General features: G+C 38.3%; 2 protein-coding genes, 1 non-coding gene and 1 pseudogene across 7 annotated transcripts; 3 read left to right on the forward strand and 1 right to left on the reverse strand.

The window, feature by feature from the left end:
- Nucleotides 1–10,039: 10,039 nt before the first annotated feature.
- Nucleotides 10,040–170,012, reverse strand: Kcnk2 (potassium two pore domain channel subfamily K member 2). 5 transcript variants are annotated; one of them, XM_048357687.1, is made up of 8 exons: nucleotides 169,893–170,012; nucleotides 169,540–169,644; nucleotides 106,501–106,811; nucleotides 79,363–79,480; nucleotides 45,065–45,225; nucleotides 42,858–43,044; nucleotides 33,055–33,194; nucleotides 10,040–11,842 (listed from the first exon to the last, which is right to left on the reverse strand). In XM_048357687.1, the coding sequence occupies exons 2-8, from the start codon at nucleotides 169,571–169,573 to the stop codon at nucleotides 11,525–11,527; spliced, it is 1,269 nt and encodes a 422-aa protein (XP_048213644.1). In that variant the 5' UTR covers nucleotides 169,574–169,644; nucleotides 169,893–170,012; the 3' UTR covers nucleotides 10,040–11,524. The 5 variants fall into 5 exon arrangements, with proteins under 5 accessions (XP_048213644.1, XP_048213646.1, XP_048213647.1 ...); XM_048357689.1 differs by having other exon boundaries at nucleotides 169,540–170,012; XM_048357690.1 differs by lacking the exons at nucleotides 169,540–169,644; nucleotides 169,893–170,012 and adding an exon at nucleotides 109,795–109,866.
- On the forward strand, nucleotides 100,552–100,651 carry LOC125360341 (annotated as a pseudogene).
- LOC125360335 lies at nucleotides 150,400–150,507 on the forward strand. The gene has a single exon (XR_007212723.1). It is a non-coding gene; the product is annotated as a U6 spliceosomal RNA (small nuclear RNA).
- Nucleotides 170,013–211,332: 41,320 nt separating the features above from the next.
- LOC125359546 (dynein light chain Tctex-type 1-like) lies at nucleotides 211,333–211,782 on the forward strand. The gene has a single exon (XM_048357331.1). It carries the CDS (start codon nucleotides 211,351–211,353, stop codon nucleotides 211,696–211,698), a length of 348 nt encoding a protein of 115 aa, XP_048213288.1. The 5' UTR covers nucleotides 211,333–211,350; the 3' UTR covers nucleotides 211,699–211,782.
- Nucleotides 211,783–288,358: the final 76,576 nt, after the last annotated feature.

Below are 288,358 nucleotides of genomic sequence, written 5' to 3' on the forward strand. Positions count from 1 at the left end.
TTTATATTTCATGTCTTTTTTAAGAGAATGGAACTTATTTTCTTCCTATTATTTCTATACCCAGCTTCAATTCAGTGATGATTTCTTGCTTGTGGGATAATAATTCTTTTTTCACTGAAACTATAATTAATATTCCATGACAACTTGTAAATAGGATGAAAATAAGAGAACCTTAGCCTCAGGGCATCCAAGAGCTAACTGCAACATTGGCTTTAAATTTTTATCACTTACTATTTATCTTAAGGCATAACAAAATACTCTTTTTGTCTCAAATTTAGTCACAGATGGTAAGGAGATCAGAGGTATGTAAGGTCAGAATGAGAGTGAGAGTGGGTGAATTTTGAATTTATCTAAGAAATAGGGTACAAATTGCCACCTTAATTACACCCAGTGCAATCAGCCAGTAAGTTTCTGTGCAAAGAAAATGATTTTGAATTCTCAAAAATGTTTCAGGAGGCTGGGAATATGGCCTAGTGGCAAGAGTGCTTGCCTTGTATACATGAAGCCCAGGATTTGATTTCCCAGCACCACATATATAGAAAATGGACAGAAGTGGTGCTGTGGCTCAAGTGGCAGAGTGCTAGCCTTGAGCAAAAAGAAGCCAGGGACAGTGCTCAGGCCCTGAGTCCAAGGCCCAGGACTGGCAAAAAAAAAAAAAAAAGTTTCAGGCCACTAGAAGCCGTTGATATTGGTATCCTGCTCTTCCTCTTCGTCCTTGTTGTAAGTTCAGTTGTGTGTCCCCAAACCTATGACGTTGTTTGGAAACCGAGTCTCTGTAGCAGTAATCACGTTAAGATGCCATCATTTTGGTTGGCCTTGGTCCCTTATGACTACTTTCCTTATAAGAGGGAAAGCCCAGAGAGAAGAAGGCCTTGTGAAGACAGAGAGGCTGGCTGACCTCTTAGTTTTGATGCCACAAGTCAAGGAATGCTTGGGACTTTCCTTCAAGACACCTTGGAGAAAGCATGACCCTGTCGGCATCTGGATTTCACACATCTCAATTCCAGAATTGTGAGAGATACATGTGTTGTTTTAAGCCACTCATTTCATGGTGCTTTATTATGGGAAGCTCGGGAATTAAGTCAAATACTTTCCCCAAACAAATATCTAACCCAATTTTTGTAACCAAGACATGACAAACTCAAACAGTGGTATGTATTCCATAGTTAGTCTGGCATGACCCAAGGATGGGGTGGGTGGGGGGTAAGTAAAAGGGCTTTGGAAATAGTCACCTTCTCCTTTATGTCAAAAATCTCATCACGGGGGCTGGGGATATGGCCTAGTGGCAAGAGTGCTTGCCTCGTATACATGAGGCCCTGGGTTCGATTCCCCAGCACCACATATACAGAAAATGGCCAGAAGTGGCGCTGTGGCTCAAGTGGCAGAGCACTAGCCTTGAGCAAGAAGAAGCCAGGGACAGTGCTTGGGCCCTGAGTCCAAGCCCCAGGACTGGCCAAAAAAAAAAAAAAAAATACAAAAAAAAAAATCTCATCACGATTGCTAATCACATCTCACACATTAGCAATTCCATGAAATTTTCTATGAACTTTGAGATGAAGGGGACCTCCCTCCTGCAAATCCAATATCTCTGAAATCTGTTGACATACACTATTTATAGATTGCATTCTTCTTGCATCTATCTGAATGAAATTTTACATAAAATCTAGCAAATGGATTTCAAAACTGGTTATTAGAGTATTTCTGATCCTTTAACATTATTCATCTCAGAGTTTAATGCATCATTCTTCCAGCAAAAAACAAGTTTAATTGTGTTTTCAAATAAATTACTAAGTCAAACTTTGGTGTGATAAGTTATGAGAGTTTGGCACAATCACCCGTTTATATCCCTGATGTGATTTGCATACATTACTATGAGATGAGGAATTTATAGACTCTTTAAAATAATATAGAGAGCTTAGGGAAATAACTCCAAGGTAGAAAACATAATTATCATGAAAGTATGAGGCCCTGGGTTTAATCCCTACACTGAAAAGGAAAAAAGAAAAACACCAACGAAGATATAAGCACTATGTAAACGTAATGGTTTTTTATCTTGTGCAATCAAGTTATAGCTTTGACCTGTGATTTTCTTGTCCATCATCTCTTATTTATTTCAAGCACTCATTTGTGAAACAAATTGCCAGGAATTATAATGAAATAGAGGACACTCTTATACTTAAGGCACATAGCAATCTCTATCAGCTCTCAGAGGGCTGTCAACACACCACTTATTTTTTCATATTAGGCAGACAGTAATTATAGATCTTGTTAAAAGTATTATTCATATGTAAATCTTTTTCAGATGGCAAAGTATACATGGTATGTGTTAATCAAGTTGTGCATATTCAGCAAGGTGGAATGCATTTCATTAATGAAGAACTACTATATTCTTTACCGCAACATCCAGTTTTCTTTTTTTCTTGCATAATTTTATTTTTGATGTATGCAAGCTGGTTCATGAATTATCTGAGAAGTAATGATCTACCCCAAGCTAATGTGGTCAGTTCACATTATAACACAGCTTGACCTTCCATCTGACTTCCTTTAATGTGGAATATGGTTCATTGTTTTCATGGAGAATATCAGTATCTAATGTACTTGTGAATAGCTGGGCTTTCTACTTTTCCTCTTTTTGAGTATTAAGCTTGGGATCACTTTTAACTAGTACAGTTTAAGAAGAAGTGACTACTAAGACTAGATCATAAAGAGTACTATGCCATCCCCTTTGCCCTGTCTACCTCAACTCACTCATTCAGTGGGAAGCCCACCGTCATGTTGTGAGAACACTCAGGCAGTGTGAAGAGGTATGCATGGTGAATCATTAGGGCTTCCTGCCCACAGCCACATGGAAGAACACCTTTGAAGCACAGTCTTACTTCCAAGTCAAGCCTTCATATGATGGCAGACTTGACTCAGTGCTTCGCTGTCACCACACAAAGCACCCGCAGCTGGACTGTCTGACTAAGCCATCCTCAGTCCCTGATCCTTAGTATCTTTGTGAGACAACAAGTGTCTATTTTAAGTTGCTTCATTTTATCATGATTTAATTAGCACAGATTCTTACTTGTAGGACCTGCCTAGTGTTAGCTTGTCGAGGTAGTGGTGATTATTTAAAGGCATAAGGCACTCTCTACAGTGTCCTCCAAAATTTCTGACCATAGAACTTTTTTTGTTTTCCCCAAAGAATCTTAAAGGATACAACATAGGCTGACATGGAGCTTTGATAATTTGTGTCATATCAACAAGAAAGCAGGTCTTCCTCGTTAAGTAATAGTATCAAAGCAATCCATGTATAGCCATCTGGAAAATCCCAGATGTCTTTGGCTAAAGTAGGGTGAAAAAGAATAACAATTGCCCCCAAACTGTGTCTTCTGAGCAATTCCTGATATGTGCAGAAACTTATCAGGATAAGACCAAGTAGGTAATTTTCTGTTAAAAGCCATTGCCAAAATAATTGATGATATTAGTCTTCTTTATTGGAATGTTGATCATGTACCTTCACTTCCCTGGATGGAATGAGTGTGCTGCAAATGGGAAGCCTATGTAATCACTTGTCCTGGGGAGAACATCTACAAGTGAATAGCAAATGTATTTTTCCTTCTACTGAATCTCAAAGTGGCTCATTTTTGCTGAAGGAAATTGCTCCTTGAATTCAGATGAGATTAAGACCTTTTCAGGGAGACTCCACTATTGCAGCAGGCATGTTCAGAGTACAGGTGAGAAATGGCTCAAAGAAAATTTGCATGTCTTTCCAGGTACAAGGGTCTTAAGAGAAGTTGACTCCCAGGCTACTCAGCCCAAAGTGGATATCAAAGTTAACACACAACTGTGCATTGTCGTAGAGCGACGCATAATCTGACCACTTTCCTTGTTACAGTCACAGTGGAGGAGGCAATATAGCAACCATAGGGGCTCAAAGGTGGATCAAATTCTACTTCATGTAAACCTTAACAAAGGCGTTTTCTCTTTAGCTTTTGACCTGAGTGAAGTCAACACAGAGAGGATGGCAGGAGTCTTAACTAAGTTTCCTCATCCATCACTTCCATTTCCCCAGTTTGAACAAATTTGGCACCTGAACCAGTTTTCTAATAGTATCCCACAGTGTGTGAGGATCACTTAATGGCTTGTGTTCCCCTTTATTTTGCAGTACTTGGGTTTGAACTTAAGGCCTCACACTTGCTAGGTAGGCACACTAACACTGTACCATTCTTCCAGCCCACCACCCCTTTTGTGTTGATTATTGATGGATTCTTACTTCCAGGCTTGTGCTTGGACTGAAATCTGCCTATTTCTGGCTTCCTATTATAGCAGATTCTTCCATTAAAGAGGAATCTCCTGTATTTTTTTTTAACCTGGGCTGGCCTCAAATGATGCATCCCATTTCTCAGTCTCCCACATTACTGACAGGTACATGTCACTGCCCTCAGCTATGAGTTGAGAAGAGGCATTGTGAATTTTCTGCCCAGGCTGGCCTTGAACGATGATCTACCCAGGCTAGCCTTGAAACATGATCTTGCTGATCTCAGTCTCCCAAGTAGCTAGGATTATAGATGTGAGTCACTTGTGCCTAACTTGTATTTATTTGGTTTTTGAGGCAGGGTCTCACGAATTTTTGTTAGGCTGGCTTTGAGGTACTGATCCTCCTGTTTCCATCTAGGACTATAAGAACGACCCACCATGCCTAGCTTGTCTATTTTTCTTAAATCTCATGATATCCTATCTTCCAAGACACAACTCAAAATATGATTCTTCTATTAAACTCTTTCAGTCGCTGTTGATAGCTTTTCCTTATCAGGATACTTGTAGCATTCCTAGTAAAGTAAATTGCACCTCTCTTTGTAATGTTTATCACCTTGCATTTTAGTTGTTTGTTTTCATTTCTACCTTATCTATGGCTTACTATCCCATAGAGAGTAGATATTGATTCATCTTACTGTTTCTAATGATGGATATATTGAAAGTTCTTGATAAACGTTGACATGCTAAACCACAGGCACTACAATGCAGTCACTGAAGAGACTCATATGTTTGACTGACTCGCTTTTATATAGATATGCCTAGGCAATACAAGTCAGTTTTCTCAATGTCATTGCTATACAAAGCTTAAATTGCTGACCCTGAATAGCAAAAACAATCCTTAGCAGGAAGAACAGTGCTAGAGTGATATTAATACCAAACTTCTAATTCTATTACAAAGCCATGATTATTAAAAAAAAAAAAAACAACATCACCTTGGTACTGGCTCATGAGCAAGTTTGAGGACTAATGGAATAGACTCAAAGACCCAGAGATGAACCAGCAGACCTATAGCTACCTAATCTTTGATAAAGAAGCCAAGAGCACAGGATGGAAGAAAGACAGTCTCTTCAACAAAATAGGCTGACAGAATTGGCTATATATGTATAGAAAACTGAAGTTAAATCCTTACATATCACCCTGCACCAGAATCAATACCAAATGGACCAATGACCTCAATGTAATACCAGATATTCTGATAAAATTACAGGAAGGGATAGGGGGAAATACTAGGGCTACTTGGTATAAGTTGAAACTTCCTAAATAAAGATTGAGCAACATAACAAATCAAAGAAACAGGCTGGATAATTGGGACTGCACCAAATTGAAAAGTTTCTGTATGGCAAAGGTCATCGCTTGCAAGATAAATAGAAAGCCCACTGAATGCGAGAAGACCTTTACTATGCATCAGATCACGGTCTCATATCTAAAATATGCTTAGAGATCAAAAACTTACACTCCACCACACCAAATCCTCAAAGAAATAACAACTCCATTAATAAGCGGGCTACAGACCTAAATAGAGACTTTTCTGAAGAAGAAGAAATAAGAATGGCCAATAGACACATGAAGAAATGTTCAACATCTCTGGCCACAAAAGAAATGCAAATCAAAACAACAATGAGATTCCTCCTCACTCCAGTTAGAATAGCCATTAAAAAATAACTAATAAAACATGCTGGCGAGGATGTGGCCAAAAGTAAACATTACTATTATACTTACTACTATAATGTAAACTAGTTCAACCTCTCTGGAAAGCAGTATGGAGATGCCTCAAAAGACTAAACACAGACCTTCCCTGTGACCAAGCAGTCCCACTCTTGGGCATTTACCCAAAATGACCACAAACCAGCCCAGCTAATGTCACCAGCACAACCATGTTCATTGCAACGTTATTTACCATAGCTAAGATATGGAATCCACCCAGATGCCCCTTGGTGGATGAATAGATCAAGAAAATGTGGTGTAAATACACATGGAATTCTATGCTTCCATCAGAAAGTGTCATTGCTGCATTTGTTAGGAAATGTAAAGACTTAGAAAAAATTATATTGAGAAAAATAAGCCAGACCCAAAGAAATATAGGATGCATGTTTCTCCTCATTTGTAATAACTAAAACATATTTATAACCTACAAGCTAATCCAATGATTAGTAAAATACAAATAATTACACTTGGACATGATTAAACAGCCCTGTAAGCATTAGCACACCAAGAACCAAGAAGGATATTCTTTCAAGAGGATCATAATGACTCAATAGCTATGTGCATGACCATATAAAATGATGCTTATCAAAATGAACTCCAAGAAATAGAAACAAGAGAGTTTTTAAAATTGTACTGTTTGTTTCTGTTGAATCACAGAAACAGTGGGATAAAGGGTGAACCAATTCAACAGTGATACTCACTAGACACTATGTTGGAAATGAACTTTACAACTTGGGGGGTAGGGGGTCAGTAGAAAAATAAGTGGGAGAAAATGAGGGCTGGGATAACACCATTCAAAAAGAAATGTACCCATTACCTTACTTAGATAATGGTAACCCTTCTGTACATCACTTTTACAATAAAACTTAAATTAAAAATATAAAGAAATGACTTCAAGTGGAAAATAATCAGTCAGGAGAATAGGAAAGATGGTGTTACTTTATATTAAAGTAATCTAATGTGTGCAATTCAAGATGTATTTACTGTGCAGGTCCATAGGAATTAGTGATAGATGGACACAGAGTTAAAGAAGAGAGGAAAAAAACACCAAGGAAGTTTTCCCAATGAGATTGAGGACTGTATCATTCTCTGAAATTGATTACCTCAGAAGAAGGTATCTAGAGAGAGACAGTGGGGAAAGGAGATGCTAAATGAATGTGGATGCCAAAGAGAAATTCAAGTCCAACGTGAAATAAGCAGAAGCAAAATTACACAGTGAGTTTGGGATGAACATAGAGAAATATTTTGGAAAATAGCCCAAATCAAAAGAAACCCATTAGTTGTAAATTGGGACATGCCTGACAAAGTAAAAATTTGGTAGGGCTAGTATAGGGATATAGGAAATAGTTTTATGAATATCAGAAATGGTAACAGATTTAGTGAACAAAATATTAGAGTAAAAACTGGTAGATAGTAATACCAACCCTCATCTTTCAAGAAGGACTAGTTGAGGGGCAGGTGAGTGAGTATTATGAAATACAAGTAATTTATTTAACTTTTGAGGTTTGGGGCAGGTAAGGCTTAGTTGCCTTCCCTTATTAAGAGATTTTTTTTTAATTATACTTTTTGTAGTCTTGTTTTGGTTTTTCTACTTTTGTCCCTATTTTTGATTTTTGTGCTTTTTGTCTAGTATGTAAGATTATCTGATTTGGAGAGGGTAAGGAGTAGCTCAGGTATGGTGGAACAAAGAGTAAACTAATTCCACAGTGATATTCACTAGACACTGTTAAAAATGAACTATACAACTTGTGGGGGAGGGGGATTGGAAGGGAAAAACTGGGAGAAAATGAGGGAAGAGGGGACACTGTTCAAAATGAAATGTACTCATTACCTGAATTGTAACCGTGATCCCTCTGTACATCCTCTTTACAGTAACAATAAATATAAAATAACAAGATAACAAGAATTTATCCTCAAAAGTTCCCATTAAGAATAACTAGGTTATGCCATATCAACCTGGAACCAACTCATGAGCATGTTCAAAGCAAGCTGAGTTTAAGTTTTAAAAGAAAATTTCAGTAATCTCATTCTAAAGCAAAAAATCATATATTAACTTTAATAGTTATAAGATTCAAACAGACATCTTTATAGAAAAATGAACTTATACTAACACTTTAATAAGAAATGCAAATGACAAGTTATGATTTTATGAAATAGCATAATTCAAGAAAAAAAGAAAGAAAATGAAAAGTTGAGGCTATTGGGAGTCTTCAAATTATGTAAATTGGTTTTTTGAATTTCATCTGAAATTTCCCTTAGTTTTTTTTTTAACATGTAATCTCAAGGTCCAGAGAACACTATTGATACTTGAAGCAAAGTTCAGCGGGATTTGATCTCTCTTACATAACATGTATTTCTTAGAATTTGAGAAAGAAACAAAATTTTACACAATGCTTTCTTGGTACTTTTTATTTCTGGGTTGTTGTTTTTTAAGGCCAAGATTCAATTTCCGCCAGCTTCAGAAATTTCACATTTTCTGCATTGAAAGACTATAATATTCTCAGAGAAAAAAAGTGCATGACATTAACTAAAGAGTAAAGCATTTAGATTTCTACAAATAATGGAAAGAAATCAACCTTTAGTCATTGAAGGGTAGTAAAGGAACATTATCTGTGCTCCATGTCTAAGAATACAGGTCAAGAAACTTCTGATCCTTTCTGGTTCTAGTACTTAATCTTTTTCCAAATACGCTTCAAAGCAAAAGTACTTACAGTAATACTGGTCCAAAAGAAGTCCATACTCTTTACTAAATGCAAGGCAACATCAAATCTTTGTCAATGTTCTCTCCCTTATGCGTAAGCAAAATAAAGCTTGAAAAATAAATAAATAAAAGTAGTATCAAGTGGTATAAGACAAAGGCTTTATAAAAAATTTTCCTAATTCTAAGAACAATGTTAGGAACACTTTTCAAATATTTACTGCACATGTAATTAGGAATGAATGAATATATTTAGGTAGGATTCTGACACATCACCCAAATATTTGAAGTATAAGGTCTAGAAGACTGGTTAGCAACTTTTCTTTGACCAGTAGAAATAAACTATTTTTTAAAAGTATTATCTTTAAGTAGTAACTGCCTATTTTAAGCTTCATCAGTGCCAGGGTACTTGGCTAACTTTTTCTCACACAAAAAGTCATCAGTTGTTTGTGCTCAGTATTCAGACTACTGTGATTCCAAGGCAAGTTCAAACAATGATAGAATGACATAAATATACCATCGTGTAACAGAAGTTACCTGGATTTACATATTCCATTCTTAAATATTAACTTAAAATGAATTCCATTAGGTCTACTTGTAAGACCTTCCAAAGAAGAATCTTTTGCATATACTTAACAAAGATGGTTTCTGTATCAAAAACACTTCTTGATGCTAGACATGATATACAGTCTTCAGTCAACACTAGGGAGGCTGAGACAGGAGGACATAGACTTTGAGACCTGCGTGTGCTATATAATGAGACTCTGTCTTGAAAAACAAAGAATCATAAAATCTCTTGAAATTTATAAATGCAAAATCCACCAGAAAAAAGCAATGAATGCAACACTTTTTAGTTCAGTGCTTCTGTGGTAGACTCAGAGTTACATTCTCATCAGCAAACAGGACACTCAGAAAATTCTGTCTTTAATTACAAACTTTATTTGTCAATACAATTCACAGTTTATACATGGTGCATCTCACCATATGAACTTCTGGAACAGTTATTGAGGAAAATGGGTGTAGGTTTTTCTCTAAAAGAGCCTGATTTTCTATAATTTTGGTTAGAATTTATGTTTACAAAAGTACCTTCAGCAAGTTAAATGAATATTTACATTTCTAGCTTAAATTTAAATTTTGGAAAATAAGCATCTATGATAATTCTTTTTTTCATTTTTAAGATCCTGGGTTTATTTTGTTAAGACCTTAATATGAATTCCATTCATTTAGGTATGCATCTCCCAGCCCTGAAAAAAGTAAAAGAAATCAGTTTTTCAATTATATTTAGGGAAATCATTTTCCTTCTGTGTTTAAAATTATATATATATATATTATATACACAATGTACAGCAGATCTACATAGGAAAATAAAAGGAATGGTAGCAATTTGCTTGGTTGCAATTACTGAAAACTTTCTGAATCTTGGAAACACCCAAGGAATCCTAGGATATAAACTGAAAAGGTCTATCAGCCTTCACTACCTCAAAACATAAAAAGAAAGAAAAATGTCCAGATTTAAATTGTGCTATAACCACATCTTCTCTAATGGCAGGTATGAACCATGCCTGCTCTCTGCATTTTTCCATGTGCAAAATCACAGTGACCCCAGTTCCAGCATCTTGACTCACAGACAAACACAACTCCACAGGGACCCAGGGAATTCTGGGTATCTGCCCCTTCTTGCTGAGCATCTTTTCTTCAGGAAAAGAAAACGACAGAAGCCTTTCATACACCAGAAAGCAAATAGAATCTGGCAGTTTAATGTTTATTAGCAAATACTCATCACACATTATTTTGCTATGTTCTTTCCATCAGAATGAATTCACACCAACTGTTCGAAATCACCTGTTGTAGCAGTACTCATTTTCAACAGGTTTCTCCTGTCAGATCATTATATATGAAAATGCTTTTCTTCCTCTTTTAAAAATGTATATTTATTCATAAATATAAATGATAAATTCCAAATACTCCCAAGGGGGAGAAAAAATGGACTGTTTAGCAGCCAATGTTACTGGCCTGGTAATATTTCACTGTATATATGTACCATTGGTACCTGAGTCAAATAAATACTCAAAAGGGCCATCTTTGCACCTCCTTTCTCTGCAGTGCCTATAACACTAGAGTTTCTGAGTGCTGCTTCAGTTTCCCTCTAATTTGGCATCTATTCCTTCTTCAGGCTTCGGAACTTGAGTCATTTTACACACTCTTTTCAGCAAGGTATAGTATTCAAAGGGGAGAGTGGGATAAAAGACTGCAGAAGTGCGCCTAGGGGTGGGGAGTGGGGAGGCGAAACCACAGATTAGCTAGAAAGAGGTTCTGTGTCTTCATAAGATAAGGCACTGACAGAAAATTTCTTAGGTAAAAGGCTGCATAAGAATATCTTGCCATTTACAAAAAGAAACATTGTCACCCATAAATGGTCCGTGTATCTAGGCTCAGTTAGGTAGACCCTGAAAAATTAAGGACTGATCCCTCAAAGCTACATTATTACCATAAACAATAATTCATTCTGAGGCCTTGATGGCACATTGGGGTGAGGAGGAGGGGAGGAGAGGAAAACAGTCTGGGCACAAAAAGGCATCAGATGTGGCTTGTCCGTTTCCACGGGTCACTCGAGTGGAGTGTCTCACAAAGCCTCCTCAGAAAGAGAGCACTGGCTACGAAATCCAACTTCTCTCAGTGACTCGGATGACCAAAATGGGTGTCTCTACTTTGCTTCCCCTTTTTGAGCTCATGCACAATGTTTAGAATGCTACCAGCAACCGTCACAAAGAGCACAGAGAAGTCCTCACCTATGGCTATGCCTACAGCTCTTCCCACAGAGAGCTATTTAATGTTCTCAATCACAGCTATCTCTTCCCCAGGGCAGTGTGGCGTCAAACCATTGAGATAGATGCTCTCCGTCTTGAGTAAGGGAGGCAAGACATCTCGGTCACTGGTCAGGTGGTTCACTGACAGGGTCCTCCGGCATGGAGTCAGCTCCTGATTGTGGTTTCCAGCCAGTTCTGCAGAGAGTTTCCGTTTAATGGAAGTGGCCCGCTGGAACTTGTCATAAATCTCCACACTCAGCCGCCTCCTGGTTTCTTTGAATTCGGCTGTGACGTTGGCCGTCCATTCAGCAGCATGTGCCCTGAATTCTCCCACCTGGAGAATACAAGACAAGAAGAGAGGAGGACAGGTTAGCAGGGAGGGCAACACTGTGGGTGGTTTATCATCTCTTCCTTTCACTGGAGGAATTAGAAAGAAGACAGGAGTAGCTATTTATAAGACTGGGGTTCTGATTGTAATTAGGCAAGTGTGACCTGGCATGATCCTCTTCTACACAGATATGGCTCTACACATTATGAATTTAAACTCTAGAAAGCCAATTACATGTCAGCAGCACTGGTAATTCTGATTGTTTTCACCTATAAATCTCGTCATAGAAACTCCAGGTGCTGTAAAAAGGCAGTCACTAGAATTTTTTTAATTGGAGTATTTGTTCTTATTCCATGTGTGCAACTTCATGAAGAATTGGGGTGGGAAGCAGTGAAACACAGTAGAAGCAGCAAAACGGAGGGAATGAATCCAGGGAGTCAGGTGAATTCCGATAAATGCTGCTATCCAAAATCTACGTTTTGGAGTCTGGAAAGAGTGTCTGCCAGAAATTTGTTTCTAACCTCTTATGGCTGGTTTTGAAATTCATTATTTCTTTTCTTTTCTTTTTGTTATTCTCCTGGGGCTTGAACTCAGGACCTGGGTGCTGTCCCAAAGCCTTTTTACTCAAGGCTAGTGCTCTACCACTTTGAGCCACAGTGCCACTTCCAGTTTTTTGGTGGTCAATTGGAGATAAGGGTCTCACAGACTTTTCTGCTGGTTCTGAGCGGTGAGCCTTAGATGGGGGCATGATTCACAGGTACGAGCCATCATCCCCCAGCTAAGAATTCTCTATTTCTTAAATAAGTTATAAAATATATTGTTTCTGTTTTCAGGGAAGGCAGAGTAATTTGAACTGTCAAGTCTGTTGCATGTGGGGCTCTATAAAATCCAATGTCCAGGGTCAGGGAAGTGGTTCATTGCATCTGATTTGCTCTTTTCTCCACTGTGAAGCAGGCAAGATCTCCAGAGCGCACATCGAACAACAATATCCAGTGAATGAATGTATGTCAAACATTCAATATCCTTTGCAGTCAATGTTATGTAATTCTCTTTGGAAGGTTACAGAACAGAAATTGGTTTCATAATTAATAGTTGTATGCATACAGGTTGCTTTTCTTTTCTGACTTTCTTCCTCTTCCATCTTTGTTATCATTAATATATTTGCAAAAATGGTCATATATTGAGCACATGATTTTGAAATGGAAGCTTTGTCTTTTCTCGTAGTCAGTTTTATTCCTCTTTCCATTTTAGTACTCATTATTCTCTCATAGTTTAAATCAGCTGCCTAGCATCCCCCAGGATGATGGACAGGCATCATTTAAGCATTCCCCTACCGATGAATATTTGGATGGGTCATTCTTTCCTTCCTGTCTTCCTGTCTTCCTTCCTTCCTGTCTTCCTTCCTTCCTTCCTTCCTTCCTTCCTTCCTTCATTCCCTCCTTTTTACTTTCCTTTTATTTCATTATTTCTCTTTCCTTCTTTTTCTTTCTTTTGTCCTTCCTTCCCTTTTGCTCTTCCTTTCTTTCTTTCCTTCTTTCCTTCTTTCTTGCTCATTCTCTCTTGTTTCTTCCTCTCTTCCTTCCTTCCTTCTTTCCTTCCTTCCTTCCTTTCTTTCTTTCCTTCTTTCTTCCTTATGTATGGGTTATTAGAAATAATACTTCAGTAAACATTCCTATACCTATATCTTTGCTAATATATACTAATTATTACTATAGTTGGAAACAATGGATCAAATGATAGGAATGTTTTTATTCTATCTAATTTTATTGGAGAGGCTGAACCAAAGTACCTTATCCCTATGTACCTTCATGCTTTGAGGAAAGTTAAATATTAAAAGAAGCTACCTGACTTGAAAACAACCTTGGTTAAATTTGTAAACATAGTTGGAAAGCTACTTTACACTCCATTTTCAAAAGTTGCTTGGACTATAATTCCTTACAATTAACACATTCATTCACTAAAGAATTGACATTTCATTGCATCTTTGAAATGTATTGTTAAAAGGAACAATTTAAATTGTTCTCCTTTACAATCAGGTTTAAAAAAAATCCTGAGAGGATTTCTTAAGTGTCACATTATCCTGATAAAACTGTATGTGGTTTTCAAGAAAATATATGTAATATTTATAAAGTTTCCTTAACCTAAACTGTTTTAGGTATGAATGCTTGCTTGGGCTTCTTAATGCTACACATGCTAACATAAGTACAATGGCACTAAATCTTTTCTAATAGTGACTGTCCTTGAAATTCTCCCCCTCACTCTGGAATTGGGGTTTCTTTAACGATGATCTGATGTAGCCCACGGCCTTAAAAACATCCCATGGCACTGTAAAGATTGAGATATTAAAATTCATAAAGAAATAAAAAGCAATTTGTGTAATTTTTAAATAAAATTCCACACAGAAACATGATTGACTCATAGTAACTAGTTGTTTAACTGTCAACACACTGCAGAAGCTGCATATTTTAGGTGGGCAGTGTGGCAGATCTGTATGAGTTAAGTGTAGCCTGGCAAAAGTATTTCCAAGATACTATCTCATCCAATAGATTGGCACAGTGGTTCATGCTGATCACCTCAGCTGTGCATATAAAGTCAGCAGGATTGTGGTTCCAGGCAAGCCCAGTCAAAAAGTTCATTAAGTCTCCATGTCAATAACAACAACAACCACAAAATCTGGGCCTGGAGGCATGTGCCAGTCATTCTGGTACAGAGGGCAGCATAACTAGGACATTTTTGGTTCAGGGCAGTCCAGGCCAAAAGTGAGTATGGCTCATGCCTAGCAAGTTCACCACTACTGTGTTTGAGTTCATCTGTGCTTTTCGTCCAATAGTATTTGGTTTAATAAAACTGGGTGGACTGGCATTTGATGTGCATAAGTTACAGCAGTCATATCATTTTAAAGGATTGTTTGCTTTATCAATATGAAGTGACCTTTGTCTCTTCTAATTAATTTTGTTTTGAATTCGGACTTGTCATGTATGTGCATAGCTATTCTTGCTTGCTTTGGGGCTCTGTTGTTTAGAATATCTTTTTCTGTCCTTTTGTTTTAAGCTTCTGGTTAATTTTTGGTAATGAGATGCATTTCTTGTAGGCAACCAATGGCTGGGTCTTGTTTTTAATCCAAACTACCAGTGTCTTGTTTGTTTGTTTGTTTTGGCAGTACTTGGGTTTGAACTTAAGTCTTCACACTGATCTGTTTCCTGAGTAAGTACAATTAAATGTTTAAGCCACTGGTATTTGGCCCAGTCTGTGTCTTTCGATTGGAGATATGGGTCCAATAACACTCAGAGTTATTACTGAAAGATTTGTAGCAAGATTTGTCATTTTGTTGCAGTGTTTGATTCTTTCCTAATCCTCATTTGTTTATTTACTTGTCTATTGAGATTTATTCTTCCCTGTATGTTGACAGCTGAATTTATCTTCCTCTTCTCTGTGTAAAATTTCCTTAAATAACTGATGCAGTGATGTCTTAGTAGTCATGAATTCACTTAGTTTTTATTGTGGAAAATTGTATTTCTCTTTCAATGATGAGGGACAGCTTTGCTAGATATAGTAATCTAGGTTGGCAATTTCAGGGCTTGAAATACATCATTCTATGCCCTTCTATACTTTTAGAGTGTCTCTTAAGAAGAAAGTTCTTATGATAAGGCCACTTTTATACATGACTGGGAACTTCTCTCAGTTTTCAATATGCTTTGCTTGTTCTGTGTATTTCATGTTTTAACTAAAATATATCTTGGAGGGTTTTTCTGGTCTTATCCACTTGGGAGTCCTAAAAGCCTCTTGTACTTGAGTCACCACCTCTGTCTCAAGACTTGAGAATGTTTCGCTGTTATTTTTGTTGAATATGTTTTCTATGTGTTTAGGTTGTACTTCTCATTCTTCTATGCACATGATTCATAGTTTTTGTCTTACATTGGTATCCTGTTGGTATCTTGTATATGCCAATCATATTTTCACATTCTTTTATTCTGTATCTGAATGTTCTAATTCCTCTACTTTGTTCTTAAGCCCTGATATTCTGGATTATTTTTTTTACTTGATTTAGTCTACTGATGAGACTCTCAACTGTGCTTTGTATTTGATTTATTCAGTTTTTTTATTTCTGGAATTTTAATTTTATCTTTCTTATGGGAGCTTCATATCTTTATTAATTTCCTCATGCATATCCTGTTTTGTCTTCCTTATTTTTCTCAGCTGTTATTTGTGTCATTTAGGAATTCATTCAGGTGTTTATTTACAACCTCTCAAATGTTTCTCATTGTCCTTATAATCATTCTTTTGAATATTTTGTCTTGTATTTCATCCACTTCACCATCATTGCTATGTGCTACTATGGAATGGGTGACTTTTCATGGAGTCCTACTGTCTTGATACTTCATTTTTTGTGTTCCTACATTAGGATTTGGGTAACTGATGCCAAGTCATTGGTTGGAAGCTTTAATCACTGGTAGTCTTTCAGCTGAATATTCTCAATGCTCAGGTAGGATTGGGCATTGACAAGGTTGAAGTGAAATTTCTCATCACTGGATTGGAATTACACCTAAGTAACCAAAAGCCATATATATTTTAAGGAAATCAGCCCAAACCTTGGCATCACTCAAAGAAAAATGGCATGAAATCGCTTGCATTCTCTGGTGTATATATTGTTGCTCTATATAGGTCAGGGGGTTGGGGAGCTCTGGTCAAGTGCCAGTTTCCACCTTAAAAATTCTCTTCTTTTTGTACTGGGAGCTGCTACTAGCTCCAAGGAATTTTGATGCCTGTGGACAAGGCAGGTTCCCACACAGGCTTACAGAGTAAGTTTACTCCCATAAGTTCACCAAACACCAAAGCCAGAGTATTCCTTGAATGCATCAGAACATGGTGGGGAGTGAACAGAACATCACATTCTCCATTGGGGGAATGGAACTTAGAGGAACCCAGTTGCAACCATAGTTCTTAACTAATGCTCAAGGTGCATGTGGCTAGATAAACCTTAAGAACTACTGGGCTGGCACATGCATCAAATTTAACATTACTGTTTATAAATAGAGGCTTCAGTTTTAAAAAGAGGAAGAACATTCAAAGAAATTGATTTTTAAATGATCATTTTATATGCCCTTTTGGATCTCCCTCACCAAGCATATTATGGATCTATTGCAAGTGCTTAACAACAATGTCAAATCAATAACCAAGGAGCTAAATGAATTTAGGAATGATGTACATATGATTGATATTAGAGAAGAAGAAAATATAGATCATTGCAAGAATGCCATGACTGTCAAGGAATGTCATGATTCAGAAGCCCACTGGAATGGGTTGTGAGAAATGTTATATCTGAGAATTAGGATTTGCAGTAACAGAATGTTAAATCCACCTATTATGAAAAACAAAACAAAACAAAAAAGCATACAAATCACATTGCTATTGTTATTAATTTTAGTGACAGCTAAGTAAAAAGTTTTGTATTACTGGTAAATATAATTAATGTTAGAAACTGTTGCACCTTTGTTCATCTTTTCAAATTGTTTTTCTCCTTGGGCTCATTTTAAATATACAGTAAACATTTAAGCACAGGAACACAGTAGTACATCACTGTAGTCTGTAATAAATATGTTATGGGGGCCCATGTTCAAAAGCTGTATTTTTAGGAATAACAATTCACAGTAAAAGATCTGTAAACTACTGGAGAAAAGAAATGGATGGATGGAGGATGGATGGATGGGTGGATGGATGGGAAGTATTGAAGCTGTACATGTTGTTAAGATGCTGCAAATGGATTAGGTAGAGCTGATATAGGCACCAAAATGATGATGTGAGGCTACAGTGTAGAAGAAAATGTTGGTACATGGCTTGGTTATGGAATCAGCAGAACCCATGATGTATGAGCCATGCAGGTGAAGACAAAGAAAGTATCAAAGACTAAAAATGGTCTTAGTATGGTCTACATGATGAACTTAGTACTGGAATATCCAAATAGTACACCGTGAGAATGGGGTATCAAGTACCAGGTATGTGGTGCTAAATTTGAGATGATAACTGTTTGATTTATAAAGTGTTCCCTTTCTTAGTCACTCAGCCAGGGTCTCAGAATTCCCATCTCCCTATGAGTGGCTCACTGCTTTCCCAAGCTCTAACCCTCGCCTCCCCCTCTCCACCCTGCATTCTTGGCATAGCACCCTTGCAGTAGGTGAATGCTCATATTCTGGTATCTTGGATGTACTCTGACTACAACACTACTGTTTCTAGCTGTTTTATCTCTATTATCCTCTACTATGACTGCACTGAGGCTTATGGATACTCAATGCATCCGTGAATTAGTAAAGTGGTCCCCTTTTGACTTCTTCATTATTCAAACATTCCCTTGTGCAGCATTGCCTATGTGGTCTCCCAGCACCCTATGAATTTCCTCTTAACTTGGACATCATTGGTATACATACCACTACTAGCGCAATGTATTATGGCTACTGGTTTTTCTCTATCATGTTTCCTGTTAGGTCCTAGTCAGTGCAGGTTACCAACTAGAGCAGTGAAAAATTGAATTCTTCAATGTTTTTCAAATCAACTACTTGAAACAAAATATTTTGTGTTCAAAGTACTTACTCTAAATCCCTTAAGAATATGTAAATCAAACATATCAATGTTCAAAAATATACTTCAAAAGACAAAGAGGATTATTTCAAATTTTAAGGACATGAAGTACATTTTGTAAGCATTAAAAATAAGCAGATTGAAGTTCTATTCCAAGCATTACCCATATATTTTTTTTTCCTCTGAAAGTCATGGAGAAATTATTTCTTCTTTCCTGGCTAAATCAGTCTCTGATCAAGTGTATTACCAGAATAATGTTGGTATAAATTATAGATGAGCAGCTGGAGAATTTAGGAGTGTAAAAAGGAAGACAAGAAATGAATAATAAGTGAGAAAAGAACAAGTCTTCATTTCATGGCTCTTTGTTGTTGTTTTCAGAAGTTAATGCATTTAACTCTGAATATATGCTCTATTGGTTTAAAAATATATTTCTCATGTTTAAATTTTGCACAGTGTAATGCTGAGGAAAATATGCATGTGATCTAAGCAGATGCAAGAAAAAAGTATTCTTCCAACTTCTTTTAAAGGAGAAATTGCTTCCAGGAATTCTTCTTGAAAATAAACTCCCACATATACAACTACAGGGGTATGAGTGGTCAACCGTCACAGAAATTCTCTACAATTCTCGACTACCAGATGCAATAGTTTATTAACACACACTGGACAAATTATAGGATTAGAAATAGGAAGCTCAAAGGTATTATCTAAGTCTTACTTCAGATTGGGGAGAAAGTGAGTGATGTGAATCTATACATTTTTTTTTGACTGTCTTCAGGGTTCGTCTTTCATTTTCTTTCTTACTCCTTAAAATGACGTTGATTAGGGCTGGAAATATGGCCTAGTGGTAAAGTGCTTGCCTCGTATACATGAAGCCCTGGGTTCGATTCCTCAGGACCACATATAAAGAAAAAAGCCAGAAGTGGCGCTGTGGCTCAAGAGGTAGAGTGCTAGCCTTGAGCAAAAAGACGCCAGGGTCAGTGCTCAGGCCCTGAGTTCAAGTGCCAGGACTGGCAACAAAAACAAATAAACGAAAGCATTAAAAAAAATGACATTGATTAAAGACAATAGAATTTCTAGTGGGAAAATGTGATCTATGTCATGTCTTTAGCACAAAAGGAAGAGCACTGTGTAAAACAAATTACTGCCAGAGACTCTAATCTCAGTCTGTGGCAGGGAAGTCCACAGAAGTAGCCACTATGATGGTGGTCTTTCAGATGTGGCCATTCTGCTAGGAGATGCGCTCAAAATGTACAGCGCACCATATTTTTGAAACCATGTAAGATAGAATATCTTACTGATCATTTTTCTAGCACTCAATATTTACACAAGAAGATTATATCACAAAGATGGTAATTTGGATACACTGTATCTAAGACAATGTAAAATTAATTTCATATGGGCCTTTATTTTACTTTTTTATTGAAGCTGTTGGAAAAATCTCATGTGGTTTGTATTTTTGCACCTTGCACTGTATTTTCCACTGGAAACAGACAAGTTATAAAGTCTGTATTTAAATATATGTAGTATATTTTATGCAAATGTTACATGCAGTCACATTTCATATGTGTTAATATTATATACTATGCTCTATATACTACATTATCCTATGTTAATAATCTGCATTGCTGTACATAATTACCATGTAAATAGTGTTGTGTATTTGTGATTACTTTTTAAAGTACTAGGCCATGTCATTTTTAAATGTACTAGGTCATTGTCAATTTTAAATATGCATACCATGAAACATGTTTTTTTTTATAATTGCACCAAAAAAACCCTCCAAGTATAATCAGAAATGTGAATTAAAAATAAAAGTAGTCATGTGTTTTTTGGAAAATAATGCAAAACCAGAAATGCTCTCTTTCCTATTTTGACACAGAAAAGTAGCAGAGAGGGGCTAATAATGTAAAATGTTCAGGCACTTAGAGCAAACACTCACAGCTGCCTTCTCAAACCAAATATAGCACCTCCAAATTAGTTCTACAGAAATGCTGCTCCCTAAGCGGGACATGCTCTGTCTAACAAGCATGTTGCTATATTTTCATTAGCTTGGCTAAACTGTAATGAGGCTGCCTAAGAAACCAAAAGAAAAGACCGGAAATAAAATAGGACGTGATGAAAATACTGTGGATGTGTCAAGAAGGCAGGGCTAACTCCACATCTTGCAAGAAGGAGACTGCATACACTCAGTGGCTGGTATATACAAGTCTATCCAGCTACATCTCCTCTTGGCTTATCATATAGGAAAAAGGAAGACCTCTGAATATAAACATGGGATATGGAAGTTTCCACTGTGAATGGAAAGTCAACACTCTGTATGCTTTCAATTAATGTTGTTCAACAGTGTCTGGGGGCAGCACAATGGATACGTAATGGCTATTCTCTGCCTGTGGCCATAGGAGCTGTCCAAAACATTTACTCTCAAACTACATGAAAAGAAAGGGTTCTTCCAAGACAGACAATGACATGGCGCCCTTCACTACCACTGTCAGTCTCCTTGGGCGGGTTGTCTTTCACATCTTGCACTAAGCCTTATCACTTCAGGCCTTAGAAAACATAATTTGACCTATTTTTGTCTCTACCCATGTAACAGACCACTGATCTGTGGTAGGTTTTTATTATAACTTGCTCTGGTTATTGTATTGACCTTATTCTATATAGTGTAGAAGAAGCAAGGAATATCTGGGAAGGTAAAAGAGGTCAGGGAAAATCAATGAAAAATCCTTGTGTTTCTCTGAGATTTTCTCCGGTATTAGTTTTTGTTATTTATTTTTATATTGATTAATATAAACGCAGCTTCATCATCTCTTCCATTAAACCAGATAAGTAAAATTGGTGAACTCTTTGCCTGTTTTTCATTTTAGTATCTCTGGACATATAATACAACTTTCAACACATTTAACTATTTCATTTAACCATCCACATTTCCTTTTTACTAGCCTCCTTGTCTTCTTTTCCTTTAGATGTACAACTTGGTTGCTTGTGCTATTTGTATAGTATAGGGTACAAACTTCTAGGAAAGAAGAAGTTTTTCCCTAGTCCCCCAAATACTTCAAATTATTGGTATCTCTAATAGTCAGTACATATCTGATTGCTTGGCAAGACAGAATACCTTACAGTTTTAGTAAATGCAAGAATATCATCCAGGCGCTGTTGGCTCACGCCTATAATCCTAGTTACTCAAGAGGTTGAGATCTGAGGAAAGAAGTTTGAATCCTGCCCAGGCAGGAAAGCCCATGAGATTCTTATCTCTAATTAACCACCAGAAAACTAGAAGTGGCACTGTGGTAGAGTGCTGGCCTTGAGCAAAAGGAGCTCAGGGATAGTGCTCTGAGTTCAAGCCCCATGATGAAAAAGTAAATAAAAAAGGATATCAGCCTATTAAAGGGTCAATGAGCCAGGAACTATAGAACTATAAATCTAAATTATTTCTGGCTCCATTGGCAGTTAGGGATAAATGAAAAGACCCATGAATGGACAATGAGAAAAACTGATTTAAGTACTGTATTTATTAATTATAAAATTCTAGTGAGGGGGAGAAAGAGAAGAGTATAAGAAGATTCCAGAATAATGAAGGCTTGGTTGTGAAGAACTTTACATGCTATTTTATAGACATGAATAATACTCTGAGTTCAATGGCGAGTCATCAAAAGAGAAGGAACTAAGTGACACAATAGGACTCAATTTCAAGGGACTATTCAGGCATTTTTGTTGGGAATGGAGTTTCCACCAAAGGTAAAAGCCAGGGACCCACAAAAAAGTTCCTGGAGTAATCCAGTGTGACCTAATGGTACAGGAAAGAATAGGTGAGAAAGGCTTGGATTCTAGATACATCTGCAGACGAGGGCAATAGTTGATAGACTAGTTGATACACTGAGTGTAAAACAGAAAAGAAAGAGCAAAGTCAGGTGTTGCCATCTCTGTGTGATTTCTGTTTCCATTTCACTTTACTGGACTTAGTGTCTATTTCTGTATACTATAAAACACAAAGCACCTTTTTTTAAAATCTCCATTACAGTATCTATGCTATGGTAATTTTTAGTAGATCGCTATATACACCCACTGGCCTATAGGTTTCTTAAGGGCAAATCTAAGGACCTCTCAAACATTTTACACCACCAACTCAACTGACTCATACAGCATAGGCCACCCAAACAATACATTGGGATGAACAAACAAACCCACACATATGCTCTGTACCTCTTCGGATGGCATACTGGAAACACGAGTCAGTGAGATTCTTATTTCTCCTGTACTCAGAGATCTCATCTTTTGAAGAATCCACTAGTAGTTCAAATCTCCCATGTTGTAGAAGCATGTATCACACGCAAAACAGCACTCATGAAACTGAGCCTATAATCAGTCTAATTCTGCCCAAAGTGGTTCTCAAAGTGTGAGAGTAATGACAGAAGTGAAGATCACAAACACGCAATTTGGTGTATCAAAATACTCTCTCTAAAAGAAATGCCTTAGGGCCTCTGACGTATAAGCCTTGGCATTTGTGAGAAGTTCCATGAAAAATATCTTCATATTCAGATCCAGTGTGCCCAATATCGCAAATGGGTTTATTTGTAATGTAAGATTTCACAATGTAATTGCTTTCTGCCTACCTTTGGGGCAACGTTTCATATAATGAAGAATGTTTAGAAAATATTTATTTCCTTGTAGTGGCAGAAGGCCCCAAACTAGCAAACCCAGAATGGTTTGAATAACTAAGTATAACAGATACAAAGCGGCTGTAAGACATGAGAAGCTTTTTCTTTTCAAATTCAAAACAAGAAAAGACACCTTAAAGATCATTAAGCAGCCTGCTGTTCAGGGTGGAAGCTAGAATTTATCCTTCTAAGTAGGACCTCATACTTGATGAGAGTGACTACTGGATTGATCTTTTTGTGTTGTTGTTTGTTTGTTCCTTGATCACTCACGGACATGTAGTCAAGTACCTACCTCCAACTCTTGAAAACAACTTTACCAAAGGAAACAGTGCAGTAAGAAGCTTCTAATCAGTACATGTTCTGCTCTGCTATCCCCTTTCATTATTCAAAGGGTTCTGTGTTGGGGAACAATATACTTATATGCATATTACTCTTGCCTTGCCTGATCATTGGCTGGTTTGACCTCTGCACTCAGGAGAGGAAATAACTAGCTGGTAAGCTTGTCTGGACTGATTACCAGAGCACTGCACTAGCTCAGCAAGCAGAAGGCTGAGGGCAGGGACAGTCAAGAATGGAGCTGCTGAGACGGTTCAGGACCTGCACTGCCTGACTCATCCAGCACAGGGCTTTCTTTTCCTATGCTGTTGTTCTCAACTTACCCACAAGCCCTCTACAAGGTCAGAAGCTGTTTCAGTCTTCTATGAGCTGCAGTCAGCGGGTTAGAGAAGAGTCATATCTATGATGAGTGCAATGGTCCCAAAGAGAGTTTCAGTATAGAAGAAAGAGCTATGAAATAGCCAAGTGGAAGCATAGGGTGACTCTGAAGAAACAGGTGACCAGTCTAATGGGGAGAGAAGTGTGGAGGAGTGAAACAAATTGTTCTGTCTTCAAGTTAGGATAAGATAAATCACTTTATAATGTAATCCCAATAGAATCTTGAACAGTTTCAGTCAAATAGTGAATTAAAAAATAAGCCATACATGATTGACTGAATATGATTTTGTCTAATGTATAACCCGTCATCTAGCTGGTATATTATACTATAAAATGATAACATCTGTAAACATTTCTAAATATACTTCTTAGAAGAGTAGTTATATCACATGAAACTTCATTCTTTTTGTTGTGGTTTGTTTTGTGTGCCAGTGCTGGGGCTTGTACTCAAGGCTTCTGAGTTGTCTCTTGTCTCTGAGCTTTTCTGCTCAAGGCTAGCACTCTACTACCTGAGCCACCGCTCCACTTCCAGAGTTTTGGTTGTTAATCACAGAAAACAGTCTGATGGACTTTCTTTCCCAGTCTAGCTTTGAATCACAATCCAAAAATCTCAGACATCTGAGTAGACAGGATTACAGAGATCAGCCACAAGCATCTGGATTGCAAAGATTGTTCTTAAGGTTAGAGAAGTCCAATGTCAGCAACATGATATAGTTCAACTTAATAAGTGTTACAAGTAATATTGTATAAGGAATATTCTATTCTTTTGTGTATGATTACTTTGGTAATTTTCACTGATGTTATAAAACTGAACTTCAGTTTGAGATTTCTTTTAATTTAAACTTTGCATATAAAACAGATTTAGTATCCCTGGAGCCATACCTGAATGACAGACAGAAATAGACACAGAGGTAGAAAGGCTCGGAGCAGAAGCAGACTTTCACATAAAGAACAGAAATAACTAGTCTCTGTTTAATTTAAGTCTTACTATGTATAGCTTCCTTAAGAAGCTGGCTGCTCTATTTTACCTCAATTCTTATCTTGATGCTTCTATTTTAATAAAGCTACCAGTGAATCTTAAATGAGATAGAGGCAGATGATTTACCTAAGTTCATTAGAGATTTGGAAACTAATTCAAGACTCAAATATAAACATGGCATGTAAATCATTATTCCAACTTATATTATCATTTTAATTCTTCCCTTGAATTGTGATATCCATATGGGGAAAGCACACAAAATTTTTAAATTTCCAAAATGATTATTATAGCCAGTCAATCCATTAACTAGAGACACAATTAAGGTTATAATAAAGAATAAATGGCTTAAGGCAATAAAGGTCAGTTTCTCACTCTTGCTACATGTCCTTAAGTCAGAGCGGATCTCTGCTCATTGTCATTATTCAGAGGCCTAGCATCCACTCTCCCAATGGAGATTGTGCCAAAGGCCAGTAAGCTCTTGAGGGGGTACAGGAGCAGTGAAATCTCCTTCTCTTTTGCTCACTCAATTCCACCCACAAATCAATGGTCAGATCTGCTCGTGTGACTCAAGAGGAAGAAAGATGCAATCCTAGCATGCATTCAGAAGAGGAGAAAACTGAAAATGCTCCATGAATGTTCCTAATAATTAGCACTTTCCAAAAAGAGAAGGTAAGCATTTTCCACATTCTGAATGAGAAGATTCTGTGCACATATGATTCTGCATGTGCAAATATGAGTGGTGTACATGTGTGTATGCATGCATGAGTGCAAATGTGTGGGCACTCAGAGACATGGATGCCACATCCATTGTTCCTTGGAGGCTGTTCTCTTGGTTCAAATCACATTTGAAGCAAGAGCTGCCACCCATGGAACACTGCATCAATCATCAACCTTTGGTGCAGAAGGCAATCAAATAATTGCAATGGCACTGGCACCCGGCCGATCACAAATATTCATTTACAGTCATTTGTGATGAAGAACAAAAATTCAATTCATTTATTGATCTCCCTTTGAAAATAAAATGTGTGTGTGGTTTTAGCAAACATACTTTGATTTTCTTTTTGTTAAATGTGTTTAATTTTAGTTATGAGTCAGGCAAACATAATGTATTGGCCTGATGAAAAAATTCCCAAAACAATTTCCAGTGCAAAGTTTATCACTGTCACTTCTCTTAGAACAGACAATACTTTCAAGACAGTCAAAAGAGACAGTATTTTTTATACCAAATCCATATAACGATTTGCAATTAAAAATAAAACTATTTATAAAGTGCTTTGAGGCAAGAGCTATTAACTTATTTTCCAATTATGTACAAATGAATAGAAAAATTACTCTGCATTTCTGTTACCAAATAACACTGGTAAAATACTTGAAGCATAAAATGGTACAATTTATAAATAGTGAAGGTTCAGCCTGTTAGCTGAAAAAGATCTTCCAGAATGCCTTTTTCTTTTCCTTTTGCCAGTCCTGGGACTTGAACTCTGACCCTGGGCTCTGTCTCTAAGCTCCTTTTGCTCAAGGATAGCACCCTACCACTTGAGCCACAGTACTATTTCTGGCTTTTTCTGTGATTAACTTGAGATAAAAGACGTCTCTGCCTGGGCTGTCTTGGAACTATGATCCCCAGGTCTCACCCTCCTGAGTAGCTAGGATTATAGGTGTAAGCCATTGGCACCCAGCAGAATGCTTTTATTTTTAAGAAAATGATTGCACCACTGCTGTTTTGTTTAGTAACTCCAAATGGATTATCTCTCATTTAGAGAGCAAGGCCCCCCAAAAAGCTATGTATGTAATTCCACAAAAGAACTAAAAAAATAGTATTCTGGGCCTATTTAAGGGGTATTTATTGTAGAAAGTAGTTGTCAGTTCCATAGAATAGCTAACATTTGAAATTTTAACATGCATTTTTCCCCCCCAAAAAATCATGGACTTTGGTTTTGGTATTAAATTCTACCAATATCTATACTCACATTGTTGTTTAGCTCTACTTGCTATTTCAAGTAGGTAAAATGTTGACATATAAGTAATCATAGTACGCTATGCTCTATATAGAACAATTTGTGGATACGCTGATGAACCCATCAGAATTTTACTGCATATTAAAATTTGAGATAGTAGTGCGATATCAGTGTTACCAAAATGAAGATGAAAGTATCTGGGAAGCGTTTAGCTACATCACACATTCTACCAATGGCATATTTACAAATTCATTTCTCCCCTTTTATAAGAAACTAGAAACTCAGATAGATGTGGCATTGTTCTGTGTGCAGAGCTCATAAATGGTTGAGTTAGAATTGAATCTCAGTCCTAGAGGTCCCAAATCCTGTGCACATCTCAGAAACCAATACAAACCATACAGATGTCATAAGCAATCTCAATGAAAGCCATTGATCAATAGGTGAAGGTTAGCAACGAGAAAAAAGAGAAGATTGTGCTGAGCAAAATATAATAAATGCACGTCTTCTATACTGTGGTGAAACAAATTGGTACAATTCATATACACTAAAAAATGACAAGAAAGAAAACCAAGATATGGGGGTATATAGAGGTACCAGTGTGAGAGGAGAGGGCTAACAAGCGGGTAAATAAGGACGCATATGGTTGAACTACTGTACATGTATGACAATGGAATGATATGACCTGTTGACATTGCTTTAAGGAATGGGGAGGAGAATGAGAAGGGGATGAGGTTGATCAGCATATGTACATACTGTACGAATATATGTATCCACATTACACATATATGTAGAAATGCCACAATCAATAATCATCCCTTGTATAAGCAATCTGTGCAATTTTTTAAATCATGCAAATTATTTTCCTTCACTTAAAGGTATGTTAAAATTTTAGGTTTCCAGATGTCATATTAACAACCCAATTAAAGTTGAGCTTTTTTTCCCCTTCTTTATTGTCAAAGTGAAGTACAGAGGGGTTACAGTTTTATACGTAAGACAAGTACATTTCCTATCCAACTTGTTACCTCCTCCCTCATTTTTCCCCCGTCTCCCTCCTCCCCAGTTCTTCCCCCCCCCCCCCCCCATGAGTGGTGCAGCTAGTTTACACCAACTATACAACCAAGCCTGATTAATCGTCTCCTTTTAATTCTGGATAAAACACCATGGGTCTGGATGTGGGTTAGAGTCCCACCATGGGTTAGAGTTCCTCCTTGGTGACCAGGAAACAACACCAACTACTTGGGATGCAGCAGGAGGGTAGTGGTTTGAGTCCAGTCCAAGTTAAAAAAAGACATTGAGATGCTATCACAAACTGGGCATGGTAGCTCACTTACATAAAAGACACAGATAGAAGGATCATGGGTCCAAGGACAGCTTTGGGAAAAGCATGAGACTCCTAATGAAAATAGTCAAAGCAAAAAAAAAATGAGCTGGAGACATGGTTCATGAATTAGAGTGCACCTGCAGCAGGTGAGAAACCTAGCACTACAATAAAATAATAATAATAACAATAACCCTTAAATCTAATATTGCTTCATTTTATTCTCCTTTCCAGTTGCCTATTTGCTGAATAAATCATAACTTTTTAATTAAGGCAATACTCTCTCTCTCTCTCTCTCTCTCTCTCTCTCTGCATTCTATGGTTGCTACATACTATATCTATAGACCAACTTCCAATAGTCATTTCATCTATTTTTTTATCGCATTAAGAATAATATTACAACAAGAAATAACACCAAAAAAGAATTCTTTACTGACCAGTACTTTCCTTCCCCTGGAATACGTTAGAAATCAAAGCAATGTCCACAAAGTCAGATACATAGCATCCATGTACAGGTCTGGCTCAAGCGGAAGCACACCTGCTTAGCAAGTAGAGTCCAGAGTTCAAACCCCAGTGCCACAGGGACACAGGAACCTTCCAGACTCTAGATATGTGCAGTTCCCTGCCTGCCTTCTAAGCAGAAGGCTTTATCTTCTGTTGTGTGTTGTGATTGTGTTCACACTGTACACTTACCTTGGCTATCAGACATACACTGCGAGGATATATACCCAAATATGCTGTATCTGCTAAGGAAAAACACCATTTCCGCAGCAAAAGGTAGAATAGAAATGACAACTGGCTATAACAATTATTGTTTTCAGACATGTACTTTGAGATGTCACAGGTCAACCAACACATTTCAGACATTTCAAACATGGCATGCATCTCCAGGGAAAACTTTTTCAGCTTATTATTGTTTTCCCTGAGAAATGTGGCTTGACTATAATGATCTTTTTTACTTCAGAAACAATCTGGTGTTGTCCCAAGTCATTATTTACTTTCAAAATATTTCAGACGTATTAGCTAGAAAACAATATTGTTCCTTACTTCCAAACATCATAATCTCATTAAAGTGATGCTTCATTTTAAACAGCATATGTTTTTAAAAATAACATAATGCCACACGATAAGCTTTTCATGTTCCTATTTCACTGATATGGTTTAAACTGATTAATTTTTTAATTAAAAAAAATCCTGAGTTGGGTGCCCATGGCTTATGCCTATAATCTTCGCTATTCAGGAGCCTGAGATCTGAGGATCGTGGTTTGAAGCCAGCCCAGGCAAGAAAGTCCATGAGACGCTTCTATCCAATAAACTACTCACAGAAAAATGGAAGTGTTGCCATGGCTCAAGAAGTAGAGTGCTAGCCTTGAGCCAAAGAAGCTTAGGGATAGCACCCAGACCCAGATTTCAAGCCCAGACTGGAAATATATACAGAGGGGGGGAGGGGAGGAGAGCACTGATTTGATATTACCCAATAGCTAGTCTCTCCACTAGTGAATGCATGTATCTTACTATTATTACTCTGAAATCTGTGTCTAAATTTTGTTCTGTATTTTTATACTACTTTAATTATGTTTTTGTGGGGAAAATTCTCAGGTATCACCAAAATTGACAGCTAAGCTGGGAGCCAAGGGCTCACAACTGTAATCCTAGCTACTTAGGTGGCTGTGATCTGAGGATCGTGGTTCGAAGCCAGCCCAGGAAGGAAAAGTCCATGAGACTCTCATCTCTAACCATCAAAAAGCCAGAAGCAGAGCTATGGCCCAAGTGGTATAACACTAGTTTTGAGCAAAAAAGCCTGACTACCCAGGCCTGATTTCAAGCCCCAGGATCAGTATCATAAACAAAACCAAACCAAAGCCCCCTGACAAGTGGAAAGAATCTTTCTGATCTGTTTAGTGTGCAGCTCAGTGGTACACATGTACATTTCACACACACCAGCAACGAAGTCATAACAACCATGATAAGAACTTTGTCACTCCTGAAAATTCTGGAAGCTTTTAAAATTAAAGTATCTAGAATACTTGAATTATAGGAAGCATGAAATACATATCTAAACTTGGCTCATCTACCTAAAGATGACAACTAGAATATATGTCACTGGTTTTAATTATACCTTTCCATGAATTATTTCAGTGAAGTTTGTCTAATAATCTCTCTTCCCACTGCCATAGATACTCAAGTAGTTTTTTTCACTTAGAAAAAAAAAATTTGTTCCTGGGATCTTCAGAGAGCTAATAAATTGTCTTCATTTTCTCTTTTCTCCCTATATTCTCTGTTGAATTTGTAGCCCTATTCTTCATTTCTCTAAATTGCATTATAAGTCACATAACTCACATCTGTTCGAATGAAATATGCTGTTTCAACTGGTTCAGCTCTCCAGAGCAGCTGGAGCTCCAGAGGGTTCCCGTGAAGTCAAGGGCACGGCCTTGGCTCACATGTACTTCCTCCCTACCGAGGCAAAGCTAGAAAGGACACCGTGTTAACAAAATGAAAACGTTCCTTCTTCTTGTGATCCGTGGGCGCGGAATCACACTCATTTTCAGAGTTCAGAGTCATAGAGTTCCCTCAGCATTCCTCACATGACCTTCTTTCCTGTATCGAATGAGCCATTTATGTAGAAAGATACATTCATTTAAAAATATAGTGTCTTGGTTTTTAGTCATATACATTTACTTTAAATAAAAAAGAATAATAGTAATAAACTTTATACAAGAGACTTTATTAAGACAGAAGTACACACATGAGTGGCTTTTAATCCTTAGGACAGTGATCACACTAGTGTATATGGAAGGATGATTACATACGTGTATATAATATGTAGTATGTTTACATTAAACCTGTGTATTATAAGTTGACTTTTTCCCTAGTTATCAAACTGCAGGGGATATGTTTTGTTCAAGTCTACGTTACAAAAAAAAACTAAATGTGTGTGCATATTTAAATCCATTTGTAAACTAACTTATGGCTGGATATTCAAGCAATTGTCTTTCACCTATATTATCCAAAACATTTCTTTGTTACAACTTCATTTTCCCCTTAACATTACAATATTCATAAAAGTACACATGTAGTCAGAATAGCCATATACTCTCTCTCTCCTCTCTCCTTTTTTTCCTCTCTCACTCCCTTTTTCTCTCCTCTCATTCTCATTGTTATGGAAGCATTAAATACATATCCAACATTGGCTCACATGCTTAAAGATGATATCTAGAATATATAAAGCTGGTTTTAATTATATCTTTCACACACACATCCACAAACACATGCTTGTACAGGCATGTACGTGCACACACACACACACACACACACACACACACACACACCACAAAATGAATCTGAGATTGTGGTGAATCTACTCAAATCTTATTCAAAAGAGGAGTTTTCACACAATTTATATTAGCATTTCAGCATTTTGTCATGCTGATTTGTTTGTAATAGAAAGTATTGACTCTATAGTATAATTATATTGCAGATTAATACATGCACACAAAGTGTGTGAATTATTCTTGGTACTCTGAGAGGGAGTGTTAGATAACTTATACTCTTGCTGGTTATAATAAAGAACTTAAATAGTAATTTTTTACGTTTCAAAGAAAGTGAGGGCGATATTTGTAATTTAATTTCATAACTTCTTATCTTATTCTATCTGTTTTGTGTATATCTATGCCAGAGTAATCAAAGATCTAGTACTGGTGTCTTTTGACCTATGCATGGTAGATAGTCAAATTGAGAAGGCAATTAAAAAAATTCAATGAGTACCATAGAGTAGATTTTTACAGGTTCTTTTTGTTCTCTTAAGCAATCAGCAAAGTTAACTAAGACCCAGAAGCAAATATATATGTATGTAGATATGTACATGTATATAAATAAATACATTTAACAATACTACTCCAGCTTAATCAAATAACATGTCTGGGCATGTAAGTGAATCAAAATTTAATTTCCATAGAATAGCATTTTCAAAATCTCATGTGTTAAAATTCTGTAATCCCTTCTACTTAGACAGCTGTAAAATTAAGTAAAAAGGCACCTTTCTGATTAGCTGAAGTATTTGCATAGAGGAAAGTAGCTGTAATGTGTAAGACTTTAGAATATGTGTGTGCAGATACATGTCAACATATACATAGAAGAAAAAGAAACAGGGGCTTGGAATATGGCCTAGTGGTAGAGTGTTTGCCTCATATACATGAAGCTCTGGGTTGGATTCCTCAGTACCACATATATAGAAAAAGCCAGAGTGGCGCTGTGGCTCAAGTGGTAGAGTGCTAGCCTTCAGCGAAATGAAGCCAAGGACAGTGCTCAGGCCCTGAGTTCAAGCCCCAGGAGTGGCCAAAAAAAAAAAAAAAGAGAAGGAGGAGGAGGAAGAAAAAAAAACAAAGAAACAATTAGAGAAAAAGTCAATATTTTTATAAAATCACTACTTAATGCTATGGCACCTTGACACAAATATTTTCTCTTACATTTTCTTTATGGAATAAAATCACTTTGTGTTCCTTAGGTGAATAAAAGAAAAAAAAGGGAAAAGTGAGAAATAGAGAAAATATTTTAAATTCATCTTTTCATTATAAATGACTCTTGGTTTCTAGACACATATAGCACATAATTAATTGAATAAATGACAACTCATTTGATATACTTCTCCACTATCTTAGAGAGTAGAGTCATACCAAATGCAAATATTTAAAATATTTAGGTAATATCCACATATTCTTATTATTTTTTAAACAGTTATTGACCTGGGCACCAGTGGTTCATGGCTGTAATACTAGCTAAAGGCTGGCTGAGATCCAAACATTTATGGTCTCAGACCAACATGGGCAGAAAAGTTTGCTAGATTACATCTCTAAAATAATCACCAAAAAGCTAACCAGGAGGCATGGCTCAAATAGAAGAGCATTACCCAAGCAATGGCAAGCTCCAAGTTCAAGTTCCAATATCACAAACAAACAAAAAAAGCAACAGTTACTGAATGAGCTAAATACAAGTATGCAGGTTTGCACACTTCTAATTCTTACCTCTTCCTTTGTTTTTTTCGATATCACTCGAAGCCAATCTCCAATCATGCTCAGGACAGCAGCAAAGTAAGCAAGCCCAACAAGGATCCAAAACCATACCACAGGCTTATAAAAGTCTAGATATTCAATATCCGACCCACCTGCAAGGAAGAAATAAAGTAGAACAAATTAACTTCATATTCCTTAAAGGAAATACAATAAAATTTTCCATGTTTGCATGAGGTAGAAATCTAATATTCTTAAGCCGTTCACTTGTAATTTTTTTCTCACATTGAATTGCTTGCTTCCACTTATACAATCCTTATCTTACTTCTTCAAGAGCAATTCAAATTAGTACTTCTTAATGTGACCTTTAATTAATTGTCCTGGCCATAATGATTTTCCTTTGCGCCATGGAGATTTTTCTTGTTCCACTTATATAATCTGTCTCAACAGATTTTGTACTAATTCAATATGCACTGAATGTCTCTCTATTTCTTTTATAACAAGGAGAAGGTAGAGATGAGCTATTTTGGCATGCATTTCACATTGTATATTTACTTTGTTTTCAATAAACACATACTAGTCAACTGATCTAAGGCCAAAGAAAGTGGGCAACTGTATTGATAGTTTCTTTGTTTATGTTCAAGTTATCAGTACAATGGGTTGATAACATATGCTAGAGCAATGTCTTGATTGTTGTAATTGGAACACATAATCGCTTGCAGGTAATAATGTCATCACTGTTTGCTGATTTTTCCAGGGGAATTGCCAGGTTTGTCCTAAGTTTAAACTTGAACTCTTAAGAAAAAATTGACAAAGGAGCCATTTTCCTTTACTATCCTTTCCCTTACTCTCCATCAAGCTATTCCTAAAAGAATCTGTCTACTTTTTAACACATCCCTATATACGCTGTGCAAATTTGTGGAGGGATTTATGAAGTTTCAAGCACCAAAACTATTATGCATTTTTACAAATAAGAAATCAAGTCCCAGTCTTAAATTGTTGTGTTTTTTTTTTAATTTAGACTGAGAAACACATGTAGACCATTAACTACAATGGAGCTCATTGAATAAAGGAGAATTAAAATCTGCTGTGAGAAAACCTAGATGAGACAGCTTTTACATTTGCTGGGGGAAGGTGGTAAGTCATATGTAATGAGCATCAAGATATGGAAAAATTCAGTGTGAAAATACACAGAGAGTTGAAAGATTTTCATAGATCAAATTCTGTATGAATGGGGACTAGGAATCAGACAAGTAGGAAGGAGGAATCTAGAAAATAGATTGTGTTCAATGATTTAAAAAGAGAAAAGATCCTAACCAGTGGAGTATAGCTAAACATTTACAGAAAACTAAGTGTCGTATTCATGTTTGGCTCTGTGAGCAGAAAGACCTCAATGGCAGAGAAGGCAGGATTAATAGAGAATTTCAGCAAGGAACTTTGATTTACAAGAAGCTGGCAGGTGACTGCGAGTGACCTAGGGCAGACAGTCACCCATTAGTTAACATGTACTATAACACGTAGAAAGAACTCGCTGGTGGCCACAAGCCTTCATGAGGGAGATGACACAGTCACTAAAGAAGGGATGGGAGAAAAACTAAACGGAAGCAGAAGGATTCAAGGTGGAATTTGATAGGTTTGACATGCGTAATATATAAGCAAGTGAAGATACTCAGGATCCTAGCACGCAGGTCCCACACCTCGGGGCAGAGCAGGAAATTAGCCTTTTAACCTCAGCAACACTGGAGATGCTACACCAGAGGACATGAGATAACCCAGGTCTCACAAATTGACTCCCATGTTCAGAAGAAAACAATTAAAGTATACAATTAAACTCAAATAATAAAACACTGAATGTAACATGACTCTAGATCTAGATTACATTGGGTTGCCTATAATGAGATTTTCAAAAGGACAATATTATTTTTTTTTCAAGGATGGAGGACATGTTTTTCTATTGAGTAAGTAAAAAATATAGAGACTCCACTTTCTTTGGGGATTCTTTAAGAGTATAGTTTACAATGGGAACAATGCTATCTTCAAAGTATTGTTAAAATGTTCACCTCCTAAAGGGCTTTATTTAAAAGTGTATTTCTGGGAAGGGTTGAGGTTGCTGAAAACATCTTATGACAATTAAGATTTGGTCTGTCCTGGCTATAGCTCCACAGATTGGCAGAAATGAGTAAGGAAACTGGTCATTTGATAGGCTCACCAGCAAATTCCATTTTCCAAATGTTTCCATTTCAATGAACCCAATGTGACATTTTTCTCCAAGTACTTTCTCTTTCAAACCCAGAAAAGTCTTCATCCAAATAGTTGTGACTCACTCAACACGAAAATTCACCACAGTGTTGAATGTGGAAAAGAAAGTTTACACGCAAGATGACTTTTCATAAGTCTTTTTTCTTATAAACAGGATGTTACAGTGGGAAAAGGATAAATTAACCTAATTACTAAAAAGCCTATATTTGATACAATATTCAACACACAAGTTTTAGTGGATTTTAGTCTTAGAAAAAAACAACAACATAACCTCCTTAATGGTTACTTTTAAAAATAAAATATCAGCAGTCAGGTGATCTAGGAAAAACTAGTATGTCAGTGGTATTGCGAAGCAATTTATACATCCTATTGACTTTCTGATACCTAAGATTATCAATTAATTTTCACATTGATCAATCTACTTGATTCAAGAACCTTACACAAATTGACCTATCTGTGATGTTAGGGTAACTTGCCAAAAAGAGTTGTTAGTTTTATTTTTAAATTAGGACATTAAAAAAAGATTTGTAACTATCACAAGTATTCATTTCCTAGTTGTGTTCAGGAAACTTATATACATGTCTCTTGCTTAGTAACAGATAGCATAAACCAGAGACAGTGGCACATGCCTATAATTTCAGCACTGGGGAAGAAGAGGCAGGAGAATAGCAAGTTTGAGTCCAGCCTGAGCTACATATCAAGGGTCTGTCTCAAATAAAAACACAAATAATTAATCATATTCTAGAATAATTTCTCTGTCCTGGATTGAATTTTGATACCCTCCCCACCACAATCTCCATGGCTCCATGTTTTGCTCTTCTCTTTTATCTGAAATGCAGATTGTAAATGCTAAGGTTTACTCTCCTCTCCTAGGTTCTCTACCAATCTGGCAGGAATAACCACTTTTTGCTCTTTGTGCCCATTGAAAATAAGCACACAAGCTCTTTCCGTTTTAAGCGTTTTCTGGCTCATACATGGTAATACACATACACCTGGTAATAAAAATAGCAAAGATGGGTGGAGGCTAGAAAGGTTTTGGGAATCTTAAACTTTTTCCAAGTAGTCTGATCTTTAGTGTCTTACATAATATGTGGCAGTGACACCCTCTTTTCAAGGGTGCCATTTCTCTATGGAGCTCAGTCAGAAACTAATCTAATCAAACAGATGAAATCTCAAAACTATAATTCACAAAAGTTCCAACTTTCTTCATAAAGTAGTTTCCACCTCTCTATACTCTATATATACTCTATATTAAGAAAGTTCTTTTCTACCTGTTCCCACAGCCACAGGCTAGGGAAGTAAAAGCAGACCACTCAAGAGGCTAGGGAAGTGAAAGGGAATATCAAAATCGAGAGACAAAGGATAAAAAGACAAACGACTCCAAAAGCAATATTTGCAAAACCATTTAGTGTAAACCAATTGAACAACTCATGGGGGGAGAGGGAAAGGGAGGAGGGAATGGGGGGTTTGAGGGAGGAGGTAACAAACAGTACAAGAAATGTACCCAAGGCCTAACGTATGAAACTGTAACCTCTCTGTACATCAATTTGACAATAAAATTTTTAAAAAGACTTTTAAAAAAAAGAGGCTATGACAGAAACTAGCTGTCAACTTTTTTATTCTGGCCCTGGTAGCCCTCTATAACCCAGTCACCATGCTTATTTCAGATGATTCCCAGACTAGGCAAAATCTGAATGGGAAAGTGACATAAAAAGGAAAGATGGGGTGCACAGAATTAGCATTTACTCTCAGACCTATCAATGTACAAAGCACATTGGCAAGGCCAACAGTGATTTCAGAATGTACCCAATCCACCGTCATGGTCCATTTTTGTTACATTCATGGACTTCTAGAGTAGAAACTTCATCGCCCAGTTCTGCAGGCTGAGAAGTGCCATGACAATGTGCAGGCAATTGGCAAATGTATGATAGAAGAAGGAAAAGGAATGGGAAGAGAAAGGAGAAGCTCTACATGTCCCTTTTATAACAACACTAACCCCACCAAGGAGGGTAGACCACTTGTGACCCCTGTAAGTTCTTAAACATCCCAGCTCTTAATATCAATACAATGACAATGGAATGGCTATATTTCAGAGGAAACAATATTATCCACCAAACTATTTTGCCCATACTGTATGATGACTGGCATTTCTCAACCCTTTCCTCTCGAAGCCATGTGGGTCTAAGGACAAGCTCTGCTTTGCCATATTTAAATCACACTGTCCTAGATTTGAAAGGGAATTTTAAATTGTATTTAAATAGGTAATTAAATGTGACTTTTCTTCCTTTTTCAAAAATAGCGTGTGTGTGTGTGTGTGTGTGTGTGTGTGTGTGTGTGTGTGTGTGATAACAGTCATGGATTGAGAACATAAGATGAATAAATAAGATAATTAGTTTACATTTCCATATGCCCAACACTACTTTTTAGGTGTGTGTGTGTGTGTGTGTGTGTGTGTGTGTGTGTGTGTGGCAGTTCTAGGGCTTGAACTCAAAACCTGGTCACTGTAGATAAGCTTTTTTTGTACAACATTAAATCTCTACCCCTTGAGCCACAGATCCACTTCTACCTTTTGGGTGGATTATTAGAGATAACAATCTTAGACTTTTTTTTTGCCTGGGCTAGCTTCCAATCACAATCCTTGGCTCTCTGCCCACTAAGTAGCTAGAATTTAAACTACTGGCACCCATCTATTTAGATTTTACTTGAGCCAAGTTTAGCCCTGAATTTTATAAGGCAAGCAAAGCACAAGAAGAAATCAACCTCAATTTGTGCTGAAATAAAAATAGACAAAAAAGAAGATGCAGAACAAAGGAAATCAACATTAATTCTTAAACTCGATTTTGGAATTAATGATAACATAGCTGGGTAATTTGACTCTAAATCATAGGCACTTTTAAAACCAAGTAAGTAACACCTTGTTAAATCTCCATTTTCTCTTCACCCTGTCAGAAGGAGCTAGTCTGCACTCTCTTCTCAGTAGCAGCTCAACTTATTCATGTATTACACAACACTGTGGCCTCCCTGTCCTCTTCAGCCCCAGGGCATGGAGCACTAGTGAGAGGACAAAAAGGGCTGGCAAGAAAGATCAGATACGAGTCATCAAGGTAACCAGCTGTTACAAGGAGTCCCCTGCACAAACACAAACAGAAACATAAAACTGCAATTTTCCAGGTGATACCTTCATGCAAGAACAGGACCAGAGGGCTGGGAATGTGGCTTCATGGTAGTGTTTGCCTAGCATGCATGAAGCCCTGGGTTCGATTCCTCAATACCATATAAACAGAAAAAGCTGGAAGTGGTGCTGTGGCTCAAGAGATAGAGTGCTAGCCTTGATCAAAACGAAACCAGGGACAGTGCTCAGGCCCTGAGTTCAAACCCCAGGACTGGCAACAACACAAAGATACCCAAATGATGTCAATCTGTCAGAACTGTGTCTAAATGTTTTTGACTCAACATTATGATTACTTTAAAAATAGTCTAAATACAAACCTAAAGGTACATATATTTGCCACTTATAATTTCATTGGATTTTAACATAGTCTCTTATGAACATGATAACTAGTAATAATTAAAAAGTATGGTCTGAAATTATATGGAAATAGGGTTGTCATATTTTCTTCACAAGTAGACTATTTTCAAAGTCTCCCTGCTTGGACTTTCTTATTTGTTCCTAGGGACAAGCTAGCACTGGAGTAAAATAACATATTATTTCTTGCTGTTCTTGATATAATCTTAGTTATTACACAAACATTTAAGAAATATAGTTACAAAGGGGTGGGTAACATTGCCCCCAAAAATATACCCTTTGCCTAACTTCTGTAACTGTAACCCCTCTATATCACCCTTTATAATAATAAAAAAATGAATAAAAGAAATATAGATACATTACCACCTGCCTCCTTAGTGGTTTTTACTTGCTTTCTAGACTTCTTTCCTTTTAATAACACTAGAGTATGACAAATATATTATTTACACTACCTTCAGAGACAGTGAATATAGCAATCTAACAGATCCTTAATCCTTCATCAGAGCTTGTATTAAAGCATTGAGATGTTTATCAGCAAAGAGGGAGAGTTATATTTTCTTTTGAGATTTTAGCCTAATATAAAGTTGAAAGGATTAAATTAAGAGTAATACCTCTTGCTTTTCCAGGGCAAAAATACCAAAATTAAGTGAAAATAATAAGAGGGAAGGTTCTACTATCTATCTATCTATCTATCTATCTATCTATCTATCTATCTCTATCTACCTACCTATCAGCAGTATTTCCTGGACAGAGAACTTAATTTTAGAGTCATAAGGTACCCAGAAACAAAGGCTAATTTTGCGTACTCTTTTGAAATATATGAGGTAATTCTTTGCCAAGATCATGTCTTAAAAAAAACAAACTCACAATTTCTGTTTTTCCAAAAATTCTTTAAAAAGCTCACATTTCAGGGCTGGGAATGTGGCCTAGTGGTAGAGTACTCGCCTAGCATGCGTGAAGCCCTGGGTTCAATTCCTCAGCACCACATAGAGAGAAAAAGCCAGAAGTGGGCACTGTGGTAGAGTGCTAGCCTTGAGCAAAAAAGAACCCAGGGGCAGTACTCAGGCCCTGAGTGAGTCCCAAGCCCCGGGACTGGCAACCCCGACCCCCACTCCCTACACACAAAAAACCAACTCACATTTCCTACCTAGCCTTCTCCACATTTGCCCATGGCCCACATTCTCATTCCAAAAATCCCTGGGCATAAGGACCTGGCACAGAAAATCTGAAGGACAAGATTCTACAGTCTTGAAAAGACCTTCTTTAGCCACAAATACATAATTTAGAAGATAGAAGTGAGTCAGCAAACAAAGCATGAATCTGCCTCTTCTCTGATTTATGTTACCTAGAACTTGTCATTTTAACCTTATGAAAGTCCTTTCCCCACAATTAGTGAGGTCATTTGCTCTAATTTTTATGATCTCCTCTACAAAATGAAATACCTTTATCTCTTGTAAGATAAAAAAAATGTTTATAAAGATAATGTGGGGCTCACATATTCTACAAGGCTATAATTACATAAAACTCAAAGAACAATACAGTTGTTTATTAGATTATGCCTAATAGCACACAAGTATCATTTTGTCACATTTTCTTTAACAGCACTGTGCCAAGACTTATTGAATTCAAGCTTTCCTGAAACAACACAAGATGTGTCCATTGGACACCTCTTCATGAGCACCTAACAGTGAAGAATGGCCACTAATGAGTGTGTGTGTGTGTGTGTGTGTGTGTGTGTGTGTGTGTGTGTTCTCTATACCCATGAATACAATGGTCACAAATATAATAATAAGATTCCATGGACATTTTTTATCTTGATAATTTTTGTATTTTTAAGACATCATAGATCATAAGAAAGACATACTATATTGACATAGTCAGTCTGTTGATTATTGAAGATAACACACATACTCCAAACTGGGCGCCAGGTGCTCACATCTCTAATTCCAACTAATCAGGCAGCTGAGATTTAGAAGATTTCAGTTCTAGTTCCAGTGCACAGAAAAATCCACTAAACTCCATCTCCAAAATATCCAGCAGAAAGCCAGGCTGAAGGCATGGCTTATGGACTAGAGCCCAGAACAAATGAATATAAGGCACTGAATAAACTTAGGTACCACCATATATATATATATATATATATGCATATATGTACAAACATATTTATATATGTGTGTACACATGTATATGAATATAGATATACATATATATTTATATTCACACTTTATATGAAGCTACTAGCCTGAAAAATCAGACCTGTCACATAATACCTACATACTTAACAATCTCTTGTAAATTTTATTTATCAAATCGTGATACAGCCCGAAATTAGCGAGTCACACTATAGTTTGTTGTCCTCCCTGTATAACTTTTCCTACATCAACACACTTTCTAGTTCTGCTCAAGCCAGTTATGTATTTCTTCAAGGAGAAGTGGGCAGTATGTCTCCTGTCTTCTGTGTGGACTTTCTATATGCTTGTATTCTTACAGGGCGTTTCAAAGGTCTGAAATTCTTCCCTTCCCTTTGTCAATTATCAAACTAAGCCTTTCCCAACAGGAAACTGCACCTCGTTTCCAGTATCTCTGTCCAGTACAGAGATGCACGCATAGCATTTCTTACCAAAAGCAGAGTTCTGCCTATGAGAATGACCCCAGTCTCCAGACATCACACTGTTCCCATCAAGGAAGGATTTGTAGCCTAAGCCCCACTGGACAAGTTAAGGGAAATGGATGAACTACCAGGCTTCTCTGAGCTTTTTGTACAACTGCAGAACAGATTTTCTTTTCTGTAAATATTGAAGATATTTAGGTCAAGGAACAACAGTGGTGAATCAGGAAATATCACTCTTAAAAGCAAATGAGGCCAATGAGATTATTCTGGGATATTCTGTATTCACACTAAATGTTTATCATGATTTTCTAATACTTCAAAATGGGATTAATAAAAAACATTGTTTTTTTTATTTGGGAAACGAATCCAAATGTTCCAAGATAGGCATGTGTGCACTTCATTTACCACCAGTGTTATACTTTATGGCTACAGCTGATTTAGTGCCCTTGAACCGTATAGCTAGGAAAGTGAGAGTTGAACTGATAAAGAAATAAGAGCTAAGCAACACAGTGAGTGGGGGAAACAAACCTACCTGAACAACTGGGAATCAGAAAATGTAGACATTACATAACCTGCCTTCGGCAAAGTCCAAAATACTATACTAAAATTTCAAACTTGAATGAGTATTATAAAGAAAAGGTTTCAAGTGGCTGAGATTATGGTATGAAAATCATTTTTTAAAACTAAAGTCATAAAAGATCTAAGTAGAAAAGGCAAAAGCAAATTGGACTTGAAACTCTTGTACCACTGGAAAAATTTTAAGAGGCAGGTACTTGGTTTATAACATAACAGTAGAAATGGACATATCTGAAACAAGTCATGTGCAGAATAAAGAAACAAATGTTTAACTCCATCCTTTCCATGTGCCTTGAGAATTTCAAGGAAGGAGTACTTATCTCAACCACTGTTGTGGGCTGGATTGTGTCCACCACACAGATATATGGAGCCCAATTACCAATAGTACCATCCTTGAAATAAAGTCCATGCAGGTAAAACGAAGTCTTGCTGGAGTAGGCTAAGGCCTTTACTCAATCTGACCACTGTTCTTCTAAGAAGAGTGTGGTGTGGAGAGGGTGACACAAATACAAGCAGAACATTGTGTGATGGCAAAGCAGAGATGGGACCCATATATTTAAAAGCCCAGGAAGACTGTGGTTTGATGAGCAGCCTCAAACAGGAACTAGGGAGAGACGAAGAGTTCCACCTACAGTAGTGGAAGGCTGATGGACCTCTGATTTCTCATGGTCCAGCTTCTTTTAGAAGGGATTTCCTTTCATTTGAACCATTCATTTTGTCATATTTCACTATTGCAAACCTAACTATCACATACAGCCAGAAGGCTTCCTTATACACGGGGTAAAAGAAAAATCTAACCAAAGAACAAGGTTAGGAGACCAACGGTAGTGCCAGCACAAGCCTTACCTGCTACATAGTCACCAAACCCAATGGTTGTAAGGGTGATAACCACAAAATAAATGGCGTCCAGGGCACTCCATCCTTCTATGTGTTTGAATATGATGGCAGGCAGAGCCACAAAGAGGACACAGCCGAACAGTATAAATATGATGGTGGAGATGATGCGAATCTTGGTCTGACTGACATTCCACTTCTAAAGGAAGAGAGGGCGAGAGAGAGAGAGAGAGAGCTTATGGGCATGCCTGCACATCCAGTCTCTACCCTAGTCATGAGAGTGGCATTCTATTCCTTTCCATACAGGGGTTTCAACTATTTTCACTGACGAAAACTGAGGATAACATAAACAGCCCAGCACAACCAGCGGTAGTCAGAATGCTAGTGTACACTAACAGAGCTCTGCATCAGGCAGAACATTCTTCAAAAACAGACTCCCTTTTGCTCTGAGAACATGATTTCAGATATGCATTATTTATTTATCTCAATACCCCTGAGGTATTACTACTAGGCAAGTGTGCTACTGATGGCGAGACGAACACAACTAGAAATAAGCAGTACATATTCACCATTAGGAACTGGTTAACATTAGCTATGAAAATAATTCACTTGACTAGAGTTGAGTATGAACAAGGCCTAGATTTGATTTTCACATGAGCCAAGGGAATGGCTGTTCTGATCTGTAAGCTCCCCTCAACTGTACAACTCCAACATTGCAGGTCCAGATAGCAGGATACCTTCAGAACCTAAGTCACAGCTGTTCTCAGAGCCAGCACCTGAAATGTTATGCTCCTTTACCAGTAAGAAATCACTGTAATGTCATGTAGTACACTTCATTATACAGTTTCTCATCCACTGTCTGAGGTCTGTCTTGTTTCTTTGTTTTTGTATTTTGCTTTCTTGGAAACAGCTAACAGTAGCTATCCTCCTGACTCAGTCTCCCAAGTGCTGGGATTTACAGGTAATGAATGCCCTGCCATGTTTGGCTTAGTTACTATGTATTTTTAATTTCTAACTTGACCTATGTACTATAAATATTAACGGTCACATCTTGTGCCATTTGGAAAATCACTGAATGATGCAGAGTAGAATTTTTGGATGATAAAGAGCTAAGAAATCATAGAAAAGAAAGATTGTAAGAGTCTCTCAAAGTCTAGTATGCAGAATCAATGTAAGGAAGACAATTCAGCATTCCAAGTTCATGTCACTAACCTACTCTCTTGAATAAAGTGAATACAAACTATATTAACATTTACTTAAAGAAAGTATAATACCAAAGGAAAAGAAAACTCCTGCTTTGGGTAACTATGTCTTTTTCCATTCTAATAGTAGAAATGTTTGAGTGATAATTTGGACCCTAATTATATAAAGTAATGCTAAAATTGGGGCAGCAATCTAAATTAAGAAATTATATTCAGTAGTTTTATTTCATCAGTGCAGTTAAACGTAAATATTTGGTTGCTTATGAGAAAAGATAAAACAGTATTGAATAAATAAAATTCATTTGGAACACTGCCATTAGTAATAAATTATAATCTCTCCCACAAATTCAACCATTCATTTCTTCTATCATTTTTATCAAAAGACAGGCTTAAATCAAGGCATGTATTTATTTTTTTGGAACTCCAAAAACAGTGTGTTATTTATTTATTTGTTCATTGCTTGATTGATTGATGGTACTAAGATTTAAACTTAGGTCTTTTACTGGTTGGGCCAGGTGTTCTACCACTTGACCCATGCCCTTAGCCTTTATTTTTTATGTTTTAGTCAGATTTTTTTTTAAATTAGCAGGTCTCATGTTTTCCCCCGTGGAGCCTGGTCCTCTTATTTGCCTCCTATTTGTCTAGGATTAAAGTTATTCAGTGCCATTCACAATTTATTGGTTGAAACAGGCTCTGTATAACTTTTTTTGCTCAGAACAGCCTTGAACCACAACAACCTTTCTCATATCCATCTCCTCAGTAGCTGGGCCTAAAGGCATGAGCCAACACACCCAACTTGCTTCTTCACATTTTTGTGTGTTTTTCCCATGCAGGGATGTGTTTATTCAGGTAATTAAAACATAATTAAAATAACATGACTTACATGCTAGGAGATATGCATATAAATTGTTATGGGAACCATAATAACTGGGTTTTTAACTCTCCCTGAATGTATTATTTATATTATGGAAAAAATCAAATAATAAATGTATGTATAAAGAAGTCTGGGATACTCACAATAAATGTATCTTCCACTTTGGCAATTCCCTTTCCAAATATGGTTCCAAGTTGATCTCCAACTCCAGCCAAGAGAAAGCCAAAGAGAGGGATTCCCAGTAAGGCATAGATGATACAGAATATTTTCCCACCTTCTGTGCGTGGTGAGATATTTCCAAATCCTAAAACAGGAAGAAAAAAAATCACCTCAGTTGTTTATAAATGAATAATCATTTAAAATGTCTGCCCTAAAATTTTGATTTGGAAATACCCATTTCAATTAGCTAAGAATCCCTTTCTATTACTTAATTTTATATATTCTATTACGTTCTATTATGAAACCTCATAAGAAATATTCCAGTAATTACAACTAATAGCTAAGGTGTCGCTTAAACATTGGCAAGATGGTGAAAAAATGAGGTGTTAATACCTGCAACAGAGCACCATCCAGGCACCAATAGCCCCCACGAACAGAAAGATTCTACTGCCATTCAGACTCCGTGGAAACAAGTATGGGGACTTAATTTATAACTATGCAAATATGTTCAGGTTATTTACTAAAGATGAGCTGCAACTTTTAAATTTCTTTTTATTCAAATACACTCCAGGAAAAAGCTCACTTGCTCAGCTGGCACTCTACCACTTGAACCATATTTCCAACCCAGATTTTTGCTGGTTGGTTTGAGATGGAGTCCTGTGAACTTTTTCTGTGGCTTAAACTGCAATCCTCTGGACCTCAGCTTTCTTTTTTTTTAATATTTATTTATTTATCTATTGTCAGAGTGATGTACAGAAGGGTTACAGTTTCGTTTTTTGTTGGGTTTTTTTTTTGGCTTTTTTATTGCCAGTCCTGGGCCTGGGACTCAGGGCCTGAGCACCGTCCCTGCCTTCTTTTTGCTCAAGGCTAGCACTCTGCCACTTGAGCCACAGCGCCACTTCTGGCCGTTTTCTATATATGTGGTGTTGGAAATTGAACCCAGGGCTTCATGTATATGAGGCAAGCACTCTTGCCACTAGGCCATATTCCAGCCCTACAGTTTCATACATAAAGCAGTATGTACATTTTTTATTTTATTTTACTTTTGACCAGTCCTGGGACTTGGACTCAGGGCCTGAGCACTGTCCCTGGCTTCTTTTTGCTCAAGACTAGCACTCTGCCTCTTGAGCCACAGCGCCACTTCTGGCCGTTTTCTGTATATGTGGTGCTGAGAAATCGAACCCAGGGCTTCATGTATACAAGGCAAGCACTCTTGCCACTAGGCCATATTCCTAGCCTGACCTCAGCTTTCTTGAGTGGCTAGGATTATAGGCATGAGTCACTGGTGCCTGGCAAGAAAACTTTTTTAATGTTCTGAAAATGTGGAAGGTTTCCTAATTTTGTTTCAGGCTGCTTGTCAGAATCATAGCAATTAAACTCCATTTACTTTGTAATCACAAGCACTATCTGAACCCATATTTGAGGTAATGAATTTATGTCTCCTAGAAGTACATAGAGGCTGGGCGCCAGAGACTCACACCTGTAATCCTAGCTACTAAGGAGGCTGAGACCTGAGGATCACAGTTCAAAGCCAGCTCAGGCAGAAAAGTCCCTGACTCTTATATCCAGTTAACCATTTAAAACTCAGAAGTGGTGCTGTGGCTCTCGTGGTAGAGCACTACTTGTGAGCACAAAGAGGCTCAGGGTCAAGGCCCAGGCCCTGAGTTCAAGCCTCACAACGGACAAAAAAAAAAAAAAAAAAAGTAGATAGAGCACCTCTTAAGATGACTCGTACTCAACTCCATATTAAATTTATCTGAAACCCTTTTTAATTTCCTCCTGCCCCCAAAATACGAATTTTGAACTTGGCATTTTGTTTGTTGTTACTTTCCAGGTATCATCATCATCATCATCATCAAATGTTACAGTCTGAGATTTACTTATGACTTAAGAATAGTTTTCAACTTGTTTCCATTATTATTTCAAAAGATATAACTTTTGGATGCACAACAAGCATATAATATGAGAAAGCAGTGGGCTGATTCTTGGATACTTTAATTTAGACATTTTCTCTAACGTTTCCAACCTTCCTTTCCTTCTTCTAGAGTCAATTTAGTATCACCTTACTTATTTACTGAGGGCTTGTTTTCCTTTAAATTCCTAATTTTCAAAAACTTTGATTTCTTATTACTACTTTTCTGTTCATAAGCCATGGAAATAATACACCTACACTTCTTTGTTTTTCAGTGTTTTGTCATGTATTCATTTAATTATTTGAGGGAATTCCTGCATAACATTATTTTCAGGTTCATTTCTTTTTCTTTCCTTTTGTGTTTGAGTGTGTGTGTGTGTGTGTGTGTGTGTGTGTGTGTGTTTGTGTGTGTGTATGCATGTGTGCTGGTTCTAGGGCTTGAAGCCAGGGGTTAGGCACTGTCCCTGAGCTTTTGTGCTCAAAACTAGCACTTGAACCACAACTCCATTCTGGTCTTTTTGGTGGTTAATTGGAGATAAAAGTCTCATGGACTTTCTTGAATTGTGATTCTTAGATCTCAGCCTCTTAGAATTACAGGCATTAGCCATGGTATCCTGGTAATAAATTACTTAAGTGCTTCAGAATCCCTGGTGATATTTTCGTACTTGGAATCATACAGACTACAATGCTAGAATAGTTTGCATTTGCAGCTGAACTCTATTTTCCTTGCTGAGTGATGATCATAGTGGATCTGGCTGGAGGTGGCACATTCTGCTTCAAAGAGCGAAGGCAATGATGTTGGGCCTGGAGAGGAGACTGGAGCTTTCTGCAACCCTCATGCAAGTGTTCACAGCACACCCAAGAACAGAGTCTCCCCATTTTTTGGTGACAGCCACCAGTTCATACATAGCCCCCCTTCCTGCTTCACAGGCCCCAATGCCTGTTCCTGTATATATGATTCTCTTTGAAATGCCTGCATTCATAGCTTTATTCTGAGGCAAAGACTAAAGATGGCTATTACAAAAGTTTCAGTGAGTGATTCCAAACAACTAATTTGCAGGCTGGCTGTCCATTAACCTACTTCTTCTAACTTTGGTGACTTCATGAAATTCCCTTAGAAACATTTTTCTTTCTCTTTTTCTGAATCTTCCATTGTTCGTCCAAGTGAAATGAGGGCTCAAGTCAAAGTTTTCACTCTCACTCTGAATCTGTGTGTGTCACATCATCCCCATATCCTTTCCACTGCAGTTCTTCCCAAATACCTTCCCTGCCTTCAAGCAAGCTAGGCAGTCTTTTTCTTTTTTGTATTTCTCCATGTTCTCTGTCAGCTCAGTACAGCTTGGAGGTGATGTTAGGAATTAAATTTGTGAATTTACTCAAGTCTTAAGACAAAATATTGGGGGAAGAGGCAGATATGTAAGAGGAATAAGGGTGGTGAATCTATCAAAGTACATTAGACACATGTGTGCAAATATCACAACACATCTTTTAAATAAGTAATATGCACTAATTTAAAAAAGAAAGAAAAATCAAGATGTATGGAAAGGCGTATCACCTATGGTTCTTTACAGCTTCAGCTTAACTGACTGAGCGATGTGCCAGTCGGGATAACAGCTTAGTGAGGTTTAGCAACATATTACAGCCATTCCTGGTTCTGACATATTACTTCTTCGTGTGTCAAAAGGCACATGGTATTCTTATTAAGTATTCTTTAAAATTGTAGAAATTAAGTAATATACTATATAAAATTCACTTACAAAAGTCTATTACACCATGTGTTCAATAAATAATAATATTATTAGTATAATACTATTGGCAGCAGTAGAGATTAGAAGATCAAGATAGTTGACCCTGTCAGTATGTCAACCATGTAATAGCCAGCTAAGAGTGATTACACAATGTTTTCTAGAGTGTACTGTTTGGTTATTTTGAGATAGGCCTCAATTTCTGCTCAGGAAGCTAAGCAGAAGCCAGATAAATCTTTGCTGTGGTTTGCCATTTTGGATTTACGGTCTTCTAGGAATTCTGTTACAATAGACAAATTCACAGGTGAGAATGAAGATGGGATTCTCCAGTATCTGATATTGTCACAAGTTATAATGACTCATGCACTCATCAAATGTTTTGAAACTGGACACTGGTGGCTCACATTCGTAATCCTAACTATTTAGAAGGCTGAGATCTGAGGATGACAGTTCCAAGCCAGGTCCAAAGCCTGGGCAGGAAAGGCCATGAGACTCTTGGCTCCAATTAACCACCAGGAAGAATGGAAGTGGCCCTGAGGCTTAATGTGGTAGAGCGCTAGCCTTGAGAATAAGAGCTCAGGGACAGAATTCAGGCCCCAAGTTCAAGCCCCATGAACAACAACAACACAAAAACGTTTTGATTGAGCAATATTAATCTGCCAGGAACTATGCTAGGACTAGAGGTGCAAATGTGAACACATGTGAATTTGATCTCTCATTATTAATAATCCAGTGAGATGCAAACATAAGACACAGATACATATATATACCCATATATGAAGAATGTACACCAGAGAAAGTACAGAAATGCTTTTGGTGTAAATGGATTTGGAAGGAGACAAGCCACACCGAAATAACCCTAAAGCTGTGATCAGAAACTTGAGAAGCTAAACTAGGCAGCAGAAAGAGATGAGGATCATGACGAGGTTGAGGGAGAAAAAAGAGAACTTAGAATCTTGGAGAAACTTTTAAAAAATTCAGTTTGATGGAGAGGAAAGTGTCACCAGACAGAATGAGAAAGGTAAACTGAGGCTGCATTATGGAGAATCATATCCTTGCCAAGAAGTTTGACCTCTCTCATGTGCGCTGAATGACAGGGAGACTTTCAGCTAGGGAGAAGAGGGTACAATCTGACATCGTCAAAGCTTATTTTTGCTTCACAGAGGAGGATGTTAATTGGGAGGCAAGAGGGAAAAAAAATGTCCTGCTTAAATTCTGACATGGATAATGGGTGATCTTGGTGACAATTTTTTGATAGACACACTGAAAAATAACCAGGTTTGTGTAGATCAAAGGTCTGATCTAAGGAGTTAAAAGTTATAGTTCCGATAAAGGTCCCCCAAAGGTAGAGGTTTGGTCCTCAGAATGGTACTATTGGGAGATGGTGGAATCTTCAGGTGAGAGGAGGTCTTCAGACCTTGACCCATTTCTGTCTTTTGTTTCCTGGCTCCTAATAGATCAGTTATTTCTCTATTCCACCCTCCTTATCATTATTAACTAGCCACCAGAGGCCCAGAACAATGGGTCTGCTTGATCTTGGACAGTAACTTCGAAAAGCATAGGGCTGAATAATGTTTTTCTCTTGGTAAGATAATTACCTCAGGTGTTTGGGTACAGCAGCATGAAGATGAAGATATGGAATGGGCTGACTTTGACCTGTCAGTAGAATAACCAATTAGAAACCCATATAAGCATTCAAGAGTCTGAAACCAAGAATGGGAGTTAGAGCAACCTGATCCAGATGCTATGGTCTGTGGTGTAGATGAAATATCAGCAAGAAAGCTGAGGAGAGAGCCTTGAGCAAAGCCCCAAGAACAATGACACTTAAGTTAACATAAATGCAGGGTTCTTCCTTCATTAACAGTCCATATTCAAATTCTTACAACCACCCCAATAATGTCCTCTATAACATTTTTCTATGTCCTAGCCTCCACTTCAAGATCATATACTGCACTTAATTAGAGTAACTCTTTCCTTTAATCTCCTACTTCTTAAACCTTCTTTCATCTTAGGAGACTTTAATCTTTTTTGAGAAAGAGTGCCCAGTTATTTTGTAAAACATTCCTCAGTTTGAATCTGCTCTCACAAGTAAATTCAAGGCATGAATTTTTGGCAGGAATATAATTCTTCTCAGTACAATATGTTTATAGCACATGGTATTGGCTTGCCCTAATAATGGTGGTATTGATTTTAAGTACTTAATGTGGGTCCACTAGATTCTTCCACTGAAAGGTAGCTATTCATTTCCTTCATAATTAAGAAAACATTAATGGGGTAAACACTGGGAGAATATGTAAATATTCTGCTTTTCAAATGTTCAACCACTAGCTGTAGTACTCAAGATAAACAAAAATGCTAGTAATGCTAGGAAAGAAAACATGAATACAGATAAAACAATAGCATAGTAATTCACACAATAATCACTTAAAATACCTCCAAAGTCCATTACATGCAAAACAAGGGCACTGTTTTAAAATATATATATATTAATGTTCTTTTCTAATTTATACCAAAGGAAAAACAAAACAACAAAAAGGCCTCTAAGCCACCCCTACTCTTCGGCCTCCAGTAGATACCATTGTGGGAAATCAGAGAAAGATGCCTAGGTCCACCAAGCTTCTTCTCAATGGGATCAGCTTCAGAAATCTGCCGGAGTTGTAAAGGGATCAAAAGTGGCTGTTGGCTTTGCATATAGGATGAAGAGGGGTTGAGAATCATGGAGTACAGGTAAAAGCATGGAGGCAGGAGGAAAACCCAACCATGCCTGGTACCCCAGCACCTAGGAAAATCTAGCAGGACCATGGGCTCTGATATAATGAATCTCTACATCTCACTCCTTTGTGTCCCATCTGCTCTTCCTTACTGAAGCCATTGGATGCGCTACAGCAGTGTAACATACTCAAAGGATCCATCCAGAGTAAGCATTTTAACCCAAGAACCTTGAATCAAGGTAATTTGAGGAAGAATCAGATCATCCCGAAGACTAAAAAAATCAGGGAATGTTTAAACTGACTTATTTGGGACAGTGTGCTATCCAAGAATAGCACTCAACAATTTCAAGCCCATTCCCCTATGCTTGCATCAATAAGCTGAGTATGCAGAACATGAAAGCATTGTCACATCCACAGGACACTATACATTATTCCAGGGAGAGATGGGAAGACTCAGTACTCCTTTTATTGCTTCCCCAGATAAATAACCATGATCTGGGGTAGACTGAGCATTAGGTGCACTATTTTATCCTATTTATCAAAAGACAACTATCTCTAGATTCATATTATAATATATATGAAAATCGCTTAACCTCCAAGAAAGATTAGAGAAGGAAAAGATACAAATTCTATTTTTGTTAAAAAAAAATTTATTCTGACCAGGGCATCATCATAGACAGGTGTTATTATTAAATCATAAAAAGCCAAATTAGCCAGAGAGTTTGATTTGATCTCCCGCCATACAAGTTTGAAATGCACAAGAAATAGCAGCACCAGGTTGTATCAATCAGCAACTCAGATTTAGCCTAGAAGTGACTAGGGAACAACCTTAGAAGAGGTGACAGAGAATTGACTCAGGAAGTCTGTTTACATCACCCACGGGATGAACCTACACCCAAAGAGAAATCTAGATGTAAGAAAAGCCAATCTGTCTATCTTTCACAGATCACAAAAAAAAATTGGAGCCAAATCTCTTGTGGCATATCTGTATTCCATTTTTATTGTGTCCACGACAAAATGGACAGAAGGCAGACACTCCCCTCACCCCTCCTCCCCAAAATAGGAATGAGGACTCCTGGTATGACCCTCTGAACATGTTCTGTTTCACCATCAAATATTTCTGTAGCTGCCATTTTGCTATGCTGAGTTCAAAGGCTGAATTTGTGCCTTAGGGAAATGTCCTTCACACGATTGCTACTCCCTGTGTACAGCGAAAAGTAAAAACACCTCACAGTTTTCTGACACTAAGAACATGCCTAGAATTCCCCAAACATTTCCCCCACTACATTTCAGAACAAAGTGGCTATTTAGGAGACAGGCTTCCCTGGATCTAAAAATATATTAACGTTCACAGATTTTCCATAAGTTCTAACCAATAAATGTGGATCTCCTTAAGTGATCTAATACTATTATTAGAGTTGTGAGCTTCAGATTATCCATTGACTACAAGCAGAATAGTTCTAAACTTCCTATATTGGTAGCTGCCTGAACTTCTCACTCTTTTTACCTTAGTCAATCAACAGCTTCATGGTGACATAGTACTATTAAAGAAAGGCAAAGAAAAACTAAGAACTATTTAAAAAAACAATATGAAGTTTTGATTCTGTTTTCACTCCTCAAGTAAAGTGTTGATGCTCAAAATGTGCCCCTTGAGGAAAACCACGTTTTCAGTTTACAGTATGACATACAAATAAGAAGAGCCTGAAGGGAATGGTAGTATGCCCAGGTTCCCAAGAACATGAGGGAATGGACAAGATTGTTGTGATCTTGAAGGAAGTAGAGCAGGCTATGGGCCGGAGGATGGACGGGGAGGGGAGGGAAACAGTGAAGAGGGGAAGTTCTGGAGAAAGGGATGCCATGCTAGACTGGAGCTGACATGTCAGACAAATTGTTACATTTTTGAGAATTTTGCAAGTTGGCTGACTGAACATTGGTAGTTTGAACAAGCTACAGTAGGAATAGTTACACCATCAAAGTTGTCAAGCCCTTGGATTGAGGCCATCCCTACCCCCTTCAGCTTGCTAATATTTACCTACACACCACTGAAGAAGACAGATTCAAACTTAAGGGAATGGAGGTAGTCTGAGCCACAGAACTGGATGGAGGCCAACTGAGTAGATGTAGGACACCTGTGACCCCTAAATCAGTGCATTACATGAGACAACTACCATCTCTCCTTCACATTACCATCAGGAAGGATTTTCCCTAAATAGCTATTGTAAATTAACCTGTAAATAGATCATCACCAAGATACCTGTATGGGCCACCTTTATCTCAACAGTTGGCAGGACATTTTTCTGATTAGAATTTATAGGTCCTATGAAGTAAAATCTTTAAACACTGTAAACACTTAGAATTATTTGCAACAATTTATTTTCTGTTTATCTTTCCCACTTTAGTACCAATTTTATCTATAAAATAACAAGTTTAGTACCAAGTTTATCTATATATCTTCTAGATAAATGGTAGGTAAGTAAGTAGGTGGATATAGATAAATGACGATGATGATGATGATAGATAGATAGATATAGATGATAGAATAATTTTAACTTCATAAACTTGAACCATTCTTGCCTTAATTAGTGCATGATTGATAATTAAATAGTGTCTCTTTACTGACTCACTGACATAAATACAAACCCTCAACAAATTTTGGAAAGAAATAAATGAGGAGAAAAACATACAGTGTTTATGTTAATTAATGAATTCACTATTTTTTGAATCTAAATTACATAGCTTTTAAACCTTTTTTAATATAGTAATTGATTCTAAAATTCATTGGATTAAAACAGTAATCATTAATAAACACTTCAAAATAATACTCACAAGAACTAAAGCTTTCTTCTAAATGAAAAAGATGATATAGCTATAGCTTTAAAATTAAAACTACATAGTAAATGCTGAAAATGATACATAGAAAAGGATACTTGCATAGAAATTCATGTAATATTTGATAAATACATCTCAAATAAATTTCAAAGGAGTTTATTAATCACAAAATAGTAGTAGCAACCTACTTAGAAGTATTATATCATGGGGTTGGTAGTAGGGCTCAGGTGATAGAGTAATTTGACTGGCAAGTACAAAGCTCTGAACTCAAAAGTATCAACAGAAAAAGAAAAAGCAGCATTATATTCTTATCTCACAATATATATTAAATATAAGATTGATGAAACCATCATAAGTTAGGACCATAAATCACTAGGAAACATGAGTAGCTGCCACACAGATAAATGCATGGATATTGACTTTACCTTCAACTTTCTGTACTATTTTACTTAACAAAATCAGCAAACGTAATATTAAGATCTGAAAATAACAGATGTGCACCATTGTTTGCTTTAGACACTTCTACATGCTTACAGTGTTTCCACAATAGTAAAAGAAATGGTAGATTAGGAAGACATTGGATAATATTCTGCAACATTCCTTCCTAATCATACTTTAAAAACTGAAACTAGAAAATTATTATTTTATCATGACAAAGAAGAGTTGTCTCGAAACACGGAATATCATACTTAATATTAACGCACACTGAAGGAACTCCCCTAAGGCCTCAAGGGGTAGAGCACTTGTTTGCCAAGCATGAGGCCCAGAATATTTTTTTAAAAATTATATCCATTTTACATTTATTGTTATTCTGAAAATTGTAGCAGGTGTAATGTTGGTAAGAAATAAAAGGAATACTTATTATAAAAAAGACAAATATATCCGTTGTGGGTGGAATTAAGTGAGTTATTAATGTAAAAGAATACAGAGAATTATTGAATTAGAAACATTTGATAAAAGAGCTAAATACATGATAAAGATGCAGAAACCAATAATGTTAGGATAAATATGCAAAAACCAAGAGTGTTATAATATTTTAACATTATCTTAGACATTCTAAGTGAAATGAAAAAATGCTTATTTATAATACTAATGGAAATATCTACAAGAAATGTGATCAATGTATATACCTTCAGAAGACAATTAGGCTAGTGTAGAATAGGATGACACAAACCAGAAGTGATGAAAAGATCAAGAGAAGCACATTCACTTACTTAGCTAGAAGATTTTATTTATTTTTGCAAAAGACTAAAAGTAGATCCTTATCACTAGTCTTAAACTAATACCTATTCTAAGTGGGTTAAGGGTCAACTCTGAGTACTACTATTTTTTTTTTTTTTGCCAGTTCTGGGGCTTGGACTCAGGGCCTGAGCACTGTCCCTGGCTTCTTTTTGCTCAAGGCTAGCACTCTACCACTTGAGCCACAGTGCCACTTCCGGCTTTTTCTGTATATGTGGTGCTGAGGAATTGAACCCAGGGCTTCATGTATACGAAGCGAGCACTTTTACCACTAGGCCATATTCCCAGCCCTCTGAGTACTACTAGATAGTAACTTCATGAACAGAATTCTAATCCACAACTGTGCAAATAAGAGCAAAGACTGACATCAAACTAAGTATTGTAGCAAGCTAAAAAGCTTTTGCACAGCAAAGGAAAATATCACCAAATGGAAGAGAAACTACAAATGAGGGAAATCACCAACCTTTGTTAGCTATATATTTGAGAAAAAATTAATAAGCAGAATACAGAGGGAGTTAAAAAAAAACTCAACTCCCAAAGAATCAACAACCTATTTAATAAATGGCACCAGGCACTAGAGGCTCACGCCTGTAATCCTAGCAACTCAGGGGCTGGGATCTGAGGATAAACAATCTAAATTGTTTCCAGCCCAGCCAGGAAAGTCCATGAGATTCTTATCTCCAGTTACCCACCAGAAAACCAGAAATGGAGCTTTGGCTCAAAGAGAATGCTAAAAGCTCAAACCCCAAGTTCAAGGCCCACAATGATAATGAATGAATGAATGAAAGAATGAGTGGAAAAATAAATTAACTGACAATCTTTTAAAGAAGTACAAATGACCAATGAGTACATGAAGAAATGCTTAACATCTCTGGCCATAAAGGACATGCAAATTTAGATGCTAGCAAGGATGCTGGAAAGAGTAGAACCCTTATATATGTGATTAACACCCTCTCACTCACTATGAAAAGACGGACTCTTCTGATTCCTTGTAGCTTTTATAGTACTTGCTCCTTCTATCTGGCATAGCTCCGCCCTTTGAGAGCCGTGCTATAATCCTGTCCCTTCCGACTGCCTATCTCACACACCATTCCTTCTAACCAACTTTGTAAGAAAGCTAGAGAAACCTTAGTGATGCTGCCTGAGGAAAAGAACCTAGCAAACATTGGAGAACAAACATGGCTCCAGGAAACATGATTCTCATTAAGAAACAAATGGATGGTCAAATAGAAAGAATGCATTTCAGCATTTACACCTGAGCATTGTTCTTCTATCACTGATTTTGAATCAGGGATGCACAGCAGAATCACATATGAAACTTTAAAGTATCCTCTGCACAACAATGAATTGTTTTCTATTGAGAGAAGACTGTGCGTATGCATTTCTAAGTGGTTCTGACTGATAATGGTGTATGGGTCTAAAGCTACAAAAGGTGAAGAAAGAGTCTTCTTGAGAGGAGGTAGACAGGGTAAAAATTAGGAAGCAAACACAAGTTAAAAAGAACTCAAAGCTTAACCTTTAACCCCCAGTACATCTCCCTTTGTCCTTAGAATGACCTTGACTAAACTTCTTTTCTAGACTGACTATAGTATCAATATAGTGATACAGTCCAGGAAAGTGGAGTGGTATTCTATCACTATGCTAACCAATAAAATAGTAATTAAATAATGTTTGTTATCCTGTAAGTAAGGTAATGCTCACTCTCTCAGATATGATGCTAATTCCTTCATCTATACATACAAACATATACATATACACATACATATATTTAGCCTTCAAGACAGTCTTATAAAGTTTAAAGGCAACTAAGCTCTTCTCTCTAATTGTGGAAGCTGAGGTTAACTGAAGTGAAATAATGTGCTGAAGATGATGCAAGTTATTAAATAGTAAGGCAAAGATTTAAACCATTATCTCAAACACTTAAGAGTATGCCTTGGACCAAGGCTAAAAACACTGTTAAAAGTTTTTTTTTTTCTTTATCTAATCATAGCGTATAGATCTACACATAGACATGCCACTCTGCAAACATTTGAGTTTGACATAGTCTTAGTAGGAAGGAAATGTGCAGGTAAGTGAAAAAGTAATGTCTCAAAGTAACTAAGTCAAAGGGGAAGTTTGACATTTTGTGTTAACCCTATTATTGCCAAACTTTTTGGGCCAAAAGCCAGATGCCTGCAATTCAAACTGTATTTCACAAGATGGCTCCCTTGCTATTTGGCCACGCAACCTTACACAATAAAATCTCACATTATACTTGTCAGTTTGCAGATCTATAGGAAGTTGAGTTTTCTTAAGTTGTTTTTTGAATGAACTTCAGCCAAATGCTTTTGTTAACAAAGTGCATTTATATGATCTACAAGACTAGTTCAAACATTGAGAGAGAATTCTCCACTTAAAAAGTCTTTACCAAAGAATAACATTATTATTAATGAATCTGGATATATTATCCCCTAACTTCCCAAGCTGCTTCCTTAATACACTAGAAGTGAATGTGGGTCTTCAAGTCCTTCTCAGTCCCTAGATACCTTTCACGATGCCAGAAATGAACTGTTCTATGCTCAACTCATAAGAGTTTAAAGACAAGCAACTTTAATGAAATATGAGCTCTAAATGTTGCCCGATTATTTCTGAATGTCAAGCCAAGAAATATCTGCTAATTTCATGTGCTATTTCAATGTTTGATCATCCCACTATTAAAAAAAATTGTTGTCAAAGAGATGTACAGAGGGGTTACAGTTTCATATGTAAGGCAGTGAGCACATTTCTTATCAAACATGTTATCTCCTCCCTTATTTTTCTCCCACCTTTCCCCCCTCCCCAACTCCTCTCCCATAAAAGTTGTACAGTTGGTTTACAGCATATTGTCCTGTAAGTATTGCTGTTGCATTGATTCGCCTTTTACCCTTTGTCTCTCCATTTTGATGTTCCTCTTCCCTCCCCTAGTTCTGATAAATGTATATACAATATCCAGGGTAACAAACTCAGTGATATCAGGGGTAAAACTATGAGGAAGAGAAACAAAAGAAAAAGGCATAATTTTACATGGTGTGTTGAAAATAATAATGATAAACCACTGGAGTTCATTTCTCCTAGCATCATCTTATGTGATCATATGTACATAGCTATTGAGCTATTGTGATCTTCTGCTAGGACTATCCTGGAAGTGCACTAATTACTACCAGTGAGGGAAACCATAGAGTCTATGTTTCTTTGGTCAGTTGTAATCATCCCACTTTCATTCCCAGAAGGGAAAGAAAGTGATCCAATACCTTCAAGGAAATGAGAAACTATTTCTAAGCAAAAAAGAAAAAAACTGAATAACAAGTTTTCCCCATGTACTGAGAAAAATTAAACACAAAGAATCTGAATGTTTAGATATTGTATTCCTGAAAATCAAAATGATGAATATACAAAGACTTTTCCTATAGGAACTTTAGAATAATTTGATGTTATATACCTGTCCTTGCTATCAAACAATGAATTATGAAAACGAATAAACAAAGCTATACTATCTATAAATGATAGCAGCTACCCAAGGATGATAAGGAAATACAAAGGTAATTTATAAAATAAAAGATGAGATCATAAGGTCTCTGTGGGAAAAAATATATAAAAGAACTTTCAGGGCAAGATTGGTGTTATATACAATATATCCCTAATATATTTTATATAATATAAATATCTACTATAATATTTATATAGTATTTATACATGTTATAGTATATGTAGTATTTATATGCTATGTATGAATATTACATACAATACATATATAGGTATATGTGTGTATGTGCCTACATACACACACGTATGTGTGTGTATATATATATATATATATATATATATATATAAATAAACTATTAATTTCCCTTGGCCCTGTAGACTAGACCTGGGGACAGAAATTCTGTAAAGCCAATCTCAACAAGAACTCAGATCCCAAGGGCTAATGTTATTCTCAGCCTAGAGACAACCACTTTCAGTGCACTGAAAGTGTATTGAGCTGTTTTGACTTTAACTAGAAGCAGGAAGAATGCAGGTATCTTTGCTCCCATTGTGATGCTCCATAGACACGTCGCGATCACCTTGGTTTCCAAGAAAGGCAGGAATGATTGAAAACATCTCTGTGAGACAGAAATGCTTGGATTATCCCTGAGAAGTAGCAAAGTCTTGTAGCATATAGATTACCCTCCAATAGAGATATTTACTTAAATGGAGGAAACACACAGCTCTCCTTTTTTTTCTTCTTATTTATTGTCAAAGTGATGTACAGAGAGGTTACAGTTTCATATGTTAGGCATTGGACACATTTCTTGTACTGTTTGTTACCTCTTCCCTCATTCCCCCCTCCCCTCTCCCCCTTTCCTCTCCCCCAAAGAGTTGTTCAGTTGGTTTACACCAAACAGTTTTGCAAGTATTGCTTTTGTAGTCATTTGTCTTTTTATCCTTGTCTCTCAATTTTGGTATTCCCTTTCACTTTCCTAGTTCTAATACCAGTATATACAGTATCCAGGGTACTCAGATGAGATACAGTGATAGTGCGGGGACAACCACAGGAAGGGGATACAAGAGGATCATCAACAATAGAAGCTACGGTTTCACATCACATGTTGAAAGTGATTACAACAGTGATATATCACTCGTTTCCATAACATGGAGTTCATTTCACTTAGCATCATCTTATGTGTCATAGGGGCATAGCTGTTAGGCTCTTGTGATCCTCTGCTGTGACTAGCCTAAACCTGTGCTAATTATTCTCTATGAGGGAGACCATAGAGTCCATGTTTCTTTGGGTCTGGCTCACTTCACTTAGTATAATTTTTTTCCAAGTCCTTCCATTTCCTTACGAATGGGGCAATGTCATTATTTCTGATAGAGGCATAAAATTCCATTATGTATATGTACCACATTTTCCTGATCCATTCATCTACTGAGGGGCATCTGGGTTGGTTCCATATTTTAGCTATGAAAAATTGTGCTGTGATGAACCTTGTAGTGCTGGTGGCTTTAGTGTGTTCTTGTTTGTGGTCTTTTGGGTAAATGCCCAAAAGTGGGGCTGCTGGGTTATAGGGGAGCTCTATGTTTAGCCTTCTGAGGAATCTCCATACAGCTTTCCAGAGCGGTTGAACAAGTTTACATTCCTACCAATAATGAAGTAGGGTTCCCTTTTGGCCACATCCCCTCCAGCATTTGTTATTGTTAGTTTTCCTTGCTCTCCTTAAGTGCTGAGAGTGATAGCAACTTCTTTAGACCACTGGCACCCAGGAGAACATGAACTGAAATGTAGATCGGCTAGGCAATACCCAGAACTAGGACTCTTAAACTATGCTTACCTTTGTCCCATGCCCCTAATTCTTCTATATTAAAAACAAACACTGGGGCTGGGGATATAGCCTAGTGGCAAGAATGCCTGCCTCGGATACACGAGGCCCTAGGTTCGATTCCCCAGCACCACATATACAGAAAACGGCCAGAAGCGGCGCTGTGGCTCAAGTGGCAGAGTGCTAGCCTTGAGCGGGAAGAAGCCAGGGACAGTGCTCAGGCCCTGAGTCCAAGGCCCAGGACTGGCCAAAACAAACAAACAAACAAAAAAAAAAACACTAATGTCTGTACCCTGAGATGGCTGAAGATGATCAGAAGAGCCATAATTTCATAGCAACATACCACTTTATAATCTTCTTTACCTCCCATGTTTCTTTCCTAATAAACTTTCCTATTTCTTTCACTACTTTGCCTGAATTCTTCTCTTTCAGGATCAAGGTTGACTAGCTTTGCTAGCCTTCCAATAATGTAAATAGTAAGACCATAGAATTCTGCAACTCCTCTGTCATCAATCTTTTCCTGAAAGTTATTAGATAAAATAAGCACATAATTTTTCATTTTTATCTGGTATGGTACATGGAACTTGGTGGACATAAACGATTGAATTATCAAGAAATCTGTATTATCTTTTTTTTTTTTTTTTTTTTTTTTGCCAGTCCTGGGCCTTGGACTCAGGGCCTGAGCACTGTCCCTGGCTTCTTCCCGCTCAAGGCTAGCACTCTGCCACTTGAGCCACAGCGCCGCTTCTGGCCGTTTTCTGTATATGTGGTGCTGGGGAATCGAACCTAGGGCCTCGTGTATCCGAGGCAGGCACTCTTGCCGCTAGGCTGTATCCCCAGCCCTGTATTATCTTTGATTATTATAATCTTCCTCAATTGCCTACAGCCTCATTCAAATTTATTTCCAAGTATACTGGAAGCAACATAGCAGAGTGGTTAAAACTACAGGTTGCAGAGCCCAAAATTCTCCATTTGAACCAAAGTGCTACCATGCTCAATGCCTGTTTCCCCATTTTTGACACAGTGTTGACATCTACCATCTACATAGCATTCATGAAAGACTTATAGCACCAAGCTTGGTGACTAGGCAGTGAATATAAGCCAGATGAAATCACTTAACTGGACACAAAACTTGACTCAGATACTACTATTAATTCTCAGAGTAAGTGTCCCTTGTTTATAAAAATAGTAGAAATGGTCATGCTACTTTTCTTCCTGAAATATGCTCAAAGAAGGTTGAGGCAACATTCTCTTTTTGTATGCTTTGCAGATCATCTGAAGGTATGAAAACAGCTACTTGATATCCAATCTATGCAGTCAAATTCTGTAAATGATGTCAGTCCACCTTTCACTCTCAGAGGCAAGTAAACATTAGGAGTTAACAGAATATTTCATCATCATTCACCAATGATGAACATTATCTGTTACTTGCCAGTTACTTTGACATTTCTCATAGGATTTCCTGGTAGTTTCTTGTTTGAGATGGTTTATTATAAAAGCTAGAGCCACAGTAATAATATTTAAGAAGGTACCAGGAACAGAGAGGGATGGGAGAAAGAGAATACAGTTGATGTATTTTTTAATCATAAAATGGGGACAGTTGAAATAGCCAATAAAATTCTAATATCATTACTGCACAAATGCAGAGAATCAAGGCCAAGAAAATTGAAGTATCAACAATAATTACACAGCATAGGTTGAAGAGATAAAATGCCAAGTTTTCAAGTACTCACTGATGGTATTTAATATAATTTGACTTGAAATAAGGGTCTAAGAGCCTGTTTTTGCTTTGGCTATTATCTTGGGGCAGCAATTCAAAACTCATCAACTACTGTCTGTCTGAGGCAGGAAAAGAGAGAGAGAAAGAGAGATTAAACTCAGTTTAAATTCAACATCCATTTATAGTATCTTTAAGATCCATCACTGCTATGGGGGTTTAACTATCAATATTCTTTGATTTTAGCAATCCACATCTTTGAATTAGTCAAGATTCACTGTAAAAATCATAGTTGCCACATCTTTGCACTTTTACATATCTCAATATTTCCATATTTTACATATTTCAATACTATTCAGCTATATGTAATAATGCCATTGAGTTTAAATACCACAGTTTCTCACACATAGTGAAGGAAATTATACCTCACACCTCATTAAATATTTACAAGTAAAAAGAGTGCTGGAGGACATTCTTTTTTTCAGTCATGCATGATGTTCATGCAGATTCCTCTGAAAATCACTTGCGAAAAACAAGGCCATCATCCTACTGAGGAAGCTGAGTCTTAAAAGAAAATCTCTAAACCACTCTGAGGAAGAGATCAACAAATATCACTAGCTGTTTCAAAATTTATGCTAAATATAAATCATTTTATTTCTTCAACATATGATGCAAAGTGGTCTATCTCACTGGTCCACCCAAGGCAGAGATAAGAGGTCAGGTTACAAGCATATACTATAGCCACAACATCACATACCCATTGCCTGACTCAGGTGTGTTGTTTAATTTTTCTGTCTCTATTTACATATCCAAAAATTAAAACAATGGCAGCAAGTACCCCATAGAGTCGTCGTAAGGATTCTTGTAAAGAAATATTCCCTCATGGGCTGGGGATATGGCCTACTGGCAAGAGTCCTCGCCTCGCATACAGGAGGTCCTAGGTTCAATTCCCCAGCACCACATATACAGAAAATGGCCAGAAGTGGCGCTGTGGCTCAAGTGGTAGAGTGCTAGCCTTGAGCAAAAAGAAGCCAGGGACAGTGCTCAGGCCCTGAGTCCAAAGCCCAGGACTGGCAAAAAAAAAAAAAAAAAAAAAAAGAAATATTCCCTCTTATCTGAGTGGATAAGTCCCAAGAAGATGGATAACAATGCATTATAATAAAAGTTATATAAAACCTATGAATTGTTCCTTTTAAGAATTTTCCATTTGATATTTTCAAACCATGGTGGACTGCAGGTAATGGATGAGGAAGAAAGCAAAATTAAGACATGGGCCAGGCATGGGTGTCTCACACCTGTAATCCTACTTACTCAGGAGGCTGAGATCTGAGGCTCACAGTTCCAAGCCAGCTGGGGCAGGAAAAGTTGCAATACTCTTAACTCCAATTCACCACCAAAAAACTGAAAGTGGAGCTGTGGCTCAAGTGGCAAAGCACGCTAACTTTGAGCAAAAAAAGGCTCAGGGACAGTGCTCAGACACTGAGTTTAAGCCCTGGGGCTAGGAAAAACAAAACAAACAAATGTAAAACTCCACAGATAAGGAAGACCTGCTGTGTATTAAATACATAAAACAGTATCAGGCCTCTAGTGATGTTATATACACTATTACAACAGAAGAGACCACGAAAAAGACAAACTTGTCACTGTGATGCTATCATTTTCCTGACCTCTCAATGTCTCTGCAATTTTATGTTTTGTTTTTTTTTTTAACACTCTATACAACTTATTGATTTCTGTGCAGGAAAGAATCATCCAGGGCTGGGAAAATGGCCTAGTGGTAGAGTGCCTGCCTCATATATATGAAGCCCTGGGTTCGATTCCGCAGTACCAAATATATAGAAAAAGTCAGAGGTGGCACTGTGGCTAAGTAGTAGAGTACTAGTCTTGAGCAAAAAGAAGCCAGGGACAGTGCTCATACCATGAGTTCAAGCCCCAGGACTGGCAAAAAAAAAAAAAAAATCCTCCAAAAGCACAAATAAATCATCCAATAACTGTCGGTGTCTGTTGATGATCCTATGCTAGTAATCTTTTTATTGGAACTAAACTACATAAGAGAGATCTTTGCTTTTTGTCAGGAATTTCTTGCTGTCTATAGTTCACTTGCCATGATTCTCCACAGAGGGTACAATGTGTGCTATTAGCTTCGTGGGCTGGAGAGAACGGTGGATGATACATCCTCTTTTCTGAGTGGGGACATTTGATTTAGGAAGATGTGCAGAAGGATGGAGAATCTACTATAAGCAAAGCACTGTGAGCTACTTGCATCTAGGGCATATTTTTTCAGTTAATTCTCTAAGTGAACACTCAGGGGAAAAAAATGTATTGAAACATTTTACCAAGGCACAGGATGCTAGGGGCAAACTGAAAGTAGCACAGCCAATGTTTAAAGGGAGCTCAACCCAACCTCCAAGTCCTACAGTCCTTTCTATAGAAACAGGTAGCATGTTTATCTCTCTCTCTCTCTCTCTCTCTCTCACACACACACACACACACACGCATACACATATGCATACGTATCCACATCACTTTGTTATATATTAGAAAATTTTAAGTCCTAATTTAAAGAAAGGATTTTTCAGGAGGTAGGAGGCTGAAAAGAGTGTGGGAAATATATTCAATTTCATGCTACATTCTTATATCATAATTACTTACACTTACTCACTTATACTTACTCACTTAACCTGAAGTATAAAAATATAATTTTGAAAAGGTTTGCCCTTGCTTTAAAAATGGATTCTACATACAACACCCTTACACACACACACACACACACACACACACACACACACACACACACACACACTTTGGATGATCTGTTCAGTGAGGAACACTACTCAGGATTGCATGTTTGACCCCAAATTTATTCTATTCAAAATCATCCTAGAGTTGAGGAGTTTACTAAGAAATCAGTATGACAATTACCAAAGGCAGTCGAGAATAACAGCTAGGAAATGGCTCTTTCCTGTTTCCATAGCCACAGAGTGCATTGAGAAAAATGTACAATTGCTGAGCAGAAGGAAGTGAGCTGAGAATGAAGGGCCCCAGGGAGGCTGCTCCCCCTGAACTGACTGGAAAGGCTTCTCTGGACCCCAGCTCCCCTCACTGTCCACGGGTCAGAAACTCAAATCCAAAGTGAAAATGATGAATGCAGACAACCGAGTAAAGACTCCATTAACATTGTTCCTCTTGTGCCCAGACTAGGTTCTTGGTTTATACTCTCTGGAAAGTCTTTTGTCCAGCCTATGTTCTTGGTTTATACTCTCTTGAAAATTATTTAACTAACATATGACATACTTTATTATTTTATTTCCTTATCTAGATTCTTATTAATTTTTGTCTACTATTTTGATGTACTCTAATCATCTAGAGACTGGTCTGTGAACTCTGGATAAATATCTTTGGAGTGAATGAATAAAAGAATGATTCAGAAAAGCATGCCTCTGAAAAGAGAACACTGCAGAAACCAGAGTATGTCTGGAGTCACAGTGAGGGAGAATGAAATATCATGTCTATAAAGTCGGAGCCCAAATCCAGCAAGAAATGAAGTCACTAGAATATGAAGACAAAATTAAGAGGTCTGGAGGTGCAGTGACAGATAAACAACTTGCCTAGTCTGTGAAACAGCCTGGGTTTGAACACAACAGCCAGAGTTTAAATGACATTTGGGGATACACAACAATTCAGATGACAGATAACTTTGCCTAGACAAAAAGTTAATGAATTGGTCTCCTAGTGGCCCCCTCCTGTAATTCTAGCTGCTCAAGAGGCTGAGATCTGAGGATTGTGGTTTGAAGCCAGCCTGGACAGGAAAGTCCATGAGACTCTTATCTCCAACTAACCACCAGAAAACCAGAAGAGCAGCTGTGCCTCAAGTGCTAAAGTACTAGCCTTGAACAAAAGAGCTCAGGAACAGCACCCAGGCCCTGAGTTCAAAACCCATGAACAACAACAACAAAAAACTTAATACTAAATAAAGCAAAATTTGAGAGTGTGTATATATATGTATATATGCACATATATCCATACATATGTCTATATAGACATAGGTCTATATAGTACCTATATAGTATGTGTGTTCATATAGTATATAGTATATATAGTATGTATGTACATATAATATATATTGTATGTATGTGTGTATGTATGTATGTGTGTGTGTGTGTGTATATATATAGGTCCTGGCCCTTAAACTCAGGGCCTGGACACGGTCGCTGAGCTTCTTTTCTAACTACACCAGAGGCTGACACCTGTATGACTGTGGTTCAAAGCCAGCATAGACATAAAAGTCTTCCAACTCCAATTAACCAGCAAAAATATGGTGGTTAAGACAAAGTTCAACTGGTACATCACCAACTGTGAGGAAGCAAGCCAAGGGGGAGCATAAGGCCAAGAGTTCAAGTTCCACTACATACAAAAGATAATAGTAACAACAATAACAAAGCAGATTTTCAAGAGATGATAAAAAATGTATGACTGTGTGGAGGCAGAAAAATAGGTGCAAATTTCAAATGTATAATAAATGTGTGCACACCCTGGTATGCATGCATATGTGTGTATATAAATTATGTGTAGGATGACAACAAGAAACAAGTGGACAGATGGAGAGGGGCAGATGAGTGAAGAGGAGGGAAGGAGAACACAGCAAGAATTCAATGTATATCCTACAAAATTGAGAAAAGTGAAGGAAGGGGCCAGTTGGGAGGGATAGTGAGAATGTTGAAAGGGGTTTATCAAGATGCATTGTATTCATGAACTACTTTGTTAATATTCCTTTGTATAACTTCTTAGAGATAACAAAATCTTAAGTAGATAGACAGATAGATGATAGGTAGGTAGATAGATAGATGAATATGGAAGTAGGAATTATGGAATCATATTGCTTATTTGACTGACCTTTGTTAACTAGTGTGCATGAACTCCCTACTGAGTCTCCAGATAAAAGCCCATTAGCTTTTCATTTAAAAAGTGAATTCCATTAATTCTTTACTATTTCATTTCTAAATGCTGTCCTGTAAAAAGGAATTTCCTTTATTGACATAAGCAAAATATTTTCCTTGAGGTACTGTGATTTATATATACTTCCTAGAGTTTCTCTGGTGTTCAAAAGGTTATTAGCACTATATACTTTCAGACTTCCAGTGACTATTAAGAAAAGTCAACCAGCAGATACTATAAAAACATGGAGAGTTTATGAAACATGATTCACAATCAAGACTACGATTGATTTATTTTCTCTCCAGTATTAACAATGTCTTTATCTTTTATTTTACTTTTTTCTTCTTTATTGTCAAAGTGAAGTACAGAGGGGTTACTGTTTCATATGTAAGGCAAGTACATTTTTTATCCAACTCCTCCTCCCTCATTTTTCCCCCACCTCCACCCTCCCCCTTTCCCTTTCCTCCCCTTGAGTTGTATAGTTGGTTTACACCAATTGTTTTTGTAAGTATTGCTGTTGCAATGATTTGTCTTTTTATCCTTTGTCTCTCGATTTTGGTATTCCCTTTCCCTTCCATAGTTCCAAGAGACATATATACAGTATCCAGGGTACTTAGATCAGTTACAGTGATAACAGGGATAAAACCACGGGAAGGGAATATGACAGGGAAAAAAAAGGTATGGTTTCACATGGCATGTTGAAAATAACTAAAACAAAGATATACTATTTGTTTCCATAACTTGGAGTTCATTTCACCTAGCATCATCTTATGTGTTCTTTATCATAACAATCTTTTTTAGACTGCCAGAATTCAACAATTTCTACTCCTCAATGGAGCTCCAAAAGAATATACTAACTTCTTTTTTCTGGCACTTAGAATTTATTTTTAATTTTTTTGCCATTTTATTGTTATTGTAAAGTTAATGTACAGAGGGATTGCAGTTACATAAGTCAGATAGTTACATTTTTAACAATGCCACCCCTTCCCTTGTTCTCTCCCAGTTTCTAAAATAAGATTGGTAACACTCCAGTTCTCTTAAATATAATATCTCATCATGTTTATAGAAAACAATTCAGAATCTGAAGGAGTTGGGGATAGCTGAAAATATTTGAGACTATAATACCACTCAGACCTAAGCAGCAGAATAAGACTTCCTTAACTTTGGAAATGATTTCTGGGAGGTTCCCTTCTGGACATAGTCAGCTCTCAGTTATTACATTTTCTACCATCTACTTAGCAAATGATTACTATGTTTCAAATACAAGATTTCTTCTCTCTCCCATTTTGAAGTGGCACAAAATTACATTTTTAATCAGAAAATCAAGATAGAAATTATTCAATCAAATGGTTCTAAACTCTTTTGTAGGTTATGGACCTGTGGCAGTCAGTCTTTATTGGAACAAGGAGTGCTGAGGAGATTACTAAAGCACACTTATGGATGCATTGGTAAGGTTGTTTCTAGGGAAGATAAGGGAGGAGAAACCTGCTCTGAATATAGGTGGTACCACCCCATTGGGTGGAGATGTTAATGGACCAAAAAAGGCAAACGAAGGAACTGAGTATAGGCATTCCCTGTTTCCTGGCTACCATGATGTGAGCTGCTCTTCTCTGCCACACACCCATACCATGACAAACTGAAACCTCTGAAATTGTCAGTTAAAGTGAATTCTTTTTCCCTTAAGTGCTTTGTTAAGTACTTTGTTAAAGAGATGAGGAAAATGATGAATGCAGAACCCTTTTGAGAATCAGGTGTATACGCCTGGGCCCTTCTCTCCCAAAACATGGTTCTAGACCCATGAAGCTTATCTGCATACTTTTCAGAGGTTTACACACACACACAGAAAGTCACAATTCTTAGTTGAATCTTTACTGAACTATAAAGAAAAAGAGAAAAACCAGAGGATATTAATTTAAAAATTATATGCAAATTGCTGGGTACTGATGGCTCATGTCTGTAATCCTAGCTACTCAGGAGGCTGAGGTCTAAGAATCAGGATTCAAAGCCAGCCTGGGCATTAAAGTCTATGAGACTCTTATCTCCAGTTAACTACCAAAAAACAGAAGTTCAAGCAGTATGGCACTAGCTTTGAGGAAAAAGGCTCAGGGGCAGTGCTCAAATCCTGAGTTCAAGCCACAGGACACACACACACACACACACACACACACACACACACATACCATAAAGAAAGAGTGTGTGCTGGTGGCTTACACATGCAATCCTAGCTACACAGGAGGCTGAGATCTGAGGATTGTAGTTTGAAGCCAGCCTGAGCAAGAAAGTCGATGAGATTCTTATCTCTGATTAACCACCAGAAAATCAGAAGCAGTACTGTGGCTTCTAAGTAGTAAAGTGCTAGCCTTGAGTGAAAAAGCTCAGGGACAGCACCCAGACTCTGAGTTCAAGCTCCATGACCAACAAGAATAATAACAAAATTAATATGTACTTTTTTTTAATGAGCCATGACTTTCTATTATTTATGCTGTCACCATTTCTCTCAATAGTTGGGTAGAATTAAGATTTAGCTTCAGGAAATTCCTTTCCACTTAAAATGAGCCATAGCTGCAAAGAACTTTTATGCACATAAACCATAGTACTTAACCATGAATCTTATTTGGCGCAGGCATTTCTTTCATAAACATGATGGTGGCCTTACAACACCACATAAAAATGCCAATTTTCCAAGAGTATGCTTGCACCGGTCCAAAAACTTCAACAACAGCAATCGCAAAAAAGAAATGAAAAGAAAAATAATTGAGAAGAAAGCAAATATGTAGCAGCATTTCCTGGACAAATGTGAGGACATTCCTTCCTTATCAAATGAAACACTTGAGATAATTACAAACAATATTGTTCTCATAATCAGCCCATGATATGTACATATCTGTTGGTCTGTCAGATGCTGTACACAATCTGTAATCTAGGGCAAACAGTATAGTATTTCAGAGGTTAGAAAGGGAAAAAAGCTGGGCACCAGTTGCCTACATCTGTAATCTAGCTACTCAGGAGGCTAAGGTCTGAGGATTGCCAGCCCAGGCAAGAAAGTCCATGAGACTCTTATCTCCAATTAACCACCCACAAGCCAGGAGTGGAGTGGTAGCTCAAGTGGCAAAGTGCTAACCTTGAGCAAAACTGCTCAGGAACAGTGAGTGTCCAGGCCCTAAGTTCAAGACCCAGAACCTGCATAGAAAAAAGGAAGGAGGAAGAGATTCCTTGCTTCAATGTTTGAGGGATAGTTGCAATATAACAAGAATTGGCGGTGATCATTTTCTAGAAGACTAAAAATATGTTACTGAAACCTTCCCCCAATAGGCAGAATTAAAGATAAGTGTGCTTTGTTTGCGAATACAAGCAACTCCTGATTCAAATGGACAAGGGGGACTATTCTGCTAATATCCAATGACCATATCCTCTCAATGAAATTTCTGTGAGAGCAATTATACTAGGCTGTATTATCCTATTAACATTAACTAAACAAAGGGCAAGGAAGTCTACATCCCTAACATTCTCCAAATCCCTTTTCAATCAGCATGGGATTGTGAGTACCAGGAGTACTGGGTGTTCTGATCTGAACCTCTTCTAGTCTGATGTAATGAACATATGCAGACAGACGGTGACTAATCTATTTCATTATTGTCTAGCAGTCTACCCCGCTCTATATATAGTAATTCAGCTTTATTACACATCTGATGTGATTTTTGGACTCTGAAAACTTAACCTCTATTCCTATGCCATTTTTGTGACAAATGCATTTCTGATTAGAAAATAAATAAGCCCATATGCAGAATTTGAATGGCAGAGGCTTATGTTAACATCTTAAGATGAGTTTCATGTGCACTAAATGATCCAGAAGGAACAAAGAAGCAAAGATGCAAAACAACTTATTATTTAACCTACTAACATCTTCCTTTCTTCTCACTTCCCTTGTATTCCTTTTCCCCTTTCCTCTGCTCCCCTTCCATTCCCTTCCCGATATTTCCCAAAATAAGCACCCTCCTTAACAAATTGGTACAAAGGAAAATACAAAGTAATTAGAGCGGAAGTTGAAAGTGATCGTGAAAATCTATTGCTCTTTTTAATTGGTCTGTAAGAACATTAAGTTTGATTTAGAATGTGCTTCCAAAAGCCATCGTTCTCTGAGAGACTGGTGAAATGCCACAGAGTTATGAGTGCACTAAATTTATAAGTTAACACTCAACACCAAAGCTGCAATGACATCATGCCATAGGCCACTGCTGGCTGACAGATTCTACACCACCGCTTCAAGCCCCTTCAATTCCAAGTTCAGATAGTGACTTCTGAGGTCACACAGTTGAACAGCAAACGGTAAGACTTTTTTCCTCCTCACACTTTCAAGTTATAATTTCCCACTACACACAACAGCAAAAGCACTAGACTTCTTGCTGAAAGCGAGCTTGAGCATTTATAGTTTGCAGTGTGACTGGTCTTCTAACATGCATTGGTATAAAAATTGCTTGTTAAAATTGCTCTAAACCTTACTCTTTTTTTCTCCTTTTCTTTCTAATCAATTAAACATTATGTCAAACTGGCAGGATGTAAATTTGCAGTAGCTCTGTGATCAGATCATAATAGCTGTAGCAATTCAATTTAAATAAAAGCAAATTGAAAACTCCAGTGGCCCATTCAATCTCTAAAACAAAACAAAAAAAAACGCAAGGAAACAAAAAGAATCATAGAACCTTCATCTCTGAATTCAGTGTCAACTCTCAGGTGGTAGAAAGTAAGAGTTTTTGGCAATATGAGACATATGTCATTCCAAGGAAACGTTTTTTATTCAGACCTCCAGCAGATGCTTTGGGATCTTAAATTAACTGCAGATCAAAATGGTGACCTTATTATTTACATTCCAACATGCAGAAATCATGACAACTGAGAGATACACTGAAATGAATCCGAACCCTTGTTCCAGTCCAATTTTCACTGTGGAAAAGTTCATTATTTTAATTCTATCCAATTGTATGGATGATGAGTATATATTAATATATAATTATAGTTACATATTAATGTATGAGTTACAGTTTAGTGCCATTGGATAAAAAAATTATCTGAATTTTATTCTAATCTTTAAACTAGTTTCAAAATCATAATTGTCTGTTGCTTTTTTTTTTTTTTTTTGAGACAGAGTCTCAATATGGAATCTTCACACTTTTGGTCCTCCTCAGCCTTCAAGGCTAGGACCACAGGTATCTGTCACCATGTCTGATTCATTATATCATCCTTGTAAACTGCATTTCCAAGACTTTAACTGGCTTCTTATGAGCGTCAAAATATGTTAACTTTAAAATGTTAATTCCAGAAATGGCTTAAAATTTAAATCCTTTCCCAAGCCACATTTCTAAGAGATAAGTATATCTTTGCCATAAACTTTTTAAAATTCATTTATCTGTCCTCAATTTACCTTCCTCACTGCCATCCTCTTAGTTTGAGTCAACATGGTCTCTTATATAGATTAATTCAATTACATCCTTGTCAAGATTTTTCCTATCCAGTTCCCTGACTCTGATACCAATGCTGTTTCCAACAACTCAAATAAATTTTGTAGGGTCCAAACCCACAGGGCAAGGACTCAGTCTCACCCGACTGGCCCCACCCCAGTCACCAGATTGCCTACACTTCTTCTTCAACTACAGATTCACAGGTTCTCAGAATCCCTCTTCAGGCGGGGACATTCCTGAGATGGATTCAAAGACCTCAGGAGATCTCTGTATTTGCTAATGCTAGTTTATTATAAAGAATATATAAGTCAAGACCAGCCACGTCAAAGGAATGCATTAAGCATGCACAGAAGTACAGAACAAGGAATTCCTTTTTTTTTTTTTATAACTTCCTCTGGCATATCACCTTTCTTTCTATGACCTTCATGCATTCACCAACCCGAAGTTCTCTTCACTTTTCTTAAGGTAATTCAAGGAGGATTCATTACATGGACATACTTGATCAAAAACACTGGACTTTGGTGACTGAACTCAACACTCAACTTCAGGCCACTCTTCCTTCCTAGTAGGCCTGAGACAAAGCAGATGGCTCCATTTCTAATCACAATTGGTTTCTGTTATGTTCTGAGTTCACCTCCCAAAATTCTTGTGTTTGTAACTTAATCTCCAACACACCAATGTTTAGAAGTGGACCTTTGAGAGGTGAGTTGGTAGGATGAATGGCTGTATTGTATAAGTGATTCTCAACAAAAGAATAAATTCAGCAACTTCCCTCCACCTCGGTTGTATGTGCTCTTACCCTTCCACCTTCTACCATAGGATGAAGGCTCATGGGCTTCCAACCATAAACTTCCCAACCTTCAGGACTATAAACCAAGCAACATTGTCTATAAATTATCCATTCTACAAGACTCTTTGGAGTAGAAAAAAAAAAAGCAGATGAAGACAGTCCTGGCTATCAACTACATTCTAAAATTATCTAAGGCCAGAGAGGAGTCACTTAATTATCAGAAACATAGGTATGATTGAAACAAACTCATGATGAATACCAAAAGGCATTACCACCCCTCAAGAAATACTAAAGACTGTAAAATTCTGTTCTAGGTAACTGGAATAGGGATCAAATATATATTTTTATTAGATATCTTAGTGCATTTTGTATTGCTACCCCAGAGTTCCTCTAACTGTAATGTAGAAAGTAAGTTTATTTGGTTGACAATTCTGGAGGCTGGAAGTTCAAAACCATAGCACAGACATCATTAAGGATCTCTTTGTCAAATACCCAATGGCAGAAAGACAGAAGGGTAAGAGAACAAACAGAAGGACCAGAATCCTCTTGACTTAGCCATTTCTTCCATGTTCTATCTCTTGATACTGTTGCACTGGGGATGCAAGACAATCACCTCTAGGGGAGCCACCCAAACTTTAGCAATTATACCACACTGCTCGTGGCTCTTCCTGCCTCAGCTTTTGCCCACCAAAGAGCAGCTAGAGGCAGGTCAAACCACATTCTCCTCTGATAAAATCTTACAAAGGTTTCTTCCTAACTTCAGAATGTCACTATAATGTACTGACTGGACATGCTCTAGCTCTTGCTTTATCCCACTACTCTTACTTCTTCCTCCTGCCTCCCTTCCTCCAGATTTCCAGTGTCTGCCATCAGACTGGCATCAGCTACATTCCTCAACTATGCCAAAATCCACCCAACTCCGGATCTCTGCCACTTCTGTGCCCTCTGACTGAACTTGTCTTTCACATCTGCTTCCATAGCTGATGTCTTTGCAACTTTCAGGTTTCAGATTAAATGTCACCTTGTCAGAGCGTTCTTGTGAGCAACACCTCCTTTAGAATACCTCCCACTCCCTGCTCTGACTTCTCTCTATTCTTTCACATGAGTGACTTCTGTAGCTTTCATTGCCATCATTCATGATCTTATTTATTAATCTTCTGATTGGCCAGTGTACCTTTCAACCCCAATGCAAACTCCAAAAGGCTGAGTAACTACCTTGTATTCCTTGCCTGCCTGGATTAAAGAAGAAACAAATAAAAAAGTTGAGGGAGGGAAAAAGTACTAAAATAAAGCTTGCTAAAATAACACAACATATAAAATCTTTAACTCCTTTGTCTTATAATTAACTAATATTGTTCTCTATGAATTATAACTCTGTTGCCTAAATATTAATTTCATTTTCAACATTTTGACTCCTCTTTATTCTCTTAGTCACCAAGATCAGTTGCTTCCTGCATCTAATTCTTTGAACATTCTATTTTCCTCTCTGCCTTCAACCCCAACTCCAAGCATTCTAGGCAATACTCTCATGCTGAGGACCACAGTCAGGGTCGACTAACTGGGCTCTCAGCTGGACCATCAGCTTCCACTTACTTTCTTCCTGACACATCCATCCCCTAATGTCCCTATAACCTTTCACTTCACTTTTTAAAAATATGCCTTATTTCACTCTCATAGGTATGGAATCCTCAAAAATAAAATTACATTCAACTGTGTTTGTCCATCTAAAATAATTAATAATGTCTTCCACTCTCCTTTTATGAATTCCTCTGGTCTACTCAAAAGCTCATCTTTCTATTCCCCAAAGTAAGTCAAAAGCATGACAGCCTTTGGGTTTGGGGTTTTCTCCTTTCTCAGCTTAAACAAAATAGTTTCCTCCAAGCCCAATTAAGATCCAACGCCTCCATTTTCATCTCTCCTCTCAGCTCCAAGTATACCTGCTCTCCTTCTTTTCACTTCGTAGAGCACTTAAGGCATTGTTCCATGGGGTGTTTGATTACACAAGACTTACTATTGTCTTTTATGTATGGAATTTTGACCTCTCGAATGATATTGAAGCAGTGTGTATGTCCTTACTTCCTTATATCCCCAGTGGTGGCCAAAGTAGCACTGATCTAACAGAAGCCACTTATACTGACACTGACTTACAGAACCCTGATGAACCCCTTCAACTACTACCAACCATCCCAGATGACCAGCCATACCTGAACAAACCCTCCTGTCCCTCACCCTTGATCATTCCCACATACGCTCTCCATGCCTGGAATGCTCCTGTTCATGTTTATTTGTCAAATCCCTAATTTTCTTTCTAGTCTCAATTAGGACAACACTAAGGAAAACATCCTTACCCTTTAATCACCCACCAAATCGCCCTCATATCTAAGTACAGTGTTGCCCAACATAGCCTCATGAAGTACTCTAAAATTTTAGCCCCCAAAACACTATACTATCAATTTTTAATTTCCCATTGGCTTCCTTGATTGACCTGTGGACAACTTGAAATCACAAATGTATTCTTTATCTTTGTGACAGCAGAGAACAGTGTTTTGACTTTATGTTGAACAAGTAAATGAAGAAACAAAACAAGCTGGTAGTGAAATCCATTGAAAGAACTAAGAATTTGGTATTACACATAACCAGTTCACATGCAACATTCCATATCTCGTACCACTTAGCATCATAGTTGGATTTTACTCCTTAAAATAATACTTAAGCATCAGATGAATTACACATTAGGAATACAGAGAAGAACCAAACACATACAAATCTATAACCTCCTAGAAATTTTATATTACCATCAGAAAGAATGCTGGTTAATTTGGATAGCAGTAAATAATTCTAGGCTGAAGGTTTATGCAGTAAAGGGGACAGGAAATGCTTCTAGTAAGAACCAAAATGATGGATTTCTGAAAACTAAGCAGGAGTTAAAGTATGAATCTACTTTAAAGGACAGGTCAACAACGTTGGCCAGTATCCTAGAAATGGAGTATGAAAGAAAAGGAAGAGTTGAAGATAGACTTTACTCTCTGCAACTGTGAAATATAGAATTTGAGGATAGTTTAGAGGGGTAATAATGCTAGAAAAAATGTGTGTACATATGAAGTGATTGTTTTAAAATTACACCTTAAATTTCAATGTGTTATTTTGTACAATTACCCTTCCCTTGGGCATATATCCAATGAATAATGCTTATGTCCTCTTCTCTTAAAACATAAAATGACATTTCATAAAATAAAACAGAAGATCCTTGAACAACTGCAATCAGCCTACATTCATGAAGTATTGCCTAACCTAGGCACATGATAAAAGCCACTAAAATTTTATGTTCTAAAACTTTCCCAAGTTCTATTTTTAAAATAATCAGTGTAACATCTCTAAAACTGTAAGTAACAGTTCCTATGACTATCTACAAACAGAGGTCACACAATTGTGATCACTATGCCATTAATTATATCTTGAATTGTAGTGATTCATAATTCAGGTGTCAAATGGACCCTTAGAAAGAGGCTAAACGTTTCTATCTGTTCTGAATTTTAATCTAGCACAAGGTCAGAGCAGGTAGCTTTGACTTAAGAGTAAAAAAGTCCCCATCTAAATGACTCAGAATGACTTAAGCCATCTAAGACTAAATACTTGTGCAGAACAGTATGAGATTTGGGCCTTCAGGCAATACATAAATAAGCTACATAATCAGCTACTGCCTTTAATGGCTATAATTTGGGGTAAGAGTAGCAACAATGGTTTATTTTCTTTTCATGCAATGAAGTATATGTCTGTAAAACGTACTGAATTTGGAGAATCAAAAATTGAGAGTTTATAAACGTATGATGCAACAGTAAGTCTGTGTAATGACTATGTCTCTAGCAAAATTGTTCAGTGGAGATCATGATGAGTTATAACTTGGATCGCTTGCCAGTCAGGAGTTTTCACTGCACAGAAAGGACCATTCTCACTCAGTCTGGGGGATTTTTTTTCCCTTTGCAGTCTCTAAGTAGTTTACACAATAAATGGTATTTCCATGGTAGAACTGGCCAACATGTCTAACCCTCAAACATAACCTATCATTATGGTTAGAAATCAAAGTTGCTATTCTTCCAGATTTTCACAGCCACAGAACTCTTGACCTGGCTGATGGAAATGTAAGCATAAACATTGTTTCTTGACCCCATAACAAAAGCAAACCTCCATATACAGAGGTATTTATTTTGCTGGCAAGTGATCCAACAGGCAGAGGCCACTACAGTGGACTCTGTATAAAGACAGGACACTGAAACATCCTGTCAAAGGAAGGATTTTAAGTGCAAGTTCATCCATAAATTTTCCAAGTTCACTTAGTGAGAACTTTGATATAAAATGGTTAGATGAAAACTTTCTAACCAACTTATTAATGCATGCAATAAATAAGTATAACTTTTAGAAATTTAATTCACATCACAACCAGGGATGAGTCCCATGTGAATCCCAAATCTCATTGTAAGTGGGCATGCCTACAATGAAAAAGACTTCCCTTAGCACATGCGTTTTTTTCCCCACTTCAAATTCATTCAGGACTGTGACAAATGAGTCCATTTCCTGCCTTTTTTAAAATACGATGATTTAAACTCACCACCTTCCATGAGGAGGAAAGATGGAACCCTTTCCAATCCTCATAGAATGGCAAACATGGTTTTGTTATGGGGTGCACTGAAATACTCTATGTAGTTCCTCAGCCTGAATAGCTGATTAAGAGAAGATGTGGGCCTGGGGATATGGCCCTAGTGGCAAGAGTGCTTGCCTCATATACATGAGGCCCTGGGTTCAATTCCCCAGCACCACATATACAGAAAACGGCCAGAAGTGGCGCTGTTGCTCAAGTGGCAGAGTGCTAGCCTTGAGCAAAAAGAAGCCAGGGACAGTGCTCAGGCCCTGAGTCCAAGCCCCAGGACAGGCAAAAAAAAAAAAAAAAAAAAAAAAAAAGAGAGAGAGAGAGAAGATGTCTGTGCACCCTGCCTGCTCCCTTGAAGGCTGGGTGAATGTAGGTAGGATCAATTAAAAATGAGACTCTGCTCCACCACGTGACTCAACATTTCAGCAAACAACAGGACTAGCAAATGCATCAAGGCTCTAAATTGGTTCCTTTTTGTAATCTTCATATTTTAGTGTTAATTTTTAACATATTCATGCTATTATCAAAATATGAGCTATAAAGCCCGAGTTATCATAATACATGAACATATGACCTATATATAAATAGCCTGTGGAAACAAATGGATGAAGGTGATATGCAAAAAGGATATTAGGAAAAAATGTAAAAATTTGTATCCAAGTCCTTCCCTGATATACTAAAGACTCATGAAAATTAAAAATTATTTGCCAAAGATTTGATTGTGTCAAGCCAATCTTGACATTATATCATATATTGTTCAAAGGACTCTACAGGGTTGCTTCAGAGTAGCATACGTAGTTTAAACTTAGGTCAATATTCTGGAATGATAACCTCATTTCTTTATTCCTCCTTTGAAAATCAGCTTAGTACAATTCAGTTTCCTACCATAAGTAGGCCATTTTGACCAACTATACAAAGAAAATTCAAACAAAAGCATTTTAGACCACAAATTACAGCAAAATAAAACAAAAAATAGGTTGTCTCCTACCTATGGTTGTAATAACAGTGCCAGCAAAGAAGAAGGAACTTCCCAAATCCCAGTGACTGATTTGATTGGAGGTGTTTCCTAAGGGAATAATCCCTGCATTTATTGCTGCCACTATTTGCTGCAAGTTTAAAAAGAAATCGATCAGTACACATCAAATCACATGGGTACATCCAGCAGCATAAACCCCACCCCAAAATGACTAAGTAGACAAAGATAAGCCAAACTTTTGCTTTTCTTTTTAAAATACATCAGAGATTAAAACTTATTACCAAAATTTAACAGTAGTTAAATATTAAGTTTACATTAGATATTAATTGAATGGATCTGCATTAAGCTTCTAATAATGTGCCCATTCACAGTCATATTTAGTGACATTTGAATAAAAAAAATCTAGCAATGCACTAATGTAAATACCACAGATTGGCTATACATGCAAGTATTATATTATAAAACCAAGGTTTAAATAAATAGAATATAATGGCTTTATTTTTTAAAGCATTTCCAAAGTGTTAATCATTTTGAAAGTTCAATATATGTATCCATGATTCATTGCTGCATTACTCACAATAGCTAAGTTATAGAAATATACTAGATGAAAAATAAAAAAAAAAGAAATATACTAGATGCTCTATAACAGAGGAGTGGATGAAGAAAATGTGGTACATATACACAAAAGAATTTTGCTTTTCCATTAGAAAGAATAATACTATGTCATTTGAAAGGAAATGGCTGAAACTAGAACAAAACATCCAAAGGAAGGGAAGCCAAGCTTGAAGAGACAAATAGTGCATGTTCTCTTCCATATGTTTTAGCTAGATCTAAAATACAACTGGGTGTGATAACTTACACAAGGCTATATGCATTTACACACAAGCTGACTGAAGGAGAGTATGTGTAGGACAGGAATCCAAAGGCTGAACTCAACATCTAAAGTACTGTTTATCGAAATGAATTTCAAGAAACTGAGACATGCTTTTTGGTGTTTTTTTTTTTCTTCTGGGGGGGTAGGCAAAGGGGAGCACAGAAATGGAGGGAAGAGGGGGTGACACTGTTCAAAAAGAAATATAGTCATTACCTGACTTATGTAACTGTACCCCTCTGTACATCACCTTTACAATAAAAATTTTTTTGAAGACAATTAATTATAACAGTCAAGTTTCCCATCAAGGAATATGTATGATTCCTTTTTCATGGAGTGGACTACAATACATTTAGAATGGCATTACATATTTCATATAGAACTGTGTGTGTCGTTATTCTTATATAATTTTACATTTTTTAAATTGTGACTTTTAATGTGTGGAATACAGAAATATATATTGCTCATGCTTAAGGCCACCAAGCCTGTAATTTTTACAACAAAACAACTTTATATTTTCAAAATTTATTGATCACATCTAGGGGTTTTATTTATTTACAATATGAGTATTAGTACTTACTCTATGCTTAATTTTTAATTTTTCAAGTGTTTTTGCTAATTCATGTAAAAATAACAACAAGCCCATGTATGTTCGTAGAAGCAACCTAATTTTATGAAGTGTGTTCCCACACAATAAAAAAGAATATGTAGCACAGAGAGAGGCAAGTTTTGAAATTTTATAAATATTTTAATGTCTGGATTAAACACTTTAATTTAATATCCCCTTCTGCATTCAATCTATCCTAATAACTCATGATCTCTGGGGAAAACCCACCACTCACTCATTAGACTAGAGTGAATTAAAAACACCTTAGCATTATGGTGAAAATAGCATTACCTTATCAAACTCCTGAGAAGATCTTAGGAAATACAGTGTGAGGATCACTATGCAATACTACTGAACATATTATTTTTTTCTTGTTTTTGCTTAATTTTGTTTGCTACCTGGAAAACCAAAATAAGACACCTTGTCCTTTACACATCATGACATTATATCCTTACATCTTTCTTTTTGTTTTTTGGGTTCTTTTGTTGTTGTTGTTTTGTTTTGTTTTTCTGACAGTGCTGGCGATTGAATTCAGGGTCTCACATTGTTTTGTTTTGTTTTTCCCCTCCAGTCTGTTGCTTTACTAGCTTTACTATTTGAGCCACAGCTCCACTTCTGGCTTTTAAGCAGTTAGTTGAGATAAGTCTCAAGGATTTTTCTGCCAGGACTAGCGTTTAAAGCCAATCCTCAGGTCTCAGTCTGCTAAGAAACTAGGATTACAGTGGGGAGCCGCCAGCATCCAACTCCACATCTTTCAATAGCTACATTTTTCTTTCGTTTCATCTCTTACTACTTTGGCCAGTATTTCCACAGGAGTGTTATTTAAGAACAATGATGGCAGACTCTTTGTTTTAATTATCTAAGATCCTTAATCATTGCAGTCTTTTGTCATAACATATATTGAAGGTTGGCAAGAAAGTGGCATTGAATTAAATACATTATAAGAGTAAGTAAAGAAAAATACAGATAATCTTTTTAAAAACTAAGCACGTCTTTAAGAAATATTTTTAAAAGCAACAAACATATAATGTAGGAAATAATTAGAGAAGTGCAAACAATTCTTATTTTAGTATAAAATAAATACTTATTGGTTCATGTATCCTAACTGTAGTGATAAACAGGCTCTGCAGCTAATAGAAAAAAATCAAAGCATCATAAATCTGAAAGAGCTACACATTCTTACCTTATTAATATCTGGCTGTGCTAGAGTAAATAGTCATACAGTTCAAAAACATGGGTGACATACTGAATCCTGAGCTCACCAACCTCATAACCATAGGCATCAGACCCTCTAGGCTAATAACTCTCAGCAACAACAAAAAAAATCTCCCAATAAAAATCAGGAAAGAGGAAGGCTTGGAAAGACGATAAATTTGCATCCAAAGTATGCTTTCATGTTTTATAAACATTTCCTCAAGATACTCACTTATTCAAAAAATAGTTTTTAGTTATGATCCTAGGCAATGGGAAAGCCACTACAAAGTGAGAATATTAATGGTATATCTAAAACTAGGTAGAGAAAGTCTTTGGACTTGATCCAATAAAGAATTAATCATTTTATTGATCAGAGCAAACTAATCCTTCCAACAACTGACTTAATACCCCCTTTCTGGACAGTTTGGTCATTTATTTTATTCTTTTCCTGGTCAATAACAAGGTGCATTGTCCTTCAGTAGGACACTTGGATAAAGTCCACAAATTCTTTCTGTTCAAAAGAAGCAAATTCAGAACTATAATCAGAGAAAGTAGTGTCTGGAAACTCGTGGATTGTAAATAGCTATCACAGAGCTGTGATTATTGAAACACACTTGAGATCAAACTAAAAATACCTCAAATCACGATGAGAATGAGTCTTCATGAAGTCATTTCTCTAGCAGAAAAACATCCTGGTGAACATGCCCTTTCCTATACACTTATAAAGGCCTAAGATCTTCATCAATTCAGGTCCTCAGGGCATTTAACAAATGATATCCTAAGAATGCTCTCTGGGTGTAACACAGCACATAGCTAAAGTAACATGATCATGTAATGGTCAATAAAAAAATTCACTTTTCTACTTAAAGAAAATTTTTTTGCAGACAATCAAGTCATCTTTGACAACATATGAGTTGGTTGGGTTGTTTAGGTTAACATAAAGTGAACACAGAAATCAGAGCATTTATACCTAGCATACAATTCCTTGGAATGCTAACTTAAGAAAGGGCTTCCAAATCTCATGAATAGTAGAAGATAGTCCTCATTCAACTCATACTTCATTTTGCTCTGCACTTTATAACAAGGTGAACTAAAGAAAAAGATGTAAGATGCTCTGCCAGGCTCACTTGCACCCATCCTAAAGATAATTTCTCACCAAGGTCATAACAGAAAGTTTGGTTTCCATGACACTGTCAGCTTTTAAAATCAAAGTACACAGAGTTCTACTTGAAAGTGTGCCTTTTGGAATTATAGTCCATTTGGTATGTAATGTCACCTGGTATATTGGAGCTACATTGAACTTCAACACCAAACACTAACGAGGTATGCTTCTTTGGAATTAAATGAGACCATCACAGACTTAGAATTGGCTGGAAAAAACAACAACTGACAGCCATGAGACTGTTTGATGAGTCTAATGTCAAGGAACAGTTTCTTGTGTATTATAAAGCACTAGACTATTTCTTTTCAACTACAAGTAAAAATATCAGAAATTGAGCTACTTCCAGAAAGCCTGAAGAATGGGCTGTCTTCAGACAAGTTTCCTATGTATCTAAAAATACAATGGGCACCAGAAATTTCTGATCTCACTATTTCCCCTGTACTCAGATGATGATGTTCTCAAAGCGGTACAAAAGGTTCTGCGTGCTTTCTACAATCCCCTCGTGCTAATATCATAATCAATATTCCATTAAAGGATACTGCAATACCTAAAAACCTGAAAGCAGGTCACATTAATAATCTGAACATTTGTAAATGATTTGAAACTTCTAAGTCTCAAGAATAAAGCACTGACTGATTAGGTGACACAAATGATGTGTCTACCACTGGGGTTATAGTAACTTTATTTAACTGGATATTTTGGAATATTCCTGGATTTTTTTCTTTTATAAAAGGGTATTCTTTTCAAGAAACTGATACAATGGTCAAATCCAGTGATAGTCATCATGACATTTGTATAATTATAAATTTCCTCAAGGAATAATATATTCTCTTTCTTGTCAATTTTCTGTGAGATATAATTCACAAGTATCAGTTTGTCTTCGAATGAAGCTAGTCTTCAGAAAAGGAATCAAATCACACATCTACAACACTGCACCAGAATAATTCAGCCATGTAAGCCTGATATTTCCAAAAGCTAGAAGAATGCATAATGAGGAACGCCTCCTAATGTGGGGTTCTCACTGCCAAGGGATTAAGTGAATAGATAATGGTAAGCATCATTAGGATTCTTGGGTTATAGCACAAAGCTCATCAATATTACACAGTCATATAGCCAGTATTATTGCCAGAGGCTGCAGGAACCTTGTGTATCACAACGTTAACCTGTGGCTGTGTGTCAACACTCTGATTACCTAAATCCAGATGGTGGAAGCTACTTTGAAACGTTTTGCTGATAAAAGCAGAATATCTCAAGGTGGGCCTTACTCTTGCATGCCCAGAACTCACATAGAGCACTTGCGAGGCCTCAGAGCCTCTCACTATATATATGCTTCAGTTACAGGGGAGTCACAATGCATTAGCCACTTCCAAAACATTTTTAAAATTTGGAGGACATCTCTGATTGAAATGTCATTCATGGACATCACTTGTACAAGAGAACCATCTCTGTTCTGTCAGTGCTATGTAATTCTTATTCACAGGGAATATTTTGAAGCTATGATACATAGCACTGTGCCACAGCATGTGGCCTTATTGTGAGCTGAAATACAAACCCATCCATGGACCTTCTTCCTTCCATTAGGAATGAGCCCCAGAAACCAGGCCCATCTTCCCTTTATTCCTCTCATGGTGTTCTGCAAACAGAAGCAATATACTGGGCTCCCAGAGTCAAGAAAGTGATATGTGTTTTTAATATATTATATTATTTATATATAATTAACTATACTAATATTATTAATTAACTATATTAATATTATTGCTGGGTGCCAAAGGCCCACATCTGTAGTCCTAGCTACTCAGGAGTCTGAGGTGGGAGGCTCACAGTTTCAAACCAGTCCAAACAGGAAAGTCTGTGAAACTCTACCTCCGATTAACCACCAAAAAAGCTGGAAGTAGAGTTGTAGCTCTAATGGTAGTGCTAACTCACAGCAAGAAAGATACATATAACCTAAGGGCCAGAGTGCTAAGTGGCACTTTTTTGGTGCTCACCAAATAAGCAAACAAGTTCTTTAAAACCAGATTACATCAACATCACTCTCTTTAAGAGTATTTCAGACGCTGTGCAGCTCTCAGCTAATAGTTATTTTTATATGGATATAAAATTGCTAATATCTGAGGCTTAATTTAATAGCAGCAAGCCAAGGAATGGTACTGTGCTTCAATGAACAGTGGGTCAAAACATTAAATTCCATTTCAGTAAGATATGCATTATTACAGAATTAAGGCTAATTCTCATAAGCAGGAAATGATTATTAACAAAGCAATGTGTTATGATCAGCCATACAATTCTACAATGGAGAACATGTGCTTATTAGTCTAAGTTAAATCTTATAAGATTGCTATTTTCTGAAAACATGGACTGACTATTGAATTCTTATTGGAATAGCAAATTTTGCTCCGTTTCTGCACATATCTGAGAATTCAAATTTATAGGATATTTGCAATGACTACATTTTCTAGACATTAAATTGTATATATTCATGACTTCATATCAAATGTCCATGAGAGGAAAATGGGAGAAAATATGATCAAAATATATTACATATATCAACAAAAATGTCATAGCAAACCCAATTACTCTGTATAATTAATTTGTGCTAATAAAATGTTCTATTCTAATTAGTATACATTCTTGCCTTGAACTGTACAAATGAGCTTAGGACTCATTACATAAAAATTGGGATTTCAGAAGTTCTATAGCCATGTGGACATAATACTTGTTTTTCTCTTTATATGCTTGTTTGTTTGTTTTCGATGCCTAGGAAAAATAGAGACATGTGTATAAATCCAAACAAGAAATGCCAAAACTACATTCTATAAATCTGAGTATTGTCAAATATTATTCTATTAAAATCTAACGTTGATAATATTTTTCTTTTATTAAAAAATATCTTTGACTTATTCCATTCTGATTGATATAGTTTCTCAAAGAGTTCTGATTCCAGGCTGAGAAAATAGATGGAATAGTATTCCTACTTATCTTTTAATACAAGGAGCATAGGTGATTAAATTGTGCCATATCTAAAGGTGGGTAAAGGAGTCCATTTTCAAGGGTTCCCTGAGTACATGTCTTAGGTAGAAAAGGTAATCTGGAATATTTTTTTTTTTTTTTGGCCAGTCCTGGGGCTTGTACTCAGGGCCTGAGCACTGTCCCTGGCTTCTTTTTGCTCAAGGCTAGCACTCTGCCACTTGAGCCACAGCGCCACTTCTGGCCGTTTTTTGTATATGTGGTGCTGGGGAATTGAACCCAGGGCCTCATGTATATGAGGCAAGCACTCTTACCACTAGGCCATATCCCCAGCCTTGAATAATATTTTTAATCTATTGTTTTTGCTGAAAACAACTGGAATCAAAATATATTTTATGTTTTCTTTTTTTATTGTCAAAGTGAAGTACAGAAGGGTTACAGGTTCATTTGTAATATAGTGAGTACATTTCTTATCCAACTTGTTACCTCCTCCCTCATTTTTCCCCCTCCTGCCCCTCCCCACTTCCCTCTCTCTCCATCAATTGCTCAGTTGGATTACACCATATAGTTTTGTAAGTATTGCTGTTGCATTGGTTTGTCATTTTATCTTTTGTCTCTCAATTTTGGTATTCCCTTTCCCTTCCCTAGTTCCCATACAGGTATATACAATATCCAGGGTACTAAAATCAGTTACAGTGATATCAGGGGTAAAACCACAGGAAGGGAATAGGGGGGAAACGAAGGGCACAGTGTCACATGGCATGTTCAAAATAACTACAACAGTGATATACCACTTGTTTCCATAAATTGAAATTCATTTCACTTAGCATCATCTTATGTGTTCATGCGGGCACAGGTCTTGAGCCATTGTGATCTTCTAGGACTATCCTAGACATTTACTAATTATTCCCTATGAGGGAAATAAAGTCCATGTTTCTTTGGGTCTGGCTCATTTTCACTTAGTATAATTTTTTCCAAGTCCTTCCATTTCCTTACGAATGGAGCAATGTCATTCTTTCTGATTGAGGCATGGAATTCCATTGTGTATATGTACCACATTTTCTTGATCACTCATCTACCGAGGGACATCTGGGTTGGTTCCATATTTTAGCAATGACAAATTGTGCTGCAATGAACTAGGTGTGCTGGTGGCTTTAGTATGGCCTTGTTTGTAATCTTTGGGGTAAATGCCCAAAAGTGAGCTACTGGGTGATAGGGGAGCTCTTCAAAGTCATTGAGTGTTTCTACATACAATGTGGCCTAACCACATTAATTATAAACTTTTTATAAAGAAGCATCTTTTTGTACAAATGGAATCTAATTCTTATGACTAGAAAAAAAAAAACAGAAGGAAGTGTGTATACAGCAGTCTTCTGAAGTCTGCCTTACTACCTTCTCACATTTTTCCTTCTATTTAGGAATGAAGCACTTGCATGTCAAAAGCTATTTTCATACAGGCTAATGAAGTGCGTTTTTCTGTACTTGCTCTTTTTAAAGTGTAAATTTATTTCCTATTAGTAGAAACAAAACCTTGAAAACCAAAATAGGGACACACAGAGTTAGGAGTAGATGACACTGAAAGGCCAGAAGTCAAAAGGCACATTGCTGGGTGTTGAGCTGTCTCTCCAGGTTATATATCACTTAGGAAGGTATTAACAATAAAAAAAATAAGTACAAATAAGCCCCTAAAACAAGCTTTGCAATAAGTAGGTCTTTTCTAATAATTGTAATCTGGCTGCAATTATTTTCATATAACATAAGCATGTTCTGAGGGTTTTATGTTTTATTTTTGTGTGTGTTGGTCCTGGGGCTTGAACTCAGGTCATAGGCACTGTCCCTGAGTTTTGTTTTTTTGTTTGGTTGTTTGTTTTGCTCAGATCTAGCATTCTACCACTTCAGACACAGCTCCACTTCCAACTTGTTTTGCTTGTTTATTGGAGATAAATCTCATGGACTTTCTTACCTGGTCTAGCTTTGAATCCAATCCTCAGATCTCAGCCTACTGAAAAGCTAGAGTTACAGGTGTGAGGGGTTTTGAAGTCTTCAGAGCTGTCATTTTTAATCACCATAATACCTCATGGAGTATCTACAAATAATGTCGTATATCTACTATTTATTCTGCCACAGGATAAATTCATCTAATGCTATAGAAAGTGAAAGCAACAATCTGCAGAGGTGTTAGTAGGTAAGATTTTGTGCATCAAACCATGATTGAACTTGAACCACTGGAAGCCTTAAGTGTTGGAGTCTGAAGAAAATGAACACAATATAGATAGATAAATGTCTTCCTTTAAGGCTATCTTGTACCCATTCTTAGTATGAGATGGGGATTAATACAAGGAAAATATGGAGAGAGAAGGAGGTAGAAGAATAGGTCGGGGGAATGTGGGAAAGGTAGATAGAAGGAAATAAAATAAGACAGCACTAAAAGAATAAAACAGAAATAAGCTACAGTCACATGCTTTATCCAGGAATATTCCTTAAAGAATATCTTCAAAATAGGATTTGAGTAAGCATGAAACTGAAATCAGGGAGAGAGTACCTAAGACAATATTTTTATACTATTTAGCTTAATGCATGCTAAAATAACCAAGATGTATTCACACATTCTGTTTTGCAAGCCTAAATATTTAAATTCATAAGAGGAAATAAGCTAAAATGCAACAAAGGGAGTTTTACTCTGCTAAATACCTGCATCCATAGAGCTCACAATTTTGGAAAATTTTGTTGGCTTTTCCAAGAGAAAGTCACTCATCTCCACTTACTTAGTTTCACAATACACATAAGCCTTTATTTCCACAACACATACAAGTTCAAGTGAAAAAATACGCTTTACATCTGTAAGATGGTAATCACAGGTGAAATAATTAAGAAAATTCTTCAATTTTTAAAGAAGAAAATCCTTTCTAAGTATCAGCTTTAAAATAAAAAAAAAACAACCTGAATCCTTTTTGTCCTATCTTTCTTGATCACCTTAACTAAAAAATAAAAAATAAATAAAATCACAGGAAAGGTGAAAATTACCAGGACTCACTTCTATATGTACACATAATAGCACAGTGACAATTAACCAACATCTTATTTGAATAAACAAGCATTCTGTATCCCAAATTAGTCATTAATAAAAGCTAACGTTCATCATCCTAAAACATTTCAATAATACTCTGATAAACTGATTCTGTTTTAGGCCACATAATATTTTTTTTTCACTTTAACTGAGTTGACTCATTGCATTAATAAGCCTACAAGAAATTTCTGAGCTTTAGTAGTCTAGGTAAAAATTTCTTCATTCACTAAGGAGGACGTTTACTAATGACTTACTAATATAATACAGAGAAAAAGGAAGTCTTGCAAGATTCTTTAATATGTTTATATTTCTTGGCTCAGTATCACAAAATCAAAGCAGTAAAAATAATATGAGTAACTTACCCAAACACTGTAATACATATTCATCCTGTCTTAGCTTCTTAGCGTTCCCAGCCCCCTCCCCCCACATACCCCTTCCTATTATCCATCCATAAACTCACTAAAAATAGCAAATACTATATTAGGTGCAATCTATTTTGTCAAGTTAAAGAAAGCTGAATTTCTTGTACTTTTTTAAACCAACTGAACAATAGAATTATGCCCTCCCCCTCCCCCCCGTGACACCTGTCCAGGAGTTATGACCCAAAACTGCAATTAAACCTTTCCCTCAGGCACCTCTCAGACTGACGGGAGAGTGTCACACCTTAGCCATTAGTGCTGCAAGCAAGCCTGGCATCTGATGTATGCAGTACTGTCCATATGCAGTCACACCGACCTCAAGAACACAGCAACCTATGAAGGAGAAGCTGCCCAATTTCTTGTGCAAAGCATGAGGGGATGGGGAGGTGGGGAGGGAAGGAAAAGAAGGAGAGAGAAGGAAAAGGGAGGAGAAGAGGAGAGGAGGGGAGGGTGGGAAGGGGAAGGAGAAGGAGAAAGGGAAGAGGAGAGGAAGGGAGGAGAGGGGAGAGGGAAAGGAGGAAAAGAGGGGAAGAGGAGGAGAAGGGAAAAGGAGGAGAGGGATGGAGAGAAGAGGGAAGGGGAGGAGAGGGGAGGGAAGGAGAGGGGCCAAGGAAGGAGGAATGGAGGAAAGGAGGATGCATAGTCTCCTGAGGAACCAGAAGAGTTGAAAGGGATATCAGCAGAGTAGTATCTGTGGATTACAGGTGTGTGCTTCTGTCTTAGACAGAATTATTTCACTTCCTCTTTTTTTGTTTCTGCCCTATCATAATCTTCTTATAACCTCCCCTTTTCCCCTGCATTCTAAATCAGAATAAGTCCCACATGAGTGGTTAAGGCACTAGTTGCTAAATCTTTCTTTAGATTTATAGAAACTCCTCCTTACCCCACCCCCCAAAAAAATCAATGACCTTAACAATACTCCTCTGTAGTCTTTAATTGTATACATTAACTAGCCAAATGTTTATAACTAACTACAGGAGCTAGCCCAAGAAGTGAGATAGTATGAAAATTGCACATTATAATCACACCATTAAGCACTTGCTTTCTTTTGCTACAGTTTCTCTTTCTCTTATAAAATCACTTTGAGTGTGTGAAGTCCACCAAGGACAGTCAGTTTGTGGTCCAAAGCCCTCACTGTCTTCAAAGCAGGCCCTTGAATAAATGTGATTCTTTCTACCAACTCTCTTCTCTGAAATAGACAGCTTACAATAGCAAGCAGTGTGGAACTGATTCTGGTAACAGGCACTGGAAGGCAAAGAGGACTTCCATTAGCAGAGGATCAGATAAACTTGAGCCTCACTTAGGTTTGTTTGTTTTGTTTTCTTTAATCTTCTGTTGGGCACCTGTTGAGTGTCCGTTAGAAAGCTCCTCTCCTCAGGTTAACTGTTCAAACGGTAGAGCAAGACCTGAGGGGTTTCATCCTATTATCTTTCACAGAAGAGAAGCTAGATTAATCATTAGGCAAAAATAGATAAAAACAATAACCACATAACTTAGCAAACCAAGTCTTGGTGTGGTGATGTGGAAAGAGATACTGTCTCCCACCTCTTCATATAGCTTCCCTCGGCTCACCCAACTTGCCACGTGTCACTCGCCAGCCCTCTTCCTACCTCCCAGACTTCTTGTCTTACATGTGAGCCTGAGTTCAAGCCCCAGGCCAACCAAAAAAAAAAAAGAGCTAAGCATCCACCTTTATCAAAGATTTTCAAATGGACAGCAGGTATATTAAAAGATATTCCATATCATCTAGGCATGACACACACCTGTAATCCACATATACTACTTGATTCCATGTATATGATCTATCTACCAGATACGTCAAATGTAGATTTATCTAGAAGGTAGAATGGTTGCTTCCAAGGGCTGAAGAGAGGGAAAAGGTGGAGAGATTGCTGCTCAGTAGATACCGAGTGTCAGTTACAGAAGATGGAAAATGTCAAGAAGTTGGTTAAACAATGTATATAACCAACAATACCACACCATACGATTAAAAAAGTCATTAACAGCATAGATGGCTTATTATATTTATATGCCCATTCCTAAAAAATGTTAAGAGCCTAAAACATTAAATGAGTTTCCAAAAATTAGAATACCTCCATAAAATGGAATGCCACAAAACCATCCAAACAGATTCTATCTGTAGTTGAAATATATATATACATATATATACATATATATGTATGTATATTGCAAATTGAGTCAACCATGTCAGGAAATAATATGTATAATAAAATGGGGGGTTGGGGAGCTCTCACAGTCCCATATAGTAAAAGGCATAGAGTAGCATTTAATAAATAATTTATATTTCTTGGATTTTTATTCACTTTTAACTAAAAATCCTAAACTGTGTCATTCTCTGAACTGGGACAAGTTGGATTTATCATCCTTTCATTTGTGAAGTCATTTTGTAAATCATCTTTGTAGCTCACTTTAAATCACTGTACAAAAGGGTTTCAATTAAGCATGTCAATTTGTGTGTGTGATGCATCTTGAGCAGAGTCACTCTCCTATCTAGCCAAAGTCCAAGTTTCCCAGGTCCATTTTCGTGTATGTACATGGAGCTATTATGCCCATATGGGCCCACTCTTCCTCTCTTCATTTATCTGATTCCTTCCCCTTCCAAACAAGACATTTTTCTGATTCCTGACATTCATTTTGTTAAACTGTTAACTGTTCAAAGGGTTACACCATGGAAATCCACCCCTGTATATATATATCATACTTCAGTCAATGTGATCATGCATATACAAATATGGCAATGTATGTGTCTTTATATATGTTTATATTTTAGATCTAAAACAATAAAATATCTCCCCTTTATCCAAGGGGATTCAGTCCAATACCTCTCTTAATTCATGAAACATCAAGAAGTACCAAACCCGGCCCTGATGTCTAAATACCTATCAGGTTTAATCTATACAGCAAATATAATAGGCGATTAACAACCATGAAAAATGAAGTCCAAAAAGAATTGTTTTTACATCAGCTTCATTTCATTATGGGGGCAAGGGGTAGTGTGAAATATGTCATCCACTTTTATTTGACTCAGAATTCAGAAGGATTCCCTTAAATATTATGACTCTGAGATTTTTTTTTCCCCACTCACAATACATAGAAGGTAGCAGGCAACCAGGGCAAGGAAACTGAGAATAAATGCACACAATGAGTCAGCAGCATACAGGCTAGAGCAGGGTTCGCCTCGAGAGACCAAAGAATAAATATATGGATGACTCAACTTCAAAGAAACAACAAAAAAAGTGCTAGAACTGCTAGCTCTGATCCTGGAAAGATGATAATATTTGTAAAATAAAGAAGGAAAAAGAAAAAGTGGAAAAAGAAATGGAGGAACTGGGGAAAAGACAGTTGTGAAAGCAAGAAGTCATAGTTTACATCAGGTTTTTGTCCCTAATGAGTAGACTGTTTTTAGAAATAGGGTGCAACTCTTTTGTTTTTTCATTATAAAATGATAGCATTTGACTAAGCAAAATCTACTATAGATACCAAATTCCTAATCCATCCAATCCTAATTCCCAAATTTATTCCTTAGAATATCATATCCAATTAACCCAACATTTATTGCAGTAAAAGTTTCTTTTTTTTTTTTTTTTTTGCGCCAGTCCTGGGCCTTGGACTCAGGGCCTGAGCACTGTCCCTGGCTTCTTCCCGCTCAAGGCTAGCACTCTGCCACTTGAGCCACAGCGCCGCTTCTGACCGTTTTCTGTATATGTGGTGCTGGGGAATCGAACCTAGGGCCTCGTGTATCCGAGGCAGGCACTCTTGCCGCTAGGCTATATCCCCAGCCCCAGTAAAAGTTTCTTAACACCTCTATGTTTAGATATAGTTACTGTTGTTACTTGCTTTTATACTGTTTTCCTAACTCAATAGCACACATTTCAGTTTGACTTATCTATAAGATTAATTTATTTCTTTTTTTCCTTCTTCAAGAGGAAAGGGATTTCACTAGGTCCCTGTCATAAAAGCTTCTCTAAAGCAAATTAATCCTACATCAAGGAAAAACTAAAATGACTAAGACAGCCAGACACCCTCCCCCCACACACACACATACACAAACACACACCAGTTGTGTATGAGTGGATCAGGAACTAACTCTATAGTTGGTCCTGAGTAATGGAGAATAAAGCAGAAGACCTTGTTCAGTCAAAGCTACTGATTTTCATAATAGCACAGTATACTTGCCCAAGAGAAATATACCTTGGGAAGAAAATTATAAAATGTAGTTTGCTATTTTCATTAAACTGAATTTTTTTAATTATCCTCATGAAATAGATTCTTTTTAGGACTGCTCAAATCAAGAGGCAAATGTCATCATCTGATAAAATGAAATTAAAACTGGTGTGAAGCCTTGGAACATGCTAAACAGAAAGAGGAGAAGACACTTGTACCTGTTAGAGCTAAAATAATTATATAGTGTTTTTATTATGACACATAAGCTGAAATATGCCTAGAAGGATCAATCTTGTAGAAGGTTTTAAATGAAAAGTAATTTTTTAAGTGAAGTATTCATCCTTTGCCCTAAAACTCATTAGAATTTATTTTGCAAAAAGAAAAGACTGGGCCATACAGAGAGGTCTCACAAAAGAATTATCTAGTAATTTTCTATGTTTGCTACATATCTTGTTTATGGAGACACTGAATTTAGCACCTACTACTAACTTCAGAATCCTTAGCCAGTCATCACCTCTCTCCTCCATCCTCCCCATAGATACACACATTATCTTGATTTTCTTCTAGAAAGTTCATTTCTCCCCTAGGAACCCAATCTCTGAAAAAAAAACAAACAAAAAAAAAAACCCTCCCAGGATCCTCCTTTAAAACCCTTTTAAAAATCAACTTTCATTAAAACTTCCCCAGCTAATTTTTCTACTTTTATTACATCTGGTCCACTTATAAGCCACCAAGTTATTTGCCTAGGATAATCACATTGTACTTGTTTGTTTGTTTCTGGAAAACTCTATCCATTTACATTCCATTGCACCTAAAACCTAGACTACTTCCCAAGGTCTTCACAGCTGTGGCCTGTCTCCCTTACCTCAACACCCAGGCTGTCCTCTCCACCCGTGGTGGACCAATTACATCATCACACAGAACACAGCCAGAATCTTCTTCCTAACCACCCCACCCCCCCACTCCTCCTCAGCCACATTTCTTAACTGTCACCTCCTCGGGAAACTTTTCAGCCTCAAGACACACACACACACACACACACACACACACACACACACACACGAAAAGCAGGATGAATAAAATGAGTGAATATCAATTTTACTTCTTGCTTTCAATGAGTGGAATATCTTATCTCAACAATAGCCTAGGCTGCTATTGGAACATGATAGATGCATGCATGCAGGTCTCTGCTTCTGTCCCACGTGTGTGGGTGTGGGCCTGGGTGGAGACAAATGGAAAGAGCACCTGCCTCTCTCCCCTTCCGTGATGCCCAGGCAACTTGTGCTCCATAGAACCATCGCCAACCTCCAGGGCCACAGGACACTGGCATCCCATCAATGAGCTTTACAATTCTTTACAAACTCTTAGGGTGAATTAACATTGTAAATGTTCTGCTATCTGAAAGGAGCAAAGTTACCACAATTAGCTTTAAAGTCCAGGCTAACCAGAGTTCTGACAAGTTCCTGGATTTCTTGGACTAAGAAGCATCTATCTCCCAGACATATGAGATGCTACTGTTTTAAAAAATAAAATAAAATAAAATGCTACTCGATAACACACATAAGTTTTTTTTTAGCTTTTTTATGGCCATTTTAAGGAAACTAGACCTTCACTTTATGGCCAATGAAAAATAAAGAACATAAGTTCTAGATGTACCCAATAGCTATAGTTTTCATGTCATGTCTGACAGCAATAGTTCTCATGTCATATCCGTTTGGGTTCCTTGGCCTTGGAACTCTGTTTGGTTATCCTGGCCATCCTGCCATCTTGCAAGGGCATGCACACGGCACCCCAGGCCTCTGGTGTGAGCTTCTTCTGTGAATGAGACAGAACCTCCCTAAGGACTCCTTTCCAAATCTGGAGGAGAAGAAAGACCCCTCTGTAATCTGGAACATCAGTGGAATGTGTGAATGGCACAGAGCCAGTGCCTCTTCCCTTGTAAACCTCAGAATTGACTCCCTGGGTACAACTGGGATCACATGGGTCCAGCAAGCATAGGACATTCAAGGACAGACAAAGTCACTATCCTGTACCTGCCAGTGAACTCAAATGTTCCCATATCACCTTTACTTACAGTGTTCAAACAGGAATTATAGGAAAGAAGAATTTTTCATTTGCTCCAAAGGAAGCTGGGCTGATTTGACCATTAAAAGAGTCCTTGATGAATCCCTTTTCTTCCTCTAATTAGCAAAACCATACCATCAGAGACCAAACTGTAGCACAGAGACTTCACAAATGCCAGGGAATTATGTTGGGACCTTATAAATGGAGAGTTTATAAATTCAACACAATTTCCCCTAACATGTGCTTTCATGTAATTCATCTGGTGATGTTATCTGTGAAGATCTCATTATTCTCCTCCAAACTAACCTTTGTTTCCTCATTTCCTCAAGCTTCCCTTTACTGTGAAGTATAGTCAAGCTCATGTTATACTTTAGGTATATACAAACTTCTCGTACATTCTGGTTCCTTAAGTACCTCTCGAAAAAATAGGCACGTTTTCACATAGTAGTTCATAAATATTGGCATGTTGCCATCCTAGAGCTCTTTTATACACACGGCAATAAATTCTCAAGGAATCTGAGTTTCCTGAGGAAAACTGAAAAGAAAGTGAAGTCATGTCGAGAATAATGTTTTTGAACACATATGCAAGTCCAACTAGTCATAGAGAGAAATAAAACAGTTCTGCACAGAGAAAGCATGCTCCACCAATCATATAGCTATTGTGATAAAGTAGGCAAAAAAATCAATTCTCAAAAAACTTAAGTGGTCATAAAAGGAAAATTACCTGGCAAAGGCTTATAAAATTGATTCCTTATACAAACATTTATGTTGGATCACAAATATTTAATAAAGAGTTGTAATGTTTAAGATGATAAATATAGTAATTATGTATTTGGAGGGATGGGTATCTAGGTATCTAATATGTTTTTCATTGAAAATTTAAAAGGGGAACATCAAAGCCTGGAAATACCAGCTATTGACTGTTTTGTTTTGTTTTTTGTAATGGAGAGAGGGTCTGACTAACTTTGCCCAGGCTGACCTCAACTCATGAGCTTCTTGCCTCTGTCTCCCCAGGAGCTTGGATTACAAGCCTATGTCACCACAGCCAGCTACACTTTAATCCTTAACAGTGTGAAATGTTCAATTCAATTTTAAAGTCCCACAAGACAGAGGAAAGAGACACATATATGAGAGTTGAGGTTTTATTCTGGTCATGAGAAAACTAGTGGCTTTGGAAGAAAATGAGCCAAGCTACCCTTTAAATAATGGTTTCAGTAACCCCAAAGAAGGCTCTAGAGTTAGCATGAGTCTGCTGAATGACACCATTTAACAATGTCAACATATAAAACACTAGGCAACCCTAGAGAGAAAATAAAGGTTATAAGAAACAAAGAAAGAGAGAGAAGGGGGAGGGAGGGAAGGAGGAAGGGAGGAAGGGAGGGGAAAAGAAGAGAGTAGAGGGGAGCAGAGGGAAGATGAAAGGAGGGGAGGAAAAAGGAAGGAAGGGGAGGGGCAGGGAGATAGAGGTAGGGAAGGAAAGAAGAGGAGAAATAGAAGGAAGAAAGGAAGACAGGAGGGAGGGAAGAAAGGAAGGGAGGAGGGAAAAGAAAGGAGGGATAAAGAAATGAGATAAAGAACAAAGGAAGAAAGAAGGGAGGGAAGGGAACAAGGAAGGAAGGGAAAGGAGAAGAGGAGAGAGGAAGGAAAGCAAGCAGGGAGAAATGAAAGAAAAACAGAGGGAAGAACTGAGTAAGAAGGAGGGAAAACTAAAAGCCACTGGTGCTAATTCCTGATTCCCCCTCTTTTGGAATGCTTCCCACAATTCTAATTGGCACTTTCGAATGTTTTAACTGAACAGAATGTAGTTCTAAAAAGACGACTAAAATAACCAAGGGACAGTATAACTGCCAAGGAAGTGATTGAAAAACAAAACTACTAGAAAGGCAAAGACCCAAGGCACACAAAGAGTTGAATGAAAATGAATTCTACATATAGTAGGGGACAAAGACTTAAAATGATACTATTCCTATCTTTAGAAGGGAATTGCATAACTTTATTTCCAAAACTTACTAGACAAACAGCTTAAAACTCACAGGATCTAATTTTATAAGGATCAAGTAAAATTTAAAAAAAAACTTTATTGAGTGGAGTATGAACCATTTATCTCAATAGATAGTATGGGCTAAATTGCACTTAAATTTGAAAGGTTCAGATAAATTGGGCCTATGAACATCAGCCTCATGATAGAGTTTTTATATGATGAAATGTATAATGTACTTCTCGCTTTGATAGTTATGGCACAGTTTGTAAATGTCTCTAGAGTTATTGCAAGGAATAGAGATGCAAAGTCAGATAATCTAGTTCTTGATTCAGCAACGTGTAAAGACTATCATTCAAATGTTCAGCTGGGCACCAGCAGTATCTCAAGCTGATATAGAATATACAACTGTGGAATTTTAGAGTCATTAGTGATAACAGCTCTAAGTAATTAGCAGTTGTGGACCAACCTCATTCTAATATCTCCTGCTTAACGGAGATTTATTTTACATTTAAGTTTTAATTTCAGCTTCAACTTAATAAATAGTCAGCTAGGAAAATATTTCAAAATAGAATGCATTTGAAGAATAATTTCCCTCACTTTCAAATAACTATTGCATCCATCAAACAATTCCTTAGCCATTATTTCAAAATAGTGTTCTTTTCTAATCATATCAGTCTGAGAGATATTGTATTGATACATAATACTCTACAGATATTTTCAAAGAAATTTTAAGCAATGCTATTTAGTTGACTTTCATGTATTTTTCAAAGGCAACATCATTTTCTGACAAATTACTTTTATGGTTGTGTTTGCTTTTTTGGTTTTTTTTTTGCCAGCCCTGACCTTGGACTCAGGGCCTGAGCACTGTCCCTGGTTTCTTTTTGTTCAAGACTAGCACTCTGCCATTTGAGCCACAGCGCCACTTCTGGCCGTTTTCTATATATGTGGTGCTGGTGAATCAAACCGAGAGCTTCATGTACATAAGCCAAGCACTCTTGCCAGTAGGCCATATTCCCAGCCCCACTTTTAAGGTTTATATTAAAAATCTAAAAATTACTAGGAAGTACTATATGAAAGTATACCAATTGTTGATTTGTATACAAGACAAAGTTTTACTCTTATTCCTTTCATTCTGAAAGTCAAGACAACATGAACCTAGCATAAGGAGTGGAAGAAATGATGGGTTGTTCCACTAAGGAAATAACACAGGGGGCATCCAAAACAAATTGAAGTCCAAACGCTTTCCTTTCAGATTCCATGTACCTATTTGGTAGCCCTATTCCCTCCCTTTGAAGCACAGACAGGAAATAACCTACAAACACAAATTATTAGATTAGTATGTACCTAAGAAAGTTATATATGATGATACTTAAGAGTGCTGGTTTTTTTCCCATAAATTAACCCAAAGAACACAAATTATTTTTAGGATGTTTATAGACACTTCGCATGCTGCCCCTAAAATATATACTTTGTTCTAAAGCTAAATAGAAACTAGGCATTGGTGGCTCATGCCTATAATCCTAGCTACTCAGAAGGCTGAGATCTGAGGATCAGGTTCACAGCCAGCCAAGGCAGAAAAATCCTGTGAGACTCTTATCTCCTTTAAATAAACTACTTAGAAAAAGCCAAAGTGGAGCTGTGGCTCAAGTGGTAGAGCACTAGCCTTGAGCAAGAGAGCTTTAGATGCTTTCTAGATACCATGTCCACAGATAAAATGATAAAAGATGATTGTCCTTTCAATGTTTCATATACATGGGTTTCCTTGAAAAGCAAAGGTAAAACAAATTTTCCAAGATCTGGGGACATAAGGCAATGAAATTCCCTAAATAATTTTGTAAAAAATCCTTGACCTCTTAGGGCATAAACCCATCATTCGCTTGAATAGTGGATTGTATTTCTTAGTGACCTGTACATCTTAAAGAACTCTCCACTCATCTCAACCTATACCCATTTTCGAAGAGATTTTTATGTGGCATATAAACTTTGCATCCTCTCCAGGCAACCATACTCCCAAATGTGTACCTTTCGATTGGCCCTTCCTCCCCACTCCAAACACATATGCTCAATACCTTTAGCTGGACACCCTAATAAGTATCTCAAGTTTAAGGCAGATGGCTGCCAGTGCAGGTACCATCACAACACATCCCTGAAGCAAAAGCATAAAGATGGCATTCACTGAGAGTGTTGCTTCACACTTCTGGCTTTATAATCGTGCACCTGGTCTCAGAGAGACTTCAGATTGCTCTGCCATTGAGGCTGGTGATACAAGAGGACAGACCTATGTAAACCACAACACTAAGAATCCTGGCTGACAAAAGTGTTCCTGCACACACTGGTGGCTCTTGGTCCATATCAAGGAGCGTGTCTTGATATGGCCTTGTAGTGAGAAGAAAATTGGACCTGACACCTGCCGCTTTCACATCCGTTGTCGTGGCATTTTTGTCCGGATGCAATGTCTTTATTTGGGTGCATCATTTTGCTGCAACCATCTGTGGCTCTGTATGCAGTTATTTGGTATCCCATAAATCTTCAATCACTGAAACTTCCTAACGCTATCAGTGCAATATGGAAAACTATGCTCCTGACATTATCCCTCAGCCAAGAAATTCCTTCACTCTTCTCCATCTCAGAAGGAGTGGGAGCTCTCAATTTTTTAGTTCCTTAAGACAAAAATTGGAAGATTAGTGCTTGCTTCAGCAGCATACTTACTAAAAATGGGAATGATACAGAGATGAGCATGGACCCTGAACAAGAATGCAAATTTGAGAAGTGTCCTATCTTTTTCTGTAACCAGGTAACTTGAAGGGATGGGTGGGTTGGGAGAGATGAGGGAGAGTAATGGAAGGAGAGATGTTGATAGAGATGCTTTGTACTCATGAACTGACATGTTGAATTAGAATCCCTCTGTACAACTACTTAAAGATAATTCAAGAAAACAGAATTGTAAGTTTTAGGGGGAGAATTAAAAGATATAACATTACCTGAAAAGAAAAAGAATTGCAGAGTTATATTTGACTCTTCTCCCTTGTACTATGCATCTAGTCTGTCAATGAGCTCCATTGGCTCTCATTCCAAAGCACATCCAGAATCTGATTGTATCTCAAACTCCCAATGTACCTTCCCACCTTAGCCCAAGGCCTCATTCTCTCCCTAGAAAAATGACAATAACCTCCTAGCTACTCTCTGTGCATTCAATTCAAAGCCCAGCAAGCAGCTAATCCTGCTGAAACATCAGCCAGATCACAATATTTATCTGCACCCAAAAGCCAAACTCTTAATTTACATGGAGGTGCATGGCATATCCTCATGACCTGCTCAACATCATCTTCTATTACTCCCTTCAGAATCCCCTCAGTTCCTCTACCAGCCTGGAGCCCTCTGCTAGGACAAGGCCTTTGTTTGTGCTCAGCCTCTGCGGAACTGTTATTCCCCAGATGGCCACATGTCTTGTTCCCTAGCTCTCTTTACTCATCCGTGAAGCTTCTCTAGCGACCTGATCTGAAATTAATCCCCATCCAAGATTTCCTATCCCCTGTCACTGCTTTGTTCCCTCTCCTAGATCCTGGCACCATCTAACATGCTAACACTTTTTTTCTAGCAGAATAGCAGCTTTAAAAAGTCTGTGTCACTGGCATCTAGGGTGGCATATGTACATATCATAAAGTGATATCATAAAGTGTCACCAGTGTACATCCACTCCAGGTGGAAAAAAGCAGGTCTAGAGTGCTCGCCCTTTCATCCCTGGTATGGAACAAAAGAGTACAGTCTACTCAGTGAGGGCTGTCCATGACCCTGCCCATCATGCCCACATAATTCAACTACTGGAACACGCCAGGCCTGCTCTGCCTAGAAAATCCCCTGATCTCCTTTCCTTCCCTAACTTCCCTCTCACCTCTTCTTCTTTGTCATCCTAACTGTCCTTCAGCCGCAATCTCCTCCTCAGTATTCCAATCTGTAGCACTCCCACGTATAATCTGAAAGCACACTGTGTGATAGCTACCTACAGTGCTCTTCTCTGCACATGCACGTGTAAGAAGGGCCACCTTGGGAGGAGCTATGCTCTTTTTCTATCATCTTATTTGACTCCATACCCATATATATTGGAGGTCCTCAATAAATGCTACTGAATGGATCCAAATGGGAAGGGATAGAGCAAAGAGAGTATAATCCTCTCCACAGGAAAATACCATAGACCCAAAGCCACCGAGTGGCTCTTGTATAGAAATCACAATTTCTTTACCGCAAAGCAAGTAGAATATTGTCTCTTCTTAGCTCCAAGAGAATGGGGTTCAAATTAGAAATCAAAAGACAAAAATATCACAAAGCAGTTTCATTATAAATGTATATATCATAGAGTTTTAAATCCCAAAATTGATTCAGTAAACAGAATGAATTGGATAAAAAACCAAGTATGTCTAATGTAGCAATATGTCTAGTGATCTACCACATTCTGGCTAATATAAACCTGCTGTCCAAGAACAATTGCAAAACACAGGTTATGTATAATTGTAAAATACAGGTTATATGTTCTCCATCCAGAGATACACAATATAAATCCCTTGGGAAAGAAAACTATAGTTACTATTCATTATATACACTAAGACATGTACTAGAGAACTTTATAAAAGTGTTTATTGTGTGTGTGTGTGTGTGTGTGTGTGTGTTACTAGACCTTCAACTACCTTATGCTGTCACTTGGATTTTTCACCCAAAGCTGTCACTCTACCACTTGAGCCACAGCTTTCCTTCCAGCTTTTGGCTATTTGGAGATAAAGAGTCTCGTGGACTTTTCTGCCCAGGCTACCTTTGAATCATGATCCTGAGATCTCAGCCTCCTAAATGGCTAGGATTACAGGTGTTAGCTCCCAGCAATGTTTATTAACGTTGGTAAAGGCAATAAATGCAGGAGCTAGAGGCGTAAACTCTAGAGTCTGTTAACTAAAATTAAGACTCCTTTGACTCAGTTTCCACCAAAAGTGAATGCAGATAATAAGGCACCTGCCTCATGAAGTTTTTTAAGAGAATTAAATAAGGTAACACACATAGAGGATTAGAACAATGTCCCACATGTACTAAATGCTCATTAAATTTATTTATAACCGTGGTATATATGTATTAGAGTCTTAAAACTTAAAAATGTCTTTCTCTGTGCTGCTGTAGAGACACCACATTAACTTTAATATAATAGAAATTGAAAACCACACTTCTCCAAATACTTAAGCCTAGCAAAGTTACCACCCCCTCCTCAATCTTAATTTGAAGGGCTGAGGTTAAAGACACCACATTGGCTTCTGTCACAGAAACAGCTGTGGCCTTCGTATGCCTTAATCTCCTCCTCTTTCCCAAGCAACCCCACCACAGCATGAAATCGGGTGACTATAATCCACTCAGAGTGGTAATTAATAACCTGGGATCTGAGAACAGATGAGAGTCACTGTACTAGACATTGGCCTGTGATCTTTATAATCACTTCTCCTCTTCCCTACTCTGCACAACAGGAAGCAATGATTCCTGCTCTAACAACACAGGGATCTATCAACTGCTTAACCAATCTTGTTATTTCCCCTCTTAGCACAGAAGGAAGGTAAAGCTCAGGAACAGTGGCCAAACCTATAACTAAAGCCAAACCCAAATTCTGGTAGAGGTGACATAGATCAATTGTACTCAAAAACCCATATGTTACATTGAAATTTTTCCTACAACAACTTAAGAATCATAATTAAACAACAACAATAACAAAAAGAGAAATTCTGGTGACCAGAATTATCATCCTATTAGTGCTTGCTGGGTAAGTCCCCTGGCTTGTCTCTCTTAGCTTCCAGATCTTTTTTGTTTTTTATTTTTGTTGGAGACCAGGACTCGAATTCAGTACCTGAGGCTTTCACTTATTAGATGGCTATCAACTGAGCCACACCTCCAATCTACTTGGAGATGTTTTGGTAGTTAGTTGAAGATCAGCGTACAATGGACTTTCCTGCCTGCGGTGGCTTCGAACCTTGACTTTCAGAATGTGATCCTCAATAGTAATCCACCAATGCCCAGTACAAACCCTGATTTTGTTTTTTGTTTTCTATTTTTTTTGTCAGTTGTGGGGCTTGAACTCGAGGCCTGGGTACTTGTCCTTGAGCTCTTTTGCTCAAGGATAACAATCTACCACTTTGAACCACAGTTCCACTTTTTGTGTGGTTTTGGTGTGGTTAATTGGAGATACAAGTCCCATGGAGATTTTCTGCCCAAGCTGGCTTCAAACCGTGATCCTCAGATCTCAGGCTCTTGAGTAGCTAGGATTATAGGTGTGAGCCACTGGTACCCAGCTGCTTCCTGACCTTTTAATGCTGTGACCTGATATACCTAATAATAAGGTTTACTCAATGATAAAATGGGGAAATAGGTGTGAGGAAAACACTAGAAATGCATGGGAACTATATTAATTAACTTTAAGAAATAATTACTGAAACACATGAGGAAATTTATGAGAGGTATATGAATAACTCTAATAAATAATTATTGTATCATTTGCCTTGCTCCCTATTTATATGGTGCTCTTGATCCATGAAGCTATGTCATTAGTAGCATAAAAATAAAAATAAATGTAAAAGAAGATCAGGAGTCACCAGAAGATGGGTTCTTAACTGTAATGACTTTCAAGTCATTCTTAGAATTTTGAATAAATTTGGGTACAACTGGCAAGTAAAAACTCAGTTTCCTCCAGCATTGTCCTGAAATTCTACATTTTTCCTCCTGTCTAAGACTAATTATTTCACTCCAGGTGCTGGTGATGCAACTACTTGAATCAAATGTCCAATAAAAGGATATGGGTGATGAAAACACACATACCGCGTTTGAACAATTCCTTGCTTTATGTGGATTATCCCTTTATGTTCAACAACACTACTTGATAGGTATTCTTTCCTTGTTTCAGAGAGATCATTTAGGGCTTAACATGACCTGTTCAATACATATATCCTCCAGTATAACCTATCAAATCCTAGGGTTTGGTTTTCACAACTGCTCCCTGCTTCCTCCAGAAAGAAAACCAATAGCTCTTATGCTAAAACTAAAGGCAGCAGGAATTCTGAAAAAAAATTTCTAGTATCATCTCAGAATTATATGGCACAAAGGAAAAGTGAAGTAAAAATGATCATGGAAAGAGTTAGCTGTGATTATATCCATTTCATTGTCAATACTGAGAATGTCACCATTATCTTAAGAATAGTGGAGAATTTAGTATATACACATGTGAACCGCATTTCCCAATGTTTTGTCAATGTATCAGTTAAAAATAAAATAAACATTAGCAAAAGTTTAATAAGTCAAATAGGTGGGGTGCAGAAATGTGGTAGAACGTAAACAAGTCAGACAATGCCAGTTCTGATGGTTTTTAGTAAAGCTTGGAAAGAACTTGCATAAGTATAGTAGATAGTGAGAGGGCTATGAACAGTGGAGATATAAGCATTTCAAGAAGGGGCTGGGCTTTTGCCCTACTCCTATTGGAGTTCCAAGTAGAAGAGGAAAAAACAGTAGAGGAGTCTGCCCAGAAAATTAAAAAGCTAAAAGGAGGCTTGAGGGATTCCTAATGGCAAAATGAAATTAAACTTCCAAGAGCAAAAACTAGGATTAAAGTCCATAAGAATTATTCCCTAAGTCTACTATTTCAATTCATTCAGATGTATAAAACAAACATAAAACAGGAAGAAAGTATAGCTCAGCTGATAGCTTTCATCATAGGTAATGTTCAGTCTAATCTGAATTAAGCTAGGCAAGAAAAGTAGATTGTATAGGAAAATAAATTATTGTCCACTTAAAATGTGTTCAGCAACCAGTCAGGTCCTTCTTTGTGAGAAAAGTGTAAGTCTTTCACCTCAACTTCAATTCTCAGCTGAATCAATTCATTGTTTTATGTAGAGGAACTTTGCCACACAAACACCACTATCTCTCTGAGAAGACAGACATAAATCATTTGGAGCTTACCCTTCAAAGGTAAACATTGTCCCCAAAAGATGTTGTTCAGCTAGTATAAATTAAAACTAAATTCATTTTTATTCAATAAGCCTATTTTTCTGTATAGACATAACCTGCTTTCAGTTGGAGTTTACAAAAATAACGCACACCTCTCCAAAGCACAGTTATACCTTGGCGAGCTTAAATAAGTTAACCACAAGGGGTAACCCATCTCTAGAGGTTCATGCCACAAGTCCATCTTTTCTACATTATGACTGATGGTCACTGCCAAGGTTAAAACTCTTTTGCTGTCCATTGACTTATCGCACAAAACTTCTCAGGGGGCAATGGTCATCCTAACCATTAGAGCACCAGTAGAGCATCCTCCTGTCCACTAGTGTCCAATGGCAGCTCTAACACAGGAAAAAACAGAGGGAAGACAGAAGAGAACAGGAGTAGTGAGACTGAGAAGGAACAAGGGGAGGAGGAGTGAAGAAGGAGGCCATACGATGGTAGAAGAAATTAAAGAGACCACGCAGAAAGGCAACAGAGGTGTGTGTTAAAGAGTGTAAGAAGGCAGCACAGGTCTCCTAGAAGCTATCAGGAATGCACTGCATAGGCACTGCCCTCTTTCCCTTCCCTTTCTTTCCCCATAAGGGGAAAGGGAGTCATCACTCCTCTGGAGCCATTACCTGGATGAGTTCGTCCAGCTCGGTGGAATTGACACAGGAGTGCTGAGATATGAATGTTTGCTTCTGGATCACAATGGTGGTCCTCTGTGAAATCTCCTGAGGCTGCTCCAGTGCTTTGAACACGGTGGCTCCGATGATCAGGTAGAGGACAACCACCAGGAAAATCGTGGAGACCGTCTTCCATTTCATAACATTAATGGCTGTGTCACTCTCCACCCGGGAAGCAAGCACTGTGGGTTTCGTAGAAAATGAGAGCCTCGGTTTGGAGTTCTGAGCGGCAGATTTAGGATCCAGCAAGTCAGGTGCCGCCACTGACAACAACAGAGAATGAGGGTTAGGTTGGAGAAGATGGGGGACAAATGGGTTGGGCTGCTTCTTCAGGAGTGGTGTGTCAGGGATTGGCTGAATACCTTTTGCCTGGTAGGTCTGGAACCTAAACCCAGAGTGCTCTGTCTAAATAACACGCACAGGCCATATATATGGGTTCAAGAGAAAGGGGGCAGAGCCTTGGTTCTCTGCTGCTATTGGAGATCCAGGTAGAAGGGAGGAAAAAGGGAGTCCAATCAAGAATTTCGAGAAACTAAAAATGAAACAGTGGAGGGGGGTGGTCCCTCATGAATTTTTAAAGTTATATTTGTCTACTTATTAAGTCAAGAAAGATGTCCTGAACTCCTAAGACTTGAGGGTATTGAGCAAGATACATGAATGAGCCTGAAGATAGCTCATGGATTTTCCTACCTCTATATCACAAGCATCATACCTGTACATATATGTGTATGTAATTAATTTTAGTATGTACTATAGTAAAGAATTTAGTCTCACTGAACCACAAGAGATTTTGTGATCAAACCAGTACAGCTTGAAAGAAATCATTCATTATTTTCCAAGAAATCATGGTACAAATCAACCCTTGGGTCCAATCATAAAGTTTTTGCTTATCTTTTTTTATTGCCTACCTTCCACAGAGAGCTCACTAAGAAGCATTGTTATTTCATCTTTATCATGTTAAAAAAAAAAAGTAATTGTTAACTCTGATGGTACAACCCTAGCTACAGCTAAGAAAAGGCAAACTTCTTTCATTTCAACAAGAAACCTCAAGAAACATGAAAATTAAAATCTGGGTTCACACCTTAGACCTGTCTTGCTCTGTACAAAGCTAATTGTTCCATTACAGTGTATTTATGTGTTTTCTTACAAATTCCCAGATTCTCTGAGGTGAAACCCATTTATTATTTATCTCGGCTCTTCAAAAATATCTTTAATGGATTTCTTTTTAGAAAATAAAAGTCTACTAGACGTCCACTTGCTAAGGGGAAAATAAGTCATCTACCACAGATCATTTGATTGGAAAGGCAAAACTGAACCAAAAAAAATGAATTCATAGAATGGCTGGAAAAAAAAATAAAAAATAAGACTTCAAAAAGTACTCATTTATGCAGAACCAATCAATTTAAAGTCTCTAATTTTAAGTAAATTTGCTGTCATGTCTATAAATAGGTTTCAGAAAATGGCAACACTTAGGTAGGTAGATGTCTTCATGAAACTGTGTCTAGATACCCTCATTACCTGAGGCTAAGATGCTGATAAAATGTATTGATTTGCCTATGGCTACCCACCCACCCTACCTTCTTGCCTAACACTGAGTTAATCTGCAGGCTACCACCATACTTTGAGTTCATAAAGCACAAATTCCATTGCCTATCAACAAATGCTTTCCAAACAAAGCTATTTGGAGAACTAGACAAAAGTATTGCTGTAATATGATGACAGATGACAGAGGCTCTTCCACCAGCAATCTCAGAATAGCTCTGACTGGGAAGAGATGGAATCAGACAAGGCCAGGAGCTCCCCAGGGGAGACTCCACATACCTGTAGCGCATTGCAGCCATCTCCTAAGTTTCACCCTACCTACAGGTATGTACGTTTCCCTCCTGATGCATACACCTGTTCTCTCTACAAACCCACAAATGAGGAGACACCTTTAAAATATTTTAGGACTGGAACTTCATTCAAAATTAGCACTGAGCATGTGTTTAAAGTCGTAATTTTCTATAAACAACCACTTTCCTAATAGAAGTTCTAGCTGTCCTCTCGCAGGCTTGCCAACAGCCCCTCCTCCACCTGCTTGGTGAAAAAATAAAATTTAGCCATTTTGGAATAGGAGGAAAACACTGAAAAGCTCCACATTGTCTCTGCAAGCTTCTGTCCGTATAGCTGTGCTCTGCTGTTTCTGATTTTTCACATCAGTGGTTTCTAGTCTGCAGAATTGAAAAACACTACGACTGTTTACCTTGAGGCTACCAAACCTTAACCTGAAATCCCATTAAGATATCGTCACTGGATGCTTTGGGGAAAAGAGGACAGATATAATTTTTTTTTCAGATCAAAAGTATGTGTGTATTAAGTGTATATAGATCCTGAAGGAGTTTGATTCTTAAGAGCTGTTGTCTTATTTTTTAATTAGCTGAATTATACAGAATGCAAATTTGGCAGACAGAATAGGCAGAAGCTGTTCACACACACACACACACACACACACACACACACACACACACACACACCACCTCTACCACCACCACCACCACCACAAGACAAATCTTTTCTCTTGATCTAATATGGGAACCTCTATCTTTCCGCGCTCAGAGCTACCGACCTGTGATCCATCATTGACCCCTCCCCTCCTCCACCCACAGCCCTCTCCTCTGAATCCGGGTCTCTGCCCTCACCTGTCTTCAATCTGGCCACACTGACCAGTGAACAGCAACAACACCGAGCTTTCTACAACACCAATGCCACCATGCAATAGGCAACAAGTGTGACCAGGGTCACCGAGCAACCTGCCTGTGGGCTCCTCTCCAAGGATGACCCCCCTCCCCTCCCTGAGGTGTCCCAAACCCAGAACCCAGGCAAAAGAAGAAGAAAAAGGCGCCAGCAGGGTGGGAGGGAGGCGAGCAACCAGGGGAGGACTGGGGATAGATCCATGCTCACATCCAGATTCTGACCCGATGCGTTAGACGGAAGGAAAGGGAAGATTGGGGACGGTCCGCTGGCCCTCCCGAGGCGGCCAGGGGCTGGCGCGCGCGCGGCCGGCGAGAGGGGGACAGGGGTCTCACCTCCTGCTCTATAGCCGGGTCTCTCCTGCGAGGCGCTGGGAAGCATGAGGCATGCAGCATTCACAGTGGGGTTTTTTTGAATAAAGACGGACTTGAATGGTTTTCCTTTTTCCTTTTTTTTTTTTCTTTTTCTTTCTTTTTCTTTCTTTTTTTTTTTCTACAAACACGCCATTGTACTCACTTATTCAGAGACGGGCTGCGCGCTCCCAGCTGCACGGGCAGGCATTTTCCCCGGCTTTGTTTTACAAGGTGGGGAGAGCAGGGCTGGACGCAGGAGGGGGTGGCGGGGGGGGGGGGGAAGCGTGAGAAGAAACGAAATCCCGAGAAGGAGGGGACACCAGCGGGCTGGGCAGAGGGCGAGGCAGAGGCCAAGTTGGGGCTCCTAGCGCCACCGCCCCCCACCCGCGCACCAGAGCGTGCGCCTACAAGCCGGGCCCGGGTCACCCGGAGAGCAGCGCGGGCGACCCGGGTCCCGCACCAGCCGGCAACGGTGGCCGCCGCCGTGCGCTGCGCCCGGGGCTCCGCGCGGGCCGGGCTGCGGTGCCGGGCGGTGTGGGGGTGATCGGTGCAGCCCTGGCGGCTGTGCGCCCCGGCGTCTTTGTGCGCGAGCCTCCGTCGGCCCCTCTTCGCATGTCTTTGTGTTTCTCCCCCAACCCCTGGCCAAAGCCTGGGTGCCCCGCGGCGGGGGTGTGGCACGATGTTGGCGCCCGCAGCTCCAACCGCGTCTGCTGCTTGCCCGGCAGCCTCCCACCGGCGCGGTTCCCTCCTTTCGGAACTCCCTCCCCCTCGCCTCCCTCCGCTCCCCCCCCCCCACGTCTCCCCGCCTGCGCCCGCTCGCCTCCCCGCACCCCCTCCTAGCCCAGCCCTCACCCCGCTGGCATCCCCTGCCAGTCTCTCGGGGTCCCCCTCGCCCGTAGAGGCACAGCTCCTTAGGTCACCTGCTGCTACCTCCTCCTCCCAGAGCACCTCTCACACTTCCCACTCCCTGGACTCCATCCATCGAGCTCACCTCCTTCCAGGTAGGGTTGCGGGATGGGGATGTCTTCCCCAGAGCTGGAGCGGGAATCCCCCCAGAATCCCGCAGGTCCGCATGTGCCCCAGCCCCACACCAAGATGGTAAGGAGCCCCCACTGGCACCGCGACACCCCTGGAAGCGGGGGGGGGGGGTGAGGGGGGGCGGAGGGAACTGTAGCGCAGTCTGCACCTGGGGAAGGGTGAGAGTCCTCAGCCACAGCCCACACCTCACCTTCCAGGGGTGCGTTACTTGGGCCCCGGGACCAGAAAGGATGTGGAAGGCAAAACCGGGGTAAAGACAAATAGAGATGCTGCGGGAATAAAGAAACCGATGGTGTTGTTTTCCAGGCCAGACTGCTTTTGTGGAGACCAAGGTTGTTCAATGCTTGCCTGTGAGCTACACAGGCGAGACTTGGGGTGGGGAGGAGGGGGTGATCTCAACTTAAATTTGTTCCTTCCTGCCCCTTATCACTCAGTTTTCAAGATCCCATTTTGACAGGCTAGAGATATCCGCGCCCCCCACCCCCCGCACGCCCCATTTTAAAGAGGGTAACTCAACTCTTGGCTTAAGGGATGTGGAAAGGAATTCAGGCAGGATGGAAAGAAAGAGACATTTGGGGCTACCCTGGTAACTGGCGAATCCTCTGAATATACATGATGAGACAGAACTTCAGTGGATCCGTAAACTTCCTCTTCCTTTCCACTTTCCCAGCTGCAATCCCCTCCCCTCCCGACCCTCCCGTGTGTGCTTAGGCATTACTGGGGCTTCCTAGGAAAGCTATAGATGAGGCTGTGGAAAGAACCTTGGAAACTTTTGGCAAGACTGTCCCCACCGTCAGTGTTTTTGTTATTTATATTTTATTGCCTTCAGTTGTACAAAAAGATTACCATTCAACAAATCATGTTATAAGTCCAATGCATCATGATTGATTGATCATCCTCGGTCCCTCCCAGCTCAGCCCCTCCTCTCAATTTTCCTAGCTTCATTAATGATTTTTTAAGATTTTTATTTTTTAAGATTCCAGAATAGATTCGGCCCGGATGCATTCTAATATTCATCTTGCTTGCATTTAAAGTTTTCTTTCACTTCTGCTGTCAGTAGTTACCTAAGTCCATTCTAAAATATGACTCTAATCCTTCCGAAATCTCTAGGTCGCATGCAATGTGCTTCACAGTCTAATTTCTCTTTTTCATTCCAGGCCTTCCTGGCCAGTCACCCTGCCTCACAATTTTCCCCAAAACACACACACACACACACACACACACACACACACACTCCTCACACCTTGCATTGCTAAGGCCTTTAGACAAATAGAACACACATGCACATACACACATACCCACAAACATGATAAACTATTTTAAGGAGCTGGGTTTATACAGTTATGAGGACTGGCAGATCTTTCTGAAATTTGGAGAGCAGTTCTGGCAGGCTGGAAACTCCGGCAAGACTGGATGCCTCGTAGTTGAGGCTGATTTCTTTGTTTTCAGAATGTCATGCGTGCGTTTTGCTCAGACATTGAACATACTCTAGGTTACATACTGGCTGTAATCTAGACTCATTTTCCTCCCTTATCATCAATAGGTCATAGATGATAATTGCATCTATAAAACATCTAGATCCATGATGCTTTCAAGACCTGGGAATTAGAACTTAGGGCAGGTGACACAGAAACTTCTACACTAGTGGATATGGCCATGGACTTGGCTTGTCGAGTGTCTTTCCATTTGTTTTCCTGGTCAGCTTGACTTGCCTTTGTGTCTGTCACATCATATTGTGCCTCTTGTAAGCTCCGTGAGCATATAACCACATCTCTCTGTGCACCTTAATAGCCATAGTAATGACCAGTACTAAATAAGTGTGGGGCAAACATCTGAAGGAAAGTATGTTTGCCCACAAATAACTGGCATTATGGTTCACCTGGTATCCTTACAAATATTTGGAAACAGGGCAGCAAAGATATATGGGAAATTACATATGTCTGCCATCTTTAAAAATCATTTTTCTACCCTCCACAGACTTTGAATCCTCTTTTTACTTTTTCCATTTTGTCCAACCACTTGCTGGTATTTTTTCCTCCACCTGGGCTTCCTGTAGCTGCACATTGCCTGGCCTTGCCCTGGATCCCGGTGACATGCTCCTCTGTGTATCTGCATTCACATGTGTGGTACTTTTCTTGCCTGAGACTCATTAGTCGCAAATGTTGAATTGCCTTTTTCCCTATTGCTGCAATGAAGTCATCCTTCCCTAGACGTCTTGTATATGGGGGTAGGGGTGGGGAGTGAATAGAGTTTACAGAGAGTGTAAAATAAGTAAAGAAATTCCAAACTGTAATAGCATGGATCACTCCAATGAGCTACAGGATAACCCTCACAAATATTATGAAAGAACCAAGAAACCAACCCCCATGCTGACTAGAGAGTCCCACTTTCCATGACAGCCACTACAGCCCCTTGCACTGTCCTCCCAAAAGAAAGCCTCATGTAGCCAAATGCATAGTAAGTGTTTGAAATAAGAAGGGAAAAGGAAGTAGCTTCGTTTGTGTATCATTGAAAGTGGAGAAACAAGGAAATGGGATGGTTTATCCTGTTTAATTTATGCCCAAATTACTGGATACACACAAATCTCATCAGTAGTAGAGAGAGAGCTTAGGTGAATTCTTTTTCTCCCATTTTGCAGAACTACTGCAACTACTCAGGTCTCTTAACTTTACATTAATGGGCACAAATGTCTAAAATATATAATAATAATAATTAGCACTCCTAAATCTATACTCATTCTAGTGTTTTTGCATCCATTTCTCTGCTCCACCTCTTCGTATGAACTCAACAGAACTTCACTTTCCTGTTTATTTTGCTTTTTGACCTAGTCAAAATGCCATAGTAAAATACTATCAAACTTTAGAAAAAGATCATATTTAACAGCCCAAACATCCTGAAATAGATGAGTGGATCAAAAATGTGGTACATATACACAATGGAATTTTACTCATCCACTAGAAAGAATAATATTATGTCATTTGCAGGGAAATGATTGGACCTAAAACAAATCCTGTTAAGTGAGGTAAGCCTCAAGCTCAGAGAGACAAATGGTTCATGTTTCCTCTCATATGTGGAAGCTAGATCTAAAATATAACTGGACATGATGACCTATACAGGACTCCAGGCATTCACACACAGTCAGCTAAAGGAGGGCAACCTTAAGGGAGGAACCCAAAAGGGTAACTCTTCTGAACATTTAAAATACCATGAAATGGTAACATTTTTTTGGGGGGGGTGCCAGTCCTGGGGCTTGTACTCAGGGCCTGAACACTGTCCCTGGCTTCTTTATTTGCTCAAGGCTAGCACTCTACCACTTGAGCCACAGAGCCACTTCTGGCTTTTCCTATATATGTGGTGCTGAGGAATCAAACCCAGGGCTTCATGGATACAAGGCAAGCACTCTACCACTAGGCCATACTCCCAGCCCAAAACATGGGTTTTGTGGTTGGTGGTGGTGGTGGTTGTGGGGTGGTGTTTTATTTTTGCATTTGGGGTGTGTGTGTGTGTGTGTGTGTGTGTGTGTGTGTGTGTGTGTGTGTGTGTGTGTGTTGGGGGGGCAGAAAGAATCATGTAGAAAGGGAGGTAGGAAGGTGAGCAAATGTAATCATGATATTCAGTATACACTAGATGGGAAATAACCTAAGTAATCTGTGGGCAGGGATGGAAGGGAAAAACTGGAGGAAAAAGCAAAGGAAGAGGTGGCACTGTCCACCAAAGAAATGTACTCATTGCCTGACTTAATAAATGGTAACCCATCTGCACCTGAATAATAACAATAAAATTATATGTTCTTAAATGAGCATGTTTGTCTTTTTACATTACTCCAATCATGTCTGAAGAGCCCATGGGTCTCCCACAGAGTTTTACCACTTCTGATTTGTGTTAGTTTGAGGGAGTCACATTATCATTCGGCCCATCTGTTTCCTAATCTACAACGCAGGAATAATTCACTGAACTCACAAGAGATTATGGGTAAGAATCAAAGTGAGGCAGCATCTATAATAACAGCCAGCTTTGCATTACTATAATGAAATACTTGGAACAACTAACTTATAAAAAAGGAAAGCTTCACTCTGGTTCACAGTTCTGGAAGTCCCAAGTCCAAACTCATGTGGTCCCATTCTTGGGACTCTGACCAGGACAGCGCATCACAGAGGGAGAATATAGCAAAGCAAAACCATTTCTATCATAAGCAAAGAGGCAAAGAGAACGAGTAGAGGGGCCAAGTTCTCACAACTTGGGGGTGGGGGGTGGGTGGATACCTTCTGCATTCACATTCAAGTCTTCCCACTAAAGCTCCACCTCTTAAAGGTACTCACCACCTCCAAATACAGCCACTCTGGAAGCTGAGCCTTTTATGTACATACCGTGGGGGAACATTCAACATCCAAACAATAGCAGCATATATGTGTTTAATATCACAGATTCCCCAAAGAGTTGTGTTCCCTCTCTGTTTAGCCTAACTCTAAGAACTAGGAAACAGGAGTAAAATTCCAGAAAAATTCCAGCTCATGAAATGTGTCCTTTTTCCCTAATCTTTTAGGTAACATCATCACAGAAGAGGAAGATTGAGAAGAATACGTCACATTCACCCAATATTTATGGAGTGTCTATTACCTGCCAAGCAGGAATTTTGATTTACTGAGTGTCAATTACACACCAAACTGCAGTTCTGTGTGTGTACAAGGCCTTCAGAAGCCTTATGGTCTAGACTCGGCAGGTATTCAATTACAATGCTGGTAAGTGCCATTCAAAATGAGCACCAACAATATTTGGTGTTGGACACTAATAGATGGCTTCCTAAAGAAGGGGTATTAAACCCAGCACAGCACTAAGCACTATGCATTAGGAAGGAGCATGATGTAAGGAAAGAGCCTCTCCAACAGAAGAGCTGGAAGCTCTAGGCGGCTCAGAGTGAAGACTGTTGGAGGTAATTGTGCTGCTCCGTGAAACATAACCAATACAGCATCTAAGCCTCCAACTCCAAGCACAAAAAAATTCACATCCGACCTGAGTTATACCAAGTACTTAAAGAAGGGAATTCCTCCAAGTCCAAATTAAGGCTTTCAGATCTTCAAAACTCGATTCAGCAGGGACATGGGAAATCACTGGGGAAAAAATGGAAAAAGGAACCACAAGGTAGACCAGGACAGACTCAAGCACCACAGCATCGCCCTTACCCTTCCAGAGTCCCTTGGAAGGCTTTCTATACTTCCAACTGCTGAGACCACATTCAGAGCTTTTTTTCTTTTCTTTTTCTGCAGTTTTTTTTTTGCTAGTCCTGGGGCTTGGACTCAGGGCTTGAGCACTATCCCTGGCTTCTTTTCCCTCAAGGCTAGCACTTTGCCACTTGAGCCACAGCGCCACTTCTGGTTTTTTCTATATATGTGGTGCTGAGGAAACGAACCCAGGGCTTCATGCATGCAAGGCAAGGACTCTACCACTAGGCCATATTCCCAGCCCCACATTCAGAGTTTCTGATGCCTTATGTTGTGGGTGGGACCTGCTGGTTGGCATGAGTAACAAGTGCCCAGGTGATGCTACTTCTGGTGGTCCAGGTACTAGTTTTAAGAACTGCTGGACCAAGAGGCAGGATCCAGGCTCAGTCTGCTCTGAAAGCTCACAGCTATAGAGACAGTTTCAGCAGTGGTTAATAATAATAATAATACATTTAAAAAATAAATGCTAGAAGACAGCACATTTGGCAAATCACAGTACACATGGTTATAGGTAAAAGTTGACTCCCAATCTACAATGTATGAAATTCAATTTTTTTCAACTTGCGACACCATCTATGGAGTTTTCTACCATGATGACACAACACATATATTTATCTACTTGATAATAATTAAGTACATAGTAGAAACCAGAAAGACATTTTTTTCCAGAATTTGGGAATATATACTTGGGAAGAAAAATCATCAAATAATGCTTGTCACCATAGAACTAACATACTAAAGAAGCTAATGAAGCTATATCTGTATTTGGTAAAGCATCATCATGGAGTTACTGAGAGCATTTCAAATTCAAGTGTCTCAGTCCCCAAACCAAAAGTGACATTTTTTTCATAGAGCCACAAAATTCATTAAAACTAACCACTATACAATATAGAAATGAACAGTTAGCCTAAAACATGCAACACTGAAATATTTTTTTCAATGGCTTGATATATTTGCCCATTTTAAGACAAACACACAAAAATATGAAGGTAAGTTTTCAATGCAAGTGGGCCTCTTCTTTATAATGGTAGCTCTTAGTTCAGTATGATCTCTTTTTGAGAACTTATGTAAGTGCAAACACCTACTTACTGTACAGAATACAGTGCTTTTAGTTAATGTACATCCAACAAATGTTAATTATTAAATAACCTAGTATCTTTATATATAATTTTCCCCAATAGGGAATAAGATGATCAAAAGGAGTATTGTCAAGGAAAGAAACTCTTATAAAGTGAATTCTGTTCAAATCAGCTTAGAAACCATTAGAATTGGAATGATTTACAGACAGGAAACAGTACTCTGAGATTTCCTTTCTCCTTTCCCGGCTGGGTATCATAATAAACCATTACAAGAAAGGAAATATCTAGAAGAGACATATCTAGACTTCAACATTTTCTATGTCTAGTATTATGGGTCAATCTACCAATGACAGTAAATTTATTAGATAATTGTTTAAGCCTGCCAATATTAAGCAAGCTGGTCATATCAAATGTGATACACTTAAAAAATTAAACATAAATCCAAAGAGAATTAGAGTATTTTCAATGTTTCTTGAAGAATTCATTACCTTCATTACCAAATATCTTTCTGGCATAGCCAGTACTTTATTGAAGACTTTTTGTTGAGAATGTTTGCCAACCCAGCATTTTTCTTTCACCTAAGACTCCAAATCCTCATAGTACTGACCATGGATTTGTACAAGAGTAAATCAATCTAATTTCCCTTCTGAAATGAGATCACTAGGCATAAAAGGCAATAAAAAGCCAATAGAGAATGTAAACATTTGAAATCTTCTAAAATCATTTTTAATGTTTTCAGAAACCATAGATGCTGACTCCACAATAGCTATAAGGTTCAGTGTCTTCTTGGGCCTTTTTGAGTTTCTGATTGAAGAGTACATGCAGGGCTTGCCCAAGGCTACTTGCTAAGTTAAAAAAAAAATCAAGATGAAAAATCCATGTATCACCCCAGGCCATATTTGTTCTAGAAGAAAACTTTAAAATACAGAAAAAAAGGCTTTCCGTTGAATTATAAAATTTGTTAATATGGATGCAGAATTTCCCAGCATCTGCAAGTTGACAAAGGCAGGGGGCCACCATCACCTTGGAGGTCACTACTCCCTAGGGTCTTTCACTACCTATGGCCTCTTCTTCACTGACTGACTGTCCATTTTCCATACAGCAGCCATGTGGATCATGTAAGAATCAAATCCTGTTGTGTAGAGGCCCTAACCAAAACCATGCACTTATTCCCCATTGCCTTGAGGATGCATACCACAATGTCAATGGTATCCCAAGGGCAAGAGTATCCTATTAAGAACAATAAGAAGAGGACCATCTATTAAAGTAACATCTATCTGGTGACATCTATCAAGGACTTACTGCTAGCCAGGTATTCATTTAAACTCCTTTTTCACATACTACACTTTCATTGAATCCTTATAAGAACTATGCGAGGAAAATCCTTCTTTTATGTTCATAGAAGAAGTTAAGTCACTTCCCAAAAGGTAACATAGCAAAGTCAATATGTCCTGCTCTGAAGGGCTCACTTCACAAGGCTCCCTAATTTTCCCTCTGTGGTTTAGCCTCTGGCTGAATTTTGGTGTCTTTAATATGCCCTGACTTCCAAAAGCCTTCACATAAACTATCCTTGACTCTGCCTGCCTTCTTCATAACAAGAATTCAGCATAAGCATCAGATCTCAGCTAAAACACACCTTCTTCAGAAAAGCCCCATGTGACCTTCCAGGGAGGTCAGCCCTGCCAGGCCAGCATCTGCTCACAGGGCACTTCCCACTTTCCCTTCCTTCCCTTCCTTGCTCCACGAATATTAAGTTCTTATGCAAACTGAGTCAACATGCTTCTTGAAAGCATTTATTTCCTATTACTTGAGTGTCTAGAAACAACAGAAATATGTGGTCTCCTTCTGGAAACCAGAGGATAGAAATGAAGGCCTTGGCAGGGCATTCTTTCTCACAGGACTTAGAGGTGAAGTCCCCCTTGCTTCTTCCAGCTTGGGTAGCTGGCTGACAATCAATCCTTGGCATTCCTGAGCTCGGGGGATACATTCACTACTCCAGCACTGTGGCTGCCTTCAGCCTACGTGACTTCACACCACTTTCCCTCTGAATGGTCCACGTCTGTGTTCAAATTCCTCCCTTTTAAAAGGATACTGGATTATGAATCATCTGAACTTAATTACCTCTGCCAAGACAAAGTTTCCCAATAAAGTTACATGTCACATTCTGGGGCACTGGTTTAAGAGTTCAACACACACACACACACACACACACACACACACACACACACACACAGAGAGAAAGAGAATGAGAGGATACAATTCACCCAGCAACATTGCCCATAAGGCCAAAATAATTTCTAAAATAGAAAGGACATTGCCATCTTACCCTTCAGCACAATATCCTACACATAGTAAGTACAAATATCAATACCTATTAAATGAATGAACAGTGTAATGTGATTGAAAGAACCAGTGCTCCAAATCTCAAAGTCTATAGCACCTAGCAGGTAGCATATGAACATTGACTGGGTACAGAGAATTGCAAAAATTATTCCAGTCAGCTCTATTTGTCTATTATCATAATCTGGGATATGAGAACTTTACATTTTTCAAGAGAAGCTATATGTACATATTATTTTAGGGGGGAAATCCAGTTTTTGAATAGGGACAAGTAAATCAATTTATTTTTTTCAGCCAGTCCTGGGGCTTGGACTCAGGGCCTGAGCACTGTCCCTGGCTTCTTTTTGCTCAAGGCTAACACTCTGGCACTTGAGCCACAGCGCCACTTCTAGCCATTTTCTGTATATGTGGTGCTGGGGAATCGAACCCAGGGCCTCATGTGTATGAGGCAGGCACTCTTGCCACTAGGCCATATCCCCAGCCCAAGTAAATCAATTTTTAAAATAAGCATGGTTAATAGCAAAAAAAAGTTTCTGCAGACAGAATCTGATCCTGAAGTCAGTGATAACAGCCTCTCAATTAAGATGCCCCGAGATAGGAAACATCCATGATAAAATGTACGGATTCTGTTCGCTGAGCCATAGTATGCACGGAAACAGCTCATTTCAATTACATGCATGCAAGGTTTATGCTGAGAAGGCTCTTCCCTCTGGCACAAAATTTAGAGTGTCCAAAGAGCAGCAGAACAACCTACAAAGTATTCACTAATAAACAGTATTTTACCATATTACTTTGAAAACTCATTGTTAAGCAAAATTCATGATCAGGACAGGACTTGATCATGCAAGTCCTCTCTCCTTCACATCACTTGAGACTTAACCCTGCCCACCAGTTTCACTAATTCTTTCTCTCCCTGCTAGACCACTGCATTTATGACCTTTCCATTATTGTAGGAAATGCCTGAGATCAATCAATTTATTAGAAACAAGGGTGGAAGGGATCTATTGGCTTACTTTTTGTGGGGTTTCAGTCAATGATTCCTGGAACCTATTTCTTTGGAGAAGCCAAAGTCCATTGGCAAGAGCACATGGCAGATAAAATTTATTCACCTCATGGCCCAGAAGCAAAAGAGAAATAAGAAAGGGGTTAAATACCCCTATCTCCTTGGAGGCTATACCTCTAGTGATCTAATATCTATATCACACAAGTTCTGCCAACTCCCAAATAGCACCAAGGTAGTGACCCTGTTTTTAGTACAAGCATTTCTGGAAGATGTTCAAGATCCAAATGATACCAATCACTGCCTATAGGATCCATCTTACATGACATCAGTTTCCCCTTCCTCCGACATCAGACAGAAACAACCCACCCAAAATTCTGTGCCCAATCATAAACTGAGCTGCCATTTTCAACAAACTTACACTTTCTGCAGATTCTCCTGTTCATCTCCTTTCTCTGAAAGAATGGGGTGGGCTCTTTCTCTCCTATGAGACGTGGCTACTCACTTCTGATGAAATGGCCTTAGTTAAATATTTTCTCCCATATTTCTGCTTAATGTCTGCTCAGCTCTGCCATACTGCTAGAGGCTTCAGAGGGAACGCCATAGCTAGAATGGAAGGAGCCAGTTCCCATACCCATCTGATGAGGGTTAGCATGGAACGCTCTTATGTTGATTCAACAATCAGCTTGGAAATCACGTGTGAAGTGTTTTAAGGCTTGATAATACAGAAGGCACACTGACCTTTCCTAAGCTGCCACTCAAAATATAGACTGTTTCCTCCATCGTTAGCACACCTGCCTCTTTGATAATGGGCATGATGAGGTAATAGCGGAGGGCAAAATGTTGATTTAGAGTTGTCACGAGCTTCTCTCAGACTTCGGGAACCAGGAGACTTGTCAATATTACACTCTAACTATCATGGCTAATTATGTAAATATACTTAAGGAGTGTCAAAATGCCCATCAGGAAAGTGGTTGAAAGCCAGCACAAAAACTCCAATACTACAATCCTGATTAGCTGTGATTGAGATTAGAATAAGACTTGATGAGGAAAGTTTAGCTTGACCCCAAGTTCCTGTGAAATCTCTTTTATACATTAGAGATAAGACATATCATTAAACATTTTTAATTAAATTAAGGTAATTCATATATTCAAAATAACTGATTGGTCACATGTTCTGAGTATAATCCTTATGAAAACATCTCTATTGTTCTGATAAATCCAATCACTATTTATGCTTTGCTGAGATATGCTAATAGTATACTTTATACTTGTAATTATTTCCTCTAATAGACTAAAAGCCCATGGGGTGGGATTATCTCACCTGAACTCCTTGATTTCTAAATATGCCTGGTAAATATTCAAACATGTATTGAATACATGTAAAAAAACACCACCATTACCTCAACACTCACAAAATCAGCTCTCAAAGACCTCTAAAGGTTTCCATGATGTTTATCATTTAAAAAAATTAAGTAAGTTATTTAAGGCAATGACATAGGAGTTGAGGAAGAGAATTAAGGAAACTTGATATCTGAGAATGATGGCTTGGACGCAGAGTTCAAAACAAAGTCACATACAGCAAGGGCTTGCTAACCTGCTCCACCATACATACACCCCTCCACCCCCATAGCCAAAGGAAAACAAAAGTCCTGGCCTAACCATCCAAAGCCAAAATTTTTCCCATTCAACATGCAAGAGGGGTAAATGTAGAAAGCCAGCCTTGGGAGTTCATAACACATCACTGCTTTGCGACAATTGGCCATGGCCTTGTTGACAGACCTCAATAAATGCTTGAGATCGTGGGGCTCTCAGCACAGCTGCTTCTTCTTGAGCCTGCCGATGCTCCCATCTGGAAAGTGTACTTTAACTCAGCTTTGCTTTGTATTAATAAACCTACTCTTGTTCTGTCTCTCCTGTGTCTAACCTTGAATTTAAATTCTTTTTCTGATGAGCCCAAGAACTTCCCTGGGCCCCAGAACTTGTGTCCCAAATCTAGTAATTACTTCTGGTACCTCAAATCTCAAGACATATTTGTTTCCATCCCCTTCATTATCCTAAGCACTTCTAAGAGTTTAGTTTTGCATGAAAGTCAGCACACCCTACTTGTGAATTCTGTACAAAGTCTGGATTTAAATCCAGGACAGCCAATTGCCAGCTGTGCCTTGATTTCCTCATCTCTGAAAGGGGTATGTGTGAAAATCATCTGAACCTTACTTATGATGACGAAAAGAGGTAATACTTGAAAAGGTATCTATAACAGTGCCTGAAATATAGGAAGAACTCAATCTTAGTCATTTCGAACGTTATTGTTAAAACATGTCGGGGGAATGAAGATGGGCCTGAGATAAGAAATGAGAACAAAAAAGACAATGCAAATTGTGTTCAGGAGCTTGCTCCAGCAAGCACCTGAATACTGGGCTGTAGAAACCAAATAAAGAATTATAATTCAGTATAAACTCAGACCATCCAGGTGACAAAAATGGAGCTAAATTCCAGTCCCTCTGTTCTAGAAAACAGAGGAGCTCTAACTTAGGCAGCTCTTTCTAGGACAAGGAGTCTCACCCGTACCTCCTAGTATAGGAGAAGTACTTACCAGAATGCAACCAGCCATGAGTGGATGGGTAAAGCAGCTGGCAATTGTTCATTCACTTGACCCATGTCTGCAGATGGTGAAAGCCAATTTAGTATGCAAAGCTGATGATAGGAGATTCCTGAGACTACACTAGGAACCTAGAAACAGACCTTAATGCTCTCTTTACCCTTGCCCACACAGTGATCCCATGGATCTCTACTGGGCATCTGTTCAGATTTCCCTTTGGCTGTGACCCAAGACTTTGGACTTCTTAGCTTCAAGTGTTCCTTTCAATTGTGTTGACTATCCTTATTGATTATGGTTGTTTTCAGGGTGTCCAGATTTGCTTGATTTTTCGCTTCCTGTCATTGTTGCCAAAATGGTTTTCATGACCAGATTAAACCCTTTATTTTTCTCACATCAGGATTTTTGTAAAACTGTTGCTGGTTACTAAGAGGACCAATGTATGCAAATTACATCTAAACACAATAAGGGCCCCAGAAAGGGTAAGGGCTGCTAAACCAACAGGTGTTATAGGTATTCTGTGACTCATACATTGTACTGGTTTCTGTTTGCAGATTTATCTGGGAGCTCTCTTATGCTTATCACCCTATATCACATTATGCTCATTTTAATTAAAACAGAGATGGCAAATATTTACTGTTCTATTTTCAACAACTGGCAAAAATCTGCTAGCCACCAAAGGTAGCTATTAATAGAATGGATGATCTTTTTGTTCCTTCCTTTTCTGTTGTGCATTCACCCCCAACAGTGGAATACTAAATTTTCTGGAGGTTTTTCTTTGGATGAAAGTTGGATGGAACGATAAAAGCTTGTTTAATGTTTTCCATTAATATTTTTCTCAAGAAGGAACGCCAAGAGTGCATTGTTCGGATTCCAAACTGCTTTGCCAATGTTCTCAGTAATTAACAGTAGTGGTTTATTTATTTGTTTGTTAGTCATCTATTTATTTGACTGCAATGGTGGTTGTCATTAGCACCATTTTCATATGTGGTTTTCAATCCAGTGTGGCTGCGAATGCCTAGTTCTCACAATGTAGTCCTTAAACTGCAGGTTTCTTCTGTGCTGTTCCTGATCACTAGTATTGGATATATGCTATATTCCCTGAACACCTGGTGGCTATTTAATAAAAATAAAACCATTGTTGTTGTTTACCTAGGACTACACTTACATACAACTTCCAGAAAGTGGGTGAAAGATACCTCAGTAGAACTAGTTACCTAGTTGGAAAGACAAACTTTCCATGAAAAAAATTAATGACAGACTTAGAGGGGAGCATTGTTAAAGAGAGAGAGAGAGAGAGAGAGAGAGAGAGAGAGAGAGAGAGAGAGAGAACAGTAAAGATTTGACCACTAGGTTTTAATTAAAGTGAACATAATGTAACATAGGGAACATCCAGTAAGACATACAATAAATATTCATTCAAGCCAATTTTACGAGGGCTGGGGGAGTAGTTAGTAACAGAGTACTTGCCTACTATGTCCAAGGCCTCTGGTTCGGTCCCCAGCACTACATATAAACACTCAAATGAGTTGCGTGGGACAATTACCCAGTTGAAATTTAAGAGCCTTTTGAGGCTCCTTTGTTTACAATTACTTGAAATACTAACAACAAAAGTAATTTTTTAATTCAACAAGTATAACATTTTGTCATTAAATCTGCCCTAGACTTCCCCAAAATTTTCTCAGAATTATCATAGTTGATCATTCTATTATCATAGCTGATCATTCTACTTAGAAACAGGGGTTTGATTACAACTTAGTACTGAAGGCATCTGTTAACCTCCCTCTTTACTTCTTGCCAGTTAAGTTGCTTGGGATAGGGATGCCTGTTACTCTCAAAGTCTAGCTATGGTACATCCTCAGCAAAAGCTTGTTGAAATGAGCTCAGCTATTTCAAGAGACCCAGAGACTGACATGCAAATCAGTGATGCATTAATGAAGAAAACATAGTGTATGGACATAGTAAAGTATTATTCACTCATCAAGGAAAATCATGAAATCCTGTCCTTTGAAGCCCTGTGGATGAAACTGGAAAACATCGGGTTACTTTTTTTTTTTGAGAAGTATAGAAAATAAATGAAAAAAGGTGTAAATCTGGATTAAATCTACTACCTTGTGTGAAATATGTTCCAGTTAGATTTTCTTCTTTCATAAAGAAGGCATATAACCACAGTCCCAATACAGCCCAACCCACCTCTGTTCCTTTTTGTCCCCTCCCTTCAAATAAGCACTTCAAGTTGGTGGTATCTTCCTTGTCAGTATAAATCTGTTTTTCTGACATATGCATATTGTATAAAGTATTTTAAAGTTTATATAAATTGGCCCATAATATATATTTTATGTTATCAAGATTTATCCACATTGAAACATACAGACTGACAGAAGCAAACAGACTGACACATACTCTCTGATCGGATTTGGAGTAAAAAGTTGTATTTTCTTATATCTACTCCTTGGCATGAAATTTGAAAAATAAAAATAGAGTCCACAAATGTGAGGCAAAGAGAAATGGGAAAAAGAATCTCTTCCATATCCTTTGACGCTATCAGACTGCCTACATCATGTCTACCAATCCACCATTGTTATCAAAGGTAACTCCTCCTTGTCTCTGAATTAGGACCTGAGCTCAGAAATGACAGGCAAGACTTGAACTATGTACACTGGCCCGCAGATACTCACCAGAAACAGTCTAGGAGGGTCAGACTCATTGGCTCACATCATTAATCCCAGACACTCAAGAGGTGGAGATAAGAAGATCATGGCTCTAGGCCAGGCTAGGCACCAGCACCAGACTATCTGATAAAACAAAAATGAAATCAAAAGGACTGGGGTTGTGGCTCAAGTGGTAAACGCTTGCCTAGCAAGCAAGCACAAGGCCCTCAGTTCAATCCTTAGTACAACACACACACACACACACACACACACACATACACACACACATATGCACACAGAGAATCCAATAACAACTATCAAAAAATTCACACTTGCTTGGGGACATTGACAAAAAGGAAGTAGGCATTCCTTTTTTTGAATTTCAAAAGAGATACCCTTCCTTTTCTACAAATTTCTTTCAAAGACATTAAACATTCATAGTCAGACAAAATCAGTACACAGACAGTTGAGGCAAGAAGTTCAAATTTTGCCAGCAAATACAGTATTTGTAACAAAGCAGCAAGAACCATTCACTAACTGAATAGCTGAGTAAGTTTCTAAAGTCATCTGCCTACACAATTTCCCTTTAACTGCTTGACTCTTGGGCAATTAACACTCATTAAGTGTGAACATAAAACATTAAGAAGTTGTAATTTACATCTAGTCAGTAATTAGATGGTCACTATTAAGGAATAAGCTTTGGTTCTGAGGCTCTGAATGTTCCAGCAAGATATTTTGTGCTACTCTACTCATGAATTTCTTCTCATCTTCTTTCTCTTCCTTCTCTTGTTCTTTTTCTCCTTCCTCTATCTCCTTACTCCTTCCTACTTCCTTCTTTCTTCTCCTTTATCCTATTTCTCTATCTTTCTTTCAGGAAAAAAAGAGAAAAATATTTTGGGGGGGAAATTTCAGAATAGGAGTTTCTCTTCAACTTCTGGTTTGCAGGTATGAATAATACCTAAAGACATCTTTATGCAAAATCCAAACTTTGGAAACAAATCAAACAGATAGCAACAACTGGCTTTGTAAGAGGATTTATTACATGGCTTCTACAAATTGTGATTGCCCTTAAAAAATCTGATTACATTTTCATAGGATGCTTTACATGGAAGTCTTAAAAATATTTGCTGTGTTTATATAAACCTGCTTGGGTAAGCTTACAACTCTTTGATCATATCATATCTAACTTATTTTAAAACTATGTTAAATCCATGGTATAATGAAATACCTAAACATTTTAAATTTAATATCATCTTTCATTTCCAAAGATGTCTCATGTCAAATAATAATCTCATCTGTTTGACAAAAAAGAGGTAAAACCACCACACTGTAGCATTTCACCCAAAACAGAAATAAGAAGAATGTATGGAGGGCAGGAATTGGCAAGAGTGGGAGGGTAGAATTTAGACTGTTTGAATTTACAAAGGAACTTAAGTGCAAATAATGTAATGACCAGAGATAGACTTTAGCTTAGTATTTGACTATTTGTCATCAATGAAGTATGGTCTGGAGGTTTAAGGAAAACAGAGGCCCTTATGAAAACCCCCTGAAGATTGTATTCTTAAGTAATACTATGCTTTTCTTCCTGGACCCATTCTAGCTGTTGCATATCATCAAGCCGTAATTTCTGTGCTCTCTGCCTCTTTCCTGGAGCTGCTCTGAGCTTGAGTGACCAGCTGCCCAGGAAATCCTGAGCAAGCCCAGGCCTGTAGGAATCACCCAGGGAAGCGAACAGAGCTCTAGACACTGCATTCTACAGGTTCATCACCAAGGCGATGCACAGAATTTCTGTATTTCCTGCACTCTGTGAGACCCAGTTATGCACTTGCTTATTTTCTTTGGTTACATCCATTATTAAATACACATGTGCACGTACACACACTCACATCCACAAAGAACAGGGGCAGTTATCCAAAGCACCACAGTTACCACAATCTCAATCATCAAAATATTTCAGATGTTTCAGGTAACCATGGTATTTGCGCTGAAATGATTCCTTCAGAGTCTCATTTTCTCTATTTCTCTCTGTCACACCAGCCACGTGTGACTCTACAGAGCTGAGGTTGATTACATCTTAAAAATGCAAAATATTTTACCTGAGAGATAACAATGATTTTTTTCCCCATTAGACACACTCTCACACCTCCCCACACATGGTGTTACTTGCTGTACTTTAGAATGCTACCCAGAGAAATTCATCCATCACACTTGACAGAAACACTCCATGCCTCATGTCTCTGGTCGCCTTTCCACTCTGACCTTTGTAGATCTAACCAGCTGTTAACTTTGTTTCCCTTGAAAATGTTCTGAGGGAGAATCTTTTTAACTGGCTCTACTTCTTTGCATTCTCTCTCCATGTCCATTTGGCCTCTAGCTTCCTGGGTTCTAATGTATCCCAGGACCCAAGGTATGGCATTCTATACAGGCAAAGAAGGAGAGTGTGGCATGTATTATCATCAGCCTCCTCTACTCTCCTAATCAAAAGTGTTCTGCTCTGGGGACTGCACCTTCACAAGACCAGCCTACATGACATGGGACTTGTTGGTGGGTGAGTTTCTGATAACACAGGTGTATTTGATGCTGATTTAATGATTTTTTTCCTTGAAGACACAGAAGTATCTCATAGCCAATACACGTTAATGTGGATGGGGACTGATGTAGCAAGATGGCCGATTACATGATCCTATATTCAACTAGATTACTGCAGCTGTGGCTGTTGCTGCCCCCTGCCTCCCTCTGTCAGATCTATCTGTTACCCTGTGGCTTCACTGTGGTTGGACTATGGATGTCGCAAGAGAAACCTCTAAGTTGCTTCCCACAACCTTCAGGATAAAAGGTAAGCCACTAACAGGCAGAAGAAGAGTTTTCCACTGCAAGTTTCCTCAGCTTTGTACTTTACCTTGCTGTACGCAATCTTGTTCTCAACCTTACCATTACAGATTGTCCCCCCAATCAGGATAAACTCCCATGCTTCAATTGCTTTGCACAAGTGCTTCTCTCATAGTGACCCAAACCTAGTTGACATCATCTTCAAAACTTCTTCTAGGATTGAGTATTACCTCCTTTTGACCTCTACATACTAACTTCTTCTTTTTCTCTTTAGTAAGAATTCTTCTAGCCCCAAGTTTGTTGTTCTTTCATTCTTATCCTGTTTATATTGTTTGACTTCAGTGGTTTTTATGATATATCTATGTTTTATTAAAAGCAAGATCTAGCTAGGCACTGGTGGTTCAGGCCTTTAATCATAGTACTCAGGAGGCTAAGATCCTGAGAGTGATGGTTCAAGATTAGACTAGATAGAAACATCCATTACACTTCATTTGGAAAATAATCAGGAAAAACTCAGGACTGGAGGCATGGATCAAGAGACAGAGCACCAGCCATGTGAGCAAACCCAGCAAGCCTAAGACCCACAAAGCAGGGTCTCATCTTTCACTTCTTAGACTAGTACCCAACACATAATTATCGTGGTAAAGATTGTGTCAATAGCCCTACATGTCAGTAGCAGATATAATCTCTGGCTAAGGGATGAGCTGGACATTCATCATGTTTGGTTCGTGAGCTCAATGTATGCCTTCTTCGTATCCCATTGAGCCGAAGTGGTGAACTTAAAAAAAATTTAGAAAAAGCGTTCAAACCAAAGCACATGTCAAGTGCCTTTGTTTGCTACCAGCATTTATCTCTTCTCTTTAAATTAAAGCGCAGGCTCTTATCTGTGTCTGTGGCTTCCAGCATAATGTTTTTATTCCCTGAGAATAATTTCTGACTTTTTGAACAGGCTGAGACAATTAACTCTGTCAGAGACCTGTGTAGTCTTTAATGAAAGCCATGTATTGGCTACAGCAGAAAGGGAGCATGTTACCATTATAATCATAATTATTATGCTGAAGATTGTTAGCAGCTATTACTATATTATAAAATTACTTCAAACTGTGTTATAAGTTATTAATAAATTTTGGAGTTCAAAGTTGCTGTTTTGTTCAGATGTCTATAACTCCAAGATGATTTTCATTTAAAAATAAAACAAACAAAATCAAACATAATTCCTTCTTATCTCACCTATCCCTGGACTATTTCCTAAATAACTTGTTCCCAATGAAACCAGCCTGCACCATGGTATTTCTGGCTTACTCATAGTCATTAAAACTAATTCCAAGGCTAACTTTTTTTTATTAGAGAAAAATAACATCTCTTGAATATTTTTAAAGAAATCCACTCAGTTACAGTAACTCTTAAAATATTTTACATGAAGGCTCCAAGAACTAGCAAGTTGATTTACTTTTAATCCATAAGAATATTTGACTGTGGCTCAAGTGGTAGAATGCTAGCCTTGAGCAAAAAGAAGCCAGGGGCAATGCTCAGACCCAAAGTTCAAGCCCCAGGACTGGGAAAAAACAAAACAAAAAAACCCTGCTACACCAATTAGGCAATTCAAATACTTAGTTTTAATTTGTACCTTCTACAGATATATGATGGGCTTTTTTTTCTTTACTAACAAAACAAAAGGTACAAAACAAAACTTTTTGCACAGGTACATTGAAATTCAATTTGGGGAAAGAAAGAAATACTGGAAAGTCTGAAATTTATAACCAAATTCTAAATTGAAAGCATGACACACATCTGCTTCACATGGAGGCCAAAAGCAAAGTGTTAGGACACTTTGAGAAAATAAGCAATAGATATATTGTTTGAAGATGATAAGATGTGGTAATAATAAATTTATGAATAGTAACGCTCACTCACAAATTATCTAGTTAACTTGTTATCATTTCTAAATATAGCATTTTATGTTGTTTATCTAACAGAAAAAAATGTCCTTAATTTGTGTCCATTATTAGATATATGGCCAAAAGATCATGATGTATATGGTTTTATATATTATTTATGTATTGAAATTTTTTTAATTATTTATATTTATTTGTTGGTTGGTTGGTTTACCAGTCCTGGGGCTTGAACTAAGGAGCTGTCCCTGAGCTTCTTTGTGCTCAAGGCTAGCACTCAACCACTTGAACCACAATGCTGCTTCTAGCTTTTATTGTATAGTTTATTGGAGACAAGAGTTTCATAGATTTTCCTGTCTGGGCTGGCTTTGAACTTCAGTCCTCAGGTCTCAGTTTCCTGAGTAGCTAGGATTACAAAAGTAGGCTACCAACATCTGGCTTGAATTATTTATTTTTTGTGCACTTGAACTTGGAGCTTCTCCCCTCTTACAGCTGGTGCTTTACCACTACAGCTACACCTCCACTTCCAGCTTTTCACTGGCTAGTTGAAAATGAGAGTCTGTTGGACTTGTCTACTAAGCTGGCTTTGAACTTTAAGTCTCAGATCTCACTCAGCCTCTTTTGTAGCAACAATGACAGGCATGAGCCACCAGTGCCCAACTTGAAGGATTTCTTGCTATTAATATGCAGTGGATAGTTCAGTTTTTCCTAATAGTCAAATCCTCTGTAACTAGAAAAACCATTTACAAAATTGAAAAATATATATTTATTCTTCTAATTATATCATCATATATTCTTCCATTTAATATTTAGCATACAGAGCCAAAAGCATTCCTACATTTATTCTTTTGTGCTTTCTATCTATTCATATAGTGATGAACTTAAAAAATCAGGTCCTGTGCTATTATTAATTTAATGCCTTCAAAAGAAGGCAATTTGTATCTAATGAATATTCAAGGCATCAATATAAGAAATAAATGTCAGTTCAACATTGTAGAATAGGTAACAAGAGTAAATTACACTATGTAGACATATATAGATTCATAATTTTGTCTTAAAACTACTCTGACCTTCCTGCCTGATACCTGGTGTGGGAAATTTTTTAAAAAGAAAATTTGGTCCACTTAAGCTGAAAAGTCCATTTGAGCCAGAAATTTGGTCCAGGCACATAGGTGTTATCTTGTCCTTTGCAAACATTTACGCTTTCACATGCCTCTCTTCCTTGACCCTATTAAGAACGAAAATAATAAGATGCCTAGCATATGCAAAAACATTCACATCATCTCTTGGCCTTGGGAGGAAGACAGTATCTGAAGAGGTCATGCTACTCTTTGCGTATGTATTAATGTCCTGAAATACCACAGCCTGGCCTCTTCTGAAGAATCCTGCTGCTTGCACTTACTATGGACCCTTTGGGCCAAGAGACCTGGAGACTTTTCTCCGGACTGAGTTAGGGCCTCTGTCCTGCCCTTTCATTCTGCCTCCTCAGCTCTGCTGGCTGGAACGGCAAATTCTTGGGATCTCTGCCCAGTCTGTAGGCCTGCTGGCTCTCACTCAGAAGCCATGCCACAGGGAAACTGAAGCAAGCTGTCTACTGAAGCTTGGACAGCCTGGCCACGTGGTCATGGCTCGATTGCCCTGTCTACTTTATTGGAGGACTCAATCCCAGTCCTTTATGATACCTCAAAACCTTTCTGCAAGAGGAGATCTCATGACAAGAAACAGGTGCTGGAGACTCTGGGGTCACACAGTGCTAGGCCAAAGGAAATACATTTCTGATTTTCTTGCTCTTCTCTCTTTCTTTGTACCTTTTCCCCACACTGTCTAGGACTATCATTCGTAATCTGTTCATTTCCTTCTCCTTCCTGTCATAAATTATCCATAAATAAAATCCATGATCTGGTTTGCCCTACCTTTACTCTTTAATGGAAACTGTAAAGATTTTAAAATATATTTTTCTGGTAGTCTTTCTGCCTTTTAGAGCCTTGGATTTGTTGCATGTTCCAACTTTGAAAGCCATGCTATCAGTGATACATTTTTCTTTCTCTAACAGTTGTAATCCCATAACCTCAAGGTAGATTATAACCTTGAATTGACCTAAAAATAACTTGTTTTTACCTTTAAAAATTTTAAAGTATGTCAGTTTTCTTGGAATCTCTAAATTCACATTTTATTATTACTATTGATTTAGCAAATTTTGCTCATTATTAGTTACCAAATCAGTGAAAAATTGGGAAGATTCAGAATTATTGGCTAGACTAGTTATAAACAAATTCAAATATGAGTAAGGATTTTATATTCAAGCAGTAATTATGGCAATAGTTCTTGAGTTTATATTATATGCTGGGCACATTGTTTGGAAGTAAGGAAAGAGTTGGAGAACAACACAAGCAAAGCTCCTGCTTTCCTAAAGCTAAAATCCACACTTCTTATTGCCACCTACACACACCAGGAACACAGAAGTGAGAAGAGCCATGTAAAAAAACAATAACGTGCTGTGATCTAAGTCACTGGATATGATCCAAGTCATTTATGTGCGGTGATGTCTTGAAAACCCTCAGAGAGTCAACTTCAAGCTATAAGCATTCAAAACAAGACAAGAGACAAGAAGGAACTTGGCATATCAAAATAAAAAAGAAATAAAATGCCACTTAAAAGGTCCTAGGGAGGAGGGGGGAAAAAAACCAGAAATGCAGGAAACATGGAGAAAACTAAATATCTTGGGTGTGACTTGAGGGCACTTGAGGGGATAAAAGTAGAAGGTAACACAAAACTAAAGGGAGTGACTGAACACGAATTATGTGGATTTTAGACACAGTACAGAGGGAAGCCATTAGCAAAGTTGAGTATGGAGAGGGGAATAATTTTATATTTAGAGCCAGACTGCAGGAAGCAAAAGTGGAAGCAAAGATCCATATAGAAGCATGGGCAAAGGTGAGGTCATAGGAAGAGAATACAGAATTCAACACATATTTTGGAGGTAAAATTAACAGAATTTATTGATGGGTAAGGGAAAGAGGAATGAGGAAAAATGGCTCTCGGCATTCTTTTGAGAAGATTATTGAGTAGGATAAGCATATATCCATTTCCAATCTGCATAGCTAACCGTTCTGGATTCTTTCTTCCCTGAAGTTTCAGCTTCTGCTGACGAAACACACAAGTGGCAGAGGCAATTCTGTCTCTCTTAGAAGGGAAAAGGGAGGGCGCAGCAGTCAGGAACTTGAGTGACAATTGCCTCTGAAAACCAATACATTGCTGAAGGTAGCTGAGAGCAATGCCGTACAGGTGTCTATGGCTTTCAAAAACAAAATTTCTCTCCTGTTTACCATTTCCCTCATGGTCTTCTTTCCCATTTCTGTTTTGTCTATGCATTTTTATTTATTTTTCTTATTTCTTTAGTTCTTCAATTTTACCCTCCTCCCCCTCCTGCCCCTACTCCTCTTCCCCCTTCCTTCCCCTCCTCCCCCTCCTCCTCCTTCTCTTCCCTCTCCTTCTCCTCCTCCTCTTCCCCTATTATTTACTAGATACTAAAGTGGCACACATTAACAGTCTAAATAATTGTCCTGTAGCCTCTCTGTGAGAAATCTAGGATTAACTCCCTTGATAGGAACCTTTGGGCTTGGTGAGATGAAGCAACTTGCCCAAGGTTGATGGAGCCAAATGTGCATATAAATCTGTCTGATTCTGGAGTCCCTGTTTTCACTCTATCTTGCTCTGTCCTACTGATGCCATCTCATTCCTTCACACTCACTGAGTTTTTCCACTCTTCTCTTCCTCTTATCATCATCCTCTGGTTTTCCTTCTCCACACTTGCTTTTCTGTGTCTCTTCATCTTTTCCTTCTTTGTGTTAGGCAGACCTTTCCTACCTGGTCCTTCTTCCTTCATTTTTCCAGGACTAATCTGAAATTTAGTATTATTACCAACAGAGAATAAAAACAATAGACTTTTGTGGTCAAAAGATCTTCAGTAGATCCGGACCATAAAAGCAGGTCACTGTAACTTCTACTACACACAAAAAAATCCCAGTTCCTAATGGAAAAACACAGACCATGGCAAAAGCCACAGTTTTCACTGGTGCCCTCATGGGTTTAGCAACATGCAGATCACTCTTTCTGCTCTGCCTTCCAATCTAATCCCTCTGCATTTATGGGTTTTTGGTACATGGCCAGCCAGGGTTATATAAATTTAAAATACCAACTGCATCTTTCCACATCATTCACCTATTATAATTCCAATAAAAATAACATTGATCCAAAGAGGAAAAGAAAAGTTTTTAAAGTATGATTATCTTAAAATATTTCTATGCTTAGAAATTGGTACAAAATTGGGCTGGGAATATAGCCTAGTGGCAAAAGTGCTTGCCTCTTATACATGAAGCCCCGGGTTCAATTCCCAAGCACCACATATATAGAAAATGGCCAGAAGCGGCACTGTGGCTCGAGTGGCAGAGTGCTAGCCTTGAGCAAGAAGAAGCCAGGGACAGTGCTCAGGCCCTGAGTCCAAGGCCCAGGACTGGCAAAAAAAAAAAAAAGAAAGAAAGAAATTGGTACAAAATTGGTATTTGTGTGTGTGTGTGTGTGTGTGTGTGTGTGTGTGTGTGTGTGTGTAGGCATGCACACACATGTGCACACCAGTCCTGGGACTTGAACTCAGGGTCTGGGCACTGTTCCTGCACATTTTTTCTTTCTTTCTTTTTTTTTTTTTTTACTCCAGACTAGCACTTGAACAAGCCACAGCTCCACTTCTCATCTTTTTTTTTTTTTTTTTTGGTAGTTTATTCTAGATAAGAGTCTCATATAATTTCCTGTCCAGGCACTCTTCAAACTGTGATCCTCAGATCTCAGCCTCTCTGGTAGCTAAGATTACAGAAGTGAGCCACCAGCACCCAGCAAAATTAGTGTTTCTATACTTTCTTTGACCAGTCTTGAAACTATTAAGACTGCATGGGCTTACTGTTAGTACTTCAACAATGTGAAAAATTACCTGAGAAAACAACTTAAGGGGCGGGGGATTGACTGGCTCACAATTCAGAGTTTCTAGTCCATATCTGCACTGTAGAGCAAAGAAGCTTACATCATGGCAGCCAAGAAGAACAGAGATAATGTGCCTGGGCTAGGGGGCTCTATCTGGATCCCCAATTATCAGATGATATCATTTTGATCCAGGGTGGGTCTTGCCCTCTTAATGAATCATTTCTGGATAAACCAGCTCATACTGAACAAAAATGAGCTTTACTAATCTCCTAGGCCAGTCTCAATCCAGTCAAGTGGACAATCAAGTAACCATCACAACCCTTGTCAACTTGACTCCTCAACATAGCTCCTTAGGTATAACATTCTCCTATCCCCCAAAAGGTTCATGGCCATCTTACAATGCAAAATGCATTCAATCCATCTCTAAGAATCACCCTAGTCACCTAGCCTATAATCCTAGCTACTCAGGAGGTTAGACTTGGGAGAATCATGGTCTGTTGCTTGCTCAGTCAAAAAGAAAAACAAAGAAAAAACTTTTGAGACCTCCATCTCAACCAATAAAAATCTACTTTAGTGGCAAGCACCCTACCTATAAGGAATTCTGACCTTACTACACATCCCAGATAGATGGAAATCTATCATAGTCCAGACTAACCTGGGGCATAAAGCAAAACCCTATTTGAAAAATCCTGAAAAAAAAATGTAGAACTTACAATGTGGCTTAAAAGTGGTAGATTGCCTGCTAACAATTATGAGAGCCTGAGTTCAAACCTCAGTACCACCAAAAATATAAAATTCAAAAAGTTCAAAGTTATCTCTGAGACTCATGGCTAATTCTTATCTCTAGCCTCCAGTAAAAATTAAGTAACTTAATCCAAGATAAGATGGCACAGGGTAAGCAGACCTATTCCAAAAGGGAAGAATGAGGCAGTGCTATCTTTTCTTTGACACTGTGACAAAAATACAGGACATGAACAACTCAGCAAAAATTTACTTTGGCTAATGATTTCAGAGTTTTCTTCCATAATCACTTGGCTTCCATAATTCCTGGCCCATGCTAGGCAGAACCCCATGATGGTGAGATCTTTTGGAGGAGAATACTGTCTTCCTTGGGGAAGAAAGGAATCAGAAAGAAACCCAGAAAGGGACAAAGTCCACTATCCCTTCCAGGCCCCCAAGACTTGTATCTAGTTGCCTACTTCTTCCAGCAAGGCCATAACTCCTAAAGCCTCCATCACCCCCAAAGAGCCCCCACCACCTGAGAACCTAAGCTTACTCTCTGAGCTTCTGGGGGATATATTATATTTATAACAGGAGACACAGAAAGTAAGGGTGGGGCCAAAGCAAGATTGAAACCTACTATTGCGAACATTGACTCCTGTAATTCCATGTCTATTACCCAGGGCTGTCATGATGTTACAAGATCATAGGAAGCGCTACCCTGATGCCCTTGTCATTTGTAGCCCACACAGCCTCTGCCTTGAGCTGGCTATCCTTTCAGTCTATGGCTTTCCTTGACAGATGCTCCAGATGCCTGGCATCTCCCACATCCCAATGTCTCTGTTACATTTTCAGCCTCACTGTCACGGCTTTATGTAGCTCTCTCTTGGGGGAGACCTATAGGGATTCTGCCCTGTTGCCCCTTGTCTGCCCTCCAAATGTTTTCTTTGAAATCTGCCTGGAATCCTTGAGAATCTTATAACACTTAGATTCTACTTGCAAGAGCAGCCTCATGTGTGCAATGCCAAGGTTTATATCATCTCAATCATTGGCCAGTCCTGCTCACAACACAGGTTCAATGTCCTCTGGGTCCCTAGATGGCTCTACCCAGGAGAACGCTTCCTTGAAAGTCCTGTATACCTAGGCATTCCCAATACCATATTCTCAGTGTTTTTGTTGCTGTTGTTTTTTTGCCAATTCTGTGGCTTGAACTCAGAGCCTGAGCACTCTCCCTGGCTTCTTTTTGCTCTAGGCTAACACTCTACCATTTGAGCCACAGTGCCACTTCTGTCTTTTATCTATATATGTGGTGTTGAGGAATTGAACCCAGAACTTCATGTATGTGAGGCAAGCACTTTACCAGTAGGCCATATTTCCAGCCCCTCAAAGTAATTTTTAATGTGTTAAAATATTTATATCCACCAACTCACCTACCATTTTGCACCAGGCCTCATGTCTCCCAACTCTCCTCAGGTCACCATGGCACCCCACTTTAACTCTCCATTAGAGTACATCTGGCTTGTTCAGGTTGGTTTGTTGTGTTTTTGTTGTTGTTTGTTTGTTTTGTTTTTGCTCTTTCTTTACTCTCCGATCCTAACATTATTAAGTCTATTCAAGGCTGCGGGCTTTTGGGGGAACACGTGTCCATTCGCAGTCACTGGCTGTCTAAAAAAATTCCCCATTCAACCTCTTGAAAAAATTTTATATTCATGAGTCTAGGATGTGCCCAGCCAATTTCTGAGCCACTCTCTAGGCATCTTCTTTATTGCCCCAATGCGAAGTACTTGGCTACCTTTAATAGCTCTCGTCTCTTCAAAAACCATGATTTCCCCAGCCCCAACTTTACATAGGCATTTATGACCCGCCCAACTGCAAATTTTTCAAATACTTCTGCTATGATTTTATACAGTTCTAACTGTAAACTAGCTGCAAGGCTGAACTGCCTTGATGCTTTCTCTGCCAAATTAATTTGTTTATCACCTTAAGTTTAACCTCAAATCTCAGGGCATGGACAAAATATAGACAAGTTCTTTGCTACAATATAACAAAAAATGGCCTTTAGCCCAATTTCAAGTTATATTCTCCTTGCCATCTGAAACTTCAACTAGTCTTCAACTGTTTGCATTCCTACTGGCATTTTGGTCATTGGAGCTCTCACTAGAAATGCCTATTCAATTTCACTTATAGAATTCTAAGCCTTTCTAACTGGTTTCTCCAAACACTTCCAAATTCCTTCCACAAACCAGTTCCAAGAGTTTCTAAACAGCATGGTCAGATTTAGTCACAGAAATAACCCCCCTTCTCAATACCATTCTGTTAGTCAGATTTTGTGGCTATGACAAAACACTTAAAAGAGAACAACATGAGGGAAGAAGGAGTTATTTTGGCCTGTTCTCAAGATTTCAGACGACAAAATCAGGGAGGGCATGGCAAAGCCAACAATCTCACATCACGTTGGACCAAAAGGTGTGGGAGTATACTTATACTAGCTTGCTTTCTTCTTTGCTTCCCTTTATTTTAGCCTCTAGGATAGTGCCACTCACATGCAGAATGGATCTTAGATAATCTTCTCTGGATACACAATTCAGAGGTAACCTGAATTGTTACTAATCTAGGCATAACACAATCCAATCAAGGTGACAATCAAGATTAAGTACCACACACACACATCTTAATTTCACTTGTATTCCTACTTCTAGTTTGCTATTGCCTCAAGCACAGACTTAATCAGAGGATTAGGTAATCAAACTATGTAATGAATATAGCTGGAAAATGGCTAGGGGCAAGTTTAGAAAATGAGCAGCAGTTTGCAAACGTAAAAAAAGAGTGATACAGGTAATAAATTGGCTTGTACGGTCGGTGCTCACTCTGAACTAGGCAGTGTTAAGGAATTTACAAGGAGTCTTTACCACAAATATGGCATATTATTACTAGCATTGTTTCTTCTCAACTGATGGGGCAGTTAAGTGTTAAAATAGCAATAAGTTACCAGGAATTAGACATGATTCTATTATCTTCATGCTCTCAATGAACTTTCACCCCTGCAGATCCTGCCTTAAAATATGTGGTATGTTGCTGGGCACTGGTGGCTATGCGTGTAATCCTAGATACTCAGGATCTAAGCACTGCTGTTAAAAGCCAGCCCAGGCAGGAAAGTCCATGAGACTCTTATTTCCAATTAATAACCAAAAAGGAGTGGAGCTGTAACACAAGTGGTAGAGCCCTAGCCTTGAGCAACAAAGCTCAGGGGCAGAGCCTAGGCCCTGAGTTCAAAGGCCAGAATCAGCACACACACACACACACACACACACACACACACACACACACACAGAGTGGTGTGACATTTCCTTCTTACAAATGTTCTTAGATGTTTGTAACATTTAAATAATTATGGCATTACCATTTTAAACACATTTCTCCTTTTCTAAACAAACTCAAAAAAGCCATTACCATAGAACTTCATTTCAGATAGCAGCAATGATACATATAGTTAAAAAAGAGGTTTTAACTCAGAAGGCTGAGAGAAATTAAATAGGATAATTTACCTTTGAGGTAGTCTTAAGCTTTAAATGAATGCTTTCGGATTTGCTACCCACAGATAACTGTGTATACAAGAGAAATCTCTAGTTATTTGCAAGGATAGCAAGCAGGAAGTCTCCAGCTTAGGTTTCTGTGGTGTTGGTTGAAGCCATTTCTCAAGAAGATCAGATCAATAGCAAATGCCATCACATCCTCCTATAAGCCCAACAAACATTCCTGCCAGATACATAATTCCAACCAGGGGGCAAATGGTTTAAGAGCAACAAATGGATGAATGTTGAAAGAAGAGTAGAGTGCCTTTTCTCTTTATTCACACTACAAAGGGCATTCTAGAGGCCTGTTTAACTTTTTTGTGGGTCCCATGTGTGCCCCTAGGAATGTACCTGACACTACACAAGCAGTTCTTTGAGAAGGTCTTATGGACTCTTCTCTAAAATCAATATGCAGTATAATACTCCTATGCTGGTTGCTTTTTTTCCCATACCTTGCTTTATATACCTGAAGAACTGATAGGGGTGTGTGTGTGTGTGTGTGTGTGTGTGTGTGTGTGTGTCCATATCCAAAATCAAAACCCATTTGAGTGACTGGGAGATGTGAGACACTTGTGTGAAAGGGTATACATACAATTGTGTACATCCTAGATCTTTAACTCTGTGTATTTGAGAATCTCATACATCCAAACAACTTAGGTCTTGCTCTGCTGTGTATTGAGAAATGTTGTATACCCATACATCTTAGACTTGACTCTGTGCATTTGGGAATAAGTACATAACACTTCAAGAGATAAAGTACCATAGATATTTTTATATTAAATAAACTAATTATTGAAGGAAATAGATTCTTCATGTAGTGTAGAACCAATGATATATCATGAGATGCATATAATATGCTTAAAACAGGCAAATACCAGAGAATTCTATGTCCGTTGTTCAAATTAGTGACCTAACACTTGAATTGTGTGCTCGCTTTCAAAATAGTGATTAAAAGGCATTTTACTTCCTGATAATATTTATAATTTGGTAAAGGCAAGTAGAAATAAACTTTCTGGAAAACATATATTGGGGGGGTGAGGGGGAGGGGGAGACACACAGGGAAATACAGACACTGAGAATACTTTTTCTGCACAACCTTAATCAGTTTGGAAAAGCCTCATTCCTGGAAAAAAATGTCCCCTGTCAGGCCCTATTTTTCTTGCCTCCACATATTTTTATGATGCACATTATCGCCTGCTATTTTTAGAAAGACACACTCACCACCTTGACACTGAGTTTGCAGATCTTTCCTTCTGCACAATAACTCGTGGTTGATGTTTTCCTGTTCCCAGCAGAGCAGCCTATGAGACAATCAACCATTTAAAACATACACCGGCTATATGTCTGGGAAAGCTGTTACACTGAGCAGGATAGAGTACCTCGATACCCATATGATGGATTACAGGCTCCTGGTACAAGGCTGGTCCAGAAAACAAAGCAGCCTTTGAGTCTCCAATTTCTCATGCTGGCCTCAGGGCTTGGGCAGTGAGAGGGAACGGTTACAAGGATCTGTATGTAGCTCCACTGACTTGGGGTAGAAGGACTCAAAATTCCTTTTGACATTCTCTCAACTAGCCAATGCCTCTCTGCTAATACACATGACATTGATCATGCCAAATTAAGGGAAACCTCAGCAACCATAGATTTCTTTGATCAGGAATTGCTATTTACACAAAGAACCATGCACAAAAAATTGTAGTTGCAGCTCAAAAAAAAATGTCATCTTGTATCTTAGGGGGTCTGTGTTATTATTTATTTAAGATGGAGGCTCACTGGGATTAACTGTGAAAAGACAGCTTTGAAAAATAGTAATACACAGAATCAAATCACACAATACCCAGGGTTTGGGCTTATTTCATAGAATAGTGGTTATCAGAGGCTGAAGAGGGTGGAGGTGAGGGAGAATGTGGAGAGAAAATAGTGAATAAGGGCAGAGTGCAGGTGGATGGGAAGGATGACTTCCTAATATTCTACAGCACAGTAGGAAAGCGACCATGAACAGCAGTTCATTGTCAGTTTCAAAGTAGCTAGCAGAGAGGATTTTGAATGTTCTCAGCATAAAGAAATGATAAGTCTTTGAAATGATGGATGTGTCATTTAGTCCGATATGATTACTACCACCCATGGTAAGTAAACAGGCATTTGAAACTCCACACTGTACCCTAAAAATCTCTAGTTCTATGCTTGTAAGCCAGAAACACAATGAAAGAGAAAACACATTCATTTATGTTTTTCTTCTGTTTTATCTTTCCTAAAATTTCCTAGCAAAAATTATTGTTTGAATTCCAGCGAAGATATATCAATTTTCAGAAAAATTAGAGAAAAAAATCTTTTAGCGATATATGTATTTGGTACCTTGTACTATAGGTTTAATTTGCCTATCAACTTTACATTTCACCTATTTGTCCATCATTCATTCATTCAAGGCTTAATAACCTATTTCCAACAACTTCACACAGCTAATATTCACACTAGAGCTGCAAACATGTGTCACTTGGTTAATTGATTTCCCCTCTGCATTCACCTGGTATTGTACATGCTAAGCAAGTGCTTTATCATTAAGTTACAGCCCTAGTCAATTAATTAATTTCTGAAACTTTTCTATCTATCACCCAGAATGCCTAGCTAAAGATGTATATCTTTTACAACAGATGCAAAGCACTTAGTTTATAGGTTAAATAGTAAGTACTCAACAAGATACCATTTTTTTAATATTATCCCAAACCCATATATCAATAGAGTGAATGCTGCAATATCTGTAAGATTTCTGTGTCAATAATTTTTTGAAAACTAAGTTAAATTCTATTAAATTTTTTGTCAATGCCTAACGTATGAAACTGTAACCTCTCTATACATTAGTTTGATAATAAAAATTTGAAAGAAAAATAAAGAGATACAAATGTAGCTTTTAGGATAATAAAGTAAATAGAATTGAAAAAAAATTTTTTTGTCAAGGTGCACCCAGGCAATATTTTTTATAATTATGCTAAAAAAAATTTCCTTGCTGCTTTGCAATCTTTTTCAGGTTCTAAGATATTTTGAAATCATGCTTAACTTTGTTATCTCAGGTCATTTCCAGAAAATATATTTCCTGAAGCACAGAGTACTCCACTTTTGCAGGTATTAATTAGTCTCCTTTTGTGATACATTTAATCTCAAAGTGACTTGCAGGTTTCACATTTGCTAGGCAGGCACACTATCACTTGAGCCATACTTCCATTAAAAAAAATGTATTTTGGCATAAAAATATTTACCATTTATTTTAATTTTGTTATTACTTATGTGTTTCTAAATTTTACAACACAGATACAGGACATAACATTTTATTTTTATAAAAAGATCTACATTTACAAAGACTGAGACATTTTATATGAGCCTATGGATATGATGATAATTCGACAAAATCAGTATCTATTTATGCAAAGTCCATCATCTTCTCCATGCCACATCGTTTTTATTTACTTATTTTTGGTCTCTGAGGTTTCAAAACTCCAAACACAAACATCACATTTTATATCTGAAAAGCCACATTTTCCCTAGTGCCATACTGTGTATCTATTAACATAACTCTTGAAAAATATTAAAGTAGTATAGCATTGAAAACGAATTCATGAGTATAAGGTGTATAGGCATATGTGTGTGTATTTTTTTCCTAGACACATACTTTTTTTTTAATATTAAAGGCTAGCTCATTATGTAAACTACTTGACCACCTAAGTAATGGAATGTTCAAGGTGAAACCTGTGCCCTCCTATGAGTAGGCCTGTCCATCTGCATCATGTGAGTCCCACCAAATCCCTGCGCCAATTCTAACTAGAAGGATAGGTTGGTTCAAACAGATACTATGAGACAGACTGTAACTCCATTGGCCACCTGTGTGTGACCTGGCATGATCTGTAAGTGTTGTAACCTCATTGGCTACCTGTGTGTGGCAGGCTCTTGACCATGTGGTGTTTTGCCTTTATAACCCAACCCAGAGCATGGCGGTGGAACCAGGTCCCAGGCTCCCTAGTCTCAGCTGCAGCTCTGGCCAGCCAGCCTACTTTTTACGGTTGCACTTTCAGCTCCAGAATCTGGGCTGGGACCCTGGTGAGTCAGTTCACTTTTTACTTCCCAAATAGATCCATCCTTTTATAAAAATAAAATAAAGGCTAGTACTATAAAACATACCACTGTATTACATCCAAGTACCCTGGATATTGTCTATATGGGTAATAGAACTGGGGAAGGGAGAAGAATACCAAAATAAAGAGAGACAAAGAACAAAAAGACAAACCATTAAAAACAAAGCAACACTTAGAAACCATTTGGTGTAAATCAACTGCACAACTCTTGGGGGGGAGTGGGTGGGGGAGGGGGGAAAATAAGGGAGGAGGTAACAAGTAGAACAAGAAATGTACTCACTGCCTTTCATATGAATCTGTAACCCCTCTGTATCACACTTTAACAATAAAGAAAAAAAACAATAAAGGCTAGATCTATAAAACATAGAGCTGTTCTCTTTCTCAAATGGTATTTTCCAAAGCAAAACCATTTCTAATGTGATCTTGCTGTTATTTATCCAAAGATGGCCAGAGGACAAATCCACTAGGCTCTATTTTTCTGGATGTGACCTACAATTTATAAGTCTTAATATCTGTGAGTTGCTCCTGTGAAAACCCTTCCTTGTGATGCCAATTTTTCTGTAGGGACTAGAACTATTAATATAGGTAATTATCTGTGGGATGTGTCCTCTTCTCCCACAGAAATCTGCACAATTTTACTTGTAACATTCTGGAGTTGTTTGTACACTAGAATGGATGCCTGCATTTTGCCAGCGGCAAGTCCTTCAACACAGTAATCACTCCAGATTCTCTGTACCAACTTCAGCACCAGGAAACATACCACCACTATTTTAGAAGGCACACAGATGTTAGCAGGACAAAACCAGGGGGGTAACAGAATAACAACTTTTATATTTAGATGAGAACCCCCCCCCCCAAAAGACTGATCCTATTGTAAATACATAGCTTATTTTGCATAACTATTCAAAGACGATGTTTTAGTTAAAAAATCATTCAAGGTAAATTATACACAGATTAAAGGAGATAGCTTTCAGATAGCCATCCAAGGTCAGAACTTTCAGATGGATCTATGAAAGTGAGTAAAGATTAGATGCACATTTTGACTTCCTTTAATATGCATGTAGGAAAAATACAAGATAAGCATAATCCTTTAATAGCCCTTATCTCACTATTACTCACAAGGCCATCTTTGGATAAACAACAGTAAGATTACAGTCCTCTTTGAAGTGGAGCTTGCAAAGGAAAATTATTACACTCAAAAAAGAGATTAGGTCCCACAGCAGCTCACTGAGGGACATAATTAATGACATAAAGTTCTAGATAAAGTACTTCCCCAGTCTAATACTTGGTTTCCAATAAGAACAGAAGAGTTATTTTACTGATAGGAATAGTTATTGCCTCATAGTTTAGCTGATCATAAATTGGCCTTTAACTTTGTTCACTTGTTAAAAGAAATTCTTGCCAACTAATAATCAACACGCACAAGCACCCAGTACACACACATACACACGCATGTATACACACATGCACACACACACCTTACCCTAAGTATCAATTAATAGAACACCATTGTGACCAATCAGGATGCCTAGTGTTAATCTATTTTCCTATCTTCTCATCAAATTATATCCATTTATTGTTCCATTCCTCCAGGATTCTAGCTTTTAACATACAATTACAAATATTACATGGTAATCATCTAATTAATTAACTAAATCAGCTAATGAGTTATTTAACCAAGCAACTATAACTTCTAATATCCAACCTAACTATCCCAATTGTATAAGTGACAAAACTGAACAACACAGATAAACTAGAACTAAAATCCAGGTCTCCTGACTTTAAAAATCTCAATTCTTTTCACTTAAATTACCATCCTTTCCAACCTGGGTTTTAATACCACTAGAACTGGGCACTGCTGGCTCATACCAGTAATCCTAACTACTCGGGAAGCTGAGATTTGAAAATAACAGTTTGAGGTCAGCTCAGGCAAAAATGTTTTGTGTGACTCTTATTTCCAATTAACTAGCAAAAAGCCAGAAGCAGAGGTATGGCTGAAGAGGTCCAGTGCCAGCTTTGAGAGAAAAAGCTAAAGGAGAGTCAACTGTTGGCTCTGAGATTGAGCCCCAGTACTGATTAAAAAAAAAAAAAAAAGATAGTACTAGATAGATTGATAGATAACACTTTTAACTCCACGAAAACACCATCACTGGACAAAGCTGTGATCACAAATGTAATGAATGATTTTGTTCAGTACTTGTTCCCTTGACCCTCTGTCCTATATTTACACTTTCTGTGTAAATATTATCTGTGAGACCATGAACTCCTACAGAGAAAAGACCACTTGCTTAGGCCTCTGTTATGGTTTGGAGCCTATATATCCCCTACATGTCTACTTGCTAAAGGTCATTTGCTATCCTCTGGTGCTATCAGGTGGCAGTGGCACTGCAGGAGGTGCCTACCTCTCCTGTCAAAGAGAAAGTAGTAGAAAGAAGAGAGGTCATTTTGGGTTATGTCAGTGGGGAATACTACCCACTGACCCCTTCACCTCTCCGTTCTCTTCTCAGCCCCATGAGTTAAACGCACCTCCTCTGCCTTGCATGCCCAGCCTGATACCTTGTGCCAACATGGGTCCAAAAGTGCTAGAGGTGGAGGGGAGGTTGTTCAAATAATTATGGACTGGAATTTCTACAAACTCTTCCTCCTAACAAGTTCATTTCCTCAGTGATGGAACGCTAACCATGTAAGATTCTGTAACCAAATAATGTCTAATGGGCTGTGCCTATTATCTAATATCTTAAGTGGCACCCTTTCAAATAGTATTTATAAACTCCTTGATTAATTTGAAAATCACCAGCAGTGGCAATTATTTCTCAATCCTGTGCATCTCCCCAGATATACACAAATTAAAGAACATTTAAGGACAGATATCTGAGTATGAAACCCAGCAATTTCTAACAAAATATCAAAATCTGATGACATATAACTTCCTTGAGTATCAACATTAATTTCAGATATAGGCATAGAATATTTCCATCTCATTTTAAGGGGGAAAAAGCCCAAAGTTGTCCTTTCCTCTAACCTTGGATCAGAATTACAAGAAAAAAAACTTGAACATTTGATTTTTTTTTTTTTTTGCCAATACTGGGGCTTGAACTCCGGGGCCTGAGCACTGTCCCAGGCTTCTTTTTGCTCAAGGCTAGCACTCTGCCAACTTGAACCACAGCGCCACTTCTATATATGTAGTGCTGAGGAATCAAACCCAGGGCTTCATGTATACGAGGCAAATATTCTTGCCACTGGGCCATATTCCCAGCCCTTGAACATTTGATTTTTATCTTAAATACTTATACATTCTTCTCACTAGCTACCATTCATGTTCTGCAAGTCAGCCACTCTATTAAGCACTTTCTATGTATTATTGTGTCTTATAACTTCTCCAAGCAGCTTCTATTATCCTCAGTTTGCAGACAAGGAAGCTAAAGCTTAGTCAAAGTAGATCATTCAGAAGGCACAAATCCATTTAAACCATGAGCATCACACAATGGAAAGATAAGTGAGATATAATGTTCTCGTTCAGTATTGGGCTTGTGAAATACCGAGAACTGATGCTGACTATTAATGCATTTTCCTCACTGTAGCTATAGATGAGATGGTGGATGAGGAGGAGAGGAATAAAACTTGAGAATGTAAATGTCTCAGAGAAAGTCATTCTTTGCTGCTTGGCTGGCTTTGATTCTGGGAGCAACTGCATGTATAATAGCCCACACACAACATGGTTGCTCATGGCCACACGACACAGGACCCGTGGAAACATTTAGACGCTGACAGGTCTAGATATTGTTACTTGGTGTAATGTTGGTTGGCATTGTAAGTTGTTGGTTGGCTAAGCCCAACTAGAGACAAGAAAACTGGTTTGTTCAAGACCACAATTCATGTCAAAGATAACCATGTACTATCACAGAGGTATCCTCACTTCCAGTGTCAAAAACTGCCCTATATCACCTGCAGATACTTGCATTAAATGAGTAAATTCCTTATTTACATTAAGCATCAGGACCCTCCTCCCTCATGAGTCTTATAGTTGTGTTAACTGAGGCTCTCTTAAGAGAGTAAGGAAGCCACGGTAAGTTTTATTGACGAGCCACGGTAAGTTTTATTGACAGCCTAAGTAATTGTCACTCAATTATTTAGAAGCAGAGTTAAATTATTCATAATGAATCATGTCTTTAAAAGTCAAACCAGCCTATGTTCTGGTTCCATTCTGTGATTGAATTAGGCGGGTGGCCTTAGGCAAGCCTTTAATTCCACAACTTAGCTAATTATTTAATCATTTTCTTATGTATAAAGTGGAAATAGTAATAGTCAAACTTTCCTTCAATGTAAGAATAAGCTGAGCACTGTGGCCCATACTTGTAATCTGTGCCATTCAGGATTCAGAGATCAGGAGGATCATAGTTCAAGACCAGCACTGGTTAGTATGACTCCACCAAAGAAAGAATAGAAAAGAAAACAATGAAAAGAAAGCAAGTGAAAAGGGAGAAGGAAGGAAAGGCGAGGGGGAAGGAGGGAGGATGGAACAAAGGGAGAGACAAAAAGAAAAGAGAGGAAAGTAAAGAAAGAGAGAGAAGGAAGGAAGAAAGAAAGAAATTATAACTATTATGTAGCATTAATTACAAGCCTCTAATATGGATAGATTATTATTTTCTTAATAGATAAGTCATAGCTCGGATTCAGTCATGGACTGTGGGCTCAGTTACCTTCTATCCACAGCAGTACATTAATGTCAAGTACTTAGCACAGGCACTGGAATACATTAAACTTCACCCTAGGATGCCATTTACTTTGTTGTTTGTCCTTTCCCATTCCCCAAATGCCCAAAGAACAGCACTCCACTGTTTTACAAAGTGGTATAGGCAGATTGCTCAGTTCTTAATTGATTGCAATTCAGTGTAGAGTTAGCTTTCCCAGGAGACAAAGAACGATGATAAAGCCTTCATTCACTCCTACCCTGTCCACAGCAACTAGGTCTCAGGATGTAGTGAGCAGATGAGTCCTCTAAATGGTAATTTAAAAAAAATAGTAGAAATTAAAGTGTATATGATGGCAAAGATCCAGGTACTAAACAATGCATAGTTTATAAGAAGAAGACAGAAACAAAATGTAAGAGAAAAAATATTTAAAACTCCATTAAATAAAATTATGCTTGCTTCCAGTAAGTATTTCAAAATTATTTTGATGTTCTGAATGTTCCTAGTTTCCCCTTAAATTTTAGGATAAATTTATCAATCAATGAAATAGCTTAACTTCACATTTCTTCTCAGTTTCCAATACTGTATTATTTGACATTTGTTTCTATTTTGGAAGATAATGAAAACACACAAACTGTGGGGATGTTCTAAGGGAAGATCTAGAAAAACTAAAAATTACTATGCGTTAAATGGCTGACCAGGCAAATTCATCTTTCAGAAGTAATTTTGTTTTTAAGAGAGAAGCTTTCTGGAAAGACAGAATTACTCTTCTAGAATTCAGAATTCTCTTCTAGAAGAGTTGTAATCTTAGCTATTAGCTTGTTAAAACAGGAAGATAGTGATAGTAAGATTAGAACTTTTTAATTATTTTAAGTCCCATGAAATTGAAAACAATTAAGGAGCAGTTAGTCAAAATGTCACTCTTTTGGCTTCAATGTATTAGCAAAACTCACCCAATGACTCCCAAATTGATTTCAAATTCTTTGCATATACATCATATATGTGTGTGATCATATACATATGTATATGTCATATACATTATATAATATATATTGTGTGTATGTATATATGATGTACAGAGGGGTTGCAGTTACATAAGTCAGGAAGAGTACATTTCTGGTTTTAGATGTTTTGGGTTCCTTTGGTTTTATTTTGTATTGATTTATAGATTATGTTAAAGTGACTATATTTGTATCTTATTTTCCTTCAAGTGCAAATAGTGGGTATCTTTTTGTCCCTTCAGCATCATCTGCTCAACCTAATTTCTGCCCTGACTGAAATCTTAATTCCCTTCTTTTGATAGCATAATTGTTTCCATGGCAACAACAAAAGCTGTGAGCAAATTCTCTGCTGCAGGTGAAAATAATCACAACATATTGATAAAACTATCTAAAGATACCATTTTCATGCAAACGACCTACAAGATGAGAGAAAGAGGGAAAAGAAAGGGAGGCAAGGTGGCATTTAGAAAGCAGAACTATTTGAAATAAAGTATTTTCTAGTGGTTTCCAGGATGTTTAAAGAAGGGACACAGACATAGAGAACTTTGGATAGTTCTACCACCTGACCAGTCATTGTTCACAAGGACAATTTCTTTGAAATTTTCTAGGAACAAAGGAAGAGTGTTCTTTAAGACATATTTTTACAAAGCAATAATAAAATATTTGATAAGACTGACAAATACTTTGATAAGATCCACTATCTTTTATAAGATCAATTATCAAAACTAACAAGGAAAAATAAGCTACTTTCTTATTGATAATGCTAATAAATTAAAATGAGTACTAATGATGAATTATTTGCATATTCACATTAACTGCAAAATAATGGAATTCTTAGTTTTAAATTTGCACACACACACATATACAAACACAACTGCAAGCTTGAGAAATTTTATTGGTGAAGTCTACAAGGCATTTAAATTAAAAATCATATAAACATGTCTTTCAGACAATACTGAAAAACTATTTTTAACATTTTGTGAGGTCATGATAACCTTTATCTCAAAATCTGACAATGCCAGCAGAACAGAAAGGAAAGGTGAAGGCTTTGGCAACACATGCACTAAAATTGGAATGATGCAGAGAAGATTATTAGCATGACCCCTGCTCAAGGATGACACTAAGTCCTGAAGTGCTCCATAGTTTCTGCTAAGTGAAGTTCAGCAAAATGAACACTGAAAAATGAGGTGGAGTGGGTCAAGGGGGGAAGGATAGACAAATGAAGAGGAGCAGGGGAGAACAAAGTGAAAACTTCGATGTATATCCTACAACATTAAGAAACGTGATGGAAAGGGTGCTTTGGGAGGGATGAGTGAGAAGGTTAAAGGGGATGACAATGCCCCGGGCACTGGTGGTTCATGCTAATCCTACCTACCTAATCTGGAGGCTGGGAAGGGACGGGAAGGAGTGGGGAGGGGAGGGGAGGGGAGGGAAGGGGAAGGGAGGGGAGGGAAGGGGAGAGGAGGGGAGAGAAGGGAAGGGGAGAGAAGGGGAGAGAGAAAGAGGAAAGAAGGGATGACATTGACCAACATATATTGTATTTATACACTGCTTTGTTGAATGACAACCCCTATGTACAACTTCATAAAGATAATAATTTTAAAAAAAAAAAAAGGCAGGGTAGAGTGTAGTAGGAAGGAGAAAGGGTAAGATGAAATTGTTCATTCATCATAACTTTCTTAGCGATCTCATTTGTTAGCATACATCTTTGTATGGACTGAACTAAGAAATTCCACCACAGGCATTTCTAAAAATGTTAAGTTTTTGCTGTTAGGTTAAACTTTCACAAAGGAGCCTGTCTAATGTTAATGAAGGCTAATGCTAATACTCGGAGGAGAAAAATAAAAGGAAGGAAGGAAGAAATGGAGGGAAAGGGTCAGAGAAGGAGGAAGTAAAACACTACATGAACTTGGAGCTAAAAATTGTTAACAAAATATTAATAATTTGAGTGCAGAACTATATGAAAAGATCAATCCATTTGCATTTATCTCAAGAACATAAAATTGGCTTAACATTTGAAAACCTATCAGCATAATTTTCCATATTAATATAATAAAGGGTAAAACCATATGAATATTTCAGCAGATGCAGAAAAAAATTCAACAAAATTCTACACTCTGTCATGATTAAAAAGAAAAATCTCTCAGTAACTTTATAGACCTGATAAAGTTCACTACTTGAAAGAAGAAAGAAGAAAGCAAAGAAACAACAGAGCCCGGTGGCTAAGAACATACATAAGGATGAAATAGTGACCATTGAAGGCTTTGCTCTTCTTTCCCTCTTCTTTTATATTCTTCTCCCACCATGCTCCCCCTACTATCTGCCTCTGCCTCTGTTTCCCACTGTAGCGCTAATAATTAAACCCAAGATAAAGGTTCTACTATTGAGCTGTCTATCAAGACTTGCTTTGTCCTTTTAAGATCAGGACATCTGTTGTCACCAACTGAATATTGAACTAGAGTCCTAATAAAGTCAACAAGGCAAGAAGAAGAAGAAGATGAATTAAGAACGGAGGGGAAGTAGCATGCCAACTCTTTAAATTACCAATGGCATGTTAGAAAATGGTAAGAGCAAATTTTAGAATAGGTAAGTGTATTTATCAAAACTGTAGGATGCCAAGGTAAAATGTCAATACTCAAAAATCAGTTGAGTTCTTGTATATTCGCAACAAGCAAAGAGAAAAATGAAATTAAGGAAACAATAGCACATATAATACTACTAGACCCTCATCAGGCATCCAAATATTCAAGGCTACTGAAATTAAAACAATATAAGTATAACGTAAGGATAAATAAGTAAGTCAACAGAATAAAGAGAATTCGGGAAAAGAGTGTTTACATGAGGATTTGATATTTGACCAGAGTATAACTCAACCAAGGAGAGATAAACAGATGATCTGCTTCACAAAATTTCTCTCCAGACTGGGAAACCCATCCTGACATGGTTAGAATCATAATCCTACTTCATGTCAGATACCAAAAGAGTGTTAAACATTAAATACTTTTCGATGTTCCTAACATTTCTGGGAAACACCTAGATAGAATGTAATCAACAACTGCTGCATGTCAGAAAACACTGTAAATAAAAATATTAAGCCAATGGTAGATTCAGAAAACATGTTTTCAATACAGATGACAGATAAGGGTTTAAAAGCCATAATTATATGAAGAGAGCTGTACCAATTAACAAGAAGCAGACAACCTAATAGAAAAAAAATGAGCAACAAATAAAAATATTCAGTTCACAGAACAGGAAATCCAAATGGCCAAACAAGTATGTGCAAATATTTTTTCCAATTCACTAGTAAATAAATAATGATAAAAATAAATAACAACAAACTATCATGCCAAATTGATCAGCCAAAAAATTGAATAGTGACAATAACAGCACTGTCAGTTGGAATATGTGTTTTTACATGTTACTGGTGAAAATACAGGTTGGTATAGCTTCTTCAGAAAGCAATCTGGCAACATTTATTAAGACTAGGAAGACTCTTTGGACTCCTTAGTCCCTCTCCCCACTGAAAAGCACGGATAGTAAGTTAAGAGCCATGAACGTAGATGTCTAGTGCAGTACTCTTTGTATTAGTAAAAACGTGTATACAGGGGAAGTGTAGCAATCTGCAGAGCACTAGTCAGCCATATTGAGTCACCTGGAGAGGCTTTTAAATAGCAATACTATGAAAAAAGAGTGAGAGATGCAAATGGAAGTTAAACATGCTATACTTCTTTCCTTTAATAGTATGATGTCAAAAATATAACCTAAATATACACATGTTTACATGTTTATTGTATGTAATTTGATGCAGAACCAATCATAAGTATGCATCTAAGATTATGTTAGGTAGGAACAAGGTTCCATTTAGTAATGTTTAATGTCATTCCCAAGGTTGGGGTAGAAAAGGAAAACACAGAAGGGAGGAAACAAAGAGGAAGAAACAAAGGAAAAAGCAAAAAGAAAAAAAAATGAAGAGAAGTTCACACACACACACACACACACACACTAAGATAATCTTATGGAATAAAAGCATAAATGTAAAAGTCTGGACATGTGTGAACGTCTTCTGACCTGTATGGGCAAAGGATAACTACATTTATTTCTGTGTGTGCTTTTTCCGTAGACTCATTTATTCAGCCTAACCCCATGAGGTTCAAACTGTTATTATCCTCATTTAATGAATGAGAAAACTAAGGAGTAACCTTCCCGAAGTTACACAATTATTTAGCTCCAGGGCTTGGATTTGAATCCAGGCAAGGTAATTCTGAAGCCTTGGCAGCCATCATTAGACACAGAGACTCTTAACCAATTTGTGCCCCAAATGTATCATTAAGCTAAGTACCCACGTTGCAATGTGATGTGTCCATTATGATTCTGCTTCAGTGAAAAAAAAATCTCGTGTGTGTGTGTGTGTGTGTGTGTGTGTTTGCCATTGTATTTCCATATTCTGTAGCCTTTAATTTAGGCTATTAAATGTGTTAGCTTTGGAGAATAGGGATGGATAAAAAGACAGCATTGGAACAATTTGTTTTGTTTTTAATGTATCACTGAAATATGTTTGATAAGCAGTCCAATCATCTCCTACATAGTACACGAAACTAATAAACCACTAGAATTTGCTTTTTCGCAGTTAAGCCTCTTGGATTGTTTTTTTTTCCTTTCTCTTCTGGGGACTACACCAAGAGCCTTGAGCTTTCTAGGCAGATGCTCTGCCACTCAACTCGCAGTCCTAGTCCTTTTGTTTTTCAGGTATAATCTCACCCTTTTTTTTCCTGGCCATATTTGTCCATGACCCTCTTATCTCTGCCTCTCAAGTAGCTGTGGTTACAGGCACATACCACAATGCCCAACCAGAACTCTTTGATTTTTAAGCGGCATTTGTTCCAAGGAAATTTCAAGAATGGAACATTTTATAAAAGAGATAGTATTTAGTAGTCAGGTAAGATTTTGAGAACACTGAAGAATAACATGAGGGGGAAAGAAAGCTTAGGCAGAAAGTTGCAAGATATCTCTAAGCACCTTGCTTTAGGAACCTAGACAAATGTACGCCTTTCCCTGAAAGTGGTGTTATAAACCTAGATGACTGCACACTGGTATATAATAGCCTTGAATGCCAGGATTGCAAGCATATTATCTCTGCACAAGCAGACAGGGATTTTGTAACACAAGCCTCTCAGAACAATACACTGACACTATGAGAGGCAGCACTATTGATGCCTGAAACCGCCCTCTCCTTAGTTCCAGCCCACTGTTTTCAAACAAGGCTCCATTTTGAGATAGTTTTAGTTCCTACCCTTGGCTCAGGATTCTCCTGTCATCTCTATTCTTCCTGAAGCAAAACAAATACCCTCTTACACACACACACACACACACACACACACACACACACACACACACACACACACACACAAAAGCATGTTTCCTTTCTCCTGCCCATTTCTTGGCAGCTCCTCAATTTCTACATCACCTGTATTTTCCTAGTCAGGTTAGAAAAATCTTTACAATATGCAGAATCCACCCTCATCTCTGTCCTAAGGACAGAAAAGACCAAAGGCAGTAGATTGTAGTGAGGAAAAGATAAAGCAAAGCAAATAAGAACAAAACAAACAAAAGGGAGCATATGCAAAATGCATAGTGGGGAAACCAAAGACCACCATTGCCTCAGTTTTAAAAACAATACAACTTTGAGCCAGCCAACCTTCCCTCCCCCAAATATTTTTCACTTGAATAAACAATTTATTTTTTACAAAATTTACAATGGCCTCTGTATCACTTATATAAGCTAATAAAAAATGCTGTAAAAAATACAAGTCCCATTGTTGATAAAAGTAAATATTCACCCAAATTCAAAATGTGATGCTTATCAATAAGCATTTGCTCACTGAAAGACTGGAGCTGTGATATCTACTCACTAAATCTGTTCATAGGGCTGGGGATATAGCCTAGTGGCAAGAGTGCCTGCCTCGGATACACGAGGCCCTAGGTTCGATTCCCCAGCACCACATATACAGAAAACGGCCAGAAGCGGTGCTGTGGCTCAAGTGGCAGAGTGCTAGCCTTGAGCGGGAAGAAGCCAGGGACAGTGCTCAGGCCCTGAGTCCAAGGCCCAGGACTGGCCAAAAAAAAAAAAAAGTTAAAAAAAAAAAATCTGTTCATAGCATGGCCAGGTTCCCTAACTAGGGCACTCAACTATTGACCATGAACACTGTGGAGTCACTTAATGTAAAATCATCTCTTGTCCCTTTCTATTGTCTAACTGCTTCAATGTAGCTCAGTTCTAATGGTAACATCTTATTGAAGTGACATATGTATGGCCAGGGGACAGATTTCAGAAAGTGACTCACAAAAGGGTTATTGGGCTGGCATGTACAGTTATACACAGCTGGATCATAAGGCAAGCTCTTTGTGAGGGGGATGCGTAGAAGCCTGTCTGTAGGAGACAGCTGGCTGGAGCCAAAGACCTATGTATTTTCACAAATAAATTTCTTCCCCAATCTAATCAATGAGTGTGGGTAGGGGCGCCAGTAGGAAGTTCCTGAAATACAAGAATCGATTTTTTTAACCAACACTACATAGCTGTTTTATAGTAGTAATACTCCAGCGACATGGAAAGCTCACGTTGAGGTCCACCCCATTCCGTTTCAAAGTCTGTAGGGTAAGGGAATCCAATGTGTGGTGGTGAGTAATTCAGCTATTTTTCATTTCATTTGTAGTCATTCTTTTTCATTTGTGCGATTTGTGCTACTGAAAAAGTCACTTCTGACTTTCTCAGGGAGGAAACAAGAAAGAAGTGAATCACTCCAGCAGGTTTGGGAAACCTTTTTTCCTGCCAAGGGCCATTTGGATATTTGTAATATTGAAACATAATTATCAATACAGGCAGATGGCCTCTGGCAGCCAATGAAAAGCATATGAGAAGCATATCTCATCAAGTACCAAATGATTTCATATGCCATCTGAGCCTGGGCTGGACACTCCCCATACAGGCCAGAGCTTCAAAAGCCCAAGTCTTTATAGAAGCATCAAAAAGGAAGGGCAAGGGGCTGGGAATATGGCCTAGTGGCAAGAGTGCTTGCCTTGTATACATGAAGCCCTGGGTTCGATTCCCCTGCACCACATATATAGAAAACGGCCAGAAGTGGTGCTGTGGCTCAAGTGGCAGAGTGCTAGCCTTGAGCGAAAAAGAAGCCAGGGACAGTGCTCAGGCCCTGAGTTCAAGGCCCAGGACTGACCAAAAAAAAGGAAGGGCAAGGAATCAGTGAGATCCAGATGTCACTTTTTTTTTAATTTCAGAAAGATAAAGGTTATCTGGGATGAACAAAGAGAAAATTTAGGGAAAAGAGAGGTTAAAAGGAAAGGAATATTCTTGGGATGGGCCCCTGCACCTTTCCCCCAAGGCTAGGCCAAGTCAGGCAGAAAGACAATGATACAACCTCAAACAGCTTTGAGGATTTGAAAAGAGCTTATGGATGGAACTTGATCTCCAAAGGAGATCTCCAAAGAACAATGTGCTTTTAAAAATTATTCTGTGCCCTGCTCAACCAAGTGACAGATGAATAGCAGTGGCCACCTATGTTTTCCAGCCAAAAGGGGGATGGGGTAGTTTCAGAAAATCCAGTTAGACCCAGGGTGGCACCAGAGAACAACCACACATTCTTCCTCTCTCGTGAAAGGGGCTCACAAATTGCTGGACGGGTTTTCAGATGGTTGCATAAGGGAGAGGAAGACCAGTTACAACTGTGGGGACTCATAATCGATGATGTCATAGCACATTCCTTATGGAAATTGATGTTCTGAAATCTGTAGAGGCAAAGCTGAAATTTGTGAACATCCTAAATTGACTTGGAAAAGACATTGAAACAAAAAGTCCTAGGTTGACTATATTATTCAGGATGCCAAAAAAACAGAATTAACAGAATTGGACAGTTAGTTGATTATGGGAACTGGTTCATGGGGCCAAAAGTTCCTCAATAATAAAGTTCCTTTAAACTACAGCATCCGGTGGTATAATTCAGTCTAACTCCAATAGTCTATTAACCAGAGAAGCTGATGAGGTAAGTTTCAGTGCAAAATGTGTGACTTGAGAAACTGGGGTCCACTGGCATGAGTCCCACAGTCTAAAGACATGAGTGCCTTATAGTTCTGAGGTTCAAGAATAGGAAGAGATGGTAAACTCAAGTTCAGAAGAAAGTGAAAATTCACTTTTCTTCTTTTTTTGTTCTTCTGAAATATTCTCATAGATAGACCCAGGACTAATGCTTTACCATAACTCAGGGAAACCATTGCCTAACATTAACCACCATGTTCATCAGGATTAAATTTTTGCCAGGTAAAATGGGGACTTGGAAATATAATTTAAGATCTCTTACAGGAAAATCAAATCATATTTTCTTAAACATTTGAGTTTGCAAACAAATAATGAAAATATATTTGCATGGCTATCCCAAGCAAAATTTTTTCACTGGCCAATCAGAGATAAAATTAGTGTAAATAAATTCTTAATATCACATATCCAACTATCATCCATCAATAAAAGTATATAGCCTGAGATTGTTTTAATTGAGCAGTAAAAATACGTATTATATTTTCCTAGAAATGATTATATTTTCCCAGAAATATTGAAAGGTGTTTGATTATACTATAATTAAATTAGGTAGATTAAGAGATTTATTAAATGGCATTAAGAGATGATAACCTACATATGTACATTTGCATTAGACTTTCATTGATCCCAATGATCTATCAGACAATATGTAGTAGAAAAATAGCATAAAAGATAAAGAAAACTCTTTTTAAGTCACATATCTAAATGAGTAGCACTCTTCAAAATTCGCTGTGAAGAACAACTGAACTCTGAAGGTAATGATGTTGAAATATTTTTAGAATCCTCTTTTTTGAAGCTGACTTCTAAGGTAGCATATAACAATCCCCATAAGAAAATAAAAATCATTACAAGGTTTTCACCAATTTACATGTCATTAAATAAAAGCAGTCTAAATGTCTTTGTAGTCAGGCAATCTCTTTGATAATTAATAATATTTCTAAGCTTGGTACCTCTATTCAGTAGGTGTAATCTCACAGATTATTAGCTGAGTTCACAGAATAAAGGTTTTTTAAAGAGTGCTCACATTAAAAATTCCCCAAACATCATACCTATGAATGGTACCTTACAAAATACCACATGGATGTCAAAAATGGTAGAAAATGCACAATAATTTAAACACAGGAGCAAAGGACAGTTAATACTACAAACTTCCACTAATAGAGCTATGATAACGCTTACTGAATTAAATTATCCTAGATATTTCTTTCCCAAATATAGTATGGGAAAAGAAATTGTAGTTGCTTTTGTAAAACCAAACAATAATGTTGAAAGAAAGACAAAAAGCAGGAGAGGAAATGCAGCTGCACTCTTCTTCATGGACAATAATTAAGGATACTGACAGAGAGAAGGAAAGAAATGAACCTACCACATGACTATCTGCAATGAGTTTTCTCTCACCTTTCCCAAAATAGTGTTGTGGAATATCATCTATCTTCAAATTCTAATTCCAACTATACAGAAGTTGAGTTAACAAAACCATGCTCCAAATGAAAATCGGAAATATGAGCTTGATATTCATGAATTTTAAATATTTAACAAACTTCAGTGCATCTCAGTGATCAGTTTGAACAAATGTGGTAACTAATGGGCACTAATCACAAACAGCTGGTGTCTCCGCTGGAACTTAGCCCTATCATATGTTTGGGGTGGGGGGATAGCTCCATTTTATATAAGAATAGCCTTGTTCTCTTTTACATATGACCTCAGTAAGAAATAAGTAGTCTCTATTACAACTCTTTTTTTTCTGAATAATTACTTATTTATTGTAAGTGACGTACAGAGGGGTTACAGTTTCATACGTAAGGCAGTGGGTACATTTCTTGTACAATTTGTTACCTCCTCCCTCATTCCCCCTCCCCCTCCCCTTTCCCTCTCCCCCCATGAGTTGTTCAGTTGGTTTACACCAAATGGTTTTGTAAGTATTGCTTTTGGAGTCATTTGGGTTTTTTTTATCGTTTGTCTCTCGATTTTGATATTCCTTTCACTTCCCTAGTTCTAATACCAGTATATACAATCCAGGGTACTCAGATGAGATACAGTGATAACATGGGGACAACCCCAGGCAGGGGATACAAGAGGATCATCAACAACAAAAAAAGCAGCTACCGTTTCACATGGCATGTTGAAAGTAATTACAACAGTGATATAATACTCGTTTCCATAACATGGAGTTCATTTCACTTATCATCTTATGTGTTCATAAGGGCATAGCTATTGGGCTCTTGTGGATCCTCTGCTGTGACTAGCCTAAACCTGTTCCAACTCTTATTTGAAGGTATGTAGTTTGCTTCAGGAACTATTACTATGCTAGATGGATACTCCATAAAAAAGGTCTTTTAATCCAGGGTCAGTCAGTGCCTCACATTTGGGGAGGATAAGGCAGAAGGATAAGAGTCTAGGAGTTCAAAGCCAACCTTATCTCCATAGCAAGGACTTAACTAAAAAAAAAAAAAGGAAGGAAGGAGGGAGGGAGGGAGGAGGGGGGAGAAGAGAGAGGGAGGGAGGCAAGGGAGGGAGGGAAGGAAAAGAAGAGGATCTCCTAAATTTATGATAAACATAAAAAAAATGCATGTCAGCTAGGTTTTGTTGGAGAAAATTATTCCAGGCTTGGGACAAGACTTTGAATACATGGATCTTTGGTGTATATTTCAGATTTAAACTATGATGTCTATGTAACTTATAGACATTATAGCTTAGTGTAGTCTATTTTTTAAACATGCCAAAAATACTTGTATTAGCCTAGAGTTAGGAAAACCCATCTGACCTAAAGTGTTCTATAGCTACATGTTGAATAACTCCTCTTATTTAATACTCTATGGTACATTGTAGAGTGTCAGGCATTAACCTTCATGGCTGGCTGGAAGAGGCAGCTCATGGCTGTCCCCCAGCACTGTAGAAAAGACTATTCTGCTTGAGAGTGATAGTGTATACCTGTAATTTCAACTACTCAGAAGCTGGAGGCAGAAGCATCTTAAGAATCTCTGGGAAAACAGAGCAAGACCTTATCTCAGAATCACTAAAAAGCTTAAGATTAAGATTAAGATTAAGCTTAAGAGGCCAAAGTGCGTGCCTAGCAAAGACAGACGTCTAGGACCTGAGTTCAGTCTTTGTGAAAACATGGAAGGCTAGGATATTAAGAGGATCATACCAAATATTGCTAGTCTAGGAAAATCTGAAGTACAGTTTTCTACTGAATGCCCATCCCTTTGGCAGCATGATAAAATAAAAACAAATCATAAGTTAAATCTTTTGAAGTTAAGGATCATCTACATTCTCAGTATTTGTCTCCTTGTTGTTCTTTCTCTCTACCCAGAATGCTCTTGTCTTTTGATGCATGTGCTTAAAAGGCTACTGATTTACAGTAGATAACTAAACCCATTTCTTCTCTTTTGTGGGACACTAAGTCACTTTTTTTTTTTAACTTTAGGAGTAAGGACAGGCTCCAGAGCATCCCAGGACAGAGAAGTGTTGTTTCACTGACATTTCTAAAACATAGTAGAAAGGAAAAATCCAATCACTTTTATTCTTGTGGGTCAATAAATCTAAATGGGCTACTTAAGTATTTGCATAGAATACCACCCTGTGTACATCTTGTTCTTCTGGTAGTAAAGAAGGTTTCTTTCTACTACTCTCTTGGTCCGTCTTGTATCAAACCATTTGTTTCAGAAAGCGAGACTGTATTTTTTCAATCCACCCATTATTGTTTTTTCCTGCTCCATGAGTTTAATCTCTTCCTTCTTTATGGGTCCCCCTGGGCAACCTAAAAAATGAGTTAAATTTTCTTTCAACTAAAACATAAACTTTCCAATGTGATACTACACTTGTTCTCTCTCTTTTTGTCTCCACTGCTGTCTCTAATTCTGTGTGTGTGTGTGTGTGTGTGTCTATATTTCTCTATACTTTTCCTCTGTATTTCTCTGTGTGTGTTGTTTTTCTCTGTGTGTGTTTATCTTTGTCTATTTCACTGTGGCCAAATATTAAAATGCTATATTTTATGTTTATTTTTCTGCCTTCTTACTTTACCACCTCAAGTTTCTCACCCCCTTAGCTTCCTCAACCTCCTTCTCCTACTAACACCCCATTGAAATTACTCTCTTACTACCAAATCTAAATTTCTAATCCTTGATCAGGCATTGGGGAGCTGACCACTCTCCTAAGTGTTCTTCTTTCTACTACAAATGATTGCTTATTCTTAGGTCCTGGTTGGCTCTTTTTTCTCTATGTGACCATTGCAAATGATGTTAGACAATAATCATTCCCAGCCTCTTCTCAACATGCCTAACCACATCTGACTCAGCTACAACAGATTTGGCTGATGATTCTGAATTGTTACCTTCAGTTTTAGAACCATTTCCAATGTCCAAGTAAGTAACTGCAACTTCCAATCCACTTGACAACACAAATACAATACATAGACACACATATGAGATATATGATATATACATGTATATTTTATATTTAGTATTTTTGTGTGTATATATACCATATATGTGTATTTTGACTCATACTTCATATCATATACAAAGATTAACTCCAAGTGATTCATTGACCTAAGTTCAAAGGATAAAATTATAAATACCCTAAAAAAAGAAAATACAGAAGGAAGTTTTCTTGACTTTTATTTAGGAAGGGAATTCTTGGCTGAGACATTGTCATAATCCACAAGAATATAAAAACCTGAACACATGTATTTTAACAAAACTAAAATCTTTTTTTCTGATAAAAAGAAGGTTGAAAATCAAAATCAGCATATAGGAAATATCTATATATCAAAAATTCAAAGGGATACAGCACTATGCCAAGGTATAAAATCAGCTAAGACAAATGGCACAAGAAAATGTGGTATATATACACAGTGGAATTTTATTCATCCATTAGAAAGAATAAGATTGTACCATTCCTAAGGAAATGGAAAGATTTAGAAAGCATACCATTAAATGAAGTAAGCAGACCCAGAGAAACAAAGGTTGCACAGTTTCCCTCATTTGTGGTAGATAGGTAGATAGAATGTGCCCTGTAAATCTATATGTAAACAGGTTGGGTGGTATGTAAGTGGTTCCAAATGAATTAACTGAAAATGTAATAGACTTTATGGAGAGCTCAAATAGTAGAATTCCTTAGAAAGTCTAGGTCAAAGCCCAACTACATCAGCACCAGGAAATGGGTACATGCAAGAGTGAGGTGGGGCCAACCAAAGAAGGGTAGATGGATGGAGGTGGGTGGAGGAGAATGCAGTCAGGAATTCATTGTACATACCACAAAACTAAGAACAGCAAGGGAAGGGGTGAGTAGAAGGGGAGTGAGGAAGAGGATGCATGACACTGATTACGATGCATCCTATTCATAAAAGGCTTTGTTAAATGGCGTCTTTTCTGCACAACGACTTAAATATAATTGACAAATCCAAAGGAATTTAGATCTTTTGTTTATAAAGGACTCTCAAAGCCAACAATAAAGAGAGAGTAATATCAAGTAAAAGGTGGACAAAGATTTGAACAGACATTTTACCAATAAAGATACCTAGATTCCAAATAAGCTGTGAAAAATTGATCAATATCTTAAAACCATAGTGAGATAGCATTGCTCCCTTATTAAAATAGCTAGCACAAATACCACACAAAATCATAACTGCTACAAGCATGCACAAGAAACCCTTACCTGTTGCTGGTAAAAAATGTGAAATCATAAAGTCATTCTAAGAAACTGTAAATTATTAAATTGAACTATAAATTTATCCTTTGAACTATAATCCTACTACTTGGAAATTCTACTCCTTATAAAATGAAAAGCTTACATATGTACAAAATCTGTTTTAGAGTATATCATATTTACAACAGTATTGTTCACAGTAATCAAAAATGGGATGCTGTTCAGCATACTGAGATCTGAGGAATGTGGTCCAATCAAAGCCAACCTGGGCAGGCAAGTCCATAAGACTCTTACCTCCAATTAACCACCAGGAAACTGGAAGAGGATCTGTGGCTCAGAATAGTAGAATGCTAGCCTTGAGCAGAAAAGCTCAGGGACAGGGCCTAAGCCCTGAGTTCAAGCACCATGACCAATAAATTTCCTTAAAGGGAAACAGCCAGAACTTTCTTCATTGTTCATTGTTCAAATTTTCGGAGTAATAAAAAAAAATCTACTGGTACATACACCGATAATGTGCAGGTGCATTTCAGTACGTGAAAGAAATCAGAATTTTTTAAAAATGCAAGCTGTATGGTTTCATGTGTAAGATATTCTGGAAAAGACAAGATTATAAAGACAGAAGACAGATAAGTGGTTAGAGAAATATATATATATATACATACATACACACACTATATATATACACATCCCTACACACACACATACACACACATACACAAACACATAACATATATACAGAGAGACAAAACAGAAACAAAAATCTGTCTCATCCTGAAGGTGAGAAACTGTACCTTTCAAAAAATTAAACCACAGTTGAAAACAGAAAGGAAAAGATGCAGAAACTCTTAGGCTTTCACTGCTCAGAACTCTGCACAACCTAGGTGTAGGTGTAGTCACTGTTGTTTTTACTCATTACTGTTCAATCCATCTTGACCTCTTAACTAGGGTTTCAAAAGAACAAAAATAGGATGAGGAAAGTAAAACCCTTGTGTCTCATGCTATTTAGTGACCTATAATCACACCTCTATTGGCTCTGCTGCACTTTGTCTAACCTTAGTAGTATTTGTTCACTTTCGAGAGGAAGGAATAAAAAGGACAACACAATCTAAGATGCACACACAGAGTAAGGATTTCTCTAAGATTCATTCCAGGAAGTTCAAAATGCCCCTAAGCCTTCTCTCCCATGATTTCCCCCTCACACCCTTCATTGCTGCCACTCAAAAGTGTTTTGCACAGAACACACAACAGTTAAGATATACATATACATATATATATTATATATGTATATATATATGTACTTTTTTTTTTTTTTGCAAGTTCTGAGCCTTGAACTCAGGGCCTAAGCACTCAGGGCCTTTTGCTCAAGGCTAGCACTCTGCCACTTGAGCCACAGCGCCACTTCTGGCCATTTTCTGTATATGTGGTTCTGCGGAATTGAACCCAGGGCTTCATGTACAAAGGTAAGCACTCTTGCCACTAGGCCATATTCCCAGCCCCATATATATATATAAATTACCGATAGAAAACAATTCAAAAACCAAAGAAACATAGACTCTGTTTTCCCTCATTGGTAATAATTAGTATATATCTAGCATAGTCCTAGCAGAGGATCACAATAGCTCAATGACCATGTACATATGATCATATAAGATGATGCTACGCAAAATGATCAACTACAAGATATGGAAACATATTTTTCATTGTTGTTGTTATTTTCATTTTTGTATCACCTAGCAGCAAATGTGTGAGAGAGACGAGAGAGATTTGGCCCATTCTGTTTATAGTCTTCTGTTTTTCTCCTGCACCTGTAAAAGACAGTTCCTGCAGGGCTAAAACCTTCAGTCATGCCAAGGAAAACATCTGATTACTAAACTGAAATTATGAGTTAAACTGTGTCATGAGTCTTAAAATCTGTGCATTTAAGTGGTAGTTTGTCAGCCTTTGAGGAGCTCTGGAGCGGACTTTTAGCTGATCTTGTCACTGTTGATTTGACATATGCTCACAAAAGCATGCTCACAATACAATTTTCCAAACCCATGTCATGCTGTAGTTAGGGAAGACAGCCAGGGGCACATCTGTGGCCTTGCCTGCATTGTACAATGTGAAACCCACATAAATAAATCTGGACACCTTTACTCTCCTAAAGTGTCTGGGATGTAAGAATAATAGAGAAGACAAACAGCCCCAGATACTAAGATTTTTCTACACATCTGACTGAGGCTGAACCTAGGTAGATGTTTCTTCTGTACCTGATTAGGTAGATGGCAAAGAAGAAAGCAGAAGTCAATTGGAGCTCAAGTGTAAGATGCCTAATAATTCTTGAGGGGAGCAGATGGAAATAATTCATTTCTGGATAAAAGTCAGAGATAACCATAAGCCATTAAACTAATTATTTTATATGCAAAAGTATGACTTCTTTTACACTCAACCTTCTCATTAGACAATTAAGTGGAATGATTGTAGCCTCCCTGTATACTTCGAGGGAGGGGGAAAAATAAAATACGTAGAAATGTTTTGAACACAATGGCACTGTATAAATGCATGTGCAGAAGCGTGAATGCTGGGCCTGAGCACTGTCCCTGAGCTTTTTTTGCTCAAAGCTAGCACTTTACCACTTGAGCCACAGCTTCACTTTCAGCTTTATGGTAGTTCATTGAAGATAAGTGTCTCAAAGACTTTATTGTAAAGGCCGGCTTTGAACTGTGAACTTCAGAACTCAGCCTTCTGAGTAGCTAGGATTACAAGCCACAACACCAGGTGGTTTCTTTTTGTCCGGTTTTTTTTTTGGGGGGGGTTGGTTTGACAGTAAAACTCAGAGCTTTGCACTGAAGATTCTACTGCTGTTATTTTTAAGATAGGGTCTTGCTTTTTGCCAGGAATAACCTTAACCTTAAGTATGATCGTGCTGATCATACTTCTTGCTGTTGCTAGAATGATAGGCACTACCCACCACAGCTGACTGTCACAGGCGTGCATTGTTACATCTAGTTTTTTTTGTTAAGATAGGATCAAATTAGTGTTTTAACCAAGATGGTTTCAAACTTCAGTCCCCCTGATCTCTGCTTCCCAAGTAATTTTGGTTGCAGGCATGAGCCTCAGATCTCAGAACAAAATAATATTTTTAATAGCCACTTTTGACAGGCTTCCAAATATCAGTGGGTTTCTAGATAGCAAATCTCACAGCTAGATTATTTCTTATCTATGATGTGCTACTTCAAGCAATAATATAAAAATGGTGGATTTTCTCAGTGCTTTACATGTGTGTTTGGAACTAGTAATTACCACCACTTAAATCATCAAAATGCATTATGCACATAAAACTGATTTACAGGTACCACAGAAAGATGTCTTAGCTTAGGATAAACACTTCAGCCCTTAAACTCCCAAAAACAAAAGACAAAAATTGTTTCTAAGAACTCCATTTCTGGTTACAGTGGGTTTCCTAAGCTTATTAGAAACTGATCATATACAAAAGTTGAAAAGAGAAATTAATTAGCTTTGGTTGACCTAATGATTCCACTGTCTTAAACATCAAGCACTCTAGAATGATCAATCAAAAGGCATTAGACCATCTGGCAAATCTGATTCTCTTACAAAATGCCCTTTACATCTCCAACAAACAAATGAAAAGCTCTTCATTACCTTTAATGTAGGCATCCTGATTACCTTGCTCATTCTCTTACTGTACTCATAGTTTTGCTTTATAATTTTCTTGTCTTAGGAGCCCAATAAAGGTAAATGGATATTTCTGTCAAGTTGTGTATTTGGCTAACATTTATTGAAAGCAACAAATTATTAGACCTTAAAGTTAGGATATGTACCCCATGTAGTTAAGACATTTTATCATAGCAGGTAGTTGACATAAATGATCTCACTTAATCTTTATAAATGGTTCTAGGAAGGAGACCATAAATGGAGACCTAAAGGTTTAACATTTAAGGAATTTTCCCAAGGCCTCACAGTTCATGAGTAGTCAAACTGGAATTCCAATACACATTTGTCTGACTCAAAATATTTATTTTTCCCTCATCCTGAACCTTCTCATCTACAAATCACAAAGGAACTCAACCCTTCTCACTCAACAAATCTTTGGGAAATTCTAGGTATTTTTACTTCAAATAACTAGAAAAAATATAGTGTGCCATAAAAATTCAACTTATTTGTTATCAATAAATGCTTCCTAATACCAGCTTGCTCTGGGCTCTAACCCTACATTTTCTTATTGAAGGTAATCCCCCCAAAATTGTAATTATTCTACCACACAGTACTTAGTTGGCTTTCATACAGCAATCTAATGCTTTCCTTTTCCTTAAAAAAAGAGAGAGAAAAGCATTAGAAATGTTCAAATGTTGCATCAGTTCTTGATTGAGGTCCCAGAATTCTTTATAATAAATCCAGATGATGTTAGCCTGCAAAAGAATTCATGCAGATGCTATCAGTTGATCTCCTAATTCTTAAAAAGGACCTCTAAGCAAATCCTATGGACGATTTCATTCTAATTAGAGTTACATTCTGATGGATCTTTCTGTAAAATACACCTCTAAGTAGAGACTTAACAGAACTGTCAAAGGGATAATTTAAGTGTATCCATTTTTATATACAATATTACATATGTTATAATTTAAACGTACCCGAAAGCTCCATATAATTACCCAGAGCATTTTCCCTTAGTGATAATTGTTGCCTAGCTACAGCTTCTATCATGCCTTCCCAAAGGATTCCACCACCACTTCTAATTAGGGGCAATAAAGTCCTATGTGCATCATTCATGTTTACTACTTGTGGTAGAAGAAGGACATGTATTCAGTTTAACTAATGTCAATATTGAATAGTCTAGGGAAAAAAGATAATCACAGTACAACAAGAATGTCATCTGGCATCATAAAGATAGAGATAACAGCATTAGTGAATTTCTCTAACATCTCTCTCCAGCTTTCTCCCCATCAACTCCTTTCCTTTGTCATTGTAAAATACCCCAGTTGACTCTGAGAGTTAGCCACTCACTTGTCAGTTAATTTTTGTGCCTCTCACAGCTGTAAGGTGATCTCCCCAGTGGAGCATTTGGCCAGAATCCTGGTCTACCTATCAACTCTCAGCAAACAGGGCTCCAAAGGTGTTAACTCCAAGCTCCAATTGTATAATCTAGCACTAGGATCTTTCCTGTTAATTGGAAAAAGCTGATATCAATTACTTTATACATTGAATTGCTCCCAAAAGTGTGCTATACTCTTTCAAGTGGACAATGAAGTTGAATAAACATTTTTGTGCTGCAAAAGAAACATGACTAAGAATAGCAATTAATTAGGAATGTGACTTTCAAAGAAATTCCTTACTGAAATGGACAATACGATATATCTCCATTGTTTTGTAATTCTTTGTCACACTTCAAATCACACCTACAGATACATCTTTTTAAATAAAATTCTGACAGAAAATAGTAACAGTACAGTCAGAATATTTGTCTTATACCTCCAATATTTACTCAATTTTTTTTTCTTTTTTGCCATTCCTGGGCCTTGGACTCAGGGCCACCTGAGCACTGTCCCTGGCTTCCTTTTGCTCAAGGCTAGCACTCTGCCACTTGAGCCACAGCGCTACTTCTGGCCATTTTCTATATATATGGTACTGGGGAATCGAACCCAGGGCTTCATGTATACGAGGCAAGCTCTCTTACCACTAGGCCATATTCCCAGCCCCTTACTCAATATTCATTTATTAAGTATGGACTATTTGCCAGTGGAGTAAAATCTACTGAGTGGGCTTGTCCACATTTAACATTTACATAGGATTTTGCTTTTGATAGTCTTGATTCACTTAAGATCACAACCATATTCCCGTAGGTAAGAACTATTTTGTGGAAATATTTAAATAACTTTCAAACAAGACTATTTACCAAATAAGTGGCAGACATGTAAAAAGTATCTGTATCTTTAGTTTCCATATCTTTAGTTGTCAAGCCTTCTACTCCCTCATTTCCAAAATTCTAAGCTATCTCTTTGCTACCATGGAAACACTAATATTCTCTCTAAATTATAAATAATACATGTGACTCTATACATCCATGTCTTTATTACAGGTTTAACATGACATGAAAGTAACTCTAGTTTACTAAAATTTAAGTGCAATTAAAGTTGTACACATGCATAGTGACCAATTTTGCATTGCCAGAAATAACACATCACTCAATAAAAGTCTGATAGAACACGCTTATCGTACAAAACATTCTCAGATTAACATGCAATTTATTTCAGTGTTGCAAGGTCATGGAAAAAATTTCAGTAACTAGCCCTCTGTTGAAACCACCCAATGAGCTTAATTACAGACTTGTCTATAATGAAGACTCTACATCAAATACTTGTTTGCAAACCTAAGCACCCTGTAGAAAATTTGAAAACAGATAAGGTAGTTGATCAGTGCAAAGATACTTACAATAGAAGTTCCTCTTTGTTCTTGGGTTCATCATTTGGTGATGTTTTCATCAGGAGTCATCATGCTTTTGATCTTTAATGCTATTCTTCCTCCAAGGTTTTCTGTCTGTAATTTCCCAAACAGAGTCACTTGTACTAGTAAGCCATCGTCCCATACTGTTTCCCTTTCTGTGATAATGTTACCCTGTAGATCTATGTATTTCCTGTCCAACAAAACACTCAAAATGAACCAACGCTGCTGTATGCAAGTGAAATGTGCTACTCAAATCCTCTGCTTAAGCAGTTTGGTTAAGGAAGAAATTCCCTGATTAAAATAAGCAATCATCTATCTGCCAGTGGCTCTACAGAACTTACACGAGCGAAGTTCCTTCCTTAAGAATGAGCTCCTCAAAGTTGCTAGCATCGTTTCTTCTTACTCGTTTGTGGCTAGAGAACTATTTGCACAGGAAGCACCCATGTGCTCTGTGCAGTATAAAGACCCTCCCAAATGCCACAGTAACACAATCCCAACTATATTTTCAAATCAGGCTTAAGTGTGCTTTGAAGTACATAATGCTTTCCATTCCCGAAAGGACAAAGAGATCTACATTGTCAAAGTTTATTTTTAAGCTCATGTGTTTGCTAAGTGCAGTGGCAAGCAGGCTTTCTGTGCCTGGAGTACCAGGGCTGGAACCCATTAATGCAGACAGATGAATCACTGGCTATATGCCATATAGGCTTTTATTTCTTTTTTTTTTCACCTTATCTAAATTGCATTAATTATCATTTTTAAAATTAGGAATGTTATCAATTTTCTGAATTTGCTTGTTTGATTTTATCTGAAAGCAAGGCGAAGAAGAAGGAAGTTTCAAGTAGCATTACTAAAGAAATTTAGTAAGTAAGGGTGGATTCTCCCTTTGGAAGAAGGGTGGGGGCATTTACAAATGGTAAAAATGGAAACAAACTTTAAATAAGTAGTGAAAGATAAAGAATGAAGAAGAAAAAAAAGAAGAGAAGAGAAAAGAACAGAAATAGCAAAAGTGAGAGCAAAGAGAAACAAACTGTACATGGAAACAAACTTTAAATAAGTAGTGAAAGATAAAGAATGAAGAAGGAAAGAAAGAAGAGAGGAGAAAAGAACAGAAACAGCAAAAGCGAGAGCAAAGAGAAACAGAGGGAAACAGGAGAGAGAGAAAGATAGAGAAGGGAGAGAGCCCTGACTATTTGCAATAATTCTTACCATATTTTCTTATTGTTGGGAAAGCAAATTACTCTGGTTTGTTTAACCCCCTACCAGTCTGCTCAATCCACCATAATAAGCCTCCATGTCATCTAACACCAGACTAAGATTTGTGGAAACACGTTATTGCTCTATTAAAGCCATAACAAAATAGAGCTGGCCAGTGAACATTAGGTGGTAGGGTGACCCTGAAGTAAAACAATCTGTATGATGGAATTTCCAGCTCCAATTTTAAACATCTGGTTTTGATATGGTAATAAATGTGATAATATACCTTAAATACCAGTCTCCGTGTAATGTAATCCTTCCAGATGACCAAAACAATGAAGCCTTTTCAAATCATACAGGAGATAGATGAACAATTTCTGTTTTGTTCATATATTTAAAAATGTCCTTCCTGTGCCTGTGCAAGCCTGCACACACACAACTGTGCACATATGCATGAGACATACACATACATGTACATACACACACACACGTGCGAGCACAAACAAGAGCACTATGAATTGTCAGCTGAGTATTCCCGAAATAAAGAGTAGGTTTTCACCAACCTCTTCCTGTACTTCCTTTTCTGGGCACCTTTTACTCAAGTGCACTAAATTTTCGAAGGCTTGGCTGAAGTTGAAGGAAATGGGAAAGGGAATGTGAAAAATAATCATGTTAATTGAACCAGACAGAGATGTGAACCCCTGACCTTTCTTTCATTAGTACCATCTCATGCTATAATCTGATGAAATGCCCAGCCATAGCAACCTGAAGAACAAACTAAATCAGATTAATCTTATCCTGTTAAAACCTCATGGAAAAGGACTTCTGTATTTCAATGGCAAATATTCCCACAATAATATTCACTGTCAAGTAATTCAGGGCTGTGATTTGTGCTAGAATATAGAAATTAAGACCCCTTTAAATTAGCATTCAAGCATTAGTTCAGGCTGAATGTTTGTAATTTGGGTTCATGTTTGTAATCCTAGCTACTCAGGAGACTGAAATCTAGGGATTGTGGTTCAAAGCCAACCTGGGTAGAAAAGTCCATGAGACTTTTATCTCCAATGAATCAGCAAAAATGCCAGATGTGGAGGTGATGTGGCAGAATGCCAGTCTTGCATAAAAAAGCTAAGGGAGAATGCCTGGCCCTGAGTTCAAGTCTCAATACCAGCATTAAAAATAAAAAGCCAGGGCTGGGGAAATGGCCTAGTGGCAAGAGTGCCTGCCTCGTATACATGAGGCCCTGGGTTTGATTCCCCAGCACCACATATACAGAAAATGGCCAGAAGTGGCGCTGTGGCTCAAGTGGCAGAGTGCTAGCCTTGAGCAAGAAGAAGCCAGGGACAGTGCTCAGGCCCTGAGTCCAAGCCCCAGGACTGGCCAAAAAAAAAAAATAATAATAATAAAAATAAAAAGCCAGACACCCCTGGCTCACACCTGTGATTCTAGCTGCTTGGGAGTCTGAGATAAGAGATTCACACAGAATGAAGCCAGCCAGAACAGGTTTGTCCACAAGCTTCCTATCTCCAACAAAAAACCAGAAATGGAGCTGTTGTTCTAGTGGTACCGTGCTAGCCCTGACCTAAAAAGCTCAGGAACAGTGCCAGGCCCTGAGTTCAAGCCCCAGGGTTGGCACCAAAAAAGAAAAAAAAGAAGAATTTATTCAATTGATGGAAAAATATTAAGCCATGAACATGTGTTGACCTTGTCTATTTAAGGAAAAGAAATTCCTCTGACTTGTATAGTCTAGTAGTCTGCTTAGCCCACAAAGATTAGCCCACAAGTCATCTAATAGCACAGTAAGACTTGATAAAACACATTATTACTCCGTGAAATCAATAAACAAAGTACAGCTGAGCCACAAGCACTATGTGGTAGGGTGACTCTACCACTTGCTGGCCTTTAATGTGCATAAAAAGGCTGACAGAATGGAGGACAGAGGAGACATGTGTTTGCCTATGGGACCAAAGTTATTGGGATTAGAAAATAGGATTAGGAGATAAAGATGAGCCTTATGTTAGTTGAGGGTTCACATATACCAGAAAAATTAAAGTTTTTATCTGGTGAATTATATGATTCATTTTCCTTTTATCAAGTACCTACTATGTCCCAGGCCTGTACTAAGAACACAATTTTATGTGTTAAAAATGAAAAATACGAATATGTACCACAGACAAGGGATTAGTTAATTAGGTTTGGCAAGGTTAAAGTTGATGTCTGATTTGAGTCTGGGCAAGAAATTGAAATTTTCCAAGCATACAACAGGTGGGGAGACAAACTAGGCGATGAAATCCAAATATAAATCAGACTACACAATAGTCAGATGCATGAAATGGCAAAGTTAATGAGAGGGGAGGGGAATTGCACTTATTGGATTCTAAAATTTAGGTCAAGTTTTGGAATGAGCAGGATAATTTGGTGCAAATTTGTCCCCCTTACTCTACCAGGTGAACCATCTGAAGGGAAAAGCTAAGTCTTGGGGAAATCACCTATGTAACCAGTACAAGGTGAGCTGATTATAAGCCACTCACATTGCCCTTCTGCCCCCAGCAAGGGGTGGAATGAGTACATCTCATTCACATGCTATTCTGTTCTCTGTCTCCCTCAGCAAGAGGTCTCTCTCAAAGGATGTGTGGACATCAAGAATATCCAAAATTGATTCACTCTCTTATTTCCTCCTGATGTTCAAAGCTTCATGAGTCAGGTGAATGGTATTAGAAATACTGGCACAAAATAATAAACCTCAAGTGCTCTCTCCTGGTTTGAGCCAAACCCAAACCTTTCCAAAGGCGTGAAAACACGCAGCCACAGTGGTTCTGTTTTTCTCTCCTGGGCTGCCTGCTCTCCTTCCTGGTGCTGGCCAGCACCACACAGAAAGAAGTCTTGCAACATGAGCCAGTGCTCTGGAATTTTAAGTTCCGCCAAAAAACAAGCGGGACTGGAAATTTCGTGAGAGCAGTTACGCTTAGGAGATTTCCATCCCAGATTCCTAACTTATGTGGCTCCGATAAGCATCTTAAGTACATTGCCAAACCTTCTGAGGTCCACTAATGTACTTATTTCCACTCCCATTTCTGCCCAGAGACCTCAAAATAATAGTAAATGCAATATGGGCTGTTGCAAATCATGTATGCATGCCAATCCAAGATCTTCTTATCTATGTGGAAATGGATTTAGAACCCTACTTACAACACAAACATTGGGTTTGAGTATCCACAGACCATGTTTAATTTTTTTAGATGAGACATATGTGCATTTCTCCAAAATCAAACCAACCTACCACAAAGCAATCCTTCAATTTGGGGCTTTTTTCCCCTCTCTGAGGAACTTTAAAATATTATGTATTGAAATAGTTGAGAAATAGATAGAGATGTATGATGCATCCATGTTGAAAGTGTAACTGCTATAAACAGATGTTTTATTTGAAAAAACTTATTATCATGAATACAACCACAATCTCACTAATAGGGGCATTGCTTGCATTAGTCAATGTTAGATCACACACCTCCTCAAAAGACTCTGTGAGCTAAAACAAAAGGCATTTATGATTCACTATTCTATGGGCCAGCATGACAATTCTAGCCTCATCTGGGCCGGTTCAAGTAGTCAGATGCATATTGACTAAATGACTCATGAGTCTGACAGGATTCTTTAACATGAAAGTCAGTTGATTGCAGTCTGGCCCATGTTGGCCTTAGAGGAGAGTTAAATTCTTCTTGTGGCTTTCATTTGTAAATGACTTTCCTGTCCCTCCAGCAGGTATCCCACGCACACTCTCAGTCTAGGATGATTTCATGGTTTCCTGGTGAAAGGTAGAAGTGGAAGTATGTACGTTTATTACAAAGCCTCTATTTAAATCAACTTGTCAAGGTCACAGTGGCACAAGTTCAAGCACAGAGTCAATGTAGGAAGGTCCTTTTTCCAAAGGAAAACTAGAACCATTTGTGCAATCTATCACACTAAAAATGAGACCCCTGCCATATTCAATTACTTAGATGAGGTACCAACGCTATCAGGTTCCTTAACCAACGAGACTAGCATTAGATTCAAGTATCCAGACAAAAAAGGAAAGCTAAATTCCAAATGGAATTGGGTAGGAAATATCCCAAGAAAGCACAGTCAAAACACCAAATGCAGTGGCCATGTCACAGGCAGAGTTGAAGGTACAGCCAGAGACAAACAAGGAAATGGAAGAACCAAGTGAAATCACTAAGCAGAGTAGAAGTGAAGTTGACAAATGCCAACAGGATGTGAAAAAAATGAAGGGTTGGGTAATACCTCCTTGGAATAATTTTAATGAGTATGATTGATTAGGTAGGGGAGTGTCACAAAATCAATTATTGTAGAACATGAGTGATTGAAAGGATATCAAAGAATGGTGAGGAGTTAACTGCTAATCATGGTATCAATCAAGAATGCACCTCCAGCCAATAGTTTCCTTGCAATTCTGAGCATCTAATATGACCAGGTGTCCAAGTTTTAAAAAGAAGCCTGAAAGTGTATGTGGTAATTTGCTTCTTTCAATAATACTATGTAAGATATCTACAGGCAAGATTGACCCCCACATTCATTCTCTTACTCCAGGCATAGAGGTTCTAATTTCTTGTCAGATTTCCAAATGCTCAGGTATTTTATACTTACACCATTGAGTCAAATGATCTACAATTAGAATATAATCAATTAGCACAGAAATGAATGGCATGGTCAAGAATACCAAGCATCTATAAAGGATCTCTGGAAGAATTTTGTTTTGCCTTCCAAATGGTGGTTTGTTCATTTGTTTGTTTGAGACAGGGGTCTTCCTCTACAGTCTAGGCTGGTCTATCCTCCTGTTTCAGTGTCCTTTTTACAAGGAACACAGAAATGATCCACCATACACAGCTCCTTAAGAGTTTTATCTCCCCAAGAATGTTTCCATCCTCCCCATAGAACTTCTGGCTGCTTCCAGAACTCTACATCACAGACAATTGGCTATTACCTTTTATTTTATTTTGTGTGTGTGAATGTGTATATGTGTGTGTGAGTTTGTGTGTGCGAGAGAGAGAGGAAAGAGAGAGAGAGAGAGAGAGAGAGAGAGAGAGAGCATGCACATGTGCGCCAGCACCATGGCTCATCCTCTGTCACTTGCATCTCCAGTCCAGCATTTGCTGGGTAACTGAAGGTGTAATTTCAATTGATAATAGAGTTGTGAAGACTTCTTTCTCTGCCCAGGCTGACATCAAACTTCAATCCTCTGGCATCAGCCTCCTGATTAGTTAGTATTACAGGCATGAGCCACCTGCACCCAGCTTGCCTTACCCTTTTGCTATTTTATGACATAATAACTTCCTGTCTTGTAAGTATTGGTTCTAAGAACTCTATTGTGAACCCTTACATTATAGATTTACAGAATGTAAAACTGTTCCTATGTCGAGCTTTTCCTATAGAGTCTAGAAGATTTATGTATGATTTAGCACTTGCAGTTCTCTGTTTTGTTTATCCAAAAGACTGTTTTCCACACTGCAGCTTCCTGGATTTCAAGTTTATTGATTCAGCTTCTCCACTGCATGGTTGACTCCTTGGTTCTTGTTGTTTACTCTATAGGCAACCTGGAGAGAGGCTCTTTGAAATCCACAGATCTATTTGTTCTGCTTCAGGAAAGCAACTTTTCATAGGCATCTTATTCTTGGCATGGGGGAGGGGGGATTCCTCCCATCAATTTCCAGAAAACATGATTTACTTCCAATGGTTGAGCCAAAGGCACCAGAAAGAGTGTAAAGACGGTTTTCTTTAGCCTCATCAGTTAAGTCTTCTAAATGCATCTTTATTGCTCTGTTTCAAGATTTTCGATTGGTTCTCCATAAATATAAACACCCATTGCAAAGCTCAGCATGCTTTTGAATGCTACTCTATTGTGGATGCACACACCACACCTCCTTTTATGCAGCCATGTGAGGACATACTACATTTTTATACTGTTCCATATCAGACACACTGTGTGTTCCTACTTATATTCTCTTTACCTCACCTGTTTTTCAGAATACACACACACACACACACACACACACACACACACACACACACACACACCCCTCCATCTCAGGCACTGACTTGAAGACTTACCTCTCATCTGGTTTCATACCTGTGGCCTAACAAGCAACATTTCTAGAGTCCCTACTCCTCCCCACCCCCCATTCTCAAATTTAGGTTCTAAAAGCAGAAGATGGAAGATGAAAGAGGGACTCTTTTAGAGTCATTGGTCCTTGGATCTCCAGTTGTCAGATCCTCAAGAGTAAAGCATAGAATGAAGGCTGAGGTGGTCCCATCCCTGAGTTGAGACATGATGGGACTAGACCTCTGGCCCAGTAAAAAAAAAAAAAAAAAGCAGCCTATCATCCTAGGAGCTTTCAAAGGCTGAGGCCATTGCAGCCTCGAATGCTCTTCTAAGTATGACTGAATGCGGGCTAAGAACAAGCCAAGAGCACTGAGCCCCAGTGGTGAGGAGCAAAGTGCTCTAGAGACTATGTCAGGGCTCAAACCAGTAGACATCCCATGAGGCTTCTTTGGAGAGGAATGACTAATCCTAGCTCCCACAGTAAGAATGAACACCCACGTGACACTGTACAACCACATCTCCCTTGCTCATGGGGACAAGTAATAGTTCGTACTCTCGGAGTAACTTCAAGCAATACTAACTTCATGGAAAAGTAATATGAATGTTTAGTTCAAAAGAAACAAACCCAGGGATGATAAACTAGGACATGGCATTCTTGTTGCTTCTTTTCCACAACACCCAGATTGTATCATTTGTATCTTTTGGCTTCCCCTCAAAAGCAGAGTATGAGAAAAAAGAAGGACTTGGCATAGGTGTTCAGATTGAAGAGTAATTCTAAGGAGCATGAGATGGATGCTAAAAGAATTAATGAAAAATAAAAAGCTAATCTCTAAGATTACTATTCTGAACAACTGGAGCAGGGTGTTGATGGAAGCTTTGTGGAAAATACCTTAATGTCTACCCAAGGATCTATCCGCAGAGTCCCATGTTCCATAAGCAATGATCCCAGTGGTGCTAAACCTTCACTCCGGATATTAACCAATGTTTGATAAGAGAAAGAGGAGGCTTTTCACAATGACTATGGAGATAAATGGAGAGAGACAGAGAAATAGAGAAGATACTACTGCCTTGACATGGTGAGAATGGATTTGAAGTGTCATCAGGGACACTAAATACCATTTTAGAACTGAAATAGGAAGGCCAAGTTTTTGTCTTTGGCATTCTTCTACTAACCTTGCATAGCATTTAATTCCTTTATTTTAATGTTGTGTATTATTTAAGTTGTTGTATAACCAATGACTACTGGACTCCCTTGCCCCCCACAGAAATCTTCACTGAACTTAACCTTAAATCCAATAGACAACTTTCGTGAGAATCCAGACCTGCTTTCTGTGACTCTTTTAGCACCAACACTTAAGGGATCTGCAGTGGGTCACATCTCAGAGTGCTGGATAGCTTGTCCAGTCCCCAGTTCATAACCACTCTCCAAATTCATCACCTTCAATGAACAAAGGGAGCCCACTTTATCCACATCTCAGAAATGTGTCATCCAGCCTTCTGCCTGGGAAGCATGGCATTCCTGAACAAAATTGTGTTTTTACCTGTAAGAAGTCATTATAAGCTGCTATACAATAATTTTTCTCTACATAAAAAGGATCATAAATTTTTTCTATGAAACTCAATAACATTATTTTTGAATGAGAAATAGGCATAAACATTTTAACTTTCTAAAGTGTCTCTTGCACAAAATATAATACACATGATGAAGGAGCTTCCATTTCCTTACGAATGGGGCAATGTCATTCTTTCTGATAGAGGCATAAAATTCCATTGTGTATATGTACCACATTTTCCTGATCCACTTGTCTACTGAGGGGCATCTCAGTTGGTCCCATGTTTTAGCAATGACAAGCTGTGCTGGGATGAACATAGTTGTGCTGGTGGCTTTAGTGTGGTCTTTCTTGTAGTCTTTTAGGTAGATGCCAAAAAAGTGGGGCTGCTGGGTTTTAGGGGAGCTCAATGTTTAGCCTTCTTAGGAACCTCCACACTGCTTTCCAGAGGGGTTGAACAAGTTTGTGTTCCCACCATAGAAAGCCCACAGATTGGGAAAAGATCTTTACCAGCCATACAATGGTCAAAGGCCTGATATCTAAAATATACACAGAACTCAAAAAGTTAAATTCCTCCCAAACAAATAATCAAAGAACCAACAGCCCTCTCAACAAATGGGCTAAAGACCTAAAAAGACTTCTCAGAAGAGGAAATGAGAATGGCCAAGAGTTACATGAAAAAGTGCTCTATATCACTGGCCATAAAAGAAATGCAAATCAAAACAACATTGAGATTCTACCTCACCCCAGTAAGAATGTCCATTTTCAGGAAATCCAATAATAACAAATGTTGGAGAGGATGTGGCCACATTGTTGGTGGGAATGCAAACTTGTTCTTTCTTATATTTCTATAATTTTTATTAATATGTGGCTCATCCCACTATACTATAAGCAAGACAGTCTGGTCTTGTTTGCTATTAGGTTATCTACACTTGACATAAAAGATCACTGCACATTTATTTATTTGGTGAGTCAATAAGTGATATTATGACAACACACTAACTAACATTATTACCTTTGAGTGAATACAAGTCATAAAAAGGCATCCTTAATCCCTAAATTCCAAGCCAATGCACCAAATATGTTATCCGAAATTTAGGGCAGCTAAATGGACCTCAGACTTTGTGTCAGGTAAGACTAAACCATAGTAAAGGTGATAGGAAAGATTATTAGAAAAGAAATATAGTAGAGAAAGAAAGCACATAGCATAGACACGTCTCATGAACACGGTACTTCAGCCAATCTCACCCATTTAGCCTTCCTTCAGAGTTACAGAGATTGGCCTTGGGTTAAATAGGAAGAATTGGGATTGTAGAAAGTGGCTTTCTGATTGGTGAGTCTCCTTCTGTTTCCTATAGGATTGTGGTAGGTGCCAAAAAGGTAGTGCCCTGTCCTTATTTCCTCAATTCTTTATCCTTCTTACTTCCTCATTCTTTTGTGGATCCTTACCCCTATTTCACTGACAGGCAGATTTTGATTTATCAGTTTATCCTGGGCACTACAAGTTATATAGGATTTAATTCCTTGATTGCTTGCTTTTCTATTAACTCTTTTCAATAGCATCCCATATGATGAAAGACAAACATTATTATCCAGGAAAAAAAGTAACAAAAATAAGAGCAAACACCAAGGACATCAGGGGTGACATTTCCCTGCCTGAGTCACCAAGGGAACTTCTAGTGGTGACTTGAGTGGGTTTGTATTGCACAACCCTCCACTCTTTTAGACCTTTCATACTGTAATTCACAGTGATACTGCCTATTCAGAATCACTGTTATTAACCCAGTACTTTTTCTGACAGCCATGAAATTATCCAAGAAACTTGGTCTCAGTATTCCCTGACTTACTTTGCTCTTAAGAGATGCCAAATGAGTTGACACCGTACACTAAAAAGTGGCACTGTAGACCAAAGCTTCTCTTCTGAAACAAGTGCTTTCCAAGGTCTCCATTGCTTCCACCAGAGCGTTTAGGGACTTCAGACAGGATCATCTCTCCACACACTAAACAGCAACATGAGCTGGGTTTCCACTTTTGAAGAACACATGGAACAAACCGTAGCAGTGGACATGCAAGCACAGACACTACATAAATAAAGGACTAGAATGTCAGCCAGGGACTTCACACTGTCTCAGAACTTCATGTACAAGTCAAAGGGGAAGTAACTGAAAATCTGACTTTTGATCCAATCTTTCAGAAAGATACAAATTTTCACTTGGAGATGAAGGTGAATATAAATTATTATATTGTCTTTTTTTTTTTGGTCTGGAGCTGCCAGTGTGAATTGCTAAGAGCTAGAGAATGAACGTGTGTCTCCAAGGTCTACATTAAGTAGCTTAGGCAGAAAAATTAGAGGAAGGGAAGAAAGAAACTTTTTTTTTGCCTGAGCATCTAAGATTCAAACCTATATCACTATATGTAAATACTATTGTAATTTGACTCCAAATAAGAAATTTCTCTCCCAGTTGTTGACAAATAACATAGTTCTGAAAGATGTTTATAGATCTTAGGTCCTACACTCCTGCAACAAAGGGAACTTCTACATCCCACACAAAGCAAACAAAGACCATAATCCTAGAAGAGATATAAAGATTAAATTTGATTAGATGTGTTATCATTATTCCCTGAGAAGTTGCTTGTGTGTTTTTGAATACTAACTCTTCTCTAGGGTAATAAATCTCAGCTGAGCCTCTGCAACATAAATTCCCTATTAGTGTGGCTAAGGTCAATGGTATTTTCTATGAATAGACTTTTGAATAATCTCTAGTAAGTGATCTCCACCTGTGATTTCCAGTAAGTGACCCTCCCTTCCCATTCATGAGCAATGCTATCTACAGCACAGCAAGCTGCTTACATTCCCAGAAAGATGCCATGAATGAAGCTCTTATTGGGAGAAAAATACCTAAGATTCATAATAACAAGCAAACCATCAGAACCTACTCACTTATTCACGTGTGCGTTTAACAGATATGTAATATACACTTCTGAAGCATCAGAGATAGTATTGGGTTTTTTTTTCTCTTTGAATGAGGAGACTGAAGTGGGGATTTGAGAAATAACAGAAATGAGATGCTAAGAAACAGTAGCTCCTGGACAGGTTTTGATCTTAGAGGCATCAAGAATTTCTAAGGAATTAAAAGTATGGGAAGAAAGGAAAAAAATCTAAAATGACCATAACTTTTCCATCATGGCTGAATAAAGCTGCCATTTACTGAAAAGTTCTGGCGCTAAGTGTTGGATGGGTAAAAATGGAATTGGGAGTACATCTAAGATTAAAGTATTAATTCTGTATGGCAATAATATTAAAAGTGGTAAGATTAGATGAACTCCTTCAAGGAGGGAGTATAGAGTGAAGAGAATTGAGGACAGAGAAAACAAGCTATCAAAGGATCAAGTCTTGGGCGTTGTAACATTTTAAGGGTAAAATGATAAGGAACTTGCAAAGGAGACTGAGGGAGCGTGAGAGGAGGAGAGTCTCTAGAGCATAGTGCTTCTGAGGTAACATCAATATTGTACAGCAGATCCTCTACAACATGGGCCACACTGCTAGTACTTCTGCTTTTAGCATGCTTTTCAGATAAGGTCTGAGCTAACCTGGGATATGATCCTCCTGCCTTTGCATCCTGTGTTTCTGAGAGTCGAGGTAGAAATCACCACACCCCACCCCCGATTGCTTTCTACGTGCATTGCACGATGACTTTTTTTCTTTGGAATGCACACAGTAAAATGCACTGTGATACAATCATTGAAGTCAAAGAAAATGCAAGCACATAAAATATGGGATTGCATTATTTAATGGTAAATGAAAAATGAACGATTAGTATGCTACTGTACTTTCACAATGCACACACGAGCTAAGGCAGACACAGTATAATTTATTCAGTTTACAACTAACACAAAACCAAGGATGTCCTAAAGGTCAAGACCAAGTTCCATTTTCTTCCTAACTGCTGCTCTTCCCACATTAAGAGAAATATATTGTGTTTGCATTCAGAAGTGGAAATCTTACAGCCAATGTCATGCACACCCACACCGCCCCCCCCCACACGCACAGTGATCCCCTTGAGAGAAAACATGAATCAACACACACATTGCTATGACCCATATTTCACATTTTATCACATCAACAAAACACTCATCTTTTATTAGAATGATTAACTTAAAGCTAAAACATGGCTATGACTGACTCTCACCTTGAAAGGTATGGAGGAGAAAATGACATAAAATGCATTCTAAGTAGGTGGTTGCCAAAAATATACGTTAACAAATTCTAATTATGCCCTACATCTTGGCACCCATTTCTCCTTGAGGGAGCCTAGAAATTTTTCATCTCTATTTCTATAACTCCTCCCAATTTTTATTTTTGAAAAGAGAACTTGACATGCCTACACATCATTCAGAACAATCTCCCCCAGACATCTGCAGGAATTGTAGACGGTACAAAAAGGAAATATCAAACATGCATGCATGTACATATGTACCCATACCTGTGCATGCTTACAGGCATGTGCACATTTATCTATGCAGGTATGCACAGACATGCACTACTCATTTACACACACACACACACACACACACACAGCAATCATTCTGTTGTTCCAACAAGATCTCAGTAGAATTTCTCAGTGTCCTATCGAATTTTCACGATATGTGCATGTGGTGCTTCTTTGGTAATTATTTATAAGTTATTTGTAGCATCCATCAGTAAGGTTTTTGTATTAGAAAATAACATTCAAATATAGAAGCAGTTGTGCCAACTGGAGTCACGGATCATCTTTCGTGTTGGACCTCAGGCTCCTCTAGCTGGGGAATCCATTGGTGCCAGGAAGAGCAACTCTGTGCCTCAGTAGTTTCTCAACAGCCTCCCAAGGCCCCACCAACACAGCCATGCCCTGATGGCTACAACTCTGTTTTTTCATCAGCTCTAGACCTCATTAGCCAGAGTAGGAATTTTGTCATCTTTCCTTAGTAAATGAAGAGAAGTGCAAGCAGGGCCCCCTGGCCCTGCACATTTTCATTATTTATAGTGAGGCCCTGGACCTATCAGAAGAAGGGGGGAAAAACACAATTTATTTCCCAAGCACATGTCAGTGAGCCCTCTGGATTGGCTACACTCTTCCAGCTCAGTGCTAAAATCCAAGTGTGGGAACAAATGGTTTGGTTTTGATTGCATCCATTAGAGAGAACTGAGCTTGGCACAAGGCTGACCACTTGTGTCATGTATGTTCTCTGACATTTTTACCCCCATTTTATCAATCAGGAAAAGTTTTCATGATGTAAAAAGAGCTTAGCACATGGAAAAGTACTTTGTAAATGTAAGTGTACATTTCACTAATTACCAAAAACTACTAAGATGATCCCTTCCTCTTTTTCTTTTGTCTACTATATTTAAACTTGGATCTTACAGCCTGATAATGATACAAAGATATTTAACAGAGATTTAACATTGCAACAGGGTCTAAAGATGTCTCTACACTGATTGAGGAAAAAATAAATTTCAGTGGAGGATAGTAAAGCTCTCATTTCAGTGGGAGGAGGACTACAGAACAGATTTCCCTGGCACCTTATCTGGGAATCTGGCTGTTTCCTTGACAGATCTGCTGTCAGGTGTGCTAATGAAGTATAAAAGGTAAATCTGGAGAGTGACTCCCAGAGTCCCATACAGGAAAATATATTGTGCTCTATGCAAAGGCATTCGTAGAGAAGAGGAGACACTGCATTCTTAGAGGAGACTCACACTGCTACGTGAGTCTCCAACAAAAATGTACATCAGAATCTCCAAAAGCTGTTAAGAACACAGCTTCCCACGTCCCCTACCCAGAGCATCTGGTTTGACCTGTTTGCAAGACCTGAGAATGTGCATCTCTGAGAAGTTCCCTGCTGGTTTACAGATCACATTTTGAGGACCACTACAACAAAAGCAAGTATAGAAATGATGCAAATCTAGGGAGAAATGAAGGGCAGACATTGCCCCACAGTTTCTCCATGTCTCTTGTGTGATATGACAAAAGCTCGGGCCAAGGTGGGCAGCGAGTTCCATGACGGCCTGAGCTACATAGTGAGACCCTGTCTCAAAACTAAAACGGTAAATGATAGATAGATCGATTAGATAGGTAGATGGTCAATAGGTAGGTAGGTAGATAGATGACACTTGCCACTCTCACTGAGAGAATGGTATAGTGAATGTAAAGGCTAGTGTATTCACTCACTAATAAGAACAAATTGGGCAGCTTTAATCAGCAGGCACTTACTGACTCTCAGTCCTAGAGGCTGGAAATCTAAACATAAGACATCAGCATGGATGTTTCCAGCGTAGCCTCTTGGTGGCTTGTAGGTCAATGGCTTCTTATATTTTGGCATTATCTTCTTTCTTGCATGTGTCTGTGTTCTAATCTTTTTTTTTTTTTTTTTTTTTTTGGCCAGTCCTGGGCCTTGGACTCAGGGCCTGAGCACTGTCCCTGGCTTCTTCCCACTCAAGGCTAGCACTCTGCCACTTGAGCCACAGCGCCGCTTCTGGCCGTTTTCTGTATATGTGGTGCTGGGGAATCGAACCTAGGGCCTCGTGTATCCGAGGCAGGCACTCTTGCCACTAGGCTATATCCCCAGCCCTTCTAATCTTTTTTTTACAAGGACACCAACCATATTAGATTGAGGTTCCCCCATATGATTTCATGTTAACTTAATTAAAGCCCCTGTCTTAGCCAAGCATCTATAATTCCAGTGTGAAGGTCAGAAGAGGGCTGAGGTAGGAAGAAAATTGTAAGTTCAAGGCCAGCCTGATTTGTAAATTCCAGACCAGCTCCTGAGCTACAGAGCAAGAGCCTGTCTCAAAGAAAAACAGTAACAAAAAAGACTCTTTTCTCCAAACACAGTCACATTCTCACATACTGAAAGTGGAGGCTGTGACTCCAATAGAGAAACTTGAAGGGATGACAGACTCTACTCCTTCCCTAACAGCCAATGCACTGGGGGTAGGGAGGGAATCAGCTCTGTCACTGAGGGAAGCCAGGAGCCAGATAGCAGGTGCTATGGGAGCAGATGGCCACACACAGAGTGCCCAAGTCATGAGAGGGAGTAGGAGGGACTTGTTTTTGCTGGGTGTGGAGCAATGAGAAGACACTGGCTGCAGATCTGACAGAGATCGGGGTTCCTGAATTACTGAAGCATCGTTGTTGCTGAGCATCAAAAACTAAGACAGAGTTTAACATAATTTTAACATATTAAAACCCAAACACTTTTTTTTACGTAGGGCACACTGGTCTTCAAGTGGGGTTCTACATAGGAGTTTGTTTAAACAGAATGCAACAGTCAATGTGCTGGAAATTAATACCATAAGCTTTTACATGGGACTGGGAGCTCTCAAGCTCTCCAACAGGGTTTCTCAGCCTGGCAACTATTGAGCTGAATAATTCCTCATTATAGAGGGCTGTGCTGTGCATTGGAAGATGTTGAGTACTTAAGAGTACCACCTGCTCCTAACTGGGACAACAACAACAACAAAATACCTCTAGGCATTGCCAAACACCTCCCCCTACCAGGGAGGGAAGGGAGGGGGGTTACAAAATTATTCAGTTGAGAACCACAGTTCCATAGACTTCATTTGATGAACTCCAGTCACATCACCAACAATCTCACAATGATGCTGTGAAACAAATATGACTTACACTCCTGATAAAGAATCACAAATGCACTGAAACCTGCTGACTTATGCGTACCTGAAAAGTGTTTCTCTGAATCCTAAATCCATAACTTCTTATATTTTGGCTGTCTGTCTCTATGCACTAGAAAATATGGAGAAGTGACTAAATCCCATGAATCCAACCTTCCAGCAAATTGGGGTAATGAAAACATCTCCAGTTCCAAGCCCAGAGGAAAATAGCACCTAATGAAAGGAAGGCCAGTTTTCACACCCAGATAGGCCTGAGGCAGCATTCAGCCTCCCAGAGGCCCCTTCTCTTTATTGTAGCCAGACAGACAGCTGTCAGGCAGCAGCTTAAAATTGGCAGGGTGTGACAAACACACCCAGGCCCTGCAATTTGATTTATCAGGCAAAGCCTTAGCTTGTAAGCCTGTCAAGTGATCATCACCAAGGTTCCAGACTGACTTGGGTTCACTTGTCATCCACAATGAAATACTTTTGTGTTCCCAGGGAAACCCTTTGGGAAATATAAGTCTTGTGGATTTGTATTTCCCTTTTTTTTCTGAATGTTTCTTGGATGTCAGAGGTATTTCGCTGCTCCAGAGAAAGTAAACAAATAAAACAATCTGTCTAAAGAACATTCAAGGAGATGGATCAGAAACATGTTTAGCCAAGCAAAAAGGTACCGATTGATTCTTTCATGTCATAAACTTTTGCGGAACACCTCGCCCATGTCTTGTTTTGGTCCAGGTACAGGAGACAGGTCATGCTCCCTGCCCTTCAAGATCTCTCTGGAAAGACACTTAATCAATGAACTACAACACCATGGTGCTCAAGTGCTGGATATAAGAGAAAGGAGAAGTGACAGAGAGGAAAGAGAATAAACGGCCAGTGACGCCCTATTTCATGAAATCATCACCCAAACAACTCTATCTGCTTGTAGCTCAAAATGAAAGGCACTTTCATTCACTAAAATGGAATCCATCCGTCCATTTGCTTCTTCCTCCTGCCACTTCTGCCATTGCTCTCAGGGGTCCCTGTGGCTTCTGTCTCTTTCAATTGACACAAGGTAACTGAATGACTGCTCAATCTTTGCCTGCCATTCTTCTTTCAACACAATTCTTTGTGATTTGTCTTGTCTTCAGACTTGTTCTAGGCTGAATGAGTCTTCTCCCTACTCCTTGTTTTAAATCCTCTTGTTACAAGACGTAGTCACTTCTAACTGGCTAGCACTGTTTTTACTCAACTGTTAAAATGCCCGACTCTGATGGATAATTCTTTGCTTTTTCTCTCCTACACTTTCTTGGGTGAGTTTGCATTTTCTCAGCCAAGAGACATGGAACACTAAACAGAGCCAGTCATTTATTTCTGATCCTGCTAATTTTGCTGTATTGTGGCTCCAACAACAACTCAGGTAAGATTTCAATAAGGACTTGTTTAAATCCTGCTTAAATGCAAAAGAAGCAAGTGTGATCGCCCTTGTCCTTTCCATGTCAAATGCTATCTTTTCTCAAAGCTACAGTTAATACAGCACTGTAATTACTTTTGAGTCTAAATTGATTGGAAAGGAGCAGATTAGAAACCAACAGGGGGATTTAGCAAGTTGAATCAGTCAGTGAATTCTATTTTACCACAAATAAATGCCAAGATAAAATTGGAACAAATAAAGCTAAGCATTTAGAAGCTGGTGTTTTATGAGAGGAAGAAGAAACATATGAGCTCTATTTATTAATAGCTTTTTAAGTTCCAGTAACTCAACTTAATGGTCTGACCTAACAGTGGTGTCCAATCATCTTAACATGTCCAAGAGCCTCACCCTGGCCCTGCCAGGCAAGGAAAGAGCAAAGGGAGGAAATGAATCTCCTCTCCCTAAGCCCTAGCTAAGTTCAGGATGTGTCCTGTGCTCCAACAGAATCAGCCTGAGTAATTCAAGTGCTCAACACATCTGGTGAAAGGTTGAGTAAAGTACAAGAACGCAACCCATTTCCCTCATTTACTTTTTTGCATCTGATTGCTTTTTCTCTCTTGTGAAAAACAATGCAGAGTATTCCTCAGGCATTTTTCACCCACCCAAACACCAATGAGTAAACTCCAAAGAAGAAATAGAAAAACGAGTACTTCATTCAACACGCTTCATCTGCTCCAATCAAGCTGGTGCTACTTAATGGTGTTGGAAATTTATAATGTGCCAGAGGCTATTCTTTGTACCTTACTGCCATTTGTACAGCTTGCACCTTTATCATCCTTGTGAAAATGGAGGCTCATAGAAGGGATGGATGAGCCGAACATTTGTACATCCATTCAAGTCATCAAACTGAGATTTGAATCAAGGTCAAGGTGACTCCCTATGTCCTGAGCTGACATGCATCTCTCTTCTTGGATCTGCTATATGCACTCCTCCTAGAAGGCCATTCCTATTTATTTCCATTCCTGTCATCTTCGCATCTCCTCAAGATGCAGTTACATTCCTTTCTCTTTCCCAGACCTTAGAGTTTAGCCTTTCAGCAATCAAGTGCTTACTAAATCCTATGTGCTTCTTTCCTTGGCATTTAACAAATGCAGCCTTATGTTGCTCATCTGTTCTGCAGCAGGGGTTAGAAGCCAACATAAGCTGTTTATCCACTGAGTATTCAGGCATTTGTGGGTTGTAATCTTTTCTGCTAAAATGCATGATAAGAAGAACAGATTGCTTCATCAACCATTAGATCCCAAGGCCTAACACAGTAACCAACAGGTACTGGTACATTTTTATATTTTTACTAAATAAATAGATACATAGAGAGGATCTGAGTTGAGATATCTGGGAACCTAAAATGCAAAGAAGTATCTCATCGAAATAATTTATCATATACAAAGATTAACTCAGGCCCAAAGAGGTGGTGCGGGAAAGGAAAGGAGGGGTGATTGCAAGTGCTACCTTTCCCCTGTCCATGTCCCCCAGCCCATCACATTCCAACTCAATTACTCAAGCAGAACTTAGTTCAAAGTCTTAGGACTTCTTAAAGCAATTAATTGGAAGTGCCGCTTTATTAAGTGACTACCATAAAAGCACAGAGGATACAAAATGATGCTTCTTTTTAGCTGCAGCAACAACAGGTAGCAACAAATGAGCACATAAAGTATGTTCCTGTCTTGAGCAAAGCAGCCATCCAGAAAGCAGGAATCCATGACACATGAAGAGGAAAAAATCACACAAGCCTGGTAAGTGAGACAGACTGATCTACCTTGCATGGAAGCGAGCACAGCATGGTGGAGAGGAATATTCAAGGAGATCCAAAAGCCAGAGAGAGAGGAAATACACTAGTCTTTCAACATGGCCAGATGGCCTGTCTTAGGAAGACTGTATGAGACCACTGGACTGTACTTAACAGATCCAAACAACAAACAAGCAAACAAATAAAAGTAGCATTTATGCTGAATAACACTTGTGCCAATAGTCCTTCCAGGCTTCCTAAGCTGATGGTTGGATATTGAGATATTTGAAGTAGGGATAGCAAGCAAATTATACACAGTAAGATGAGCTAGAATGATATTTTTGATTATTTATTATTATAAACATTTTTTCTGACTATCCTGTGGATTCTCTGTTTTTATCAATCTGTGTTCTGATGAACAAGGTCATAATCTTCTAGAAATTGTGGCACAGATTCATGCTTGTGTCCTTGGATTTTCATTAAGAGGTTCTGCACTAGACCTTAGTAGACAATCATCTGACATAATGACGACAATATGGCCCTTAAGAAATCACTAGGGGGAAAAAATCCCACAGAGTTGTTATAAATACTGATTTCTTTTACTGTTTTTGCTTCTGCTCCAAAATATTCCAATAATATTATCTTCACTGATAATTACAGTTTAACCAATCAAGGAATATTCCACCCCCCCCTCCAAAAAAAGAAAAATCCTTTTGTACGTTCAGAAGTCTTCTGTACAAATTCTTACTTCAGAGAATGACACTTTGAAGAATTCAGGGTCAAAGAAACTTGCCAAAAAACACATAAACAGAGTACCCCTAGACATCACAAAACAAAGTTGAGGGCTCAACCTTTTCCAAAGGAAAACAGAGAAAACATGAAAACAATCTGGCCCCTGCAGGGGCCCACTCATGCCCCAGTAGAACATGAGATGCACCTAAAGCAACAAGCACTGATTGGCCTCCAAGTTGCCAGGAGACAGATTGCTCCATTCTTGTGCCTTTTCACTGCACAAAAAGAAAAAAAAAATCAGATATCCAGACCCCATGCAAGAAGCCAACTCTTTCTTCTTTCCTTTTGTTATTTATTTTTAAATTGATAAATGTAAGGATATGTGTTCATAATGTACAATGTGATGTTTTCAAGTGTGTAGATGCACTCTATGGTGTGTGGTTAATCCAGCTAACACGTACATTGTTTCACACAGCTGGTGAGGATTTGGAGAAAAAGGATCCCTTCTCCTGTTGATGCATAATACAATTAGTACAGCCATTATGCAAAACTTTGATTCAGAAATATCCCTATTAAAAATGTGGTACATGTACACAATGGAATTTTATGCCTCTATCAGAAAAAATGACATTGCCCCATTTGTAAGGAAATGGAAGGACTTGGAAAAAATTATACTAAGTGAAGTGAGCCAGACCCAAAGAAACATGGACTCTATGGTCTCCCTTATTGGGAATAATTAGCAAAGGTTTAGGCAAGTCACAGCAGAGGATCACAAGAGCCCAATAGCTATACCCTTATGATCACATAAGATGATGCTAAGTGAAATGAACTGCATTTTATGGAAATGATTGTTATATCACAGTTGTAACTACTTTCAACATCCCATGTGTATCTGTAGCTTCTACTATTGATGATGTTCTTGTATCACCTTCTTGTGACTGTATCTACACTATCTCTGTAATCTTATCTGAGTATATTGGAAACCGTGTATACTGGTATTAGAACTAGGAAATTGAAAGGGAATACCAAAATTGAGAGACACCGGGTAAAAAAAAGAGAAACAACTACAAAAGCAATACTTGCAAAACTGTTTGGTGTAAGTGAACTGAACACCTCAGGGGGGGAAAGGGGAAGGGGGAGGGGGGAAGGGGGAGGGGGGAAGGGGGTATGAGGGACAAGGTAACAAACAGTACAAGAAATGTATCCAATGCCTAAAGTATGAAACTGTAACCTCTCTGTACATCAGTTTGATAATAAAATCTTAAAAAAAAGAAATATCCTTATTAGGGATATATATATATATATATATATATATATATATACATATATATATGAGAAATGAAATCACTATGTCAAAGAGATACCTATGAGTCCCACATCCAATGCAATACTATTCACAATAGCCAAGATATGAAATCAACCATGATGCTTACTACTGAACAGATGGATAAAGAAAATATGGCATATTATACCCCAAGGAATACTATTCACATGCAAAAAGATGACTTTTTATGACCTTTCTCTTCTAGAGGACAAGATGGTAATATTATAATCAAGATCACTTTTTAAATGGCTGGGCCCTGTTGAGTCCAAGTATTGATTTTCAGTATAGAGTGAAAGCTGAGTTGTGCTAGGTTCTTCTATAATAATATGAAGTTCTTCTTATCATTCTGTAGATTTTAGGATACTAAACTCACCAGATCAGCTTCTGCTACAAGGCCACAGTTGGACGTAGAGAACACTGAAGTGGAGCCTCGACCATGACCACAATGCTCTCTGATCTCTCACTTCTGCTTTCTTCTTGAGTTCCTGCTTTCCTTGTTCAGACGGCCCCGTTTTGAGTCAGAAACCTGGCAGTGTCCTTCTCCTTGTTCCCCTTCTTACAGATTTGCTCATTGTCCCCTTTTCCCATAGTCAACCTTAGATAAGACCCTAGATTGAGATGGGTCAGCTTGGGTCCCATGCCCATCCCACTGCCCAAGTGAGTAGGTTCCTGGAATGTGAAACTTTCACCAGATATACATGGTACAGAGGGTGAAGACATTCCCAAAAGGAAGGGAAGCTCTTCTAGAAGCAAGGAGGGCAGCTGGCAGGTGTTGATGACAGAGTCCTACACCATCTATCATGGTTCAGCCATGATTCATCCCCCAAATTCCATGTATTAAAGGCTGGACTCCCAGTGTGGTCCTAAGATCAACCAACGCCACACAGCTCTGGAAAAGGGAATAAGATCATTCTCAATTGACCACTTGTTATCAAAGCCCGAGCCAAGCCCCACCCAGTGCCTCTCTACTTCCTGTCTGGCACTGTGTTTATTACCATCCTCCTCTTGCCTTTGCCATCACCCAGATGTGGTCCAGCTGAGAGAGAGAGCTGAGTTAATACCAAATAATGGCATCACCGACCTTGTCTCTAAAAAAAAAAAAGATCAGCTACATGCACTTCTTTTCTTAATTAGTAGCTGCTCACCTATTTTGTTATAGTGACAAAAGGTGGACTAACATATCACTTATAGTAAAACTCTGCTACAAAATTTTGAATGTTGTGCATTTAAAATTAATTTAATGTTAGATCCATTATTATTATTATCTGGACTTAAATTCTCTTGCTCTTAGAAAAATTCTTCCTTTAGTTAAGCCATGAAGAAAAACTGCTGACCAAGTGCCTTTACAAGCATAAAATTAAAATCATTATAAAATAAATACAAGACAGCATATCACACATTTTAGAAAATACTCTTTTCCTAATTATCCAGTGTCTAGCCAATCTTTTCCTCATGTGTATATCCACAGCTTTTACCTTTGCCTACCAACTGTGTTTCCTGAGATGTTTCTTCTTTTCATCAATCTTCACCGGGCTTTGCTTTCAAAATCAGACTTGAAAACCACTTTCTGGAATTCCAAACAGCTTCTGTGACCCGTCTCACTTCTTTACTTAGCATCTCCAGTGCTTTGGCCTCAGCACTTTTTTTTCTGTTACTACAGTTCTTTTTATCAGATAGCTTTCCCTTCCTGAATATCAGAAACCCATTCCTGGAAATGGTAAGTATTACATGTCCTGCATGAATGAGTAACTTAGGCATTGCTTTAACATGTGTGTGTGTGTGTGTGTATGTGTGTGTGTATTTCCATAAAGTAGTCAATAGATAGCTATTAAATAAGTAATTAATTGTGTGTGTGTGTTAACATGTGCTAGATGCAAAAAAGAGGTGTCTTGTTTACATTGCTTAGAGATCAGTGTCTTATTTTGTGATGGAGTGGTGTCACAGCTTTAAATGAGCAGACAAAAATTCCAGTAGTGCTTCATATGAAATACTAAGGGTTAGCAGAAGATGGACTGGGAGAAGCAGTGACAATATTAATACTCTGGGCAAGAGGTAATTAAAAGCTATGAACTAAAGTAGCAGTAATGAGGAAAGTCCAGGCAAATAGTTATGGAGATAGCATTTCTGCCTCAAAGTATAAAGGAAGAATTTAATATAAAAACATGAACAAAATTGGGGAGAAAGGAAAATAAAAATTATTTCTAGCCAAAAAAAGAAAAAAAGAATCAACTATCCTGGACAATTCCTTCAGAATTTGTGCAACAAACATTAATCTTGTGCACAAAAACGATGACTGGCAGTGTCATTATCAAATTCTCCTTACTTTGAATTTGCAACACTAAAGATTGACTTGGCTCAGGTACCTCACAAACTGCCATGGTACTTGTTAATTTTATAACTTACATAATGATTCCCTTTTATTTGCCTTAAATGACAGAGTTCCTGAAGTCGTGGCAGAGCAGCAAATTAAGTAACCTTTGGTGAACTTCCGATGTCTTGAATGCTTAGGCAAATTTTAAACATCAGTCACTCCTACAAAAGTATCATGAATCCCTGAGCTATTTCCCCCAAAGGGTGCCTCTAATAAAATGGAATTGTTTAATAAACTGGAAATTAATTGTTTAATAAACTGGAATTAATTGTTTAATAAACTGGAAAGTGTAAACAATAAATGGAGTATTGTGCTCTCTTTATCCCCCACCTAAGAAGTAAATCTCCCCATTCAGGCTGTGAGGCCAAGTCTCTCCAAGAAACTGCTCTAAGAAGAAGTTTTACAAATAAACTAATGTTAGTCCATTAAAAGTTTTCAAATCCATAAATAAGATGCAATGATGAAGAAGTAGATGTTTTCACCTGGTTCTGTTCTCCACCCCAACACCAGTCTAGACAGAAAACGTTGAGAGCCAGAGAACAACAGATAATGAAGAGAACAGACACAAAGCTTAAAATTTGGCTATGAATGAAAGGATAGGCTATAGCCTCACTTTTTCAGGCTCTGCCCTTATAGGGGGAACTAATCACACTTGGAGTCCTCTAAGTGTGTGCATCCAAACTTGGGAGGAGTCATGTATCCATTATCAGATGAAATCTTAAGAACACATGTGACTGTGCCTACCACTGAGAAGAAAAGGAGAGGGCATGGAATAACCCAGAAAGTTCCATCAGCCTAGACACAAAGCCAGAGCATCCACAAGTTGCTAGAGTCCCTCAATTTGGACCCAGCAGCTGGCTGAAAGACAGAGTGCAGGCTGATGGAGAGATAGCAAAGTGACCAGGTCTATCTGTAGGGGTTCTGCGGAGAGTACTGTTGAAATACCAAATGCCATTATGGTGGGGAGCAGCCTGAGAGTCAAATGAATGGAGCTCAGCAGGCCCCAAGACAAATCTACACCCCGAAATAAACATTTCCCCCGAAATAAACATTTCTCCACTTTCCTGGCCTTCTGAGCCTAGCACTAACTCTCCAGGGGGAAAGATAGGTAAATGCAAACAATTTCAAACCTGAAATGACAGGGGGGACAAAAAAAAACCTAAAATGTGTCTCTGCATCAGAAACAATGAGGGTTGGGACACATTCATTTTTTTCTAGATAAGAGGAGGGTTTACACATTGGCTCATCTGAATTAACTACAAAATTTGCCCATACATTCACATTATAGAAATTAAGGACAGGACCCAGCTTTGAGGACTGCTCTGCCTATTACTAACTACCGTCATGAACACGTCTTACACTGTGTAAGTCTCCATTTCTTCACCTGATGACCCCATTTCACTCAGATGGCCGTGGTTTGCTTAGTTCCTTGAGATGCACCTAGGGGCTGGGGATATAGCCTAGTGGCAAGAGTGCCTGCCTCGGATACACGAGGCCCTAGGTTCGATTCCCCAGCACCACATATACAGAAAACGGCCAGAAGCGGCGCTGTGGCTCAAGTGGCAGAGTGCTAGCCTTGAGCGGGAAGAAGCCAGGGACAGTGCTCAGGCCCTGAGTCCAAGGCCCAGGACTGGCCAAAAAAAAAAAAAAAAAAAAAACCTTGAGATGCACCTAGCAGATTTCTACCTTGTACTCCTGCTCTTTCTCTGTCCCGTGTCTGATTCTTATTCTCTAATTTCCAGCTCTGATTTCTCCTTTCCTGGATCTTTTTAAACAATAGCCAACCCAGGCAAAACAGCTCAAACAAGTACATGGCTAGTTGGACTTTCTGTTTGGTTGAGTGCCGCTCAGGTCTTGACTGTAGAATCCAGGGTTTTAGGAGAGAATAATGAAATTGAAGTAGAGAAAGGATTAGAGGGTGCTTGTCAAGCATTTGGTGTTAGGAACTTTTTAGATGTCAAAGCTGTTAATAGAACCCTGCATGTACAACAAGTTCCCAGAAAAAAAAAATGATAAGGACAGAGACTATTCATACCAGCAAGGAACATTAGCACTATCAGAAGGCACAAGCTAAAGCACAGAGAACCAGCCACAAGCAACACGTGCAAAAACCAACTGTGCTTTTGATTCATCCTCACCTTTACATCTCTCCCATGAGGTTTATCAGCCTTCCCAGCTGCCTATTACCATAGAGAGTAGAGATTATGGCACTTTATACAAACCCACATTTTGCTGGTTTCCCTAGAGCAATTCAACAATTAGGGAGATAGCTAAAGCCTTATGGATGGTCCTTCCCAAGCCACCTCCTTTCCCTAAGGGAGACTCAACATGCTTAACTTGTGATTTTTCATTAATATTCCCTGAGCCATGAGTGTTCCTTGTTTTCAGGTCCCTAAATCATCTTAGTCTGAAACCACCAAACACCCTTATACCACAGCCCCCTGGCAAATGAACAGTATTGATTTTCTGTATGAAGATAGTCAAAATGCCAAAATAATGAAAGAAAAAGACACAGAGGTTTAACTACGTTATAGATGATTCCCCCTTCTCACCTTCCTGAACCTGAGTATTTGTGTATAATGCTCCTAAAATTATACCATTTAAATCCAAAGACTTGGGGCTTGCTTGGAAGCCCCCTAATTCAGCTATGACCTCAATTCATGGACCTGACTCTCACTTGCCAAATCCATTGGATCTCCATAGGCCAGAGCATAGTACCTACAGAGTGCTCTATCACGTGAGGTTTTAAATTTAGGCTATAGATGCTACTTTGTCTTCTCATTTTAGAAAAGAGAGAGGGAGGAGGAAGGAAAGGAGGGAGGGAAGGGCAAAGGATATCAGGTAGCTCCAAGAATCAATAGGAGCTCCAGAGAAGCAGAATGAAGGCTGTGTCCAGGAGTCATACTTTAACAGTGCTTCAGAACTGACACAATGAGGGAAAGGTTGCTACCACTATAGACAATGGGCACAACGGCCATTTCTCAGTGAAGACCCAAGCTATCCAGTTATGGCTATGGTTCCCATTGACAGAAAGTGAAACAGAGAGTGAGCACCTGTATGTGTTATGAGCTACAGAGTCAAAGACTGGAGTGGATCAAGTTGACAGACAAGTTTTGCCAGATTCCTGAGTCCTATAGAGGGGAAATAATTGGAGGAATTCCTCCAACAGGAAAAATAATTAATAATAAGGCATATGATATTTCCACAACAAATGACAAATGTCCACATCTTGGCACCATAAAATAAATATAACACCCTAATTGTTTGAGTTGAGGAGACAATAGTGTTAGAATTTGTCAGAATTCACAATTGATCAAAATCCTGGCATTTCTTATCCAGAGCACATGAACATCAGTGTAGCTATTTTGACCCACACTAAAATAAGAGCAGTTGAGTCCCATATGCTAAACACTGGAACAATTCTTGACCAAAATTTTCAGATACATAAGAGAAGTCTTGACACCTTAATAAAATGATGGCTGCTATCCAAATACTAAATAAGCTCCCTACATTTAAACTTTCAGTTTAGTATGAAGGAAGCATTTTCAAAAGTTTTATTATTAATTTTAAGTAGTTGTGTAAGGGAGTTGCCCTTTAACAAAGAAGTTTATGAGTATAATGTACCTTTGAATCAAAATGGTATAATTTAGGCTTGGGATCATTTATTCTCTTTCTCATATCATCTTAGACAGTGTGGTTTTATCATTTCATTCTTTTGCTTTAGTTTGATAGAGCAACCTATACATCTCTAGAGAGCACTGTCATAATTGAAGGAAAGGAACCATCCACACCCCGGAATGGCATTTGGCACAACAAGAAATATAAATGCTAAAAGTAATCACTGTTTTCAAGGACTGTAGTTATTCTTGGCACACATAGAGTGGTATAATGCAAAGCACACGAGATAGTCAAGACTGGATTCCACCACATGTGCTGTCTATGATTGTACTAGTCTCCTGCATTTCTCTTGAATTCATCACTTTTGAAACAGGGACAGCAAAGCCTATGGTCTCATAGTTCACCTGAGGATGAAGGCATTTTACTAATGAAGCATTTTACTGAGAGTCCTAAGTTTCTCTACTGAAGTCTTCTTTAAGTCAGCCAACGGAGTGTCTCCTCCTGGGAAACTGAGCTGTGGAAAGAGAAAAACTTTCCAGATGAATTTGGCCCCAATCTAAACTATTTTAAAGTCAGAAAATGACAGCCACCCATCTGTGACAATCTTGGGGGTTTTTTTCTTTCTAAAAGCTCTTACAAACCCAGGGAACATGAGACCAAATGCATTTGTTGTTTGAAACGATGACCCACTTTCCCTTCTCTAGATATGATTATTCTCTGCTGTAACCAGTAACCTCACATAGCCTGTAAGACTGCTAGTTAATACCTGAAAAACTATTGCAGTAAAACTACAATAACTGTCTACATCTCTAGACAACCCAGCTGCTGAAATGCTACAAATAAAGCCATATGTCAAGGGCTTCATATTGAATGTCAGAGTCTTAAAATGCAAGTGACATATTTGCTTCTGCTTCTCGAAAGTAGTGAAGCACCCTCATCCTCAAGTTGTTGAAGCCAAAACATGAAACAAAGCCCAATTCTCACTTCTTCTTTATGACTTTCAATCCCCTATAAATCCTGAGCAAACAAAAAACTTGCCTTCCCATTCTACTGTGGTATTCCTTGAGATGACAATACACTGAGAAATTAAAGCCTCAAGTTGAACATACAGAAAAAAGTTGGATTGACTGTTGGACTGTTTCTTGCCTGTTTTGTAGACCAGAACAATAAATCCAAGAGAGGATGAAGGATCTTGTTATGGGAAGTATGGCTTACCTGGTTCTGGTGCTATAGCCCAGACTAACTAAGCATTAGGTGGCTCATGCATGTAATCTTAGCTACTCAAGGGGCTGAGATCCCGAGAGTCATGGTTCAAAGCCAGTCCCATCAGAAAACTCTGTGAAACTCTATTTGCAAAATAACCAGCAAAATACAGGGCTGGAAGCACGGTTCAAATACTAGAGCCCCAGCTGGGCAAGCATGAGGCCATGAATTAGAGACCCAGGACTCCCCAAAGCAAATAAATTAGATAAATATTTTCATTTTAAAATTGATTGAATTAGTAAATAAAATATAATCATTAGACTGATATATTCAAGTCCAAAGTTAAAGTGGGGGAATTATCAAGAGAAGGTCATAGAAAGTATTGAGATAGACAACTGAAATATTTATGTACTATTGCAGCAGGCAAAGAGAGTTAACTTTGTACTTTATTATTGTTGTTGCTGTTTTTATTAATTTTGGTGTTTAGAGACAAGTCTCTGTGTAGCCCAGGCTATCCTTGAACTTGTGCTCCTCCTACTTCTGTCCCCCAAGTGCTGGAATTACAGCCCTATGCTCACTGCATTTTAAAACTTTAATTACATTTCTTTTGCTTCCAAAACAGAGAATTTGTGGCCAAAGCTATTTAGAAGAGCAAAAGAACAATTAATTTTTTTTCAATCTGTGCCTTCTCTTCCCATATCTAATTACTAGAAGTACAAAAATGTTAGAAGAATGAAAGAGTAGAGACTCCCACCCCACCCCAGGTGGTAGAACAAATCCCAGAAGAGTGGGATCCAGACACACGGGAAACGAGAGAATTGTCTCTCAGAATTCTACCCGGGAGCTGACCATAAAGCTGCTCCATCCTGAGGGGGTTTCCTCAAACTACAGACTCTCAGAGTCACAAGCTTCCATGGGAGTCCATCAAGCAGAGTCTATGCCTGAGCGGAACATGGTGATCGCTGTGGTTCCTGTGCCCTGTGTGGCCATCTTTTCAGCTTTCTGTAGCCCTGTCTTCACAGGTGGTCCTTCAATTTACACTCAACATTTTAAACTAGCTGCATTTTACCCCGCATCTTAGACAGTCCTAAAAGGTAAACTTAACAAATGCACAATCTAAGCAATGCAAGTATCTTCAAACTTCATGGTTTGCATCCACACAGGGAATTTCCTTCTAGATTTCAGGAGCCAACTTCTCATAATTTGAAAATATCATGAGTGAAAAATGAATAACCCCTTGGAGATCCTACGGCCACAAAATCATTTGGTACATGACTGACCATTCCTATGCTTTCAGTCTGGTACCCTAAATACAATCTACCTTCCTGTATTGGTAACTTTGTGTATTTCTTGAATAATGTTATAAATATTCAAATGGTCCTTGACAGGAAAAAGGCTCCCCTTTACTAAGAAACCTGTTTTCCATTCACTTGGATATCCATGACAATGATTTCAAGACTGTAAGATTCATAAAGTCAGTGACTATCTATCACATCTATCGATGTATTCCCAATGCTTACACTGTGTCACCTACGTAATGCAATAAGAAAAACACAAAATAGACAAATTTTGTTGTCAACACACAACAGTTGAATAAATTCGTGAATCATCACCTTATTCACTGTTATCTAGATTTTTGTAACTATAAAGTTGGGGAAGTGCTTGACAGTTACTTAAAAATAGTCACCCAAAGTTATCTGTCATTCATTTATGGGAAAGATGGTGAATGATGTGTAATAGTGTGTGTATAGACCTTTCTCTTCTCTTACTTTGGGATAAGCAAGTCCAAACTGGACTTGAAGTCTTGAGCTGCTTGGACAGAATCCCCAGCCTCAGATCATTTCCCCCATCTCCTCTAGTTCACCTCCCACCATTTTCTTTCCTTTCATTTTACACCATGCTCCTGGTAATCTCTACAGTGTCAACACTACATAAATGTGGACTCAGTGAAAATTTAATGATTAATGGGATAATAACAGAGCAGCAACAGAAATTTTCTGCATTGCTCTTAGAAAACAATGAACCAATCTAGGGAATTGAGGGTTTTATAAATAACTCTCCTTGCTATAAATGGACATACTTATTTGTTATACATAAACTTAAAAATAAAACAATTACAAATAGATGTGATCAATTTTTCCCACTTCAATGCTTCTGTCAAGATCATTTTTCTTGCTTACTAACAAAATTATGTGCACAGCCTACACCACAGTACATAGAAATAATTTCCATCATTTTATTGTCATTATGATTATCATCTGCAAAATTATTAGGTAGCCTTTTTTTTCCTTTCTGCATAGGAAAACTTTTCTTAGATGTGAGTGGAAAGGTCTATCTGTACTAAAATTCTTTCCTATCCCAGGAATTTATATACCTGCTTGCTCTGCCATTTCTTGGCACTCCTTTGCTGAGTATAAATAAGTGACAAGGGGCATAAGGGTACAAAATAATTTGTACTCCTCTCCAAGGAGAGAGCTAAAACCTAGACACCTGAATGGCTTGAGTACTATGCCATTCAGTGTGAAGCACAGAATTTATCTCTCATCTCTGACCTTTCAAAAGCTATAGAGCCATCAGACAGAAAAGAAATGAGGCTGAGTAAATTCTTCCTTGTGTATTATGGGGTGATTAGATGGTCCCACTTTTGGCTTCAATAACCAGAACCCTGTGATGGCACTTTTATATTTTTCAACTTTACTCTTCGGATAGTCTCCTTCTATTAGCAAATGGAAGAAGAAGTAACTAAGCAATATGAGTTATTTATTAATAGCATATAAGCACTCTTAAACACTAGGACTCAATTCATTTATTTCAGAGGCCTGGAAAATGAACCCAAGGCCTTGTGAAGGCTAAGCATTTGCTTTACCACTGAGCTCTCTCACCATCTCTTTTTTTTTTTTAATTTTTTTTATTATTAATTGAACATAAAATTTTTTTACAAGGTGCTGTGCAAAGAGGGTGCAGTTACATAGTAGGGCAGTGTGTACATTTCTTGTGATATCTTACAACCTGTTTTCCCCTCCCTTGTCTAGGTCAGGTAGACCCATATGCAATATACAATGTATCAAGCACATATACAGTGTTCACAGACTTGGTCTCTACTGTCTCTCCATCTCCCTTTGTTAACAGTCATATATCAGGGAGATCATGCCCCTTTGTTTTCTGTGTTCTAGGCTTGTCTCACTCAACATTATTTGTTCGAGTTCTGACCATTTCCCTGCGAATAACAATATTTCACCATTCCTAATCGCTATGTAGTATTCCATTGTGTATAAGTACCATATTTTTTGGATCCATTCATCTGTGGAGGGGCATCTGGGTTGTTTCCAAATTTTGGCTATTGTGAATTGTGCTGCGATAAACACTCTCACCATCTCTTGCTTCACTTAAACTGAGAACTGTCATTGTTACAATTAGAGCCTAGGTTATAGATGCAGATATCCATGACTTGTAGTCCAAATGCTATTAATAAAGGCCATTTACTGAATGCACCTGACCCACAGCCTCCAGCAGTAACTGACAGTACCCATCCTATTCCAGCCAGGTCACTAACTTTAATAGGTACCTGGGACTTTTCTAGCAATGTGTAGTAGTGGTGAAAAAAATACTGTTCAAGTGGTCATCTGATTAATTGTTTTTCTTTATTGACTATTCTCACTAGTCAATCATTTCCTAAAAGAAAATTGGGGATTTTTTCCAGGTTGCAAACAAAGAAGAGAATAAATATTCTGGTTGTCTGCAACTCATAAGTAGGACCCTAAAACACAAGGAAAAAGTTATGGAATGTTATATGATGAATTTACACCTCATCTCCAAATATGTTGAAGTCTGAAACCCAGTATCTCAGAATAAGGTTGCATGAGGAGACAAGACCTTTAGAGTTAAGATTAAATGAAGTCACAAAGGTGAGTCCTAATCCAATATGACCAATGCCCTTATATAAGAAAATGATTAGGACACAGGCACACGTAGAGGGGAAAACTATATGAATAAACAAGAAAATGACCACCTACAAGTGAGAAGAGATGTTTCAGAAGAAATCTACCCTCTAAAACCTTCACATCGAGTTTATAGTCTCTAGTATTATGAGAAAATAAGTGTTTATCTTTCATTATAGCCCTAATGAAATGAAGAATTGGTTCTACAACATATTAGAAAGAATGGAGAAAGCCCCAGATTTCTCAGCCACCACATGAAAAATAAAAGACTGAGAAGGGGCTGAGAATATGAGAGTGGGTTATAGCCCTGAAGAGGCCTGGACTATAAGAATAGCTCCAGGGAAAACACATGTTAGGCAGTTCCTTTAGAGAGAGACATCCAACAGCAACTGAGCCTGTCCACTAACTCAACACCACCCCGTCACTCCTTTGGCCACCAGCAAAAAATTCTATCAAGGAAATACATAGAACATTTGTCAATGTTCTGTTTTCATCATAAAATCCCAAAAAACCCTTGGTCCAGAAGAAGAAACTGGTATTGTCTAGGCAGATGAACTAGGTTAAAGAAGTCTTGGAAAGAAGCAAAATTTCATTTAGTCTAAAAAAAATGACTTCTACGGCAAGGCAAGTTCCTTCAAGCAGATGCTTCTAAAGAGCCATTTAGAGGAAAACTCTGGAGATTGAGCTGTTGTTCAAACTAGAAGATTTAAAGGACTTTCTGGAAGAAAATCCTGGGAGACAGAGTTTAAGAAGTAAAACCTCTAGACATCTTATGCCATTCAACTTTTTCAAAAAAAATTGCGAAAACAGTTGAAATTTGAATAAGGAAAACAGTCCTCTTACAATTCAATTCACTTGGTTCATTTGGAGATTTGAAAGCATGTTTGTCAATTCTTCACTTCACTACTAATAAATCATAGTAGAATACTGTATAATCATTACTATTATAAATATGCCACATATATGTATTACTCTCTGTTTCACTCTCTTTCACAGTGTTATGTAATCTGATGGTGAATTTATTTTAAAGTATGGTGTTTGGATTTTAAATTCTCAATGTAATTAAATCTTCAGTAGGTACCTATGAATGTAAGAATTGATGTCTTTGACCAATTCTGGGATATTCTTTAATAATCTTTCAATCTATCTTTATCTGATGTTATGTTTAAGGAATTTAAAAATAGAATTTCATTTTAAAATGTTCAGACTAAAATTACCACTATTCTAAATGATTTTTCACAGATTAATCATATTGAGCAGAGCTAGGACTATATATTTCTGTACATAAGCAGACCTTTAATTTAACCATAGAGAAGAAATTGAAAATACAAGTTATGAATAGTATTATTTATAAAGAATGGCTTTCACTTTTATATATCCCATTAATCCATTACTTTTCATTTAAGTTGAATATCTTTATATATCCATTGTTTTGGGCCAGGCACTGTACAAAACACTAAGGATATCAATGGGAAGAAGGAACTTTTGTTACTTTTCTCATACTTTTTTTGGGGGGGGGTTCAGGCATTTGAAAAGGAAGAAATTTGTGAATAATTGTTTAAGAAAATTAAATCTAGATTGGAAATAAGATTTTATTTCAGAAAATAAGACAGTCAAGTAGAAACAATTTTTTCCAAGTACAGCAAAAAGAATATCCAAACAAATTGGCTACTGCTTTAAATGTGTGAAAGTTGTCTTTCTCATTTACCAGAACTTGTGAGCTTCAGTGACAAAAAATCCTCTTCATCAATTTCTGAAAATGGAAGTTTACTTTAGATTCAACAAGAACTGTTATTGTTGTTTTCTTTATCTTTGGGAGGGTAAAGGATGGCACAGAAAAGATGGGGAAAGGGTCAACAAATACAACAGTGGTACTCACTAGACACTGTGTGGAAATGAACTGTACATCTTTTGAGTGGAGACAGGAGGGGAAAACTGGGAGAACGAGGGAAGGGGAGACATGGTTCAAGAAGAATTTTACTCATTTCCTGACTCCTGTAATGTCACCCCTCTATATACCACTTCTACAATAACAATAAAATATACATTAAAAAGAAAACAAAAAAGGAATTTCCTCAAAAAAGAAAAGATATGGCTGGGGATATGGCCTAGTGGCAACAGTGTTTGCCTCGTATACATGAGGCCCTGGGTTCAATTCCCCAGCACCACATATACAGAAAATGGCCAGAAGTGGTGCTGTGGCTCAAGTGGCAGAGTGCTAGCCTTGAGCAAAAGGAAGCCAGGGACAGTGCTCAGGCCCTATGTCCAAGCCCCAGGACTGGCCAAAAAAAAAAGAGAAAAGGTATGTATCAAACCCAAAATTATTTTTTTTCTTTTTTGGGGGGGTGGGGGGGGGACAAAGGATTTATTTTGATTCATTACTTCAAAGGATTCTGTTCTCCATTCCTGAAAACCATGCACTGGACACAACATGACCACAGTGGGAAAATGGAGCAGAGAATTACCACACCTCCTAGCAGCCAGGAAGGAGGCTGAGGGAGACACTGAAAATGACAGAGAGAATGGGGCGAGGGGAGGGGAGGGAGAAGGAGGAAGAGGGGAGAGAAGAGGAGGGAGAACAGAAGAGATTCCTGGTAGAGCCTTCAAAGACATACCCAAATGACCTGTTTCCTCCACCCAGAAGTCTACAAGTGTTCCACAACAGCCCAGTCCACTGGGGGCAAAGTTTTAAAAGCAGGAGTCTACTGGAAATATTACATTATTAAAACACAGAAACATGAATATATTCTATTAAGCAAATTAAAAGCACACTAGATACTCAGGCACATGTGAAACGTTTTTTAAAATCCTGGATAGCTTGACATTTGGCCATTTATTTCTAATTTTACAAATATACATGCATCTTACAGCAAACTATAATGCTATTTAATATACTTTTTAAGCACCTTCTGTTACTTGTAAAGATATGCTCATCAGTACCCTGAATATAGGTAATTTGAGAAGTTATATTGAAAAGCACACTTTTTCCACATTATTGAAAATATCACACCATTGACTACTTATATAAAATCAGCAAACTCTCTTTCATTAAGGAGCTTCTCATTTTGTTTATTTTCTTCTGTTGATTCCTTGGTCTTGAGCTCAGGGTCTGTGTGTTGGGCCTGAGCTTCTTTGCTCAAGGCTAACACTCTACCCCTTGAGCCATCGTTCACACAGCTGACTTTGGGGCAGTCAGTAAGAGTCTCATAGATTTCCTGCCTGGGCTGGCTTCAAAAAATAATCTTCTGTTCTCAGCCTCCTGACAAGCTGGGATTACATATCTGAGACACTTGGGCCAGGCACTTTTGATGTGAATGATATATATTTCCATATACTTTATGTAAGTTATCTCAGGGCTATCGTGATGATTTGACGTAGAGGAGCTCCCACCATTACTCTGCCCAAAGGAGATGTTTAAGGACAAACATCAGGAGTATTCTGAGGGCCTGACCAACAGACATGGTAACACCCATATACTGAGGAGGACCGAGGAGCCCCAAATGCCTTAGACTGCATACCCAGGCACTCACCTTTGACATATTTGTGGCATTCCTAGACACTTGGGAAGGAGAGAAAACCCTGTGCTGTGTTTCTCAGCACATTTGGGGATTTCTGCTAACGTGAAGAAGTTGGAAATTATCTCAGTGGAAAGGATATTGAAGGAAGGGATGGCCCAAAGTATGGGCTGGATATCTTCCCAACTATCAAGGAGTTCAGATCCAATGTTCTGGTTTAAACTTTATGATAAAAAGTAGACCAAAATAAATGCCAGATCTTCTCAAACTAGTCTCTCAATTATTTGAAATCTGTATTCCTAATTCTATCTGCAAATTAGGTTCTGTCTGGTTGACCTTTAGTTTGCATTGCATGCCATCCAAATCTACATGTGATGATTCCTCTTATTAATTCTATGCAATCTCACTATTGTACATATATATTCATACATATCTATATATTGTTTAAAGATACTTTCACATCCAATAAATCAGAAATGACTCCACTTTCTTTCTAAGATCAAGCTACCTCAGTGCATCTTACTGTTGAAAAATACATCGTTATCCACTCAGAGATTTTTATCACTCACGACACTAAATATCATATACAATATGGAACATTACATATACCACAAACTTGGCTGTTACATTATAAAAGTTCATCACTCACTTAGATGGAATATTTAGTGTTTTTAGAACTTGTTACTTCAAGGTTTCTTGCATACATGGTGCTTAGATGAGTATTTGTTCACAAAATTAAAGACAAATGAGGGATGTCAAATGACTTGATCTCCTATTACTTACAAATACATTGTATTCCAGTGCTGGTGACTCTTGCCTGTAATCCTAGCAACTCAGGAGGCTTATTATCTAAGGATCAAAATTGAAAGCCAGCCGGGCCAGGTAAGTTCTCCAGTTAACTTAGGAAGCCGGAACTGGGGCTGTGGCTCAAATGATAGAGTGCTAGCCTAGAGAAAAAAGAGCTAAAGGGTAGTTGACAGCCCTCACACCAAGTTCAAGCCAGAAGACCAACAAGGGAACCAAAACACACACACAAAAACATCAAAGATGGGGGCTGGGAATATGGCCTAGTGGCAAGAGTGCTTGCCTCGTATACATGAAGCCCTGGGTTCAATTCCTCAGCACCACATATATAGAAAACGGCCAGAAGTGGTGCTGTGGCTCAAGTGGTAGAGTGCTAGCCTTGAGCAAAAAGAAGCCAGGGACAGTGCTCAGGCCCTAAGTCCAAGCCCCAGGACTGGCCAAAAAAAAAAAAAAGAAAAGATATGTATCAAACCCAAAATTATTTTTTCTACCTAGGTTATTTCTGAATGTACATTCTGATCTTTGCTATTTTGCTTGCGGGAAGCCGGCAACAACGCCATTACAAGATGGCGCCTACTTCCTTGCAGCCTTAGTGGTAACGGCAAAGCCTAACGGACTTACGCGCCTGCATGCGCAAGTGAGTTCTAGTCCCAGCCAATCCCGTGGCGGTTGCTAGTAGCAACCGGTCACAGACCAATCAGGGAACGACCCATGCTCACCCAACTGTATATAAGCAGGCGTTTTTGGCTTTTTGGCGCCCCTCGCTTCAGCTCTCCCTCAACCAAGCAGCTCTTCAATAAAGTGTGATTGAGAAGGATCCTCATGTGGTGGTCGTCTTTCCTCGCTGGACGGGGTTGCCGGGGTTGTTGCTATTTTGCTGAAATATTAAAGATGTGAAGTCATTGCAAAGTTGGAGAATCTGGAAACTATGCCCATATTTTGAAGGAACTATCAAAGTATCAGAATGTGACTTGGACCATTCTGGCTGTGCGACAGAATGTCATAGACTGGGTAATGTATAAGAACAGAGATTAATTGCTTGTAGTTATGAGGGCTGAAAAATCCATAATAATGATGCAGGACATTTGGTAGCTGAGGGCCCAGCTCCTGTCTCATAAATGCTGCCTTCTCACTGTGTCCACACAGGATTCAAGAGACAAGATCTCTGTGGGTCTCATAGCAGGGTTCTAATCCCATTTGTATAAATGGATGACATGCCTATTTGACTATATATGCACCATCACATTTCTGTAGCTCTACAGAAAGTTAGTACGTACTGTGTACATTTCTATGTCCTTAGATTTAGATATACTTACAAGTAGATGAGTATTATTGTTGATACAGGCTAACAATGCCTTAAATGCAGAGGTAGTACATTTATATTTTGATGACTACAATTTGTACATCTGTTTTTATAATATCATTTTGTGTCAATCTATTTCTTTTTTTCTTTTCTTAACTTGTTTTTGATCAAATGAGGTTCTGAGATTCTTTTTCTCCTCTATAGCCTCAAATCTATATGAATAATTATTTAACAAAAACTGAGTTTTAAAAATTTTGAAATTGGCCTAAACATGTAGTGCATTGATAAGAGTTCCTGCCTGGCAAGTATGAGACCCTGAGTTCAGTACCAAACAAACAAAAGTTTTGGAATCATCTTTATAGTGGTCCAGTCTCAGTTCTATCATTTCTTGAATCCAAAAAAAGTAAGCATTATTGTTATCATCCTACACTTTCCATATTTCTTTAATTTTCCAATTTGTTTGCTCTACATTCCTTTTTATGTTCCAATCCTTTTGAAATACTTTTCTTCTTCCCCAAAACAACCTTTCAGAAAGTTCCTTTAGTAACCTGTAGACAAACTGTCAATTTGGGGTAAAATTAATATTTCTTTATTTTTCTTTCACTCTTCAAAGATAGATTCAATAAATTCTAATTTGACAATTATTTTCACCTTTTACATCTAAAACTATACATGAGATGTTAGAGTACATATTTATTAATATATTTTCCTTGCTTCCTTCAGCTTTAAGAATCAATTTCTTGTTCTTGCTCTTTTCCTCTCTTTACAGGCTTATATTATGTGTCTACTCATGAATTACTTTTAAATTAGCATATTTGGGATTTCATGAAATTCCTGAACATAAGGATGAGTAGTTTTGACCCAATCTGGAAAAATCTCAACTATTACCTATCAACAAATTTTACTTTTTCCCATTTTCTTTCTATTTTTAATATCTGGAAATCTGTTTGGTTTATATCATAACTTTCTATGCTTTTTTTTTTTTTTTTGGCCAGTCCTGGGGCTTGGACTCAGGGCCTGAGCACTGTCCCTGGCTTCTTTTTGCTCAAGGCTAGCATTCTACCACTTGAGCCACAGCGCCACTTCTGGCCATTTTCTGTATATGTGGTGCTGGGGAATTAAACCCAGGGCCTCATGTATACAAGGCAAGCACTCTTGCCACTAGGCCATATCCCCAGCCCATTTTTTTTTTTTTTTACTTTCTATGCTTTTTACAATCCATCCATATGTATCTCAGCATATTTTTTAAGGCTGGGGAAGTTAATCTTTTCCTTCAAATCTATATTCTACTGTAGTAACTTTCTCTTATGCTGTCTCAAATTTATTGTTTAATTTGCTCGTACATATGCTAAATTTGATATTGTTTGCCTTTTTTCCCCTATATTGTGGTTTCTCTTCTACTAACTGAGAACACTTCAGGTCTTTCTTTCTTGTTTTCTTATACTTTCAACTCCTTTTTGTTGTTTGCTTTTTGGTGGTGCTTGAGTTTGAACTCAGGGCCCATTCTCACAGACTTACCCAAGCCACTCTCTCTGCCCTTTTTGATGTTGGTTATCTTCAAAATAGGGTCTTGTTTTATTCCTGGGCCAGCCGGAGCTGTGATTCTACTTTTGTTGCTAGTAATGATCAACCTGCCATGTTGGTACTAACAGTCACCATGCCACTGTGCCCAGTGATTGTGTTTTACTCATAGCTTGGCATGGCAGACACATGCCACTATACCCAGTCATTAGTTGAGATGGAGTCTCATGAATTTTTGTGCTCAGGCTGTGCTCAAATTGTGATCCACCAATCTCTGCCTGCCATGTTGCTAAGATCATAAAGCCACCAGGCCACACACACACTTTCAACTCATTAGCTCCCATTACATAGTAAGCATATTTATTTTATATACTATGTCAAGTCCTCCATAGACCTTTTTTGCTTCATTTTTGTTTTCTGCTGATATTCACTTACAGGAACTCATGTTTGTGTGTATTTTGTAATTTTTGTAACTTTACTTAGACTTGTGAGAAATATCAGGCCTCATACAAAAGTTTGGGAAAAACCCACTTGCTTGATCCAGGTAAACCGGGGACATTACAATCCCTAGACTATTTTCATATTCAAGTGTTTTTTTTTCACACAAAGAAGATGAACCAAGAGCACATCTCAGTATGAGATCTGGATTGTACTTATACTTATTCTAAAGATTATTTCCCCCATTAAGCAGTTCCAAAATAACCATATATTATATGAAAGATAAACAATATGAGAATTACTTTCATATCTTTCCTATCATTTATATTCAGGTAGGATATGAGAGGAACTCATGGAAAACATCTATCTGTAATGAGAAACACAATGTGTTTCTGGCTCAGTAGGCCAGAAGGAGATCAGCACTAGAGAAAATAGTAAAAGGTAGACTTCCTCTTAACTTGTGTTTAAAATCTGTAGTGGAATAAAAAAGGAATAAGCTCCTTACTGAAGAGAGAGGATAGATTATAAAAGAGAATTAATTACATTCCATAAAGGGTGGTTGGAATGGAGAAAGAATGGGCAGAGTAGTCAACAGGACACTAACAAAATGAAGACCAGAATTCCAACTGCTCTTCTGAGACACAAGCAACTCCTTCATCCAAAGAGGGGGGAAGGGACTTGGCCAGTTCTAGTGTTTTCAGGCTACTTAGCCAAGCAAAGTAAATTTCTAAAGGGAGAAATCAGCATTGATGTCTTCCATGCCAATAAACTATAAACTAAGTGTTAAAAAAAAAAAGACAGCCTTATTATCAGCTCAGCCAATGGCTGTGTCTGAGAGAACACTTGATCCCTGTGTTTCATCGAATTTATTCTAACAAAACACTGGATTCTGATTATCTAGCACAATAGTTGTAAACAAGGCTGCTCATAAGAACTATTAAGGAGCTCTTCATAACCTATATAAATCCTGATTTGTCCTGTGGAAGGGTCTGTCCAGACATGAGACTTAGACTTATTAAATTATCTTGATTCTCTAATTCCTTGTACATTTTTTCCTGGTAGCAACCTCTTTCAGTTTCTTTTTTTTTTTTTTTAAATTTTTAATTTTCTTTCAGTTTCTTGACTTGTATTTATGTCATTGATGGTTGTCTTTCTTCTTCAAATTTTATGAATCCCTGACCTTGAGAGTCAAGGTATCCACAAAGTAAATATAAAAGAAGCTATAAACAGAATCTGCATTTTTACAGACTTGTCGGAGTGATTGGGCACACAAATGCACATTAATACAACTTTTATCATACATGATAGGACCTGTAATAAAAGCAAGTCCAAGGGGGTGGCGGAAGCAACGTGCCAGGGTGAAGATGGAAGACTTCCAGGCTTCAGAGGAGACTTCTTTCGTGGTTGACGAAGTGAGCAACATTGTCAAAGAGGCCATTGAAAGTGCCATTGGTGGTAATGCCTACCAGCACAGCAAAGTCAATCAGTGGACCACAAATGTTGTAGAGCAAACCTTAAGCCAACTCATCAAGCTGGGGAAGCCATTCAAATACATCATGACCTGTGTAATTATGCAAAAAAAAAATGGCGCTGGATTGCACACAGCAAGTTCCTGCTTCTGGGACAGCTCCACTGACGGTGGGAGCTGCACCGTGCGATGGGAGAATAAGACCATGTACTGCATCGTCAGTGCCTTTGGGCTGTCCATCTGACCCCCACGCCCAGCCTTGGGCCTCCTATGTCACGTTTCAACCCCACCTTCTAACCGCCAGGTGCGATTCAGTGAACACCTTCCTCCTCTTCAAACCTGTAGAGAAATAAACCAAATGACTGTCCTGTTATACAAACTGCACCGTTAAGTCAGTCAGTAGTTCTCTGTAGTAGCCAGCAGCCTGTATTGCCACGTCTTAACTCAAAGGTGCTAAAAACTGAAATCTGCTAGTGGGAAGCTTTCTCTCCTTTCTGAAATGATTCAAATACACTAATTTTCCATACTTTATACTTTTGCTAGAATAATAAATTATTCAAATTTTTAAAAAAGTAAGCCCAATCAAAGTTGGATTATGCATTTGAGAGAAACAGAGGGAATTCATTTTCCTTTTAATCTCAAGCAACAAGGATTTGAATGTGGGCTTGCCAAAGCTCTATTTTTGGCACATGAAATAGGATAGCCAAAAAAGTATGCCTGGGTCACATTAAGGCAGGGCTCTCCCTGAGAGACAGAGCAAGATAGTCAGGTACCATTTCTTGTATCCCTGCTGTGCACGAAATCTGAACCATTTCTGAAATTCCCAGATAAATGAGTTAATTTATTTTCATTGCTTAAGCTATTCTGAGTTGGGTGATTGGAACAAAGTGGTCTGAGAGAAAATACTAGCCTCTTATACCAATATTGGACAACAAACACCAACTGATATGTTTACCTTGCTGCAGCAACTTTAATGAAATAAATTCACTTTTCAGTCTTTTGCTGAGCCACAAGCTTTCTAGAGAAAGCAAATTATAGTCAAATAGATAAATATTAGATCTCATTTTTCATCAAATTGATAAATACAACTCCTTGTCAGGAAAACCACTTATCTTTTCTTGTCATGCTAGTTTCCCCTTCTGTTTCTATCTATCTTCCAAGCCCAAGATTTCTAATTAGCTAATAAACTGGCTCTAGCTATTCTCCTGGAGTGCAAATTTCAATAGGAGGAGAAAAACCAATTAGCATGCACCTGAATACATTTAGAAAAGACTGCCAACTGTTTTTATTTTGTTTTGTTGTTTATTTTTTACTAATAGGAAAATCTGAGCTGACCTAAAAATTTTAGTCAACCAATTTTGGAAACACAATGAGATTGGAAAGATGGATCTTCCTTTCTACCTGGGTTAATTATAATAGAATGGGCTGTGTGATCAGTGACCAATAACTGCTAACCAAAGAGGAGCAGTGTGTCAGACAGCTTTCCATTACTATGACAAAATACCTGAGTCAAACAACTTAAAGAAGGAAAGGATTATTTGGGCTCAGTGGGCTCTGGCACTCTGTGAGCTATGGCAGCACACTGCACATTGGCAGAATGCATGGCAGAAGAGGCCAGCTTACCCATGGCATTCAGAAAGCCAAGGGACACAGATGGAATGGAGCTGAGGCCCCGTTATAGCATTCCAGGTACCCCCTCAATGACCTGGCCTCCCTCCACTTAGCCCTACCTTTTAGCCTCAAACACTTAGAGGTTCCACCACCTTCCCAATGCTACCACGGGCTGGCAATCAAGCTTTAAAACTCACGAGTCTTTGGGGGATACTTATCTAAACCATAGAAGAAAGCTCCCTGTATAAATGAGGTCATAATGCTGAGAACAGTTTTCATTCTCAGGAAACAACACAAATACTGAGGACAGTAGAAAATTACCCCTTGGTAGGCAGTTCTTCCAGAGGTATTCTTTGAAAGGATCAGTTAATTTTCAGTGATTTTCTTGTTTTATCTTTAGTACTTTATCCAACTTCCTATAAGCAATATTCAGACAATGTGTTTTCTCTAACAAACTTCTTTAAAATTGAATTCCAAACAGGGTGCTGGTGGCTCATGCCTGTAATTCTAGCTACTCAGAAGGCTGAGATCTCAGGATTGAAGTTCGAAGCCAGCCCAGACAGAAAAGTCAGTGAGAGATGTGTGTGTGTGTGTGTGTGTGTGTGTGTGTGTGTGTGTGTGTGTGTGTGTGTTCCCAGTCCCAGGGCTTGAACTCAGGGCTTGAGTGCTGTCCCTGAGCCTCTTTGTGGTCAAGGCTAACATTCTACCACTTGAACACTTGAGTGGGGCTTGAACTCAGTGCTACTTCCAGCTTTTTCTGAGTAGTTTTATTGGAGATAAGAGTCTCATGGACTTTCTTTCCTGAGCTGGCTTCCAACCACAGTCCTCAGGTGTCAACCTCCTGAGTAGCTAGATTACAGGCTTGAGACACTGGCAACCCAGCATCAGTGAGACTCATCTCCAATTAACCATCAGAAAACTGGAAGTGGAGCTATGGCTCAAAGTGGTAGAGCGCTAGCCTTGAGCAAAATAAGTTCAAGGACAGCTCTTAGGCTATGAGTTCAAGCCCCACAACCAACCAAAGGAAAAAGAAAAAGAAAAAAATTGACTTCCAAGACAGAGAATTTTCTAATAATTTAATGTTCATGAGTCCAGAAAAACTTAAATCTTCATTTACCTTGCCACGTTGCTTTATGGTAAACAAGGCACATTTTCCCAAAACAAAATAAAATAAAAGCATGGTGTGAAACAAGCTCTGTGGGTCTCCAAGCCTGGGCTGCTGCCAGTGCTTCTGATCACAATGTTCTCCATCTCATTTCTGGAACATACAAAATTATTCTACTTTAACATCTATGCTTCCAAAATGTACAATACTGATTAAAAATGCCATCCCCAGTTAAACCATAATCATAGTAGCTAAAATTTACGCAGTTCCAAGAACTGCTATGATTGCTTTCCCCATATTAATTCATTTACTTCTCAGAATAACCCCATAGGAAAATTATGCCTGGGTTATAGGCATCTTACAGGTATTTTTCGTTATTCTGGTTATATAGGTGGAGAAACAGAGGTATAGCAGTTTGGACAAAATCATCCAGCAACTAAGCAACAGAGCTATGGTGTTCTAGTTGCATTTCACTGATTTTCCAGCCTCCCAAGATATTTTTTTCTCAGAAAAGACTCATCCCCCTTTGAGAGAAAAATATAGTAGAGCATTACATAACCGAATTATAGAACATCCTTGCAATTTATTTTCCCTACACAATTTAACTCAAAAGCCCCTTTGTAATGACCTCTCTTCAATTTCCCTCTGCAATATCCCAAATCCTTATTTCTAAATAACCCAAGCATTCCTACAAAAATCCCATACTTTTCTTTTTTAGTCAGTCGTGGAGCTTGAACTCTGGGCCTTGGTGCTGTTCCTGAGCTCTTCAGCTTTTTTGGGGTACCAGTACCGGGGCTTCACTGAGAACTTCACACTCTTGATTGGCTTTGTTTTTTGATTTGAGGCTTGTGGGTTTTCTCTTTCCTCAAGGATGGTTCTCTTACCATGTGAGCCACATATCTATTTAACAACTTTTTTTCTTAAGGATTTTTGAATCATGATCCTCAGATCTCAGCCTCCTGAGTAGCTGGGATTACAGGCATGAGCCACCAGTACCTGACTTCCCAAAGAACTTTTTGATAGTCCATTCAATATTCTTGTAAATATTCAGGACCAATATCAGTGTAGTATACTGGAAGGATAAACTTGACTCCTTTCCATTTCTTAGTGAGAAAATTTGTGGTAAAATCATGAGAGGATACAGCCAAATCCTCTCAAGTTCAGTAAACAAACAAGACAGACACCTGTGCACTTATTCATATTACACATTCAGAATCATAATACAAAGAAGAAAATAGGATGCTAATGAATTCAACCCCAATGTTCATCTCTCTAGTTTCTAAGAGCTTACTTAGTCTCGGGAAAATACCAATGATACTTTCTGGCACCCCTTTAACAGAGATGGCACAATGTTGGGAAACACTACCTTCTGTGTTTGATGCATGGGCTCAGGGACAGGTCCTGCTTACCTAGACAACCTTCAGCAAAGCACTTTGCTTAATGATTCCTATCCTATGAGATGAAGTCCCAGTTTCACAAAGTTAACATGAGCCTCAATTGACATGCCAAGTTTCTAGAGAAGAAAATTGAATATAAAAAGCACTTGATTTTTAAAAAATATTTATTTATTTATTATCAAAGTAATGTACAGAGGGGTTACGGTTTCATACGTAAGGCAGTCAATACATTTCTTATCAAACTTGTTACCTTCTCCTTTGTTTTTTTCCTACCTTCCCCCCTCCCAGGTTTCCTCCCCACCCTCCCCCGAGGGGTACATTTGGTTTACAGCATATTGTCTTGTAAGTATTACTGCTGCATTGATTTGCCTTTTACCCTTTGTCTCTCCATTTTGGTGTTCCCCTTCCTAGCTTTGATCACTGGCTTAAAGACTTACATATGATAACCAAGCCATTCAATTATACACTCTTAATTTATAGGTCCATGAAATTGCCCAAAGCATTTGTTTTTCATAGAGTATGGTGAATACAATTTAAATGGAAAAATAAAAATAATTTGAAGTCCAAAAAAAAAGCACTTGATGATTACTGGATTGTTAAGGTAATTTGCTGCCTGGAGTACTGTCTCCCTGTGATATGACTATTTCTTTAGCCATATGGTAAAAAAAATAATTTAAATCTTAATTGTAACAGAATTTATAGGCATGAGTAAAGACTTTGTGTATTTCTCAAAATAACCTCTTGATTCTTTGTGTCCCTGTAAGCATTTCTGAGAAGGAAGTGGTAATGAAAATTATTTATTGCTAATGTAATTGTTCTGTAAGGAATTCATATTTATGTATATTGTTAATTGTCTCATCAGGTCTTTGGTCAATGTAGCTATCCTATTCAATATTCTTTTATTAATATCTTCACAAAACGCATTTAAAACCAGCATGGTCATTAGTTTCTGTACTTCTAGGCAAGAAGATAATAAAATGAACCGTAGAGGAAACATCACATAGATTCTGAAAGTCTGTAATGATAAAAAAAAAAAAGTTTCTTTTTTAATCTCCAAAAGGCTGTATATTTTCAACTTAATTCATTCCTCCAGAGTCTCTTAATGTGCTACAATTTGCATATTACATGTTAATTGTGGCATCTCAAATAATTAATTGGTGGCTTCAAATAACTTTAGTAGGTTTTCAAATGAGTTGTCCCTACATGATGGGAAAAACCCCACAGTAACGAAAGTGAGCTACATGCCGCCCACACATGTTGGCAGACTTAATTGAAATTAATCCACAGTTTGAAAAGAAATGAGCCTTCTTTAGGAGTAGACGCCTTATGCAACCCCAGGATAGTTAATGGCTCTCTGTGTCCATCCGGATGGTAAGAGAAACCTCCCAGGCTGGCCAGGCCTCCCAGAGCGTCTGAACCAAGCTGGGAGATGACTGGAACCTTCACCTCAGTTGTCATCTGGTTAAACATAGAGATTTCATTTGGATTCCTGCCAAATTGAGGCTATCTTCTGAGACAATGAGAAAGAGTGCTAACATGGATCTTTTCTCTCTAGTTTTTCACATATCTTGAGAAAGCAACATTATCCTTCTGGAAATCTCAGTAATAGGTTTGTACAAACATCAAATCAACTTTATTTATTAAATAAATGGGAGACTACTGGAATTTAAAATCTGCATCAATGCATTAATGGGTAACACTGATTTTAATCAAGAAACCAAATGTAATTGCTTTTGCTGTAATTACCAATGTGCCATATTTCCAAGCTTTTTGACAAATGATTCCATAAAATACAAATTGATTATGCTATCATAATAAGTCACAAACACTTGATCAAAATAATTACCTCTTGACAAAGGCTCGATAGCTATGTGCATATAATCATATACAATAATATTCTATGAAATGAATTCCAAAGAAAGTAAACAAGAGACATTTTTAGCTACCAAAATAATAATTACCTCTGTGTATACCCCTGGTATTTCCCTGTTCCTTCCTTGAAACAAATCATAATTTTTTTCCTAGTTACATCCTTCTCAAAAATGTGGAACCCGTGAGTGAATAGATTTTTGTTCTAAAACACCTGTAAAAATAGTTAGGCTCATGGTCTTCTTCCAGAGTATAGTCATCCTGCGCAGCACTGTTCAGTATTTAGCACATCAAAGTCATGTCAAATTCCCCTATCTTCTAATCTTCCTTTTGCCAGAGGTAGGTGGATTATTGAGTGACATCATTACAGTTCTTTCCTAAATCAGAGACACTGAAATCTGCAAGTGCCATACCCAGGTAATAGCTTGCTTTTTCACCCTTGTCTTTAATTTTTACAAAAGTAAAAGCTCATCTGAACAAGCAATGCTAAATCCTAAAAGGGAGAAAACTTCTGGGGTGGGAGGCCTATATATGTAGTGATCATTGAAATTATATCTCATCAATGAAATAGGAAATAATGACCTAAAATTGTAATACCTATTTCCAGTACCATGAAAATTAAAACAGTGGATCAGTGCTTCTTCAGTAAATGGCAGCTGTTTTAATTAAATTATTTCATGGGCAGAATTCATCAATTCCTTTAGGGCCATTTAATTTGGCCTGTGTGGGGAAACAAAACAAAACAAGAGCTCAAGTGACAAAAATAAAATCACCTCACTCTCAACCAGATCAGAAAGGGCTCTGCAGAAGAAGTAAATACAGAGCTGGGCTGATGATTCTTGGAGTTCAGTCCTACAGTGTCGTTTCTTTCCTACACCTCAAAATTAAACCATTTAACCCATCCACATAACCACACTCCTTTCCCCTCCCCTTCCTATTCTTCCCAACTTCCTCAGTGTGTGTGCATGAAAGCCAGTCCTCACTGTAGGAAATAGTTCTCTGTATTATGTCATTTATTTTGAGTGAGGAAAGCTTGAAATCAAACAAATGAAAAGATGTGGCTTGACAACACCACTGAAAGCCAACACCTAGGCTGTAAATCTTAGGGTTGATTTTTTTGTCTTTTCATGACTTAGGCATCTTTTTAGATGTTAGTTTATAGGCATATTTATTTGTTATTAATACAAAATCATCATAGATTTGTAAATAATTAATTTGGAAGGAAAAGATTGCAATGTCTCTGATTATGTTACCCCAAACTGTGGTAATGAGTGTGTTTGTGTGTGTGTGCGTGCACGTGCATGCGTGCACGTGGCAGAAGAAAGACCCTAGATGCTGTCTCTTAGCTTTTTCTGTCAGGCTGAAAATACCACTTGTGCCATAGCTCCACTTTCAGTTTTTCGTTGGTTAATTGGATATAAGTGTCACAGACTTCCTGTCTAGGCTGCCTTCTAACCTCAATCCTCAGATTTCACCCTCCTGCATAGCTAGAATTATGGGCATGAGCCACGAGTACCTGGCTAGAACATTGATTACTTTAAAGTGAAGGAATTTAAGAAAATGAAGAAGTCCTAAGATCTCTTCACCCGCCCTTCTCTTTCCCATAAAGAAGGTCATAAACATTAGGAACATTTTTCTGACTTTCACAGAAGCTGGCCATGAGACCTCATGAGAACTATACTCCTGACACCAAGAAGAAAGGAACACCCTTCTCTCTGAAGACAGGGAAACAGTGGAATCAGAATTAATAAAAGGCCTTGCTGATTTGCTTTAGTTTACTACCATTACAACACACTCGTTGGCCCTAGCATATTTATTCACAGACTCCATTCTTCATCAAGACTACTATGAAAATGAGTGAAGAGAGGAAAGTTGAGCAAATACAGTCATAATATTCAGTGTCCATATGTGAAAACAAAAGCTGAGGGGATGGGTGGGGTTGAGAGAGATGAAGAAAAATTAGGAAAGGAGTGACCTTGATCAAGATGCATTGTATTCATAAACTTACATGTCCAATTGAGACCCCTTTGTAGAGCTACTTAATGTAAGTTTTTAAATTTTTAACAAAGCGAAACACTCAGATTCAGTTGTTTCTTCAGATCTTTATTTCCCCTACAAAACCATGTTCTTCAAAGATACTATTCTTCTTTCCTGGGAAATTAAACAGACCTAGTTATTAATGCTTAGTCGCAACATTCCAGTTCATTCATTTAAATTGAGCCAATAAGGAAAAAATACCTAGGCATATTTTCCCTGAATTAATCCAGTAAGGAGGGTTAAGATCAAGACTGAATTCTATTGGTAGCTGATGGTACCTGACATCACCAATGCCAAACTACTTGCTCAAATACTAGAGATGAGCTACTAGTTGCTTCTATACATGCTAGCTAGATGAGTGACAAATCTTCCATTGGCCTGCTTTGGTTATTTACAAGATTCCATATTGAAACTGTGCTTTGTTGAGGCTAAGACCTTAGACCTGCCAGGCTGCCTGGAAATGTGCACAGCCAGAAGATTACTTTGCAAAAGGACAATTTAGTCCTTTGCAGAGGCAAATGCCATCAACAGGCTCCAATTCCTTCTAGGAAACCTACAGTGCTGTCTACCTCCGTTGACACAAACATGCTTTTCTTTTCTCTCCCAGTGTGGTTACCATCCTCAAGCATTGCTTTTGACAGAAACTGAGGAATCTACTTCCCTCTAATTTAAACCAGCATGGAAAACTGCCTCTTCCAACTTCAAAGCTGCCTCCCAACCATGCTTTGGTTTTAATGGATACCAAATTTCCTTGTATGGATGTTCCATGACTGAAGAGGAAGTTATGTGCCAATAAACCTGTCATAAATGACAAATATTATGTCAAAACACATAATCTATGAAACATTACAGTTAAGCCTCGCCTACCTACAGGTTCTCAGTGCACTCGCATTAGCCTGCAATGGAGACTATTTTATAATTAAAGTGGTGAATAGCTTATGTAATAGTGAACATGAAAAATAGAATGGTGGATGGGTAAGTTCCTGCACCATCATAAAGTCAGAAAAAGGTATTAAATTGAACCACTCTAAGTCAGGGACCCTTGTCCTTGCTGCTGGACAATTCTGCAGGCCTCTTAGTACTTGAAAGATGGACCAAGCTATGACATAGTAGCAAAGGTCTGACCAGTTTTCTGAGACCCAACAGGAGAGAATGCCTATGCCAAATCTTGGCTATGCCAGCACTCAGATTAATCATGTTTCATTATTCTAAAAATGACCTTAAAAGTAGATGTAATGACTGCATAATATTCCATAGACGCTGAGAAGCAATCACTCCTTTAATCATTAGTATTTTCCTTTTCTTTCAAGTTATTTGCAATCTAATCACAATGGGAAGACTAATGTATGTTAATATGGGAGTAATCGTCGTTTTCTCATATATAATACTGCCCTTTTCCAAAATGTACCCCCCCTTCAGGGAAAAGATACTCAGGAACAGGACTACTAAATCAAAGCTAGCTAGTATTAGAATTTTGAAGCCTAACACTAAAGCATTTTCCAAATGATTTGAATCAGTGTATGCCACCAATTATATTAAGCAAAGACATCAGTTCTGTTTTTCATTCTACATGACTATATTTATTCCAATATTGTGCAAGTAGGCACAATATGCTGTATGTACTAGCTCTAAAATCTGTACCACTTTTGTTATTGATAATGCTCATGCTCTTCTTTTGCTATCTAATTTTTTTGCAATTCACTAATACTTTCACACAAAAAAAATCTGCACAATAGTTATAAATTATCATGGCAAAGTCTTTATTCCTCCTGCTTTTTCTACCAGCACCAATGTTGGCTATTGCTGTCCTCCTGATTCTATTTTTCACATTCCTTTCACTCTTTCATTGAGCACTTTTTCTTCTCATACATGCCCTGTCTTATAAGTGTTGTGAGTCAGTGCTGAGATCCTGTTCCCTCAACTCAAAAAAAGAAAAAAGACCTATTATTAGATCCCAAGCTATCATAGACAATAGAGGCAAGAGGAAATGTTTTTCTTTCCTATAACCAGACTCATCTTCTCAGAGTTAAGACAATTTTTCAGATCTAAATTATTATGTTGAAAACAGCATTTGCCATTTTGAATTTATACGGATGAAAGACACGTAACATACATATTTTCACAAAACTAGGAATAGTTCATCACAAAGATGGAATGAAGGGAGAATATGGGAGACTCCTTGTTTCAATGATACTATTTAGTAAACTAAACTACTTATAAATCAGATTGCTTCCCAGTCAACCAAGCCCTGTCTGAGAAGCATCTAATGCTGAATGTTAACAAAAGACCTTGGGCTGGGAATATGGCCTAGTGGCAAGAGTGCTTGCCTCATATACAGGAAGCCCTGGGTTCGATTCCTCAGCACCACATATATAGAAAATGGCCAGAAGTGGCGCTGTGACTCAAGTGACAGAGTGCTAGCCTTGAGCAAAAAGAAGCCAGGGACAGCGCTCAAGCCCTGAGTTCAAGCCCAGGACTGGCAAAAAAAAAAAAAAAAAGAGACCTTAACACCTTACCCCTATGTGTTCCCACACATCATCATTACAGATACCGAAAACAGTGGGAGAAGTTAGTGCAGGATTACTGTGAAGTACATAAATTCATTTGGTAGTTTGTGATATCAGCTTTACAAATAAAACATTTTGCCACTATTTTGATCAACTGGACTAAAATAATAAGCAAATTGAGAGCGAGTCTAATATTTCCTATAATTTTATTTTTTACTGACTCATAACCCCCCTACCTTGTAATTTGATGTCACGTTTCCTGTAGATAGAAGTCAGATAGACAGATCGCAGTAAATATTGAATAAATCCTGAGTAAAATTATGGAACAAATTCTCAGATTGTTTCCTAGTGAGGCTTCTCCACAAGAGTTTAACGCCTTAATCTGATTTGCTTTTATGCCAGCTGTTCAGATTCTTGTGAAATTATTGGGGGAAAAGTATCATAATTATGTATAATGTTCCTTGAATTACAAAATACACTGTAAAAATCTATATTAGTTCTCAGTCCTCTCCCTAGTTAGAGATGAAATAACTTAAAATGCTAAAGCATACCCCACCCCTGATGAAGGTAAGAAAAGCAGATGGTTCTGGAGTAATTATTGTGATCCCTTTCGTCAGATATGCTTTTAAATATGTAAACAGAGCTGAGCAGAATGATGACTCAAGATGGAAATTAGCCATATATAAATACAGACTATCATGAGGTTGTCTTGAGAAATTTGTATTCTCGTGCCTATAAAATTTATGTCGTTTCTAGTCAGTGAATGTATCTTAAGGCCACTTTTATCCATTAGATCTTGAAAGACTTTCATTTTGATAGTGCTGATTCATAATTCTGAAAGGCTTCCCAGTTTATTTTTTTCTGTCTCCAGAGAGTTAAAAGGCCTTGACAGGACTGGCTGGCACCTGTCTTTTAGCCACAAAAGATAAAAATTACCAGAAAACATCTCAAAGAAATAATACAATATAGATAACATGGTGTAATGCACAATTTGCCTAGGTAATAGAGGTTACACTTGTGGGCAAGTCTAGCCCTAGAAGAACCTTAGCCTCATGTAATATGCCCCAAGGTAAGGCTATCTCTTACTGCCTTTTCGCATTCTCGTTGGTTAGAAATGAATTCTAGTTTTGTGCTAAACCAACTCCATGAGAAAATTAGTTTAAAATGTTCCCTTCAATGACATACTCCCAGTGACATAACTTCTGTACAATAGGTCCAATTTTCTAAAGGTTCTTGCTAGGTCTTTAAGGGACATTCAAGATCAGACTCCAGCAAAGACCCAGTGTTAAAGGCTTGGTCTTTGGCCTCTGGTAAAATGTTAAGGTGGGGGAACATTTAGCAGGTGGGACCTATTGTGTAGAAGTGAGGTTGCTGAGGACATGCCACTGAAGAGGATAGAGGGACCCTTGGCATTTCCTGCCTCACTGTTTGCTTCCCAGGCACCATGAAGTGAAAAGACCTCCTCAGCCACATGCTCCAACCATGATACCCTGTGCCACAACAGACCCAATGCAACTGTACCAAGTACCATGGATGAAACCTCAGGAGAATGAGCCGAAGTCAACCTTTCTTACTTATAAGTTGCTTACCTCAGTTATGTGTCCCAGTAACAGAAGGCTGACAATCCGACAATATGTAGACCTTACAAATTTATATTATATACTAAAACTATTGAAAATGTTTATGTAGGCACAAAGGGAACCCTTCTAGAGTTTCTTGGGATAAAACTGAAAAAGGATAATTGGAGGGGAAAATGGAACTGTTAATTGGGAAAATTTCACAAATTTATAAGGACAATGCATGTACTTGTACACTAACATGTTAAACTAAACTCCTTTGTACAACCACTTAAATATAAAAAAATATTTAAATAGTACACAAATGTATTAATGCACAAGAGCAACAACATAATGGAATTATCCATCACCCCAACGAGATTCACAAGTCTGTATACCCCTTGTTTTACAAAGAATGAGAAATTGACTCAATTTTGAAAGATCATGTGAATACCTACTGGGTGAAGTAAATGATCCAAGATACATAACTAAGCTTCAAGAAATATGTTTTGAATTTGAGTGAGCTCAGAGGACAGAGATGTTATCTTCTGTTAAGACCAGTCAGGTGTGGTTGTATACCCCACCTACTTTTAGATGGATAATGAGATGTCAAGATGGGGATGGAAGCTTTATGTTCTTATGTAGATCAGGCCTTAATGTTGTTGATAGTATGTCAGAGTAAGGCCTTGTGCAGCATCTGCTGAATTTGAAGAGCTGTCAATGTAAAAAATAATCAGTAAACCATAGTGCCATATTAGGGGGAGGAGTTTTGCTGGGCTCCTTTATTGGAAATATACAGGACTAGAAGAAAGTTCACAAAATAAATAAATAAACATATCTTGTTCTGTTGAAGAGACAAGCTAACATATAATGAAATTTTTTTCAACTTTTTCCACTGCTGTTTATAGTGTTACTTAGTTTGTATTTTATTCCAAACACATATACCCAGCACAGTAGCTCAAGTCTATAATCCTAGCTCCTTAGGAGGGAGAGATTTTGTAATCATGGTTCAAGGCCAGTTTGGGCACAAAACTTCAAGAAATTCCATTTCAACCAATGTCTGGATGGTAGTGTGCAACTGTTATCTCCAGCAATTCAAGGAAGGAAAAATTGGAGGGTCATCTCTGAGGTTAGTCTGAGCATAACGCCTGGCCTTACCTGGAAAATAACCAATGCAGAAAAGTGTTCTGATGTCTCTCATATGGTAGAGTACCTACCTAACAAGTGTGAGGCCCTGAGTTCAATAATCCCCAGTAGTGAAAGGAAAAACAAACTATAGCATACATATTGACATTTTTTATAACAGGCTATTTGATTTTGGAAAGTTGCTAATTAATTTGGCCTTCAAGTTAAGAAATTGATAACTAATCTCATTTTCCAAAGGCGTCCTCTTCAATGGTTACAAAATCCCATTTACAACTAATTCTGAAATAGCAATGTCTATTGCTCAGAAAGATTCAATTTAAAAGTAATCACAAAAGTATATAAAACCAAATCAATTAGAATACACACACACACTTTTACCAGTCTCTAGCAATATTAGGTCATATAAACTATAATTGCAAAGCTTTACTAGGCATGGAAAGCGATCATCTTAATGAAAAATGTCACAATGTAGCTGCTTTTATTGAGAAATTGTTTTGATATGGGTTGGATTCTTACATGTACTTCAAGTATATTTGAGAAATTATTTACCTGTTACAATTAACTGAATTTTCTGTATTCACTGACACCTACTTATTTACAAGCATACTATGTCAATTATCTTTGGGATTAGCAATTACAGCTAAATACAGCTTCTAGCACTATCAAAAATATGTAAGACACATTCAAAGCTAGATACCAATTCGTTATGTAATGCATTAACATTATATTGTATAACACTGCTTGAGATAATGTAGACAATTGAGTGGAAGGTACACAGTCCTGATGATTAAATTTAGGGTCTCACAAATAGTTAGGCAAGCACTATACCACTTAAGATATATGCACAGTCCTTTTTCTCCTACTTAGTTGTAGACAGATTCTCAAGCTTTTGCCTGGGGCTAGACTTGACCCACAATCCTTCTATCCTTGCTTCCCTTCCACAAAACAGAGATTACAGGTGTATGCCACCCTGCCTACTCCAATGATTTTGTTTTGATATCTAGAAGTTACATCCCTATTAAAATCTTGCAATAAATGTCTTTTCATATAAGTAAAACTATCTAAAGAAGAATTTACAAAGAGATTGTTCACAGAGGAATTGAGCCACATGATGTGATGGGAAATGCTGACCATTTATAACAACCTGGAATCTGTCACATGATTCTCAGTTTGGCTACACAATGCATTCAGCACAGATGATAGTGATAAATCAGGGAACAAAAGTTATTCTTTTCCAATTTTTGACCTAGATAACTCACTTAGAAGTCTTTATCTCCAATATATTTCCAGTTAACTTAGCATAATTAGTGTCCGTTCCTAAGCTAAGACTCTTTATATTTCCTCCCCCAAAATAATTTTAAATATTGGTATGATATTTGTTCTCTGGATTACACCAGTTTTTAATACTTACGTTCATATGATACATAAAATGTGTCATACTTGATGGACCAACTAGAAAGTGAACAGTTCAAATTTTAAAGCAAAAGCAATTTTTATGTTAGGCAATCATGATGTCTTCCTAAGTAATAGGCCCCAAAATTAAGAATGGCTCTAAGAAAGTCTCTAAAACTCTGAAAGGTTTTATTATGGTCAACAGTAAGGCCTGTCTTGTTTGTGTTGTTCTTGTTGAAAGCATTCCTTAATGTTGATCTGTTTGTTCTTGTAGAATGTTGAGAGAAGGGGGGAAAAACTCAAGCTGATTAATAATGTTTTCCTTTGAGTTTGTTTTTTTGAGTCCCACAGTTCAGTATTTATATAAATGGAAACCCTGCTGCTGTTAAATCGCTCATCTGTTTGTCTAGAAACTGTTTCCTATAAAGCTAAACCCATATGTTTGCAAGGATTTCTCTCTCTCTTAAAAATATAGCTGAATTTCTCCTTACTGTCATCATTGATAAGTAGTTTGGAATTGATTTTGTATAGTCTCCCTATGAAAGAGGAATATAAAAAAAGATAAACAATACAATAGATACCTACAAATTACCAACTTCTAATTCATTTGCTTGGAGCTTCATTTTTCTGTGGGAGTGAGACAAAATTGCCAGTATCTTTCCTACAGAATAAAACTGCATGGTTATTGTAGTCAGAATTTAGACCATAAAATTGCAAACAGTATCCTTTTCTTTCCCAAACATCATAAGTGCTAAAAAAAAATTTATTTTTCCTACTTTGGGGGTATTACAAGGCAAACATTTTTTGAAAAATTCTCTTCCAAGCTACGATCATAAATTTGTAAGATTGAAACCCAAGCTACTGAATTCGGTTGTGAAAAAAATCAGGATAGTCTTTTTCAATCTTGCCACAGGAGGGGTGGGGGAAATAAACTTACTTGTGAGAAACAACAGTAAATTATAATGACTTTTTCAGGTCATCAATAATATCACCTCCCAAATAAAATCCCAAGGGAGTTAATCTTCCAGCAATAAGGAAGAAACTTAGGTTTGGCCCATGGAGGAAACTTTGAGATGAGCTATTGGTACACTGTGTAGAATATCATCAAGGTTGATGATATTAGGAGAGCACCAAGACTAATAGTTTATTTAAATAGCTTCAGTTCTCTTTCCTGCCCTCCCCATTCATCACCCTTTAAGCTATTTGATTTAAAAACAAACTGTGTTTTTATTCAATTATTTTCCACCTCCAGTTTGGATGATGGGAACAGATCTCTATTTTGCCGGTCGGCACTCCCTGAGGACCCTGCCTATTCACCACTTTTCTTTCTGAAAGAGATAAACATGTTCTTGTCATCCACAGCTGTTCCTCCAGATGTTCCTGAACCAGAACCAAAATCAGCTCATCCATACTTCACACGGATCTCCTTGGGAATTCTTGAGAGAGGTGCTGTCTTCTCCAGGTGAGTTCTTTCACAACTCCAGGATACACAGTACACAATCTTTCCTTCTAGGTGGCAGATGTTCCTGCCAAAATCAGAGCAAGGCTTTCTGGGCAATCCAGCAAAGAAAGGGCAGCCTAGACTCAATGGGCCACCCAGAAACGCAAGAACAACTGTTACAGCTAGAAACTGGGCGGAGAAACCACAGTGAGAAGACCCATCATAGAGGAAATCTGAGCGCATATTTACTATTCATTTCCAAGTTCATTTATTATTCATGGTATATCGACTGTGTGGTGCGTATGTGTAATTTAGTCTTATCTAAATTCTTCTTTGATATGGTGAGTGTAGTAAAAAAAAAAAAAGGCAAATGGAGTATGTTAAATAAGCACCTTTGGGATAAAATTGACAGACACCCAGCCAAACCAATTCAGATTTATAAAAAAGACTAATTGACTCACATACCTGAGAAGTCTAAAGGGTTGCCTTCAAGCCTGGCTGAGTCCTCAAAAGTTTTTATCATGTTCCTATCATTTTATGTTCATTTCTCAGCGCTATTTCCCTCACATTGACTATATTCTTAGATAGATAAAATCTCTATGTATATACATATGTGTATACATAACATATATGATATATGGATATATAGATATAGATTATGACCACAACTATTATCCGTACAGCTAGAAATTCCAGCAGAGGAAAGGGCACTGCTTTCCTGATTTCCCTGAGGGTCATCTGGACTTGGATCAGATACTCATTATTGAACTGAATGCTTCCTTGGGCACTCTATTCAGGCCAGGTCAGTGTCCACTTCTGTGATGAGAGGACGTGATTAGACTCTATCAAATCACATAAAAAGAATTCCCTACTGAGAAGATGGAGGCAGTGAGTACCAAAAGTGGGAAAAGAAAAACCTACTTGACAAAAAATAAAATTCCTTTGATACCATGCTCTCAAACAAAGAGGTTGAAGACCCGCTCAAAGCTGCAATTATGGGGTTCATTATACCTGGACCAACTCAAATCCCATGCACTAGAGAAGAAAGACATGGACATGCATACCGTCAAATCTATTTGAAGTATTAATAAATAACATTTCTAAGAAAGAATATTAGATCAGCAATTATATAGGAAAGAATGACATTATACCCTTTAAACAATTTAAAAATCCTCGAAAGTTAATGCTGGCAGCTGCTTGTGGGATTTGATTTCTATTTACCACATCTCAGAAGAAATCTGCTGGAGACTGTGCCTTTCAGAGTGATGGATTTTTTTTTAACTTAGCATTTGACCTCCTAACAAAATGTTTATTATTCAATCTAAGTCATAATCAAAGCATTTTCAAATAAACATTTGAAATGTTCTTGCCATTTAAAAAGAACATTTATATGGAATATAATGAGTCAGAAGCATCACCATAAATTCCAGCCATTATAATATATGGCAATAAAATCACATCCAAGGGTCTCTTGAGGCTGAGAGGATCATTTACCTGTTCCTGAAATTTACATTTTCATATGAGCTTTTGTTCTTTTCCTGTTACCTCCCTCATCTATCAAGATACTAGAATACTAACATAAAGTAATCATTTGAGCTGGATAAAAGAGTTACCACCCACCAGTCTTTACCTCCTTCTGTAAGCTCTTCCATCTTTTTGTCTGCTTCAGAAGTACAGTGAGACTAGAAAGCAGATACCCAGTTGCACAATCCAGCAACTCCATGCTTGGACATTTGTCCAAAAGACTACAAACTAGGTCACAGTAAAGCCACCAGTACAACCATGTTTATTGCAGTACTATTCACTATAGGTATGGAATTAGCCCAGATGCCCAAAATGGATCAAGAAAATCTTGTATATAAACACAATGGAATTTTACTCATCCATTGAGAAGAATGATATTGCAATGTTAATGGAAGGACCTGGGAAAAAAATGTTAAGTGAAGTAAATCAGGCACAGAGAGGCCTGCTGTTTTCTATCATATGTGGAAGATATATAAGTAAACATGTTAGGTGGTATGAAAGTGTACAGAAGTGTAGTAACTGAAATATAGTAGATTCAGAGGCGATCTCAAACAGTGTTATTTCATAGAAAGGCAAAATTGTAATTCAACAAAATAAACACCAGGAAACGGGCACTTGGAATGGGTAGGGTAGGGTCAAAGGAAAGAAGGTAGATGAATGAAGAGCAGAAGAGGAGGGAGAATGCAGTCAGAAAATTCAATGTATAGCCTACAAAATTAAGAGAAGTGAGGGAAAGACCAGGTTGGGAAGGATGGGTGAGAAAGTTAAAAGGGGTGACATGGATCTAGACACATTGTACTTATAAACTGCTTTGTTGAGTGGCAACTCCTTTGTGTAACTACTCAAAGGTAATAAAAACTTTTAATTTTTAAAAATAATTTTAAGTGCAAGTACACTAGATAAATGCTAGGGAAGAGTATTTGGCTAGTACCTGCAAAAAGCAATACCACAAATATTTAAAGAAAAGGAAAACATCACTTTCTTTCTAGGAAGTAAGCTTTACAAAATACTAAGACACATAAAGACCAAGGTGAGGTGGCAAACCTCCCCACACCCTGCTGGGGATAGATGACAGCAAAGGGTCTAATTCAAATGGAAAGACTGAAAGTTTTTGTTATACTTTCTGAGCTTGGATTTACTCACTTATGAAATATGGTACTGGAGAGGACTTGATAACAAACTACTTTGAAGTGCTAATGACAAGTTCTTGGAAGGTATTGCTGTCATTGTTGTTGCTGTTACCCTGGTTCTGATCTGATAGAACTGGATCACATGTTAGGAACACAGGGAACTATAGTTTGGTTTTGTTTGTTCTTCTCCAGTGCTTGTGATCAAGCCCAGCATCTTGCACACTGCTACCCAAGCTCTACACCCTCATCCTCAAGTGGATTGGATTTTAATAATAGAGTCACAGAAGCAAAAGAATGCCAGAGGCTAAAAAAAAAAGTTTAGAATTTTTAGATTAAATCTTCCTTTACTACTCTCTAACCCTGCTGGGAAAGAAACAAAATAATGAGTGAATTTTTCACCTTCAAAAGTTTAAAAGTAAAATTCATAATGCATACAGTTCATTTGTGCTTTCTGGTCCATGTATTACAGCTTGGGTTTGACTGAGGGTGGGAAGATGATCATAAGTTAATATAATAGAGTTTTACAAATTAAGTAGGATCCTAATCAATGAGTAGAATACAAACCAATGTAAATAGCCTTTCATCCCACTGATAGAACCAGGCCTAGAAATCTAGCCAGCCTGTATATCGGATTCTAAGACAGAAATCCCAATCATTGGTCTATAAATCTCATATACTCAATCATTACGGAAGCATTCCCTTCTCTGACTAATCGCAGGCCAATATGCACTAGCCATATGAACTGACAGAACCTTAGGTCCAATCCTGTTTCTCCGGTACTTTGGAAGATAACTCCAGCCTCTTCCTACCATGACAGTGTGGGAATAGGAGGCTGATGTCCAAACTTGCAGCAGGCTCAGATAGATCAACTTAAGCACCAAATAAAAGCTAGTTTATATGGAACTTCAAATAAGAACAGCCCCTTTACTGGAAGTTCAGCCTGGAGGAGATCAGTGTTGAACAAGTTAGTAATTATCTCCCAAAGGATAAGCCAGCATTATGTATAATCAATACTGTCCTTGAAAACAATCCTTTTCAATTTACCTAAAGACCAGTCTACATAAGGAACACACACAATTCATGATCATCATATATGCACACTAAAACAGAAAAACACAAAGGTAGGCAACCAAGGAGAGAAGAGAGAGAAGAGATCCCTGAAGTCATTTGGTATTTAAACAACACTGAAATCTCTAGATGAATGAGAACCCAATAGAGAATTCTAGAGTGTTCTTCTTCATGCACAGACCTACTCCTTTTTCCTTCATCAGAAAATCCCTATAAAATTAGTATTTATTAACAGGTTCAATTGTTTTTAGAAGAATTCTATCATCTCTTTTTTTTTTTTTTTTTTTGGCCAGTCCTAGGCCGTGAACTCAGGGCCTGAGCACTGTCCCCGGCTTCTTTTTTGCTCAAGGCTAGCACTCTGCCACTTGAGCCACAGCACCACTTCTGGCCATTTTCTGTATATGTGGTGCTGGGGAATCGAACCCAGGGCCTCATGTATATGAGGCAGGCACTCTTGCCACTAGGCCATATCCCCAGCCCTCTATCATCTCTTAAACGGACAGCATTCCATTTCCAACAGTAACAACTGATTTAATAAAACTACAATTTTTTTTTGTTTTCATATGCTGTCTGAGCTTTGTTTTATTTTTTTGGTCAACAAGTACTTTATGTTCTTATTCTAATGATATGTAGTCATTGGCAGGGCTGAGATTGATTCCCAATTGTCTGACTTCAAGAACATGTTTTTATAGATATTTCCTTCCTTGCTGCTCCAATAGCTAGATCTAGAAAATATTTAAAATCGTGTAACTTGAGGCTTTTAATGAACATCCAAAATTTTAAGTTGCTGAGCTCCTTATGGTTAGGTGAAGTAATAGTTCTGACAGGAGATAGAGTTTCTTACCAGCCTACAATAATTTAATCAGCAATGTAAAAAAAAAGACATTTTAGTACAAAGATGTCAAGGTAAAATATGAGATAAGCTCCTTTAAAGGGTTTCTGGGATAAAAACCAAACTGTAGCTAAATATGATTCTGCTATAAAAATGTAGATGTTGATGGATGACTTCTCCTAGTATTAAACAATAAAAATGAAAAAAATTCTACAACTTCATTTTATTACCACCTACCAAGACTGTGCCCCTGGCCACCAATACAGAGTTTTCATTTAATCTATGCACTCATTTTCCCCATATGGCTCAAATGCTTGTGCTTCTTTATGATGAACTTCATGTCAGCGTGTTTTCACACTCTCAAAGACAAGGAGCCTGGTAATACAATAACTAGATTATAGTGATCACCTAACGTATCCTATAGACATACCTATTTAAAATAATGGTTTTAATGAACATTGTGTCATTGTAAGATAGGATCCAAAATAAGCAATTTAATGAGGGAAAAATAGTTATTTTGGCTCTCAGTTTTGTAGATTTCAGCCTATGATTTTTTTTTTTTTTTTTTTTTTTGGCCAGTCCTGAGCCTTGGACTCAGGGCCTGAGCACTGTCCCTGGCTTCTTCCCGCTCAAGGCTAGCACTCTGCCACTTGAGCCACAGTGCCCCTTCTGGCCGTTTTCCATGTATGTGGTGCTGGGGAATCGAACCGGGAGCTTCATGTGTAGGAGGCAAGCGCTCTTGCACTAGGCCATATTCCCAGCCCCTCAGCCTATGATTTTTAGTTCTATCACTTGGGGCCTGTGAAAGTACACTGTGACAAAAGTGTATTATAGAGGAGGCTACTAGCATCATGACAGCCAGGAGAGAGAAGAAGGAAGCTGAGGGGAAGAGGAAGGGAAGGAGGGGAGAAGAAGGGAGGCGAAGAAAGGAGAAGAAGAAAGAGGGAGAAAAGGGGAAGGAGAGGTGAAGGAGGAAGGAAGAGAAACAGAAGACAGAAGGGAGAGAGAGGGGAGGGAAGAAGGATGAGAGGGGAGAGGGAAAAGGTTCAAATCCTCTAATTACACTCCATCTCCGAGACTCCATCATCTTCTAATAGCAATGTAGATTGGAGATCAAGCCTTTAGCACCTGGATCTTTGGTGACACTTAAGACTCATACTATAGCAGTAATTCAGTCCTAAGTCTGCTTTTCAAGTTCACCATTGTTTGGAGAGAGAACTCCCGGCTTTCTCTCTTCCTCCCCAATACCTTTCTAACTACACATTAAGTGGTTCTCTAGTTCCCATTTCAGTTATTTTCCTTATTGTATGTCTTGATTGCAACCCCACATGTAAAATTAGAATGAGGAGCTGAACCATACCTATCCTCTTCCATGCCTCTAATGGCAAATTATTTCCCCATCTTGAGGTATACCAATAAGCCCAATGTTTAATTCAACTAGGAACAGAACAAGTTAAAATGCAGAGTGTCCTTGTGTAAGAACTGCTGAATTAAAACCATCTTGTAAAGAAAAGAATTAAAACTCTTAGTTGCATCACCTAGAAAGAACTTAATGCAAATCTGGGACTCAGCATGCACCCCTCCATAAAGCAAAGGAGTTAGAGAGTTTGAGGATCTATGCTGATTGAGAGTACCATGCTGTCCCATAAAGCATTGGGAACTAGAACTGGGACAAGGCAATTCTGGCCCTAGACCTTCGCCCTTGATACAAGAGGAAAACATTGATAAACATAATCTCAATGTAAGAGACTCTCATCTAGGACAATCAAATATGACTAATATAAAACAATTTTGCAATTGTTACCCCTTCAACTCAGGGCCTGAGCACTGTCCCTGGCTTCTTTTTGCTCAAGGCTCACTCTACCACTTGAGCCACTGCTCCACTTCTGGATTTTTCTGTGTATATGGTGCTGAGGAATCAAACCCAGGGCTTCATAAATACAAGGGAAGCACTCTACCACTAGGCTATATTCCCAATCCTAGAAATAGTATTCTTAACATGGACAATCATAGCAAAGGGCTCCTAAGGCCAGGTGATTTCCTACTTTGTTCCCTGCCTCTCAGGAGACTCCCATGCAAAGGCACATCAAGAAAGAGCCAAATGGCCTGAAGCATCCTTTAGAGTAAATGTCTCTGCTTTTGTTTTCAACCTGGTGATTTCTCTTTCCCAGCTGGGGTTCCTTCCAATTGATTTCACAGGAAGATCTCCCAGTGCCCCAATTGAAAATTGCACCTGCAATCTACAGCGAGGCAAATGAAACTCACCAGGAAGATAATGAACAAGACAGACTTCGCTGTAATCAGAGGAGCAGGAAATAGAAAAACACCCACTTGAAATTACACCAAAAAAAGTTAAAATAGAGGATGAAGAATATAGGTAAAAATAATACAATAGATTGGGGCCAGGAGATAGGGACCATGGGTGTATTATTCTTTTTCTTTCTTTCTTATAAAAAGAAGCATTTATTTTGCTCATAGTTCAGAATGTTATAGTTCATCGCGGCAAGGAGAACAGGGCAGAGCAGAACAGTTCACATCATGGTGGCCAGCAAGCTGAGAAAGAATGTCAGAGTTAGTTGAGTTGTCCCTTATTTTCCACTTATATTGACCCCAGCTTGTGAAGTGGTACTGCCTGCATTCAGGGTGAATATTCTCCTCTTAATAAATCATCTTTGGTATTGTATCCATAAACTGACATGTTGTATTGAAACACCCTTGTACAACTACTTAAAGATATTTTTAATGAAATAATTTTTGAAAATCATCTTCAGAAATGCCCTCACAGACAGGCCCAAAGGTGTGCTTTACTTGCCATCAGCTAGGTTATTTCTCAATGCTATCAACTCGACAGTCAAGCTTAACCATCACATACTTGCCTCTTGGCAACTTGACACACATACTCATGGGCATTTTTTAAGATGGCAACAATTCCCCATCATAAAATATTAGGAAAGAGTCTGACCATTTGTAAAGACTTTACCTACGTTCATCTAAAACCACTCTAGCAAAACAGTCTGGGAAACTTACACAAACATAACGCAAAGCCAGGGAGAGATGAATTACTCAAGTCACAGAGGTAAGGGAAAATTGACTCCAATGCTGCCTCAAAAACATCTTCAACACTTTATTCCTCTCTATGTCTATAGTTGACCAACTAAGTCTTTGCTCTAGCTATGGTGAAAGGTTTTCAGTGAGAAAGGCATCCTGTTCTGCACATAGCTTAACAGTCAACTGTATACAAAATATCAGTGTGGTGACTGTCACTACTATCTCCATGACAGGAGCCACAGCCACCAACACAAACATAGTTGACTTTCACCCATCTCAATCACGGTGACCTTTCACATGTATTAATCCAAGCAGAGCTGTCTTCTGCTTTGTACTCTCTTGACGCCTTCTTGTCCTGTCAAGTTAATTGGGTGTAAAATGCATGCTAACTGGCAGTTCTCCCTGGAGATTCTGCCCAGCATGGTGGAACCAGGTTGTCTGCAGGTTATCCCTGGAGAAGCAGAAATGGAGGTGGTTCTTGAAAGATTTGCTTGTGAAGCTTTGCTTCACTCCTTAGGAGTAAAAAAGGGACCAGTGGATTGGTGGGTGAGGCCAAGACCAACTGCAATGGACAAGTTACTATTAAATCCATGGACAACATAATTTTCTGGCTTTCCAAGTACAAGAAGGTTTGTAAGTACAGTTTTACAACACCAAGGACCTCTATTACATTTTTTTAGATTTTTATCTACCAAAATTTTATTTAAGTAAATTAACTCATTTGCCAAGTTTTCTTCATCAAAGATATAAGTTTAGATCAAAGCTTTCAGTCAGCCTGGGATAATTAATACTTTCCTAGTGTGTTAATTATGATTCCAGGCAAACACAAGAAAAACCTGATGTTTTAATTAGCAGAGGTGACTTGCAAATATTGAAAGTGATTCCCAGTTGTCCAATGGTTCAAAACAGTGGAGTTCCCTGGCCTTTGAAACTGGGTCGAGGCCTTGTAATGCAACCCCCTGAGGCCCTCTACATACATCTTTCAATATGTTTTTCACGTTGCATTGAAATTGACTTTGCATATATGCCTAACTAAACTTTGATTGCTTCACTGCTATGCATGCTACCATGAGCAGACCTTCTCCATTTCTTCCAACCCACATTCCCCAAGAAGAATCCCAATAAATGTTACTTTTTTCCAACTCATATCACCAATATTTGCCTTGTTACATACCTATTCTTCCTATGTTGACATGTTTGAAGAGCAATATTATTCAAAGAAATTAAGCCTTCTTTTTTCTAACTCCCAACTTGAATGAGCAAAGGTAAAAAGTATAACAGCTGACTAAAATTAGGAGGGAACAAACAGGAAGAGGGAAAAATCAGAAAATATTTCCAGATGTATCCTACTATGAGCTTAGACAGGTAACAAAGTAGGTGAGTATCCTTGCTCAGAGCAGAGAATGGAGCACAGGATGTGCTGATTCACTGCAGTGAAATGGTGTTCCAAGCTAAAGAGGAAAAGGGCAGGAGATATTCATACATGGTGCAAGTCATGTGATCACTGATTTAAAAAAAGCAGATTGCATCTAGAAGCTTTCGGGAATCACTGAAGGATACAGTAAAAGACGTGTTTGTACTTTAGAACATACAATGCCTCTGACTATAGTGTGACTGACCTTTAACTCTGATGACAGTAGCCTTGACTCTACCCAGTGACATAATGGACTCTCCTCAACCCAATCTCTTTTAGAGCTATGGGGGATCAGTATGGGCAACAAAATATATGAAGAATTATTAAGTGGGAGAAAATTAAGTAGCAGATGGCAAGCACTATGGGAACTCAACCCTCCATTTGAATTTCTTCTGGTTTTGGAGTGAAGAATGCTAGTGTGAAACCTGGCAGATTTGGGTTTGAATAGCAGTTATAATTTCCTCTAAATTCTAATAACTCACTTGTCCTACATCTCCTTCTATTCCCCAGCATGCAAATAACTTCAGAATATTTCCAAATAGCACTTGTTTTCTCACAGCTATGGAAGCCTCATAATCACAGGGGAAGTGATAAGGCTGAATATCCCAAGGAAAATCAATCTTACATTAGTGTACTAATGATCAAGCATAAGCCAATGCCTGGTGAAATTTAGACATTTTCAGCAACTGCACTAAATCTCTCGGGTCACTGGGTCAGATGTAACTGTTACAGATGGTATAGGAGTTAATAAATAAGCATTATTGAATGTCCAGAAGTATATCTATTAGTGGAATCTGCCCTTAGACAGTGGTAATTTGATTCATTTGAATCTTATTTTCTCCCTCTATACACTAATCTCTGACAGCCATAAACAAGATCTCCCTCCATGTGAGCTGCCTTGCTGTGTAATGTTCACTGGGAGAAAAGCATAATAACCAGGGGTGCTCTTCTTCCTAAAAGAAATAGTTCGTTAACACTAATGCAGTGGGTATAATTGTTTGACACTCAACAAACACAACACTCTTCAGGCTTAAGGCTCTTATTGTGTGAGCTTATGGCTTCTTTCAGCTGGGAACTGCAAGTTCATGCTGCATTGACATGGCAGTCCACATCCAATGATGGCCTAATACAGGATACAAAGCAAGAGCCTTGCTTCGGCTCTTACATCCATTTGGGACAATTTTAAAAGAGTCATCCCAGCTCTAGGCTTCCATCTGGGATCCATGTAAAGCCTCTGTGTCAATTGCACCAAGCTCAACTTGTTCCTTTTGTCCAAATCAGTTTCCCTTACTTACTCATGGGCACTGTTCCCAACAACGTGGCCACTGTATTTCCAGCACAAATCTCAGTGTCTCAGCATTTAGAGGCATAAGGTTAAGAGGCAATCAGACATCTACGAGATTTGATATTATTGATATCTACTTCTAAAACTTTTTTTAAGCAAAAGGACAAGGTGACTATAAAATAGGAATGTAGCTTGCAATCACCCACATTGCATATGTGCTCATTTCTATATTCTCCATCTTTTCTGTAAAAATGTTGTAACAAGCAGTGTCTTTCACATCTTATCCTTATTGCTCACTTTCCTTTTTGATTTTTTTTTTTTTTTTTTTTTGCCAATCCTGGGGCTTGAACTTCGGGCCTGCCTGCTTGTCTCAGCTTAAGGCTAGCACTCCATCACTTGAGCCACAGCGCCACTTCTGGCTTTTTCTGAGTAGTTTATTGGAGATAAGAGTCTCACGGCCTTTCCTGCTCAGGCTGACTTCAAATTACAATTCTCAAATCTCAGCCACCTGAATAGCTAGGATTACAGGTGAAAAATATTTAATGGGGCTGGTGCTTGAACTCAGGGCTTCACTAGACTGGCACTCTGCCACTAAGCCATGCCTCTAGTCCCCCATTTTTTCAGGTTTTTGTACTTTGCTATTGATGGTACTGTTGATTATTTCAATCTTTCTCTTAATAATTTTGATTCCTGTTTCTTCTCAGATGTTCACTATCTAGTAACTATTTCACTTTGTACTAAAATCTTCCATGATTTTACAAACATATAGACATATCTACTATGTTCACTGATGTCTCTGGCTTCTTATTCACTTAGTTTCTTTTCCTTCTTTGAAGCAGTTCCTGTGACATTGTTATTTGTTAAGACGTCCTTTATTTTATTCATTCCTCCTGTAGTTTAAATCTTGTTTTCTTTCTCAGCACCTAGAAGGTTGTTAATTAAGTAACCTAGAAATGTCTTAATTACACCAAGATTTTTGCCCTATGATCATGATTTCTACCATAAAAACACTCCAAGGGAAAAAAACACTCAGAGAATAAACACAAAAGGTTAAATAAAATATACCATTCCAAAATTCCAGACCAGGTAAAGACAGAATCAGAACACTTGATTGAAACCAAGACTGTCAAAGTCCTGCTTAAGCTTATATTATCCTGTCACTGGTTAACTGGTGCCAAAATTATTTCCAATTGCTAGTGCATTTAGGCCCAGAAATGAAGATGAAAATAGATAGCGACAACCTCATACATCTGCCTACCTCTAGAGGCTGGAATAGGAATCATGTCCGTCAGGTAAGTATACATGTCACAGACAGAGGCCTTGCCTTCTCATGCCTGGTAATCTCAGCACTGCAAACTATATGTCCACTGTGGTATGTTTCCCTGTGGAAATGCAAGAAAGTATGCAAGCAAGAGACATTGTAGCCACCCTGAAGCACAGGTGTACAAGTGTATGGGCACACATGCAATTATGCTGATGTAACTGATAAATGTTTATTCTCCTTGTGTTTTCAACTCTACTAAATCTCTCTGCTCTTGAAGAATTAAGCTAGCTGGACAGAAAGAAGCATCCTTATCACTCATCAGTTGTGTGCATCGCAGCTGATTCCACAGTTAAGCTATGTGAGCAGAGCTGCAACAAACTCAGGTAGGCAGTTCTCTCTCCCGTATCTTGTTTTATATTCCTTTAGCTATTGTCCCAAGAGTAGAATCACAGGGTCACAAAGAAGGTCAGTTTTTAGAAGATCTATTTTTAGTTTTGTGAAGAACCTCCACAGTGGTTGCATTGGGTTACATTTGCATCAAGAGTGTAGGAGGATTCCTTTTATCCCACACTCTTGCTAGGATGTGTTTGCTTTCTTGATGGCTGCCATTCTGATGGAATGTTAGTTTTGTTTTGATTTGCAGTTTCATTATGGCTACATTTCTTCATGTAGATATTGGTAATTTTGTATTTCTTCTCAGAATTGTCCGTCAAAATCATTTGCCTATTTGTTAATTAGATTATAATACTGCTGTTTATATTTTTTTTGGGGGGGGGGACTTGTACTCAGGGCCTGAGCACTGTCCCTAGCTTCTTTCTGCTCAAGGCTAGCACTCTTCCACTTGAGCCACAGTGCCACTTCTGGCTTATATACGTGGTGCTGAGGAATCTAGCCCAGGGCTTCATGCATACGAGGCAAGCACTCCACCAGTAGGCCATATTCCCAGCCCTCTGCTGTATATTTTTTGGCTCTTTGCATATTCTAGATATTAATCCTTTACCAATTGAATAGCCAGCAATATAAATACCATAGAATATTAATCAGTCATAAAGAAAAAGCAATGATGTCATTGAATGTGATAAACCAAGCTCAAAAATCAAAATGTTGCATGCCCTTGCTCATTTGTGGGCCCAGAGCTTAAAAGATGAAGAGGAAGAGGAGAAGGGGGACATGAAAGGGGAGTAAGAAGAAAAGTATAATAATGACTGTGATGATACAAAAAAAAAAGACATGAATGTAAAAAGTGGCCTATCTGGGATCAGATAGAGAGGGAAGGGCAAAAGGGAAGGATGCTGAGGGTAAAGAAGACTGAAGTACATCACACACACACACACACACACACACACACACACACACACACACACACACAGATTTCTATTTTCAACACGAGTACAGACGCTCCTCCCCTGTACTTCTGCCTTCCCTGTCACACCCACGCCATCTCTCATGAAAACAGCTGCCAGAGACCTCAACTGATCTCCTGGTTTCTGCCTTTGCCTTTCTTTACTGACTTCCAAATTCAATAACAAAACCAATTATTATTTTTTAAAAATGAACACAAGTCAGGTCTTTCATTCCCTATTCTAAGCACTACAAGGATGTTCCATGTTATACATGGCCAGAGGAGGAATCCCATAGCAATCTGTAGAACATCATAGGTTTTACAGTTCTGCTATTTTTTTCTGATCACCCAACCTATATTCACTCACTGGCTCCATTGCAGCCTCCTTGCTGTTCTTTGAAGTTGCTAAATTTCTTCATTCTCTTTGGAACACTTTCCCCAAATATTCCCATAATTAACTCTTTTCCTCTTTTAAAATCACAAATGCCATCTGCTCAATGAAACACGTCCTGACCACCCTGATAGAAATGACAGCCTCACTCAGTACGCCTCCCCGGGCTGGTCATTGTTTCTAGCACCTGACATCTTTCAGCATGTTATAAAAGTGTCTCTCACTTATTATGTAAGTCCTCCACTGGGGCAGAAATCCATGTGAAGGGGAATTTGGCCTGCTTTCCTCACTGCTGTATCCTAAGCTCCTACAGTACATGTGGCCATGACAGATACCTGATGAACAAATGGCAATGGTGGCCTGTGCAGAAAGACTGTCCTAACCCAAGTGCTTACCTCCTCTTCTGTATCCTAAGCTCCTACAGTACATGTGGCCATGACAGATGCCCGATGAAGGAATGGCAATGGCGGGCTGTAAGGACTGTCCTAACCAAAGTGCTCACCTCCTCTCGCTCGTGGCTGATGTGTGCCAAGAGATAAATGTGCTTCTATGCATCCTGCCAAACAGAGGGTGGGCTGCTGCTGTTACTCTTACTAAGAAGAGATTTATATAATATAAAATTAATCATTTAAAGGTGAACAATTCAGTGACATTTATCATATTCAGTGTTATACAATCACCACCTCTACCTACTTTTAACATATTGTCACCACTCAAAACAAAATCCCATACATATTAAGTTGTCACTCCTATTCTCTTTCTTCTCTTGGCTCCTGGCAACAGCAAATTTGCATTCTTTCCCTATGCATTTATTTATTCTGGATCCTTCATATAAATGGAATTTTACATAGGTCACCTTTTATGTTTGTCTTCTCTATCTTAGAGTATTTTCCATGGAGTCATTTGTCTTTTTATCATTTGTCTCTCAATTTTGATGTTCCTTTTCCCTTCCCTAGTTCTAATACCAGTATATACAGTATCCAGGCTCCAAAAGCAATCCTTAACAATACTTTACACCATTTGGTGTAAACCAACTGAACAACTCATGTGGGGAAAGGAAAAGGGGTAGGGGGAAGGGGGAATGAGGAAGGAGGTAACAAATTGTACAAGAAATGTACCCAAATGCTTTACATATGTAACGCCTCTGTACATCACTTTGACAATAAATAATTATTCAGGAAAAAAAGAATATTTTCCACAGCCAGCCACTTCGTAGAATGTATCAATACTTTCTTCCTCTTATAAGTGAATAATATGTCACTGTGTGTCTTTGTGTGTGTATATCCATGTTAATCCAAGCACTCAGGGGGGTAGATGCAGAAGAATCACTAGTTTGTGACCAACCTGGGCTATATAGTGAGTTTCAGGCTAGTCTGGTCAATGAGATCCTGTCTCTGTCTCTGTCTTTCTCCAAGTCTCTATGTCTCTGTCTCTGTCTCTGTTTCTCTCTCTCTCTATATATATATATATGTATATGTATATTAGGCATATATACATAAGTATCATATATACATATACGTACACATAAGTATCATAGTGTATTTTCCCACTGAGTTGCTAATGGGTATGTCAGCTGTTTCTACTTTAGCTACTATGAACAGTACTTCTATTAACATATATTCCCCTGTGTTTGTTTAGTACCTGTCTTCAATTCTTTTGACTAGTACAATATCAAAAAAAGTAGAACTGGTGAGTTTGGTAATCAATTTATTAACTCTTTAAGAAGTCAACTTTCTTACAAATAATGTTCAATGATTCTAATTTCTCCACTTTCTTGAGTCTCTCAAGATGTGTGTATGTGCGTGCACATGCATGAGTATGTTTGTGTGTGTGCACTTCATTTATATTACCATCTAAATGGACAACATTCTTTCTCGCCAGTTATGGTTTGCAATTCTCTAGTAACTACTGGTGATATGTGTGCTTTTTGCCCACATTCAAAATCTTCTTTGGAGAAATATAAAGTTTCAACTATTTTTTTTAATCTGAGATATTGCCTTTTGGTTGTTGCATTAGAGATCTTTGTATATTCTGAACAGCCATCTTATCAGATATAAGATTAACAAATATTTTCTGTCCTTCAGTAGGTTGCCTCTTTTTCCACTTTCTTGATGTTGTCTTTTGATACATAAACATTTTAATTTTTATGAAGTCTGGTTTTATCTCTTTTCTTTCTTTCAGTGAAAAAAACAAGTAAAATGATGATTTTGGAACACTTACATGAAAAAAGTTTCTTCTTGGATCCAATTCCAATCAAATTTGAAATGAGAATAGCCCCAAATGTAGCCCCATTTGCCTAGAACACAAAAAAATCTGGCTCTCCTCACTCTGTATTATGGGTTGTTTTTTTTCCCCAGCTCTGCTGAAACAGCTTCTCAAGTCAATTTCCCAGGCACCTCTCCATAGTAGCACTGAAATCAGGCACATAGGCTGCTAGAGAGATGCTAGAGAGGGGAGAGAAAATAACTGAATTCCTTTACCTTCCCAGGTGAAAACTGTGGGTCTACTTTGCCCTGAGCCCGAGGACATCAGGAAAATATAGAACCGGGTTGGTGCTGAGTTTCCTGTCATCCAAAAGAAGTATAGCTGTGCTGCTGGCAACCTATTCTCTCAGCACCATGAGTCCTCTTTATCTTACTTCTCTGCCTCACATTTTAGAGATTACTTGGCCTGGATTGGTTTTCCTTTTCATCTTCTAGCTAACGACTGCCATTTTAAAACTGCAATCACTTCTGTCTCCTAACAGATGGAGGATTAAATCAACCACTGAGGTTACGGCGCTTCAGCATTCTTTAGGAAAATTCCATCTCGGTCCAACACCTCAGCACCCACCCTAAGAGCCGATGTTTCTAGGCAAACTACATCTCTGAAGACTTGTTTGGCTTGTTGGGAAAATGTTTCTTGTTTTCTATAATGATGAAATACACTGCTTCTCTGTGTTCTTGCTTATAATTATAGACGTGTGTGCATATGTGTGTGTGTGTTTGTATACTCGTGTTCATGCACATACTCATAGGAAACTTTGGGAGCAAAACTCTGAAGATTTAAGAAGCATGGAACTGACAACCAATGGACAAAAGCTCTAACAAACAGGAAAGAAAATGTTCACATTCTTCAAATGGGAATTAAAGAGAGTTTGGAAATGCACTGATGTTGGGCAGTGGATGTGATGGTAATATTGGAAGCCCCAGGAAGAAACCATGATGGCATCAATTGTGAAGAGGTACCATCGGTACATAGGTTGTCTTGTTATCACTGTGAAAGCAACCACCTCTTCCACGACTATAGATACTTCTCCACTAAGGAGCCCAATCTTCCAGCAGCCACCACCAATGCCTGAGACCAGAGAGCCGCCCACTGCCTCTCCTCATGTCATGCTGACTGACTCCAGGATGACGTCTACCATGAGGGTTGTAGGAGCAGAGCCTGGATAAGCTGCTGTATTTTAACTGTGAAAGTCACAGACAGCATCAACAGCTTTCAGCAGGAGAGTCCTTACCCACACCTCCTTCAAAAAAAGTGATGGAGGGCTGGGGATATGGCCTAGTGGCAAGAGTGCCTGCCTCGGATACACAAGGCTCTAGGTTCGATTCCCCAGCACCACATATACAGAAAACGGCCAGAAGCGGCGCTGTGGCTCAAGTGGCAGAGTGCTAGCCTTGAGCGGGAAGAAGCCAGGGACAGTGCTCAGGCCCTGGCTCCAAGGCCCAGGACTGGCCAAAAAAAAAAAAAAAAAAAAAAAAAGTGATGGAAAGGAGTTTGGAGAGGCAAAAACAATACCTACCTCCACGTTGTTTTAGATATATTATTTGATTATAAGCAAAACAAATATTGCTCAGGTTTATGACCATTGCTTTATTCCTCTAGGGACAAGATATTCAACAGTGTAGTTGACTGGTGAATAGGAATGTAAATTTTCTGGTACTCAAAATTCTGTTCAATTCATTCAATAAGAATATGTCAAATAGTAAATGTTAATACATGTTTTTGTAATCATCTAGGATTATGAGATCTAATATGCCTCACTTCAAATATTTTGTTAACATCCTAAAACTATCCATAAAATCTTTTAGTTTTTGAAAATAGTTTTGAAATACTACTTTCTCCCAGACTTTTTGTTTACTCTTTTCCAACTTTTTTCAGATTCTTGATATATATTTTCAGTCTATATCCTAATAGAAATACATTTGAAATAATAAAATTTTCAAGTGAAGGGAGTAGAAAATGTTAAATCATATGGCTTTTTTAAAGTATTTTAGAAAGAGGTATGTATCCTGAATCTCAACTCATACTTTCAAATATCATGTGATGAACACAAAAAAGTTCTGGTAAATACAGTCTGGTATTGACACAGACCTGTGAACAGAGAAGTACAGAAAACAGAATATGATTTACCTTTCACAGTGATACAGTTAACCTACCTTAACTAAATTTTGCTTAAAGCATGATATATTCCCAGAAACTCAAACATACTAAGCTTGTACTCTAACCACTAAGACCCACCAGCCCCTCGTTTTTCTTCTTATGTCTTATATAGGGAGACTTAAAGTCACTTTGTATAATATTTTAAATATATTTGTGACTTATTTTGACTGTGACCTATCACATGAGGTCAAGTGTGGAATTTTCTACTTGTGATATGCTCTCACTCCAAGATCTGCATTTTTTTTATTTTGGATAATTGTCAGGGTTGCTAAACCTGCATGGATGGTTGGATAGATGGATGGATGGATGGGTGGGTGGGTGAGTGGATGGATGGATGGGTGGGTGGGTGGATGGATAGATGGACGGACAGAGAGACAGACAAAACTGTGGTAGGGCTTAGATGTAAAACAGGTGATCTGACAAACTGACACAGAGCATCAGCCACAGTTCAAGTAAAACTAATTCAAAGATCATCAAAGGTGATCTTAAGTAGGCTAAACAGGGCCACAGGTGATGTGGAAAGCAGAGATAGGGAAATGGATGCTGCTAGATCTGCAAAAAGCATCCAGGAGAGGTATGGTCTCAAGATTCCCCAAAAATCTGTATGGAGAGAACACTGACCAAATTTGGTATAATCAAGAGAACTGGAGATGAGGCCTAATCTGTACCCACTGGGCACCAGTGGTTCACACCTATTGTCTTAGCTATTCAGGAGGTGAGATGAGAAAATCATGATTCAAGGCCAGCCTAGAAAAGTCTACACGACTTTATCTCCAAGTAGCCAGCAAAATGTTGGATTGGAGGAGTGGCTTACAAGAGTCTGAGTTCAAACTCAATACCAGCACTAAATAAATAAGTAACCAATGCCCCATAGAATTTGGGCTCTGGACTTTATTCTGTATATAATGAATAAATCAATAACAGATATGTGAATGAGTGTGAGTATGTATGTGTGTATGTCTAAAGTAACTTTGACAGCCATGTCTAGCATAGCTATAGGTGATTAGCAGAAGGGAGAGAAAATGGGGAGCATTAGATGACAGATGGTAAGGGTGCCTACTAAGGCCTCACAATTCTAGTCGTATCTTCCTTAAGTGGATATTAAAATTAGAACTAACTTCTCGACTGATCTAAAAAGCATTTGTTCCTGGCTTCTGAATTTGGATTACAGCTTTTCATCCTCATCCACAGTGAATGTGCAATCAGCTCTCCACCGCACAATCTCTTGCCACAGTGTTCCTTACAAGTAAATGCTCAGCAGATCCCTGAGTCAGAACGTTCCCTGAAAGGGTCTTGGCACTCCTCTCCCCTCAGAGAAGCCACGTAATCCTCTTTTGCTCCTTCTCCCTGCTCCGCCTCCTCCCCATCTTCAGTCCTTTCTCATCACAGAAAATGAAATGGGAGTACCAGAAATATCTGTTTTCTTCCCTTGTGTATTTCTTTCATCCGTTTGCTTCTTACCCTCCACCCCCAACTTCTCAATTCCTTCCTGTCATTTTATCCCTGAAAGCTCCCATCTGTGTCTGCTAGCTGACACTGGCAATGACCCTGGTGAAAGCCAAGGACGGAATATTTGGGGCTTCAGATGCCCAGACACCCATATATCTGTGGTCCTTGCCTCAAGCAAATCCTAAGTCCATGTCCTTTCCACACACAGACTCCCCTCTCCTTGGTGCCTGAGTCTTTGTGAGTTCTACATTCATTCATTCATTCATTCATTGTAACCTGCCTAAGTAGCCTACTACCCAGGAAGCACGCAGCACACAAAAAGTTCAATTTATATTCATAAAACCACCCAGGTGGGCATAAAGCAATATTATCTCCAATTTACATATAGGAAAACTAATTCACAGTGACATGAAATAATTTGTTTTAGTCCTATGAATTCATTGATGTTAGTGCCTGAACAAAAACCCTGGCCACTCATTATTATGAATTGATATGTCTAGAATTATATTTTAACTATATAGAAATCATTTTTCAAGCCAAAGATTTCAATTCCTTTCCAAAAATTGAAGTTTCGTAATGCCCACAAAGCAACAAAAAAGTAAAAACCCCAAATCATCTACAATGTCACAATAGATAGTCATTTTTGTGTATTTTTTTAAAGGGCAAGAAGGAAAAGGAGGAGGAGGAGGAAGAGTGAAATGGGAAGAAGAGAGGCTTAAAGCTTTTGTAATATGAAATTCCAGACATAAACTGGAGAACTTAACTAGTTACTTAGAGTTCAACACAAAGCTTTATGAAATTATTTTTAAATAGCTGGGTGCTAGTGGCTCAAACCTGTAATCCTAGTTGCTCAGGAGGCTAAGATTGGAAGATTGAGAGTTGAAGCCAGCTCAGACAGGAAACTCCATGAGACTCTTTTACCTCCAAAAAGCCAAAAGTGGAGCCATGGCTCAAGTGGTAGAACACTAGCCTTGAACACAAAAACTCAGGGACAACACCCAGGCTCTGAGTTCAAGCCCCAGAACCAGCACCAAAACAAACTATTTTCAAGCATCCAGATAACAGAGGAAAGTATTTAAATACATATATTAGTATAATCAAAATGAATTAATTTCTATCTCATTACACATGAATAAGATCTGAGAAATTTAAATTTAAAGAATATTTTAAAATATCACATAATTATATTGCTTATTCCTAAAAATGCAAACATCTGAAACAACTAGTTAAGCTATATTTAAATTATATAAATTGGCTCTATCTACCTTGAATATAGCAATTGTCAAACATCTCTAGAGCATTTTTTAAAATATATTTAGGTCTCTATTTGTACATTAAAGACTTCAAACTAATGTCACATATTGTCTTTTTTTTTCTGCCAATCCTGGGGCTTGAACTCAGGGCCTGAGCACTGTCCCTGGCTTCTTTTTGCTCAAGGCTAGCACTCTGCCACTTGAGTCACAGCGTGGCCACCTCTGGCCTTTTCTATATATGTGGTGCTGAGGAATCGAACCCAGGGCTTCATGTATATGAGGCAAGCACTCTACCACTAGGCCATATTCCCAGCCCACAAATTGTCTTATTCAGTCAGTTTTGAAAGAATTCCAGACATTTCCAGGAAGATCCATGGAAAAATCTGAAACATACTCAGAAAAACATACTTGGAAAAACACTTATTTAAGGCCTACAATGTAAATGCTTGACTGATCCTCCAGAAGAACAGAAATGGAAAAGAAGAGTCTCTTGGGCTTTTATGACAGATTAAATATAAGCCTTCAATCTGGAGACTAATAGAATTGATCTCTTCCTCTTGTACTTCTTAATTTTGTATGTTTTGCAAATTTTCTAAGTGTGTCAGAATGAAAATCTGTCCCTGTGAACTTAAAATAGCTAGTAGCCCACGTCACTGAATGAGCCAAAGGGCAGAAAAGTAATGAACATCAGACATATAATCTGTTACATGAATACATATATTATACATATGCATTTTAAAATTTTATTTCAGCAAGTGATTTCACCATCAGTGTATTTGGTTATGCCCATTATGTCCAGTTATGCCCATACATTATAGGAGCTCATGTATTCGTGCCTTGCAGAAAATCACAAGGTAATATTTTTTTCTCATAGAAAACTTTTTATTTATTTAACTTTCTCCTCACTGTATGTATGCAGTCTTGTGATAATAACCATTCCTACCTAGAAAAGGAAGGGCAGAGTAATGAAATAACTCTGAAAGTTGGCATCTTTCAAAGTGAATTTTGCGTTCCCCTTTCTTCCTCCCCCCTAATAAGCACTTCAAAACATCTATTTGCTGTTCCTAGGGGGAAATTATCTTTGGGAAATATGAAAGATTGAAAGGTAGAAAATGTAAAATAACAAAATGTAAACAGTAGCATTTGGGAAGAAAAAGATATACCCAAGGGTTTTATTATTTTCCTACTACCACTATGCATGAAATAGAAGCCTCAGAAACAGTATATACCTGTGATTCTGGTTGGATAATTCTCTTTGAGCACTTATCCAGAAACTTTTCTGTTATTTTGCTATTCATAGAAACAAGGAATGTTTGTTGTAAAATAAATATAAAATACAACAGCTCTTTTGTGACACACCATATTAGTATCTGCTAGAGGAATTTCAAGATATGTCTTCAGAACTACATTTAACTTGCCTCTCTAGACTACAACAGAGAGTACTTTGAGACTTGTAATTAAAATGAGAGAAAAACATCCAAACACCACAAGTCCATGAGTGGCCAAAAGTTTCTATATTACTTTTTTCCCTCCCTATCCAAGTACAATACAGAATATCCCAACAAATAGACCCTTCATGACTCCTGCCCTGTGTTGGGAGGAGGGTGGTTCTGACCTGCATGGTCTTAGCTCTCTGCAGAGGGGGTTGGACCCAGTGGGACTGCTTGCAGAGCAATAGGCCCATGTGACCACCAGACAGGTCAGTGGCTATTATCGTTCCCTCCATAAAAGAAATGTTGAGCTGCCATGCTTTTCTGTGTTCAATATGCCTAACTGTGTCTCAACTTATTTTAAGACACTTACAGGCAAGTTTTATCCTACTTTCTATAATTAAATATAAGAAGAAAATAGGATGATTTCCAAGAACAATGTTTAACAGAAACTACCCAATGCTATATAGCCCAAGCTGGCCTCAAATTTATAATCCTGCTTTCACCTCCTGAGTGTCAGGATTACTGGCATGTGTCTACCTACCTTATCTAAATTGTCTTTTAGTACTTTCTAATTCATTGTATTTATTGTAGTCAATTTCACTCATCACAATCTAGCTTTCATTGTTCATGAGTATAGGTGATTATTAACAGTATCTGAGGAGTGCAGGGTAAAATATGATTAAATATCCCCTGTGTATTTATATAATTATACAGGTTCCTTTTGTGTTTGTCTACTTATGAACAAGCTGGATGACATAATTCATTACCTGGTGATGCTCAGTGAGGATCCTAACAATCTAAACCGGCACATGAAGCATTAATTTTGCTCAGTTCTACATCAGCCCTAGGGTCTAAACCAATAACAGGAAGAATTGAGATTTTTAGCCCTATGTTCCTAAACTAACAATTTCCCTTCTTCTGGTTAGGAAAGTCCAATCCAAATACAGCCAACAGCAAGTAGAGACTTATTATTAGAGGGCACTCTGCCTACCGCTGGGAATGCTACTCCTTTGTCTGGCTTACCACACGACATAAAGTATGAGGCAATCAGAAGAATCTAGAGCAGCCAAAGGAAAAGTGGGTTGTCAGTGTTTCTCTTAGAAGGGAACCCTGCTAAGCCAGTCATATTCTCCACTCACCTTGAGCTGTGAGCTATGGGAAAAACACCAGAAGCAGAAGCAGGTATTCACTGCTTTGCAAGCCAGTCCAGTTGAGAATGCAGATAGTCCTTTACTTACCGTGGAGTTACATCTAGATAAACCCACTGTGTGTTTAAAATACCACAAATTGACAGTGCATTTCATGCTTTTAACCTACCAACCATCAACCTTAGCAACACAGCACCCCATACAGCAGTGTTTATGGCCCCCATACACACACATATCCCATGACGGATTGGCTGAGGGAGACTGGCATTCAAGACCATCATGAAAGAATATTTTACAGCATATCTATGGCTTGGGAAATGATCAACAGTCAAAGCACAGTTTCTACTAAATGGATGTCACTTTTACATCATGATGAAGTTGAAAAATCCCAGATGTAAACTGTAGGATTAAATCAGAAACCATCTTTATAGCCAGCATTCTATACAATCGGCAAGAGAGGATGAAGATACTAATAGTAAGAGCTCAGAGCTACACAGACCTAGCGTCATCCATTAGAACTTCCCTAGGAAAGTCTGACTTGTACCATAATTATTCATAGCAGTCCCTCCCACCTCTCAAATTACCTCTGCTCCAATAATAAACTACACATTTGTCCTACTTATAAAGACATTTTTCCAGGAGAAAAGAAACCCTTATTTGTTGAGCTGATCTCTACTTTACTTCTACTGTTGACAAGCCTCTCTCTTTCAGGACCGTGACAGCCTTCTCTTGTCTCCTGCTCAGTCATTTCTCATTTCCTCCAATCCTTCCTGTTTCCCTAATGACAGAAATTGCATGATCATCCTATACATTGAAGTCTCTAAACATTTTTTGTACAGTAACTTAATAAGTCATCTTAGGAATTTAGGAATAAAAAAAAATAGGAATCACCAAAGTATAGGTTTCAAACTGGGGGCTAAAGGGAAAGAAATATGGAGACATTGAGTAAAATATAACCTGAAAGTTCTTATTCCAGAGCTGTATTGCTGCCCATTTTAGTCCTCTCTTTCATTTTAAAACACTTGCTCCAATTTCAGAAGACACTACTTGCAACAGTTGTCCATTTGTTCTCGGTGGAGTTATTAAACCACATCTCCAATCAAGTGACTCTTCTTCTATTTCTTATGTTGTTTCATCCCTCCAAAGGTGCCAAGTGAATTCTCAGAAGCCAAGTGTTCTTTTCTTATGCATCTTAGAGACTAATGGGTTTTCCACTTAAAACATTTACAAACTTCCTACAGAAGATGACTGACAAGTTCAGTGTCGTTATGAAGAATTTTAAAATATCTAAAATGTATAAAAATAGTCTCCTAGATTCCATCTTTCTTTCCTTAATTTTTATTCTTATGTAATTTTAGCACTAGGCTTCTAAAAGCTCATTTGTGGGGTTTCTTTTTTTTAAGTGTGAACTCCAGCATCTGTCTCTACAATATTCAAAGTTCCCCCTTAAATAAATATAGTACAGAACTCTGATTTTCTAATTTAAAACTTTAGACTTATTTAGGTAGTTGGCATTTTATAATTCAACAAGAGGCCAATTAGTTTGGAGAGATGCTGAAGAAAGGAGGCAACCACTAGGTTGTAAGATGGATCTAAGTTATTTATAAATTCCACAAGTAGGAGTGAAAGAAATGAAATATAATAGATTATGAACCTAGTTTAACTGATGCTTGAAAGAAGCAAACACCAATGAAAGGAATACTTCTACAATTCTCTGTTATTTCTTTCTTCTCTCTGAAAAATCTTAAATCATAAGTCTTGCACCCAAAGAGTAATAGAATATGAGACAATTATCAATCTACTGATGGTTCAATGCTTTCTTAGTCAAAACTGATTAAATCTCAAGCTTAATCTAAGCTGGACATCTTATTCTCCTTATCTAAATTTATAGCCCACCATGAATTAGTTCCCCTTCAAAAAAGAGCTGATCAAATCATAACAAGAACTATCTATCTACAAGGAACCAAAGAGAAAAGAATGAAGATATTTTATATATGGCCTTGACCACCCTAAAAAAAGAGACAGGAAGACAAGTAAAGAAAAATAAGAAGTTATGGGTGAGTGCTGGCTTTTAAAGTATGTAATAAAATGTGGCTCTAAACAACGGACTTAGCAGTTTACCCTCAATTTTTGAGGTGGGGTGAGATTGGATTGACGAAATCTCCTTCCCAAAAGGTAACAGACAGTGTGCTGTGTGTTAGTGATACAAAGCCAGCATTACATCCCGAGAGAGCTCCTCCTGATGGAAAGAATGTCAAATGTATCAACTGTCAGACTCCTCCAGATTCTGATTTTACTAAATATGCCTTTGTCTAAGCACTTAGCTACACAAATAGCTTCAGAGTTTGGGTTCCTCTTATCCTAGTGCTCTCTGAGGCAATCGTAGCCATTCAATTGAATGGCTGAAATTGAATGATCTAACTTGTTTGATTTTATTTTCAGAACCCATTCAATCTCCAGTTAAGGGTAAATTTAGACTTCTGAATAATCAAAAGTTTCACATAAAGAAATTGTTGCTCTGAAAAAATGTGAGAATCACTTGGATTCTTATTCATTCATTCAATAGGTACTGAAATGCTAGTATATGCACACATTGGAAAAGCATGCACCTCAAGTCAAAGACCTTCAAAGAACTTATTTTATAATATGTATATAATGCATAAAATAGATATAACACATAAAATTATTATCTTGAATGAGGTGAATCTCCAATACGTTTCTTAGACTTGAATATATTTTATGCCATGAAGTAAAAAAGCACTGGAAAGGAAGCCTTCTCTTGTTTTTTAATGTGATAAGTAATCCAATAAATTAAACACACAATTATTATCTGCACTTGCATGAATAGATGACCTTCTCCCACCCAATGCAGGTGCTACTCATCAATCATCACTCTTCCCAGCTGAGCCCAGATGTGATCTCAAAGTCCTTCTCACTATCCTCTGGACAGGCATTGTCAAGCCACTGTGGAAATCTCTCAAAGGCAATGTCCTTGCCAATGTAGTGTATTGATCACAGTGTGTTCAGCAAGAACTTCCTCCCATGTCCTTCCAACTGTTGTGAAATACTAAAAGGAGAAAAACAGAACCAAAAGATTTGGAAGCTGCCTAGGAATCCAGTACACAAAAATATTAATTAACTAGACTTTAGTTGGTCAGGAATGAGCTCCAGGTTAAAGTTGAGATTCTTGTTCTCATCTGAACCCTTCTGACTATGTCACTACTGGCCATTGTTTTTTACCTATTTCTCTGTATCCCAACGTCCTCCTCAGTGAAATAAGAAAAATGATGTCTATTCTGCCTATTTCTTAGTTGCTCTGAGAATGAATAAAGTTCTGTGTAAGAGAACACAAAATACCACAGTGTTGCATTGCTATAGAAATGAGCTGAAATTATGAGACATCAACTAAGATATGAAACTCATATGGCATCAACCCAATATCATCTGAGGAAGAGACAGAGCACCTAAACTTCAAAACTTTGGTGTGACAAAAGTAATCAAAGAAGCACAATACACATTGGGCAGAATTTATTTTTTAAGTGCTTGTAGGAGAAATAAGACAAAAGCAAAACACATGCTACCTTAACCTGCAGAGACAAAACTCCTAGCCCACTTCAAATGTGGTAGTAACATTTAGTCCAAAGACAAAAGGGTCACATATGTAGAGATAAAAAATATCAGGGAAAATTTAAGAGAAAGAAAAGAAGATGAAGATGGCAAATACTCTATTGGGAAATATACATCAGATTAAATATAAGGCCAAGACTATATTGTGTAGAGCATCCAATTAAACCATGTTTAATTTGAGGTTGGGTCTGTCACCCCTCCATATTTAATTGAAAATTTCTGACTTTAGGGGGAAAATATATTGTTAAATGCTTTGAAAAATCAATTCTTAAATTAGTTCCATTGCTAAATAAGAATATTCTGAACTGAGCAGAAGTTTCTCCATCTCCATAGATTATGGGGAATTGACTGGTTGTGTGTGTGTGTGTGTGTGTGTGTGTGTGTGTGTGTGTGTGTGTGTGTTTCAAGGGTTAAAATATTTCATAATATAGTATTAACTGGATAAACTGAACTTCTACAAAAGTTGTATGCAAGTTTAAATAGACTCATATCACTTGTAAAGTGAAATATTATATAGTAATAAAAGTGATATTATATAGTAATAATCAGTAGATCAACTACTCTAGTTTCCATTAAAGCATACCACAGTAATAACTGTTTGAATTAACTGACATGAATACAGCATACATTTCGCCAAACTTCAGTTTACTGATAGTGATAAATTGAAGAAATTCAAAAACGAAAAAGTTTCTATTCCAGTAATATTAGAAATGAGACATGGTAAGGCTAACAATTAAGCACACATTGGATATTCTACTAGACACTGGAGATATCTCAGTGATCAAAAGAAACAAATTCTTATAGTCAGGGTACTTGTAGATTGGTAGGGCAAGGATTCTTGCATTACTCGGCTTTTCATCACTGGAAAACAATGAGAAACATACCTGAAAAAAATCATTTTAAAAATAGAAAGGTTTCTTCTTTCTCAGAGTTTCAGCCCAAGGTTGGCTGGCTCCATCACTTTGAACCTGACATGGTGAGGCACGGAACCATAGCAGTGGAAGCATGTGACAAAGGAGGCTGCTCATCTCATGACAGCCAGGAAATAGGGAGGGAAACCCAAAAGCCAGGAACTGAAAACAACCTCAAAGCACACTCTCAGTGACCTCCCCAAGTTTCTGCCACCTCCTCCTCATGCCATAAGCTGTCAATACATGAGTTTTTGAGGGAGCATATCTGTACATCAACTTATCCTTTCATTCACTGTGAAATTCCCCACCAATGAAGGAATAATAACTACCATTAAGTTGGTGATCTTGAGAGCCAAAGATGTGGGACCATTTAACTGTTCAACTAGAATTTTTTCAAGGGTCTGTCAATATCCATTAGCACTATTCTTTTCATTCGAGCTATGGTGTCCAACTGTAAGAAACTGTAATTGTCAAACTGGGCGCATGTTTTTGGTGAACTGGATGGCCCAACACTCTTACGAGACATCAATGACATCCAGGAGTTGGGAGGATAGTTATGGTTTAGATTTTCAATTATTTCCCAAAAGCTCATACAGTAAAAGCTTGGTCTCCCTCTTGTGGTGTTGTGGAGGTGGTAGAGCCTTTGTTAGGTAGGGCCTAATGGGAGGAAGTTAGGCAATGGGGAGAGGTGGGAGGATGCACCTAGAAGGGGATCCTGCACTCCAAATCCTCACCCTCTTTTTCTCTGCTCTGTGGCCACTGTGAGGTGAGCAGCTTTTCTTTATTACACATTCACATTGTGGTATTCTGCCTCCACAAAGAGCCTTAAGACAACCAAGTCAACTAGCTATGAACTTAAATCTCTGAAATCATGAGCCAAAATTAACCTTCCACAAGAAAACTAAGATCCTCAGTTTATATAAGGACTTTAGATCACTGAAAGCTGAAAGAGACAAAGACTCTATCCCTTTACTATAAAAAAAAGTTCCTCTCCAAAACTGTCAGTGAATGCTACCAAGTTTAGATGTAGAAGAGAAATGTTAGTTTGTACATATGAACAGCACATGTTTCAGCCTGGGTTGACTCTGGTTTTTCAAAATCCAAGATCCCTTGTTCATTCTATAAAGGATCGAAATTATTTCTAGGGGTTGTACTAAATCACACTAGATATTACACACTCCCTATTGCACCTACCAGTTAAAACACCAACTGATGTGGGGCCAATTTTGTTTCAAAACTTGCTTGAGAAAATACCCCTCCATAAAACTGAGTTATCTGATCCGTAGACTTCATTTTCTAGGATGGAATCAGAGTAGAATGGATCTTGTGTGTGAGAAGGAGCATATCACACACTATTATCACTTGACAGCAGTCAGGTAACAAGATTGATTTCCAAGTGTCTGGGTTATTTTCTCAAAAATCTAAAACTTGCTGAATGTGGTATATTCAGAATTATTTATCTCTTATAAATGATAACCTACAAGGTTTTCAACTTTCCAGTCATTTTTCATATCTATCATTTGCTTCCTGCCACAGTTCTGTGAGGTTATGTGGCACTGGCTATCCTAAGCACCCAGACTAAACTATTGAAGGGATTTGCCTCCCTCCAAAACATTACATAATAATGATTAAATGGCAAGATTACAATCAGATCATCTCATTTCAGTTTTAATTCCCTGATCACCTTAATGGCAAGAATGATAAGATTTATCAAACCTTTTAACCTTTCTCCTTTATGTTTTTTTTTTCTTTTTTTTTTTTTTTGCCAGTCCTGGGCCTTGGACTTAGGTCCTGAGCACTGTCCTTGGCTTCTTTTTGCTCAAGGCTAGCACTCTGCCACTTGAGCCACAGCACCACTTCTGGCCATTTTCTATATATGTGGTGCTGGGGAATTGAGCCCAGGGCTTCATGTACATGAGGCAAACACTTTTGCCACTAGGCCATATTCCAGCCCCTCCTTTATGTTTTCTAAAAATATAACTCACATGGTTTTGCACCCGGTTTATATTTATCTAATATTATTTCCCTTACACTTATAATTCTATGGTCTACAGCACTTTGCAAAGTATTTTGACAACCATCTATGCTGTAGTATGTTTTCTGTTTGTTTGTTTGTGGTTTACTAGCATTTAAATTCAAAGCCTGTTCTTACTAGGCAAGTATTGTACTACTTAGGTCACACTCTCAGCCTTTTTTGCTTTAAGTTATTTTTTATATGATATTTCACATTTTTTCCTGAGGCTGGCCTCAGACCATAATCATCCTACCTATCCTTCCCACATAGCCAGTAGTAAAGACATGAACCATTTTACCTGGCTTGTATACTGAGATGGTGCTTTGCTAACATTTTTCCATACTGGCCTTAAGCCACAAATACCTGATCTCTGCCTCCTGACTAGCTAGGATTACAGCTATGCTCCACCACACCCAGCCTGTAGTTTTTCAATATTCATTTGCAGGTCCTTGAAACCTGACTTAAGAAATCCTAGTTTCCTCAGCAATTAACCTTCTGCCATCTGATGGTTCATTTAATCTTTCTAAGACTTCTCCAAGGTGGATATTTGTTTTATCATGATCATTGTCTTTGGTCTTTCATTTCTCAGTCCCCTAAAAGTCTTGGTTAGTGGGACCCTGAAATTCCTATGTCTTCCCTGCATACTATCTCTTCTATAATTTCCCACCACCGGGTAATTGTCTTTTGAGTCTGAGACTACAGCTATTCTCACTCTCAAAGATCCAGGTTCCACCCTTGCAAAGACTTGAGGCATCAGAAAGAAGAATGAGAGTACACATGGCAACATAAACCTTATGTAAACTTGAGAGACAGAGAGGCAGCTCCTGACTGGATGGCTCCTCAAGAACAATGTCTCAAGAACTGTCTCCTTGCCCTTAGTATGTTGCTTTATAATCCATGATTGTAATGCAGCTACTTGATCCTTAGATTTCACATCCATATTCAAGGAAGGAAGATCAAAAAGAGGAAGTGCACCAAAAGACTTAGCTCATGTCTAGTTGTTAAAAAAAATCTGTATCACTTCACTATCTCTGGCTATATAGATTTTTAACAATCAACTTTTCACCTAGGGGCTGGGCATATGGCCTAGTGTCAAGAGTGCTCACCTCTACGGGGCTGGGGATATGGCCTAGTGGCAAGAGAGCTTGCCTCGTATACATGAGGCCCTGGGTTCAATTCCCCAGCACCACATATACAGAAAACAGCCAGAAGTGGCGCTGTGGCTCAAGTGGCAGAGTGCTAGCCTTGAGCAAAAGGAAGCCAGGGACAGTGCTCAGGCCCTGAGCCCAAGGCACAGGACTGGCCAAAAAAAAAAAAAAAAAAAGAGTGCTCACCTCTAGGGGGCTGGGGATATAGCCTAGTGGCAAGAGTGCCTGCCTCGGATACACGAGGCCCTAGGTTCGATTCCCCAGCACCACATATACAGAAAACGGCCAGAAGCAGCGCTGTGGCTCAAGTGGAGGAGTGCTAGCCTTGAGCGGGAAGAAGCCAGGGACAGTGCTCAGGCCCTGAGTCCAAGGCCCAGGACTGGCCAAAAAAAAAAAAAAAAGAGTGCTCACCTCTAAAAATTAATGGAGAATTTCATGGACTCCACAAATAGAAAGATAAATGAACTTCAAGAGTCAATGAAAAATAGCTACACAGTTAAAAGATTTGAGAGACAGCACTCAAAACCAAATTAATGAAGTAAAGAAGTTCATGCAGGACCTAAGAGATAATTATAGCAAGGACATGGAAATCATCAGGAAAGATCAGTCAGAAGGAAAAGATATTTGAAATCAAGTAGCTAGCCTACAGTCCCGACTAGCTGAAGCAGAGGAGCGAATCTCAGGAGCTGAAGATTCCCTAGAATCTATGGAGAAAGATCAAAAATCAATACAAACCCAATCCAATAGACAAAACAGATCACTCCAGGAGCTCCAAGACACAATCAGGAAGCCCAATTTAAGGCTAAAGAAGTTAATGGAATAGGCAACTTATTTAACAGAATATTAGATAAGAACTTCCCAAATATCCAGAAGGATAGGCCTATACAGATACAAAAAGCATTTAGAACCCCAAACCGACCAGACCAGAATAGACATCCCACTGACAAATTGTGATCAAAACAGGATCAATAGAGTCCAAGGAAAGAATCCTTAAAGCTGTTAGGGAGAAGAAAACAATCACATATAAAGGAAAAGCAATCAGAATTACCCCCAGACTTCTTAGCAGAGACCATGAAAGCAAGGAGAGCCTGGAATGAGGTATACCAAACCCTAAATAAAAATAACTACCAACCAAGAATACTGTACCCAGCTAAACTCTCATTCATAGCAGAAGGTCAAATAAAAGTCTTCCACAGTAAGGAAAAACTGAAACAATATATCTTCACCAAACCAGCTTTACAGAAAATCCTCAAAGATGTACTATCCAGGGAAAATAATCAAGATCCCAATACAGACAGAGAAATGAACCCTAAATAGAAAACCAGAATATTAGATCAAGAAATGGGAAGACACAGCTTTTAACAAGATAGATATAATGAAAGGAACAAACAATCATCTCTCAATCCTAACTCTCAACATTAATGGACTTAATTCTCCAATCAAACGACATAGGCTAATAAATTGGATCAAAAATCAAGATCCATCTTTCTGCTGCTTCCAAGAGACACATCTATCCAGCAAAAGCAAACATTTTCTAAAAGTGAAAGGCTGGAATAAAATCTATCAAGTAAATGGCCCCCATAAGCAGGCAGGTGTTACCATCCTAGTATCAGTTAAAATTGACTTCAAATTAAAAATGATAAGAAGAGACAAAGAAGGTTACTACATCCTAATAAAGAGATGTCTCCTACAGGAGGATATAACCATCCTAAATATATACACACCAAATACAAGAGCACCTAACTTCATCAAACAAACACTACTGACTCTAAAAACACACATAGACCCAAACACATTGATAGTTGGGGACTTTAACACTCCACTATCACCTCTGGACAGATCAACATGCCAAAAACTGAATAAAGAAACCACAGAACTAAACAACTGCTTAGACCAACTAGACATAACCGACATCTACAGAATATTCCATCCAGCAACAACAGAATACACATTCTTTTCAGCAGCACATGGAACATTCTCCTAAATAGATCACATCTTAGGGCACAAAGAAAATCTGTACAAATTCAGAAGCGTCAAAACCATTCCCTGCATTCTCTCAGACCACAATGGAATAAAAGTAGAGCTCAACTCAAACAGCCACGCAGAAAATCCTACAATTCATGCAGACTAAACAACACACTGCTGAACCATCAGTGGGTCATTGAAGAAATTAAAATGGAAATTCAAATGTTTATGGAATTCAACCAAGATAAGGACACAAAGTACCAGCTCCTTTGGGACACAGCAAAGGCAATACTCAGAGGAAAATTTATATCTCTGAGTGCATACGCCAACAAACTGCAGAAACAGCAACTCAATAATTTAAGGAAGCACCTTAATTTCTTTGAAAGAGAACAAGCCAAACCCCAAGTCAATAGACGGAAGCAAATAATTAAAATCAAATCAGAATTAAATCAATTAGAGACAAAAGAAAAAACATCGAAAGAATCAACAAAACAAAGAGTTTGTTCTTTGAAAAAAATCAACATAATAAACCCCTAGCAAACCTGACCAAAAAACGAAGGCAGCACACTCAAATAAACAAGATAATAGATGAGACAGGTAACATCACCACAGAAACAACCAAAATTCAGAACACAATAAGGGACTATTTTGCAAACCTTTATGCCAACAAATTCGAGAACTTGGAAGATATGGATTATTTCCTAGAAAAAATTTATATCCCCAAACTCAACCAGGAAAATTTAAACCTTCTAAACAGACCCATATCCAGCATTGAAATAGAAACGGCAATAAGTGATCTCCCATCCAAGAAAAGCCCAGGTCCAGACAGATTCACAGCAGAATTCTACAAGGCATTCAAAACAGAACTCACACCAATATTTCTCAAACTCTTCAATGAAATTGAAAGAGAATGTTCACTACCAGACACATTCTATGAAGCCAGTATAACCCTCATCCCAAAACCAGGCAGGGACTCATCACGGAAAGAGAACTATAAACCAATTTCCCTGATGAACATAGATGCAAAAATTCTCAACAAAATTCTGGCCAATCGACTTCAACAGGTCATCAAAAAAATCATACACCACAATCAAACTGGATACAAAGTTGGTTCAATATACGCAAGTCAATTAATGTAACCCACCACATCAATTGGAGCAAGGTAAAGAACCACATGGTTATATCACTGGATGCAGAAAAAGCGTTCGATAAAATCCAGCACCCATTTATGCTAAAAGCCCTGGAAAAACTGGGATTCCAGGGAACACTCCTGAATATAATAAAGGCAGTTTATGATAAGCCAACAGCAAGTATAACTCTAAATGGTGAAAAACTAAAGCCATTCCCTTTAAAATCAGGAACAAGACAGGGATGTCCACTCTCTCCCCTCCTTTTCCACATAGTACTAGAATTCCTAGCCAGAGCAATTAGGCAAGAAGAGAATATAAAGGGGATCCAAATAGGAAAAGATGAAGTTAAACTTTCTCTCTTCACAGATGACATGATCCTATACCTAAAGAACCCCATAGACTCTCCCCCAAGCTACTAGAGCTGATCCAAAACTTTGGCAAAGTTGCAGGATATAAAATAAACCCTCAAAAATCAATGGCATTTCTATATGCTAATGACCTGGATGCAGAGGCTGAAATCAGGAAAGCAACTCCTTTTGCAATAGCCTCAAAAAACTTAAAATACCTAGGAATAACCTTAACCAAAGAAGTGAAAGACCTCTATGATGAGAACTTTAAAAACATGAAAAATGAAATTAAGGCAGAACTAAGAAAATGGAAAAAAAAAAAAACCCATGCTCCTGGATTGGGAGAATTAATATAATCAAAATGGCAATATTGCCAAAGGCTATCTACAAATTCAATGCAATACTCATTAATATCCCAGCACCACTTTTTAATGAAATAGAGGAAGCAATCCAGAAATTCATATGGAACAATAAAAGACCCAGAAGAGCAAAAACAATCCTAAGCAGAAAGAACAGTGCTGGAGGAATTACAATACCCAACTTCAAACTGTATTATAAAGCTATAGTAATAAAAACAGCTTGGTATTGGCACCAGAACAGGCCTGAAGACCAATGGAACAGAACTGAAGACCCAGAAACGAACCCACAGAACTACGCCTACTTAATCTTTGATAAAGGAGCTAAAAAAAAATAGTCTGGAAGAAATATAGCCTTTTTAACAAATGGTGCTGGCAAAACTGGTTCAACACATGCAACAAACTAAAACTAGATACTTACATATCACCCTGCACCAAAATCAATTCCAAATGGATCAAAGACCTTGAAATCAAAACAGATACCCTGAAAACACTAAAGGAAGGAGTAGGAGAAACACTTGGGCTCCTTGGCACAGGATGGAACTTCCTTAACAAAGACCCAGAAAGGCTACAAATCAAAGAAAGGTTGGACAAATGGTACTACATCAAACTGCAGAGCTTCTGCAGGGCAAAGGACATAGCTCACAAGATAAACAGAAAGCCCACAGACTGGGAGAAGATCTTTACCGGCCATTCAATGGACAAAGGCCTCATATCTAAAATATATGCAGAACTAAAAAAATTACATCCCTCCAAAACAAAACCGCAAAGAACCAATAGCCCCCTCCCTCATCAAGTGGGCTAAAGATTTAAAAAGAGACTTCTCTGATGAGGAAATGAGAATGGCCAAGAGACATATGAAAAAGTGCTCTACATCACTAGCCATAAAAGAAATGCAAATCAAAACAACATTGAGATTCCATCTCACCCCAGTAAGAATGACCTATATCAAGAAAACTAACAATAACAATTGTTGGAGGGGATGTGGCCAAAAGGGAACACTACTTCATTGTTTGTGGGAATGTAAACTGGTTCAGCCACTCTGGCAAGCGGTATGGAGATTCCTCAGAAGGCTAAACATAGAGCTCCCCTATAACCCAGCAGCCCCACTTTTGGGTATCTATCCAAAAGACCACAAACAAAATCACACTAAAGCCACCAGCACAACAACGTGCATCGCAGCACAACTTGTCATAACTAAAATATGGAACCAACCCAGATGCCCCTCAGTAGATGAATGGATCAGGAAAATGTGGTACATATACACAATGGAATTTTATGCCTCTCTCAGAAAGAATGCCATTGCCCCATTTGTAAGGAAATGGAAGGACTTGGAAAAAATTATACTAAGTGAAGTGAGCCAGACCCAAAGAAATATGGACTCTATGGTCTCCCTCATAGGGAATAATTAGTACAGGTTTAGGCAAGTCACAGCAGATGATCACAAGAGCCCAATAGCTATACCCTTATGAACACATAAGATGATGCTAAGTGAAATGAACTCCATGTTATGGAAACGATTGTTATATCACTGTTGTAACTACTTTCAACGTGCTATGTGTAACTGTAGCTTCTATTATTGATGATCTTCTTGTATCCCCTTCCTGTGGTGTACCTACACTATCTCTGTATCTTATCTGAGTATATTGGAAACCGTGTATACTGGTATTAGAACTAGGATATTGAAAGGGAATAACATAATCGAGAGACACAGGGTAAAAAAAGATAAACAACTACAAAAGCAATACTTGCAAAACTGTTTGGTGTAAATGAACTGAACAACTCATGAGGGGGAAAGGGAAAGGGGGAGGGGAGAGGAGGGAATGAGGGAGGAGGTAACAAACAGTACAAGAAATGTATCCAGGGATGGGAATATGGCCTAGTGGTAGAGTGCTTGCCTCCCATACATGAAGCCCTGGGTTCGATTCCCCAGCACCACATATATAGAAAAAGCCGGAAGTGGCGCTGTGGCTCAAGTGGCAGAGTGCTAGCCTTGAGCAAAAAGAAGCCAGCCACAGTGCTCAGGCCCTGAGTTCAAGGCCCAGGACTGGCCAAAAAAAACTTTTCACCTGTTTATTGCCTGATTAGTTAGGTGAAGCAAGAAAGAAAGGAATTGACCATGGAAATTTGGACTGCCAACTCCAAGTGTCTCCCAGAATTCCAAGAAAGACGTTGAGGAATTGGGGTGTTAGTTTAGGGTCTAAAGAACACCAATATGAGAGCCCAAAAAGGCAAGCCTCTGAGTAGCAAAGAAGACAATCTTGACATTGGCGATCTTCAATGCACAAGGACACTCATCTTCAATGTCCTAGTCATTTTTGTAGGAAGAAATAGGACAAACAAGGTGACTAAATTTCACCAGTAGAAATGATTATAGACTGGGAGGGTGGTAAAGGTGTCACAGACATGTTCATCATAACATGTGTCATGAACCATAGCCTCTTCTGAAGTAGGAAGAGAAGCCAAGGGAAGGCTGGTAGTTTGGAAAACAAAGGAGTAATGAAGGGACTGGAGCTCTTGATTAAACCAGAGAATAGATAGGAAAGAACACAACTGCTAGAAAAGACTGGAAGCACAGATGTGGGGACTGAGTGAACAAGCATAAGATGAGACATTAGAGGTAAGATAGCTCTGAATAAAGAGAGGGGCACTGAAGTCAAATGTAGATGGCAGCCTTGGGCTTAAGTCGAGGCACTTCGATGCTGCATCATGGGAAAGCTCTAATGCCACCTGTCCAAATGTAAAAGCAAGTCCCATTGGTTATTTATCAAATATATTTGCATGTCATTACAAAGTACTACAGCAGAATAAGAATGTAGAGAAAGTATTACTAAAGAAACCACAGAGCTCTGTATTTTAGATCTGACCCATTTATAACTAATTGCTTAGTTTGTGCGTATTTCCATTTCTTTGACCCTTACTTTATATTTACTAAGCCAATTTAGTTAAATGAATTATCTCTATCATCCTTCTACACTAGCATTCTATTCAAATGTGTCTTTTTAGCTGCTGATTGTCTCATTTTGAATCATCATTAGAGAGTGGACAGTAAAAATATATGAAGAGATGAGGGAAATGTTTATTTTAATTTACCAGATCTAGAAAATAATGGTAACTAAACTTAACTGTTTTACTTTGTGACGGAACTTTGTAGGGACAGGAAGGGAGGAGGAAGAGAGTGAGGGAGAAAAAGAGGGAGTCAGGAAAAGAAAGGAAAGGAAGGAAGGAAGGAAGAAGGAAGGAAGGAAGGAAGGAAGGAAGGAAGGAAGGAAGGAAGGAAGGAAGGAAGGAAGGAAGGAAGGAAGGAAGGAAGGAAGGAAGGGAGGGAGGGAGGGAGGGAGGGAGGAAGGGAGGGAGGGAGGGAGGGAGGGAGGGAGGGAGGGGAGGGGAGGGGAGGGGAGGAAAAGGAGGGGAGGGGAGGAAAGGGAGGGGGAGGAGAAAGAAGGAGGGAGGAAAGGAAAGAAGGGAGAGTGGGCAGAAGAGTTGATAGCTAGGTACTTGTAGCTAGGTACTCAGGAACTTGTAATCATTACTACTTAAAAGATTGAGATCTAAGAATCATGGTTTTAGAGAAAGACTGACAAACAAATTTGAGAGGTTTCTTCTCTTCAATTAACCAACAATAAGCCAGAGCTGAGGATTTTAATGAAGTGGCAGAGTGTCAGCAGTGAGCAAAACAACCAAGTGAGAGCATGAGGCCATGAGTTCAAATACCAGTATCAGCACCTCCAAAAAAGAAATTTATCAATGGGGTTCATTCAGTTGTTCTTCATGTGTCTAACGTTTCTAATAACCAGACATATATTTCACTTGCCTACCCACCATGCTTACCCATAGACTAGTAAGTTTCTGTGTCTGTGTTTAAATTAATAAGCCACTCATTTTCAGTATGATTTTGATGGAGTATGCAAAATGGTTTTAATTATAATTCCATGTTCACATGTTCATAACTTGATGAAAAATGCTTTTGGGGCTGAAATTTTCCATCCCATGTTCTAACTCCACCCAAATATAGTTCTTTTTCCTCCTCTGGAAAATTTGAGAAAATCCGTATGATCACTTATGAATGTGGAAAAAATGCACTCTTTCAAATGTTTAATTAAATAAAAGGACTAACAATTATAAAATCTTTAATATAAACCTCCCATGCATATTTATAAAAACCCCAAATATAAATATAGAAGATCTTAGGAAATTGCTGAGGTTTCATTTTTGTCATCAATTTAGAGACACTTTGCACACTTGCTAAGTGATATGAGATGGCCTGAGATTCCTGCTTTCTGAGAATCTACCTGAGAATGGAGTTTTTCTAAATTTTCATTGTGTTGTACACAATGTGTACTCAACAAATGTTTACTTTAACAAAATGTATGGAGATAATAAATAAATGATTAATAATTTATCCTTCAGGAGTGACTTTAAGTGTCCATAGGATTGTGGCAAGAGATCCTTACTTACTTCACAAGTGAATTTTTGGGGACAGTCACAATAATATAAGCTTTGATTATATTAGACTGCAAAATATAAGAATCTTGGTTGTAAGTAACAGATGTAACTAACAGAGATGTAGCCAAAAGGGAACACTCCTACACTGTTGGTGGGAATGTAAACTTGTTCAACCACTCTGCAATGAAATATGGAGGTTGCTCAAAAGACTAAACATAGAACTTCCCTGTGACCCAGTGATTCCCCTTGTGGATATTTATCCAAATGACCACAAACCGGGTCACACCAAAGTTACCAACACAATCATGTTCATTGCAGTATTGTTCACCATAGCTAAAATAGGGACTCAACCCAGATGCCCCTCAGTGGACAAATGGATCAAGAAAATGTGGTATATATACACAATGGAATTCTATGCTTCCATCAGGAAGATTGACATTCATAAGGAAATGGAAAGACTTGGAAAAGATTATATTAAGTAAGCCAGACCCAAAGAACTATAGGTTGCATGGTTTATAATAATTAGAATGTGCCTATAAATCTACAAGTAAATCCAATGTATAGTAAAAGACAAAATATTACACCTGAACATGATAAATTAACCAGAACTCTAAACATTCACACAGAAGACCAAAGGAGGTTATTCTTAGGATGATGCTTGCCAAAATGAGTTCCAAGAAATGGAAACAAGAGGTTTCTTATTGTACTATTTGTGGTTCCTTTTTATTCTTTCCTTTTTTCTTTGTTTTATTCCCTTTGTCATTGTTTTTTATTCCTGTACTCTTTGTCTTATATGTTTAGCCAATTTGGGGAGGGAAAGGGGAAGCACAGAGATACTATGCTACAAATGAACTATACAACGTAAGTGGAGGGGAGACAGGAGGGGAAAAACTGGGAGAGAATGAGGGAAGGGGTGGCACTGTTCAAAAGGAAATGTACACATTACTTGACTTATGTAACTGTAACCCCTCTGTATATCACCTTGACAATAACTTTTTAAATAATAATCACGTTTATTTAAAAAGAATCTTGGTTATAGCTGCAGCACAAAAATATCTATATTAACACATTTTATATGAAAGTTACAAGGGCCTCTGAAAGCCAGGCATAAATAAGGAAAAGAAAAAGGCCAAAAAAAAATAGGAGAGGAAGTAAAACAAATACAAGGGAGGGAATGTCTTAAGGCTCTAATAAAAATTACTTGAACAAATAATAAATAACTAAACTCAAAAGGTGGTACTTTAGATTATGAAAGAAAAAATCATACATTATTTAATGATTGCTTTTCCTATCAATGAAGCAGAAATAGAGGCATATATCTAGAGCTATGGAAGATTCTGATCAAAGAAATAAAATTATTTTTAAAGGTTATTTCTGAATTGAAGTGGGATGAGGCATGATGAAAGTAGGATGAGGTGTGATAAAAGACTTGAACTTTTTGTTACACGGAACATATATGCAAAAATTTTAAGACAAAGACAGTTGCAGTAGCAGGGTGGGGTACAGGGGAGAGGACAAGCTAAAGACTCATTGGAGTTCAAGCCAACTAGCTGTCCTGTTGCCCCAGAACATCACCAAGTTGGTACTAAATACGGATGGGGCAAAACCCATTGAAACTTTGTAAACATGCTCCTGAGGCTTAATTTCTTTGCTAGCTTAGACTCGGATGTACTACCACTCCCAAATAATCACAAATAATAGAGCTGGAGTCCAACTTAAAAGAGGCAAAAAGGCTTTTCGGGCCTTTGCTATGCTTAATAAGAGTAACAGCAGTCTAAGAGCTATTCCCTTTTGACCTGGGCCAGGCACATTGCTTTGTCTAAATTATCTTCACAATCCTACAAAGTAGGAATTATTCCCACTATGTAAATGGAGAAAAGGAGGGCTAACCATACCACTAACAGGGGTCATAGTTAAGATTTAGTCTGTCTGACTCTCAGACTGCTGTCTTGCTCGCTATAGACAGCTCCCCAGTCTAACTGCAGATCTGAAGCCTCAGTAGCATTGAAAACCCCAACTCATTAGAAAATTGAGGGGGGTTTCCAGGCACAGGGAGGACATGCCTGTAATTCAGCTACTGAAAAGGCTAAGATATGAGGAGGGCCACAGTTTGAAGTCAACCCAGGAAGAAAATCTGTTGAGACTCTTTAATTAGCCAGCAAAATATCTTCAAGTAGAGTGTGGCTCAAGTACTAGGCATGTGAGGACCAGCCTTGTAAAGGACAGTGTTCAGGCCCCGAGTTCAAGACCCTTTACCAACCCAACAGAAAAAGGAAAATAAACCTGGGGGGGCTGTTATTCCAAATCTAACCTAAGCTGATGAGAGGCTCTTTAGAATATCCAACTATCTACTGAGTCTGAATGCTTAGGATTTTTCAGGAATGTGGACTCCTTTTTAACTTCAAATTGCTCTCCTCAATGCCATTGAGGGTGTTGATGGTAAAGAGTGTATAAAAACTTGCACTAATTTAAATCTGAAACAACCAGAATTCCCAAATCAGTTGACTACAAGGATTTCGGAAAAGAGAGCAGGTATCTGTATTCATAAATTATGTCAGCCTTTTAAGAATATTTCAAATGTTACTAGATCAAACTTCAGAAAATAGATATTTATAGAGTAAGAAAATAAATGAATCTGGTCACAGTGGCTTATACCTGTCCTTTTATTTACTCCAAAGAAAAGATCAGGAGGATCAAGGTTTGAGACTAACTCAGGCAAAAAGTAACATTGCAATTCAGTCAATCAGACAGGCACGGTGGTATATATCCATATTCTCCGCCACACAGGAGGCATACGTACATAAGTGAATCACAGCCTAGCCCAGACTTTCTCTGAAAACAACAACAAAAACAATGCAAAGCTAAAAATGGCTGGGAATGTGACTCAAGTAGTAGAGTGATTATCTAGCAAAGGCAAGTCCCTGAATTAAACCCTAATATCAAGAAAGAAAAATGAGGGGAAATATGGGCAGAGAGAAGAGTGAGAACAACAGTGAGTTAGAGAGAGACAGAGACAGAGAGAGGAATATGGTTTTCACTTTTTTAATTTTATTGTTATTGTAAAGGCACTGTACAGAAGGGTTACAGTTATATAAGTTAGGTAATGAGTACTTTTTTTATGAACCATGTCACCTCTCCCCTAGTTTAGGAATATGGTTTTTAAAACAGAAAGAATTTTGCTCAAATGTTTGGTTTTCATTTCTCTCCCACAAAACTCAATCTATGAAGTGGCATAGGGAAATTTTCTGTAATATTCTGGTAGTTGGGACTCCAATTAAATGGGGAAATCTTTGTTAAGTATATTTGCTTCCTACCGGTGAACGATTGAAAAGTGAGAATTTGTCTTTTCACAAAGTTCAAATGAAAAAGAACAAGTGATTATGAGTTCCCACCAGTGAGGAAATGACATGTCAACTTTGCTCAAGCCAGTAAGTAATCATGTTTTGAATTAACTAATAAAACAAAGAATCCTAAAAATAAATGTTGGACTACGGCACATTAAAACAATTATACAAGTGTTATTTCTAGTAAACACAGTCTTAGACAATATTATTGCCTTTACATATTTTTTACCCCCAAAACACAATCACATAAGGAGTAAACAATGCAAATTGGTGACTGAAAACAGCCCATCCATTGCAATGGCTCTTCTGAATGACTACAGACCCTGTTAGATGTTGATATTGGCAACACTATCGGGCTCCTGTGAACTTAGGTGAACTGTTCCCTTTTTAAATTTTTCATTTTGAACCATTTTAAATATTGACCAAGTAGGGAGAAAAGCAAAGTAAACAACCAAATGTCCAAATATCCAGGAGTAATGATTATTGACATTTTGTCACACTTGCTTAACTGATCTTCTCTCACTTCTCTGTTTCTCCTTTGTCTGTCTCTTAACTCCCTCTTTTTTTCCTTCTCCTCATGGTAAGTAAACATCGAATTCTAAATCTCATGATAGCTTATCTCAAAATGAGATCCTAAATTTAAGGATCCTAATTTAAGGACTTATTTTTAATTAGCAATGTCATTAAAACACATCAAGCCATGAACTTTTCAATTTTGTCAAATACCAGTCTGTATTCTAATTCTATCCTTAATCTCAAAACTTTCTGAAGTGTTGCTATAGTTTTCATGTCACTGACTTGTGAAGGATTGCTTCGCTGTTTTGAGTGGCAATCATCTGGTTTTTTCTAAACATATTTTAAGATAATGTATTCCTCATCTCAGGAGACCATGTAATCTATATCTGGGTCTATTGATAACTGGATTGGGACCTGGGTTTGCCTCTCAGCTTCTCCACTTAGTTGGCATGTTCTCTCAGACAGGTCATGTATGTAGTCTTCACATTCCTTATGTTCTTCTTCTGTAAAATGGGGAAAATAACATTGCAGTCTGGAAGAGTTGCTGTGAGGTGTAAATGAGTTACTACAAACCAACAACATCCTACAACGCGCAACCTACACTTCCCAGAGCTGAATGAATTGAGTTTATCACTTTTGTGTTGTTTCGTTTTCTTTGTAGACACACTCTGCTTGTTTTCTGTAATTCTGCAGTCTGCCCAGTATTTTCAGAACTGTGAACCTACGTGATTATACACTTACAAAGAAACACCTATAATCCAAACAGTAAAATGACAGAGATGCTCATACCAACCTTGAAATTGCAATTAGGTCTTTCTTGGGGTGAATCAGCCTCAAATGTCTACCAAAATCACGATAGACACTCTTGCAATTGTAAATTCTATCATATGGAGAAAAAGGGTATCAAACATGTATCCTTAACAAGCCAGTACAGTGATTAAAGAGGAAAATAAAATCAAGCTCCTTCTGACAACTTCTGATTTCCCCTCTATGCTCCTACTTCCCATATACTTTAGTCCCTTCCAAGGGCAGATCCCCCATTGATCTAATTACCTCACACTAAGTCCCACCTCTTAAAAGTTCTGGAACTTAATAGTACTAGCATGGCTCCTTGGGGGAAACACCCAAAGCATATCCACACTTAGCACAGGAATGCTACAGGAATGAAAGGCAAGGGCAGAGCAAGAGTAGCTACAATTCATGTGAGAACCCCTTCGTTTCTGTGAGAGATGGAAGAGATGGATTGTGGAGAACAAATGAAACCCCTACCTTTGCTGCTTAGTAAGGGGCATCAGTGTATTTGCCTTCAAAGAAGGAGGGAGTCAGCGGAGAAAAGCTGCCTACAGGATTCCACTGTGGCAACTCTGTGTCTCTTTACACTCCCCTAGAGGAGACATTGGCTGCTAGAAGTAAAGTGCATTCCTCAAAAATGAAATCACAAAGGTATGCTTTTTAATCACTCTAAAGATTTATTACAGATAGATATCATTTATTCTGTGTAACAGGATGCAGAGAAAGATAATTAATCAGGATAATCTGGGGTTTAGTGGGTATTTTCTTTTATGTAGTTATACAAAAGGGGTTTTAATTTAACAAATGAGATAAGTACAATGTACCTTGATCAATGCCACTGCCTTTCATCACTCTTCCTAATAATAACTTGGGTTTGTTTGTAATTCTATACTCTCTTTCCTGTGTAACTGTCACACAGCTATCCTTAGAACAATTTGCTTAAATAACATAAATCACTAGTATCTCACTCAATTTTATAGTTTGGATCTCAATTATACCAAAAAAATTCATATTGTAAAAGCTTGTCCCTTAGCACTATTGGAAGGTGATAGAACTTTAAGAGTAATAGTCTAATGAGAGCTCTTGAGGTCATCGGGATATACCCTTGAAACCTTCAAGGGCTCCCAGCAGATTCCTCTTCCTCTCGCCTTTGTTTCTTTGCCATAAGTTGAGTCGTTTTGATATGCCACATAATCCTCACCATAATATGCCACAAAGGCCCAATGCAATGGCCACAAATCATGGATTGAACTCTAAAACAGCCAAAATAGAATTTTCCTTTTTATAACTTAATTGTCACAAGTACCTGCTATAGTAACAGAAAGCTAACAGTACCAACACTCATTTTAATTTTCCTATTACATTATGTGCCAAGAAAAAAAATAAGCAGCTTAAAATGGTTTCTTTCTCTGAGAATTCACCACTGAACATGAGAAGAACCACTACTGAGCCTGTGAGAATATCATATAAGAAGAAAGTGACACAGAGATGGATGGATGAATGGATGGCTGGAAAGCAGGTATAGACACCAAGAAGGAAATAAGGACCATAAGTTAATACTCAGAAGGAGGGATGCTACTCAGAAGCATGAAGGATTTTAATTCCAGCAGAAAGCCAGTGCATGAAAGGCAAGAAGGTGGGAGGCATGACCTAGACTAGCACTATCAGGAACCTATCAATCATGGTCACAGACCCCACTAAAATGCCACATCTTGGAAAGATTCACTGAGCAATGGTACTAAGATGTTTGTATTTTACCTGAAGGTTGGGGTGGCAGGGGATGGCATGATAAGATTTGTAGTTTGTAAAAAAAAAAAAAAAATTAAGTCTGGTCTGTGGATCCTGGGTTGGAGGAGGGAATGCAGGGGACATGTTGGAAATTCATTGCAGTAACTAGTCAAGCAATGATAAAGGGACAAAGATAGAATATGGGAGTACAGAGCAGTAGAAAATAGCAGGAGAGTAGCTATGTAGCAAGAGGACAAAAAAAGAGAGAAGAAGCAAAGGCCAAACTTCTAGAAGAAGAAATGGATTTTCACTGACCATGACAGGAAACACAGGAAAAGACCCTTCACAAAGGCACAAAGTGGGGATAAAAGCAAAGCTCCTTTAGAGAAGATTCCAGAAAGACCCATCTTATACAGATGATCCTCTGTAGCAAGTCTACCCTGGTCAAGTTCAGTGACAGAAAGATCTGTTTTTCAAAAGATGCCTGGGAGAGTTTCAAGCCCTACTAGGTAACAACCGTTCAGTGTGTTGTGTATGGCTTGTGTTCTCACAGAGCAGCTTGAGTTCACTATCTAATGTTCCTGACTCAATCATGAACTCCCCATAGAAAACCAGGGTTTTCCCAAACTTCGGACTCAGAGCTGCTCTTTCAGTGCTTTGATAATGGAAATAGATCAAGCCTGTCCTCACCTCAAGTAATCATTAATGGTTCTCAGGTCAGGCCTTCTCCTCACACTTCTGTCTTATTATCCCACATTTTACCACTCTATTTATTGGTCTTTCAGGGCAGTGCCAAGCATTACATTCACCCATAGATGTGTCCCAGCCAGGACAAAGAAAAGATTTCTTACCTTAACAGCTCCTTTTATTAGGGAGTGAAATCCTTTCCAGAATGCTTCTCACCCTGTAATCATCCTCTTCTGACTCTCTTAGCAGAGCTGGGTCACAGCCCACCCCTAAAGCACTAACGAGGGGTAGATTTCCACACCCTGACTTAGATCACATAGAACCATGTGCAGAGAGGAGATGGACCACAAAGGCACTTCTCTTTCTTTTTGTATGCTACCAAACAAATTAATAGTATCATAATTTCCTATTAGTGCTATCATGAAGTATCACAAAACTGGTAGTTGAATGCAACACAAATTGAGAATATCAGATCAGAAATCCAAAATACGTTTCATGGAGCTAATCAAGCAAGGCCGTGAGCCTTGTAGAAGCTCTATAGATGAATCTCTTCTGTGGTCTTACCTGTTCTCCAAAGCCAGAAATGTAGCAGATTCAAACCTCTCCTCACATATCTCACTGTCCTTTGTCACATTAACTTTTATAAATCTAGACCTCCTATTCAGAAGTCAAGAATCAGCATCATTTCTCTCTCAAGTTCAGCTACATCCTTGCCCGGCCTTTGCTCTGCTGGGGAAAATCCACTGGAAGCCACCAGGTGAAGAGTTCTAAAACCCCAGGGTTAAGTGATTTCTTCAAGTGCACAACTTGTCAGTAGCAGATATATACCTAGACCCTTCTTCTCTGAATTCCAAGTAATATGCAAATGTCTTATTTTTTAATGGAAGCTAATAACAAGTGAGTTTCCATTTACTTCTGAGAACTTACTCCCATTGGAATAATCAAACCTACCCACATATATCTATTTCCTGACTATACCTAGCACAATCATAAAAGCAAAGACGTTTCAAAAATGAACTTTTTAAATCATATTCATAATCCTGACTTCATTTCCTTTTCACTCCTAAATTCATTTAAATAATTACAAGTTTTCTTCCAGAAATAATTCTATTTTTTAATATGAAAATAACTCAGGTTTGTGGGAAACAAAGTGTCAAAAATGAGGTTTCATGTGTTTGAAAATTGACAAGACTCATACATAGTTTTTAACACAGATAGTAAGCAGCTAGTTAGTGAAGAGAGGCCACTAACAGCATCCATTTGCTGAAACATACTAGAGTCATGGGATAAAAAGGCAATCTTTTCTTTTCATCCATAATTAATGCCTAATGATATGCACTAAATTCACATATAGAAAGGTGAACAACAGCTGTCCAGATTACTGAGATAATACATATTTCCCAGAAGAAATAAAACTTCTAATTTGATCTTGGCTTTAAGGGTATCTTTAACATCTTATTCCTGATTTATTCTTTTTTTTTCTGTTCCTTTGCCATTGAAAAGCATAGTCAATTCTTGGTTAGATGGTGCCCAACTGAAGTGGAAAAAATACACTCTGATGGATCCAACCTTCATTTCCAAAGTTTCATCATTGGTATCAATATTTTGTGGGATTTTTTTTGTTTCCCATTCATGTTTAAATATAAGAAATAATTATAGAAACAAACACTGCTATACAGCCAACACTGGGATAGTGGCCAGAAATCAATAGACAATGGACATCAGTCCAAACTCAGCCACAGAAAAACACTTTGAGTAATACTATTATATAGTGTATGGAAAAGTATACAAGTATCCAACAAAAAGTAATGCCTATAGTCCTATTCCCACTGTTAAATCCTCAACCTGTCAACCTGTGCGTGCAGTAACTGTGGCCATGTATGTGGTAGAGGAGAACGTGTAGGAAGGGGTGAGTCTCTGTCTTTCTGTTGGGAAGCAAGTTAGGCTTTTCATCAGAAGCTCAGACACCACCCCAGCTGAAATATGTCCAGCACAATGCAAGCCCAATCAGACAGCATCCCCCTCAATGCCTCCCTGTCATGTTCCTCCTTTCTATCCAGGTGCTGGGGATATGTGCACGCCTTCCCTGCACCCTAAGCTGCTGCTTTCCAGATGTTCACCCATTCACTGCGTGCCAGTGCTGCTGCCGCGGCTGAACATTTAGAAGTTGACAAATGAATCATGAAGCAAAAATGTCTAGGAAGCTCCAGCCTAAGCCATTGCAAAATACATCAATAAATAAAAGGTCGCAATGTGGACCGTGCACGGGTGAAGACTAAGCACTAGTTTCTCTTTCAAACATACAGATGAAGAGCTAGGATGTTGCTCAGTGCTAGAGCACTTGCCTAGCCTGCACAAGGCCTAATGTTCCCCCATTGGAAATAAAAAAAAAAATCAAAAGTATTGATGAAGAGGATTGATTCTCTTACAACCAGACCTACATTCAATATTGGGCAGGAACTTCTGGATAGTTTTTCTCAAGCCCTGGAGAACGTCAGAAGGTTCTTATTAAAATGAACACTGAGTAATAAACTTTAATAGTCTCCAGAGGTACGTAATGCCAAAGAATAATACATAAAAAATGCTGATTTAATAAGAGCACTTATAAACTCCTCATAAATCATTTATTGCAAAGCATAATTTTGAACTACTCAAAAGATGCTAAAACAATGATAAATTATAACTCATGCTGAACTAAGCCTTATGTTCCCAGTATCAAACACATAGATAAATTAATGTCCTTAATTAGCAGCTGATGAAGAAAAATTATGCGTGGCTTTAAAAGAATCCTAATCATGGCTGTGAAATTCCCAAGTCTGTTGGCTAAAATAAGCTTTCCCTTTCACAGCTTTTAAAACTCCTTTTTTTTTTTTTCTTCCTGGATCTCCCTGAAAACTAAACTGCCAATCTAATACATTCTGCAGAATTGTCCAGATGCCCATCTCAGGAAATTGCTAACAAAGGTATTTCTCCTCTGCAATCATTACTGTATGTGTCAAGTGCATAGCTAAAGTCAGGTAGTAAAACCTAGAAAATCCAATGTAGCAGAGCCCATTTTCTTTCATCTGCATGAGTAGCACCCCTGTTGTGGGAGAGGGAGTTGGAATTTAAAACTCTGGGGTTCTCCATCTGTGTCTTCTAGTTGTCAAAATCCGAAAAGATATAATCACCCTGATAAGAAAGTCAGTTGTTTCCATGGCAATATGGAGACAACAATGCCAAAGATATGCCAAGGTAGCACAAGATTAGATCGCACAAGGGTCAAGTTTATGACTGCATTTCTTTTCTGTCCCAAATCTCCTTATTTTCGACAGTTGGACTGAAAAAAAAAAAAAATCCTGTGACTTTTCTTGATGTTCATTGGGTAAGTGTCAAACCGCAAGTTGTGGGAGAGCTGGGAGGAGAGGCAGGGAGTGGGCAGGAAATGCTCCTCACAGAATCCAACAGCTGAAATGAAAACTGATAGACAAGCTCCAGGAGACTCACTGTCGTCCTCAATGTAAGGCAAAGCTTGCAGGGAAAACCAAGGCCCTGGAGGAAAAGGGGGAAAAGTGGGAAGGAGTGGCGGAGCACTGTGATTATCTTTTCAGACATACTTTGCAAGCGTGGGCAAGATACAGAGGCAATTTGCCAAGTTGCTGAACATCATACACAATCCCAGATAGTTTAATTATCTGCCATTTTGTTTGGTTTTTGAATTAGAGTATTTGGAAATTATGAATTTGGAAAGGTTCCTGCCATGTGGGTGACCAATGGCCTAAGGCCTTTCTATAAAAAGAAATGGTACCAGAGGAAAACCCTTTGTCTTTGTTCATCCACACACGCATGCGCGGGGGTTCTCACGCGTGCGCACACACGTATATGTATTCAACAGTGAATATTAAGGATGCATATTTTCTTTCAAACTGTTGTCCTAGCTAGTGGATGAATTGGGAGAAAATAGTAGGACAGAGCTGATGGACCAAGAGAATCTGGCCTACCCCTGGCCTACACCCTGGATGTTGTGGGGCAGAGGCCAGAGGAGGCAAAGTTAGGGGACAGGGAGGCCACCCAGGTGCCAGTCAAAGACTGGGTACATGCAACAGCAGAGAGCAGGCATTTATTTAGATGGAGTAGCATAAAGGAGCAGTCTCCCAGCCACTGACAGCAAGAACATTAGAAGCGAATTCAGAAGCATCCTTTGTCAATGTGTGTTTCCCAAGCAATTAGTCTATGCCAGACCCTGTGTCCTGTATTCAGAATGGTGACCCACCTGGCAAAGTAGTGACTGAATTCAATAAGGAAGAGTATTGGGGTTTTTGTATCTTAATTTAGGTATTATGCATTTTACTGATGTGTGGCTGGTAAAAATCTTCTCCCATTGTGTGAACTTTTTCCCCCCATTTTTTCCCTTTATTGGCAAAGTGAAGTACAGAGGGGTTAGAGTTTTATATGTTAGGCAGTGAATACATTTCTTGTTCAACTTGTTACCTCCTTCCCCATTTTTACCCCACCTACCCCTCCCCCTTTCCTCTCCACCCCATGAGCTGTACAGTTGGTTTTCCAAGTATTGCTTTTGGAATGGTTTCTCTTTTTATCCTTTGTCTCTCAATTTTGGTATTCCCTTTCCCTTCCCTAGATCCAATACATGTATATACAGTATCCAGGGTACTAAGATCAGCTACAGTGATAGCGGGGGTAAAACCACAGGAAGGGAATATGAGAGAAATAAAAAGAAAGAAAAAATGGGTACAGTTTCACATGGCATATTGAAAATAATTACAACAATGATATAACACTTGTTTCCATAAGTTTTGATAAGGTACCAGTTTGCAAAGTACCTCTGCCCTGAGAGGATCTAGCATAATACCCTATATAGGCTGGATCAATAAATAGGGAGGCCTTCCTGGAAGCAATGCCACTTCCATCAACCTAGTGGATGACTAGGAGCCAGCCAAGTGGAGGGGGAGGGTGGAAAAAGGAGGAGAGGGGAGGAGAAGGGGGGGGGGAGAAGGGAAAGGAAGAAGTAGAGGCAGAGGTAACAGCAGACGAGTATCCTAGGCTGAAGGATCTTCTTAAAGAAGGATGAACCATAGTATAGGATGAATTGAAAAATACAGCTTTCTGTCTTTGAATTCATATGTGAATTAGGAGGATGAAAAAGTGACTTAAGAAGGGTGAATATTCTGAGTAAGCTTCTAAAGGGTTCGCAAGTCAGGATGACTTTTCCTCAAGGCCACAGGAGGTTATTTAGGGGTGTATGTAGAAGGGAACCTGAGCATCTCCAGCTTCCGTGTGAAGGAGGATCTTGGGACACAAACTTCTCTCAGAACTTCACAACCAGAAGAGGCTACGTAGGTGGTCCAGGCATAGCTGACAGGAAGTTGTGAAGTGACAGTGGAGGCAGGACAGTAAAGGAAACGAGAGCCATTGGGAAAGTAGACAGAGAAAAAAGAGCTAAGGAAAATGCCTGGGCTCCCTTCTTCATCTACACAAGCTAGGGAAATCATTTATTAGAAAAGTAGTTGGGTAGTCCTCATAACAAGTTCACCCTGTCTGCAGGGAATAGGAATCACAAAGTTCCGAAATGGAATTTTCGTTCTGGCAGGGGGGTGGTGGAGGTGAGGAGAACCAAGCCCTGCCACTGCCTTTCCTGTGGGTATCACATCACCATATGTTCTCTATGCTCTGCACCTTCCAAGCTCTGAGAGCAGATTCCTCCCCTGTTGACAGTCTGTGCCACAACTCTGTGAGTGGATCCCAGCCCTTCCCATGACCACTAGTTCTGTCTATTCACTGACACCTGAGCAGTTAAAAGTTATTTAGCTAAGGATGACAAGCATTCGACTGCATGTCTGCCAGTGTGTGCCTGTGTGTAATGAAAGAAATGTGAAAGTTCTCAAGATTAAAATGGAGCTTCTTGTGTCTGCCCTAACCACCCCCTCAAGAAAAGTAAGTAGAGTTGGAAGGTGATGAAAGAATATCTTTATGCATGAGTACCTGACAGGAATTGCCACAATCAATCTCTAGAGCCATGAACTTTCATTAAGGCCATCCCAACAATACAAAAAGTACTTTTGCAAAGACATCTGCCCAACAACTGCCTGACTCTCTGGGCTGACACCATTCTTTTTATGAATCATTGTTGCCAATGATTATTGTTTCAAAATATCTGGTGTAATCTTCCTTCTTTTTATCTTTAAAAACTCCTTGACCTTCAATTACTTTGAATATCCCTGTAGTTTACAACAGCACATACATTCCTATTGCAAAACTGCTATTTCCAAGTCTTATTCTTTGTCTCTGGTGGAGAGAGACAGAGAGAATTCTGCTTTTTCTTCATCCATTCATCTCCCAATAGATACTTGAATTGTTTCTATAACTTGATTGCCATGCCCAATTTTGTAAGGAGCAAGAACGCAACCATCTCTTTGACACACTGCTTTAAATTACTTTGTGTATATATCCAAAAGGGATTGCTGGATCATATTATAGTTCTATTGTTCATTTTTTTATAAACCTACATACTGTTTTTTATATAATGACTTACCAATTTATAATCCCACCAGAGTTTTTCCCTGTTCTTCACATCCTTGCCAACTCTTGTTGTCATTTGGCTTTATAATGATAGCCATCCTAACAGGTGTTACTTACAAATGTTCTTGCTGCAAAAATAAAAGTGAAAAAGCCAACTATATCAGATGATGGATTTATTTATAGCTTTAGTGTGCTAATTACTTTATGACATGTGCATATATCATCATATTCTGTACTTTAAAAACATATAGTTCTTATTGGTCAATTACACTTCAATAATACCCCATGGAAAAGGCAACAATGTTAACAGTTTAATATTTAGGAAGAACCTTCTCTAGGATAGACCTATCAGTGGATCACAATAGCTCAACAGCTATGTACACATGATTATATAAGATGAGGATAAGCAAAAACAACTCCAAGAAAAGGAGGATTCTATTGCCACTACATTTAATGTTCTAGGTGAATTTCCTTTGGCATGCCCTATGTGGTTACTGTACATGATTTTGGTACACTGGATATTGTATATATGCCTACCTGAACTAGGGAAGGAAAAGAAAAATGAGGGTGTAGCAGATATCACAAGAAATGCACTCACTACCTTATTATGTAACTGCTGGGCTTCGATCTACCTCCCATCCCCGTGGAGGTCCTGGGCTTTTCTGCCTCTTCCGTGAGTGGTCCTCAATCGCTCTCAACGCATCCCCTGGCCAGTAGGGATTAACTGTGGGAGCCAAGGACATGTGCAGCCTGGGTTAGCATGTGGTCGCGGGATGCCCTGCCCCCTTCCCATCCCAAGGAAGACACGGGGGCGTGTGGGGTCCCGGAGTTTAATAAGGGAGGGGCTAACAGTCTTATACCAGCAGAGACGGGGAGAGGGACTGGCCAGGAGCCAACAATAGGCTAGGGCGTGTCCATCACAGTGATGTCACGAACTTCCCGCAGAGGCGGAGACCCCTTGGCTCCGCCTCCTGGGCCAGCCTGAGCCATTCCTGACACTCGTGCTAGCCCCCTGAGGGGGTGGGGGGGGACGGGCTAACTGGGCCGTCCCCTCTTAAAGGCACAGCCATCCCCCACATGTAACTGTACCCCCTTTGCACAACACCATGTAAATAAAATTTAATTAATAAAAAAGTGGGAAAAAAAAAAAACCTTTACCTCCCTGGACAGAGATTTTCCACTGATTAAAACTATCACCTTCATCTGACCTGAGAACTTTGCTTTTCTAAAAAAATTTTAAGTACAAATCTGGAAAATGCCTAGTTGACCATTACAGCTAAATTATCATCAAGTACGTTCTGAAATAACAAAATACCAATAATAGAGCAGCTATCTCTGGTCATTTGTTCATACACACACTTACCCAAATAAAATTCACTCAATTGTTTCATGAATATTTAGGAAGCTCTCTAGATGTTCCAGACTGTGTTATACCAAGTCGTGACTGAAACGAGCTATGTCTTCTCCGTGTGTACACTTTCTTGAAGAAGTTAACAATATTTTTAAATGTAAGTCTTGATTCCAGTGAATGCTACAAAGGAAATAAGCAGGGTGAGATTGGCCTTCTACATTGGGTGGTCAGGGAAGCCTGATGGGCTGAGAATGGAATGAGCACACAGGGAGCAGGACTGAGAGCAATCCAGAAAGGCAGAACAACACAGAGGATGCTGGGAATGGGGAAGGATTCTGCATTTTGAAGAACAGAAAGTTTGCCCAGAAGGGTCATGAGCGGATATACAAGTATTTTAGATGGATGGGAGAGAGGTAGGCAAAAGTCGTATGAGTCATGTCCTCACACACTAGGACAAAGTTTTATACAAATAGAAACCACAATGAGATACTACTTAATCCCTGCTAGAATGGCTATTCTCTAAATAAAATAAAATAAAAATCATCCTGCTGGCAACAACATGGAGTAAAGGGAATCCACAACTGATTGGGATGTAAGTTTGGGTAGCCAGGAGAGAGCTTCCTCCACAAATAAAGACTACAACTACCATTAGTCCAACATTCCAGTTCTGACTATCTATCTAAATCAGCATATCAAAATGGTACCTAAACACATGTTCACTGAAGCATTATTCAACATAACCAACACATGGAAGCAACCTAAGTCCATCAACAAAATGATGGATAAAGAAAATGTCATATATACATATATATGTGTATATATAGAGACATTTTATATAATATGTAGCATATATTATATATAGCATATGTATGTTCCATATATATACACAGCGAGAATGTTATATATAACATATTATATATTTATACATATATGGGACATTATTTACTCAATGAAAAAATAAATCCTATTTATGATCATATCAATGAGCCTAAAGTATATTATACTAAGTGAAGTGTGCCAACCACTGAAGGACAAATACTGCCTGATATCAGTACAGAAGGAATCTTATTTTTAAAAACGGAATCTAAAATAGTTAAATAGTTAAAAGTAGCCAACAGAGTACTGGCAGTCAGAGGCTGGGAAGAATAAGAGGGAAGGAGGTGTGAACCAGCTCAAGATGGATACACTAGAGATCTCTGGGCAATATGGTACCTAGGGTTAACAATACTGTGTGGCCTGCTTTAAAATTGTACTAGAAGAATAGATTCTACATGAAATGTTCTCACCACAAAGTGATGATAGTAGTGAATAAAAAGAGCAGGAAACAGTGCTTAGAGAGAAGAGGTACATGGTATAGACCAGTGATGGTTTTGCAAGTTTGTACTCATGGAGTTGTACATGTCAAATATGTGCATCTTTCTGTCCATCAATCATAACTCAGTACAGTGCTCTAAAAAGAGAATGCTGGGCTTTGTTTTAAATATAAAGACCATCAGTAGAGCAAGAAGTAGCAAATCCCCTATGCTACTAGACATCAATTCACCATACAGTGGTCAGGCAATGGTCATGAGACCAAGGCTCTGCTCCTAGACACGGACTGCAGGAATCTGAATGAGACATGGGGAACACTGTGGTGTCTTTGGGGCTGGAAAACCAACAGCTTTGAGGAGGTGGGTAGAGGCTGAGGCCAAGGGAGTATCTTTCACAAGGCACATGTGGGGTTTTCTTTTTCTCCCATCAACATTTCCCATTCCGATCACAATCAATGGTTCTGGAACTAGAACATTCACAGAGCTTTCTAAATATTCATGGAATGATTCCGTGAATTTTGGTAGTCCTATGCAGAACCACAGTGTAACAAATACCACTCACTTTGATTCTCCTCTAGTCTCTTTTCGGGGCCTGGCTGGTGTGTCAGGTATATTTCAGGTCACAAAGGAAAGAATTCATACCCAGCCATAAACACCCATGGGTAAGTTTTTCATTGCTTGGCATACGTTACCTTCTTCTTCCCTCATCCCCACCCTTTTGGAGAGCTCGGCACTTGCACAGCTGGAAAAGATGACTGTTTGGGGGCTGTAACGCCACCAGTGTCCAGCAGGCCAAGGAATTGCTTTAAAAATAGAACACTGAACCATTTAGCAGCCTAGTAAAAATGTCCAGATGCTGCCATTCAATAGGGGCTCTGGCTGGCTTGAGAACAGTCGAGAGGCGCTTTAGAACCTTTAAACCTTTATTCCCTCTGTTCCTTCTTCATCTCTGCCTCAACTTACACTTATAAAGACATCTAGTTCAGGGCTGACTTCTGTATAACTCTGAAGACAATGACCTAGATGGTACAAGAGACTCCCTGATTTTTTTTTATTGATTTTTTTTTGGTCATAGGGCTTTTAACTCTGGCCCAGGGCACTGTCTCTGAGCTCTTTGGTCAAGGCTGGTGCTCTATCACTTTAAGCCAGAGAGCCAAGTGGCTCTTTCCTGGAGATAAGAGTCTCACAGACTTTTCTGCCCCTGCTGGCTTTGAACCATGATCCTCAGATCTCAGACTCCAGAGTAACTAGGATTACAAGTGTGAGCCACCAGTGCCAGGCTTGGAATCACAAATCTTTATTGGCTTCTCTAAGTTGATAATACTGTGTAGATGTCGATCTCTAACCAAAAGAAGAAGAAAAGTTTGTAGTCAAAGTATGGTGATTGATCCCACCCCTCCACGCTTCATTTGCCTTCTGGGAAGCCAGTAGCCATGAGTTCCTTGTAAAATTTGTACCTCCTGGGGCCAGGAGTTTAGCTGCCTGAATCACAGCTGGTCTTGCTTTTTCCTGAAGAAGGAGCCATATCAGCAGAGGCTGAGAAGGGAATTCCTAGAGGATCCTCCGTGTGCACGTGTGTTCCAGAGTAAGACTTTCTTTTTTTCTAGAAAGAAAACTTCTGAAGACTACTTGGTGACAGGGAAAGAAACTTGGCAATGGTCCTCTGGTGATGTGAGCAGGGTGTGGCTTTCAGACAAGACACACATTTTTATTCCAAGAAGAATGCTTCTTGGCACCAACCATTCCTTTCAAACCATTTTCATGTCCAAAAACCAAAGTAATCTAAAACTCTAAGCCATTTCCATCTTAAATATATTTTTGGATGAGGTGCTGGTGGTTCAGGCCTGTAATCTTAGCTACTCAGGAGGCTGAGATCTGAGAATTGGGGTTCAAAACCAGCCCAAGGCAGGAAAGTCCATAAGACTCTTATCTCCAATGAACCACTCAAAAGCCAGACGTGGTGCTGCGGCTCAAAGTGGTAGAGCACTAACCTTGCACAAAAGAACTCAGAAACAGTGCCCAGGCCCTGAGTTTAAGCCTCACCACCAACAAAAATAAACAATTTTTTTAAAATAAAAACATTTAAAATTGCACTTCTTGGGTTCAGGAGTGGGGAAGGGGGACTTCCTGATACTTTACCTGTGTATTCCCCTATAACAAATGATATGAAATTCCGCTGGCCTATTAATATTTATATACTGCAGAGCAAAGAAGGCAGACACATGGCTTATATATCTCTCAATTTTGGCCCTTTCTGGATGGTTTTAATTATAGGTATTTAAGATTTTTAAAAAAACTATACCAAAATCCCATTCTCAAACTATTAAATTCCCTCTATGCCCTTCCTAAAACAGAAATTATTCTAATAATAATGATAATGATGACTAGATTACAATTCATGGAGCAGAATTAAGTACTGTACTTCAGAAATCAAGATGACTTTACTTTTCTGTCTTGGTTTGTTTTTCCAATAGGACAGGTTTAAAAGACTATTTCTTCCATCTTCTTTTTCTGTTCTAAAGTTTTATGTCTTAATGCAATACTGTAAAGAGTTTTGATAACTGGAGAGGAGTCTCTCTCTACCATAACCCTCTATCAGAACATGCCCCTCAAAATTCCCTCATGGTGCCCTAGTGTAATCAACCCTCCCTTAAGCCTCATCCCCACAATCCTCTTTTCCATCTGGATTGTTTCACCCTCTCCAGCATCATATGACCCCATACAGTAAATGATCATTTGAGCTCAGTTTCTCCACTTTGTGTATATATGTGTTGAGGATTTATAAAAGTTTGTACGTTATCTTTTTGTACACGATAAAAAGTTTGTGGTTTGATCTCTTTTAATCTCTAAATAGGACTACATCATATAGTCGTAACCAGTTCACCCACTCACATTGTTATCAACTTAGAGAAACTACATGTGCAAAGCTCCTGTAAGTGTGTGTGCAAATTTTATAAAAACACAAGTTTATCTCTTGGGCAATAGAAATGGGAACAGAAAATCTTCCCATGAGGACAGGTTAAAACTGATTAAAAAAAAAAAACTTTGAAAGTTACTTTCTTCTTTTTTGTAAAGTTACAGTATTTTGCAATCCCATTTGCAATGCAAGAGATTTCTTCCTTATCAGTACTCAGTATCAGCACTTTGTTTTCAATTTTACTCATTCTGATAGGTGTGAGGAAGTATATCATTGTGCTTTTAAATTCTGTTTCCCTAATGTTGGTCCCAGTCCATTCTGACCCTCATATTCATACATCAGGCAAGGAGAAGAGGCAGATAGCATGTGCTAGAAGAGGCTGTACCCTTCCGATGTGGCATTCCTGGAACTACTGGCAATGACTTCTGACTGAGTATTAACTCCCTACAGTTTACCTAGGCCAAGCACCCCCCAGTTAATCAACTGCAGAACTAGCTCATGGTTTCAAGACTAGAGAGAAAGCAAGAGAAGCAGAGACTGCAAGTCCATGCTGAGAAGAAAAGTACCCACAAGGAGGGAGGTCTTACTGAGAGATTTTAATGTTGTCACAAACTGGGTAGAGAAAGGGAAGGCTCATCAGGTGGTGACTGCACATACTGTGGATCCCATTGAGCGAAGTGGCTTCCTGCCTGGCTAGTGTAGAAAGACAGAGCTCCCTACAGATTCATCAAAGGGAAGCTCTAACCCACAGGAAGCCATGTGCTATTGCTACTTTCACACAGGTTAACTCAGAAGACAAAAGTTCTCTTGGTTACTCAGATGAAAGCTCTCAAGACCAAATACAGTGATAAATAGGATGAAATCAGCCACCACTAAAAAGTAGCATCATGGGTCCAAAAACTGGAGGCTCATGTGGGCAAGCTGCAACAGGTAAAGGCTAAAGAAATCACTAGTTGAAGGGAAAGCATAGTTCGAGTGGTAGAGTGTCAATTGGGCCAAGAACTCACCAGTAAACTGGATTAAGTAAATTTTGTAGCCATTAAAAATTGGGTTGAAGTGGATAGAGAAATTGCCTGGCCTGCATAGGCCCTGGGTTTAATCCCTAGCCCCCCGAATTAAAATAAATAAAGCTATCATTCAAAACTTTTAAGTCAGTAGCACCCACTTTTGCTTAAATAATAAATAATAAGATTCATTCATTGAGAGACTATACTTCGGAATTGAGCGCTCTACAAACTACAAGACTCATCTAGGGAAACCAGACTATAAATTTTCTCTGTTAACTTAGCCGCTGTTGATCCATCTGTAGAAAAGTTTACACAGACCAGCATTCAGTATGAGCAGAACTTTGCTTTGACGTCAAAAGTATGTTGGGGGTTTTTATTTGCTCTATTTGAAAATATTTTTCTTGGACTGTCTTATTTGATTTTCTAGTGTCCAGGGAATTTAGAAGAGACAGAAGCACATCAAAAGTTTCTTTAGTGTCCTCTGTCATCAAGTGACATTAGAACAGACTTAAAAGAGCTCTCTTTCACGGAGGCATTTCTTTTGTTGACGGAGCTCAGAGTCTTTTGCAAGTAGAAATATTTTCTATTTTATTTAGTTTCAGGGGTGCTTAGGGACTAGTCCAAGGCCTGTGAGAAGATATAAGAGGAAATCCAAAGAATAAAATCTTATACTCCATAAGCTATACTTAGAGAAATGACTTCCTTTACAAGACAGTAACCACCAGCTGCCCTCGTATATGGACACCTACCAACTAAATGAAATATCATTCGATTTAAAGGCACTGCTAAGTTTTACTCTATGTCTCAGACTACTCTATGCATGAGGGAGACAGTGATGGGCCAAGTTCTCATATATGTCCTCTTGGGAGCAAGAAATAAATAATAAGCAAGATTAATATATTCAAGTGTTAGGTTGACCATTGCCCTGCAGTATTTCTTGTCCACCTGGAGCCTATGCGCAATAGTATTTGGCAGTAGTATGTCTGCGGGCATACTTAGGTTAGGAGTTGGTATCCCTGAAAGAATGAAATCTGAACATAAAAGACACAGAAGCAAGGAGACAACCCTGTGACAATTAAGACAGAAAGTAGAGCGATACAACCATCATGCCAAGGAATGTCGAGTCACGTCAAGAATTGCTGTAGCCCCGGTCGCTACGACAGGAGCATAAAATGATAAAAATGTATTCTTCTTCAGAACCTCCAGAAGAAACTTGACTTGGAACTTCTGCCTTCCTGGGCTGTGGGAGAATAAAATTCTATTGTTTTAAGCCACCCAGTATATGATGCTTTTTATGGAAGCCTGAGGAAATAAAGTAACACAATTTGTGACTGAAAAGTGTGTAGGAGAGAAGCTAAAAGCCATGACTGGAGAAGTTAGTGGTGCTAGATTAGACAGAAAAATCCTCCATGAGATGGTAGCCTGGATAGATAAGAGACTGAGGAGATAGAGGCAACATCTGGCAACATCATGGCAACATCTGGAGAAAGTGTTCCAAACAGAAGGAAAAGCAATTGCAAAGGTGCTGGAATGGGAATCTTATGTTCAGGGAATAGCAAAGAGGCCAGTGTGTTTGTAGAGAGTGAGTGACACACAAGGTAAGTAGGAAGAGATGAGTTCAGACAGGCAGTGGGCAGCCAGATCATGCATGTTGTAAAGTTGATCTTCTACTCTCAGACAGAAAGGAAGCTCTTAAAAAGTCTGAGACAGAGGAGTGGAGCAGAC

This window comes from Perognathus longimembris, chromosome 11 (assembly GCF_023159225.1).
Source record: "Perognathus longimembris pacificus isolate PPM17 chromosome 11, ASM2315922v1, whole genome shotgun sequence".
NCBI classification, from domain to species: domain Eukaryota; kingdom Metazoa; phylum Chordata; class Mammalia; order Rodentia; family Heteromyidae; genus Perognathus; species Perognathus longimembris.

What these genes read in the sequence shown, in the direction of transcription:
- Kcnk2 (XM_048357686.1), bottom strand. Translation starts at nt 109,659, where the DNA reads ATGCTTCCCAGCGCCTCGCAGGAGAGACCCGGCTATAGAGCAGGAG. An exon ending in AAGTGGAAGATACATTTATT is followed by an intron (nt 43,045 to 45,064) that starts GTGAGTATCCCA and finishes CTCTTCCTTTAG; the next exon opens with AAGTGGAATGTCAGTCAGAC. An exon ending in GTTTGGTGACTATGTAGCAG is followed by an intron (nt 33,195 to 42,857) that starts GTAAGGCTTGTG and finishes TCTTCCTTGCAG; the next exon opens with GTGGGTCGGATATTGAATAT.
- LOC125359546 (XM_048357331.1), top strand. Translation starts at nt 211,351, where the DNA reads ATGGAAGACTTCCAGGCTTCAGAGGAGACTTCTTTCGTGGTTGACGAA.